The 263,157-nt window shown below is 39.9% G+C and overlaps 4 protein-coding genes, 1 long non-coding RNA gene and 1 pseudogene across 20 annotated transcripts; 3 read left to right on the plus strand and 3 right to left on the minus strand.

Moving 5' to 3' along the window:
• Positions 1–7,099: 7,099 nt before the first annotated feature.
• ACOT9 (acyl-CoA thioesterase 9) lies at positions 7,100–81,743 on the minus strand. 3 transcript variants are annotated; one of them, XM_010595742.3, is made up of 16 exons: positions 38,394–38,666; positions 32,965–33,062; positions 31,913–31,939; positions 31,223–31,268; positions 28,618–28,788; positions 28,346–28,383; positions 24,774–24,857; positions 24,283–24,386; positions 18,943–19,016; positions 11,958–12,025; positions 11,105–11,216; positions 10,865–10,955; positions 10,611–10,696; positions 10,076–10,163; positions 9,766–9,916; positions 7,100–9,312 (listed from the first exon to the last, which is right to left on the minus strand). In XM_010595742.3, the coding sequence occupies exons 1-16, from the start codon at positions 38,411–38,413 to the stop codon at positions 9,221–9,223; spliced, it is 1,350 nt and encodes a 449-aa protein (XP_010594044.2). In that variant the 5' UTR covers positions 38,414–38,666; the 3' UTR covers positions 7,100–9,220. The 3 variants fall into 3 exon arrangements, with proteins under 3 accessions (XP_010594044.2, XP_064134160.1, XP_064134161.1); XM_064278090.1 differs by lacking the exon at positions 31,913–31,939 and having other exon boundaries at positions 38,394–38,663; XM_064278091.1 differs by lacking the exon at positions 38,394–38,666 and adding an exon at positions 79,256–81,743 and having other exon boundaries at positions 31,223–33,062.
• On the plus strand, positions 51,826–56,783 carry LOC135228884 (uncharacterized). The gene is made up of 2 exons (XR_010319744.1): positions 51,826–52,107; positions 52,323–56,783. It is a non-coding gene; the product is annotated as an uncharacterized LOC135228884 (long non-coding RNA).
• A 186-nt stretch (positions 81,744–81,929) lies between the features above and the next one.
• SAT1 (spermidine/spermine N1-acetyltransferase 1) lies at positions 81,930–85,007 on the plus strand. 2 transcript variants are annotated; one of them, XM_003415949.4, is made up of 6 exons: positions 81,931–82,197; positions 82,428–82,479; positions 82,566–82,649; positions 84,135–84,236; positions 84,323–84,363; positions 84,497–85,007. In XM_003415949.4, the coding sequence occupies exons 1-6, from the start codon at positions 82,132–82,134 to the stop codon at positions 84,665–84,667; spliced, it is 516 nt and encodes a 171-aa protein (XP_003415997.1). In that variant the 5' UTR covers positions 81,931–82,131; the 3' UTR covers positions 84,668–85,007. The 2 variants fall into 2 exon arrangements, with proteins under 2 accessions (XP_064134166.1, XP_003415997.1); XM_064278096.1 differs by lacking the exon at positions 82,566–82,649 and having other exon boundaries at positions 81,930–82,197.
• A 10,473-nt stretch (positions 85,008–95,480) lies between these two features.
• On the minus strand, positions 95,481–180,985 carry APOO (apolipoprotein O). 13 transcript variants are annotated; one of them, XM_064278092.1, is made up of 11 exons: positions 174,198–175,671; positions 158,274–158,381; positions 157,103–157,222; positions 156,205–156,259; positions 149,882–149,977; positions 146,778–146,869; positions 139,605–139,682; positions 124,596–124,660; positions 119,961–121,472; positions 117,025–117,156; positions 95,481–96,602 (listed from the first exon to the last, which is right to left on the minus strand). In XM_064278092.1, the coding sequence occupies exons 1-8, from the start codon at positions 174,237–174,239 to the stop codon at positions 124,625–124,627; spliced, it is 627 nt and encodes a 208-aa protein (XP_064134162.1). In that variant the 5' UTR covers positions 174,240–175,671; the 3' UTR covers positions 95,481–96,602; positions 117,025–117,156; positions 119,961–121,472; positions 124,596–124,624. The 13 variants fall into 13 exon arrangements, with proteins under 13 accessions (XP_064134162.1, XP_064134164.1, XP_010594041.1 ...); XM_064278094.1 differs by lacking the exons at positions 95,481–96,602; positions 174,198–175,671 and adding exons at positions 175,758–175,937; positions 180,807–180,985 and having other exon boundaries at positions 102,809–117,156; XM_010595739.3 differs by lacking the exons at positions 95,481–96,602; positions 174,198–175,671 and adding an exon at positions 180,807–180,985 and having other exon boundaries at positions 102,809–117,156.
• A 226-nt stretch (positions 180,986–181,211) lies between these two features.
• Positions 181,212–213,178, plus strand: CXHXorf58 (chromosome X CXorf58 homolog). Its single transcript, XM_064278097.1, has 7 exons — positions 181,212–189,703; positions 190,835–190,934; positions 193,713–193,807; positions 194,218–194,329; positions 200,622–200,753; positions 209,991–210,220; positions 212,906–213,178. The coding sequence occupies exons 1-7, from the start codon at positions 183,816–183,818 to the stop codon at positions 213,123–213,125; spliced, it is 6,777 nt and encodes a 2,258-aa protein (XP_064134167.1). The 5' UTR covers positions 181,212–183,815; the 3' UTR covers positions 213,126–213,178.
• Positions 213,179–240,372: 27,194 nt separating this feature from the next.
• On the minus strand, positions 240,373–244,727 carry LOC111752222 (V-type proton ATPase 16 kDa proteolipid subunit c-like; annotated as a pseudogene).
• Between the last annotated feature and the right edge of the window lie 18,430 nt (positions 244,728–263,157).

A 263,157-nucleotide genomic window follows, 5' to 3' on the forward strand; every position in this document is an offset into this window, starting at 1 on the left:
TTGGGGGCTACTGTGAATGGTATTGATTTGGTTATTTCCTCTTCGATGTTCTTTTTGTTGATGTAGAGGAATCCAAGTGATTTTTGTATGTTTATCTTATAACCTGAGACTCTGCCAAACTCTTCTATTAGTTTCAGTAGTTTTCTGGAGGATTCCTTAGGGTTTTCTGTGTATAAGATCATGTCATCTGCAAATAGAGATAATTTTACTTCCTCCTTGCCAATCTGGATGCCCTTTATTTCTTTGTCTAGCCTAATTGCCCTGGCTAGGACTTCTAGCACGATGTTGAATAAGAGCGGTGATAAAGGGCATCCTTGTCTGGTTCCCGTTCTCAAGGGAAATGCTTTCAGGCTCTCTCCATTTAGAATGATGTTGGTTATTGGCTTTGCGTAGATGCCCTTTATTATGTTGAGGAATTTTCCTTCAATTCCTATTTTGGTGAGAGTTTTTATCATAAATGGGTGTTGGACTTTGTCAAATGCCTTTTCTGCATCAATTGATAAGATCATGTGGTTTTTGTCTTTTGTTTTATTTATGTGGTGGATTACCTTAATGGTTTTTCTGATATTAAGCCAGCCTTGCATACCTGGTATAAATCCCACTTGATCGTGGTGAATTATTTTTTTGATATGTTGTTGAATTCTATTGGCTAGAATTTTGTTGAGGATTTTTGCATCTATGTTCATGAGGGATATAGGTCTATAATTTTCTTTTTTTGTAATGTGTTTACCTGATTTTGGTATCAGGGAGATGGTGGCTTCATAGAATGAGTTGGGTAGTATTCCATCATTTTCTATGCTTTGAAATACCTTTAGTAGTAGTGGTGTTAACTCTTCTCTGAAAGTTTGGTAGAACTCTGCAGTGAAGCCGTCCGGGCCAGGGCTTTTTTTTGTTGGGAGTTTTTGGATTACCGTTTCAATCTCTTTTTTTGTTATGGGTCTATTTAGTTGTTCTACTTCTGATTGTGTTAGTTTAGGTAGGTAGTGTTTTTCCAAGAATTCATCCATTTCTTCTAGGTTTGCAAATTTGTTAGAGTACAGTTTTTTGTAATAATCTGATATGATTCTTTTAATTTCAGTTGGGTCTGTTGTGATGTGGCCCTTCTCGTTTCTTATTCGGGTTATTTGTTTCCTTTCCTGTATTTCTTTAGTCAGTCTAGCCAATGGTTTATCAATTTTGTTAATTTTTTCAAAGAACCAGCTTTTGGCTTTGTTAATTCTTTCAACTGTTTTTCTGTTCTCTAATTTTTTTTAATTCATTTAGTTCAGCTCTAATTTTTATTCTTTGTTTTCTTCTGGGGCCTGATGGATTCTTTTGTTGCTCACTTTCTATTTGTTCAAGTTGTAGGGACAGATCTCTGATTTTGGCTCTTTCTTCTTTTTGTATGTGTGCATTTATCGATATAAATTGGCCTCTGAGCACTGCTTCTGCTGTGTCCCAGAGGTTTTGATAGGAAGTATTTTCATTCTCATTGCATTCTATGAATTTCCTTATTCTCTCCTTGATGTCTTCTATAACCCAGTCTTTTTTCAGGAGGGTATTGTTCAGTTTCCAAGTATTTGATTTCTTTTCCCTAGTTTTTCTGTTATTGATTTCTAGTTTTATTGCCTTGTGGTCTGAGAAGATGCTTTGTAATATTTCGATGTTTTGGACTCTGCAAAGGTTTGTTTTATGACCTAATATGTGGTCTATTCTAGAGAATGTTCCATGTGCGCTAGAAAAAAAAGTATACTTTGCAGCAGTTGGGTGGAGAGTTCTGTATAAGTCAATGAGGTCAAGTTGGTTGATTGTTGTAATTAGGTCTTCCGTGTCTCTGCTGAGCTTCTTACTGGATGTCCTGTCCTTCTCCGAAAGTGGTGTGTTGAAGTCTCCTACTATAATTGTGGAGGTGTCCATCTCACTTTTCAGTTCTGTTAAAATTTGATTTATGTATCTTGCAGCCCTGTCATTGGGTGCATAAATATTTAATATGGTTATGTCTTCTTGATCAATTGTCCCTTTTATCATTATGTAGTGTCCTTCTTTATCCTTTGTGGTGGATTTAAGTCTAAAGTCTATTTTGTCAGAAATTAATATTGCTACTCCTCTTCTTTTTTGCTTGTTGTTTGCTTGATATATTTTTTTCCATCCTCTGAGTTTTAGTTTGTGTCTCTAAGTCTAAGGTGTGTCTCTTGTAGGCAGCATATAGACGGATCGTGTTTCTTTATCCAGTCCGAGACTCTCTGTCTCTTTATTGGTGCATTTAGTCCATTTACATTCAGCGTAATTATACATAAATGTTTAGTGTTGTCATTTTGATGCCTTTTTATGTGTGTTCTTGACAATTTCATTTTTCCACTTACTTTTTTGTGCTGAGACGTTTTTCTTAGTAAATTGTGAGATCCTCATTTTCGTAGTGTTTGACTTTATGTTTGTTGTTACGTTTTCTTGGCTTTTATCTTGAGTTATGGAGTTGTTATACCTCTTTGTGGTTACCTTAATATTTACTGCTATTTTTCTAAGTAAAAACCTAACTTGTAATGTTCTATATCGCCTTGTATCACTCTCCATATGGCAGTTCTATGCCACCTGTATTTAGTCCCTCTTTTTGATTATTGTGATCTTTTACATTTTGACTTCAGTGGTTCCCTGTTATGAGCATTTTTTTTTAATTAATCTTAATTTGTTTTTGTGATTTTCCTATTTGAGTTGATATCAGGATGTTCTGTTTTGTGACCTTGTGTTGTGCTGGTATCTGATATTATTGGTTTTCTGACCAAACAATATCCTTTAGTATTTCTTGTAGCTTTGGTTTGGTTTTTGCAAATTGTTTATCTGTAAATATCTTAATTTCTCCTTCATATTTCAGAGAGAGTTTTGCTGGATATATGATCCTTGGCTGGCAGTTTTTCTCCTTCAGTGCTCTGTATATGTCATCCCATTCCCTTCTTGCCTGCATGGTTTCTGCTGAGTAGTCTGAACTTATTCTTATTGATTCTCCCTTGAAGGTGACCTTTCTTTTCTCCCTGGCTGCTTTTAAAATTTTCTCTTTATCTTTGGTTTTGGCAAGTTTGATGATAATATGTCTTGGCGTTTTTCTTTTTGGATCAATCTTAAATGGGGTTCGATGAGCATCTTGGATAGATATCCTTTCGTCTTTCATGATGTCAGGGAAGTTTTCTGTCAGCAGATCTTCAACTATTCTGTGTTTTCTGTCCTCCCTCCCTGTTCTGGGACTCCAATCACACGCAAGTTATCCTTCTTGATAGAGTCCCACATGATTCTTAGGGTTTCTTCATTTTTTTTAATTCTTTTATCTGATTTTTTTTCAGCTACGTTGATGTTAATTCCCTGGTCCTCCAGATGTCCCAGTCTGCATTCTAATTGCTCGAGTCTGCTCCTCTGACTTCCTATTGCGTTGTCTAATTCTGTAATTTTATTGTTAATCTTTTGGATTTCTACATGGTGTCTCTCTATGGATTCTTCCAACTTATTAATTTTTCCACTATGTTCTTGAATAATCTTTTTGAGTTCTTCAACAGTTTTATCAGTGTGTTCCTTGGCTTTTTCTGCAGTTTGCCTTATTTCGTTTGTGATGTCTTGAAGCATTCTGTAAATTAGTTTTTTATATTCTGTATCTGATAATTTCAGGATTGTATCTTCATTTGGGAAAGATTTTGATTCTTTTGTTTGGGGCGTTGTAGAAGCTGTCATGGTCTGCTTCTTTGTGTGGTTTGATATGGACTGCTGTCTCCGAGCCATCACTGGGAAACTTGTTTTTCCAGAAATTCTGCTAAAAAAAAATGCAGTCAGATCCCTATCAGAACTGCCTTTGGATTATAACCGCCACCTTGCTCCCTGTAAGGATGAAAGTCTGAGATTTGGATCATATATGCTTGGCTGTAGCTGGTTCTGTGTTTTTAGTCCAATTAGGGATGGATTTTTGGTCCCTGGGTTTTTTGTGGTTCCTTCTCTCAGGCCGGAAGAGTGGGTTAGGAAAAGACCAAAAGAAAAAAAAGGGGGGGGGGAAGCAAAGCCGCGGCGGAGCCGGAGCTGTTCTCCCTCTGGCTTAGGAAATTCCAACGTTAATGAAGCCGACTGGGGAGGGTGGGGGAGGGATCAGAGAGATAGGACAGTAGCACCTCGGAATATAGCCAGAGTTACTTGTCTTGCTTGGAATGACTATTATATCTGAGATTCCCGAGGGGCGTGTCGCCTATGTGTGCTGGCTGTGTGGAGATTGCCCCCGGAGGTCTGGCCTGCTGAAGCCGCGGTCAGATCCTCCGCTGCCAGTCCAAATCCTAGCGTCAAGGTTCCCCTGCTGGGACGCTTTACTCCCGGCTCCAAAATCAGTCGCTGCCTCCCGGGGATTTCTCGTCCCGCCAGCCGCGTCACCGCGCTGCCCCTGTGGACCGGCTGGGCCCCCTCCCAGGGTTAGTTCAGGGGAGTAGGGCTGTGCCCCGTGCTTGCGCCGTGACAGCGCCCAAATACCCGGCGCCAGGGTTCCCCGGCTGGGACGTAGCACTCCTGGCTCCAAAACCAGTCACTGCCTCCCTGGGAGTTCTCCCAACAGCTGCATTGCCACGCCGCCCACGGGGACCGGCTGGGCCCCCTCCCGGGTTCAGTTCAGGGGGGTAGGGCTGCACCCCTTGTTTGCACCGTCACAAGATTTATGAGTTCAGCTCCCCTGGGCCCAGATGCCCGGCGCCAAGGTTACCTGACTGGGACGCTGGCTCCAGGCTCTGAAAACAGTCGCTGCTTCCCCGTGTTTGTTCGTTTTCCGTCTCTAAATCTGTGTTTGTTGTTCAGGGTTCGTAGATTGTTATGTATGTGATCGATTCACTTGTTTTTCCAAGTCTTTGTTGCAAGAGGGATCCAGGGTAGCGTCTACCTAGTCCGCCATCTTGGCCCCGCCTCTCTATTTTATGATTACATCTTGTAACTGATTTTTCACGTTTGTACCACATTTCACTAACGTACAAGTTGTCATGAGGTTCTATAACCAAATAAAGAATCCCTAATTACTCCCAAATGTTAAAGCATCAAGCATTATTGAATTTTAGCTTGACGTTCCTGTCCAGAAATAGAAATCAGTAACATAAACTTGTAGTGTGTCAAAATGGAGGCAAGTAGCTTATAAACTAACCTTTACCATCCTTCTGATGTAGTTCCTTTCACCTCCCTCATCTCATCTGTAAAGGTCATAATGCTGAAAGATTATTCAGAATTTATTGTGAAGTTAACACTGTAAAAAAAATATCGGCAGTGACAGCAAGCAATTATACTGCTGTTAAAAGCAAGACTGCCAATCCTTAAAAACTGGAAAGGTCAGTCAGATCTAAAATGTCATCCTAAATTGGGTTTTAAGAAGTATAATACTAATATTTGATTCTTCATAGCAAAAGAGGGCATGGCAACTTACTCCTTGGACAATATACTATTCTGTCTTTTCATGTGACAAAATAGAAAACAGCATGATCTCAGTTTTGTAAGTTACAAAAATTTAAAGTGTATTCAATTTTTTCTTAGGAGTTAAAAAAAAAGCGGTCCATGGTCAAATAGGTTTCACAAAAACTCATTAAACAGAGTTTGTTTGTTTTTTTAATGGTCCTACTTTTCAAAGAGTCTCTAGCAAGCTTATATGAGTTATAAAATGCCAAAGGGGGTTGTACCATGCAGTGTTCCCAAAGTTATTTGTCCTTAAAACTTTTATAAGAGTGTCTCACTAGTTGAGGGGCAGGAAGATGGTGCGGTTAGGACCTGGGAATCTGTCTGGCCAGCCCTCACCTAGTCCAACCACCCTGGCTGAGGCACCTTATGTTCCAGCCCCAGGTGAGCTGCCAACTGAGCTCTCAGCCAAACACAGCTGAGTGACCCCAGCCAACACCACATGGAGAAGAACTTCCCAGGAGAGCCTAGCCATCCCACAGAATCAAATGTCTTCAGAAACATAAAGGGTCAGCCTCTTCACAAACTCATCAAAAATAAAAATAAAAAGTTGAAATACCTGAGGAGGGGGGTTGGGGAAGAGCTTCGCTTCTTCAGGGATCAAACTCCTGGCTCTATTCAAAGAGGTGAGAGAAAGCAGATCATACCAGAGAGAACGCAGGTGCTAAAGGGAATGTGTAGACACAGAGTATTGGGGTTACCGCAAAAAAGAGGAGATCTACAGCATCACACGAGCACAACCAACACAGTGCAAAGCAGATTGGACTGAAGTGAACTCTTCTAAAGAAATCAGTGATAAAGACACCATCCTCAAAGACTGCACATTGAAGAAACCCCTAAGCAAAAGCTAAGAACTTAATACATGCCTGAAGTAAAACTGGGATAACTCAACATGGATTATTCAATAGAAAACAAGGGCCAATCCACATTAAGAGGATCCGTGCTAACTCAAAAGATTAGACAGGATCCTGAGGGGGCAGTGAGTATGTGTTAATGTAGAAGGAACAACTCAGGAGGATGAGAATGGTTGCGCAACTCAAAGGATATAACCAATGTCACTGAACTGTACGTGGAGAAATTGTTGAATTGGTCTGTGTTCTGCTGTGTTTATTCTCAACAACAACCAAAAATAAAATAAGTTCTCTTAAAGAAAAAAAAAAAGGATCCATGCTAGACTCTGACACCATTCTTCGCAGTTCTGGTACTGGATAAAAGTTCTCATCTGTTCCTTAAGAGCCTACTGTCAATCCTTCATTGTTTGCTATGTGTCATTTTCTAAAGTCCTGCATTAAAAATAAAAACCTCAGTGAGCTACTTGTATCAGGTGGACACTTGAGACTGTGTTGGCATCTCCTGTCTGGAGGGGAGATAGGAGGGTAGAGAGGGTTAGAAACTGGCAAAATCGTCACGAAAGGAAAGACTGGAAGGAGGGAGCGGGCTGACTCATTAGGGGGAGAGTAAGTGGGAGTATGGAGTAAGGTGTACATAAGCTTATATGTGACAGACTGACTTGATTTGTAAACTTTCACTTAAAGCACAATAAAAATTATTAAAAAAAAAATAAAAACCTCTAGTCATTATATACCAGTATTGGTAGTAATAACAGATTTGGGATTAACATTCTAATATCCAACATTATTTGAACAAGCAATTTAACTAAAAAGACAACGAACATTTTTTTAAAGTTTAATCTCAGTAGAATTCCAAGAAAGCAATTAACACACATGTCATTTTTTACCTACCAAAATGGCAAAGATGTTTAAGAAAGAAAAGGATAAAATTTGACAAAGTTCAGGGAAATTTCTGATGCATAAGTGAATGTGTACAACCCTTCTGGGGGGTTACTTGAAATAACATATGCACAGTATTTGACCTAGACACCACAGTTCCTAAGGAAATAATTTAGGGGTCTAAATGTTTTAGCTATTTAGGATATTTACTGCAGCATTATTAATAATAGCAAAAAAACAAAAAAAACCAAGAAAAAGCTTCAGTGTACAGCAATGAATGGTTAAACATATAACGTATAATCTATACACTAGGATGCAATAGAAGGTCTCTTAACTGAACTCCACTTAACACACACAAAAGTCCCCAGGGCCCATCCCTTCCTTTTAGCCACCTTGCTTTGCCAGCCCTCAGCAGGATGGTAGCACAGCACGGAGAGAAGCTTGATTCCATGAGTCGAATTGCAAGCCTCTGAGAGACAGTTGTGTTCTTAACAACAACAAAATAAATAAAATTTTGCTTAAAAAAAAAGATGACAGCCTAGGAAACCCTATGGGGCAGTTCTACTCTGTCATATGGGGTCGCTATGAGTCAGAATCCACTTGATGGCACATAACAGCAAAAAGAGATAGTTGTTTATTTCCAAGATTATGCCAGTTGTGCATAAACATTACATAAACTGAAATAAATTTTTAAAAAACAGTGCTCTAGCTAATTCTGGAAACCCTGGTGGTGTAGTGGTTAAGAGCTCGGCTGCTAACCAAAAGGTCAGCAGTTCAAATCCACCAGCTATTCCTTAGAAACCCTGCGAGGCAGTTCTACTCTGTCCTGTAGGGTCGCTATGAGTCGGAATCGACTTAACAGCAGTGGTCTAGCTAATTCTGATGCAGAGTCAAGTTTGTGGTTGCTGATCTAGAACCCAAAGTAAAGACTGCTCCTGGGAGCGCCTTTTCAGAGATTACTTTTTTCTTCTATGTAGCCTGTTTTCTGTCTCTTCTGAACTTGATCGACTTTTCCCGTCAAGGAAGAAACCCTATTTTAACTGCTGATCAATGGAAATACCTCCCTTTGTGTTCCTAGGTTACACTGTTATATTGGGTATGGTCTCCCTTGCTACAGTCCTTGAAAGCAGTACAGTGTACTGGTTAAGAGTACGCTGGACCCACATTGCCTGATTTCGAATCCCAGCACCACCAGTGTCTGTCTAGTTGTGGGACCTTGAGGCAGTTACTTAACTTCTCTGTGCTTCAGTTTCCTGAGTGACCTAACCCTATGAGGGAGTGACAGAACCTACCTCACAGCATTGTTGGAAGACATAAATGACCTAATCCATGGTAGATGCTTAGAACAGTACCTAGCACATGGTAAGTACTGTGTAAGTATAAGCAGCTATTTTTTTTCCTTTTTAGTTGGATATATTCTGCCCAACCCCTAGCAGAGGTGAATGAACGAAGAACAAATGGTCCTCCGTTTCCTCATCTAGATCATCTCTAAGCACTTCCTGGTGGTATGACTTCAGATCTAAAGTTTCCCATAAATCTTTACAAATGCAACATATCATTTGTTGAATCCCTTTACCCCAGTTTTTCATCTACCCTCTGCTAACAACAAAAGCTAAGAAATACAGAGGCAAAACACAAAAGAATCATGTAGAGTTGCTGGAATTTTAGATGACATAGGGGAATTGCAGCAAATATAAGGTTTAAAGAATGCCAAAGCCTTGGCAGTAAACCTCCTATATTGGTAGCTGCAATATATGTGTAAGAAAAGAATGTGCCCAATTGTGCAAAAAGGTATTGTGCCCTACCTTGTTTGGCAGACGGGAGCCAAGCTGATAGGTTCACAACTAAATTGTTTTGGAAGAATTTATTGTTTAATAACTCTTTTCTCTCCTCTGCCCCACCCAGCCACTCCCTCATTCTGCTTTTCTGGTCATTCTAACTGAGTACATTATTCTTCTCCCTCTACGCAGCAGGAGAATAACACTAAAGCCAAAACACTTCATCAGGCCTTCATTAAACACTTGTTACTGTGGGTTGCTGGTTTTCAGTGAGTGAGGTTTTTCCTAGGGTTCTACAAGGTAGTTCTTTGTCATCAAGTTCACCGGGGCGCCCATGGAGTTGAAATGTCGCTTCCCATCTAAATACAACATGGACTCTGAAACATAAAAAAGATAACCCTGGAGAAACTTGCAGCACCTTAGAAAATCAGCATGCAAACCCAGGACTACTTGGGAACACTGCGACAGCAATGAGAATACAAAACTAGAGAAAGGGATGCACTCTTGGGCCAGGAAGTGTGCAGGGTACCAAAAGGAGCAGGCCAAAATTCCCACCCCTTCCCCTTGGCTGGGCCAGTCTTTGACCACCAATGGCTGCTTGCAGCTGGCACCAGCCCTTCAGACAACAGCCAGTTGGGCAGAGCAGCAACAGCTGCCTGTCGGCCATGACGTATCTTTGGCCTTCAGGGCTGTGAAAACTCAAAAGCAAAATCTCCTAAAGATATGCTTTGTGCTGACATGCATCCATTTACTTTCTACAACAACTTAAAAAGAGAATAAAATTTTTAAGTTCTCCTCTTTGTTAGGGACAAGCAATAATTGCTGCTTACCTCCGTATGTCTTAGGGAAAACCAAAGGCACCTCTTTTTCCGACATGAAAGTGAAATGAAAGACATTGGTGGTCGTATGCTCTTTACTCTGAAGAGAGGCCACTTCACTGTGTACTCTGACTTGAATGTAATTGTCCTGAGTAAAGCAAACCTAAGAAATTATAGATACAATAGTCAGTCAATCACATTAGGAAGGGAAAAAAAGGCAATCATAAGAAACACAATGGCTTTAGGATATAGAAACTTCTTTTCCAGGCCCAAACGACAAAAAAAAAAAAAAATAGTATTCCATCTCTCATCATATACCTACCTGGGAAGAAAGAAACAGCAATGATCCAACTTCAACAGGTTTCTGAAACATGATATCATCCACTGCTACCACAAATGGTCGGGAACCACTATTGGGGAAAGGCAGAATTTGGGGTAAAGGACTAGTTGGTTGCCCACTGCAAAATTCAGATGGTCTCTATTTTTTCCCTAACAACTAGCTTATGAAAAATAAATATGAACGAAGAATAAACTTAGAGAAGAGTAAAATCATAACAGCATACCAATAGGAATGGTACCAGATGCCATTATGACCAGACTAGTGCCAAAATCACTGTATCTTTTCCCTTATGTGTAATATCGCCTTCTTTTCTCACTAGTCGTGAATGTACTAACTTACAAGGTCAGAGCAACAGCCCTCTAAAATGAAGATCAAACCCAGCTGGTGTCAGTATGGTATTTACTGTTTAAAAACACAATGTATTCTCAAACACATCCAAGCTGGTCCAAACTGTTTCATTTCAGTGAGTTGGTATAAATGATCTCCCAGAAGTTAGACTGCCTTAAATAGAACTCACCCAAAGCTACAAGCAGTAGCCCATGCAAGTTCATACGCCTTCCTCATAAGGAAACCACCAAAGATCCGATTGAAAATGTTCCGCTCCTGTATGACATAAAATAAATACTAATAAATACAAACGTGGGCACCTTCATGTGCAGAAAAGAATTAATGCCACAGAATGGCACTCAGTTTAAAATTGCATCAAATCTTAGATGGGTATCACAAATGCAAGCTATCCTACTCAGAAGATTTCTCGCTAAATTACAATACCTGAGGATGGCAAACTAGCAAGCTCTTCAGTTTTGAATCCTCCATCCACACTGCATTAGGTGGCAAAACTCGACTTCGAAAACTTATAGTCCTGTGCAAATGGAAATTTATTAAACCCTGTTAATGCCATGTTTTTGCTGCTGAAAAGTAAGACATTTGAAAACAACTCCCAAGCTTAGCTCTGGAGAAAGCCAATGTTTAAATGCTTTCTCAATCTGCAGTCTCACCATCCTAACTTACTTTGAATCCAGTGTGTTCAGAAACATCTCATGTATGGTGGTCCTCTCCTCAGCACTGGGAGCCACTTTCAGTAATGATGTGGAGCTGAAGGCAATCCTTCTCCCCTTGTTCACTGGAACATGGATGAATAAAAAGGAGCTGTGGTCAGGAGGGTCTCACTACAGTACTGCGGTCCTGACCTGGGGTCTCTTGGATCCTACAAAGGCAGTAGTATTTCAGGACTTCAAAAGGCCCACTGGAAACTGTACATATACCCAAGAGAAGGCTGAATGGACTACATAAAACTTGCAGTGATTCTTTGCTTTTAAATGGAAATTACACCAGCTTATTATGGACCTACTTGTTACCATTCTGATCTAGAGCCCTGACTGGCAGTTATTTCATTTTCCCATTTCATTACAAATGAGAAAACAAATTACTTCACTTAATAAATATTGTTTGATCAGCAAATTCTTTTCAAAATATGGACCCTGTATAGCAAAAAGGAGCCCTGGTGGCACAACGGTTAAGCGCTTGGCTGCTAACCGAAAGGTCGACAGTTCCAACCCACTAGCCGCTCTGTGGGAGGAAGATGTAGCAGTCTGCTTCTGTAAAGATTACAGCCTCGGAAACCCTATAGGGCAGCTCTACACTGTCCTATAGGGTTGCTATGAATCAGAATTGACTCGTCAGTAACAGGTCTAGTTTACAGAGCAAAAAGGGAAAAGGTATTTTATAATTTCAATAAATTCTTGGCATAAATAAGACCTTTGACTATATGTATAAAGAGTCCACATATAATCTTATATAATATTTTTTGCAGTATAGCTAATGTACTTTTTAAAGTTATCTTCTTGTAAACAAATTAACATACATTCTCCTTGTGCAAAGAGCTCTTCTTCCTCTGGGCTTTCAATGAGAAGTGGATTTACAAATGCTGGCCTAAAGAGAAACAAAGAAAATAATATAGTTTAGGTGTGGCTAATTGCCTCCACAAACAACTGTCTCCTTTGCTGTGAGACCAGGGGAAATGGATGGTGCTTGGCTACCACTACTGAACAGTTTGGTCAAGGGTTCTATAGAAGAATCCTGATCAAATGGGGGGAAACGCACAACAGAATTTCTGGAGCCACGGAGCCTGGATGAACCCCTGAAGTTATCTAAAAACCAAACAAGTTTAGCTTCACTAGCAAAAAAAAAAAAAGATCTGTCTTGAGCATTGTGCTCTTTTAAGAACTATCTATATGGGGTCAAACTGACAACAGCAACTCGAAACATAAGGTAGGAAACTTAGGCGGCAGTGAGTTTATGTTAATGGGGGAGGAACAACTCAGAAAAGGAGGGTGAGAATGGTAGCACAGCTCGAAGAATGTCACAGAATTGTGCATGTAGAAACTGTTGAACTGGTATATGTTACGCTGTGTATATTCTCAACAACAACAAAAATAAGATAAATTATTAAAAAAGAAAATAACCATTTAAAATATGCTATTATTTAATAAAAAGTGAAGATGAACAATTATCCACTACTTTTAATGTCTTCAGCTATTTGTTTTGGGTAATGCTTACTGACTGTTCCACACAAAACATACTGGAACAATTAGGGGATTCCCTTGGTTATGGTCTTATCTATACACTAAAAAGCTCACATTATAAAAAGGATACTGCCTCTTGTCAATGTTTAACATGAGTCTAATCATGAGGAAACAGTCAAATATAGATTGTGGAACATTCGACAAAACAAATGGCCTGAACTCTTCAAAAACGTCAGTATCTTACAGGGGAAGACAGCACAACGGGACCAAAGCAAAAGCAAAGCAGTTTCCTGGACACATCCAGACACTTTGAGGGGCAAAGTAGCTGGGCTGGGCCTGGGGACCATAGTTTCGGGGGACATCTAGGTCAATTGGCATAATATAGTTTATTAAGAAAACATTCTAGCATCCCACCTTGCAGAGAGGCATCTGGGGGTCTTAAACACTAGCAAGCGGCCATCTAAGATGCATCAATGGGTCTCAACCTACCTGGATCAAAGGAGAATGAAGAACACCAAGGACACAAGGTAATTACGAGCCCAAGAGACAGAAAAGGCCACATAAACCAGAGACTACATCAGCCTGAGACTGGAAAGGCTAGATGGTGCCTGGCTATAACCGATGACTGCCCTGACATGAAACACAACAAAGAACCCCTGAGGGAGCCGGAGAGCAGTAGGATGCAGACCACAAATTCTCATAAAAAGACCAAGCTTAATGGTCTGACTGAGGCTAGAAGGACCCCGGTGGTCATGGCCCCCAGATCTTCTGTTCGCCCAGGACAGGAAGCATTCCCAAAGCCAGAGCTCTTCAGACAGGGATTGGACTGGACAATGGGATGGAGAGGGATGCTGGCGAGGAGTGAGCTTCTTGGATCAGGTGGACACGTGAGACTATGTTGGCATCTCCTCCCTGGAAGGGAGATGAGAGGGTAGAGGGGGTTAGAAGCTGGTGAAATGGACACGAAAAGAGAGAATGGAGGGAGGAAGTGGGCTATCTCATTAGGGGGGAGAGCAATTGGGAGTATGTAGCAAGGTGTATATAAGTTTTTGTGTGAGAGACTGACTTGATTTGTAAACTTTCACTTAAAGCACAAGAAAAATTAAAAAGAAAATGTTCTACATCCCACTTTGGTGAGTGGCATCTGAGCTCTTAAAAGCTTGCAAGCGGCCATCTAAGATATAGCAATTGCTCCCATACCTCTCGGTGCAAAGGAGAATGAAGAAAACCAAAGACACAAGGAAAATACTAGCCCAAAGGACCAAATGAACCAGAGACTTCACCAGCCTGAGACCAGAACTAGATGGTGCCCAGCTACCAGCAATGACCACCCTGACAGGTGAGAGTCCCAGGCAGAGCAGGAGAAAAACGTAGAACAGAACTCAAATTCTCATAAAAAAGACCAGACTTAAAAGTCTGACAGAGACTGGAGGAACCCCAAAACAACGGCCCCTGGACGCACTGGTAACCCAGAACTGAAACCATTCCTGAACCCCTCTCTTCAAACAAAGATTAGACAGAACTATAAAACAAAAAATAATACATGTGAGGAATGTGCTTCTTAGTTCAATCAGATATACAAGACCAAATGGGCAGCTCCTGTCCAAAAGCAGGATGAGAAGGCAGGAAGGGACAGGAACTGGTCGAATGGACACAAAGGGAACCCAGGGTGGAAAGGGGGAGTGTGCTGTCACATTGTGGGGACTGTAACTAATAGTCACAAAACAATACGTGTATAAATTTTTGAATGAGAAATTGACTTGAACTGTAAACTTTCACCTAAAGCACAATAAAAAACAATAATAATAATGAAGTTAAGGGAACTTTTAAAAAAACACAAAAAACACATCGATCACAGAAAAAAAAGAAAACGTCAGTATCTTGAAAGACAAAAATAGTAGGGGGACTATTTTAGAGTCTAAGGAAACATAATAATCAAATGCAATACACAATCCTTACTGGATTCTGAATCAGGGGATAAAGCTATAAAAGATATTAAAGGGACAACTGGAAATATGTGAATATGAATTGAATGTTAGTTAACATTTATTTTACCATTGTTAAATTCCCTGGATATAATAAAGGCATTGAGGTTGTATAGGAGTGTTACCTTGTTCTTAGGAGATACATATGCTGAACTATTTACAGGTGAAGTATCTGAAACGTACTCTAAAATGAGTCAGGAAAAAATGTGTACATGTATACCTGCAAGTTAGAGTAAGCAAGTAGGCAAATGTGGTAAAATGTTAATTGGTAAATTAGGTGAAGGGTATATGAATATTCATCGCATTATTCTTTCTGCTGTTCTGCAGGGGTCAAATTTTTCAAAATAAAAAATTGGGCAAAAAGGCATAGTGCTCCATTGCAATGGATACAGAAAGACATTCTTAAATGTTAATAAGAACCCAAAGGTATTAAAGAGAAGTGGTTTCGAGGAGAGTGTCTACCATCATTAAAAGCAGTCTGATGGCACCTGGGGTCTTAAACACTAGCAAGCGGCCATCTAAGATGCATCAATGGGTCTCATCCCACCTGGAGCAAAGGAGAATCAAGAACACCAAAGACACAAGGTAATTATGAGCCCAAGAGACAGAAAGGGCCACATAAACCAGAGACTACATCATCCTGAGACCAGAAGGACTAGATGGTGCCCGGCTACAACCGATGACTTTCCTGACAGGGAACACAACAGAGAACCCCTGAGGGAACCCCAGGAGAGCAGTGGGATGCAGACCCCAAATTCTCATAAAAAGACCAGACTTAATGGTCTGACTGAGACTAGAAGGGCCCCGGAGGTCATGGTCCCCAGACCTTCTGTTAGCCCAAGACAGGAACCATTCCCAAAGCTAACTTTTCAGACAGGGATTGGACTGGACTATGGGATAGAAAATGATACTGGTGAAGAATGAGCTTCTTGGATCAAGTAGACACATGAGACTATGTTGGCATCTCCTGTCTGGAGGGGAGATGAGAGGGTAGAGGGGGTTAAAAGCTGGGTGAAATGAACACAAAAAGAGAGAGTGGACGGAAGGAGTGTGCTTGTCTCATTAGGGGGAGAGCAATTAGGAGTATATTGCAAGATGTTTATAAATTTTTGTATGAGAGTCCGACTCGATTTGTAAACTTTCACTTAAAGCACAATAAAAAATTTTTTAAAAATGCTTATGAGAAAAAGGAAAAAAAACTGATAGAAACAACAATGGATACAAAAGAATTGAAATGGCAGCTTGGAAAATTGAAATGCGTCAGCTGGGAGAGAAACATTAACCCATGCCCCCAGTGCTGGCAAAGGAGCCCCAGGCAGCCACTAGGAGCAGCACGTCAGTTGGGGCTAGTAAGGGGAGCAGGAGCGTATGGGTGTTTTTCCTTACTCAGACCACAGATTCACCACAGTATTTTTCAATCGTAACCTGATTTCCCAAGTCAGCTTTCCATGCAGCAGATAAGATTTCTCATTGCAGACTCCTAAAGCAAGTTGCTGGTACTAATTAGACTTATCACAGGCCTCTATTCTCTATCCTGTACAAACAGCAATCCTATAACACTCCCCCCACCTTACCCCCATCTGTTCCCCACAACTAGAGCATTGTTCTCAGTTTGAGTGCCTCAGGTGACTCTGAGAGTCTAAAGATCATAAACCTACTGGCAGAGGGGAGGAAAGGAGAGTGATAAGGGAGTTAATCAAATAAAGACCAACCAAAAAGGTTACAGCCCTTCTGACAGCATAATGTAAACCTAAGGGGAAAATGGAAAGCTTAAAAAAGAATTTGATATAGACAAATCTTTTTTAAAAAAACATTCCTATTAAAAAAGAACACTTTCAATGATTTATGGAAAATTTCTTAAGCCTGAGAGCCAGTCAACAAATGATATAAGATTACAAAAGGTGCGGAACAACGTGCAACCTCAACACTTGCCAAATCAGTGAAGGCAATCCCAATTCTAGAGCTCTGGCCCAAAAAGTCACTGGGGAAAATTTAATATGACCATATTATCCACTGTAGCATTACTTGGATTAGCAAATGAATGAAAATAATCCAAAGGTTCATCAATAGGAGACTGGTTAAATAAACTGTGGTATATCTCTACCATAGAGTAGTATACAGCTGTAAAAAAAAAAAAACGAAGATGATTTTTATGCACTGATATGGAGTAATCTCTGGGTATACGGACAAATTTGTTTTTAAAAAGCAGCAAAGTACAACATATATGTCATGCTATCTTTCATGTAAAATGGCAGGGGGTACAAATATGCACACATACAGAAATGCTAAAAGGATAAACCAAAAATAACAGTTATGTACAGGAGGATAAAGAAACTCTGGTGGCATAGGCGTAGGCTGCTAACCAAAAGGTCGGCAGTCGGAATCCACCAGGTGCTCCTTGGAAACCCTCTGGAGCAGCTCTGCTCCATCCTATAGGGTTGCGATGAGTCGGAATTGACTTGACGGCAACAGGTTTCATTTTTTTGGGTTTATACGTAGATAAAAAGAACGGGGTGCAAGAGAAAAGAATGGAAGCAAGGCTTCTCTAAATACACCCTGCTATATAGTTTTGACTTTTGAATTGTGTAAATATTTTAAACTTTCAAAAGATAAAATTAAATCAAAAAAGGAAAAAAGCATCCTCTAAAAACTGAAAACAGATGCAAATGACCTTAACTGTACACCAAGTTGGTAACACAGCCACACAGAGAAAAAATATTTCAAGTGTCTTTTGACTATATAACCTCAGTGGAATGTAGTCTAAGGACAAGAAGAACTGAATAGAAATCTTAAACTTTATTCAGTAGACTCATTAGTGGTAATACTGGCATTAGTATTGTGAAACCATTTTATGCATACCATAGGATAAAGCAAAAAGCAACTGTTATTGTTGTTAAACGTTAGGAACCAAGAATTCACTGTAAGAGAAAAAAGATAAAGTCAAATAAGTTAGTCTGTATGGTTAAATTTAACTTGAAAATAACAGTATAAACTCGTGAGTTTTTTTTTATCTGGTTGGCTTTTAACATACATCCTAGCTCTATCCAGTGAAAAGGCCTAGAAACGATGACAACCCAGTAACAATATACAGTCTAGTGTCCAGATTTTGGTCTCTAAATACCAGTTCCCACTAAAAGAAACTAGGAATGTTTGGAGAAATGGCTAATTCCAGGTCCAGAGTAGGAAATGTATAAGATAAGCCCAAAATATCTTGTGCCACAGAACAAGGAAGCCATCAAAGACTAAGGGAAATAGTCAAAAGGACATAGGAGCTGGCTTAAAGGAGCGCCCAATGGCCAAAAATGGTAATACTCTGAGCATCAAGAAGAACAATGACTGTAATTTATGAAATACACTGAATATATAAAAATCCATGAATTCATAATAATACTTTTTTTAGCAAGCTGGAAAAAGTGAAAAACCATGCCATCACTAGCTAGTAAACTAACTCCTTATCCTAAAAATGTGTAAATAAAGGACAGGAATGAAGCACTGATCCTGAGTTTCCTTTACAAACCAAATTGCCCTAGTTGATAAGGGAAAGCTCTTCTTTATAGCATTCCGGCTAATGGGTATAGAAGGAATGACAATGACGAAATCTGAAAATCCTTTTACGCTTTCTAATGAAAACAATTTTTTTTGGGGGGGGGGTTAATGAAAATGATTAAAGCAATGATCAGCAATGGATGTTAAAAGCATTTGAGATTTAAAAAAAAAGTCTCAGTAAACACAAAAGCAGTGGAGAGAGACTGATGGGGGGATCTAGCTATTCACAGGATGACAAAGTATCACCCTGTTGATGACTCCCAATGAAGAGATCAGGCTGCCACCATTTGAACCCACGGGTTAATCTTAGCATCACTGTAAATGGGACAACTTGTGCCTCCTGATGTGATGCAATAAGAGATACAATATGAGATATATAGCATCACCTATGAAGTACGCTTGCCAAATATGTTGAACCTGAGTCTAATCAAGGCTTTAGATCAAACTTCAGTTTACAGAAAACACTAGGGATAGAGAAACCAGTCAAAAACACCATGAGGAAGCAATGAGACAAATCCAGAAAGTGGGGCCTTGTATAGAACAACCGATCTAGCCTTTTGAGAAGTTAATAACATGAAATAATAAGTGGGCAGAGGGGACATACAACTGCTCTAGATTAAAACATACTTAAGAGGTTGTACAACTCTGTGAATATACTAAAAACCATTAAATTGTATACTTTAAATGGGTAAATTACAAGGGGTACATGGAAATTCATTATAGTCTTCTCTTCAGTTTTATGTATCTTTGAAATGTTTCAAAATAAAGAATTGAGGGAGGGGGAAGCAATTACCCTTTATTTTCAGAATCACGGGCCACCATTACAAATGTTGCACCCAAAACAGGAGTATATTCATCGCCATGTAACTAAAGAACAAAACAAAGAAAATGCAGATGTAAGAAATGCATTTACTGGGATAACCTACAATTCTAACAGGTATCTTGCATGCTTTCAATAAGTCTGAAATTAGAAAAAGGGAAATGCGTTTGTTTATTAACCACCACCTGCTGAGTTGCCTACCCTGAGCCAGGCACAGCACTAGACTCCACTAGACAAGGAGCCTGTGGTCTAGTGCAGGAGACAGATACCTAAAAACTCAAACAGAGAACTGTGTGGTTAGTGCTGGGACAGGAGCATGGACTATGGAGTTTGGGGCTATGCATGACTGTGACCCAAGGGAAAGGGTACCTTCTGCGTACTTGGCATTCAACTTCCCCATATTATGCAGAATTCTGGCTATCTTCAGGCATACTTGGCCTCCCAGTGGCACACATACCCAGGAGGACCTCCCACTGTTTTCATGGTGTTGTTGCTGTCGTGGGCCATCTAGTTGATTCCAACTCATAGCAATCCTATAGGAGAGAGCAGAACTGCCCCGTAGGGTGTGCTAGGCTATAATCTTTATGGGAGCAGATCACCAGAACTTTACTCCCATGGAGCAGCTGGTGGGTTTGAACCGCCCACCTTTCCGTTAGCAGCTGAGGGCTTAACCACTGTGCCACAAGGGCTTTCATAGACATTAGTGTTCCCAGGGAGCTTTAGGGTGCTGACTACCGGTACATGTTTATGTTTCCTTTGCTGAGCACAGGGGCTCCCAAGAAGGGGTAAGGTCTGTAATAATTCTGTAGATTAAGCTAAATATTGCCAATGCAGGGGCCTTCGAGGTTTTAAAGTGCTTATCCTTAGAAGTCTGTACTTCCATGAAAGTCATATCATAAAGTAATGATCCAAATCCACTGCTGTGCAGGCAATGCTAACTCACAGCGACCCCACAGGACAGAGTAGAACTGCCCTATAGGAAGTGGAAGCAGGTTGCCACATCTTCCTCCCAAAGTGGCTGGTGGGTTCAAACCATCGACCTTTCTGTTAGCAGCTGAATGCTTAACCACTGTTCCACCAACCTCCTTAAAGTAATGACAGAAGCTATTTTTAAACTAAGGATATATATTAGGCTCACTCATCAACAGACAATACAAGCCAGTCCTCACTGCTATTGCCTTCAACTGTGGATACAGTCTTACCCCTCCAATAATCTATCACAGCCTCACAAATCTTACTGTGCCTCTGCCCTGTTCAAAACCTTTCAGTGGCTTCTCCTTTCTTCTAGCATCTGGTCTGATCCCGTCGGCACTATATATAAAGCCCTCCACGAGAGAGACCAGGAGCCCTCTCCAGTTATTCACCAAACACTCCCCTCATACCTGTACCTTTTCCCCTACCCACAGCTAATGACTTAGAGGTCCTGGAATGTATCATGCTGTTGAACACCTCCCCTCTGTGGCTTTGCCTGTAGCTTCCTCACAGCCTCACTCTTCAAGACACTGCTTCCCTCCCCTGCCCCATCCCTATTCCCCAAGCAAAGTCAGTCTTGCCTTCCTTTGTTCTGCCAACTTAATGGAAAAAAAGTCCCCTTTGACAGTGGTTTCAATGTAAGGGAGGTAGATACCACCCCCTTAGGAGGCATTTGGAAATGTGTAGATGGTTTTGTTTATCACATGACTTGGAGGAGCACTATCAACAAAGGACTGACACAGTGCCTGCAATGACGGGCTCAAACACAGCAACAACTGTGAGGATGGTGCAGGACCGGGCAGTGTTTCGCTCTGTTGTACATAGGGTCGCTGTGAGTCAGCACTGACTCAACGGCACCTAACAACATTAACAAGGGAGTACCAGAGAGTTAAACACCTTTCAATGCAGGCACAGTCCTGCAGAACAAAGGATTTTCCCACACAAATGCCAACAGCATCCCTGTTGAGAAATACTACAGAATATATTTTAATTATCTATTTATATGGCTGTCTTCCTACTGCACCATGAGCTCCCTGATGGCAAAGACTGTTTGTATTCACATTTGTATCCCTAACACTTGGCACAAAGACTGACAGATAGCAGATACCCAAACAAACCAAAGTTTGCTAACTGATGAGTGAATGAGTGAGGTAGGTAATTATTAAGCACTACTAAAGGTAAGGAGCCCTGATGGCACAGTGGTTAAGAGCTGGGCTGCTAACCAAAAGGTCAGCAGTTCAAATCCACCAGCTGCTCTTTGGGAACACTATGGAGCCGTTCTACTCTGTCCTATAGGTCCGCTATGAGCTGGAACCGACTCAACAGCACCCGACATAGATGACAACTAAATGTAAACTCCAAGAGAAGAACTTTGTTTTGCTCACTGCTGTGTGCCTAGCACGGACTAGGCACTCAATAAATAAATATTTGCTAAACAAATGTTAAAAAACGGATGCCAGAAGCGGGCTAGGCGACTCAAACCCAGATCCTGTTATTGAGGAGCATATAGTCTAGTAGAAGAAAAAACAGATGTCCATACACAGCTGTGTTAGGCAGCGGGTACAGGTGCCAGGAGAAAGTGTCAGAAAAAGGGTACTACGGGAGTCCTATGAGCAGGGAGAAATCAAGGAAGGCTTTGAGCATGAAGTGACCCTGAAGCCCACGTGGAATGTGGATACCCAGAGTCAAAGTACAAGGAATGTCAGACAAAGGAAAAGGCATAAGCAATGATATTCATTCACTTTCTATTTAAATTATTGTTTATTATAATGAACACCTACTAGGTGCCAGGAATTAGGAACACAAAGATGAATAACTCCCAACTCTTAGGATGCTCAGTGTCCAGCAGTGAGCATTAAGAAAGTATGTAACGGTAAGAGGAAACCTAGTTGCAAAGGTAGGTTGGAGCTAGTTTATGGAGCACCTTGGATCCTAATCAATCAAAGGAGTTTAGACTTTAACCACAAATAACTGTCACTGGAGGTTTTTGAGATTTGTGATTCACGAACAGCTTTGGAAGACTTATCTGGTAAAACTGTAAAAATAACAGAAAGAAAGCAGACTAGAGAGAGGCAAACTAATTAAAAGACATTTAAGTCACCCACACAAGAGGCAGTGAGGGCTTGAATAAAACACAGGGACCAAGGAGGTGATAAAGAAAGGACTCTGGTGAGCTGCTGTGGTGATGAATTTGTAAGACTTGGCAAAAGGATGCATAGGAAAGGGACAAGGTAAAGCTCTCACAAAGGTTTGGAACTGGGGAAATAGGAGGATGGCAAAGGAGAAACTGGAGGAAGATCAGGACTGGGAAGGAAACTCACGCATTCAGTTTGGAATGCACTGAATTTGAGGTTTTTTTTTTTTTTTTTTTTTTTACAGCACATCTAGGTAGAGAAATACAAGAGGCACTCAAAAAAGGTGGTTCTGAAGGTCAAGCCTAGAACAGATTTGGGACCGTCTCAGTAAAAATGATAATAAATTAATGTTTACTTGATTAGTGGTAACTGCGTGTCAGGCTTTGTCCCAAGCACTTCATATGTTTTTTTCACTTCACCTTTACCATAACCACATGCTATGGTACTACTGTTTTACGCAAGTAACGCGCGCCTTCTGTGTTTGTCAACCACTCCCTCCACCGCAAGGTATTTTCGTAAGCATGCTATGCTAATTTTTTTACAGCAACATGTAAAAAAAATTCGCATAGCAGCACTTATGAAAATATCTCATGGCGGCAGGACACAGTTGGCAAGCAAACATCGAAGGCACGCATTATTTGCATAAAATATGGTATTATTATTCTCATGCTACACTTGAGAAAACATTGGCTCAGAGAAGGTAAGTAATTTAAATCTAGTTCGAATTCACCCAGTCATATGACTAAAAAGCAGCAGAGATGGGATTCAAATGTAGGTCTGCCCAACACCAGAGGCAAAGCACTTGTCTTCCAGCTACCTCTCTGGAATATAATAGGTCACTCAAGTCTTGAGCTATTAGTCAAAATGGTCAAAGAGAAATGTAAATTTAAAACAAGTTTTTACTTGTCTATCTGATATTGATTTTCATTGGCTCTCTCCTCCCAATAATTTCTGTATCTCTTTTCCAAGATTCAAATTGTCAAGATTCCCTAGAAAGTAGGTCTTATGCCAGGAATCCACTGTGCATGGCACTGAGCAGGCCATGAATCAACCACGAAGATTAAAAAAGAAGATGCACATATCACAGCAGCATCTCCAGCAACTTTATTATCACCTTAAAAACCTTGGACATGCTTGAAAGCAGCCATCCAAGGAACAACAATTGGTCCCTATTCATCTGGTGCAAGAGAGGAAGGAGGAGAGTCAGGAATAGGAGGAGGATATGGAATGTGTGGCTAATTGCCTCTGTGAACAACTGCCTCCTTTGCCATGAGGCCAGAAGAACTGGATGGTGCCCGGCTACCATTACTGAACATTTTCATCAAAGGTTATACAGGAGAATCCTGATCAAAAGGGGGAAAAATGTGGACATAATTTCAATTCTCATGGAATCCAGAACTTCTGGAGCCAGTGAGGCTGGATAAACCCCCAAGACTGAGGCCCTGAAATGATCTTTAACCCCGAAAACATGAACCAAAAAATATCCCCCTGAAGCTTTCTTTAAACCAAACAACAATCTAGCTTAATTAGTAAAGAATATCTGCCATGAGCTTTGTGCTCCTTTAAAATACTTACTATACAGGATCAAATTGTTAACATCAACTCAATAGGTTATACAAGAAGCTTAGAGGGAAATGAGTTTATGTATTAGGGGAGGCACAAATCAGAAAAGGAGGGTGAGAATGGCAGCACAATTTGGACTGTACTCAATGTCACTGTATTGTACACATAGAAATTGTTGGTGTATTTTGTTGTGTATATTTTCAACAACTATATATACATATATATATATATAAACCTCTTAAACATACTCTGAACTATGCAACTTCTGTGCTATTATCCTCTTTGGGGTACTTTTTCCTGTCAAATTTCTTCATTTCTTTATAATAATTTGAGTGTTGCTCATAACTGCTGTAGTCGTCTATGTGACATTTTCAGTCATGCCTAACATAACTCAGACTTTTGTGAAATTCTCCTAGGCAAAACCAGAAACAAGCACCTTAATATGGAGCTGTACGTGATTTGGAAAAAATAAACATCGACTATAAATGCCAAATAAAGTGCCAGTCTTTGCCCAGGAGAAGGATATTAATAGCCCACCATCTATATAACATGGATTTGCGATTGTTTTTCTAGAAGTGGTAAGCTTTATACCTATCTGTGGATAGATAGGTAAAGAAGCTTTTCCCTCAATGAACATACACACCTGGAGCATCTGCATCTTCACTTCCATGGATGTCTTTCCAACCCAGCTAACATGGCCACTGAACTTAATGTCCTGTTCTGGGCTTATGCTTTTCTTACACATATCTGCAAAACAGGAAATCAATATGTACCCAAATCATATTAGAAATTTTCTGTACTATACATGGACAGTTTCGCTTGAAATTCTGGCAAATTCCACTACATATCTTTCTTGTCTTCAAAACTAACTTTTTTGACACACAAAAGAAATAAATACTCTTTTATAAAAATATCCTTTATTTAAAAAATCTATTAAAAATAAAACTGGAATCACGTAAAACTCTTCTACCCAAAAATAATTTAAAAACTATTTTGGTATATAGCATTGTAGACATTTTCATACACATATACACCATAAAAATTTCCCACAAAAAGAGACTATTTCCCCTAATCTTAAGAATATCTTCTACTTACTCAGAATTCTAAGTACACATAGAAAATAATATTGCCTACCAATCTTGTCCACCAGGGCTGTAACTATGGATAAAGGAGATCTCTGAGCTGCTTGAATTTTGCTGTGCTTGTAGCAAATAAGAACTATAGAAAAACAGGAGAATATCAAAAAGAGGAAACACAAAATTATTTCTCAACATTTACAATTTACTCCCTGAAATCTATAAAAATTCTTGTCTTATTTTGAAGACCTAATTCCCCACACTCCACCAGTGATCTTACTCTATGATCAAAGACTTTTATAAACTGAAGAGATCTGAAGATCCTCTAATCCAACTGCTCCCTTAATTTTTGATGTGAGGAAACGAAACCCAAGCCCAAAGCCCAGGACCACCAACCAAGTGGCTTGTCACCTCTCCACAGAGACACGGTTCCTAAATCAGAGTAAGAATCCAGCACCTGAGTCTGACAGAATCAAACAAACATCTTCAGAAAAGAGAAACAAATCACTAGAATTCAGCTACCTATTTTCCTCCGGACTCTTTCCTAACCATGAAACAATTATCTTGCTCAGTTATCCCTTCTCCCCCATAACATTCTCAGCTCCTACACCACCCTGTGGTTATCTGTATACTTGTCCCAGCTTAACAAGCATCTGTATGTGCCAAGCATTGTTCTATACACCTTATAAATATCAACTCAGTCAAAACTGTATTATAAATATGTGTTTGTCCCCCTGCTTCTCCCATAATTCATTCAAACTTTTATCACCAACCCTCACCACAGGGTCTGTGTTCAATGTTTGTTTGTTGAGTGACAATAAATCCTTCCTTCCACGCATCTGCTAGACAGCATACTACAAGAATGGGAAGTTAAAGGCAAGAAACTCAGATTCGAAGCCTTTGTGGAAAGTATCTTTTAGATTGTGTGATAAGGGGTCAATCATGAGCTTGGCAAGAACAGATCCAGTAGCACATAGGGACTGAAGCCAGGGCACAATAGACTGAGAAGTAACAGGAGGTGTGGAAGTAGAGGCAATGAGAGCAAATAATTTTTTTTTCCAATTCTTTCCAGAAAGTTAGCCATAAAGTGAGCAAGACAGTTTGAGAGTGTTATAAGGGAAGGGAGTTTTATCTATCTTGCATTTAAAGATGGAAGAGCCTTGAATATGTTTATAAGGTGAAGGAAAAATGAAGTTGAGGACAGGCTTGAGATATGAGGGAGAATGCTAAGGGGTAAGTTCCTTGAAGAAACTGAAGGAATATGATTGAGTGAGCAGGTAATAGGGATTGGTCATCAAGACGAGGTACTGAGGAAAAAACGGGCAGTGGCAAGGGAGTTTGTGAATACAGGGACATCTAAGTAAACCAAAGTTAAATATACATATGTAAATCTAAAGGCCAGTAAGAAGTTTTAACTAGGTTTACTTAATCTAGGGAACACAGTAGATAGGGATAAGCCTAACAATGGACTTAGATCTTATTTTAAAAGTTATTATAGCCTTTTCTCAAACACTTTCCCAACATTTCAGGCCAAAAGTCATTCAATGGGAGCAAGTGAGGTAGCCTAGAGCAGGGGGTTAGAGCCCAGGGGAGGTGAAGAGGGTGTCTGCATGGGAGAACGACCTGACATGGGGTGTCAGAGCCCATGCAGGGTGAGGAGGATGTCCATGCAGAAGAGCAATGAGACTGATGACCAAGTATGTCACAGCCTGAGCACAATGAGGAGGGCCACCCTGCAGGGGGGACCTGGTGCAGGGTACAGAAGCCCAAGTGACGTGAAGAAGTGTCTGTGAGGGGCTGGAGGTGGCAGTGACAGAAAATTGGTTACCTACAGGGGAAGTGATCAAATAAGTAAATATATTAAGGATAATGAAGCCAGTTGGAGAAAGGAATTACAACTATGGAAGGGGAGGAGATGAAAACGAACCCTGCAGTGCTGCACTCGAATTGGTGATATCAGCGCGAACACATGGTTTTCGTATAAACAGATTAAGAAATAAAGACAGATGTGAACGCGTGTATATACATATATTCCCCAGCTCTGTCCATTAAAAAGAACCAGGGCCCCTTGGAGATTTGGCTGATTCTAACACTGGAGCAGGGAAAGGACACGATGAGTCTAGAACATCTTGTTGTGCCAGAAAGGGAAGAAGTACTTAAAGAACAGTGGGCCCACAAACTCCCACCAAAAAAAAAAAAAAAAAGTCAGCTTGAAGGGACTCGAACAGTCCTGGGACAATTTGAGCATCAAAATAGATAATAAAACTTAGGAGGCCGTCAGTTTTATCTTAATGGGGAGGGAATAATTCAGAAAAGGAGGATGAAAATGGGTGCACAACTTGAAGAATGTAATCAATGTTACTAAATTGTAATATGTTCTGCTGTGCATATTCTCAACAAGAACAAAAATAAAATAAATTTTTAAAAAAGATACATGATAGTGTGGGGGCTGGGGGAGGACAATACACTGCTTAGGAATACTGAGCTTCTGTCAAGGGTGATGAAAAAATTCAGGAACAGCTAATGGTGATGACTGAACCTGATGAGCCTATTTAATGTCACTGAACTGTACATGTAAAGACTGTTGAAATGGTAAATGTTCTATTACTTAAATATTTACCACAATAAAAATGTACTTAAAAAAAAAAGCTAACTGATAGTAGCAGATTATATCCTAGTCAATAAAATAGGAATCCCTGAGCCCAGACTGATTTACAAAAATTATAAATTGAAAGTTTGATGAGGAATGAGATATTTTCATGGTCTCAAAGTGCCCCCCCCAGCCACAAACTACTTATTAATTACATAGGAGAAAAAAGTAACTTTACAGTGAAGAAGCCTGGCAGACATCACCTTAATCAAGTAATCAAAGTTAACATCATCTGTAATAAGACAAAACCATGCACCATCTGATAGGATGAAATAAGAATGCAGCATCCCTCTGAGAGGTTTCTGGCAAAGATGCACAACCTGAATCTAATCATGAGGAGACATCGGACAAACCCAAATTGAGGGACATTCTACAAAAGAACTGGCGTGAAAGTCATGAAAGTCAAGGAAGGACTGAGGAACTGTTCCTGACATGACACTGCAACATATGATTCGGAACTGGGTCCTTCTGCTATAAAGGACATTATTGGGACGACTGGCAAAAGTTGAATGGGGTCTGATGATTAGACAGTGTAATGTATCGGTGTTAATTTCCTAATTGTTGCTATGTAGGAGAATATCCTTGTTTATAAGAAATAAACATTAAAATATTTGGGGGTGATATGGCAACGGCTCCTTTTTTTTTCTATGGCATAATGTCACCAACTTACTCTCATACGATTTAAGGGGGAAAAAAGGTTTTTTGTACTGTACTTACAATTTTTCTGTAAGTTTAAGATTGTTTTTAAAAAGTTATTAGAAAGAAGGGTTAATCAGATATATAACTCCATTAAACAGGAATCTATGTCTACAGAAAATAATTGTGCCAATTCAGAGGTAGTAGACACCCTTCTTTATCTGCTTTATCTGAAAGACAAAATACGACAGATCCTCATCTCTGCAGGTCAAAGAATGAAAAGGTCCTTTTCAACCACAGGATTCAATGTGTATCTATTAGAAATAGAGAAGTAATTCCAGTACCTCCTAAGCTGTCAAGATCCTCAAGAATCCTGCCAAATCTGTGAAATAAAGCAATCTGTTAATTAAATGAGAATCATAATTATCTCCTTTTAAAAACAAGTAACATACTTTGGGGTGATGAAAATTTTCTAAAATTTATTGTGATAGTTACACAACTCAGTGAATATATTTAAAGATACTGAATTGTACACTTTAAAGTGGTGAATTATACCTCAAAATTGTTATTTAAAAAGGAAATAAAAGAAAAACAAATTAAAATAGTGTTACATTACCTTACAGTGTTTTGAACAGTCAAATATTTCTCTCGTAATTCAGGCTGACCGCCCAAAGGCAAGAGAACTTCAGTATAACTGTCTTTCATTCTCCTAGGTGGCAGTCCTTCCTGTGACTTAGCCAAAAAACCATGAAGTAATTTTCTTTCCTCCACTGCTTTCACATGGTCTCTGAGAAAAAAGGATGCAAACTTCATAAAAATGTAGCATCAATGCTATCACACAATTCTAGTGACAATACAAGCCAGTCAATATCATCACAGGAGGAACGAGAAGGTCTAGACCTACTTCATCTCCTCTTCCATCCCTCCCTTCCCTCCTGCCACATGGTGAAATTGAAAATTTCTAGTAAAAGTTCTTAGGCTTGTAGATAAAAAATACATACTTAAAAGTAATGTAAAAAAACAAAACCCATTGCCACTGACTCGATTCCGACTCACAGCAACCCTACAGAACAGAGTAGACCTGCCCCACAGGGTTCCCAAGGAGTGGCTGGTGGATTTGAACTGCTGACCTTTTGGTTAGCAGTCAAGCTCTTAACCACTGTGCACCAGAGCTCCAAAAGTAATATAGATATATATACCCAAATGGACCATATATTCAGCCTCATCAAAAAGTTTACTTAAAGAATAGAATGTTATTGTTATACGCCATCAATAATGACTCATAGAGACTCTATAGGACAGAGCATAACTGCCCCATCAGGTTTTCAAAGCTGTAATCTTTACAGGAGCAGATCGCAGACACTTTTCTCCCACAGAGCAGCTGGCGGATTCAAATCGCTGACCTTTCGGTTAGCAGCCGAGCACTTAACCACTGTGCCACCAAGTCTCCTTTAAAGAATAGAATGTTGCTGATGCTGTTGTTAAGTGCCGTCGAGTCGGTTCCGACAGAATAGAACTGCCCCATATGGTTTCCAAGGAGCAGCTGGTAGATTTGAACTGCCGACCTTTTGGTTAACAGCCAAGCTTTTAACCACTACACCACCACGGCTTCAAAGAAGAGAATACTTGATATCAAATTAAAAATACCCAGAGCTGGATACAATGGTGCATATATATGGGCTAAAGAATGACATGGCCACTGAACTTCATATTCCCATATCTCACCTTGACTATTCTATTCTCATTTTCTCTCTGCTCCAGCTATGAGTCGGTATCGACTCGACGGCAGTGGGTTTGGTTTTTTTGGTTTGGTTCCAGTTCTCTTTTTCTCTCTGCTTTCAATTTCAGAAGAGAGAGACAGAGGAAGAAAAATAAGAGTATATCCGCAAGAAGTATGGAAGGCAGAGCAAAAGGTAAAGAGGTAGAGAACATAAAAAGTAGACAGAAATGGAAGAAAATGTTAGAGTGTAAGAGAAAAGACAGACAAGGGGATGAAGAACTAAAATGTTGACAATATTACTAAATGCCTTTCTAAGCTTCACTTATGAAGTATTGTCACCAGGAATGTTTAGTATGAATCCAATCAAGCCTTTAGATGTAATTTCCAGTCTTCAAAAAATAGAGGAATAAGTTAAATGGCACCAGATAAATCCAGAATGTAGAACATTCTGTAAGACAAATGGTTTGGCCTCTTTAAAGTCAAGCTCGTGGGGAAAAAGAAGGGGAGCAACTAGATTAGGGACCTAAAAAGTCATAAGCACCAAATTCACTATGTAATCCTTTATCGGATCTTGATGCTTTTTAAAAAAAGACATTTGGGAACAGCTGAGGAAATCTGAATATGGACTAGGTAGTATACTATTTTACTGTGTAAAATAATGTCTCGTTTGTTGGAGATCCATGACTGTTGATTTTGTTAAGCAGGAAAATATCTTTACTTACTGGAGACGCATGCTGAAATGTAATGGTGTCTATAATTTACTTAGAAACGGCTCAGCCAAAATAAATGGCAAAATGTTAAACATTACTGAATCCAGTTGGTGGGTACACAGGTGTTCATTCTTTCTACTTTTCATTATATTTGAAAAACTTCATAAAAGAGTTAAAAAGAAGTTATTAAACAATTTCCATACCAACAATAGATGTCTAGCAATCACTCATGTTCTTTCTTTTTATCTCATTTTAGCCTCAAAATTCTGTGCATGAAAAAATATATTTCCCTATTTTACAGCAGGAAAATACTAAGAGAAAGAGAAAGACTGACCAAGTCTTCCAGGTATGGAAGACCTGGTCAATTGTACACCAACAAGAAGCAATAAAGGAGTCAGGCTACATGACATAAGAGAAAAACTCTGATACTTAATCATTCAATTTCTCTGAGACTCAGTTTCATCATGCGTTAAAGAAAAAAAAAAGAATAGGCATATATGCCATAAGCATTTCACAAGTTTTGTTATGACAATCAGTGAGGTAATATACTTGAATGCACTATGAAAAACACAGAGTACACTGTAAATCACATTATTTTATGACAATGATACATCAACTGATGAAAAAAAAAAGAGTATGTTTAAATGTTGATCTCCCACAAGTAAAAAAATTCTCAACCCATCTTCAAGCATAGGGTCCACCATCCCTAGAAGAAGACCATCAACTAGTCTAAATCCAGCCTAGCACAACACTTCAAGAACGAAAGAATAAATGAACACAAGATTGCATACCTCCAGTTTGTGGACGCTCCTACTATCTCCCGCAACTTAACTCGAACTGAAACAAAAATAAAGAGGCCACTCCATAAGACAAAGAAATATGAGGAGGTGATTACGGCAATGAGCTGAAGAACTATAAAAGTGATTCATGCGCCCAAAAGCTTTAAAGTTCCATGGATTTCCATTTAATGCCACAACAAAGAGCTCAGGGAAGGAATCAGGCCTCTGATCCCTGAAAACCTGAAATTACTACTGACCTATTCCTCAGTGCAAAAAATAAAAGGCCTTGTGCCAATCACTGGGGTTTATATAAAATGAAATAGGGTAACTCCAATTACTCATCCAATGGGGCTGTACCAGTGTCACTAGATGTGTCCTCTTATGATGGAGATATTATGAACAGGATCCACACCTATCTTCTTACAGGACAGTGTTAGGTCAAATAACTTAGTTCAGGAACTAATACTTGGCCACCAAAATAATCAAATCTGTGCCTCATGAAAATGTATTTCCCCTCTATTTGTACTATCCTGATTGTTAGACTGTTAGAAAGTTTAAGCCAGAGAAATGAGCAAAGAAACGAATGTAAGGCAAAGTACGCAATTTAATTTTAGTTAATGCCCACAGCCCAAAAATGCAAGCATGAATTAATGCAAAAAAAAAGTAAGTGCTTTAAAAAAGATGATACTAATTACCACACACCATGATTCACATGTATAGGTGAACTTGCTATATGAAGGAAAAACAAATTAGGTAACCAGTATTAACACAAAACTAAAAAATAAATCTACAGTATTTCAAATGTGTTGAGTTCATCTGTTTTTTCCTAGCATTTCAAAATACATATTCCAGTTATAGCAATACATATATTGCTATTAACAATAGCAATCCTTGTTCATTCAATAACTTTTAACCGATCAAAGCCAAATATGGTTAGATTAACATGTAAAATTAGTTGATTTTTCCACCAAACAACTGTGTATATACCATACATTTGATGCAAGCTCCAACTACAATTAAATCATAAAAAAAAAAATCATAGAGAACTGCAAAAAATAACCATTAATAAATTAGTCTTAATTCTGATTTTTTCCTCATTTCCTTGAAAAATAGGATGCTCAGAAAGCACTACAAACAGTACAGGCTACTGATGCTCACTGACATAAAATGATTAGTACTAGTTCAGTCCGTGTAAGAAGAGAGGCAGATGCTGAGAGCCAAGAAGGCAAGTAAAATTTTAAATGAAATATATACATACATATTTACTTGGGCCCTTTAAAGAAGCCACAATTTTAACTATAATGAATATTCCTAAACTGATAAAGATAATCCATAGTTTGCAAATCAGATCAGTAACAGAAATCAGTTTCAATTAAGCATGGATTAACAACATCCCTCTAACAAAACTATGGACTAGAAGCATTTAGTTGGTACAACTGAAGGGCCCCTCTTACTTACATGTTAGGTCTCTTTCGTCCATGCCTCCCCTTTCAGTATCAACGCACAGGAAGTGGAGATCATTTAACTAAAAGAGTTCAGCCCCTAAGGCTTCCAGGAATAATAGCTGAAATTCTGAATGTGATTTCTACCCAAAGCTATTAGGCAGCTATCCTAGTCATTTATAAATGAGAAGCTGGTAAAAGCTCTACCTTTAATATGCCTTGTTTTCCCTAAACTGTTGTGCTAGAAGCCTCCCAGGGATTTTTGCCACATTTTTTTGTTTTTTTGCAGAAAAGGTAAACACCCTTCCTTGCCTTCATGAATATGGAGAGGTCCTTGTTCCTTGGGATCCTGGGATCCTTGAGTCAGTCCTCTGCCAGGGATAAGCAGTCCCTTGTTGAAGGTACAAAGCCTATAAAACAAGATAAAACACACTTAAGAGTAGGTTTCATGGGTTCTTCCCTGGCAACCCCAAAGACCTGTGCCTCTTCCCAGAGCACTTGGCTATATCACACCCTTAGTATATACTGTCATGGATTGAATTGTGTCCCCCCAAAATATCTGTCAACTTGGCAAGGTCATGATTCCCTTGTATGATTGTCTACCATTTTATCTTCTGATGTGACTTCCCTATGTGTTGTAAATCCTATCGCTATGATGTAATAAGATGGATTAATGGCAGTTATACTGATGAGGTCTAAAAGATTAGATAGCGTCTTAAGCCAATCTCTTTTGAGATATAAAAGAGAGAAGCGAGCAGAGAGACAGGGGGACCTCATACCACCAAGAAAGCAGCGCTGGGAGCAGAGCACATCCTTTGGACCTGAAGTTCCCGCTCTGAGATGCTCCCAGACCAAAGGAAGACTGATGACAAGGACCGTCCTCCAGAGCCAACAGAAAGAGAAAGCCATCCCTGGAGCCGGCACCCTGAATTCGGACTTCTAACCTACTGGACTATGAGAGAATAAATTTCTCTTTGTTAAAGTCATCCACTTGTGGTATTGCTGTTATAGCAGCACTAGATGACTAAAACACTATCTTTTAAGGGTCTGTAGTTGTTTCACACGTATATGTGTATTTCCATATGGGGCTACTCCATAAATCATCTCTTCAACTAGAGTAAACATTTCTTAAGAGCAAAGGTCAGTTAAGGTAATTATCTACAAAACAGATAAAAGGTGCAACCAGGTTTAATGGATTTATTATTGCTCTTTCTATTATTTCATTAGCTCTAGAAGCCCAGAATCAATTGGGTAAACAGCTGAGCAAATTGATTATGAACATTTATTTTGCTCTTTACTATCACACCATATTTCCTCAATAAATAAGTTAACTCCAATTATAAGTTAATCAATTTTGAAAATTGAATTAACCCTTTCCAGACTCAAAGGGAGTATTTAGTATTTACTGCACTTACACAGAAATTTCCTAAACCCTCAACAGAATAAAATAAAAGCTCTTTCCCCAAATTTGCCTATTCTCCCAAAATAAGTTGTTTAACTTGATTTTGGCTCACTATTATTTAAGAATTGGCTCCTAACCATGGAAACACAAAAATATTAAACTTTGCTTTATAAAATTCATATATAAAGATCCCATCTGTAAACAGCAATGGTAACTATTTGGCCTGTTAACAGTAGCTTATCCTAGTGATCAAAGGCTGTTATCTCGATGCTATTACAGGCTTGGACTAGAAATAAGAGAAGCAAACAGATTTGTGAGGGACAGAAACCAAGTACGTCACCTCATTAATATTACCATCAAACTACTGTCTAGATTGGCTACACAACACTACTATTGGACTTCAACGGGAGAAATATGTGGCAGTTTGCTTCCGTAAGGATTTACAGCTTTGGAAACCCTATGGGGTCACTATGAGTTGGAATCGACTTGAAGGCAGTAGGTTTGGTTTTGGTTTGGTTGTGAGCTCAGTTGAAGGCAAGGCACTGATGAGGTCAAGAATCCCAGATACTGTCATCTCATTCTATCTCAAGTTCCTAGCAAATTTTCACTACCCAATGTCAGGACAAGTAATGACTAACGAAAAAAAAACAAAGGTATGTTTTTAGAGCCCAAGTCACTACAGGTTACTCTTCTGGATGATGGCATTCAAGCATAGTCTCTGAGTAAAAATATTTTGTAAAGTCCACATGTAGTTTTAACACTTGTGCTGCTAGAACAAATCCTTTTTCTATCACCAAGCCAGCTAATCTAACTGCAAAGAATACATAAATATGAGCATGTCCTCACTGGCTAATTAAACTCCTTACCCATCCAGTCATCTCACTGGCTGCGATACAATCACTGCTGGTCCACTAAGACCAAAATGCTTGCTGAAGCGTTTTATGTTTTAGTTTTGTGTTTATTCTTCAATCACAAAGCTAACAAGCCTCTACCTCATGTATTTTGGCTTTTTTTCCCCACAATAAATTTTACATTTCTGTACTTTTGTATGTAGATTAATACTAAAAAAAAAAAATTTTTTTCTTTTTTTTTCTTCTTGTTGTTGACTTCCTAATTTGTATTTTCTCAGAACCTTATTTGAATCTTCTATTTTTCACTATTTCGTTTTATGTTATCTTCTGTAGGTTCAAACCCCTTACTGAAGGAAGCGGGGTATGTTATTCCTTCATTCTGCCATCTCAGAAGCTAGCATTCTGGAATTAAATATATCTGGTTTTAAAAAGCACGCTGAAAAAAGGCTAATTTTTTCCATCACTACCATTAGCTGAAAGGCCAAATAAATCATGCCCTCAATACGTTAATTAGCAATTAGAATAGATACATTAGATATATCCAATATAAGAAATGAGATCTGACTCTGAATGGCTGAATATTTTGGAGTACTCATCATAAACTAACAGGAGCTATATAACTAACCTCATATACTTGGGCAAATACATATATACAAAAGCATTTTTATTTTGTGATCCTAAGCAGCAGCATTTTCTGAGGAGTGATGAAAATCATCCCACCCTGCCTGTGGGAGAGGCCGTATAAAACAGAGATTAAGAGCCCAACCATGCTGTTTGTTAGCTAAGCAACTCAGGCAAGCTACTGAACTTGTCTGCGCCTCCGTTTCTTATTTGTTAAATGGAGATAATACTAGCACCTATCCCATAAGACTGTCATAAGAATAAAGAAGTTAACACGTTAAATTCTTAGGAGAGTTCCTAGTACACTGACAAGTCCTAAAAAATATTAGCTATTATTATTCCAAAAAGTGAAACTTCTCCCAAGTGTTCCCTAAAGGTCAAAAAGAACCAGAAATTCAGAGAAGGCAGACCAGGCACTATGATGGACCATCTCTGAATGTAAAACCAAATGGAGATATTGAAGAAAGGAGGTGATGAATATAGAGAAATACTTGGGCCAATTTATTTGGAAAACTGTGGTCCTACAGCCTTGTTCTCTGTATGCTGCCTTAAGAAATTTGGAAATATATCCCTGTAGCACAACAAAGGCATAATCTGAACACTTTTTTTTTTTAATTGTTGATTATACCCTTCATATACTGGTATAATAAGTCTCTATTATACTGTGAACATAGGATTCAACTAATGGTAACTTTTCACTACAATTTGGAATCCTACCTACTGATATAGTATGGTCGCTATGAGTCAGAATCAACTCAGTGGCAATGAGTTTGGTTTTATCTACTGATAATCTGTTGAAAACTGTGGACTCATGATACAAAGGGGAAAAACATTTTTACTGACACACAAATTAGTATATACTATTTCAGAAGGCTCATAGACCCCCTTTGATACCTCCATGGGTCCCTATATTTTAAAATTCTGATTCAAACCAACCTCCTGAAGAAACTGAAGCCCAGAGAAATTAGATAACTTTTCCCCAGTGCCAGTCAACCGGCACACTGGCATAGCCAGATAGAACCCAGTTCTTCTGGCACTCCCCCACTCCCCCGCCAACACACACACACAGGCAAGTGGCTCTTTTCACAATCCCTGGCTGCTTCCTTTCATATATGTAGCACTGAGATGGAGGAGGTGGGAGAATGATTTAAGCATTACCCTCCAACACCTTGGTACCTCGAGAGTCATAGCGAAACCTTTAGACCTTTAGAAGAAGCTGTCAAGAGGCCTGTGGGACACTCTGGCCCTAGGATACCCTGATTGAACTTTTCCAATCGAAGGAGACCAAGGAGCCCAATCTCTCCATAGCTTGCCTGGGAAGACACAGAAGTCACCCAGAGGTGTGAATAGAAGTGTCTGGGCTCTGTCCTGGGTCCCAAGCAAGGAAGAGTTTTCAGCTCAATAATAAGCAATGCCATTCATTAAGTCCTCCACTCTGAAATCCCTCAATTTAGAGGTTAAACAAAGTGACTCTTTTGTGAGTCTTTAAAAAAAAAAAAAAGCTATAAATGTTGCCCATCAGGCAAATAACTTAATCATCTCAGACATAAGTCTGTATTCATCGATGGATCCTTTCTCTCACTAGACACTGACAGAGTATACGCACTTAAGGTTCAATAAACCAAAAAACAAAACAAAACCCAGTGCCGTCAAGTCGATTCTGACTCATAGCGACCCTATAGGACAGAGTAGAACTGCCCCATAGTTTCCAAGGAGCAATAAGATTCATTAAAAAGGAGCCCAGGGTTGTGGGAGTTCAGTGCCAAGAAAGAGGACTTCCAAACTAGGGCAGAGGGGATCAAGAAAGGTTTCATAAGAGAAGACACACAGCAAAACTGTGGAACTTGTAGAAGTTCTTTCATATCACAGCCAATGCAAGCTAATGCCAATTGTGGCCCACCTTGTAATGACTTTCAACTTGTCTTCAAATAAAGTGTAACAAAGCTTTTATTTTTTTAAGTACTGTACACAAAAAAGAGAGCAAGAGACCTTTTTTTCAACTGGTAAGAGTGACAGCAGAGGCAGCAACAAGGTCGGCAGGGACAGTGAGAGAGGTCCAGCACCCTCAAGAGAATTCATGAGATCAGTGTCAATCACCACTGTGGGCCACACACTGATGACTTCAGAAGCCAGAGCAGGGGAGCCCCCTGGGGCCCAGCTACTTGGAAGGGCTGGAGGGTTGGGGTGAAGTGGGGTGGGGGAGAGCCAGACAGGTCCTGGAGTCTGAGGCCATTAGGCCTTAATTGTGCCATCTGAGGAGATTCCGTGTGGGGAAAGGCATCCTCCTAACCCAAGTGGCCCAACCAACCCCCGACCCCCAAACAGGGGCCTTGCTTCTTATTAAAGGTAAAGCTCAAATCAGCACACAGCTCTGAGATCCCTCCCTGAGAGCCCGAGAAGTCCCCTGCCCCCGTTACAACACACCTAAGTCAGAGTCAAGTGGGCCAGGCATTTAACCCTAAAAATATTCTCCAAAGAGGGCAAAAGGCTGGAGAGGTCTCTTGGAACTCCAGATACTAGCTTTGTGACCAGAGGCTACCCCAAAACGGTTTCCAACCACACCCCTGATGACCAACGAGAAAGGAATGTCAGTCAGCGAACACGCAACTTCCTCGCTTCAAAGTGCTGCTTCGCTTTTCACGTTAACTCCGTTCCAGAAGACACTAAAGTGGGGGGCGGAGTCCCCCACCAGAGGCCGGCGTGCCTACATCCGAGCGGGCGCCCTTCCCCGCCAGGCCCCCGTTTCTCCCCAAATGCCCACGGCGTTAGTCATAGCCCAGCGGCGGCCCGCTCCTTCCGCCCAGGCCCCTAGGAGCGCGGAGGGCCGGCGAGGGGCGCCCTCGCCCGCGCCGCGCCCCGATACCTACCGCAGCGCTGCCCGCCTCATCGTGCTGGGCCGCAGGGCACGCGTCCGGAGAAGCGAGGCCGGCGCGCGGGTCCGGAGAGAAGCGGAGGCTACACGCGAGCGCGAGCTCGAACCTGGCCCTCGCTCCCAGGACCACGCCCTCCAGCGAGGTCGCCTGGGGCGGTGCCTGGCAACCCTGCTCACTCCTTGGCGGGAAACTGAAGTCCTGCCACGGCGGCGCTTTCCACTCCCTGAGCAGCTCTGGGCGTGTTGCTGGCAGGAAGACCGATCTAGCTCTAGTTGCTAAGTAAGTGCACCACGCACCACGGCCACGGCGTGACGTAGACGCCAGGCGACCCGGTTCCGCCTTGCCTGAGGCCGCACAATGGCTCCCAGTCTGTCGCTCTTATCCTTGGCTGAACATTGCAAAAAAAAAAAAAAAATCTCATTACATCTTTACAAATGTCTGGGCCCGCTCCCCCTGAGATTCTGAGGCCTGGGGTGCGGCCAGGGCTTCCGGATATCCAAAGGGCGCCCCCAGGTGATGCTATCGTAAGCAAAGGTTGACACTGACTGACCTAACGAGAGAAAACTTGTCTTCTAATCTCAGCCTGCCCCTTGTGTTTGACAGTTTGTGCCGGCCCAGAGAGGTTCAAGCCCAAAGAGTCGAGATGATTTCACCCTCTGGCCTGATTCTCCATTCCCTTCTTCATTTCGTCCAACGAATTTTTATTGAGCTGCTTGCAGTGTACCAGATGCTATCTTACACGATGGGGATACAACAAAAATAGCCCAAAATCCCTACTCTCAGGGGGCTTACTATATAAGGAAAGAAAAATCAGCAAAAAAAGTTAGCAAATAATAATTCCGAACATGGTAAAGCGTCAAAAGAGGAAATAAAACAGGGTAATGGAATGGGGTCTTACAAGAATATAAACAAGTTTTGCTTTGCCCCAAAAGATGGTAAATTCCCAGGAGGCAGGGGCCACATCATATGCTAAATTTTCTGAATACCCCATGCTTAGTAAAAATATGTTTATTTGAATTAAGTTGGCTTTTTTGCTTTTTAAATCACTTATGAGTTACAAATGGAGCACGGTCTTTGACTTTCTCTTTCCTCTCCACCTAACCTTCCCTACTTTCATCAGTCCTATATCCAGAAGACACCTTTTGGCCTGCAGGGATCTCATCTTCACTTTTTTTTATATATAATTTTTATTGTGCTTTTAAGTCAAAGTTTACAAATCAAGTCAGTCTCTCACACAAAAACTTATATATACCTTGCTACATATTCCCAATTGCTCCCCTCCTCCACTCTTTTTTTTGTGTCCATTTCGCCAGCTTCTAAACCCCTCTACCCTCTCATCTCCCCTCCAAGCAGGAGATGCCAGCATAGTCTCAAGTGTCCACCTGATCCAAGAAGCTCACTCCTCAACCAGCATCCCTCTCCAACCCATTGTCCAGTCCAATCCATGTCTGAAGAGTTGGCTTCGGGAATGGTTCCTGTCCTGGGCCAACAGAAGGTCTGGGGGCCATGACCACTGGGGTCCTTCTAGTCTCAGTCAGACCATTAAGTCTGGTCTTTTTATGAGAATTTGGGGTCTGCATCCCACTGTTCTCCTGCTCCCTCAGGGGTTCTCTGTTGTGTTCCCTGTCAGGGCAGTCATTGGTTGTAGCCAGGCACCACCTAGTTCTTTTGGTCCCAGGATAATGTAGTCTCTGGTTTATGTGGCCCTTTCTGTCTCCTGGGCTCGTAATTACCTTGTGTCCTTGGTGTTCTTCATTCTCCTTTGATCCAGGTGGGTTGAGACTCATGGATACATCTTAGATGGCTGCTTGCTAGCGTTTAAGACCTCATCTTCACTTTTGTTCATATTGTCTGGACCTTTTCAGTGATAGTTTTGTTTTGCTTTCTATCAACTATATTTCTTTATACTCTATCACACCTAACACAGAGCAATAAACATTTGATTAAATTATACTATTTTTGTTCTTGTTTTTACTTGAACTTTTGGTCGAAGCAATGGAAGGTTCTGGGACAACAATTAACTTCAAGAGAATCTTTCAGGTTATGTATACGGTATAATAATGGATAAGGATTTTTTAAAACACCATTGCTGTTGAGTCCATTCCAACTCATGGCGACCCTATGTGTTACAGAGTAGAACTGCTCCATAGGGTTTTCTTGGCTGTAATCTTTATGGAAGCAGATCACCAGACCTTTATTCTGTGGTACTGCTAAAGGAGTTTGAACCGCCAACCTTTAGGTTTGTAGTCAAGCACAAACCATTTGCGCCACCCAGGGACCTATGGGTAAGGATAGGTTGTGATTTTTGTGCAATCAAGTCACCTTCCATCAACACATACAGCCAGGGAGTCAATACCACGATGATTCCTTCCTTCTACCCTCATCTTTGCTTTCCTTTGTACACTGGCTTCATTCTTCTTTCTCTCTGTACAGTGGCTTTCTCCACATGACAAAAGAAGCTCCTGGACTTTACATCTTACAACCACAGCCACACACATAGAGACTGACCCAAATTTTGTGTCCTCTGCATCCCAAGTCCAAAAAGTCCTGAGAAAGGATTCATTGGCCCAATTGGGGTCAGGTCCACATCCCTGCACTAGTCAACTGTGGCAACTGGGAAAAATCGTATGATTGGGCCAGCTGACTTACCAGGTACCCCCTTACCCAGGTCCTGCCTAGGTATTGGGGTCACTATCTACTAACTCAGCTACTTCCAAAAGTAACCACATGAATGGGGATATGGAGCACTTCTTAGAAAAGAAGTACCAAGCAACCAACCCCAGAGATGCCCACTAGAGATGCTAAAGAGAAAAAATAAACAACCTCATCACTTAGTCCACCTACGTTAGCTCTAACCTTGGGGAGGCCCTGCTAAACCCAGCTAGCCCAGCTTTCATCCCAGGTGTCTACAGTTATTTCAAATGGCAGCATACATGAAATTCTTAAAACAGTTTAGCAATCCTGATGTCTCTGTGTGTGGTGGTGGTGGTGTAAAGCATACATGCCATACCACATTTTGGATAGCAGGAATGCAAGACAAAGTGGTCACAAAAGCATACCAGGAACTATGCAACAATTGTATAGTGGTGAGAATTACTATCCTTAAAAAATAGATTTTCCACTCTACCTTTTTATTTGCTGTCATGTTCCATTTTTTTTTTAAAAAACTTTCTTTTTTTCTTTTCCATTAGTTCTATTGTAATATGGTCTCATGGGAAGAGATGATATCAAATGTATAATTAAAATAAAAGGCAATCATGCATTAACAGACACGTAATATCAATATCATTATTACAAGTAGAAAACTAAAATCAAGTAACAAAACCTAACTATCTGTCATCAATTCAATCCAGTATTATTGAGTGAAAAACATGGTACCTAGAAACCATCCTGCCTTGGCCTGGGGCTGCTGAACCATATATGCTTTTGGATATCTGAGTTACGAAGGAAGGGCTCTTGGAAAACTATGTCATCAACTTTCAAACAAACTGATTCATGTTATGATTTCATTGGGATAGAGAAATCACTTTTTAAAAATTAGTTTATTTCCTGGATTACAGAGATTATATACAAGAATCCAAAACAGACTTGGAGGGAGGGGAAGTAAACAACAGAAAGGTGATTTTTTTTCCCAATCCTTAAAGAAAAAACCAGAAAGACTAGTGACCTGTTACATGAAAATGCTCAGTATTAAACCCACTTGCTCCAACAGGAAACAAAACCCGGGCTAAGTGATTCAGAAACAGCAGTGATGTTAATCACCTTCCTTTCCTCAACTCCTTTTAGGTTTGCTCATCAAAGACAAGTGTTGAAAGATTCTTGTCTTTAGAAATACTTTTTTCCCCCCAACGATTTCCTCTTGCTTATACGTATGTAAATTACACACACACACATATATATAGTTGCGAGGTGCCATTGAGTCAGTTTGACTCACAACAACCCTATGTACAGCAGAATGAAACACTGCCAGATCCTGTGCCATCCTCACAAGCACTGCTATGTTTGAGCCCTTTGTCCTAGCCACTGTGTCAATCCATCTCAAAGAAGGACTTCCTTTTTTGCTGACCCTCTATTTTACTAAGCATGATGTCCTTTTCCAGGGACTAGTCCCCTCCTGATAACATGTCCACAGTATATGGGACAAAGTCTCGTCACCCCTGCTTTTAATGAGCATTCTGGCTGTACCTCTTCCAAGACAGTTGTTCATTCTTCTGGCAATCCATGCTATATTCAATATTCTTCACCAACACTGTAATTCAAAGGCATCAATTTTTCTTTGGTCTTCTTTATTCACTGTCCAGCTTTTATATGCATATGAGGCAATTAAAAACACCATGGCTTGGGTCAGGCGCACCTTAGTCCTTAAAGTAACATCTTTGCTTTTAAATACGTGAAAGAGGTCTTTTGCAGCAGATTTGCCCAATGCAATATACGTCTTCTTGAGTGCTGTTTCCATGGGTGTTGATTGTGGATTCAAGTACAATGAGATCCTTGACAACATCAATCTTTTCTCCATTTATCCTGATGTTGCTTCTTGCTCCGGTTGCAAGGATTTCTGTTTTCTTTATGATGAGGTATAATCCACACTGAAGGCCGTGCTCTTCGATCTTCATCAGTAAGTGCTTCAAGTCCTCTTCACTTTCAGCAAGCAAGGTGGTGTCATCTGCGTAATGCAGGTTGTTAAAGAGTCTTCCTCCAATCCTGATGCTGTGTTCTTCTTCATATAGTCCAGCCTCGGATTATTTGCTCAGCATACATACTGAAAAAGTATGGTGAAAGTATACAACCCTGATGCACACCTTTCCTGACTTTAAACCACACAGTATCCTCTTGTTCTGTTTGAATGACTGCCTCTTGATCTATGTACAGGTTCCTCATGAGCACAATGAAATGTTCTGGAATTCCCATTCTTCTCAATGTTAGCCATAATTTGTTATGATTCACTCAGTTGAATGCCTTTGCATAGTCAATAAAACACAGGTAAACATCTTTCTGGTATTCTCTGCTTTCAACCAGGATACATCTGACATCAGCAATGATGTCCCTGGTTCCACATCCTCTTCTAAACCTGACTTGAATTCCTGTTAGTTCCCTATCCATGTGCTGCTGCAACCCCTTTTGAATTATCTTCAGCAAAATTTTACTTGTGTGTGATATTAATGAAATTGTTTTATAATTTCTGCATTCTGTTGGATCTCCTTTCTTTGGAATGGGTACAAATATGGATCTCTTCCAGATGGTTGGCCAGGTAGCTGTCTTCCAAATTTCTTGGCATAGACAAGTGAGCGCCTCCAGCACTGTATCTGTTTGTTGAAACATCTCAGCTGGTATTTCATCAATTCCTGGAGCCTTGTTTTTTTGCCAATGCCTTCAATGCAGCTTGGATTTCTTCTTTCAGTGCCATCGGTTCTTGATCATATCCTACCTCCTGAAATGGCTGAACATCGATCCATTCTTTCTGATACAGTGACTCTGTGTATTCCTTCCATCTCCTTTTGGTGATTCCTGTGCTGTTTAATATTTTCTCCGTAGAATCCCTCAATACTGCAACTTAAGGCTTGAAATTTTTCTTCAGTTCTTTCAGCTTGAGAAACACCAAGTGTGTTCTTCCCTTTTGGTTTTCTATCTCCAGATCTTTGCACGTTTCATTATAATACTTTACTTTCAAGCCACCCTTTAAAATCTTCTGTTCAGCTCTTTTACTTCATAATTTCTTCCTTTCACTTTAGCTATTCTACATTAAAGAGTAACTGTACAGTCTCTTCTGACATCCGTTTTGGTCCACCCTATCTTTTGGTTCTATCCTGTATTTTTAATGACTCCTTGCTTTCTTCATGTATGATGTCCTTAATGTCATTCCACAACTCTTCTGATTTTCAGTCACTAGTGTTCAATGTGTCAAATCTATTCTTAAGATGGTCTCTGAATTCAGGTGGGACACACTCAAGGTCGTACTTTGGCTCTCATGGATTTGTTCTAATTTTCTTCAACTTGAAATTGCTTATGAGCAATTGATGGTTTGCTCCACAGTTGGCTCCTGCCCTTGTTCTGATTGATGATATTGAGCTTTTCCATAGATGTTTCTCTTTCCACAGATGTAGTCAATTTGATTCCTGTGTATTCCATCTGGTAAGGTCCACAAGTATAGTCGCCGTTTATGTTGTTGAAAAAAGATATTTGCAACGAAGAAGTCATTGGTCTTGCAAAATTCCATCATATGATCTCTGGCATTGTTTCTTTCATCAAGGCCATATTTTCCAACTACCAATCCTTGTTTCCAATTTTCAAATTACAATTGCCAGTAATTATCAATGCATCTTGATTGCATGTTTGATCAATTTCAGACTGCAGAAGTTGGTAAAAATCTTCAATTTCTTCATCTATGCTGTAGTGGTTGGTGTGTAAATTTGAGTAATAGTCATCATGGATTGAACCGTGTCCCCCCAAAATATCTGTCAACTTGGCTAGGTTATGATTCCCTTATGTGATTGTATAGGTGTCTACCATTTTATCTTCTAATGTGATTTCCCTGTGTTGTAAATCCTATCACTATGAAACTAATGAGATGGATTAGTGGCAGTTATACTGATGAGGTCTACAAGATCATATAGTGTTTTAAACCAATCTCTTTTGAGATATAAAAGAGAGAAGCAAGCAGAGAGATATGGGGACCTCATACCACCAAGAAAGCAGTGCCAGGAGCAGAACACATCCTTTGGATCTAAGTTTCCTGCACTGAGATGCTCCCAGAACAAGAGAAGACTGATGACAAGGGCCTTCCTCCAGAGCCGACAGAGGGACAGAGCCTTCCCCTGGAGCCGGCGCCCTGAATTTGGACTTGTAGCCTATTGGACTGTGAGAGAATGAACTTCTCTTTGCTAAAGCTATCCACTTGTGGTGTTTCTGTTATAGCAGTACTAGATGACTAAGACAGTTGTATTAACTGGTCTTCCTTGTAGGTGTATGGATATTATCCTATCACTGACTGTGTTGTACTTCAGGACAGATCCTAAAATGTTCTTTTTGACAATGAACACGATGCCATTCCTCTTCAATTTGTCATTCCCAGCATAGAAGACCATATGATTGTCTGATTAAAAACAGCCAATGCCAGTCCATTTCAGCTCACTGATGCTTAGGATATCGACCTTTATGTGTTCCATTTCATTTTTGACGACTTCCAATATTCCTAGATTCATAATTAGTACATTCCACATTCTGATTGTTAATGGATGTTTGCAGCTTTTTATTCTCATTTTGAATCGTGCCACATCAGCAAATTAAGGTCCCGAAAGCTTTAAAGTCTGTATAGATGCACAGAGACAGAGACAGAGGAAGAGAGAGCAATCAGCTTTAAAAAACAGACTTCAGTTAGAAACGAAGCAGCTTCAACCACTAAAGTATTCAGTTTGGACTTTCTGTGAGTGACACGTTTTCTCCAGTTTCCCAACACTAACTTTAATGTACTGGAATAAATATCTCAGGCCAAGTCTGTCAGAGGTTGTGTTTGTTATTAAAGGGCACGTTCAGGGCACTTCAAGATACTGACGTCTAGTGTTGGGAAACTGGAGAAAACGTGTCACTTACAGAGAGTCCAAACTGAATACTTTAGTGATTGAAGCTGCTTTGTTTCTAACTGAAGCGCGTGGGTTCCAGTCTGGGACTATAAGGGTTTAGAAATACTCTGGATGGCAGGTGAGGGAGTGGGGAGGGGGGAGAGGAGTTAGAGGATGGTTCACTGTCAATGGGGCATTTCTGGGAGGTTCATAATTCTCTTGAAACATTCCTGATCCAAGAGCCCCACACCGCGGACCAAGGTGCTTGTGGTGCTGCCTCTCCATACCCACAGCTACCTTGCAGATTCTCTGCATTCCAAACCCAGCTAACCCATACAGCCAGGAACTGACGTCAGCCAGAGTTCAGCCTACCTCAGTTCTTGGAGTTCCCCTCCCAAATGCTGGCACCGACACCATCACGTCTCTTCTCCACATGCCTCCCCACTTCTCCCTTCACATACGCACACACAGATTCAGTGACAATTGAGGAACTAAGACTAAAAGCAGTGGCGTTGTCAGCAGGGTGTGGGGGGTGCAGACTGCACCATGTGACACTGTTGGAGGGGGTGACACCAAAATGACTGTCTAAAATTTCTGTGCAGCATTTCAGTAGAAATTTTTTTTTATAAAAATATCCCTGTAGTTATAACAACAAAAATATTTCGTAACCCCAGCTTACATGTATCAATATACCTACAAGGCTAAACTCTGCTAATTTACTTTTTGAACCTTCTAATGCACTCCGGGCAGAGCTGTCATTATTACCCAATTACAATGACTCTTTGAATCACGTGGTTTCTTCTGTATGATCTACAAGCAAGCACTGCTGTTTTCGTCGCTGCCAGTGTTTTTATAGTCACTGATGCTATCAAATTTTCTTGTGTTTTAACAATATTGTGGTAATTAGCATGAAGGAGTGACACCAGTAGTGATGTCACTGACTACAGGGACAAATAAGGCACAGTCCTGGACCATGAAGAGCATATAGCCTAAGGGAGGGAGGGAGGAACACATACACAAATCAAAATAATTTAAGAACTTTAATTCTAATACAGGAATATGCAAAGTACTCCAAACAGAACAAGGGTAGACTGTCATTTGGACAGTTATTTTCTCACCCACTGCTATTAGTTTTCAATCACTGCTGTAACAAATCACCACAAATTTAGTGGCTTAAAACAACAAAAATTTATTATCTTACACTTCTGTAGGTCAGAAGTCTCACATGGTATCTTTGTTATCTAGTGCTGCCATAACAGAAATACCACAAATGGATGGCTTTAACACAGAGAAGTTAATTCTCTCACAGTTAAGTAGGCTAGAAGTCTGAATTCAGAGCACCAGCTCCAGGGGAAGGCTTTCTCTGCCAGCTCTGGAGGAAGGTCCTTGTCATCAATCTTCCCTTGGTCTAGGAGCTTCTCTGCACAGGAACCCCAGGTCCAAAGGACACGTTCTGCTCCCAGTGCTGCTTTCTTGGTGGTATGACGTCCCTCTGTCTCTCTGCTCATTTCTATTATATTTCAAAAGAGATTGGCTTAATCTGTAGATTAATCTTGTAGATTGAGTTTACATAACTGCCAATAATCCCATCTCATTAACATCAGAGAGAGGATTTACAACACATAGGAAAATCACATCAGATGACAAAATGGTGGACAATCACAATACCGGGAATCACGGACTAGCCAAGCTGACAAATATTTTTGCGGGGGGCGGGGGGGAGGACAAAATTCAATCCCAGACACACGGATTTTTATTGTTGTTCTTGTTAGGTGCCGTCAAGTCTGTTCTGACTCATAGCGACCCTATGCACAACAGAACGAAACACTGCCCGGTCCTGCGCCATCCTTACAATCGTCGTTATGCTTGAGCTCATTGTTGTAGCCACTGTGTCAATCCACCTCGTTGAGGGTCTTCCTCTTTTCCGCTGACCCTGTACTCTGCCAAGCATGATGTCCTTCTCCAGGGACTGATCCCTCCTGACAACGTCTGAAGTATGTAAGACTCAGTCTCGCCATCCTTGCCTCTAAGGAACATTCTGGCCACACTTCTTCCAAGACAGATTTGTTCGTTCTTTTGGCAGTCCATGGTATATTCAATATTCTTCGTCAGCACAAGTCAAAGGCGTCAACTCTTCTTTGGTCTTCCTTATTCACTGTCCAGCTTTCACATACATATGATGTGATTGAAAATACCATGGCTTGGATCAGGTGCACCTTAGTCTTCAGGGTGACATCTTTGCTCTTCAACACTTTAAAGAGGTCCTTTGCAGATTTGCCCAATGCAATGCATCTTTTGATTTCTTGACTGCTGCTTCCATGGCTGTTGATTGTGGATCCAAGTAAGATGAAATCCTTGACAACTTCAATCTTTTCTCCGTTTATCATGATGTTCCTCATTGGTCCAGTTGTAAGGATTTTTGTTTTCTTTTTTTTTTTCCATACTGAAGGCTGTGGTCTTTGGTCTTCATTAGTAAGTGCTTCAAGTCCTCTTCACTTTCAGCAAGCAAGGTGGTGTCATCTGCATAATGCAGGTTGTTAATGAGTCTTCCTCCAATCCTGATGCCCTGTTCTTCTTCATATAGTACAGCTTCTCGGATTATTTGTTCAGCATACAGATTAAATAGGTATGGTGAAAGCATACAACCCTGACGCATACCTTTCCTGACTTTAAAGCAATCAGTATCCCCCTGTTCTGTCTGAACAACTGCCTCTTGATCTATGTAAAGGTTCCTCATGAGTACAATGAACTGTTCTGGAATTCCCATTCTTCACAGTGTTATCCATAGTTTGTTATGATCCACACAGTCCAATGCCTTTGCATAGTCAATAAAACACAGGTAAACATCCAAATGGTATTCTCTGCTTTCAGCCAGGATCCATCTGACATCAGAAATGATATCCCTGGTTCCATGTCTTCTTCTGAAACTGGCCTAAATTTCTGGGAGTTCCCTGTCGATATACTGCTGCAGCCGTTTTTGAATGATCTTCAGCAAAATTTTCCTTGCATGTGATATTAATGATATTGTTCTATAATTTCCACAATTGGCTGGATTACCTTTCTTGGGAATAGGCATAAATATGGATCTCTTCCAGTCAGTTGGCCAGGAAGCTGTCTTCCATATTTCTTGGCATAGACGAGTGAGCACCTCCAGAGCCGCATCTGTTTGTTGAAACATCTCAATTGATATTCCATCAATTCCTGGAGCCTTGTTTTTCGCCAATGCCTTCAGAGCAGCTTGGACTTCTTCCTTCAGTACCATCAGTTCCTGATCATATACCACCTCTTGAAATGGTTGAATATTGACTAATTCTTCTTGGTATAACGACTCTGTGTATTCCTTCCATCTTCTTTTGATGCTTCCTGCATCGTTTAATATTTTCCCCATGGAATCCTTCACTATTGCAACTCGAGGCTTGAATTTTTTCTTCAGTACTTTCAGCTTGAGAAATGCCGAGCGTGTTCTTCCCTTTTGGTTTTCCATCTCCAGCTCTTTGCACATGTCATTATAATACTTTATTTTGTCTTCTTGAGATGCCCTTGAAATCTTCTGTTCAGTTCTTTTACTTCATCAATTCTTGCTTTAGCTGCTCGACGCTCAAGAGCAAGTTTCAGAGTCTCCTCTAATATCCATCTTGGTCTTTTCTTTCTTTCCTGTCTTTTCAGTGACTTCTTCCTTTCTTCATGGATGATGTCCTTGATGTCATTCCACAACTCGTCTGGTCTGCGGTCACTACTTTTCAATGTGTCAAATCTATTCTTGAGATGCTCTCTAAATTCAGGTGGGATATACTCAAGGTCATATTTTGGCTCTTGTGGACTTGCTCTGATTTTCTTCAGTTTCAGCTTGAACTTGCATATGAGCAATTGATGGTCTGTTTCACAGTCAGCCCCTGGCCTTGTTCTGACTGATGATATTGAGCTTTTCCATCATCTCTTTCCACAGATGCAGTCAATTTGATTTCTGTGTGTTCCATCTGGTGAGGTCCATGTGTATAGTCGCTGTTTATGTTGGTGAAAGAAGGTACTTGCAATGAAGAGTCGTTGGTCTTGCAAAATTATATCATTCGATCTCCGGCATTGTTTCTATCACCAAGGACATATTTTCCAACTGCCGATCCTTCTTCTCTGTTTCCAACTTTAACATTCCAATCGCCAGTAATTATCAATGCATCTTGATTGCATGTTTGATCAATTTCAGACTGCAACAGCTGATAAAAATCTTCTGTTTCTTCATCTTTGGCCCTAGTGGTTCGTGTGTAAATTTGAATAATAGTCGTATTAACTGGTCTTCCTTGTAGGCGTATGGATATTATCCTATCACTGACAGCGTTGTACTTCAGGATAGATCTTGAAATGTTCTTTTTGATGATGAATGCAACACCATTCCTCTTCAAATTGTCATTCCCGGCATAGTAAACTATATGATTCTCTGATTTAAATGGCCAATACCAGTCCATTTCAGCTCACTAATCCCTAGGATATCAATGTTTATGTGTTCCATTTCATTTTGGATGATTTCCAATTTTCCTAGATTCATACTTCGTACATTCCAGGTTCTGATTATTAATGGATGTTTGCAGCTGTTTCTTCTCATTTCGAATAGTGCCACATCAGCAAATGAAGGTCCAGAAAGCTTTACTCCATCCACGTCATTAAGGTCAACTCTACTTTGAGGAGGCAGCTCTTCCCCAGTCATCTTTTGAGTGTCTTCGAACCTGGGGGGCTCATCTTCCAGCACTATATCAGACAATGTTCCGCTGCTATTCATGAGGTTTTCACTGGCTAATGCTTTTCAGAAGTAGACTGCCGGGTCCTTCTTCCTAGTCTGTCTTAGTCTGGAAGCTCAGCTGAAACCTGTCCTCCATGGGTGACCCTGCTGGTATCTGAATACCGGTGGCATAGCTTCCAGCACCACAGCAACACACAAGCCCCCACAGTACGACAAACTGACAGACACGTGGGGGTTTTACTGGGTTAAAAACCAAGGCATCAGGAGGACTGCAATCTTTTCTAGAGGCTCTAGGGGAGAATCCATTTCCTTGTTCTTTCTAGCTTCTAGTGGCCACCCAGATCCCTTGGCTCATGGCCCCCTTACACCATCTTCAAAGCTGGCTAGGCTGCACCTCTCTGTGCCTTTCTTCTGCAGTCACATCTTTCTGTGACTCTCTGACTCTCCCACTTTTAAGGACCCTTGTGATTACATTGGCCTCACCCAAATAATCCACAATAATCTATTTCAAGGTCAGTTGATTAGCAACCTTAATTCCATCTTCAACCACTATTCTCCTTTGCCATGTAAACTAAGATATTCACAGGTTCTGGAAATTAGGATGGGGACATTTTTAAGAAACCACTTTTCATGGACGGAATTATGTCCCCCAAAAAGTGTGTATATCAATTTGGCTGGGCCAAGATTCCTGGTATTGTGTGATTTTCCTATATGTTGTAAATCCTGCCTCTATGATGTTACTGAGGGAGGATGGACAGCAGTTGTGTTAGTGAGGCAGGGCTCAATCTTCAAGATTGGATTGTGTCTTGAGGCAATCTCTTGAGATACAAAAAAAGAAGCGAGCGAAGAGACAGAGGGACCTCACACCACGAAGAAAGCAGTGCCGGGAGCAAAGCGCATCTTTTGAACCCAGGGTTCTGGCATGGAGAAGCTCCTAGTCCAGGGGAAGATTGATGACAAAGACCTTCCTCCAGAGCCAACAGAGAAAGCCTTCCCCTAGAGCTGATGCCCTGAATCTGGACTTCTAGTTACTAGACTGTGAGAAAATAAATTTCTCTTTGTTAAAGCCATACACTTGTAGTATTTCTGTTACAGCAGCACTAGATGACTAAGGCAATGTTATTCTGCTTACCACACCCACCAAAAAAATTCTATAAATATAAATATGCAAATACACACACACACACACCCCCCAACTGCCATTTCAAATATAAACCTAAAATAGTAGCTCCAGTCTTCCCAATCTAAGCTGCTGCCAATCCACCCCACCTCCATTATTCCAGCTCCTGCTGGCCTCTGGTAACATACAGTTTCTTCCTCTTGTCTCTTCACACTTACGGTTGGTAATGGCTTCCTGCTGTTGAAGTTTCTTTGTGCCTCATCATCACTTCTTTGTTCCCTCAGCCCTGACCACACCTCTGTAAGTAGTTCTATTTTTTTTGGTAATTTTTATTGTGCTTTCAGTGAAAGTTTACGAATCAAGTCAGTCTCTCACACAAAAACCCATATACACCTTGCTACACACTCCCAATTACTCTCCCTCTAATGAGACAGCCCGCTCTCTCCCTCTACTCTGCCTTTTCGTGTCCTTTTCGCCAGCTTCTAACCCCCTCTACCCTCTCATCTCCCCTCCAGGCAAGAGATGCCAACATAGTCTCAAGTGTCCACCTGATCCAAGAAGCTCACTCCTCACCAGCATCCCTCTCCAACCCATTGTCCAGTCCAGTCCATGTCTGAAGAGTTGGCTTTGGGAATGGTTCCTGACTGGGCCAACAAAAGGTCTGGGGGCCAGGACCACCGGGGTCCTTCCAGTCTCAGTCAGACCATTAAGTCTGGTCTTATGAGAATTTGGGGTCTGCATCGCACAGCTCTCCTGCTCCCTCAGGAGTTCTCTGTTGTGTTCCCTGTCAGGGCAGTCATCAGTTGTAGCCGGGCACCATCTAGTTCTTCTGGTCTTAGGATGATGTAGTCTCTGGTTCACGTGGCCCTTTCTGTCTCTTGGGCTCGTAATCACCTTGTGTCCTTGGTGTTCCTCATTCTCCTTTGATCCAGATGGGATGAGACCAATTGATGCATCTTAGACAGCTGCTTGCTAGCGTTTAAGACCCCAGACGCCACTCAAGACAAGAGATCACCATTCGGTAATCTCAAATTAGTCACCAGCCTGTTTCTTTCCAACTTGCTAAACTCTTTTTTTTTGGGGGGGGGGGTAATAAATAAGATTAAATCCCTTTAATCTACATGAAATGGCACAACATAGTTCTTAAAGACAATGCTCTACATCCTACTTTGGTGAATAGTGTCTAGGATCTTAAAAGCTTATGAGCGGCCATCTGAGATACAGCTATTGGTCTCTTCCAGTCTGGAGCAAAGCAGAGTGAGAAAAACCAAAGACTCAAGGGAGCAACGAGTTCAAAGGACTAATGGACCACATGAACCACAGCCTACACGACCCCAAGACCAGAAGAACTAGATGGTGCCTGGCTACTACTACCTACTGCTGTTACTGGGATTACAAGAGGGTCCCATACAGAGCAGGAGTAAAATGTAGAATAAAAGATGAAAGTCACAAACAAGACCAGACTTACTGGTGTGACAGAGAATGGAGGATCTCTGAGACCCTGTCCCTAAGATACCCTTCTGACCTGAACTAAAGCTGTTCCTGGAGACCACCTTCCAGCCAAACAGACGAGCCCATAAAATAAACAATAACACCTGAGATGAACGTGCTCCTTAAAACAATCAATTATGAGAGATCAAAAGGCAATATTTGCCCAAAAGCAAAAATGAGAAGGCAGGAAGGGGTAGAAAATCAAGATGAAAAGAAATGGGGAATCTAGGGTGGAAACTGGGAGAGTGCTGACACATTGTGGGGAATGACGCTAAGGCCATGAAATACTTTATGTACAATCGGATAGGAATCTAATCTGCTCTGAAAAGTTTCACCTGATGCACAAAAAAAAAAAAGCTTAAGTTCCTTTAATTGGATTCAGACTAAGGAAATCTACAAGCTGAGTTAAGAGAAACTACAAAGTCAGCTCACTAGGTCCAGAGTGGATATTCCTGGCCTTTGTGAATTCAAACTGGAACCCCATATACTCCTTCTAAACGACACCATTTATGCCACTAGTTAGACTTTCCGCATTCTTGAATGCAGTGGCCTTTACACAAGGCAGTGACAGTAGCATTAGTTGGTTTAATTGAATTACATACAGAATTACTTTATCAGTGTGAAACTGTAGTCTTTTCCACCAGAAAGGAACGGTCCAAAGAGGTACCCCACTGTCTTTTAAAACAATGCAGGGCACTGCAATGAAACCTGCAATGAACAGGACTCCAAGAGTCCCAAGCTTGGCCAGTGAACCAAGTCCACTGAGGACTATCAATGTAAATACATATAGTCATAAGAAGTAGGGGGACTCTATTTTAATTACCCAAGCATGGCCTACCACAAGTCTGATTTTTCCCAAATGGTTGCATTTTAATTACCCAAGCATGGCCTACCACAAGTCTGATTTTTCCCAAATGGTTGCATTTCCCAAATAGGTATTACCAAATGTGCAGTAAGTTGTATCCTTCGCCACCAGAGGGCGCAGTCTTCCACTCTAGGCTTGCCCAGAAAAACTGACGAAGGACATCTGGGGAAAGTCGGCTCACGATCCCAGTCATCTATAACAGCAATCGCTGCCAGAAGTAACTGAGTCAAGGGAACCAAAATGGGAAGTGAGAAACTATCTAGAAACCTAAATAATTATGGGACCTTAAATTTTAATCCTCAAGTTCCCCTCTCATGTACATATTCAGCATTTTCCAGGTCTTCAACAATTATTTCCCCCTTTTCGGTTTGTTTCCCCATATGGCCAAATGTATTTTATATTTATTTTTTCTCGGTTTTTGGGTTAGTAGATTATGAAATAATGATAAATGGCTCTAGCTTAATTGATGGGTTATCATCAAATGGCTCCCCAATACATCGTAAACAAAATATCTTGAAAACTGTCATTTCAGAACTCTATGTCTACATATTAATTTTCCTAACCTAGGATTCTTTTCTATCTCAATCCAATAAATAAGGTAATTCTATTTCTACTTCTTTCTCCCATGTTTTGGCAAAAATAGATTAAGAACTTCTCATTGCTGTTTCATTGGGTCCTTTCAAGTGGATCTGAATGTGTCCATTTTATTGGCCAGATCCTTACATATGTATCATCCTTACCCATCCCTTGGTCCTGTTCACCATGGAAACAATGCATGATGAGGGGACAGAAGCAAGGATGAAATTCAAAACCAGGGTAGTAAGCATGTGAGCTGATGCTAGGGCTAGAGGAGAAGGGAGATTCAGGGGGTTATCAGTCTCAAATAACCTAGAGCTATGCTAGCCAGTATGGTAGTCATTAGCCACATGTGGCTATTTAAATTTAAATTAATTAAAATAAAATTTAAAATTCAGTTCCTCGGTTGCATTAGCCACATTTTTTTTTAATTTTTACTGTGCTTTAAGTGAAAGTTTACAAATCAAGTCAGTCTCTCACACAAAAACTTACATACACCTTGCTACATACTCCCAATTGCTCTCCCCCTAGTGAGACAGCCTGCTCCCTCCCTCCATTCTCTCTTTTCGTGTCCATTTCACCAGCTTCTAACCCCCTCTACCATCTCATCTCCCCTCCAGGGAGGAAATGTCAACATAGTCTCAAGTTGCACTAGCCACATTTTAAGTGCACAGTAGCCGCATGTGACTAATTACCCACCGTATTGGGCAGTGCAGATAGATACAAACCTTTCCATCATCATAAAAAGCTCTATTGAACAGTGTTAATCTAGAGACTAGGGATTTAATTAATACCCATATGGGGCAAAAGATAAGGCCATGGACACCAAACACACACACACACACACACAGTGGCCACAGTGGAAAGATGAATTTCTTTTAATCTGCACCAACCTAAGGAAATTACAAGAACCTTGTTTGTCTTGGCCTGGGTTCTGGGTAGGAAATATAGTCTCCCTGGAGAATAAGGAAAAAAGTAAAAACACCATGAGGAAACAATCAAGCACATTCAGATGTAGAACGTTCTGTAAGGCAGCTGATCTGGACTTTCAAAAAAGTCAATGTCATGAAAAACAAAAAATGACTAGGTGGAGAGGACTGTTCTAGATTAAAAAAGACTAGAGAGACATAACCAAACATAATGCACAACTGTAATCAAATCCTGTATTTTAAAAAATGACCATAAAATGCATTTCAGAGAACAATAACCCAAAGGATATTTAAACACAGACTGCATATTGGATATTATGGAACTATTAATTTCTCAGTTGCTAGGATATTAGTATGGTTGGTAGGAGACTGTCATTCTTAGGCAATGTATGCTGAAATATTAAGAGAAGAAATATAATGATGTCTACAACTTATTTTCAAATGGGGATGAAAAGCATACAACCAAAAAAAAAAAACCAAACAAACAAAAATAAATACAGTCAATTCCAACTCATAGCGACCCTACACTACAGAGTAGAACTGCCCCGGGTTTCCAAGGCTGTAATCCTTACAGAACCAGACTTCCACATCTTTCTTCTACAGACCATCTGGTGGGTTTGAACCACCGACCTTTAGGTTAACAGCCAAGTGCTTAACCACTGTGCCCACAGGGGTTCCTTCTGAAAACTATATAAATATTATACATATATATGCATATGGAAAGAGAAAGAGTAGAAAGAAACTGGGAAAACATTAAACAATTTGTGAATCTAACCTTCAAACTTTTCTGTAAATTTGAGTTTTTTTTTTAACTAAAAAGCTAGGGGAAGAACTCCCCTGAGATATGTACTCATAAGCCTGTGCCTCGCACAAATTTTAGTCCTCTCTCTTCATGTGGTCCTTCTCTTCCCATGGTTTCTTATCTTCAAGGCAGCAGGGCCCCAAGAGAGCTAAAGCAGACACTGCAAGGCAGGACATCTAAAGGAGAAAAGATAACCTCTCAACCAACAAAAGAAGTCAGACAAAAGTAAAACTCAAAGTACTAAGAGGAAACAGCTATTAAACTAAATGCAATCATGCAAGAAAAAAAAAAAAAAGCAAGAGTAAGCATAAAATAGACATTTACAGAAAAACAGAAACTAAGAGTTTGCTACAACAAATCCTTTGCGAAAAACCTACTAAAGGATGCAATCCAGATGGAAGGAAAATGAACCAAAAAGAAAAGAATGATATACGAAAAGCAAGAGTAGAAAAAAATTTCATAAACAGGTGAGTAAATTTAAACGAGTGACGACTAAAAAAAAGGTACGTCATTTGGGGCATGTGAAAACAAAAATAACCAAAAACCAAACCCATTGCAATCAAGTCAATTCCAGCTCATAGCACCCCTATGACAAAGCAGAACTGCCCCATAGTATTTCCAAGGCTGTAAATCTTCATGGAAGCAGACTGCCACATTCTCCCTTGGAATAGCTGGAAGATTCAAACTGCTGACTTTTCAGTTAGTAGCCAAGCACATAACCACTGCACCACCAGGGCTTATATTTGAAAACAAAGGAGAACTAAATTACTGGAAAGCAATAAAAGAAAAGTGTGATTTTTTAAAGAGTGAGTATAGATACTTCTTGTATTTTTTAAAAATGAGTAGAGATGTCACTCGGTGCGCACATTAGATCGAAGAATATTTTATCACTAACATTGCTTGGAGCCCTGGAGGTGCAGTGGTTAAGAGTTATGGCTGCGAACCAAAAGGTCAGCTGTTTGAATTCACCAGTCACTCCTTGGAAACCCTATGGGGCAGTTTTAGTCTGTCCTATAGGGTCGCTGTGAGTCATAATCTACTCGACAGCAACGGATTTAACATTGCTTAGACTTGCCTGTGCACAGTAAAAATGAAAAACAGCTGTCAATGCACCGCCTTATTGCCTGCAACCAGGGCTGACCATTCCTACTGCCCTGCCCTGACATAAGGACAATGTAAGGTTGAAAATAAAGATTAGGAAAAAAGATGTATCAGATACTTATAAAAATATGGCTGTATTAGCTATATTCATTTCATTAAAAAGGACTTTAAAAAACCACTATAAGGATAAAGAGGTAGAAACATGATAAAATGTTAATAATGATAAAAGGAAAAATTCACCATAAAAATATAAAAATTCTGAACTTGTTTATACCTAATACATAGTTACAAACAGACTGATGAATTTGATTACTTTAAATTGGAAAACTTCTGCATGATCGAAGACACTGACGAAGAAAAAAATCTAAGCCACAGATTTAGCATATGTGTGCAAGGAAAATAATTTTAAAAAAGGAGGAGGGACCTAGCCAGAGCAATTAGGCTAGATAAAGAAATAAAGGGCATCCAGATTGGTAATGAAGAAGCCAAAGTACCTCTATTTGCAGACGACACGATCTTATATACAGAAAACCCTAAAGAATTCTCCAGAAAACTACTGAAACTAATAGAAGAGCTCAGCAGAGTATCAGGATACAAGATAAACATACAAAAATCAGTTGGATTCCTCTACACCAACAAAAAGAACATGAAGAGGAAATCACCAAATCAATGCCATTTACAGTAGCCCCCAAGAAGATAAAATACTTAGGAATAAATCTTACCAGAGACGTAAAAGACCTATATAAAGAAAACTGCAAGGCACTACCGCAAGAAACCAAAAGAGACCTACATAAGTGGAAAAACATACCTTGCTCATGGATAGGACGACTTAACATTGTAAAAATGTCTATTCTACCAAAAGCCATCTATAGATAAAATGCAATTCCAATCCAAATTCCAACGACATTTTTTAATGAGATGGAGAAACAAATCACCAACTTCATATGGAAGGGAAAGAGGCCCTGGATAAGTAAAGCATTACTGAAAAAGAAGAACAAAGTGGGAGGCCTTACTTTACCTGATTTTAGAACCTGTTATACCACCACAGTAGTCAAAACAGCCTGGTACTGGTACAACAACAGACACACAGACCAATGGACCAAAATTGAGAATCCAGACATAAATTCATCCACATATGAGCAGCTGATATTTGACAAAGGCCCAAAGTCAGTTAATTGTAAAGACAGTCTTTTTAACAAATGGTGCTGGTATAACTGGATAACCATCTGCAAAAAAATGAAACAAGACCCATACCTCACACCACGCACAAAAACGAGCTCAAAATGGATCAAAGCCCTAAATGTAAAGTCTAAAATGATAAAGATCACGGAAGAAAAAATAGGGACAACGTTAGAAGCCCTAATACCTGGCATAAACAGAATACAAAACATTACTAAAAATGCCGAAGAGAAACCAGGTAACTGGGAGCTCCTAAAAATAAAACACCTATGCTCATCCAAAGACTTCACCAAAAGAGTAAAATGACTACCTGTAGACTAGGAAAAACTTTTTAGCTATGACATTTCCAATCAGCACCTGATCTCTAAAATCTACATGATTCTGCTAAAACTCAACCACAAAAAGACAAATAACCCAATTAAAAAACAGGCAAAGGATATGAACAGGCATTTCACTAAAGAAGACATTTAGGCCGCTAACAGATACATGAGGAAATGCTCACGATCATTAGCCATTAGAGAAATGCAAATCAAAACTACCATGAGATTTCATCTCACTCCAACAAGGCTTGCATTAATCCAAAAAACACAAAATAATAAATGTTGGAGAGGCTGTGGAGAGACTGGAACACTTATACACTGCTGGTGGGAATGTAAAATGGTACAACCACTTTGGAAATCAATTTGGTGCTTCCTTAAAAAACTAGAAATAGAACTACCATACGATCCAGCAATCCCACTCCTTGGAATATATCCTAGAGAAGTAAGAGCCTTTACACAAACAGATATATGCCCACCCGTGCTTACTGCAGAACTATTTACAATAGCAAAAAGTTGGAAGCAACCAAGGTGCCCATCCAAAGATGAATGGATAAATAAACTATGGTACATTCACACAATGGAATACTACGCATCGATAAAGAACAATGTTGAATCCATGAAACATTTCATAACATGGGAGAAACCTGGAAGACATTATGCCAAGTGAAATTAGTCAATCACAAAATGCCAAATATTGTATAAGACCACTATTATAAGAACTGGAGAAACAGTTTAAACAGAGAAGAAAATATTCTCTGATGGTTACAAGAGGGGGGAGGGAGGGAGGGAGGGACAGGGGTATTCACTAATTAAATAGTAGATAAGTTTTATTTTAGGTAAAGGGAAAGACAATACACAATACAGGAGAGGTCAACACAAATGGACTAAACCAAAAGCAAAGATGTTTCCTGAATAAACTGAATGCTTCAAAGGCCAGCGTAGCAGGGAAGGGGTTTGAGGACCATGGTTTCAGGGGATATCTAAGTCAATTGGCATAATAAAATCTATTAAGAAAACATTCTGCCTCTCACTTTGGAGAGTGGAGTCTGGGGTCTTAAATGCTAGCAAGCAGCCATCTAAGATGCATCAACTGGTCTCAACCCACCTGGGGCAAGGAAGAATGAAGAACACCACAGACGAGATAATTATGAGCCTAAGAGACAGAAAAGACTACATGAACCAGAGACTACATCAGCCTGAGATCAGAAGAACTAGATGGTGCCCGGCCACAACCAATGACTGCCCTGAGAGGGAACTCAACAGAGAAACTCTGAGAGAGCAGGAGAGCAGTGGGATGCAGACCCCAAATTCTCATAAAAAGACCAGAGTTAATGGTCAGACTTGGACTGGAGGGACCCCGGAGGCCACAGTCCCCAGACCTTCTGTTAGCCCAGGACAGGAACCATTCCCAAAGCTAACTCTTCAGAAAGGGATTGGACTGGAATAGGTGATGGAAAATGATACTGGTGAAGAACAAGCTTCTGGGATCAAGTGGACACATAAGACTATGTTGGCACCTGTTGCCTTGAATTGGGGATGAAAGGGCAGAGGGGGCCAGGAGCTACCTGAATGGACACAAGGACAGAGAGTGGAGGGAAGAACTGTGCTGTCTCATTGGAAGGAGATCAATTAGGAGTATATGGCAAGGTGTATGTAAATTCTTCTATGAGAGGCTGACCTGATTTGTAAACTTCTACTTAAAGCACAATAAAAATTAATTTTAAAAAAAAGGAGAAGGGAGATCAGAATCATGAATTACATAAAAGGGCCACTGTAAATGAATAAGAAACAAACCAACAAAAACTGGGCAGAAGTCTAGAGCAAAGGAGAATGAAGAACACCAAAGACCCAAGGAAAATGTTAGCCAAGAGACAAAAGGGCCACATAAACCAGACTCCATCAGCCTGAGACCAGAACTAGATGGTACCCACCTACCACCAATGAGCACCCTGACAGGGAACAAAGCAGAGAGTCCCTGACGGAGCAGAGAAAAGTGGGATGCAGAACTCAAATTCATGTAAAAAGTCCAGACTTAATGGTCTGACTAAGACTAGAGGAAACCCCAAAGACATGGCCCTCGGACTCTGTTAACCCAGAACTAAAACCATTCCTGAAGCCAACTCTTCAGACAAAGATTAGACTAGACTATAAAACACAAAATAATACTCATGAAGAGTATGCTTCTTAGTTCAAATAGATAAAAAACAGGAGACTAAATGGACAGCTCCAGTCTGGAGGTGGGATGAGAAGGCAGAAAGTGATAGGAGCTGGTTGAATGGACACAGGAAACATGGGGTGGGAAGTGGGAATGTGCTGTCACATTATAGGGATCGCAACTAGGGTCACATAACAATATGTATATAAATTTTTGTATGAGAAATTAACTTGAGCTGTAAACTTACACCTTAAGCACAATTTATAAAAAAAAAATGGACAGAAGTCAGGGACTGGCAATTTACAGAAGAAAAATGAATGGTCAATAAACATATGAGGGTATCAACATCACATTAATGAAATTCAAATCACAGTAAGATACTATTCCATACCTATCAGATAAGCAAAAACCAAGTGTTGGTGAGGACACTGAGCACCAAGAATTCTTATTCATTACTAATAGAAATAGTAAGATGGTATAATCACTTTGGAGAGGGATTTGGCACTATCTCATAGTTGAACATGGCATACATCCCCTTCGAACCAGCATTCCAGTCCTAGGTAAATGCCCTATAAAACACACATACATATACAAGAATGTGCATAACAGCATTGTTTGAAATGGTAATTTAAAAAAGGAAACAATCCAAAAGTCCATCAAAAGAAAGTTTTTTTTTAACCTTGAATCCTTTGAGGAATCATTTTTAATCCAATTAGTTCATAATATACAAATCACAGTGTTTCAAGGTCCTTTCTCAGAAAGATTTCAAATGCTTAGAATTTAATATTTCCTTCTTATGTTCTGTGTGTGTATATGTATATACATGTTGTTGTTCTTATTAAGTGCCTCCAGTCAGTTCCAACTCATAGCAACCCTCTAGGACAGAAGAGAACTGCCCCACAGGGTTTCCAAGGAGCAGCTGGTGGATTTGAACTGCCAATCTTTTGGTTAGCAGCCAAGTTCCCAACCACTGTGCCACCAGGGCTCCGCACATATATACACATATATATAAAGGGTAAACATTGCAAATAGGGAAAAGGTTCAGATGTACTATGGGGTTATTAACTGAAGAAAGCTTCGTGACTCTGTTTCTCATGATGGTTCAGAGGGTTGAACTGCCCTGTTGAATTCACCACGGTTCAGATGCTGGCCCTCAGTTATGCAAGTCAGAAACTTGATTTGTCATTTCACTAAAGGTGGATCTATGTCTCTAGGGAGACTCACATGAACCAAGAGACTGATATATGAAATCAGGATATTAACTTAATTCATAATGAGAGGTGGGACTGCTTGGAGGCCATGAGAAACTCAATTATAATCAGAAGATTAATTGATGAACAAAGAATCAGTTGCATTTAGCTAAGACACATTCACTAGAATGTAAGTGCCATGAGGGAAAGATTTTTTGTCTGATTTTCCACTGATGTAATTTCAGAGATGATAACAGCACCTGATAAAAATTTTTTTAAACTGCTAAATGAATAGTAAAGAGACTGATGCACTCATCTCGACAAAATAGATAAACTCATCTGTCTTAGTCACCTAATATTCCTCTAACAGAAATACCGCAAGTGGATGGCTTCAACAAAGAGTAGTTTATTCTTTCACACTCTAGTAGGCTACAAGCCCAACTTCAGGGCATCAGATCCAGGGGAAGGCTTTCTCTCTGTTGGCTCTGGAGGTAAGTTCTTGTCGTCAATCTTCCCCTGGACTAGAAGCTTCTCTGCACAAGAACCCTGGATCCAAAGGACACACTCTGCTCCCAGCACTGCTTCCTTGGTGGTATGAGATCCCCACTCTCTGCTTGCTTTCCTTTCATCTCTTTTAAGACAAAAGGTGGCACAGGCCACACTCCAGGGAAACTCCCTTTACATTGGATCAGGGATGTGACCTTAGAAAGGGTGTTACAATCCCACCCTAATCCTCTTTAGCATAAAATTACAATCAGAAAATGGAGGACAACCACACAATACTAGGAATCATGGCCTAACCAAGTTGATAACACATTTTTGGGGGACACGATTCAATCCATGACATCATTTCAAGATTCAACTATTGAAGTTCTCACATCAGGTTATTCTTGCTCCAGTACAGTACTGGATTGGGCAGTGCCAATTTTGGCCTCTGATATTCTTCTTTTTCTATGCTTCCATGACTTGCCCTAGTAGGTATCTTTAGTTGACTACCCTATAACCATTCCCTTCTAATTTCTTGCTAATAGAACCCCAATTTTGTTTTGGGCAGCAATGTGCCCAACCTCAAACAAGGAATCGTAATTAGTCTTGGCCAAACATGGCATCTCTGTTCCCCTTTGCCGGATACTCATTTTCCCAGCCTCCTTGCAGCCATAGCCATATTATCCCATTCTGCCTGGTGAGACATAAAGAGAAGGCTTCTGGGATATTCTGAGAAAGATTCAGCTTCCCAGATAAAAAGACAGCCTCGTCAGGAGAAAGATTCTTGCTCCTGGCCTTTCCTCCCTGCTTGGGATGCCTGAGTGAGAACATGATGCTTGGGGCTGTAACAGTCCTCTTAAATTCATGAGATGAGTTGTATGTAGATGGCTGGCAGAGTGGAAGGGTTTAACAAGTCCAGGTCCTTGATAACATGATTAATTGCTGTAACTGGCTACCTCCCAGCTTCTTCTTGAGTTAAAAAAAAATTTTTTTTCATAGCTTTACCTAATGTAAGTAGGGTATTCTGTCAGTTGTAGTCAAAGGCAGTCCTAAGTGATAGATCAAGCTCCTTATGAGATATGCCTTCTTTCTTTAGGTATTCAGTCAGGTTACAGTCAAATAGTAACTGACCTAGGATACATTTTCAACATCTCTATTTGACACATTTAATATTGGTTTTAAAGTTTAACTTGCACCAAAAGCAAAAACCAAAACCCATCACAGTCAAGTTGATTCTGACTCACAACAACCCTATAGGATAGAGTTGAACTGCCCCATAGGGTTTGAACTGTCGACCTTTTGGTTAGCAGCCAAGTTCTTAACCACTGCACCACCAGGGCTCCTTAAGTTGCACAGGTCACCCTAATTTCACTCATTTCCAATTCCACTACCCAAATCATGCAAAGACTCCAACTGTGACAGCACCGAAGTCTCCTTTCCCAGCACTCCTCCTTTGCCTGATTTGTTATCTCTTTCAAATCTTTCCAAGTTGTGCCAGCTGGCAGGCACTTCTCAACCACCATTCCTAAAATCATCTCTTTTATCATGATAAACAGAACTGGTTTCAATGCAGTATGAATCACAATGTAACTGATATCCGTAACAAAAGCTACAGAATTCCATTTGTGGGAGTCCAGTTATCACATGTACTAATTCTTTATCTCATTCCAATTTTGAAAGGTAAGTACAAAATGTCTTACATTTTTCTCTTGGTGATTTCTTACCTGATAAGTACATCAGTCTTCCTTTTGCTTTAACCACTCGACGTTCACCAGCAAGTTTCAGAGTCTCCTCTGACATCCGTCTTGGTCTTTTCTTTCTTTCGTGTCTTTTCAATGACCTCCTGCTTTCTTCATGTATGATGTCGTTGAAGCTATTCCACAACTCGTCTGGTCTTTGGTCATTAGTGTTCAAGGCATCAAACCTATTCTTGAGATGGTCTCTAAATTCAGGTGGGATATATTCAAGGTCATATTTTGGCTCTCATGGACTTGCTCTGAGTTTCTTCAGTTTCAGCTTGAACTTGCATGTGAGCAATTGATGGTCTGTTCCACAGTCGACACCTGGCCTTGTTCTGACTGATGATATTGAGCTTTTCCATTGTCTCGTTCTACAGATGTAGTCAATTTGATTTCTATGTGTTCCATCTGTCAAGGTCCATGTGTAAGTCGCCGTTTATGTTGGTGAAAGAAGGTATTTGCAATGAAGAAGTTGTTGGTCTTGCAAAATACTATTGTTCAATGTCCGGCATTGTTTCTATCACCAAAGCCATATTTTCCAACTACCAATCCTTCTTCTTTGTTTCCAACTTTCACATTCCAATCGCCAGTAATTATCAATGGATCCTGATTGCAAGTTCAATCAATTTCAGACTGCAGCAGCTGATAAAAATCTTCTGTTTCTTCATCCTTGGCCTTAGTGATTGGTGCATAAATCTGAATAATAGATGTATTAACTGGTGACCGAAGACCAGAGGAGTTGGAGAATGACATTAAAGACATCATACATGAAGAAAGCAAGAGGTCATTGAAAAGATAAGAAAGAAAGAAAAGACCAAGATGGACGTCAGAGGAGACTCTGAAACTTGCTCACAAATGTTGAGCAGCTAAAGGAAAAGGAAGAAATAATGAAGTAAAACTACTCAAGATTTCAAAGGGCAGCTTGAGAAGACAAAGTAAAGTATTATAATGACATGTGCAAAGAGCTGGAGATGGAAAACCAAAAGGGAAGAACACGCTCGGTGTTTCTCAAGGTGAAAGAACTGAAGAAAAAATTCAAGCCTCGAGTTGCAATAGTGAAGGGTTCTATGGGGAAAACATTAAACGATGCAGGAAGCAACAAAAGAAGATGGAAGGAATACACAGGGTCATTATACAAAAAAAGAATTAGTTGATGTTCAACCATTTCAAGAGGTAGCATGTGATCAGGAACCGATGGTACTGAAGGAAGAAGTCCAAGCTGCTCTGAAGGCACTGACGAAAAACAAGGCTCCAGGAATTGATGGAATATCAACTGAGACGTTTCAACAACGGGATGCAGCACTGGAGGTGCTCACTTGTCTATGGCAAAAAATATGGAAGACAGCTTCCTGGCTAACTGACTGGAAGAGATCCATATTTATGCCTATTCCCAAGAAAGGTGATCCAACCAATTGTGGAAATTACAGAACAATATCATTAATATCACACGCAAGGAAAATTTTGCTGAAGATCATTCAAAAATGGCTACAGCAGTATATCCACAGGGAACTGTCAGAAATTCAGGCTGGTTTCAGAAGAGGACATGGAGCCGGGGATATCATTGCTGATGTCAGATGGATTCTGGCTGAAAGCAAAGCATACCAGTAAGATGTTTACCTGTGTTTTATTGACTATGCAAAGGCATTAGACTGCGTGGATCATAACAAATTGTGGATAACACTGCGAAGAACGGGAATTCCAGAACACTTAATTGTGCTCATGAGGAACCTTTACATAGATTAAGAAGCAGTTGTTCGAACAGAACAAGGGGATGCTGATCGGTTTAAAGTCAGGAAAGGTGTGCATCAGGATTGTATCCATTCACTATACCTATTCAATCTGTATGCTGAGCAAATAATCCGAGAAACTGGACTATATGAAGAAGAACGGGGCATCAGGATTGGAGGAAGACTCATTAACAACCTGCGTTATGCAGATGACACAACCTTGCTTGCTGAAAGTGAAGAGGACTTGAAGCACTTACTAATGAAGATCAAAGACCACAGCCTTCAGTATAGATTGCACCTCAACATAAAGAAAACAAAAATCTTCACAACTGAACCAATGAGCAACATCATGATAAACGGAGAAAAGATTGAAGTTGTCAAAGATTTCATTTTACTTGGATCCACAATCAACAGCCATGGAAGCAGCAGTCAAGAAATCAAACGACATATTGCATTGGGTAAATCTGCTGCAAAGGACCTCTTTAAAATGTTGAAGAGCAAAGATGTCACCTTGAAGACTAAGGTGCACCTGACCCAAGCCATGGTAGTTTCAATTGCATCATATGTATGTGAAAGCTGGACAATGAATAAGGAAAACCGAAGAAGAACTGATGCCTTTGAATTGTGGTGTTGGCAAAGAATATTGAACATACCATGGACTGCCAAAAGAACGAACAAATCTGTCTTAGAAGAAGTACAAACAGAATGCTCCTTAGAAGCAAGGATGGTGAGACTGTGTCTTACATACTTTGGACATGTTGTCAGGAGGGATCAGTCCCTGGAAAAGGACATCATGCTCGGGAAAGTACAGGGTCAGCAGAAAAGAGGAAGACCCTCAACGAGGTGGACTGACACAGTGGCTGCAACAATGAGCTCAAGCATAACAACGACTATAAGGATGGCTCAGGACCGTGTAGCATTTCGTTCTGTTGTTCATAGGGTGGCTATGAGTCAGAACCGACTCGACAGCACCTAACAACAACAAGTATATCAGTAACAACAGTAGTCCTACACTTCTGTTTGTCCTGTCTGTTCTTTGTTCCTTTTATCCTGTTTTTCTGGCTTCTCCTGGATTATTTTTTATGAATCGATTTAAACTCCTCTATTGGCCTATTATCTATACCTCTTTTTGTTTTGTTTAGTGGTTGCTCTAAACTTTACAACATGCATCCTCATCAGTCTACTTTTAAATGTTACACAGCTTCACATACAACGTGAGAACCTTCCAACAGTCTACTTCCATGCCATTCTTTCACTTTCTACACCCTGTCCTTTGTTCTGTTATGGTCATATATTTTACTTCTAAAATGTTACAAATTCCATAATACATTATTATTATTTTTACTTTAAACAGTCAATTATCTTTTAAAGACATTAAAAACAAGAACAGTATCTTTTATATGTACCCACATATTTACCAGTTCTGACACTCTTTATTCCTTTGTGTAGATTCAAGTTTTCATCTGATATTATTTTCCTCTAGGCTGAAGAACTTCCTTTAGCATTCCCTGTGGTACAGGCCTACTAGTGATGTATTCTTTGGCTTTCCTTTATCTGAACTGTCTTCATTTTTAATGGACATTTTCACTAGATATAAAATTCTAGGTTGACAATATTTTTTTTTCAGTGCTTTACATATGTCATTCCACTGTCTCCTGGCCGACATTGTTTCTGATGAGAAACCAGTGAAAAGTCTCATATTTAAGATTTTTCTCTTTATCATTGTTTTTCAAAAATTTGATTCTGCAGTACCTTGTGTGGTTTTCTTTGTGTTTATGCTGCTTGCAGTTCATTTGGATTCTTGGATATTGTCTAACTTTGGGTTCTCAAGAGAAACAGAACCAGTGAGATCTATGTATATTTACATAGATTTACTTCAAGGGATTGGCTCACGTGATTGGCTTGGGGGGGCTGGCACATCCAAAATTCATAAATCAGGAGGCAGACTGGAGACTTCTGCAGGCTTGTATCCCAAGATCCATAGATCTGGTGACAGAAGACTGCAGCAGAGCAGAGAGAGACAAAGAGTTCTGCCAAAATATCTATTTATAATCTGGAGGCAGACCATACCATAAGGAATACCTCTTTAAACGGATTGATTGATTACATTAATTAGATACGATATGGAAAGTGATTACATTGCATCAAATTACATTATAAAAGAGCAACTAGTCTAGTGTTTGGCTAAACCACTGGGAACCAAGTTGTTGTTGTTGTTAGGTGCCGTCAAGTTGGTTCTGACTCATAGCAACCCCATGTACAACAGAATGAAACACTGCCCAGTCCTGCACCATCCTCACAATCGTTATGCTTGAGCCCACTGTTGCAGCCCCTGTGTCAATCCATCTCCTTGAGGGTCTTCCTCTTTTTCACTGACCCTCTACTCTACGAAGCATGATGTCCTTCTCCAGGGACTGGTTGCTCCTGATAAGACGTCCAAAGTACATGAGACAAAGTCTTGTCATCCTTGCTTCTGAGGAGCATTCCGGCTGTACTTCTTCCAAGACAGATTTGTCTGTTCTTTTGGCAGTCCGTGGTATATTCAGTATTCTTTGCCAATACCATAATTCAAAGGCATCAATTCTTCTTCAGTCTTCTTTATTTACTGTCCAGGTTTCACATGCATATGAGGTGACTGAAAACACCATGGCTTGTGTCAGGCATACCTTAGTCCTTAAAGTGACATCTTTGCTTTTAAACACTTGAAAGAGGTCTTTTGCAGCAGATTTGCCATAGCCTAGCCAAGCTGACCCATAAAATTAACCAACACAGATATGTTGGTTTATAGTTTTCAACGAAATTTGGAACATTCTAAAAGCTGAACAAGAGAATTACAAAATTGTGAACTGTGTTTCATTCATATATATTGCTAAAGCCAAATGAAGGGTACTCAACCACTATTCACAGCTCTTTAATGACTTCAGTGACTAGATACCGAAAGAAACCTAGCTTGGGAAATTTTTCTGTCTGCTGTTCTGCCCAGATTCTAAGCACTATCACCACATAATTTTCCCCTATCTGGTATAGCTATAAAATATCTGTAGAAAGGAGAAAGAAAAAATTAATACATGAATTAATAAGTTCTGCATCATGGTCTTTTCAGCATTTTCTCCTACTTTCATCTTTTCCCCAGCTTGCTTCTTTAAAAAAATAAAACCTCCAAGTGTGGATTATAGTTACTAGTTAATCAGCTCATAGACCAGGTCCACTTCAAAAGTGAGACAGAGTTGTAAATAATTTATCTTAGGTGATGTATTCTGGATTGGACCTTGTTCATGTGATGTCTGGTCAGGCAGATAAAACACTCCAGGCAAAGTGCAACAGGGATTATGATACTGATTATCCAGCCTCTGGGATGACTCCTGATCCTGTGACCACTGGAGCGAGCCTCACTGGTTGGCAAATATTAGCAAGAATCACTGCACATTTATTATTCCTGAGGAAGATCAATGCTTCATGACAAAGGTCAACGAATAAGAGAATAAGCCATTTTTTTAGTATGGGCAGGACAAAACATGTTTAGGAACAATCCTTCTCTCTCCCCACTGAGCCATTCACTATTACTCTTCTTAATCCAAAAATAGTTGTAATCCTTGTATTACCAGGTAGATAGAAAGGAACAAACACTTAGAGGGTGCCTACTAAGCAGTAAACAGAAGGGCTTTACAGCATCATTTAATATTTGCCACAGTATGAGAAGAAAACTATTATTGTTAACTCCATTTTACAAAGGAACATACTGAGATTCAAGGACCTCATCCAAAATCATACAGCCGATAACTGGCAGCACTGGGATTTGCATCTTGGTCTGTCTGACCTCCAAAAGCCCAGCTTTTTCTGACATACCAGTGCACTCAGCTCTGCCTTCCAAAACATACTTACTGAGTCAACTACCCTTTGACCTCATGCCAACAGGTGGGCCTTCTGTTAGTCACTTGCTTGGATAGGAAAATGTGCTCTCCCTGCCAGATTACGAGTGTGTATTCTATCTACAAGGCGAAAACATAAACGAAAAGCTGTGGACCACTTTCAAAGCATTGGGACAGCTCTCAGTTCAGAAAGAATGATACTGTGATGCTCCAGATTCACTGGCTGGGTGTTCAGAGAGGAACCTCCCATGAGCAGAAAGTCCCATGGACTCTGGAATTCTTCTGTGAAGGAATCTGGATGGGAGAAGCTTCATGGAGCCTCGTAGGGTAGCAGGAATCTCCCTGCAAGCAGGCTATTTTTACTTTTTTTTTCTGGCTGTAGGTATTCCTGACCTATACTGCTAGTCCTGATTATCAGTCCCATTCTTGGGACGGGAGGGGAGGGGTTAAAAAAAAAAAAAAAACACCCCAGAGAAGGAAAGCATAGGAAGAAGCAGCTGGGAAGACGGGGACTCTCAAGAGCAAGCATGCCCTGTTGCAATCAAAACAAAGCATTTGCTCATTAAACTTATGAGAAGTGGACCAAATGTTTTGATTGCTTAGTTTTTTGCTTGAACTCCAGCTTTAAGACAGTACTTGAAACAATGTCTGTTGTTATTTCAGGTTCAGAATAACCATTTTTGCCAGAAGACGTATGAGGGCCACTATTGCAGAGTGATATAGTAAAAAGATCTCTTGACTGAAAGCCAAGAGACTTCAGTTGTATTTCTGACTCTGCCACTTTCTAGCTGTGTGACCTTGGCCAAGTACTTTACACTCTCTGGGCTTCAGTTTTCTTAGCTATTAGATGAGGAATTTGGACTAGAGAATCACTAACATTCTCTGCCTCCATGATGACAAAAATCTCAACAATAGAGGCTGGGGGGCTTTGAGGAAAACCCCTTGTTCTTCCAGATTATATTCATCCAAAAAAAAAAAATTCATCTAGGCCAGCTTTATTTAAATAGCTGCTTTCATTCCCAGTTTTCCCTGAAGCTCTGAAATGGAAATGTGAAAGTATATGGATGACCCTAACACACATTCTAATTCTCTTAATCCTAGGGTTCTGGGTCCCCAAACATACCTTTGGTCTTCTTTCACCTTCCTCCTACCTATATCACCCCCCGCAAAAAAGAATGACACATGCCCGTATACTTCACCCCCAGAATGAGTTCTTGGGTAATATGTGGTCTCTTTTTTTTTTAACAGACTAGGCCAAACATTCACTCAAACCAGAGCCAGAACACAGGTCTGTTCCTTGTTCCTCAGGCCAAACAGAGGCAGCTTGCATGGAGTTTAATCCCTGACATTTCCTTCTTTGAAGTATCCTCTGTTTTCCCAGATTCCTGTTAACATTTAATTGCCAGGTTATGAATGGTACAAAAGACTGGCAACCTGGGTTTGGAACTTTAAAATCCATTGCACATACCCAGGGGCCATAGGGAAAAGAGGGGGTGTCTTATACTCTGTGCACTAATAGGCAATTATTTTCTATGATGTTCTCACTGAGTAACCTCCATCCCCAGATTCAAAGAGTTGATACTTTAGGATGCCTAAGGATGGTTGACAGTACATTTGTTTGCCTATGTATTTTTGAGGAGTTAAAGCCTTGATCCCTGAACCTCCACAGTCTTCTATGGACATGGCTTCTGGAGGGGGAAATGGAGGGCTACCTAGGACAGAAGGTCACACTGAGTGGGTTACATACTGTGTATCTGCCCCTCAGTTCTGACTGTCCCTGTCCTTTCTCCAGGAGCCTGGATCCCTTCTGTCATGGATTGAATTGTGTCTCCCCAAAATATCTGCGAACTTGGCTGGGCCATGATTCTCAGAATTGTGTGATTGTCCACCATTTTATAGTATGAGGTTCCCCCCAAAAATGTGTCAACTTGGCTAGTCCATGATTCCCAGTGTTGTGTGACTGTCCACCATTTTGTCATCTGATGTGATTTTCCCATGTGTTGTAAATCCTACTTCCATGATGTTAATGAGGTAGGGTTAGCAGCAGTTATGTTAATGAGGCAGGACTCAATCTACAAGATTAGGTTGTATCTTACATCAATCTCTTTTGAGACATAAAAGAAAGCAGAGAGGTATGGGGACCTCATACCACCAAGAAAGTAGAGCCAGGAGCATGCCTCCTTTGGACGCAGGGTCCCTGCACAGAGAAGCTCCTTGACCAGGGGAAGACTGATGACCAGGACCTTCCTCCAGAGCCAACAGAGAGGGAAACCCTTCCCCTGGAGCTGGCACCCTGAATTTGGACTTCTTGCCTCCTAAACGGTGAGAAAATAAATTTCTGTTTGTTAAAGCCATCCACTTGTGGTACTTCTGTTACAGCAGCACTAGATAACTAAGACAGAATTTGGTACCAAGAGAGTGGGGTGCTGCTCTGACAGATACCTAAAACGTGGAAGTGGTTTTAAAACTGTGAATAGATAGAGGCTGGAAGAGCTTTAAAGTGCCTAATAGTAAAAGCTTAGATTATCTTGAAGAGACGATTGGTGGAACTATAGACATTGAAGACAATTCTGGTGAGGACTCAGGAAGAAATGAAGAGAGCTGTTACATTGGAGACAGCACAGATGGCAAGAAGAGCAGCAGAGAAACGGCAGCAGCAGAACAAGGAGACCAGCACAAGACAGTGCTGGAGCTGACCCACGGAACAAGAGAGCTGAGTGCCTTTTGGCAGAGCAGGGTGCCTACGGGCACCTATAGATGAAGCTAAAGAGCTTTGAACACTTGCTTCAGCAGGACAGACACGGGCAGAAGCTGAAGAGGCCAAGGAACCAAGAAGCAGAAGCTGAAGAGATAAGGAACACAAGCAGCAAAGCTGCCTCAGTCTCAAACAGTACGGCCACGACCTCTGGGGTCTCCAAGTTGCTATTCCAGTGGGCCTGGAAGGCAGAGCTGAAGCCCTGGGTTGAGGGGTCTCTACTCAGAATCCGGAGAGTGTGGCCAATACCTAGAGCCTGGAGGGCAAGGTCATTGTCTAAATGCTCTCAGGGAACAGAGGATTATTTTCAAGCCTTGAGGACTAACGTAATGTGTTCTGCCGACTTGCTGGGTGCCTGTTATCCCTTCTTTCCCTCCAATTTCTCCCATTTTCAATGCAAATGTCTACCTTGTACCTGTTCCACCATTGTATTTGGAAGCAGATAACTTATATTCTGGATTTCAAAAATGAAGAGGAATTTCTGCAATTTGGACTTGGGAGTTAATTTAAGATTTTTGCTATGATACGATAGAATGAATGTTTTTTACATGTGGCAAGGACATGAATTTTGGGGGGCCAAAGGGTAGAATGTTATGAATTGAATTGTATCCCCCCAAAAAATGTGTTTCAACTTGGCTAGTCCATGATTCCCAGTATTGTGTGATTGTCCACCATTTTTTCACCTGATGTGATTTTCCTATATGTTGTAAATCCTGCCTCTATAATGTCGATGAGATGAGATTAATGGCAGTTATGTTAATGAGGCAGGACACAATCTACAAGACTGGGTTGTATCTTAAGTCAATCTCTTTTGAGATATAAAAGAGAAAAGGAAGCAGAGAGACATGGAGACCTCATACTACCAAGAAAGTAGAGCCAGGAGCATGCATCCTTTGGACCCAGGGTCCCTGCACTAAGAAGCTCCTTGACCAGGGGAAGATTGAAGACAAGGACCTTCCTCCAGAGCCGGTAGAGAGGGAAAGCCTCCCTCTGGAGCTGGCACCCTGAATTTGGACGTCTAGCCTCCTAAAATGTGAGAGAATAAATTTCTGTTTGTTAAAGCCACCCACTTGTGGTATTTCTGTTACAACAGCACTAGCTAACTAAGACTCTGGTCTTCTTACAAAGAGTATAAGACAGGAAAAAAAAAAAAAGACATGCTCATATCTCTTAAACTTCAGTTTCCCCCAGTGAATGGTCTCTATGGTCCCTGTTGGCCCTAACTTTTTATGAGCCTGGATAAAAGTCCTGTGGAATGCAGCCTGGGATACATTTAGGCTAGGATGGCAAATAGGTTTCATCTCATAAATAGGTAAGGGCTGTCTGAGGTACCTCCTTATAAGTGGGGAATGTTTCTGCCTCTGCCTACCAGAACAGCTTTTCATTCTTTCACTTGTTATAGACATTTCTTGTAGTGAGGGTCAGAAATGAGCAAAGCTGGACATGTCCAAACAGAAAGGAATACAGCATAATCACCCCTATTTCTGAATGCTTCCAAACATCCATTTACTACCCCAACTTCCCTCTCTAGCCAAGGAGCTTCTTATCTCCACTTCTTTCCGTGGTGAGTGGTGAGACTTTGACCATCTAGCTCCCTTTTTCCTGATGAGTGTGTGGTGTGGTGATTGTTGGGGGACGGTGAGATGGTCAAAAGTAGGCAACAGTGGTGGCTGGAAAGATAAAAGCCATCACAACTGTGGCTATGCAGTGCCAGAAACTCAAATGTGGTCAGTCTTCTATGGCAGGTCATATTCATTCTCTCAGACCCTCTCATCTTCCAGCAGATTTGCCAGCAGGAAGGAAAGGACTTTCTTGGTGCCAGTGAGGACTCTGATTGGCCTGGCTTGGGTCACAATTTTGAGCAGAGGGTGGCATACTCCGATCGGCAATCCCAGCCACAGGAGAACCATACAGGTGGATGGAGGGAGAAAATACGGACTCAAACATACCAATGACCATGAAGATGGCACAGGACCAGGCAATGCTTCGTTCTGTTAGACATAATGTTGCCATGAGTCAGGGCTGACTAGATGGTAACATCAACAATAACAGGGGGAAAATAATTTTCCAAAAGCAGAAGATGCTATTCTAAAAAACAAACAGCTGTCCATTATAAGCCCTGACCTTTTCTCTTACTCAATAAAACTGTATCACAAGGCCCTAGTTCCTGTCATACCTGTGCTTCCTGCAGTGTGCGATGAATTCCCCTTTTGCCTAGCTAGTTTTAGTTGGGTAGGGTCACTTACAAATACAAGAGTCCTGACTAATACCCTATTTATTAGTGACCAACCTCTTTTAACTGCTGCCTAAAGTAATGTAATAAAGACAAATCTTACACTTTTGATGGTTCATCCCTAAAGGTGAATCTTGCTTCCATAGCCTAAAGTATAATTAAAAAAATAAATAAACAAAATCCTAACCCAAAACAAGGTGTGTTTTCTTGGAATTGTTTTTATTGATCATCCTCACAGGTTGTCACCTCACGTAGCAAGCAAACCACCCTCAGAGAAAGACATGACTAGTCCCTCCAAAGTATTACAACCTATGGAACACAGATGTTATCAAGGTAGATCAGAGCATAAAGAGGATGCCACTTGTTTCAAAAGTGGCATTAATCACTCATTAATAGTTGTAATGAGTAATTCAGAGTTTATAGCTCGAACCATTCAGAATAAAATATAGCAACGTTTACCTCTGGCAATTATCTCCAGTGCTTTGAAATGCAGAAAAGTGTGTTCAACTGCCAAAGGAAGTGGAAGTAGAAGAAACCACATGGATGATTCTACAAGGAAAAATTCAAGTTAGAGTGCGCATATCTGGAGAGCCGGCTCCAATCGCCTTGATGTAGTGAAGACTTGAGTTTAGGGTGTTTCTCTCACTTCCAAACAAGAATATTACCTCTGATCCAGTAATTTCACTTTTGGGAATCTCTCCTAAGGAAACAACCAGAAAGCTGGGCCAAAACTTGGATGAAAAGATGTTCACCAAAGCATTATTTATCACTGAAAGAAAAACTCCACCTTCAACAATAGAATGCTAAAATACACTGCACACAATGGAACTCTATGCAGTCATTAATATTTAAAAAATTCTAAATATATTTAATGACACAGGAAGATATATTATAATGTTCATAGTAATAATGCTAATAATTATGCCATGTGCTATGCTGAGCACTTTATATTATAACCTCATTTAATCCTCACAACAATTAACAGTATGAGGTTGGTATTATTATTACCTACTCCTTATTACATATGAAGAAATAGTGACTTAATAAGGTTAAATAACTTGACACAATCACACAGATTGGGAGTGTTTGATTCTAAACTTGTAGTGGCCAATAAACCACACTGTTCTTCAGGATACAAATTGTAGATATGATGTGATATCAATTTTCTATTATACACACACACACACAGATATTAAAAACAAGCACAGCAAAGCACAGACCAGTCAGAATGGACACTATGAACAAATGGAAGCCAGATGTAAATGACCAAAACGACCAGCCCTGTGTGCTTTAGTTAGTCTTTGCCATGCAACAAACCACCCAAAACTTAGTGGCTTAAAGCAACTGTTTTATTGGCTCATGATTCTGTGGGTTGATATGGGGGCTGGGATCAGCTGGGTGGTTCTTCTGCTCGTCTTGCCTAGGGTCATTCAGGTGGCGGCAATCACTTGACAGCTCACCTGGGATTGGATAGTCCCCTTATATGTCTGGTATTTCGTGCTGGCTTTTTTTTTTTTATCAGCTGGACCCCTCTCTCCACAGGGTCTTTCATCCTCAAAGAGGCTAATTCAAATTCCTTCATATGGCAGCAGCAGTGTTATAAGAGGATGTGAGCAGGAGTTGAACGATCTTTTGAGGGCTTGCTCAGAAATTGTATGACCCCACTTCTACTGCATTCTATTGGTCAAAGTGAGTCACAAAGCCAGTCCAGAGTAAAGGGTGGGGGGAACAGACTCCACCTCTTGATGGGAGGAGTGGCAATGAATTTTTGGCCATTTTTAATCCACCAGAAACCCTGGTGGTGTAGTGGTTAAATGCTCCAGCTGGTAACCCAAGGGTCGGCAGTTCGAATCTGCCAGGTGCTCCTTGGAAACTCTATGGGGCAGTTCTACTCTGTCCTATAGGGTCGCTATGAGTCGGAATCGACTTGACGGCACTGGGTTTGGTTTAATCCACCACACTATAAACCAACTGAGTATCAGTCCTGCATGTATATATGGATAGAAAAAAGACTAGAAGGAAATCAACCCGTTAACAAGAATTTTTTTAAATTTTATTGTAGTAAAAGATATATAACATTTGCCATTTTAACCATTTTTAAGCATACAATTCTATGACATTAATTACATTCACCATGTTGTGCAACCCTCACCACTATTTCCAAAACTCCACAGCAGCTGGTTTTTCTACTATATGGGGCTATTCCAAAATTACAACCAAGGGAGGTGATGGTGCGACTTTGCAGGCGGTGGGTGCTGGCTAATAGGGATTATTTGTATTGTCTTTTTGTATTTCTGCATTTCTCAATTTTTCTTAATAAGTATGTATTACTTTTATGAAGGAGCCCTGGTGGCACAGCAGTTAAATGCTCAGCTGCTAACTGAAGGGTTGGCAGTTTGAACCCACCCAGCGCTCCTCGGCTCCTCAGGAGAGAGACCTGGTGACCTGCTCCTGTAAAGATTAACCCTTTGCCTTCGAGTCGATTCTAACTCATAGCGACCCTATAGGACAGAACAGAACTGCCCCATAGGGTTTCCAAGGAGTGGCTGATGGATACAAACTGCCAACCTTTTGGTTAGCAGCCGAGCTTTTAACACTGGGCCACCAGGGCTCCCCCGTAAAGACTACAGCCTAGAAAACCCTATGGGGCAGTTCTACTCCGTCACGTGAGGTAGCTATGAGTTGGAATCGACTCAATAGTACTCAACAACAACAAGTACACTGCTTTTACAAGCAAGAAAAAAAAAAACACCTTTCATTAGAGTTTAACGGGGCAGATTGGACAGCTTCACTTTGGCACCAAAATCAACTTCTTTGCTAGTTCTACCACTTCTTAAAAAAAAACACTTAATCCCTCTGAGCTTCGGTTTTCTCGGCTGTAAAAATGGAGGTAATATTACCACTTCCCATGATAGTAACTGTGAGGATTAAATGAGACAATGAATGCAAAACACCTAGGTGTTTTCCCTTTCTCCCATTCTCCCCCTTCTCAGTCCTCCTCAGTTTCAGGAATTCTCTTTCTGACAAAGATTAAATTCTGTTGTAGTAAACTGCACACACATCTATAAAAGTAAACTGTATATGGTGAGGGCTGGTTTCAAAACTTAGTTATCCTCTATACTCCAAGTACCTCGCACAAGGCTGGATAAGTGCTTAATAAATACAGTAAAACCCTGTGAAAGGTGGAACCAGTGTAAGGCGGAAACCTGCCAGAAAAGGAAAATTTAAGTATTTTCCACTAACAGAGAGGGACAGAAAAGTGGTAAGACTGCACCCTGTCAAGGGCAGAAAATGTGCAAGACCAGAAAAACAAGGGGTTCTGGTTCTCACAGGTTTCATTGTATTTGTTGATTTGTTGACTCATTAACCAAATAAAACTTTTCCAAATGCTAGGTAGTTACTCCCCTTTTTATGCAGTAAACTAAAAAAAAAAAAAACCCCACTGCCGTTGAGTTGATTCCAACTCACAGCAACCCTACAGGATAGAGTAGAACTGCCCCATAGAGTTTCTAACGAGCGTCTGGTGGACTTGAACTGCCGACCTTTTGGTTAGCAGCTGTAGCACTTAACCACTACACCACCAGGGTTTCCTTTTATGCAGTATTCAATACAAACTCCAGTATCAGGAGGGAGTAATGGCTCACCCATAGCACCTATCTAAAATGGAATTAGTCTAAAATTTCAAAAGCATAACCCGATTCACTGCCATGAAGAAAACTCAAATTTCTTAGGGTTCTAAGCTTCTACACATACACAACCACAACAGGCTTTTTTTAGCCACCTATACCCTGGTGGCACAGTGGTTAAGTGCTCGGCTGCTAACTGAAAGGTTGGCAGTTCGAACCCACCAGCGGCTCTGTGGCAGAAAGATGTGGCAGTCTGCTTTTGTAAAGATTTAAGCCTTGGAAACCCTGTGAGGCAGTTCTAGCTTGTTCTGTAGGATTGCTATGAGCTGGAAGTCACTTGACAGCAGTGGAATCTTTCAGAATAGGTCCCTGGGTGGTACAAACAGTTTGCACTTGACGACTAACCTGAAGGCTGGCGGTTCGAACCCACACAGCAGCACTGTGGAAGACAGTTCTGGTGATCTCTTTCCATAAAGATTATAGCCAAGAAAACACAACGGAGTTCAGTTCTACTCTCTAACACATTGGGTCACCGCGAATTGGAATCGACTCGGCGGCCATCTCAGAACGCGCTCTTCTTGTCCACAAAGGCAAAGGGAAGCATGAGAGCATGAAACAAACTGGAAAAGCAGAGAAGAAAAATCATGATTTTTCATAACCAAAAAGTCATAATTCTAATAGAACACTATTCTAAAAAACTACGCAACCCAAATAGGAAATGGCCTTGTTCGTGCTCTAACTAGGCAGCTACCATTAGTTCTTAGTCATGAAGGACTAAATTATCAGTAAATCTGTAATGAAAAAAATCCGTTGCCATCGAGTCGATTCCAACTCACAGCAACCCTATAGGACAGAAATCCTCCACAGGGTTTCCAAGGAGCAGCTGGTGGATTCAAACTGTTGACCTTTTGATTAGCAGCCAAGCTCTAACCACTGCACCATCAGGGCTCCAAATCTGTAGCAAGCTTTCCTAAGTTCTCTCATTTTAGAAAGCAGAGGAAGGAAGGTCCTCTGAATGATCATTCAGGAGGTGTAGCTCATGCTGTTAGGAAAGATACTACCCATAGTAGATTAAGCAACCTGATTTTGACAGATTTTTTGAGAAAGACGTTTCTTAAATTTCCACAGTGACTCACTATGTGTGCAATCCTGGGTGGGTGGGAAGGAGAACCGAGAACCTACTTTTGATTTTTTTACATACAGTTTATTGCTAGCAAAGACAGAGAATTACGTGTTGAATGTTAAAACCAGTTGCCTCTGAGTGGATTCTGACTCATGATGACCTCATGTTGTGTCAGAGCAAAACTGTGCTCCATAAAGTTTTCAAAGGCTGTTTTTTTCAGAAGTAGATTGCCAGGCCTTTCTTCTTAGGCACCTCTGGATGGAGTGGAATCTCCAACTTTGGTTGTCAGTTGAGCTTGCTTACCATTTGTACCACCCAGGGACTCCTGTTGAATGTCATTTGGTGATAGCCCTGTGGTCATTTGGTCATAGTTCAACTCCTCATTCCACAGACTGCAGATGCTGCAAGCCCCTTTTCTTGCTTTCTCTCACTGTGAAAATCATCTTTTGACTTAACCCTGAGCCTAGGCAAGGCTGGAGGAGCAAGGTTTGTCTGGGAAGGTGGTTGTAAAAGAAAAACTCATTCTGCAGAAGCCTGAATACTTCTTCCAGTGGGTACAAACAGGAAGAAGTTATACAGTACTCTAATTCAGCTGTTCTCATTTTGGTCTCAGGACATTTAAAAAATTATTGAGAAACCTAAAGAGCTTATCTTAGAAAATTCTAGAAAACATAAGAAAACACAAGCACACATTTCTCTAGTCATCCAAACAATGATGTCATCACACATCCTGTGAATTTATTTCAAAATAAAGTTTAAAAAAAATAAAAATAGTACAGAGGATGGAGCAAGTAGGCATTACATGTGTTTAACTGCAGCTACAGAAGGACAGGAAAGACAAAATAGGGTGGAGATAAAATAGGAAGAATTACTGGCTAAGAGTTTTCCAAAACTGATTAAAGACATTAACCAGGAGATTCAAGAAATGTAATGAATCCAAAGAAGAATGAATATTTTTTAAAATCTATACCAAGACACATCAGAGAGAAACTGAAGAACACGAAACACTAATAAAAGATACAAAAATATTTGGAGGAAAAATTATGTATTAATTTTAAACAATTAACTTTCTAAACAATTAACTTTTCTACAGCACTGGAAGCCAAAAGATAGCCAAATAATACATCAATATGTAGAAGAGAAAATAATTTTCAACCTCAAATTTTATAAGCAATGAAAATAAATTCTTCAAGAAATTTAAGATGAAGTGAAGACATATTCAGCAAAACTGAGAAAGTTTGACAAAAGCAAACCTTCACTGAAGGAAATTATGAAGAATGTACCTCAGGCAGAAGAAAAGAGTTTCCACAAGTCAGAGATTTAAAAAGGAATAGTGGGGCGGGGGATACGTAACAAAGAAAAAACTTCACTAACTCTAAAAACAATTGCAAGAATAAGAAAAAGAAACTGAAGAACCTAAACAGCTTACCTTAGAAAGTTCTAGAAAACACAAGATACACGGACACAGTCCTTTAGTCATCAGAGCGATGACGTCATCACACAACGGGTCACCTTTGGAAAATTCCGAGATTTAAAAAGTCAAATGACGTTACTATTATTATGAAAATAGTTCTGCCTTAGACCTTCTCCGACCGTCCAATGCCAGGTCTCCAGAATTTGGTTCACCGACGGGCCAAGGAGAAGTCAGCAAGGTCACAGGTTGGGGGACACAGGGGAAATTCCATTATTTGCAAAAATTACTGGCGCGCGCGGTTTCCGGGAATGTTCCATGAGGCGCCGCAAGAGGGCGCCGCTAGAGAGCGCCGCTGCGCGAAGCCGCCGCGCCCCAGGCTACTCTCGGTCACCGCCCCCGCTCGCGCCTGCTCAGCTCACACGGGCTCGGAATTGAGAGCGAAGCCGGGGGAAAAGGGGTGGGGGCAGGGGGGAGGGCCGCGATCTCATTGGGCGAGATGCCTCCGCCTCACGGCCCGGGGCGGGGCTCCTTCGCACTGAAAAAGCGGCGCTGGCCGCAGCTTCTACGGGTAGCGTTAGTCTTCGCTCTGGTGAGGGTTTTTTGTCGCTTGCCGAAGTTCGCCGGGTCATGGTGCCAGCCTGACTGAGAAAAGGAAGCTCCCGGGAGACGAATGAGGAACCACCTCCTCCTGCTGTTCAAGTACAGGGGCTTGGTCCGCAAAGGGAAGAAAAGCAAAAGACGAAAATGGCTAAATTCGTGATCCGCCCAGCCACCGCCGCCGACTGCAGTGATATCCTGCGGCTGATCAAGGTAGCTGGCGGCTCGGGCGCCTCCTGGGCCGGGGTGGGGCGGCCTCTTTCCGGGGAGAGTGTGGGTCTCTGGGACTGGGTCGCTGCTGGAGAGCCGGGGCGGTTCCCCTGCCCCTGCCCCGCCCTCTCCTGCCGCCCTCCCCTCCCGAGCCTCATCCCCTTCCTCTGAGTTGTCGGTGGCCTCACTTTGTTTTCTGTTCTCTCTTTTTTCTTCTGCGTGCCTCGCCCCAGGAACTGGCTAAATATGAATACATGGAAGAGAAAGTAAGGTTAACTGAGAAAGGTAACGCAACAGTGGGGCAGGGGGGAGGGACAAGAGTCCGGTGCCTCTCACCCACCCCGAAGCCAACACTGTGTCCCTCCTTGCAGATCTGTTAGAAGATGGTTTCGGAGAGCACCCCTTTTACCACTGTCTGGTTGCAGAAGTGCCCAAGGAGCACTGGACTCCGGAAGGTAGCCACCCCTCCCCTTCCAGAAGCTGGTCAGAGAGACTGAGTGTTGTGTAAAACGTAGTGTCTGCTGTGTAGAACCACTAACTACCCAGGCCCAAGTTACTTAGTGAGAAGTTGGCCAGAAATAATAGCCAGCCAGTGTGGAAAACTACTGAGGAGGAAAAAACAAAAACAATACATGTGCCGCACTTAATGTTGTTGGGTGCCATCTAGTCGTTTCCGACTCGTGGAGACGTCATGTGACAGTAGAACTGCCCCTAGGGTTTTTTCGGCTGTAATCTTTACGGAAGCAGGAAAAGAACTGTTTAATTATCAGTGCTGTGAAGACCCAGAAAAGTTAGGTATAATGTCTTTTGTTGTAATTCAGTTTCATAAAATGGTTCTTGTTTGACCCTAACGTAACCTTTTTTGTAATTGTGTTAAATTGCATTTTTTTCTTTAATTTGTCCCAATCTTCAGGTTACAGTCTCTAGCTTCGCCATGTACATGGCCCTTCCGTGTACATGGATGGGCGGGGAGGTAACTAAAAGATCCTTTACACAATAAAGTAGATGATCATGATAAATGAGGTAAGGCCCTATTATCACACACTTAAAACACGGTAGATCAGAAACTTCATTATACTCGCTTCCTGTTTGTTTGCAAAGGAATATAAAATGGCTTGAAAGTTTAATTTAAAACCTTTGCCTCCCTTTGGAATTGTGGATACCTGTTAAGACAGAATCCGATGCTTGGTTTTTTTGTTTTAGTTTTCATATTTTTGCTGGTCCTTGTTGACTGGTCAGAAGATAAGAGCTAAAAGGGGAAGTTGTTTGGGTGGGAGATTTCTTAAGCTTTTTCTGAAGTTGGTTCCCCAAGCTAGAAGAAATGAGGTGCTTTTTAAGACTTATGGATGTTACATAATAGCTGTTGGTGGCTACTGCTGCTGCTTCTGGCTTTAAAACTGGGGAAAGCAAATTGGGATATGTGTGAATTGGAAGGCAAGTTCTGAAATTAAACGTTGCACCTTTAGCCTGATCTGACCTTAAGGAAGCAGAGTTTCCAGACAACACAATTAATATTCTGAACTGCCGTGTAAACCTGACTTATTCCCCAATCAGCATACCAGTATATCAGTAGGATGTGAATAATATGTGTGTTTACTTTAAAAACCATAGCAGTTTAGCTCTGGCAAGTAATTAAAGCATTCTTGCTTCCTGAGTGTGAGCTCCAGCAGATTGAAGAGAGGCCAGCCCACAGTTCTAGCCTGGCTTCAACTAGCTCTAATGTGTGCTTTTTGCAAATAAGTGTTCTGAAAACAGTGAGGTTGTCCAACAGTGGCCTGGGCTGCACTATCATAAAAGGAGACAGTCTTAATTTAGTGGCTACTTGTTTCTATAATATATGCATGTCTGTTTTTTTTAAAACCTGTGATAGGCTTCTGTTTTGCAGCTACAACTTTTGTGGATTTTTCTTCTCTAGAACTCATGTGATACTCTTATTACAGGACACAGCATTGTTGGTTTTGCCATGTACTATTTTACATATGACCCGTGGATTGGCAAGCTGTTGTATCTTGAGGACTTCTTTGTGATGAGCGATTATAGAGGTATGGCTGAGTACAGAGGAGTGGGTTTAAAGAGAAATATAGGGCGTTAAATCCTTAAAATGTTTTTAATTGTACTTCTCTTTTAGGCTTTGGCATAGGATCAGAAATTCTGAAGAATCTAAGCCAGGTATGTCTTAGTCTTTGGCTTCTTAATTTGTAAGGATTACTGGATTTATTTTAATGACTGAATCAAATTTAGGTCTGGGGAAAGCAGGTGAAATGTCACTGAGTTTTGTTTTCCTCCTCCCCCTTAACAATAGGTTGCTATGAAATGTCGCTGCAGCAGCATGCACTTCTTGGTGGCAGAATGGAACGAACCATCTATCAACTTCTACAAAAGAAGAGGTGCTTCTGATCTGTCCAGCGAAGAGGGATGGAGACTCTTCAAGATTGACAAGGAGTACTTGCTAAAAATGGCAGCAGAGGAGTGAGAAGCGCCAGTGCAGACAATGACAAGTTCCATTCTATTTAGGAAAAATTCTCAGCTTCTCTTGCTTTCTAACCTGTTTGTAGTGGAATAATAGAAAGAGCTCCCATTCCAAAGCTTTATTACCAGTGGCGTTGTTGCATGTTTGAAAGGCAGTCTACTTAAAATGGCAATTTTGTGTTCAGATTGGAGTCAGATTTTTCCTTGAATTTTTTTTTTTTTTTATAAACAAGGTGGTATGATCTTTATATGTGAAAAAAAAAACTTCATTCTTGTGAGTCATTGAAATGTGTACAATGTACACACTGGTACTTAGAGTTTCTGTTTTAATTCTTTTTTTTTTTTAATAAACTGCCCTTTGATTTAATTGTTCCGTGTAAGCCTTTTTCTTAATCCTTTATCTCATGCATTTTTCTTGCTGTTGAGTCCAAGGAAAAAAAGCCAACAAACCTAGCTCGGTAACTTTATAATCATTTAAAAGCTGTTTTTAACCTCATTCAAAGTTTTTTTACTCATTGGCTGTGCTGTGCTGGTACCATCAAGGTCTGGAAAGAATCCAGCTGAATTCCAAGGTTGTATGTGTAGCAGAGCAGCATGTAAAATAGGACTTTTACAGTGATGACACTGTACGCTTCATCTGACATCAATTTTTTTCCCTTACACGGGCTGAAAAATGACTTTAAGGGTTAGAAACTGAGGCCCACGATGAATAAGCCCATTGTTTTTACAAGTAAAAAGTGGTAGAGGTGGGATTATGAAACACTGAAAATCAGAAAAAAAAATCTTGACCACAAAAAACCTCATCCCACACAAATGCTATTTGAAGGAAGAGTGCATCGCTTCGCTAATTAGGCAAGAGCAAGCCCCCCCCCCCCGCCAGGCATTTCTACAGGAAATTTGGAAACAAAAGCAAAGGAATTGTTAGGCTTGATGGGGTGGACACAGGCACCAATCAAATAAATTAGCATCCTATTTGGAGAGTAAGTTTGCCACACTGAACACAATGGGCTTCTGTGTAGAGAAACGAAGCCTTCAAAACCACCCGGAGGAAAGAAGTAAAATACTTTCTCAAGAACTGAAAATGAAACTCAGAAGAAGCCTGTAGAAAAGACAGTATTTCTCTAACACAAGAGGATTCCTTTTCTTAACCGCTGATTATATTGACCTAAATATCTAAGCCCATTAATTCCCCAGTAATGAAAACAGTTCATAAGAACCACTGTACTGACTTCCAAGATTCATATTTCCATAAGAACTCAGATACCTGAAAAACTGGCTCTCTGTGTTCTCCAAGAAATACAGGGCTCCATATAAAAAAATGTGATCCTCTATTGTATTCAACACAGGAGAGCTTTGGGATTTTCTGGTGACCGAGAGAACGTGTCATGAAAACAGGCTTATAGTTGGTTCTCACCCAGGGACCTGCTAGAAAGGCAAGTAGCTATGTGAGAAACACTGGCAAAAATACAAGGGTAACTAAACACAAGGAGTCCCTGGGCAGTGCAAACAGTTAATGCACTTGGCTGTTAATGGAAAGGTTGGTGGTTCAAATCTACCCAGAGGCATCTTGGAAGAAAGGCCTGGTGATCTTCTGAAAATCAGCCATTGAAAACTCTATGGAGCACAGTTCTACTCTGACACACATGGGATCACCGTGAGTCTGAATGCACTTGATGGCAACTGGTTTTGTGTTTTTGTTTTTGTTTTTTTTTAATCACAAAGAGCCTTGTGGGGAAATAAGAAATTTTGAAAATTGGGTTTTGGAAAGTGGGCCTCCTAGAGGAAAACAACTACATGCTGAATGGTTAATTATATGAATAAGTTAACCAAGCAAGTTTGTTTTCTTCCCTTAAAGGCCCAGTATTGTCAAGACGAAAGCTTTTAGAAAGTTTTTGTATTCACTTTAGAGAAGTTCTTTAAATTTAAAATTTAGAAGGTGAAATCACTACAGCTGCAGTCCACTGAATGTTCCAGAACTCAATTACAAAGACACCTCTTTAAAGACTTAACTATAAAGCAATTCTGTAAAGCCTGAAATCCCAGGCATGTAAGAAAATGTGTTCCAGGGACATTATATGAAAGGAAATAACAATGATAAGCCTGGAAAAGAAAAAAGTCCAGGTAAGAAACATTGCATAAAAATAACTTTAAAATTAATGTTTTACTAAATAACACTCTCCCTTCTCAACCCTGGGTTCCCTATTACCAGCTTTCTTGTTTGTCCCCTCCTGCCTTCTAGTCCTTGTCCCTGGGCTGGTGTGCCCCTTTAGTCTTGTTTTGTTTTATTGGCTCCAGAAGTTTTAGATTCCATTAAGAATTTGTAATTCCCGCCCCCCCCTTTTGAAGAGGATTATTATACAGAATCTTAGATAAAAACATTCAGTAATGGTAGCTGGCACCATCCAATTCTTCTGGCCTTAAGGAATAGAAGACAGGTAGACCTAAATATTTTTAATTTCTCTTTCCTACCTTTGTAGGTCCCCACATGCACCCTCCTCTCTACTCACATGAGTCTATAAATATCATTTCTCTTACTTCAACTCCCTCCACCACCACCACTCACTCACATAGACACTCAACCCCACAGACTCATTTTTCCTCACCAAGGTTGGTCAAAGCTCGACTAGAAAGTAACTGATCAACTTTTCAAGATTCCACTAAATTAGATGTTCCTCCCCTCAGTTTAGCTCCTCACAGCTCCTATATCACAGTCTTTTTCATATAATGACACTATACAACTGTCTATTCACTTGCCTGTCTCCTCTGTTGTCTTCAAGAGTATCTAACTGCAGTTTTAATTTCTTTATTTCAGTGCCTTGTGTGGTGCTGTGCATGGACCTTGCATTTTGGTGTTCTTCAAGATTGTATTCTTAGATTTCCTCTCCCTGTTCTTCAAATTATCTTTCTTGAGATCTTATCCATCCCTCCAAACATCATGTATCTGCCATTGTTTCCAAAATCTTTATTTCTAGTCCCTAACTTTTCACCTAGGTTGTAATCCTTAGGGGAGCAGATGGTCAGGTCTTTTCTCCTGCAGAGCTACTGGTGGGTTCAAACTGCCAACCTTTCGGTTAGTAGCTGAGTGTTTAACCATTGCGCCACCAGGGGTCCTTTGCCAATTGTTACATAAGGTATTTTTTAGTTTTCTGTGTTTTTTTAAAATAAGGATATGTTATTTGCTATGTTTATTATGTCCCTAAAAGACTTTTATAAAATCAAAATTTTTATACTATTAAAACAGGAAGTAGCTGGAGATTGCCCATCCACAGGTATAAGACATCCTGCTACAGACCCAGTTACAGGGCTCATAGCAGAGTCATTGGTCTGTCTTTGTCCAAATCAAAGCCCAAGACCGTTGTTATGGATTGAATTGTGCCCCCCAAAAATATGTGTTGTAAATCCTAAACCCCTATACCTGTGGATGTAATCCCATTTGGGAATAGGACTTTATTATGTCAGTGGGCCATATCAGTATAGGTGTGTTTTACACCAATCGCCTTTGAGATATAAAACAAGCAGTTTATGGGCACACCAGCCCAGGGGCAAGGACAAGAAGGTGGGAGGGGACAGGAAAGCCGGACAAATGGAAATGGGAAACCCAAGGGCAAGAAGGGGAAAGTGTTGACATGTCACAGGGTTGGCAACCAATGTCACAAAACAATGTGTATTGTTTAATGAGAAACTAATTTGCTCCGTAAACTTTCACCTAAAGCACAATAAATAAATGAATAAAAAAAAACATTTCCTACTTAAACAAAAAAAGAGAGAGAAGGAAACCCAAAAATCAGAGAAGGAACTAGACTACAGAGCTAATTGTTCCCATGAACCACTGCCTCCTCCACCTTGAGACCAGAAGAACTAGATGGTGCCTGGCTACCACTACTAAACATTCTGATCAGGGACACAATAGATGAATCCTGATTTAAAAAAAGAAGAAAAATGTGGAATAGTACTCCAAATTCTTAAAGAATCCAGACTTACGGGACTTATTGAGGCTGGAAGAGTCCCCCAGACTATGGCCCTGAGTTGGTCTTCAAACCTTGAATCGAAACTACCCCCTGAAGTCACCTTTAAACTAAGTAACAGTTTAGCTCAAAAAGTAAAGACTGTCATTGTTGAATATTGCTTTTTTAAAAAAAAAAAATCTATATAAGACCAAAGGGTCAACAGCTATTTTAAAACATGGATGAGAAGACTGGGGGGGGGAGGGAGTTTAAATGGAAATGAAACAAGAACAGAAATAATGAGAATATTGACACAATGTGAAGAATATAAACACTGTCACTGACAATTATGTCTAGAAACTGGAACGGGGACAGGTTTTGCTGTGTATATTTTCACCAAAAATAAAACGAGCAATGACTCAATTCTGACTCATAATAACCCTAAAGGACAGAGTACAACTACCCCATAGGGTTTCCAAGGAGTGGCTGGTGGATTGGAACTGCTGACCTTTTGGTTAGCAGCTGAGCTCTTAACCACTGTCCAACCAGGGCTCCATTAATTCATTAAACAAAAAAAAAAGAAAAAAAAACATTGCCATCAAGTCAATTCCAACAGAGCAGAACTGCCCCACAGGGTTTCCAAGGAGCAATTGGTGGATTCAAACTGCCTACTTTTTGGTTAGCAGCTGAGCTCTTAAACACTGCACCACCAGGGCTCCATTAATTCATTATGAGTTGTGAAATGGTGGTACCCTGAGGTACAGTTCACCCAGAAAAGATAGGATAAATGCTTGCTTCTTCCCTTTCATTAACGAGTTTTCAAAATAATGAATTGAGTTCCCTAGCATCTTCCAGTTAGTTTTTTTTTTTTTCATTTTAAATGATCATTATTAACTTATGGACTTTGAACATTTCCTGTGTTTCAATCCATTGCAATTATTATTCTACTGAAGCTCAGGCTTCCCTTATTTATCCAACAAGAGCTTCTTAAAGCTGGCTCCAGAGTCCTTTGGACACAATCCCAGAAACCTTAGTTCCTTTGCTTTTAAGATGTCCCAGGGTCATCTTGTACATTTCCTACTCAAGATCTGACATCAATGGCTAGGCAAATCCGAGCTTCAGAGGGCCCCAGGGGGTACAACATTCATTGGGAGCAGGTGGTATTCACACACAACTCTCTGTTTTGATACCCACAGGGGCACAGCAGGGAGATCCTTTTATAAGGAGGCTGAAAATGGGGACATGCACCCAGGCATGGACTACCCAATAAGGTATGCACGGGCTTGTTCATCCTTACTTACTAATCTGTAGTGCACAATTTCACCTGTTTTTCACCACGTCAAAGCTGGTGAAAACCACTAAAAACCCACTGCCGTCGAGCTGGTGAAACCCATGTGAAATTGTGCTCTACAGATTAGTAAGTAAACACAATTAAGTCCGGGTGTAACTTGCTTACTGGATAATCTGCCCTTGCTCTTATCTCTGGCTTCAGGCCCATGATTCAGTTTAGGAATGGTGCCAAGCAGCTGCCTATTGGTTCTACTGGCCCTTGGGCACCAGCTGTGGGCATGGGCTGCCTTCTTCCACCTACATTGCAAAGGGAGCTAACCCGACTGCTTTCATCTAGTGAATCTTTTTTTTTTTAAGTGTTTTCAAAACAGCTAAATCCACAACAGTGTTCTTTGTTTACATAAAGATGGGGTAATGGTCCAGAGGCTGGTTGGGTCTGGTGAAAAAACACTTAATTTGGAGTCAAAAGAAACAGAATTAGATCTTGGCTCTTTTTCATTTATGGGGATAAAAATAAATTTCATTTATGGAATAAACAAACCACCCCAAAGAGCTGCTGTGAGGACTCAATGAGATTATGAATATGGACATGCATTAATATATTCTGTATGATATATTTATAGTAACCCTATGTTGAGCATCTACTAAGTGCCAGATGCTGTGCTTTTGTTTTTTCATTAATTGCCATAATAATACTGTAAGGTATTCCAGCAGTATGCTGGTAAACCAGCTTGGGGGTTAGGTGGGGGGCAGTCTTGGTTTGATAGCTTGCTGATTTCCATGGTGTAAATATTCCAACAGGGCCGATTTCAAGCTACCAAAGCTACCACTCCTTTAAAGGAGCCCTGGTGGAGCAGTGGCTAATAGTTTGGCTCCTAACCAAAAGGTCAGCAGTTCAAATCCACCAGCCACTCCTTGGAAACCCTACGAGGCAGTTCTACTCTATCCTAAAGGCAGTGGGTTTGGTGTGTTTTGGGTTTAGTGCTTTAAAGACTGGCTTGCAAAATTCTTGAATATTTAACAATAGGCTCTTCCCAAGCCAGTAGGAGCGGGCTTCAACACACTATTGTATCACGCCCATTTTAAATATGAAGAAGTTGAGGTTTAGAGAAGCTTATAGGGTCGCTATGAGTTGAAATCGACAGTGGGCTGGGTTTTAAGCAACTTGGATTCACTGCAGGGGTGCAGGTGTGCTCCTCTACAAATGTGTGCTTCCCTACCAGACTCCTGCCACTTCTGTAAGCAACTGATCTATATACTATTTGACCTCAAATGAATTTATTTATGCTTTGGTATAACACTATGAAAAAAAAAATGTTTACCTCCCTTGATTATAAGCATCTTGGGAGCAGGGGCCATGTCCCATAATCTTTGTATTTTCAGGGCCTCGTTCCATGCGTGGCACACAGTGGGCACTTAACAAGTATTTATTAAATGAATTGAATAAATCGGTCCCAGTTTTCAGGGGAAACTGAGATACAGAAATCAACTGTAATGTCATTCCCGACTTGTAACAAGCACTCATTTTGAGAGTCACAATTTAACCAAAAAAAAAAAAAAAAGAATGGTAATAATTATAGAGAACTTTTTACATCCCAGGTGCTTTACATGGATTATGTCATTCAATAGTTAGAACAAAGCCATCCTTTTGTGCATAAAGAAGGTAGGGTGTAGGGGGTGAGAGCCTATTGTTAAATATTCAAGAATTTGGCAAGCCAGTCTTTCAAGCGCTAAACCCAAAACACCAAACCCACTGGCTTTAGGATGTGTAGCAATTTATTTTGTGTTATACAACCAGAAGGCAATGGGGTTGAGATGTGAACTGGGCAGCTGGGCTCTAGATCCGCCTCAGGAACCACAGCTCATTATCTAGTTCAACCTTACATGGTGGCCTTTACCCATTACAAGTCGAGTGGATTCTGACTTATAGTGACCCTATAGGACAGAGTGGAACTGCCCCATAGGGTTTCCAAGGAGTGGCTGGTGATTCTGGTTAGCAGCCGAGCTCTTAGCCACTGGGCATCCAGGGCTCCACGGTGACCTTTAGTCAAGCAAAATGATGGTGCTTGGTGGCTAAGACTGTTTCTTCTTAACCTGGAAAAGGCCTTACCTGTGCTTAGATTAGGTGTTGAGAAGCCAGGGGGATTGTGGGCTTCCTATCAACCATTTCCTGCCTTAACACTTCTCAGCCAGTTCTGCAAGAAAATTTGACTTTTCTGCTCCGTTAAGGCAAGTGGTTCAGGAATCATCTTGATGCGTTTTCTCTTCATCGAATTATCTATGAGTTCTGTTACTAGAAACAAACAATTTGCTCTCCTAAACTTTCCACATGGGCCTCCAAGGAATTGAAAAACAAAAATCATTTTCCAGTTTCTCTGGCTTCAAGCCTGATTCCTGGACATGATCCAAGAGTAACTGCCATCCAAATGCCTGTCAGCAAGATGGTCATGATGTACTCTGGCATACAGTACTGAAGCAGTCTTGTGCAATATTGTTATAGCGTTATGTTGTAATTATACCCCGGCCTTGTTTCCTGCAAATCTCGCAGATGCTTATCCACCAACGGGCTGTTAGTTGACAATCACTCTAAGCAAGCCTGGACAAAAGAAGTAATAGCGGTAACCCTGAGGAACTTCTGAAAGAATATACAGCTAATGTTCCAGAACTTTCAACCAGTTCAATATTCTCTTACAGGCAAGTCGAATGTCAGAAAGCATTTCTATCTTTTCCTGTTATGTCTTTGACCTCTTTGTGTTCTTTTGTCTTACCCAAAATAATGTCACAGAACTGCTGATTCAGACTTAAAACATGGAACACTGGGGGAAATTCCTACAATCCCCTGGGGCTCCCCACCCCAATACCACCCCAGCTCCCAGAGGGGCTAAAATACTTAGGAGTCCACGTAGACATGCGATTTGTTAAAATTGCCAAGAAGAGGCTGCCTGATCACTGCCCTATTGCCCCTTTCATGGGGTGGAGGAAAAGGGTTGAACCAATGTCAAGGACACCAGGGTCTTGGCCAGACCAGACCGAACTCTGGGGAAAATGTTCCCACTAAAATCCAGGAAGGTGGTCAGGAGAAAGCCCCTGAGGAAAGACTCTAGGTGGTAGTGCTTGTGTGGTTTACATTCCAGTGCATGTTTTAAGAAGTTTCCCAGCAGGTTTTAATTAACCTCCAGCTGAAACCTGCTAAACAAGTTTTGCAACCCAGGTTATTGTGTTAGTATTTTTCCGGTACATTGTCCTAGGTTTGAATTTCGAGAAGTTTATTATTCTTTCTAACTGCAACTCAATGGGAAAAAGCAAAGTGTAGGTTTTATAACCTAGGTATTTCTTGGCAATGACTTGTAGCAAAGAGTATCTCCATAAGATCTGGACCACAGAAAGAAGTGAGAATTTAAAAGCTGACATTTGCAAGCGATAAAAGACAAAACCAAAAGTATTCTTTTGAAGAATATGTCTTTCTTCTGATGAAATAAACACAATCATTTTGGTTCAAAATTAAAAACAAACCCCTACCTTTCGTATACTCCCACACCTAGGGGACTAATTCACAGTAGTTTTTTTTTTTTTCTATTCTACTTCATCAAAGCCTACCATTTATAGGCTATTTTTAATAGCGCCAAATGAGCTTTCTCAAACGATAACCACTGAGCAATAATCACTGTCCTCAAAGGAGCCACTGAAAAGTGTAGGCTTTGGGGATGGTAAGATGTAGGATGCTGCCCCAGGGGTCTCCATCCAAAGCACTTAGAATGAATCACTGGACATTGTCACTGATAAATCACTCGAGGACACTGGGTTGGGTTTGGTTTTTGGCTGGCCTAAAGCATATAGGAGTCATCTAATTTAGGGCCTTCACACTGGGAAACACTTGCCACTTGAGGCACACAAGAACTTTCCAGGGGACTGAGTTTTAAGGGACTCAGTTTCCAAACCTCAACATCCGTATATACTTTCTGGAAATGACCTGCCTGAGAATGCTCCTCTTAACAAGAGGTCATACCCAGCTCCTTTTGTCCACAGCCTCTTTCATAATTGCCCTTCTCCCACTTGCTGAGACAAGTGTGTACCCTGAATCTTAGCAGAGTGCACTACCTCAAGATGTAAGAATCTCTGGGCACCAAACCAAAGAATAATTCAAGAATGCACAACTCCTGAGGGAAGAGTCCCCTAAGAGTTAAGCCAGCTTCTCAGACAGATGGCTGGGGAGCATGTGCCAAGGTTTTATTTTGAACTCCCAAAGAGAGAAGTTTCTGAGCAAACGGATTCAAAGATTTCTCTCTTGGTAGACATGTAAGTGGCACAAAAAAGGAACAATTGGTTAAAGGGTATCAGCGGTCAGTCAGCTGGGGAAAACCATAACTTGTCAGATGTCATGTTTATCTGAATTGAAAAATGTAGTCAGATTTTCCTTGAAGATCTCCATTCTCTTTCACCCAATTAACCCCTACTCTTCTTCAGGCCTCCCTGGCCACCCATCCACCTCCTCCTATTATACCTTCTACTAACACCACGTGCCTCCTTCATTGCCCTTTTCCCACTTGTGATGTCCTGTTTATTTGTGAAATTCTTTAAGATCGGTCTCCCCCATTAGACCACAAACTCCATGAGGGCAAGAATCTTGTCAGTTTTAGGTCCACCACTGTTTGCTAAGCAGGGAGGGGGCTAACATTCTGCGTAATTCATTAAAAGTTAGCTGGATTGTTTGCTGGTGAGGACTGGCTTTGCCACTAGGTTATAGGGCCAGCACTTTCCATTAACTGAATGAGCTAAATGAGCTGTGCCAAAATTTCGAAGCAACGAAAATACACTTAAAGCATATGCATAACGTACAGTACACCAGAAATTACATTCTAACTAGTTAACCTATGATTTTATAAAAATTAGACATCAACATGAAATATGTGAGGAAAAAGATAGAATATGTGAGGGGGTACACAGTTGTTCAAAATTATTTTAAGACACATGTGAGCAAAAACGTTTGAACAAAACTGAAATAGTACCATCACTGCACTAATGCAGGACTTCCATTTCTACTGTTCCTGGTTGGGGGTCGGTCAGCATCTCTTTGACTATATTCAGTGATGGGGAAATTACTTCCTACATGGTAACTCAAAACATTGTTGGAAAGCTCTATTTGTTAAAATTTCAGCTAACTTGGAGTTGAAAGCTATCACTCTGTTCTTTCCATTCACTCAATTGTGGCTTTAGTTCTGTCCACTGGAGCTAGATACCACCCCCCCTCCATCTACTGATCAGGCTTTCAATGATTCAAAGTTAAAAATGTCCAGATATCCAGTCCTTCAGTAATTCTTTATTAAATATAATCTCTTGGCACAGTACCATCCTTCTTTGAGCTCTGTTCTCTCACCTAATCAATCTCTACTCTTCCTCAACACTGCCTAAATGTTGCTTCCAGCACTTCCAAGCAATGTTTCCATTTTCTATGCAGAGGAACGAAAGAAGGTAGAGCGCAAAAACCACAGCTTTTTTTTTTTTTTTTTAAGTTCTGAAGAAAGCCATCTCCAAGCACTTCCATCTATATTATATTAGCCAGAATATCTCACATGGCAACACTTAGCTCCAAAGCAATCTGGGAATAATAGCATTTATGCTTTCTGGTTTCTACACTACAGCAAGTCATGGGTGTAAAGTGAGCAAGCAATAAAGCACATATTGCCAAGAAATACGTGCTATAATTTAAAAAGTAATTTGTAAGACTGCGAGGTAAACCAAATAATCAGCTAACAAAGTAGTTATTTACAAAAGCAAAACAAAAAAAAAATTGACACTGTGTAAAACTATGCATCTTTATAACTGGGTTAAATAAAAAAATAGTTCACAAAAAAATGAAGACTTTCAAAAAAGAAAAAGTACTATATATGGCCTGATGCTATTTTGTTCTTAAAATTTTCCAATGACTTCCCTTCCCACTTCCAACTCCAACTGCACTGTATCAAAATGTTAAATGACTGTGACTCACATGTTTTCTAATCAACATGTAAATAATTTTTAAGTAGATGTTTCATATATAATTTTATTTTATTGTTGTTAAGAATATACACAGCAAAACACCAATTCAAGTTTCTACATATACCATTTAGCGACACTGATTATATTCTTCCAGTTGTGCAACCATTCTTACCCTCCTTTTCTGAGTTGTTCCTCCCTCATTAACATAAATTCACTGCCCCCTAAGGTTCCTATCTAATCTTTCGAGTTCCTGTTGTCAATTTGAACCCATACAGACAGTTCTTAAAAGAGTATAATGCTCAAGGCAGACCTTTTAACTAGTTAAGCTAAACTATGGTTTTAAGAAGACTTCAGGGGATATTTTTGGTTTAAGGTTTGAAGACTATCTCAGGGCAATAGTTTCAAGGGGTCATCCAACCTTCATGGCTCCAGGAAGTCTGGATTCCACGAGAATTTGAAATTCTGTTCTGCATTTTCCCTTTTGATCAGATTCTTCTATGGAATCTTTGATCAAAATGTTCAGTAATGGCAGCCAGACACCATTCAGTTCTTCTGGTCTCAGGGCAAAGGAGGCAGTTGTTCATGGAGGCAATTAGCCACATATTTCCACATCCTCTCCCCATTCCTGACTCTCCTTCTTCCTCTGTTGTGTCAGGCGAATAGAGACCAACTGTTGTGCTTTGAATGGCTGCTTGCAAGCTTCTAAGACTCCAGGCACTATGCATCAAACTAGGAGGTAGAACACAAGTATTAAACATGTTATTAGGCCAATTAACTGGGATGTTCCATGAAACCACAACCCAAAAACCTCCAAACCAAGAAACCAAATCCCATGAGGTTTTTGGCTGTACATAAGCAGCCTCAGCAGCTACTTTTTTTTTTTTTTTGGTGATTGTTGTATCTATCATACAACTTTTGCCAATTCAATTTTTTACAGGCGTATGACTTATTGACAGCAATTACAATAATCGGCTTTGCAACCCTACCCTTAATCAACATAATATTCCTATCACTGTTACCCCCCCCTTCCCTTCCCTCCTGCCCCTGGTAACCAGTAATAAACTTTGTTGTCTATACATTTGCCTTTTCTTATCTTTTTATATAAGTGAGGTCATATAATATTTGTGCTTTTGTGACTGACTTATTTCATTCAGGATAATGTCTTCCAGCTCCAAATATATTACAGCATGTATCAAGACTTCATTTCTCCTACTGGCTTAGTGATATTCCATTGTATGCATGTACCACATTTTGTTTATCCATTCATCCGTTGATGGGCATTTAGGTTGTTTCCACCTTGTGGCTATTTTGAATGTGCTGCAATAAACACTGGTGTACAAGTAAGTCTCTGCTTTCAAGTCTTTTGGGTATGTACCTAGGAGTGGAATTTCTGGGTCATATGGTAGTTCTGGAGCCCTGGAATTTCATATGGTATTTCTATAGGGTTGTTATGAGTCGGAACCGACTTGACAGCACCTAACAACAACACGTGGTAGTCTTGGAGCCCTGGTGGCACAGTGGTTAAGAGCTATGGCTGCTAACTAAAAGCTTGGCAGTTTGAATCCATGAGCCGCTCCTTGAAAACCCTATGGGGCAGTTCTACTCTGTCCTATTGGGTCACTATGAGTGGAATCCACTCTAGGGCAACAGGTTTGGTTTTTGTTTTTATGGTAATTCTATTTTTCGTTTTTTCAAGAACCCCCCACGCTGTTTTCCACAAGGGCTGTACCGTTTTGCATTCCCACCAGCAATGGGTAAGGGTTCCAATTTCCCCACATCCTTGCCAACGTTTGTTGTTGTTGTTTTTATCTTAGCCATCTTAGTGAGAGTGAAATGGTATCTCATTGTAGTTTTGATCTGAATCTCCGATGGCTATGATGCTGAGCACCTTTTCATGTGTTTGGCGGTCATCTGAATGTCCTCTTTGGTGAAACGTCTATTTAAGTCCTTTGCTCATTTTATGATTTGGTTGTCTTTTTGTTGTTAAGTTGTCAAAGTTTTATATATATTTTGGTTATTAGGTTCTTGTTGGATATACGGTTTCTCAAGATATTCTCCTAGTCAGTAGCCCGTCTTTTCATTTTTTTTGTAAAGTCTTTTTAAAATAGATTTTAAACTGTGGAGCACACATTACATGACTTTGTCTATAAGGTGATTTGATTTTTTTAAGTCAATTTGATTTTTTCTTAATATACTGTTTGTTTTATTTTCTAATGTATTTTAAAAATTACCCTAATAGAATTAAATATTGCATGTGGAATGCGAACAATATATAAAGAAAGCCAAAGAAACTTCTGCATTCAGATAAAAAACAGAAAATATGTTATGATGAACTGTAAAATAAAATTTATTTCTGGAAAACATTACATCTCAATTTAAATATGACCTACAAATAAACTGTGGATTAAACTTTATATGATCTTTTTTTAAAACTTTCTTTTGTTGTTGTTGAAAGGCAATTTGATTTTAAAAACATACACAAATGTTCTGTTGATTACACGGAAGATGGTTGTCTTCTGGTGAATCAGCATGATTTCTTCATCAAATTAGGCACTTTGCTTTGTGGAACACTAGCAGTTTCATTTCCTGTTAAGGAAACAGTATGTTCAAAACGCAGATAAACCTTCCCTTTACTGTTTGAGTACTGAAAATAAACAAAAAAGAAGCTAGGACACATTTACGCATATTTTGGGAATAGTATTTTTTTTTTTATATGTTATGGATTGAATTGTGTTCCTCCAAAAATGTTTGTCAACTTGTCTAGGCCATGATTCCCAGTATCGTGTGATTGTCCACCATTTTGTGATCTGATAATCCTATGTGTTATAAATCTTAACATCAATGATATTAATGAGGCAGGATTAGAGGCAGTTATGTTAATGAGGCAGGACACAATCTACAGCATTAGGTTGTACCTTGAGTCAATCTCTTTTAAGATATAAAAGAGAAAACCGAGCATAGAGAAGAGGGACCACCTACCACCAAGAAAGAAGAGCTGGGAGTAGGTGTGTCCTTTGGACCCAGAGTCCCTGTGCTGAGAAACTCCTAAACTCAAGGGAAGACTGATGACAAGGACCTTCCCCCAGAGATGACAGAGAGAGAAAACCTTCCCCTGGAGCTAGCACCCTGAATTATTCAGACTTCTAGCCTCCTAAACTGTGAGAGAATAAACTTCTGTTTGATAAAGCCATTCACTTGTGGTATTTCTGTTATAGCAGCACTAGATAACTAAAACAGTATATCAAACATGTTTTCAGGATTATTTAAAAGTTTGTTTAAAAGCTTATTTAAAAGCCACCAGAGCTCCTATTTAAAAGTTTAGAAGAGGATTATTTGTCCTGGCTGAAAAAAAAAAAAACTTTTAATAAGAATACTTATATAGAAGACCTCATTCTGAAAATGTTCTAGCTGATGTTGTTGGATTCATGCCTAACTTCTTTCTTCCGTAACAGGATCATGTTATCATTACGGTTTACATGCTCCCATCTGTACTCTTCAAGTGAAGTCTGGGGTGGCTCCAGGGGTAACATTTTCCCAGTCTATGTGGCATACGACATCCCAACAACTTTTAGGAAAGTTTTTCATTGTGTTCTACTTTTTTAAAAAGTTCCAAACAATACACGGTGAAAAGTCTAAAGGATAAGGAAATGAGGAAATAGAGAAAGCATTTAAAAATATAATCACATGCCTTGCTGGCAGGGCAAGGAGAGTGAGCAGGAAAACAAGGAGCTGTGAGAAGTCAGAGGGAAAATGTGCCGAGAGGCAGGGAAGAGAGATAAGCAACACAGTGAACATTTTTGAAGGTGTTTGTATAGGTGATGAAATGACAACAACTGTAATGCGGAATCCTGTAAATACTGCAGGGGAACTACATACAAGGCTGTTTAGCTTCTGGTTTTGTATGAAACAGTCCAGATTTTTAGTTTTGTCTGGGAAGCAAATGAACATAATTCCAAATATTGTATCCTGTAGTGGCTATAGTCTCTGCTCGGCCTCCTCCCCCTCCCCATTTCCCTTTTTGGTTAATGTGCATAACTCCTCTACCACCTGCCTGGTCCTAGAGTCCTGGTATGATTATCAGTCATGATGCCCTGCCCCTCTCCCACTCCCCCACAATCTGGCTCAGGGCTGGGCACACTCGGCCACTCTGAGTCCTCCCCAGGATTTTATAGCTCCCACTATATTCTAGTTCACAAGCTGTGAAGCTGTGGCCTGGGGTTGTTGGCTGCCATCTTACTCGCCTTGACAGTGCACCTGCTGCAAAATGCAGCCAAGGCCTCCGGAAATCAGAGCCAAGCACTGGGATAACAGCACAGTGGTTTGTGGTATTTCTCCTTCCTGGAATTCCTACTCTGTTCCCTGTCCTTGAATTCCCAGCTCCAGCTCCACTCCAGCCCCCAGAGATTAGTCTCCACTTGGACCTGTAGCCCGTACTTACGTATCGCCTTATATTACTTAATATGTCACCAAGGGTACCTTTTTCCCACAAGTAGGTCCTAAATGGCTTGATAGCAGATCATGTTACGGTTTTGTGGGATTTTTTTTATGCCCCCCATAGAGTTGCTTAGAATCTGAATAGACTCAGCGGTAACGGGTTTGGTTTTTTGTTTGTTTGTTTTGGGTTATTGTGTATATGTAGTAGGGGTGCAGGTAAGGCTCGTTAAATTTAATTATTTTCTTATGGCAGAAATGATACTAAAACCAGAGTGTTTTCCTAGTAGATGATCACACCCTGTGGCTACTTAAGAAACTACATTTACTGTGCACAAAGTATGTTATCTCGATTAATCCACGCAACTTGTAAGGTGGATGATCAAATGTATAACCTTAGAACTCTGAACTGAATTATAAATTGAAATGAAAGCAACTACCTCTGACTCCAAATTCTGTGTAAGAAAAAAAATTGCCCATACCTCCTCCTCTTTGCCCCCTCTCACCAACCAACAAGCAAACCTGTACCATATTATTATTTACCCCTCTGGGTATCTCAGGGGTAAAGGACATTCAAGGACAAGGCCTGACATGTCAAGTAAACTGGGACAAATTCTCTACTTGAGTTTGGTCAAATACATTTCCCAAGCAGCAAAATATGTGATTCAGCATAGGAAAAACTAACCCTTCATCCAGACAACACATTTGCTGAGCGAGCCTAAGGCCAACCTTAATAACACTGCCTACGCAGGGGATGCCTTCATTTGGAGGAAAGAGCAGGAGGAGGAGGAGGTAAGACAAACCAGTGGTTGGACTGGGGCTTTCCAGAACCACAGCTGCGGCCATTAACAGGACAGTTGACCTGGGCCTTTATGAACCATAGCATTAACCAGTTAACACCAAAGGTGAAAGGAGACCAGGAGGCAGAATGTTAAAAAGAATTAAAAGGGTAAACATTACAGTGAGTCACAAGCATTTAATATTCACTAGAACCACTAGAAGCAAAATTGTGTGGGAACCTAACAGTGGATACCCAGAATGGGAGCGGACCTGGAGTTCTTTGAAAACTGTAGTTACAGACAAACGTGAGAAATAATATATAAGCCATACCCCTTGCCATAGGGTTGATTCTGACTCATAGCCACCCTATAGGACAGGGTGAAATTGCCCCCATAGGGTTTCCAAGGCTGAAATCTTTATTGAAGCAGACGGCCACATCTTTCTCCCCTGGACTGGGTAGTAGGCTCAAACCGATGACCTTTCAGGTAGCAGCTTAGTGCTTAACCACTGCACCGCCAGGGTAAAGGAAAAGGAAGGGAATTTCTTGAGGCAAGTGGGGTCACAGCCCTGGTTCTCTCCTCAGCTTAGCATCCACTACCCCAGGAGGTATTCTCAGAGACTTTCCACTCCATGAAATTTGGGCATCAAATAATACTGTTTAATCTTCCCATTCCTACACATGTTTAGGAGAAAAAGGCACAAAGAAAACTTCCATGGCTGACATTTTGCTCACCTCCACCCACCATTTAGACTAAGAGTTTGGACAGTGTTCAAAAGTAGACTGAGAGATACACCTATCTTTTTTTTTTCCTTTTGCCTTAAAAAAAACAGTCATAGTTGAACAGCACCATCCATCGACTAGATCTGACACAGAACACTTCAGCCAAGAACAACAGAATACATTCTTCTCAAAGAGACTGTTGAAAAGGTAGTGTCCCTCTTTTTTTGCCTTAAAAACAGAATTAATTTGGTGTAAAGGCATAGTACACACAGTACTGCTTGATGTCAAACTTTACGACAGCACTATCTGAATAAAAGCCCACGTAACTGTAGCCACAAAAATATTTATGTAACAGTGAGCGTGTGGAGATTCTGGCTTCAATCTAGTTTTATTTAACCTAGCCAACAACAATTAAGGAGCTCAGAGACAGAAAAAGTGGATCTTTAACTCCTTTATCTCCAGGAATTCAGTCTAGTAAAGGAACATGAGGTTTAATGAGCAGATGCCAAAAACAGCATAAAGAATTTAAAATTTTAGGTTGAAAATGAAGACAAAGTTTAAGAGTCTGATCTGAAAATGAAAGGTGTACAGCTGCAACTCTGCTATAACTTTACTGTGACCATTTCAATCGGATAATCAATTTTTCCCTAAGTGTCAGTCAAAAACATCAGTGTTTTCTTAATCTGTAAACAGATTAAAAAATGTACGTATCTCTGGGTTAAAACTGAAAGAGGAAGCTTGAGCTAAAGGAAGTCAAAGGGTTTACGCAGCAGGTGCACTCCATTCTAAATTAGGAAGGGAACAGTTATGAAACGCCAGATTTTGAAACAATACAGGGGAGTCCTAAAAGATATTCCATTATGATTTCAGGATTTTAATCTAAGTCTGAGTTTGTTCTCATTGTATTAAAACAAAACAAAAAACAGTCTCTCTTTGCTGAGAACTAAAAACAAAATCTGATTCATATCGATTTTCCCAAAAGTTACACAAAGGGAAGTAATAATGCCGACTGTGAGAACTGAAGTGAAAATCAGATCTCAGCCCAACCAGAACAACCAATGGGAACGACAGACGACAACTGTGACTCTAATGAAATTCATTTCTCAGCTGAAGGCACTGGGCAGATGTTTCTCTTGCAATAGAGTCTATTCTTAGCACTAAATCAAACTTTTTCCCTTTCAAGGAAACAGCTCCCTTCAGTATGAAACAATAGATATTCACACTATGGTCCACGTTTTCTGGATTCTCAGTGTTGCCTAAAACGCCATGACCTCCCTCTTCCCCTGTAAGATATGACCGAGATTTCCTCTTCTTCAGGCGTCACAGCTGGTTTAAGAACATGCGCATGTAGAATTGAGGAATGCGGCACAAGTCTTATATGCGGCAGAAGTGATACTGATAAAGTAAGAGAAGGGCCAAATTTAGGAAATGAAAAAAACTTTCAGTAAAAATAGTCTCATAACCCCCGGACTCTCTGTTAACCCAGAACTAAAACCATTCCCAAAGCCAACACTTCAGACAAAGATCAGACTGGACTGTAAGACAGAAAATGATACTCGTGAAGAGTGTGCTTCTTAGCTCAAGTAGACACACGAGACTAAATGAGCTGCTCCTGGCTGGAGGTGAGATGAGAAGGCAGAAAGGGACAGGAGCTGGCTGAATAGACGGGAGAAATCCAGGGTGGAAAGGAGGAGTGTGTTGTCACATTGCAGGGAGAGCAACTAGGGTCGCATAACAACGTGTATAAGTTTTTGTATGGGAAACTGACTTGAATTGTCAACTTTCACTTAAAGCACAATAAAAATAAATAAAATAGTCTGATAATATGGATAGCTGTCTCCTACTTGCGGGTGAAAATGGAAACTGATGACAATAAAAGGCAATGATAACAGCCTACGTTCCTTTTTAGTCTAATTGCTGTCTTGTAAAAAAACTTTGGAGAAATGTCTATTCAAGTCCTGTTATGGATTAAATTATGTCCCCTCAAAAAATATGTGTTGGAATCCTAATCCCCATACCTGGGGATGTAATCTAACATAATATAATCACTTTCCAAAATGTAATCTAATGTAATGTGCTCAATCAGTCACGGTTATGCCAGTGTGGATCCCAAACCTAATCACTTCTGAGTTACACAGAAAGCAATATAGACACAGAACCACGCACAAACAAGGGAAGACAGACACCACGTGAAGATCATCTACAAGCCAAGGAACCAAGGAACGCTCAAGGCTACCAACAAGGAAGAAGTCAACATGGCCAAGACTCTGATGTAGACTTTTAGCATCCAGACCTGAGAGAAAATAATTTCTCTTCTTTAAAGACATCCGCTTGTGGTGTTTCTGTTACAGCAGCATTGGGAAACTAAGAAGTAATCCTTTGCCTATTTTTTAACTGGGCTGTTAGTCTATTTTGTTGTTGAGTTATAGGAATTTGTAATAGACTCTGGATATTAAACTGTTATCAGATATATGGCTATGAACTCTTTTCTCCCATTCTGTAGAAATGTGAGATTTTTAAGATCAAAAAGTTTATGTTAAACTTATCTTTGCATCTCCAGTTGTGTGTCTGCCATTTACTGGGATTCAGTAAATGTCTGTTCAATGAACAGGACAAAATAATTTGGTACATGTCAAAATGAGTTAAAAATGTTTAAGTAAAAGCAGTTGCTGCATTATGACTGCTCAACAGATGCTAACAGAATGTGTGGTTGAATGAACTGCATTTCCTAGCGATGATGCCTGCCATTTGCTTTTAGGCTGTTATTTAGCTGCCTACCAAATATCTATTCTCCAATTCAATCTCAAATTAAAAGAATCCTAATTTTTAGCTTAGTATATTGCTTCCTGGAGCCCTGGTTGCACGGTGGTTAAGAGCTTGACTGCTAACCAAAAGGTCAGCAGTTCGAATCCACCAGGCACTCCTTGGAAACCCTACAAGGCAGTTCTACTCTGCCCTGTAGGGTCACTATGAGTCCGAATCAACTTGACAACAACATTTTTGGTTTTGGTTTTTATATTGCTTCCTAGCTAAAAAGACTACACTTGTCAGGCTCCAGTGCAGCTACGATGTTATAGCTAGTGAGTTAGCTGAAGAATTAGGTGGAACTCCTGGGAACTTTTAGAAAGAAGGTGGCATGTGTGCCTTCCTTTCTCCTTCCATTCTGCTACTTGGAACTAGGATGTGATGGCTGGAGCCTCAGTAGCCATTTTAGACCATAGGGATGAGGATCCTACCCTAGGGATGGCAGAGTAAAAAGCCAGAAGGAGCCTGGATGTCTTACGACTATGGAGCTGCCAGATCAACCCTGGACTGCTTACTTCTAAACTTATGCGAGGAATAAATGTCTTATTTAGCCACTATTTTTAGGGTTTCTATTACTCACAGCTCAACCCAATCCTATCTGATACAAAACTAGGTGAGAGGTCTCAGACCCTCCCACTAACCTCACCAAGACATCAAACTCAGTCTAGAAAGGGTACCTGTTCTCTACCTCACAAAAGCATCCCAGCTTAGGCTGTTGTCATGGTTATATTCTTATATAAAAGGTGGTTTAACTTGACTGGCAGTCTCCCAGTTCTTGACTTCTCTCCCCTGCTCCTAAAAGTCGATGCAGTGCCATAGTGCTTACCAAAGATTCCCCTTGCCCTATCTACCTCCTTCACTCCTGACCTCTTCTAAGCCTGCCTTCCTTCTCCATATAGCAACAATGTCTAACACCCCCTTGCAATCTGATTAAACTAATTCACAGGAAGAGACTGAATGACTACTGGTCTTAACCTGAGCAGAAGTATAGCAGTGCACACATTCTAGAAGCACAGAATTCAAAATGCATTTGTAACAGGTAGAATGCATGGGGATATTGTGGGGGTGAGTGACAGTGGAACATGAAATAAAATGACTTGCCAAGGCCACACAGCCAGTGAGGTGCAGACCTGGGACATGAACCCAGCCCTTCTAGCTCCTGGCTCAGCAGCCTTTCCTTCCAGCCTAGAAGTCAGGCATCTTTAGCACTCCACTTCATAATACGTGTTACCAAGTCCAGAGCTACCACAAAAAGTGTGTGGAGGGTGAGACTCAAGCCTTCTGAATTCTGTTGGCAGAGATAAAGCAGCAGGAAGCCACAGGGGGAGGGGAGGGGCATGTGGGGAGGATCATGGGCTAAACTTTCAACTGGAAGGCTCTGAGCAGCACATGATGGGAAAGGGAAGTGGTTCACATTCTGTGCATGTGATTTCTCTCCTTTGGCTCTTTCAGTGAAGTCTTCCGAGGAGAAACGAAACTGTCTACAAGGTATCTCTAAAGCTGTTTCCAGGGCTCAATTTCTGGTAGGGTCCTATATTTTCTTGGTGATATTCATAAGTAACAGATTATATAGTAAAAGTTTTTAAAGAAAAAATATATACACACCCTTGTACATATACAGATAAACAAAACTACTGAAAATATACTGTACAAGGTGTTTGGATTTCAACTCTATGGTTCACTCAGTGAGTACATAAGGAGTTGTGTTAGCCTTGCTACTTATCAGGCTAAGCTTACCTGTAAACAGAGAAAATACTATAAGCTTGGTCCTCTGAGATTGCTCACAGTCTACCCGGGAAGCAGACACAAGTAGCTTTAATATGAGCAACACTGTCAGAACAGAGAAGCAGCAGATGAATTCTCCCTAGGAGCCATCAGAATGTATTCATAAAAGTTGGCCTTTGACTAAACCTTTACAATGAAGAAGGGGCATCTGGACTGGTGATCTCAATGGCACAACTGAAACTCTCACAGTGGAGGTTAGGTGTTCAAGTTACATGGCTACAAAACAAATTACCCCAAAACTTAAAGGCAGAAAAACCACCATTTATTACGCTCATCGATTCTGTGAGTTCTCCATTCCATTGTGGCACAGCAGGGACAGGCTGTCACTGCTCCACAAGCGTCAGCTAGAACACACGAAGGCTGGGGCTGTCAGCCAGAACATCTACACTTGGCCTCTCCATGTGACTTAGACCTCCTCACAGCATAGTGGCAAGGTTCCAGGGGTAAACGTAGGAAGAGAGACAACCAGGTGGAAGCTGCATTGACTTTTATGACCTAAACTCAGAATTCACACAGCATCACTTCTGCGCCATTCCCATTCATTAAAAGGAAGTTACTAAGGTTGGGCCATATTCAATGGGGCAGGGAATTAGACTCTACTTTTTGGTGGGAGGGATAGCAAGGTTCTAAAAGAACATGTGGACCCAGAAACACTGCCATAGCCACTTTCAGAAAATCCAATCTTTACAGCAGGTTTGGTAGTATGTGCCTGAGGCTGGAACCACCTTGGCATGGAACTCCCTTTGGACAATGGCTGAGTCTGTGAGTATAAATGAGCTATTTAAGTATAAAGAGTAGCAACCTTGGGACATCACTCCAGCACTTGCAATGGCTAATTTTTAGTACCAAACAGGTAGTAATGATAACTATCTTTCATTTAGGATGATCTATTCAGACTTAGTGAACTCCTGGGGTTCTTGAATACAATTTGGTAGGGGGCTTCAAAAGACAGAGCAATACCGGACTCCCTGCTAATTTGGGAATGTGGGTATTTGAGCAATTAATTTGATTATAAGTAAGTGACCTCACTTGTACCTCCAAACTGGTAAAAAAGTCATACCAGTTACAATTTTAACCTGTTAATGTGTGTGCCTGTCTATCCCCCACACGGGATTAGAAGTTCTTTTGAGGGCAGAACCCATTTTAGCTTGCCTCCCACAAAGTATTTAACAACATGGTGAAAAACGAGCAGATTGATGGTTCCTTGCAAGAAGCTTGGGCTTTGGAATCAGACAATCCTTGATTTAAATCTCATTCTCTGCCACTTCCTAGTTGGGTGGCCTTGGATACATTACTTTATTGCACTGGACTTTAGTGTCCCCACCCCAGAATTATGACAAGGATTAAATGAGATTCTTTTGCCCTTCACCTAGTTGGTGCTCAATAAATATTAGTTCCTTTCTTTCCCAGTCAAAATTATTGAATGGCCAGCCACACACTCTCCCTACCCACCGCACTCTTCCCCATTAAACTTTATTTCTTCCCATGAGTCCTTCCTCTCCTCCACTTCTCCAGTTGGATTTTGAATGCAGACTTGGTATTAGAACAACTCCAAAGACCTCTCCTGGCCCCTGCAGATTGGCTTCCCCCAGGGGGCCCCAGTTGAGTTTCACTCCTACCACCTTCCCCACCTTCAACTGCAGGAAGGAGAAAGAGCTGGAGGAGGCAGCAACGGCCAGAAGCCTCAGGACTAAGAGAGTAAAGAGGAGCTGGCAAGCCCTGGGGAGCAGGGAGGAGGTCCAGTTGTTAAGGCAATTTAAATCCTTTTCATTCATTAATGGAACAAATAGTCATTGCATCTCACTATGTCCCAAGCTCTATGTTGAGGGCCTGGGGATAGAGCAGAGAGGAGGAACAGGGTCTCCAATCTTGCAGACTTTTGAGATTTATATTAGTCATCAGTGTATTGTGTATGCAGGAGGGGTGTAGATAAAAGATGGACAACTAAACATAATATAGTGATAGTACTATAAGAAAAACCAAAGTACCTTATACTGGTCAGAACTCATCTAGCCAATGGTCTATTTAGGTCAAGACCTGGATGACAAGGAGCCAGCCTCGCACTATTGACATTCTGGGTCAAATAATTCTTTGTTGTGTGTGTGTTGGGGGTCCCGTGTATTGAAGGATGCTTAGCAGCATCTCTGGCTTCTATCCACAAGATGCCATCAGCACTGCGCTCCTAAGTTGTGACAACCAAGCATGTTTCCAGACATTGCCAAATGTCCAGGGGACGTGGGCGGAATTGCCTGGTTGAGAACCACTGAGGTAAGGCAAGAGTATTCTCATCGGAAGAACAGCAAATGCCAAGGAAAGTGTCTCAGGCGGGGCAGGTCCTCAGCTTACCCGGCCTCACCAGTTTCAGTTGCTCCTCCCTCTGTGTGAATTTATCAACTGTGACAAACCGGCACCTGATGCTCTGAGAAGAAAGGAGTAAAACAGGAAGTGGGAATGGAACACTTCAACTTGTGGGCTGTTCTTTCCCACTCACAGTCTAAAATTGGGATCAGAGAGTCCCAGAATACACAGTCAGGCAGGTACCAGGGTTCTGGGCTCTGTGTTGCCTCCCTGAAGAGGACTTCCTGCTGCCAGCTGAACTTGGAGGAGGGTCAGGCAATCACTTCTCTATCACCTCCATCAAGACCAAATTTTTAGCTGCTTTCAGCAGCTCTCTTAGTTGATTGGAGAAAATAAATCCAAACAACTCTGCCTCAAATTTTGATCACCTCTAAATATCTAAATATCTTTGGCTTCCTAGAAATAATGAAACTATTTAGCCATAAAGAGATAAACAATTGAGCCAATACCGCTTGAACTCCCTAAATATATTTTGATTATACCTCAGAAAGTCCCTTGTTCTCACTTTAGAGGCTATAGACAATACTGTATGGTACAGAGCTAGGTGTCAGTACAGAGCTCAGATTACAGGGGTGCTGCTCAGGCAATGCAGGACACAGTCATTTTTTAAAAACATCTTTATTGAGATTTAATTCACATACTATACAATTCACTGTTTTCAAGTGCATGATGCAACGGCTTTTGTATGTTGACAGAGTTGTGTAACCATCATCATAATCTAAGTTTACATCATTTTTGTCCCTCCTCCCTAAAAAAACTCCATTAGCAGCTACTCCCCATTGCCCCCCTGTGATGGTGGCTAGTTTTGTGAGCCAAGTTGATTAGGCTACAGTTCCCAGTTATTCAATCAAACACTAATCTAGGTGCTGTTGTGAAGGTATTTTGTAGATGTGATTAAAATTCATAATCAGTTGATTTTAATCTGAGTGGGCCTGATTCAAACAGTTGAAACACCTTATGAGCAGAACTGAGGCTCTGCAGAAAAAATTCCACCAGTGGACTGCAGCTTCAGCTTGTGCCAGACAATTCTGGCCTGACCTTCCTGATGGATTTCAGACTTGCCTAGCCAGCCTCCACAATTGCCTAAGACAATTCCTTGCAATAAATGTCTTAATACATATCTCCTAGTGATACTGTTTCTCTAGCTGAACCCTGACTGATACACTTCCTTCTCCCCAGATTCCTAACCACCCACTGATCTACTTTCTGTCTCTACGGATTTGGGACATTTTATATAAATATAAATGGAATCGGACAACATGTGGCCTTTTGTGTCTGGCTTCTTTCACTCAGCATGTTTTCAAGGGTCCCAATGATGTGGTAGCATGTATCAGTACTTCTTTTTATTGCCAAATAATATTTCATTGTATGGATATACCATATTTGGTTTGTCCATTTATCAGTTGATAGCTATTTGGTTGTTTCTATTACTTGGCTATGATGAATAATGCGGCTATGAATATTTGTGTACAGGTTTTTGTGTGGACGAATGTTTTCAGTTCTCTTGGATATATGCCTATGAGTGGAATTGCTGGCTCATATGCTTACCATTTTGCTTAACTCATGCTGAACATTTTGAGGAACTTCCTGACTGCTTTCTTCATATCCTGGTCAACACTTGTTACTATGTTTTTTATTTTAACCATCCTAGTGGCTGTAAAGTGACATCTCATTGTGGCTTACATTTGCATTCACGGCAACTAACAACAGTGACTAATGATGTTAAACATTTTTCCTTGTGATTATTGGCCATTTGTACATCTTCTTTGGAAAAATGTCTGTTCAAATCCTTTGCCCATTTTTTAATTGAGTTATCTCTCTTTTTATTGTTCAGTTGTAAAAGTTCTTAACACATATATTTTGGATACAAACCTCTTATCAGATATATGACTAGCAAATATTTTCTCCCATTCTGTGAGTTGTCTTTTTACTTTTTGTTGTTGTTGAGAATATACATAGTAGAACATAGACCGAAGAGGACTCCCTGCTGCCTCCTGAACTCGGAGCAGGACCAGGTAACCACTTCTCTATCATCTCCATCAAGACCAGATTTTTAGTTGCTTTCAGCAGCTCTCTTAGCCACTTGGAGAAAATAAATTCAAACAAATTTACCTCAAATTTCTATCATCTCTAAATACCTAAATTCCTACATGTATATCTTTTTACTTTCTTGATACTACCGTTTACAGCACAAAAGTTTTAAATTTTTATATAGTCCAACTTACATATTTTTCTTTTGTCACTTGTGTTTTTGACTGCCTAACCCAAGGTCACGAAGATTTACTCCTATGCTTTCTTCTGTAGTTTTAGCCCTTATACTTAGGTCTATGATCCCACACAGTCTTCTAAGAGTCTTACTATTTGATAGTGCTTTCCCAGGGAAATATTTATGGCACCATCAAAAAAACAGCAAACTATTGTCTTTAATACAAAATATGCAATGTGCACTATTTAGCATTCTGATCTAGGCTGAGAAAAATATCTGAAATGAGCCAGTGCTCTCTTTGTGGACAAATAAATGCTTTCATAAGGACGTTACTTTTGAATGGAGTGTAGTTTACGGCCTATTTACTTATGAACCAACTCAAACAACTTGCCTCTATAGCGCGAGGGAAGGAAGGAAGACTGTATTGTGAAAATCAGAAAAAAAATCCAACCACTACTTTGGTCTAAACAAGGGAGCTTAGTGTTTTCTGTGGCTTTCAAAAACTACTTTCTCTTTGCTTGAGGAAGATGACTAAAAACTGTTTTTTAATGTCTGTAACCCAGAAATACTTAACGTAAATATAATAGTCCTTTTATTTATATTTTTCCTCTAAAGCTCAGGAGAAGATGGCATAGCATAAATAAAACAAGTATCAAGACCACCCACAAGTTCAGTGATTCACTAAAAGCACTCATGAGACTCAGCATACAGCTGGACTCACGGCTTAGATTTCTTACAGTGAAAGAATATACAACAGGACCAGCAAAGGAAAAAGACACAGGCAGAGTGTAGAGAAATCCATGCACATGCTTCCTATGTTTTCTCCCACCCATTCCAGGAGGCGACTTATTGAACGTTTTCCTTTCTAAAGCAGAAAAATGCAGTCACACAAATGCAATGCTTCCACCCAGGAAAGCCTGTTAGAGATCTAGCACCAAGGTTTTTATTGGGGGCTGGTCACCATAGGCATCCTCTCCCTAGCAACTACCAAAATTCTAGATGCCCAGAAGGAAAGGTTTTCCCCATAAGTCACATTGTTTGTATGATCTATGCGATCTGATACAATGGGGTTTGGTGCTCCAGCCTTATTGGTGTGTTGTTGTTAGGTGCCTTCCAGTCAGTTCCGACTCATAGCAACCCTATGCACAACAAAACAAAACACTGCCCAGTCTTGCGCCATCCTCACAATCCTTGTTATGCTTGAGCCCATTGTTGTAGTCACTGTGTCAATCCATCTTGGTGAAGGCCTTCCCCTTTTTCACTGACCCTCTACTTTAACAAGCATCATGTTCTTCTCCACAGACTGGTAGCTCCTGATAACATATCCAAAGTATGTGAGACAAAGTCTCGCCATCCTTGCTTCTAAGGAGCATTCTGGCTCTACTTCTTCTAAGACAGATTTGTTCGTTCTTCCTGCAGTCCATGGTATATTCAATATTTTTCGTCAACACCACAATTCAAAGGTGCCAATTTGTCTTTGGTCTTCTTATTAACTGTCCAGCTTTCGCATGCATATGAAGTGACTGAAAATACCACGGCTTGGGTCAGACACACCTTAGTCTTCAGGGTGACATCTTTGCTTTTTAACACTTTAAAGAGGTCTTTTGCAGCAGATTTGCCCAATGCAATGTGTCTTTTGACTTCCTGTCTGCTGCTTCCATGGACATTGATTGTGGATCCAAGTAAAATGAAATCTTTTGACAACTTCAACCTTTTCTCCGTTCATCAAGATGTTGCTTATTGGTCCAGTTGTGAGGATTTTTGTTTTCTTTAAGTTGAGGTGTAATCCATAATGAAGGCTGTGGTCTTTGTTCTTCATCAGTAAGTGCTTCAAGTCCTCTTCAATTTCAGCAAGCAAGGTTGTCATCAACATAATACAGGTTGTTAATGAGTCTTCCTCCAATACTGATGCCCCGTTCTTCTTCATATAGTCCAGCTTCTCAGATTATTTGCTCAGCATACAGCTTGAATAAGTATCGCGAAAGGATACAACCGTGACGCACACTTTTCGTGACTTTAAACCACATAGTAGCCCCTTGTTCTGTTCGAAATGCCTCTAGATCTATATACAGATTCCTCATGAGTACAATTAAGTGTTCTGGAATTCCCATTCTCCACAATGTTATCCATAATTTGTTATGATCTACACAGTCAAATGCTTTTGCATAGTCAATAAAACACAGATAAACATCCTTCTGATATTCTCTGCTTTCAGCCAGGATCCACCTGACATCAGCAATGATATCCTTCGTTCCACATTCCCTTCTGAATCCAGCTTGGATTTCTGGCAGTTCTCTGTCAATGTACTGCTGCAGCTGCTTTTGAATGATCTTCAGCAAAATTTTACTTGGGTGTGATATTAATGATATTGTTTGATAATTTCTGCATTCGGTTGGATCACTTTTCTTGGGAATAGGCATAAACATGGATCTCTTCCCGCCGGTTGCCCTGGTTGCTATGTTCCAAATTTCTTGGCATAGATGAGTGAGCACTTCCAGAGCTGTATCTGTTTGTTGAAACATCTCAACTGGTATTCCATCAATTCCTGAAGCCTTGTTTTTCCCCAAAGCCTTCAGTGCAGCTTGGACCTCTTCCTTCAGTACCATTGGTTCCTGACCATTTGCTACCTCCTGAAATGGCTGAATGTCAACCAATTCTTTTTGGTACAGTGACTCTGTGTATTCCTTCCATCTTCTTTTGATGCTTCCTGCGTCTTTTAACATTTTCCCTGTAGGATCCTTCAATACTGCAACTCGAGGCTTGAATTTTTCCTACAGTTCTTTCAGGTTGAGAAATGCCGAGCCTCTTCTTCCCTTTTGGTTTTCTAATTCCAGGTCTTTGCACATGTCACTATAATACTTTGTTTTCTCGATCCTCCCTTTGAAATCTTCTGAAGGCAGCTGTCTCAGGCCTGCTGTGTCAAGTACTTTGTGTACACAGAGGCCATGTCACTCACTTAAGTTCTAATTTTAAGTTTACTTAAGTAAACACTCAAATTTGGTAAAATATTAATATTCTGAATTCATAATTTCAGTGAATTGAAGTTTATCTTACCTATGAATAAAAATTTTCATGTTTTCTATAGCAAATATTGTATGGTAGCATGCATAAGCTACTTAAGAGATATTTAAAGGACAGTGGCATACCATATTCTGCAAACTGGTATTAATTGTAAATCAAACATATATGCTAATTACAGCAAACCCTGGTGGCATGGTGGCTAAGTGCTACAGCTGCTAACCAAAAGGTTGGCAGTTTGAATCCACCAGGTGCTCCTTGGAAACTCTATGGGGCAGTTCTACTCTGTCCTATAGGGTCGCTATGAGTTGGAATCGACTCAATTGCACTGGGTTTGGTTTTTTTGTTTGTTTGTTTATTAATTACAGCAGAGCCTGCAGGATCTAAACAAACACTATTCTTAGCCAGGCGTTTAATTCCAATCCATACTTGAAAGAAATAAGACATTAAATGTTTTCTATATACGATAACATTAATAAGCTAGAGAAATACATCAAGGGTGCCCCAAAAGCCCAAGCCTGGGCTAGTCCCACAGGACTTGCTGGGGACAGAGGTGTTGCAAGGAAAAACCAGTGATTACACAAGGAAAGCACAAGTTAGGTCCTAACTCAGTAAAATCATCCATCCAAAGGCAATGTCCCTTGTTTGACCAGGCTTGTTTTCTTTGACGACTCTCCTTACCTAAAAAAGTCAGTGTACACAAAAAATTCCCATGGAAGCAGCTCTCAAGAAATCAAGCGATGTATTGCATTGGGCAAATCTGCTGCAAAAAACCTCTTTAAAATGTTAAAAAGCAGAGATGTCACTTTGAGGACTAAGGTGCACCTGACCCAGGCCATGGTGTTTTCAATAGCCTCATATGCATGTGAAAGCTGGACAATAAATAAGGAAGACCAAAGAATTGATGCCTTTGAATTATAGTGCTGGCAAAGAATATTGAATGTACTGCCAGAAGAAGGAGCTGATTTGTCTTAGAAGAAGTACAGCCAGAATGCTCCTTAGAAGCAAGGATGGCGAGACTTTGTCTCACATACTTTGGACATGTTATCAGGAAGGACCAGTCCCTGGAGAAGGACATCATGCTTGGTAAAGTAGAGGGTCTGTGGAAAAGAGGAAGACCGAGAACATCATGCTTGGCAAAGTGGAGGGTCAGCGAAAAAGAGGAAGACCATCCACAAGATTGATTGACACAGTGGCCGCAAAAATGGGCTCGAACATAGCAATGACTGTGAGGATGGTGCAGGACTGGGCAGTGTTTTGTTCTGTCGTACGTGAGATCGCTATGAGTTGGAACCGACTCCACACCACACAACAACACCACACAAAAAATGTAAAACCATTGTTTATGTACACTAAGTTCGTGTTTTAAACAAATGTTCTTGGCTGCTTCTTTACACGAGACCTATATACAAAGCCAGTATCTATCAGAGATATTTAATTTGTACATTATGACGACGCTGCCCTGTAATTATTTTGATTGTTTCATGTACTTGTTTTGTCTTTGAATCTGAACTGTAAGCTGTATTTCTCCTCCCTGCCCACCATAACAGATTAGCTAGCTTAACAAATCTAAGGGGGAAGAGTCAGAGATTCAAGGCTGTTAGGGAGCACCTACCCCAAGCTCCACAGTTTTCAGACTTGAAAATCATGAACGCACTCTGAAGTCAGTGGCAATCAAACAAATCAAACACCCATAGGTATCCTCCAAGGGCTCTGACTGAAATAGAAACTTAATGCAATTTTGAAATGTAAAGACTTCACTCAGCACACATTTTGCAATGTATGAGGCAGCACATTAAGTTGGCACTGTGGGAACACTAAGGAGAAAAATGACACTTGCCATGGCCTCAGGGAGATTATAGTCTACTAGAGGAGACCAGGTGTCAACTAACAAGGATAGAACACACACAAAGCCCTAAAAAATCTAGAAAATAATCTAGGCATTCAGAGAGAAAAGGTTTTCATGTCTGAAAATTTAGGTCCTCAGAAAGGTAAGGGCAATGGTGAGCTCATTAGGAGCATAAATAAGTTTAAAAGGTTTTGAAAGTATATAAGCTTTTCCTAAATCTCATATCCTGTCTAGAAATGAGTAAGAACAGAAGGTGCCCACGGAGAAAACAGCAATCACACAAAGAATCTATTAGTAATAACTTAAGCATCTTTAAGCCAGCAGGACCACAAAGAGCCAGTAACACAAAGTGAGGAGTAGAAAACGAAGGCACGTTTGCTTGATGAGATAGGCAGGAAGTGCAGAAAGGAGACGTTTTCTCCTCCCCACCCTCTCAAACAGGAGGCAAGTGTGTGGAATGAATATGAAGCAAGAAAGGTCTGGAAGCCTCACTGCCCCTTCAAGGCTCCCAGCATCAGCGAAGTTACCAATACGATATACAAAGCGGTCTTTGCCTTTCTTCACAAAAGACGTCAACCCCCAGAAACATGGTCTGAAACAGATCACAGCCTCCCTCTTAAGTAATATTATAACTGGAGGTTGCATTCCTGACAAAGGGTTCAGAAAACCAATCAGCGATATGACTAACAAAATGCCATAGACACAAAGACACACTATAAAACTTGCACAAACGCATTCTATGCATTAATTACAGGAAGGGCCCCAGTGGACACATGGAGCCAAAGCTCACAAGGTAAATATGAGCGTTTTAATATTAACTTCCTTGCTTTTCTTACAATTTGTGCTTTATTTGTACCTGTTTCAATGTTATAAAGGAACAGGGTTTAAGGAGCCAAACAGTTCTGCCAAGTCTATTACAAAAAAACAAGAGTCCCATTGTCTTAAAAATCCCTTCCTCTTGTCCTCCTGGGCTTTCGGGAGAAAGTAATGTCTGTACTCAGACACAATCTTTACCTGGAGGCCATTTCCTCACAATTTAGAAGGGATATGGAAGACAAACTAGATGTCTAATAGTTAAAAGCTGCCATTTTCCCTGCAGCGAAGCATTTAAAAATCATCCCTTTGACCACACTCAATTTGGGGGTCACTCCTAATAAAAATTCCAGTATTGCATCATCTAAGCATTCGAAGGACTCACCATGACTTCACTTTGGAGTGTGGGGAGCAGTCTTTGCATCTTGTATTTTCCTCCATCTTTGCCTTTTTTCTTCCACCTGTTCTCTACACTCTCATCAAGGCAGCACGGAAGCAGGAATCTTACACGGAGTACCTGAGAGAAGATTTACAGACTGAATACATGCACACTGAGGCTTATGACTATTTAACAGTTGGGGGGATGCAGGGAGAAGAATCACTTCCTTTGTTATTCTTTTGCCTTCCAGTGTCACAGCTAAAGACGAGCAACTAAATTCTCCAGTTAAGATAATGGCCCCTAAATGTGAAATACAGGTGACAATTTATTCAGTACTGCTAAATGAACAAAATGTGAAGGAGTGAAATTCCAGCTTATGAAAACAACCTTTTTCTCCACCCAGAAATTTCCTTGGCTATCACTTCATAAACATAAATATGCCTGAACTTTGGTCAGGTCAAGAGTTTGACCTAATTGTACCTTTAGTGCTATGTGCTGACTAATTATTGGCTTGAAACTTGAACATATCAAAAGGGAAACAAAACATCAGAGTTACAGAGTAAAAACCAGAAACTCAATCTTTAAGTTTCTTTCAAGCCATGGTGAACTAAATTATTATTTCAAATGTTTACTTTTGAATTAAAATTGAGCCTTGAATGAGTGTTTAGCCTCACAAATACATTGCTGGTCCTCCAGTCAGTGGTTTTTGAAATCGACTGGGTACACTGAATTAAAAAGTGAAAACATTTACACTCGTGGTAAATCACTCAGGTCATAAAATAAGCATGAATACTGCTGGAAAAGTGTTCTTTAAATACTAGACCTTTCCCTAAGGTTGAGTACAAAGCGCATCCATTCAGACAGGGCAATAAGGAGAACATAATCTCTGCCTTTTTTGGCTAAATTCAAGGAGTCTGAATTATATCTTAAATAAAAATCAGTAATACTCACTTAACAAAAAAACATTGCCACTGAGTCGATTCCAACTGATACCAACCCTATAGGACAGAGTAGAACTGCCCCATACAGTCTCCAACACTGTAATCTTTATGGAAGCAGACTGCTACATCTTTCTCCCGTGGAGTAGCTGGTGGTATCGAACCACTGACCTTTCAGTTAGCAGCCCAGTGCTTAACCAGTGTACCACCAGTACTCTTCAATACTCACTACATGGCCTCATTTTAACTGTCATTGATTTGCTATTTAACTTTGAACATTTTTCTACCTGTATATGCGAACAAAGGCATTTTGCCCACATTTTGAGTTTTCTTTAGGACATCTGGATATAATGTGATTGATCTATGAGGGAAAGTTCTTTGCATTATACGGGCCACTAATGGCCCAGGATCCAGCATGTCATTTACAACAAAAACTGCTGACCCAGTGGTCTGGGTACATGTTACTCCACTGCCTGGGTGGGTGGTCCCTCAGCTGGCTGAGGTTCTTCTATGTACTACTAGGAGTTATCAGCTGTGCCACAATTTGGTTTGATTTTGTCCCAAGCAGTGAAAAGGTGATATTATTGATGAAGACATTCTTCAGTGTTCCTAGTCTTTTTTTTTTTATTGAAGCAATTACTTTTAAATCTTGATTTTTGACAAAGCAATCTGTCTCAGGAATCCAACTATTACATTATAGCAGAATGAACCACACCGCATTTATCTCTTCAGAGGAGTTTAAATCGCTTTGAATGGTGGATAACGATCTCTCCAAAGCCCTTTAAGTTTTTTAAAGTAGGGTTATGTTGATTAAGTTGCAGATAACAAAGTGGCTTGAAATTTATACTTCTATTATAAGGAGAAAAGGTCAAAGAAATGGAGTAAAAAGTACAAAAGCAAGTAGAGACTACTACCCTGGGCAGAGAAAAACAGAATACAGATCTACTAAGATCAGGAATAAGCTAAGGAAGGAAAGATATAAAATAGTATTTTGAAAAGAATAAAAAGCTAGAGAAGGGCAAGATTCTATAATATGCACGTTTTATATTTTCCCTATAGTTCAGGGCACGTGGAAGGTATGCAGAAAGTGTTAAATATTTTTAAAAAGGGCAACATTGGAGACCAAAAGGCACAAAAGGGAAAGATCTTTGGGCCACCACCTATAAATCAAAAATAGTTTAAAGGGCACTGAGTTATCCTGGTTGGGAGGTGATTCCCCTGCTGTACTAAATACAAGTCACACTCTACCAGGATAGAAAGTATTGAAGTTATCAAGGATTTCGTTTTACTTGGATCCACAATCAACACCCACGGAAACGACAGTCAAGAAATTAAACGACATTGCATTGGGCAAATCTGCTGCAAATGACCTCTTTCATGTGTTAAAAAGCAAAGATGTCGCTCTGAGGACTGAGGTGCACCTGACCCAAGCTGTGGTGTTTTTAATCCCCTCATATGCATGGGAAAGCTGGACAGTGAATAAGACTAAAGAATTGACACCTTTGAATTGTGATGTTGGTAAAGAATACTGAATATACCATGGACTGCCAGAAGAAGGAACAAATCTGTCTTGAAGAAGTACAGCCAGAATACCCTTTATAAGCGAGGATGGTGAGACTCATTCTCATGTACTTTGGACGTGCTGTCAGGAGGGATCAGTCCCTGGGGAAGGACATGATGCTTGGTAAAGTAGAGGGTAAGCAACAAAGAGGAAGACCCCCAATGAGATGGACTGACACAGTGGCTGCAACAGTGGGCTCAAGCTTAACAACAATTGTGAGGATGGTGTAGGACCAGGCACTGTTTCGTTCTGTTGTACATAGGGTCGCTATGAGTCAGAACTGACTTGAAGGCACCTAACAACAACAACTCTACGAGGAGAGGGCTCTGTGATGCCTACCTCCACTGAGGAGTTAAAATGCTTTAAGGCAACATTTCAATATTGATTAAAAGGTTAAAAATGGAAAGTGATGCCTTACAGTTAGGAGGTACTCAAATACCTACTGAATGATGATGTCCAGAGCACATGGAGGTGTAGGCTATTTCTTCTTAATCTTTTCTAAGATCAAGTAATCTCAAGACCAAGTAAACTCATGGAATCTCTACTTTCTGGAGGTAATGTTGGAAGCCAAGCCAAATGGAAAAAACCTAAAATAATAATAGAATATTGACAATGAAATGTTGTAATTTAGGCACAGCTTTAAAATATTTTTTTTTTTTAATATTAGAATGGTACAAAAACACAAAAGTATTTCAGCATGAAAGGAAATAAAACACTCTTGGGTGTGACTGGAAGGATTGTTCTAGGGACAAATTTGCTTCAACTTATTACTTCAATAACAATGCCGGCACTGTTTCTACCATTTTGATTATGTCGAATGTATTAACATTAATGTGTCCATGTTCTATTTGTGTACTGCTCTCTTAGAGACTGCTATCAATTCTATAAGGTCAATAATTAGGAATTAAATTGAAGACACAAGAACACAAAGATTTACAATTTCCAAATATGCTTAGAATTTGGAAATTCTGAACCGTCTCTCGCATACTGTTCCCCTGCCATCCTTCCTGGCTGGTTGACAAGTTAAAGGCTCCTGCTGTTTCCACCAGCACTGGGAATGCAGAGCTCAATGAGCTGTACATTCAGGGGCCAAAAAGGAGGAGAATACAAGGTGTACATACAGAGAACAAACATACACAACCATATACCTATTTTTCCACTGGCAGAGGACATATACTACTTCATTATGAATCTTCCACTGGCATTCAAGTACCAGAAGATAAGTACAAACTAGATGGGGAGGGCACACAACAAGGGATCACGATCACTGTCACTGTTTTCTTTTATGTCTTCTAATCAGAGTCAGGTAAACTATATTACTTACACGTTTTGTTCCTTGTGCTGGTTATGGAAGCATTGTCTCTCAGCTCCAGGGCCACTCTTCTCTACTCTGTTGTGGGGCCTGGACTCTACAGACAACCTTGCTCCTACAGACCACCCGCTGATATAAACCTAAGAAGAGTTATAGCTGGGTTTTTTTACACATATGCACCCACAGAGACAGCACACAGATGAACCCCACATACACCCACACATACCACACACACAAATCCCACATATACACACACACACCACACACATATGCATACGCAGATACTCACACCATGAACACAAACCATGCGTTCATACGCACCCCACACAGGGACACAAGATATGCTTAAAACATTACTCAATAATATCAGAAAAGAAAGCAGGACGAGTTTTCTTTTAACTTGGAATTTTAATTATATACATAAATAGCAACATGAGAACAAGGAGTTCTAAGGCTTGTACATTATCTCTAGGTGAAAAGGTTCCAGGTTAGTCCACTTATAATATGGCATCACCCAAGATAAAGAAAGGCGTAGCTTTTCCTGAAGAACAAAGCCAATTTACTACATTCGACGCTGACTTCTCTGCCATTTTTCTGGAGAAATACTGATTTACTGTATGGAGTTTCCAATGTTTACCTATAGCTAAAGGAAAGAAAAGAAAAACTTAATTAAACTGTGCCAGAAAAAAAATCTCTTTTGCATTTTGAAAATTCTTTACATTTAAATAGAGAAACCATGTAAAACATTTACATTAGCATAAGGATCATAATGAGCCAGAGAAAGCTATGATTATCTCCATTTTACAGATGGGTAAACTAAAAATCGGAATGGTTTTTTACATTCAGATTCTCAACTAGCTGTGTATTTGAGAATAATTAAATACAGATGAATGAATAAATGAAAAACAGATGTCTAAACGGCATTAACATACGCCACTCCTTCACCCTCCAAAGACCAAGCAACTACATGTCCATCCATCTGCTGGAAGAGAGAACGATTATATCACTGTCAGCCTGATGTACACCTTTCCTCACATCACCCCCATTATTCTTTTCTGGAATGAAACACACATAAATCCAAAGACACACCAAAGACAAACCAAATCTTCTCCAGATCACTTTTTTCCTAATATGTAATAAATATACTTAGCAATTAGAGGTTTATACATTTTTTAGCGGCCAGTGACTACTCGCTTGACCTTTGAATATGAAACAAAAAATTCTTAAACATGTGAACTGCAAGCTTATTACCTTTTCTATCTCAGTTTCTTAATCTGTTCTGGACTTCTCTAAGCATCCAATAGATTTAACTGCATTGTTAAGAATTAGAAACTAGAAACAAGCTATATTAGTAAGGATTAACCAGATCGTGGTAGTCCATACTAGGAAAATTATTAAGCAGCTACAAGAAGGAATGAAGGAGATCTATAAGTACTGGCAAGGAAAGATGGACATGATATAATATGGAAAAAAAAGTTCACTCATTCATCCCACATACATTAACTAAACAAAGCACTGTCTGTGAAATATTCTTGACAAACTGAACCTAAAGCTGATTAAGCCTTCAGATCCAACTATCACTTTATGGGAAATGGACAGAAGAGAGGAACCAAGAGAGAAACAGAATGACGCTAAATTGATGCACACGGCTACATGCAGAACAGGGGAAATTCTAAAGGACAAACAAGGCTGGTTTTTCAACAAATAAATGGAAAGGAAAAAAGAGGGAGAGGGAACTATTACAATTTAAAAGAGACATAAGAGACCTATTAGCCAAATGCAATGGGCAGATCTTATCTGAATCCTGATTCAAACAAATCAACTGTAAAAAGTTATTAATGAAAACAATCAAGGAAATCTGAACACTGACTGGATACTAGACGACATGAAGGAATGAATGTTAATTTCTTTAGGTGTGATAATAAAATTGTGATTATGTACCCTCATAGAGTTTTCAGTGTACAGTACTTGCAGAACAAATTATAAGGTATACGACCCCATTTGTCCTAAACCCAAAAACATGTATGAATGCATAACAACAACAACAACAAAAAAAAACAAACTCGTTGCCACTGAGTCGATTCCAACTCATAGCAACCCTATAGGACAGAGTAGAACTGCCCCATACAGTTTCCCTAGGAATGGCTGGTGGATTCAAGCTGCTGACCTTTTGGTTAGCAGCTGTAGCTCTTAACCACTATGCCTCCAGGGTTTCTGTATGAATACAGAGAGGGAAAGAAAAAGGGAGAGCAAGGGAAGGGGGTGAAGGGAGGGAAGAGGGGAAAGACAGGGCAGGGAGGGGGGGACCAACTGACAGACCAACTGACAGACCAAACTTTTAACACAATTACCTATGGGAAAGCAGTAGTGGGTAACACAAATTAAAAATTTTTTATAACAAACATGCATCACTTTTATAATTAAAGAAAAGTTTTAAAAAATAATGAAATCTTTTCTGTATGTATGGCAAGCTGAGCACTGGTCCAGAATACTTTTGTGAAAAATAAGATGGATATTTACATAGTTTCACTTTATTCTCATTGTTCAATGTAGAGAAATATAATTATTCAGTGTAAAGTCTCCAGAGGACACGTGTGGCCTTCTGCTCCTCACCCTACAGTCTCCTTTCTCTGGCCCTACTCTCTAGAGACGTTGATTCTGAGCTGAGGCCTAGGCCTCTGGATTTTAACAAGACCCCTGGATGATTCATTTGTATAATAAAATCTGAGGACTACTGACTTTGGGTTACAATATGAAAGGCTGTAATGTGAAAGATAAATTGGATTTGTCTTCCCTGACTCCTAAAGCTGGATCAGGACCACTGCACAGGAGTCACATGGAGGCATGGCTTTGCTTGGTATAAAAAACAAAAACAAAAAACCCACTGCCAAGGTGTGAGGCGAAAGTAACACTAGCTGTGATGGTTAAGGTTATGCGTCAACTTGACTGGGCTATGATCCTCAGTGGTTTGACCGTTATGTAATGATGTAATTTGGCAGTTATACAATGATGTAATTTTTAAATTGTGGCAGTTATGTAATGATGCAGTCATCCTCCATTTTCACATAACGACCTGGTCTTTGGAACCTAAATGTGTCGATGAGTGAGGAGTGGGCGTATAATTTTCTAATTACCAGGAAATCACAGTGCTATTATACAGTTTTTAATATATATGGGTACTCAGTAAGTAAATACAGAACAAATGAAAATAAATGGTAAGTTGAGTATAAGACCAGAAGAAATCTCATCGATTTTCTGTCTTCATTTGATATCATCCTAAATTTCCCTAGCCTCAGGTTATTCAATCTTTAAAGAAGGAATAATTATACCTATGGATTCCCTATGTCATTTAAGAGAATGTCTCTATATAACCTTGATCTCCTCTATAATAGTCATGCATTCAACAAATGTTTATTGAAAGACTATTTGATGAACAGAAGTATGCTTACTAAATGAAGTGCTGTTTAGTAAAAAAAATAAACCTAAGAAACAATGGCACTTTTCAACCGTTTGAAAAAGACTAGATAAATCCCAACTGTCCAGTTCTAGCTTGTCTAAAAAAACCCAGGTAATTTTCTGGAACAAACACAGTTAAGTAATTCATGGCACTGAAACCCAGAAATTAAAGATGAAATAAAATATTATTCCAATCTTTGTGTTTCTACAGCAACTTGAAACTGCCATAATTAAGTTACAGTAAAGACAAGTCATTTCAAGCTGGCACTAACAATGCTGAGAATAACCATAGAGTTTTCTTGTTTTTTACCTGATTAAACGGTCAGAGCAAGTCATATTCTACTTATTTCCGGGTGGATTCTTCACATTTCCTGGCTTGTAAAACAAAAGTTAGAGTATTAACCCAGTTTGAAAAGAAATAGTGAAACTTCTTCAAGTGCCCATCCTCAGTATTTAAATGGAAACATTAAATATTATTATACAAATTTGTTGTTGAAGGAATAATGCAAAGTGATCCATTTCTCAATGAACAGAATTACTACAATGACAAGAAATGAGAAAGAAGTAAAGCTCCATTAATCCTCACTACACAGATTCAGTTAATAAGTTGATTCTATAAAAAATAAAATCAAAAGTGAAAATATATCCATGAAAGATTTAATACTTCATGCCGCTGTCACTGTTGGAGGAGTCCAGCTTTAGACTGAAGTTGTGTACGAGGTTTCACAACTATGAGAATGCTTCCTGTAAGTACTCCGCTCCATGTATCACCCACATTAGAGGCTAATTCACAAAACATGTTTACTCTGAAAGGGGTTATAATCAGACCGCACCCATTCTGCCTGGCTGTCATCAGGAACATATAATTAGGTCATGTCATCCATGAGAAGTGATGTGGGAAACTTTCTACTGGGAAAAGTTCATGTGCTAAACGTTTAAAGCCTAACTTTCTTTCCTGTGTGCTTTTAAGACTTTAATTCTGAAAACACATTAGTAAGACCTGATTTACGTCAAAGATCTGAGCTTTCCAGAGATGGCAATCTGAAACACATCAGGCTGCAGCTCAGCAGGCAGTGAGGCTGTGAGGCTGTGAGTCTGTGGTCTAGACTTAGCGCAGGTTTTCCTGGTTGCCTTCTCTCAGAGTTACCCATGTGCAGAGGGGGAGGGGAGTGAGAAAACAGGAACATGTGACTAATCCTGTAATTTCACAGCATGGTTTCTAGGCAATTTTGGGGCTTACTGGAGTGACTGAGAAATGGTCTATTAGCACCGTAATCCTACTTCCTGGTTTGCCCAGGCTATACTGAGCCACTGTCCCAGCATAATTAATAGTGCTCCTTTCAAGAGTGTCCTGGTTTAGAGGAAAATTATACGATCACTTATTTTTCAACCACATCCATTTGATGATGGAGTTCTGGGGAACGTGGCCAAATGTTTTCCTTGGTGGGTCATGATCAACACCCAGTCATAGTTGTCACTCTGAACGAAGCTCTACAGGACTCTGCCTGTGCAACTTGCCTCCTTCTCCAGAGCCACTTTCCTGCTCGCATACCACACCACAGGCCCCAGAGGTTTTCTTGCTGTTGCTTGAACTTGCCAAGCTCCTTCCTGGGACAAGATCTTCACTTTTTTTGTTGTTGTTGTTTGTTTTTGCTGTGTATATTCTCAACAACAACAACAACAAATTATTTTTTTAAAAAAATGTACTCCTTGACCTAGATCGGAGCCCTGGGTGGCACAGTGATTAAGAGCTGGGCTGCTAACCAAAAAGGTCGGTAGTTCGAATCCACCGGCTGCTCCTCAGAAACCCTATAGGGCAGTTCTACTCTGTCCTATAGGGTCGCTATGAGTTGGAGTCGACTCGATGGCAACAGGTTTTGTTTTACCTAGATTGATAAATCCCAATTCTTTACCTGGTTAAATGCTATTCATCCTTTAGATCAAGGCTTTCACCTGTACCCTGCCCTTCAATTTAGGTGAGAACCTTTTATTCACTTTCCTAGCACCCAGGCACTTCCTTATTTGTGTAATTATCTCTTAAATGCTCAAATACTCCAGGAATCTGTAAGCTTCAGGACAGCACAATATCCGTAGGGATTCCTAGCACACAGTATTCATAGGTTTATTGAATAAACAAAGGGAATGGAGTAGAAATTAGAGGTCTGATGAGTGTAATAATAAAAAAAAAGTTTGGAGGTGTGATAAATGAAAAGCAAGAAGAGATAACAAGAGGCTTATAAGGGTAAGTCAAGAAGCCCTGGTGGTGCAGTGGTTAAGTGCTTGGCTGGTAAACGAAAGGTTGGTGGTTCAAACCCACCAGCTGCTTCCTGAAAGATGTGGCAGTCTGCATCCATAAAGACTGCAGCCTTAGAAACCTTATGGGGCAGTTCTACTCTGTTCCACAGGGTCACTGTGAGTCAGAATCAACTTGACAGCAACGAGTTTGGTTTAACGGTAAGTCTGATAATCACATCCAAAAATTGGGTCCGGCATAAAAACAATGTTGTTTCTACCTAAGTATATTTCAGGTCAGAATGCCCCTAACGTAATGTTTGCAAAGCACTTTGAATGATATTCTTATATATTCTACTCTCTATACTCACCAGCATCTCAACCTCCAAAATATAAAACGTTAAATTCGAAAGCTTTTTACCATGATTAAAAAAAAAAAGTTCATAAGCCTTTGCATCTTACAGCCACTAAGAAAATGAGCACATAAAAAACATTCTTTTTATGAATAGAAACTTCACTAAAGAAGACATTCAGGTAGCTAACAGATATATGAGCAAATGCTCACAATCATTAGCCATTAGAGAAATGCAGATCAAAACTACAATGAGATCTCATCTCACCCCAACAAGGCTGGCATTAATCCAAAAAACACAAAAGAATAAATGTTGGAGAGGCTGTGGAGAGACTGGAACACTTATACACTGCTGGTGGGAATGTCAAACGGTACAACCACTTTGGAAATCGATTTGGCGCTTCCTTAAATAGAACTACCATATGACCCAGCAATCCCACTCCTCGGAATATATCCTACAGAAATAAGAGCCTTTACACGGACAGATATATGCACACCCATGTTTATTGCAGTACTGTTTACAATACCAAAAACATGGAAGCAACCAAGGTGCCCATCGACGGATGAATGGATAAATAAATTACGGTATATTCACACAATGGAATGCTACGCATCAGTAAAGAACAGTGACGAATCTGTGAGACATTTCATAACACAGAGGAACCTGGAAGGCATTATGCTGAGTGAAATTAGTCAGTTGCAAAAGGGCAAATATTGTATAAGACCACTATTATAAGAACTTGAGAAACAGTTTAAACTGAGAAGAAAACATTCTTTCGTGGTTACGAGAGCGGGGAGGGAGGGAGGGTGGGACAGGGGCATTCACTAATTAGTAGATAAGAACTGCTTTAGGTGAAGGGAAAGACAGCACACAATACAGGGGAGGTCAGCACAATTGGACTAAACCAAAAGCAAAGAAGTTTCCTGAATAAACTGAATGCTTCGAAGACCAGCGTAGCAGGGCCAGGGGTCTGGGGACCATGGTTTCAGGAGACATCTAAGTCAATGGGCATAATAAAATCTATTAAGAAAACATTCTGCATCCCACTTTGAAGAGTGGCGTCTGGGGTCTTAAACACTAGCAAGCAGCCATCTAAGATGCATCAATTGGTCTCAACCCACCTGGATCAAAGGAGAATGAAGAACACCAAGGACACAAGGTAATTACAAGCCCAAGAGACAGAAAGGGCCACATGAACCAGAGACTACATCATCCTGAGACCAGAAGAACTAGATGGTGTCTGGCTACAACCGATGACTGCCCTGACAGGGAACACAGCAGAGAACCCCTGAGGGAGCAGGAGAGCAGTGGGATGTAGACCCCAAATCCCCGTAAGACCAGACTTAATGGTCTGACTGAGACTAGAAGGACCCTGGTGGTCATGGCCCCCAGAACTTCTGTTGGCCCAGGACAGGAACCATTCCCGAAGCCAACTCTTCAGACATGGATTAGACTGGACAATGGGTTGGAGAGGGATGCTGGTGAGGAGTGAGCTTCTTGGATCAGGCGGACACTTGAGACTATGTTGGCATCTCCTGCCTGGAGTGGAGATGAGAGGGTGGAGGGGGTTAGAAGTTGGCAAAATGGACACGAAAAGAGAGAGTGGAGGGAGAGGGCAGGCTCTCTCATTAGGTGGAGAGTAATTGGGAGTGTGTAGCAAGGTGTATATGGGTTTTTGTGTGACAGACTGACTTGATTTGTAAACTTTCACTTAAAGCACAATAAAAATTATATTAAAAAACATTCTTTTGATTGAAAGAAACAACTCTGTTGCTAGGAAAATTTTCTTGTTTGGTTATATATCACTTATACTATAACATGACAAGTCAAATATGTCACTAAAGAAATATTGAATCCATCCACCCCAATAACAAATCAGACCTCTCTGGCAGAGACCGCCATGATCTCAGAAAAAACATTTGACTTCAAAAGGCAGTTCCTGGTTTAGCACAAGCCAGAAATTAATTTTTTTTTCATTTTCAGAGAAACAGTTTTATTAAAACATTTTATAACTCATTCATTTTCTTTATAATCCAAATTTAAAGCATAGTTGGCTTTGGTTTTTTTTTTTTTTTTTAAATAATTTTTATTGTGCTTTAAGTGAAAGTTTACAAATCAAGTCAGTCTCTCACATAAAAACTTACATACTCCTTGCTACATACTCCCATTTACTCCCCCCCCCCATGAGACAGCCCGCTACCTCCTTCCACTCTCTCTTTGTGTGTCCATTTTGCCAACTTCTAACCCCCTCCACCCTCTCATGTACCCTCCAGGCAGGAGATGCCAACATAGTCTCAAGTGTCCGCCTGATCCAAGAAGCTCACTCCTCACCAGCATCCCTCTCCATCTCATTGTCCAGTCCAATCCATGTCTGAAGAGTTGGCTTCGGGAATGGTTCCTGTCCTGGGCCAACAGAAGGTCTGGGGGCCATGACCACCGGGGACCTTGTAGTCTCAGTCAGACCATTAAGTCTGGTCTTTTATGAGAATTTGGGGTCTGCATCCCACTGTTCTCCTCCTGTTCCCTCAGGGGTTCTCTGTTGTGTTCCCTGTCAGGGCAGTCACCGGTTGTGGCTGGGCACCATCTAGTTCTTCTGGTCTCAAGATGATGTAGTGGCTTTGGTTTTTAAAAAAATTCTTTTCTTACTGTGTTCACAAGCATTAATTACAATTTCTGCTAGCAAAACTGAAACATATTTTAAAAATAAAATGCTGATTTCTAATAGTTACGCACTGCCACGTGAAGGAGGATTTCCTGCTAAACCTCTGAGGTATAGTAAATCAAACCAAACCCGTTGCCTTCCAGTCGATTCCAACTGCTGACCTTTTGGTTAGCAGCTGTAGCACTTAACCATTATGCCACCAGAGGTATAGTAGCCCACTGAGATGTCTGAGCACCTCACCAGTTGAATTATTTTGATCAATTACATGACTTCTCTAAAGTGCAAGTTCTTCATTTATAAAACTGGTTAATAATAAACCCTGCCTCACAGATTTTTCATGAGAGTTAAATGAAATGATAGCCTAAAGAGCTTAGCACACAGGGTGAAGCTCATAGCAAGGGCTCAATAAACGCTAGTTATCGTATACAGAGGAGCCCTGGTGGCACAGTGGCTAAGCGCTCATCTGCTAACCGAAAGATCAGCAGTTCGAACCCACCAGCCACTCCCCAGGAGAAAGATGTGGCAGTCTCCTCCCATAAAGATAACAGCCTTGGGAACCCTATGGGGCAGTTCTACTCTGTCCTGTTGAAATTGACTTGACAGGAACAGGTTTATCATATACAGCAGGTCTCTCAACTTTTTTGATGAGGAAATAAAAGGTAAGAACGATCTACTAAAAGAACCCAGTGAAATTCCAGTTCGATGTATGTGATTGGCAGAATAATGGCCCCTCCAAGATGTCTGCATTCTAGTCCTGGGACTGTGACTATGTTACCTTACATGGCAAAGGGGAATTAAGGTTGCTAATCAGTTGACCTTAAAACAGGCAGATTACTCTGGATTATCTGGGTGAGCCCATTGTAATCACGTGAGTCTCTAAAGACTAAGAGGGAAACAGAATAGGTCAAGAGATGGGATTTGAGAAGGACTCTACCCATTGTTGATGGCTTTGAAGATGGAGGAACAGGGCCATAAGCCAAAGAATGCTGTAGCCTCTAGAAGCTGAGAATGGCCCTCAGCAAGAAAAGGGGCCTTGGTCCCACAATAGCAAGGAACCTGCTATTAACCACCAGCATGAGCAGGAAACTGGAGCCTCCAGAAAGGAATGCAGCCCTGCCCACGCCCTGATTTAGTACTTGACTTCTGACCTACAGAGCACTAAGACAGCAGTAAATTTGTGTTGTTTTAAGCCATTAAGTTTGTGATAATCTGTTACAGGAGCAATAGGAAACGAAAACACTCTTGACTAAGAGGTGTATGCCCTATGACTCCATATTCCATCAGCAGACATTATCAGGCAGAAAGCGAAAATGGGCAGTGTCACATGAGCAGTGGTTGGCGGCTATCATGTGCTACAGTCTGTTCATTTTCTGTGTTCCTCACATGGATAAAACTCATTTAATCATCAAAACAGCCCTATGAGGCCAAGCCCCATTTCCCCGAGCCCTGAGTAATTTCCCAAGGTTTCAAGGCTAGTTAAGAGGCAGAGGGGGAGCAGGACCTTGGTACCCCAGGTCCAGAGTCCACTCTCTTAACCATCATGCCACACTGAATCCCATCAGCCAATCTTTTCTGATACCAAGCAGGTATGACTTTCTAAAAAGAAGGCGATTGTTTTAAAGTTACATAACTTACTTTCAGCCAAAATCGCGTGCTTTTAGAGAGCTCAGGAATTCTGAATACAGGAAGAGAAAGCAGGACATGTTTACTCAGGGTGGTGGCTGCTACTTCCCTTTTGTTTTCCTGCTGAGCCAGCATGAACGTGGATTATGAAAAGCTCAGCTTCTCAAGTTCTGGTCAGTTTTCATGTTGGTAACAGGTTTATGTTTTATACACTATATATACAGGAGATTTTTTGGTTCATTTTCTATTGTTTTATATACATATATATACACACACATAACAAAACAGTTGCCAATTCAACATTTTTTACGTGTACAATTCAGTGACCCTGATTACACTCATTGCGCTGTGCAACCATCACCTCTACCCCTTTCCAAATTATTCCAGCACCAGGTCTGTTTCTTTACGTATTCTCCTGCCCTTTAAAGAATTACTCTAACTTTTCTTTTTAGTTATTGCTGATCTTTAACAGGCATTCTACAGTTCTGTGATAGTAACTTGTTACATTTTTTTAAAAACCTAGTGAAAAACTAAAATATGACATTTACTGAAACACACTGCTGTGTATAGCTGATCATAAGACAACTCTCGAAGAGTCAGCTGAGACCCTGAGGGCTGACACCCATTTCTGGCCTCTAACTGGGATAGTCAGACCTTGGGATGAGACTATCCTGAGAGGGTTTCAGATCAGCAATGAACAATCAATAAATATTTTCATGGTTTTAGTAAGCTCCTTGAGTCAAAGAGTGAGAATCATAATGGGAAAGATCAACAAATTCAACTACATTAAAGACTTCTGATCATCAAAGGACACCAAAACTGAAAAGAAAAACCCCAAACCAGGAGAACACATCTGCAAACACACAACCAAAAACACTGTTAGATGCCATTGTTTTCAATCGCCTCATATGCATGCAAAAGCTGGACGATAAATAAGGAAGACCAAAGGAGAATTGACACCTTTGAATTGTGGTGTTAGAGAACAATATTGTTTATTCCATGGACTGCCAAAAGAACAAACAAATCTGTCTTGGAAAAAGTACAACCAGAAAGCTACTCAGAAGCAAGGATGGCAAGACTAACTACGTCACACATACTTTGGACACATTATCAGGAGGAATCAGTCCCTGGAGAAGGACATCATGCTTGATAAAGTAGGGGGTCAACGAAAAAGAGGAAGACCCTCAACGAGATGGACTAACACAGTGGCTGCAAAAATGGGCTCAAGCATAATGATTGTAAGGATGGTGGGGGACCAGGCAGTGTTTCATTCTGTTGTACACAGGGTCATTATGAGTTGGAACCAACTTGACAGCACCTAACAACAACAACAAGGTGCCATCAAGTCAGTTCTGACTCATAACCACCCTATGAACAAGAGAATGAAACACTGCCCAGTCCTGGGCCATGCTCACAATCGTTGCTATGTTTGAGCCCACTGTTGCAGCCACTGTGACAATATTAGCCACTGTGTCAAATATTTGTATCTAGAAAAAAGATAAAGAATCTTTATAAATTAATAAGAAAGAGACAAATGACCCATACCAAAAATGGCCAAAATGGATGAACAGGCATTTGCATTTCGAGAAACCAATATACACACGCGAGGATGGTCAACCTCATTTGTAATCAGAGAAACATAATTTAAACCACAATGAGAAATTCTGGGAACATCTTGAAATGCCAGATACTGAGAAAACTATCACAGACTACTTGGATCATGTCGAAAGAACTCAGAGCCAACTTTACTAGCCAAAGATGAGAAAATTTGAACTTTAATAAGGATAAGAATTATAATGGATTGAAACCAATCCAGTATGTTTAAATCTATGAATTCATAATAATAAATTTTAAAAAACTAATTGGTAACCCTCTGAGGATGAGAAGTAACCAATTCATTATTTTGAAAACTGGATAAATAAGCAGAAAAAAAAATCAAGTATTTATCCTGTCTTCCCTTAATCGGATAATTAATAAATGAGGGGAAGTGGTTCCTTTTTAAATCATTCCAGCTATACAGGAAAATAAAATGACAGAAGTAGAATGTAATTTTTTGCAATCCCAATGAATTAATGGGTGTCGGAATCGACTTGATGGCACTGGGTTGGGTAGGCATTGAGCATTAAGAGATGCTAACACTAAAAAGAAAAGTGAAAACCACACTTACGTGCCTTCTAATAAAAGGAAACACTACCATCTATAGTTTTGCCAAAAGGATCAAACAGGAGCCTATTTAAGCAACCTCTGGACCCAGCTGCCAATTTGGAGGGAATACTGAGGACGGAGGAACACGTTAAACTGCACCATAAGTATACAATCAGCAAAACCCAAACTGTTGAAAACTCTATAGGCCAAAGTGCCAGGCTCCTTAAATTGTAAGGAAATAAAAGGATGGAAGGGGAACCTGAAGATTTGTGGGGTAAAGATTTACTCTACCTCAAGTCCTTTGGCCTTTGTCCTTGGTTCCTGAGAGAGAACTCTAAACCCTTGGAATTTCCTGAGTATTTAAACTGCCTTTGTTATCTAGACCTCTAGATCACACCTGGGGGTTTGTGCTAATGGGCAGGGGCTGGTCTGACCTCAGACTACATAAGGAAGCCAATAAAAGCTCTTGACATGGAAGTTTCATGGACTTCCTGGTTGGTGAAAGACACTGATGCACAAAGGAGAGTGATGCATCCCTTGGGACATGGAAGCTCCATGCGGGGGGAACCCTCCCAGACCTCCTCCTATGAGTCTCTTCATTTGTATCTTTTTTTTTCTACAATAAAACTGTAATAGTAACAATAGCACCTTCCATGAGTTCTGTGAATTGTTCCAGCAAGTTATCGAACCCAAAGGAGTAGTAGAAGCCAGCAGATCAGGAATGAGGGAGCCAAGAGAGGAATTCCTGAGCTTGCGGCTGGCATCCTGAAGGGTTGGAGGGAAACCCCAAATTTATAGACAGCAGGTCAGAAGTGAGGGTGTTGTGTGGACCCACTTGCAGCTGGTGTCTGCCTATTTGGCAGTCTGAAGGACAGTGTTCTTTTAACTCTGGGTGGCTAGAGTCAGAGAAGTGCTGCATGGGCAGCTGGTATCAGAACTGGACAGAGAAGTAGAAAAGTGGAGATCTGTTATATCCTCATAGTTGAGGCAAGAAAAGTATGAATTTTGATTTATTTGACTTGAGATTATCACATGACTCAAGATTGTTGTTGTCAAGTGCTGATGAGTTGATTCTGACTTATAGTGATCCCACGTGACAGAGTAGAACTACCCCATAGGGTTTTCTAGGCTGTAATCTTTACGGGAGCAGACCACCAGGTCTTTCTCCCATGGAGCCACTGGGTGAGTTTGAACAGCCAACCTTTCAGTTAGCAGCCAAGCACTTAACCATTGTGCCACCAGGGCTCCAACTCAGGATTAAAAGAGATTTAAAGGGCATATGAAGTTAAAAAAAAAAATGATGAGCAAGACTAAAGTGATAGGGATAAACACTGGGATGATAAAGCCATAAAGAAAGACAAGGAAATGATTACTATGAAATTCAGGATAGTAATTATTTTTGAAGAAAAAGAGAAGACTATGATAGGGATGGTCTAGAAGGCGGAGCGTCTAGGTGGCTGGCAAAGTTCAACTCTTTGTCCTGGACGATGATTACAAGGATGTTTGCCTTATATTAATTCACTTAGCTATAAAAAAATTTAAAAATTAAGGAAAGTACATTATTGGAGCAATTTGGAAAAATGTTTTTTGGTGTCTATCCAAGTACAGCTTTATTTCAGGGCTCAACTACTTAATACCATACTCATTTAAGAGTATATGATTAATACAATTGAAACATTCCGATCACATGGACTTTCCTGGGCACATAGACTGAAGCCCACACTCTCGCCACACTAGCTTGGGGTCACTGCTGTGGCTGGCCTTCCCTTGGGGATATGCAGGGGAAAGCTGCTGGAGAGTTCCACAGGAGGAGTCAGCTTTTCAGTGTCTGAAGACTAGCTTAAAAAGCTTAGCTGGGCAAAAGTCACTGACAGTCTGTTTGATGAGGTTCCATTAATTTGGAGCAGCGTAGCCCGTTGAGACTGGGTACTCACTGCAGAGATAAGAGTGGCTGGGGCTTCCTGTTTAATGGGAAATAGGGGTCACTTTAAGTTCTCTGTCAGAGGAATAAAATGATGAAAGATAGGATGCCAGCAAGAAACCTTGAGCTGCACATTCGTTGCCCTGGCTTCATGAGTATGGAAATCAGGCATTTATTTGCAAACATGAGCCCTGAGGGAAACAGCAAAAAACGCGACCTGGATTTTTTCCATTTTTTTAGAAAAGAGGGGATGCATATTTAAATAGTGAAATATCATTTGGGTAATACACATCTTCATTCCCATTGTTCTCCTTAGGCATTCCATGAGAGAAATGGATGTTTCCCCATTTTTAGAGGCCCAGTATCCAAGCTGTCTTCCTATGAAGTTTCTGAATCCCCTCAGTTGAGGCTTGGTAGGATGCCAGCCTAGCCCTCACCACAGAAGCCAAAAAGGCCAGACTTATTTCCCAGCCTCCCTTGCAGCTAGGCCAGGAACCCATGACCTAAGCTTGGTTAACTGAATGCCCCCCAGATACAGACTCTGAGAAACATGGCCAGGAAGAAGTCATCCTAGGGGCAGCCCCAGCACTGACTATCCACGGTAGAGGGTAGTAATTAGTATTCATGGTGGCTGTGTCCACATTTTCATGGGGCTGTTAGAGTGATGTATTCTTGGCTCTCATTCTTTTTTCTTTTCTTGTACTTTAGGTGAAAGTTTACAGAGCAAACTAGTTTCTCATTAAACAATTAGTACACATATTGTTTTGACATTGGTTGCCAACCCCATGACATGTCAACACTCTTCCCATCTTGACCTTGGGTTCCCCATTACCAGCTTTCCTGTCACAACTGGGAAAATTTGAATATGCAACATATATTAAGTAATATTTATATAAAAAATGAAATGTTAACTTTCCTGAGTATGATAATGGTATTGTGATTACATAAGAGAATGGCTTTGTTCTTAGGAAATACAAACTGAGTTAGATATGGGTGGAAAGTGCAATGATATTTACAACTAGTTCTCAGATGGTTCAGAAAAAAAATATGTGCATGAGCACACATGAGTAAAGAGAGAAATGTAGCAAATGTAGCAAAATGTTAGTGAATCCAGTGAAGGGTATATTCATCGTTTTACTCCTGCAAGTTTGAAAGTTTTTTGAAATAAAAATTGGGAGGAAAATCATCTTCCCATACACATACCCCCCAATACTGAAAAACTATTTTAAAGCCACCAGTCTGGCAAAAATTGAAAAGTCTAATAATACCAAGTTTTTGCCCTGAGAGAATAAATTGGAACAACCACTTTGGAAAACTATTTGGCTTCATCTAATAAAACTAACGACATACAGACCGTATGAACCAGGAATCCCAGCCTTGAGAAACTCCTCACAAACCATGACGCATGTACAAAAATGTTCACAGCTGTGTCTTCACAGCAACATACTGAAAACCACCCAACTATCCGTCAACATGGGTATTTTCCCACGAAGAAGTATTCTATACCAATGCAAATGAACAAACTACAGCCATACGTAGCCCATAAACATAATGCTAAGGAAAAAAAAAAGAGTTACAAAATAATATACATAATATAGTAAAACTCCACTTATGTAAACTTTGTATATTTATTTAAATTATAAAGGCAAAAAAACAGGCAAGTTCAATTAGAGTGTTTTAAAATACACACATACATTGTTAAAACTAACCAGAAAAGTTTAAAGAAATGCAAGGAAATGAAAAACACAAAATTCCAGAGAGTAGTTCCCTCTGAGCATATGGAGAACTTTGAAGGCATTGGTAATTTCCTGTTTTTAAAGCTGGATGGTTGATAAATGTATGGTCATTATAGTGCTGGATTTTAAACTGCATACACGTATGTTCTTTTTTCTAAAAAATCAAACCTTAGAACACACTCCGATGACAACATTTCCAGGCACACCTATCTTCTCTTCACTATTCTAGCAGAGATCATTTTGGCTAAAGCAGATAAATTGCCCTTAAGTGACCAATGATGATGACAGAACTGAATGAACACCTTAGCCAAATATTACTGATAGAAGACTCAGTGCAAATATTTAGAATTAATTCATAAAAGGGAGAAAGGAGGTGGCAGAGCAGCAAAATGCCAGAGGTTTGTTCAGAGCCCCCGGGAAAGAATATAATTGAGAACTGAGCCATTATTCATACCATTTAAATTTCTAGGCCTTACTGTAAACACAACTTCCATAAATGTCTTTATTTACAACTAAAGGCATGTCTATTCGTGTTACATCATTACAGTACAAACAATTCTGAATTAGACTGTACCTAACTGAGACTGGTAACTAAAGCTTGACTTGAAAATCAATTTCTAAACGAGCTAACAAACAAACAAAAAAATCTTGGTGAAGTACTTTGCCAATTCCTTTCAAAGAGACGGACTCTCTTCTTTATCCAAAAATCTTAATTTTTCTGTGTGTTTCTGATGGCACTTACCATGTTCTCTTTAGTATTTTGGTTGTGCACTTTCCTCATCTCCCTTACTAGATTATGAATTACTTGACATACCATAAATAAAATATACTCAGCTCCAGGGCCCCGCCAGATTACTGTTACAGGGTAGCTTAAATCTTTGCTCTCATTAAAAAACAAACAAAAAAAAAAAAACCTGAAGCCCAGAAAATCCAACAAGGGGGGAAGAAAAACTGGGACCTCACTATCAAACGATTTCTGAAATCTAAATCTATCTAATCTTGAATTAATAAGGCCTTCTGCTATTTTGTATTTAAAACTGAAGCTCAAAGTTTAAATAGTCAACATCTATTACTTTCTACCGCGAACAGAAAGCTGTCAGGGAAACTATGTTCTGAGAGCAAACAAACAGAACACTTCAAATTCTCAATACCTCTTAAGAGGTCAAGGGCCTAGAAGACTAGACAAAGAAATGCTGACCAACTACGAGCTAATTAGAAATCTTTACCACCCTACTTGCAGAAGACTCATATACTATTTGAGTAGTTTTAATATCTAATGTTTTCAAATTACCGCAAAACATTGGCCTGTTTCATTTGCATTCCTCCCACAGGCCAGTTGCTTCTGCACTGGGTTGAGTTCTCAGAGCAGTTAGAAAGCTGTTTTCAAGCAAGAGGTTCCCTTGGCACCCCTCTTTGGCTTTGGTGTGCATCTGTCACACCACACTGGGCACTCAGAGTGGAGGCTGATCTAGTCTCACTTTCCACACTTCTTTCTAGGGCAGCGTACATTTTTCCTGACATTTATTTCCTTCCCCACATAGAATTCAGTGTGGACTTGTTAAGGAATTTTTTAAACAGGAAAGAAAGCTTCCAAAGAAAATGTCAGAGAAATAAAAAAAAAAATCTATTGAGTGTTTATTCTATAAAAGGGATTGCCAAAGGACACTTGATATTGATACAGAACTTCCTACTCAAGAGCCAGTTTAAACAGGCTCAACAGACTAATTCCTTTAGAAGCCACTCATATAAAAATTAGTCTTAAGATCTTCATGGAAGATTACTTACGTAAACACTGAGGAGGGCCTATAATTTATTCTATAATGGTACTTCCAAATTCCATTTCAAAATTTTGGATTTTAATTTTGAGACAGTTATATATTTTTTAAAAGAGTATCTTCATCTGAAATAATTTAAAGTCAAAATGAACTTCCTTTAATCTATAATGTAAAAGGTATCTGTTAATATAAACCTAATTCTTCCTTAGCTGGTTGTATACCCTCTCAGTCCTTAGAGAAGACATGACACCTTATTCTATACTCATGCTTCCTTATTAAAGAAGGGGAGAATGTTCCAGCAAACTTTATGTGGCTGCTAGAAGAGATGAAAGATGACACTCCCTTAAAATTACACAACCTCCTCTCTGCGGCTCATCCACCAGACAGCACAAGAAGGTGCCTGTGGCTGGTGGCTGGCCCCCAACACACCAAGATGCATGCCCATAACTGGGCTGAGAAGGCTAAGGGATGCACAGTTACAGCACTGCTAATGAAAAGAACTGAGCTTATGACAAATGGAAGGGGTCTCAATTATTTATCTTTTACTTGGAAGCATACTATTTTCCCTTTGAATCCCGTTTTTATAAAACTATGCTTTGAACAGATTATAAATACAATAGAGAGGAAATTATGGTCTAAGGCTGTGGCGCAATGTATTCTGTGATCACTAATTTAATCCTGCTGATAATAATCAAATGCTCAGAAGTTCTACCACGTGTCCAATAAAGGTCACCAGAAAATGTGAACGGAAGGCATAATTAAAAACAAACAAAAAGCAAGAAAAACCAATAGAGTTGGCAAGTATTTTACAAAACCCTAGAGAAACCACACATTTAAATCAAAAGGAAGATAATAAAAAAGATGCTTCTCACCTTTTGAAAGTTTTTCCACAGATCTTCTATGACTATGTAGCCTCGCAAACCCCAGTCATATAGTAGTTCCCCGCTGACCTTGAAACACAATATAAAAGATCAACTGCTATTCCATATATGAGGGTAAGGAAAACAATTTTTCTTTTTCCTGTTTCTAAAAATTCTGTATTTAACTATATCATGCAGTAAGTCTTGGGACATACGTATTAAAACTGTGCAACATAAGCAAACAAAAAGATAAGAATGATACAGTAAGAAAAATAGTCTGGTTTACAGTTACATTTTAAAATACTTTGCTATAACTTTCAAAATTTCAGTCAAAAAAATGTAGATCATTGCTGATGGAAGAAAATCAGACACAGAAGACTTCTACCTGTCGCATCTAGTATCCAGTCTTGCACATAACAGTCAATTCACATTTGCTAAGGTGAAAATCAACCATCCATTTTAAGGGTTTAAATAAAAAATAGGTGAGCCCAATGAATATGTTCCCTATTTTCCCAGGCCCCCCCAAAACAGAAAGTTTTTGAGTTCCTATATGGATTTGGGAAGTAACTTAATTCAGAATTCTTTCTATAACATCCTAAGAGGTAGGACCCATGGTCAGGGAATATTTCCAGGTCATGAAGCTCACTACCTTAAAATGCGCTAGCCTGCCTTTGGCTAGCTGGCTTTAAATGTTTGAAAATTTAAGAAACACTTTCAAGTACTGAACTTTAAAAAAAAAAATGCCTCCTGGTAATCTGCATTTCTTGGTTGAACTTATGACAAAGAATGATGACTACGCTTTCACATAACTGCTCTTGTTAGCTGCTGTCAAGGTGGCCACCAACCCATGGTGACACCATGCACAACAGAACAAAATGCTGCCCAGTCCTGCCCCATCCCCATGACTGGTTGCAGATTGGGCCACTGTGATCCACAGGGTTTTCACTGGTTGATTTTTGGAAGTAGATCTCCAGGTCTTTCTTCTAGTCTCTCTTAGTCTCGAAGCTCCGCTGAAACCTGTTCCGCATCGTAACAACATGCAAGCCTCCAGTGACAGATGGGTGGTGGCTGCGCATGAGGTGCTGTGGCTGGCAATTGAATGTGTGACTCCCTCATGAAAGGTGAGAATGTCATCACTGAACCACAATTGCCCTCCTTCCAAGTTAACAGTACTTCAAATTTCTGAAAGCAGTTATTACTCTCTTCCTAATTTTTATAATTTATCTTTGCATAGCATTTTACTTTGTACTTGTACAATAGGTACACAGACCAATAAAATAGAATTGAGAATCCAGACATAAATCCATCCACATATGGCCAACTGATATTTGACAAAGGCCCAAAGTCTGTTAAATGGGGAAAAGACAGTCTGCTTAACAAATGGTGCTGGCATAACTGGATATCCATCTGCAAAAAAATGAAACAAGACCCACACCTCACACCACGCACAAAAACTAACTCAAAATGGATCAAAGACCTAAATATAAAATCTAAAATGATAAAGATCATGGGACAAAAAATAGGGATAATGCTAAGAGCCCTAATAGATGGCATAAACAGAATTCAAAACATTACTAACAATGCACAAACATCCAAAGAGAAACCAGATAACTAGGAGCTCCTAAAAATCCAACATTTATGCTCATCAAAAGACTTCGTCAAAAGAGTAAAAAGGCAGCCTATAGGCTGGGAAAAAATTTTTGGCTACGACAAAGCCGATCAGCATCTAATCTTTAAAATCTACAAGATACTGCAAAACATGAACAAAAAGACAAATAACCCAATTAAAAAATGGGCAAAGGATATGAACAGACACTTCACCAAAGAAGACAATCCGATATCTGAGGAAATGCTCACAATCATTAGCCATGAGAGAAATGGAAACCAAAACTACAATGAGATTCCATCTCATTCCAACAAGGCTGGCATTAATCCAAAAAGCACAAAATAATAAATGCTGGAGAGGCTCTAGAGGGACTAGAACACTTAAACACTGCTGGTGGGAATGTAAAATGGTACAACCACTTTGGAAATCAATTTGGTGCTTCCTTAAAAATCAAGAAATAGAACTACCATACGATCCAGCAATCTCATTCCTTGGAATATATCCTAGAGAAATAAGAGCCCTCATACGAACAGATATACGCACACCCATGTACATTGCAGCACCGTTCACAATAGCAAAAAGATGGAAACAACCTAGATGCCCATCAACAGACAAATGGATAAGCAAATTATGGTATATTCACACTTCACGTAATGGAATACTATGCAACGATGAAGAACGGTGATCAATCTGTGAAACATCTCATAACGTGGATGAACGTGGAAGGCATTATGCTGAGTGAGATTAGTGAGTCACAAAGGACAAATTTTACGAGCCCACTATTATAAGAACTCAAGAAAAGGTTTAAACAGAGAAGAAAACATTCTTTGATGGTTATGCTTGTGGGGAGGAAGGGAGAGGGGTATTCACCAACTAGATAGTAGACAAGAATTATCTTAGGTTTCGCTTCGTCAGCCATGACCGAACGGGTTCGAAGCCCTGAAATAAAGCCAATTGTTTTGTTCTGACTCATCCTGGGTACAAAAAAAAAGACAAAACTTCCCACTGACTTTAAAAATAAACAAGAACGCAACTCAGATTCACATCCTACTATCTCGGTTGTGAATACAAAAGATCCTTTGTAACATATACTGTAGCATCAAAGGTAAAAAAACAACCCCCACACTGGGGACAGCCACATGTATTTGTAAACCAGCAGCCAAGCCCACCAGTTACTGTTGAAACCATAACAGAATGACATGATGTTTAACTAGTTATTTTATCCAGGGCATGCAAATGCATTATTCACTGTTTCTGAGCTGGGGCTGGAGCAGGAATAGAACATTAAGTATCTGCCTCCAGGACTGTTATAAACAATGTCAAGCCCATGCTGGTAAGGTCTTACTGGCATTAGACACCAAAGCCATCAACTCCCAATGGCTGGGGCCACTGGACTCTCACCTACAATCGCAGCCTGATCCAGGGATAAGGACTCAATCCTGTCACGAGGAACTCAGTGAAATCAGTATCAGGTCAGTCCTGGCTCAAAGCCTTCAGAGCCTAATTCTGGTGACTGTACTGTTGCCGCCTCCTGGGACTGAGTCTCCAGGTGATATGCCAGTTCTGGCTACTGGGTCACTGTTTCCATAAACTGCCCAGGACCTCAAAACCTAGACCCACCTTGCGTTTGGCAGTGTTCTAAGGGACTCTCTGAGTCTCACTAACTGCCAGACACGACCTCTTCAGGCTACCTACTGGCCTACATCAGTAGTTCTCAAATGTCGTGAGCATTACAATCATCTGGAGGGCTTTCTAAAACACAGATTACCTGCCTTTACCGTTCAGTAGGTCTAGGTTGTGGCCAGAGAATTTGCATTTCTAACAAGTTCCCAGGTGATGTTGATACTGCTAGCCCAGGACCACACTTTGAGAACCTCTGGTCTAGCTTTACAGTGTTCTACCTACCTGCCAAAATACTACTAGTAACCTCCTGTGGAACCCTCTCTCACTGTGGTGGCTAAGAATCAGCCAAAAAAAATGAAACCCAGGCGAAAAGCAGTACTGAGACCACCAAGGGAGGAGACAATCAACTGTGCCAAGGGCTGCAGACAAAATGAAGCCTATGAGGATAAATGGCTGTCACCTGGAATCAGCCAAAGTGGCCATAGCAACAATACTTTCAGTAGAGTAGTGGGCATTATAGACTGTATCTAGCTGGTGGGAATGGGAGATGAGAAAGTAAAGATGCTGAATAGAAGTATGCCCCCAAAAGGAAGGTAAAAGAGAGAACCAAAAGCTTAAAGGGAGCCAGGATCAAGAGAAGGACTTTCTGGAATACGGAGGCTTGAGTATGTTTGTTGGTTAAGAGGGAAGAGATGAGGCAAGGAAAGAGACTGAAGATGCAAAAGAGAGATGGTACTTGATGAAGCAAAACTCTGATAGGTAGAAGGAACAAGGAACAGAATGGTCATCATGAATGGAAAGGATGACCTTAGAAAAGCTACTCCACAGAGACAGAGGGAAAGGAGGACAGTACATTACAGAAACAACTTCAACGATAAAATGATTTTTCTTTCAAGTAAACAAGAGTTTAGAATCCTAGAACATCCTCCAAAAACCCCCTGCTGTTAAGTCAATTCCGACTCATAGCAATCCTATAGGATAGAGTAGAACTGTTCCATAGGGTGTCCATGGAGCAGCTGGTGGATTCAAACTGCTGAACTTTTGGTTAGCAACCATAACTCTTAACCAGTGTGCCACCAGGGCTCCCAGAACATCCTAGAGGATAGTAATATCATTTTCCTTTGGTATTATCTGTAACAATTTGCCAAATGTTAACAGCCCCTCTATAGTTAGAATATAATCTCAATGGATTACTTGCTGCAAATTAACAAACTCCACCTAAGTCATTACCTTTATTACATTTAGTTTTCTCTAGTAACTTTTTAAAGAACTTAACACTTTATATTGAGAACTTAGATTGAAGTCCAATCTGCTTTTTTTCAATACAGAAAAAAAAATCTGAGTCTCATTCACCCATTATAACTGAACATGTCCTCAGTGAAATTAATTAACATATATTGTTAAACCCAAGTCATTTAAGTGTCTTCTTGAATGGGGAGATTACATTGTTTCAAAGCAGAATATACCAGGGCAAAGATGATGGTAGATGTTGAGACAGAAATACCAGGAAAGTATGAAAACATTTCTAAAAAAAATTTATTTCCATTTTCTGTGCCCAAGAATGCTTAGTGTTAATTTCCAAAACTGGCAAAGCTCAGTTTAAAAAGAAGAGTTATATAGAAAAATACTATATTTTTCTACTGTTATTCTTTGAATTCAACTTTATTGAAAAAAAATCACATGCTTAAAAAGACTGAGGAAAAGCTTTCTGCCATAAGAATCAGTAAGTTATACAAAATAAATGTAAATAACCAAGTTTTTAAGAGGCAGTAAATCACCTCAAAGTTTTTATTTTGTTCCTTAAAAGAAATAAAGTACTCTCCTCAGAGAGACTAAAAATATTTCAGGAAACCTGTGCAATTTCAATTTATGACATGACTACAGCCAGCAGACCTACCAACCTTGTAACATCCTCTAGACCAGAGATGAATATAAACACAACTCCGCCTTTTGGAATGAAAAATCAGAGAAACAAAAGAATTACATGTCAAAAATTATTCCGAAAGAAGATTAAAAAGTCAAATGGAGAAAACAAAAAAGAAACTGTGAAAATTAAACTAAAAACTTTCATGAGAGTCAAGCTAGGAAAAATATCCATACGGTTAGCACGAGGGGACACTCATTCATTTAAACCATTTTTATTGCACGTTGGTTGTGGGCCTGCCGTGGTGCTTGGTATTGGGCAAATACCCATAAGCAAAGGACAAGAGTCTTTGGCCTCATGGAGGTCACACACTAGTGGAGGAGGCTGCTAGTGATCAAGTAACAAGTGTATAACTGCAACCTGGTAATGGGATGACCAGATGGAAAATAACAGGGTGTTTGAAAAGCCCTCTCAGGAGAGGTGCCACTGAAGCTGAGGCCTGAGGTTAAAAAAGAGCAGCCATGTATAGAGACCAAAGTTCATTAGTTTATTAGTGGTTACCAGGAGTAGGAGGGAGGCGGCGGTGGGGGGGGGGGGTTGTTACTGCTTATGAAGCCCTGAGTTTTGGTTTATGGTGATGGAAAAACTGCATTAAGGGTAGGGTTGCACAGCCAATTAATGTAATTGCTGTCAATAAGTTGTATTCCTGTAAAAAGGCTGAACTGGCAAAAGTTGTACAATATACTTACAACAACAACAAAAAGTTTTTGCTGCTGAGGCTGCTTATGTACAACCAAACACCTCATGGGATTTGGATCCTTGATTTGGATGTTTAGGGTCATGGTTTCATGGGACATCCCAGAAATTGGTCTAATAATGTGTCTAGTGCTTCAGTTCTACCTTCTAGTTCGTTGTGTAGTGCCTGGGGTCTTAAAAGCTTGCAAGCGACCATCCAAGGTACAACAACTGGTCTCTAGTCACCTAGAGGAAGAAGGAAAGTCAGGAATAGGAGAATGTGGAATGTGTAGCTAATTGCCTACATGAACAACTGCCTCCTCTGCCATGAGACCAGAAGAACTGGATGGTGCCTGGCTACCATTACTGAGTATTTTAATCAAAGATTCTATAGAAGAATCCTGATCAAAAGGGGGATAATACAGAAAAGAATTTCAAATTCTCATGGACTCTAGACTTTCTGGAGCCATGGGGGGTGGATAAACCCCTGAAACTATTGCCCAGAGATAATCTTTAAGTCTTAAACCAAAAATATCCCTTGAAGCCTTCTTAAAACCAAACAACAGTTTAGCTTAACTAGTAAAGAATATCTGCCTTGACCGTTACGTGCTTTTAAGATCTATCTCTAAGGGATCTAACTGACAACCACTACTCCGAAGATTAGATAGAAAGCTTAGGGGCACTGAGTTCATGTTAATGGGGGAGGAACATCTCAGAAAGCGAGGGTAAGCATGGTTGCACAACTCAAATGTAATCAATGTCACTGAAGTGTACGTGTAGAAACTGTTGAATTGGTAGTATGTTCTGCTGTGTATATTCTTAACAACAATAAAAATAAATTATTAAAAAAGAAAGAAAGGAGCAGCCAACTGAAGCCCTAAGAAGGGTGTTCCCAGCAGAGAGGGCTGCATGCCTCAAAGTCCCTGGCAGGGAAAACCAAGCTGGTGCCAGGACCAGAGAGAGAGAAGGCTTGGAAGGCCAGAGCACAGTCTGTGCATGCAATTCCAGGAAGAGAAGGTTGTGACCAGATATGCCCAAACTAAGAATGACCAAAAATTAGCAGCTCTGAAATTTGAGTCTCTGTATTTCCATATGAATACGCAAACTAATTTTAATTTTCCTTCGTTAGTATTCAAATTAGCATATATTCTCTGAACAATGACATTACTGGAAGGAGGGTAGGAACTAAGGTACACAGCAGAGAAAAACAGATTTAATTGCTGCAGTCCACCTATATGTGCAAATTAATTTTAGTCTGGTGTCATAAAAACTGCAAAATAAAATGAAAATTAAGCAGTAAATCCATATATACACAAATAAGAATGAGGGTCATCCTAGCTTACTGGGTCCAACTTACCTGGGCAAAGCTGATGGCTTGCTGTGGATAATAGACAGAGGCAGCAAATCCCATGAAACCAGGTGGATATATCAACTTCTTTATTTTTGAACCTATTCGATAAAAGGGCATAGATACCATCAGATGATTCATTAGCCTTACCATCACAATTCATCCTGTACATTTAATACTGAGTAAGACTTCTTTGGTCCTAATTCACAGAGAATGTGACTAACAATATTACACTTAACAAAAATAAGCACCATCCTTTAACAGCTTTATTGAAGATGTAATTCACACACCACAAAATTCATCCGTTTAAAATGTATTCATAGAGCTTATGCGACAATTACCATAAGCAATTTTAGAATATTATATCATCCCCAAAAGAAACCCCCTACACCTTAGCTGTCACCCTTTAATCCCCCACCCGACCCCAGCCCTAGCAACCATTAATCTACTCTGTCTCTATAGACCTGCCTATTCTGTACATTTCATATAAATGGAATCATACTATATGTGGTCCTTTGTGACTGGCTTCATTCACTCAGTACAATGTTTTCAAGAGACCCACCATTTCTAAGAGAGCAGAAAACACATTGTTTTGAAAAAGAAACATTTTATTTTGGTTTCTAAGGTTTACGCTCTTTTAGGGCAAAGTGGCTTCCTATTTAAATACTAAATGCAAGCATTTCTCTTCTCTCCCTTCCTGAGACCCCATTAAAATTACAGTAAGAGAACAAAATAAGATAATAAATCCACAGGGAGGAGAAAACATGTGGAGAGGCCACTGGCAGGTAAAAAGTGTCAATCAATTTTCAGAAAACAGAAAGTATATGGCAACGAGAGGACATGCAGCCCTGAAGTCTTGAGGAGGGAGCAGATCTGCCTCAGGCAGCTTCAGGGAGGCTCCAGAAAAGATGACAAATGCAAGTTTTGTATCTGAACCAGCTCGCCCACCCCATTCCAGTGCAAAACTGCCCGTGGTCAGGCAGCCACTCTCAAGCCAAAAAGGGGGGAGTGGGGAGGAGAGGTATCTCTAAAGAAATGCCATGGATTTTCTACTAGGAACCAATACAGGTGTGTGTGTGTGTGTGTGCGTTAGTGCCCTCTTCACATAGCATATAAGGTCAGCTCCCATCCAGCTCACCATGAGACAGAGCCTGCTTGTCAGCAAGTCCCACTATGCTCAGGGAGCTCTTACTCAACTGCCTCATTCTTAACCATTACTGGACAACCAAGGATCACCAGACATTTGAGGAAAGCCTGAAACATAAAAGAGAGCAAGACAAACAAGCAGAAAAAAATGACCCTATAGGAAATAGAACTTAAAAACAAAACTAAACTTGTTAAGTATCGCCAAATAAATTCAAGGAGCTACTATATTAAACGAACATTCAGAGAACAAAGACTTCTTAGAAAAGTAAAAAAACCCAAAAGGAATATAATAAAATAATCAAGAAAACACAAGAGACACAGAGGGTCAATTTAGACAGCCCAATCACTAATTAATATGAGTTCAGAAAAGAAAAAGTATGGGAGTGAATTTTCAAAGAAATCCAAGATACCTTCCTAGAGCTAAAGGCTGCAAAACCACTACAATGCTGAGTCAATGAATGAAAAGATGTGTCTAGTCACTGCACCATGGAAATTCAGAACACTAAAAATTCAGAGAAGATCCGTGAAGTTTCCAAGAAGAAAACAAAATGGATCACTTAAAAAGGAACAAGCATCAGACTGTCTACCAACTCTCACATCTGTAACACCAGATGCCAGAAGACATGGCCTTTGAAGTTCTGATGGAAAACAAATTCTATGCCCAACCAAATAAATTATCACTTAGTAGAGGGTAGAAAGTAATTTTCAGACATGCAAGGACTTAGAAAGTTTACCTCTAACATATCCTTTTTTGAAAGTTACTTAAACCTGTACTGCAACAACATAGCAATGTAAACCAAGGAGAAGACACGGAACCCAGTGAAGGGGTTCATACCCAAGACAGCATGAAGACAAGACCTGAGACAACAGCTGTTGTCCCATAGGGGACCATTTACCTGGGGGAACCTGCAAACCACTCAGGCCACCTATAAATATACCTACCATTCCACTAATCTTGCTTAATGAACTCTTAGGATTCTGTTCATCTCAGGCCCTTTTATACTCAGCACCCATGGGATAAGCCCAGTTGTTGTGTGTGCGCACGCGTGTGTGTGGTTTATGTTTCTGAAAAAGAATTAAGGTTTCAATTTTAATATTACCATGACCTCTCCAAGAAAAGGAAAAAAAGGAGCTTTCCCTGGGCCTGCAAGACACCCCCACACGCTCTAACTGTGGAGAGGGGAGGAGGAAGTTCATTTCTATTCATTCTATGCCACATTCCTGTCTTCCTAATAGCCAAAATTCCAACGCCCTGACCTTGGGATCTTTGGAAATTCCAAACACTATCTAAATAAGCCAGGAATGCTTTTCTGAACAGCTCTGCAGAAAAGAGGGGGAAAAAAGTTCAACTATTTTGTAAGATGATTACTAAAAAGGAACTCTAAATTTTTACATATTCTGCACAAGATAGGAAGAGGGCGCAGAAACCATTACATGAGCTCATTCCACAGATTCGGAGAGTGGCACCAGTGTTGTACTTTTCCAGATTCTAAAATTATAGTTAACGCATGTATAGAAAAGATTTTTAAGATGGGAAGAATGGCTACCGAACTACTCTCTATGATTATCTTTTATGGGGGTGTTGATTACAGGGTTCATAAACTTTCTATATTAGGAATTTTTGTAATGTCTGAATGAAATATTGATACATGCTACAACATGGATGAACTACAAAAACCATTACACTGAAAGAGGCCAGACATAAAACACTACATACTTTATGATTCTATTTATACAACAGTCTAGAAAAGGCAAACCTATAGGGAAAGAAAACAAATCAATGGTTAGCAGGAGCTGGGGGCGGGACAAGGGGACTAACCAAAAAAGGCACAAAGGAACTTTCTGGGGTGATGGAATAGTTCTGTATCTTGAGTACTGTGATGGTTACATGACTATATGTCATGTAATGTAAATTATACCTCAATAAACTTGACTACTAAAAAACAAAAATGCAAAATTGCACCTACCTCTAGCGAAAAGGAGTCCAACAAGGCCAGCAAAACCAATAACACCAAGTCTTGGGAAAAATCCAGGAGGTGCATTTTGGAGATATTCATAGTTGTCTATGATAGAATTAGACCAGGAAACAGTTCTATGAATTGTTGATTAATAAAAAAAAAAAAAGAAACAGGGTACAACCATTTTGGAAAACAATATGGTGCTTCCTCAAAAAGCTAGAAATAGAAATACCATACTATCCAGTGATCCCACTCCTAGGAATATATCCTAGAGAAATAAGAGCTGTCATATGAATAGATATATGCTCGTCCAGGTTCACTGCGCATTATTCACAATAGCAGAAAGAGAGAAACAACCTAAGTGCCCAGCAATAGATGAGTGGGTAAACAAACTAAGGTGCATATACACGATGGAATGCTATGTAACGATAAAGAACAAATGATGACTCTGCAAAATATCTCACAACATGAATGAATCTGGAGGGCATTATGCTGAGTGAAATAAGTCAATCACAAAAGGACAAAAATTCTATGAGACCACTATCATGAAAAGGTTTACACACAGAAAGAAACAATCTTTGACAGTTACAAGAGAGGGGCGAGGCAGGGAAGAAAAACATTAATTAGACAATAGATCAGTGATAACATTGGTGAAGGGTAAGACAGTATATAATACTGGGGAAGTCAGCAGAACTTGACCAAGGCAAAGTCACAGAAGCTTCACAGACACATCCATATTCCCTGAGGGACCAAATTACTAGGCTGGGGGCTGGGACCATGGTCTTGGGGGGGTATCTAGCTCAACTGGCATAACAGAGTTTACAAAGAATATGTTCTACAGTCTACTTTGGTGAGTACCATCTGGGATCTTAAAAGCTTGTGAGTGGCCATCTAAGATACTCCACTGGTCCCACCCCATCTGGAGCTTGGGAGCATGAAGAAAACCAAAGACACAAGGAAAAGGTTAGTTCAAAGGACTAATGAACCACAACTACCAGAGTCTACACCAGAATGAGTCCAGCCCAAGTAGATGGTGCTTGGCTACCACCGCCAACTGCTTTGACAGGGATCACAATAGAGGGTCCAGGAAAAAGCTTGAGAAAAACGTAGAACAAAATTCAAACTCAGAAAAAACAGACCATATTTACTGGTCTGACAGACTGGAGAAACACTAAGAGTACGGCCTCTGGACACCCTTTTAACTCAGTACTGAAGTCAACCCTGTGGTTCACCCTTCAGCCAAAGATTAGACACGCCTATAAAAACAACAGTAACACACACAGTTCAACAATGTATAGGAGACTAAATGGGAACAAAACCCTGGGGGCAAGGACGAGAAGGCAGGAGGGGACAGGAAAGCTGGACGAATGGAAATGGGAAAACCCATGGTCAAGAAGGGGAGAGTGTTGACATGTCACGGGGTTGGCAAACAATGTCACAAAACAATACTTGTATGTGTATGCTTTAAAGAGAAACTCATTTGCTCTGTAAACCTTCATCTAAAGCACAAAAAAAAACCCACAATTTATTAAAAAAAGCCTTACAAATAACGTACATACAGTACCAAATGCTCCTCGAACCATGTATTTTTTTGTTTTCTGCTAACACACTTTTCAACACATTCTTTTTATATGATATATAAACACGATTTAGTATTCACATAGCAAGTGTCCAATTTTCAAACACTTGTGGTCTGACAACCTACTGACAATAAATTAATGTTAGATTACCTTCATATTCCCGAAGGCAACAGATCTGAATTAATTATTCATACAGGGAGAAATACAAATACAGGGATGACTCATTATCCAAAGAGAGAAACAGAATAGATTTGGATAAATCTTTGGATAGATCTGTCCTATCTGAAGCTTTGCTGCTTGCTCTCTAATAAACTCAGGAACAAAATACATTAGATTCAGAAGAATAAGTATCCTTTGCTATCTGAGCTCACCATTCAAACTCAAGAGCAGAATAAATTTGGATAATGAAGGAAAGTTACAGTACAAGTACATGGGGGAAACAGTCACTTTGATAGTGATAGCGATAAAGTAAGTAAAAATAAACGCAACACATGAGCCTACTCGCCATATCTGAATGTTGCCTTATGACTTTATTCACATGATGCCTCTGCTCCTCTCCTCTCCACTGAGCCAATCCCACCAAATAAGAGCCAGCTTACACCCATCTCCTTAAGGCAGTCTTTCCTAAACTCATCAACTCAGACCTGTCTTCTTCCTCTAAAGCCCCATCATATCTATTCTCTGTGCCATCAATGTTGGAATCGACTCGACGACACTGGGCTGGGTTTCTGGGTGCCATCATTTGGTACCTAATCCTATGGCATCTTGTTTCCTAATTATTCAGGTGTGTATCTTATGTTTCCCCAAGAATGTAAGCTCCTTGGTGGTGGACCGTTAAGACTTCTATATTATCTTCCCTCAGTGGTCTAATAGTGTATATTCATTCAACAAATGTTTTTTAAGAACACTGTGCTAGAAGCTGAAGAATACTGAATGAATTAACAAATGAATTTCAGCTAGGTCATGACTCAGAAGGCCTTCATGTCTCTCTCAACCTCATCTTCAGCACTCCCTATCTGCTTATGGTTCCTTGCGCATGTAACACTGAGTTGCACCCAGGGACAAATTAAGGCATGTGAAGGCCCTAAACACTGATAATCTGTACTGCCACCTCCTCTGTTTACTCGCCCATTCAAAGAGGATATGTGAGTTATATATACACATGTATGTGCGTATGTGTGTGTATCTTAGCTATCCATGATGTAACTTCTTTTTAAACGCGACTATAATATTAGTGATTGAATACAAAAGTGGCGTATGCCATTTTAGTGGAATGAGATGAACTGGATTATAAAATTTTTAGTGGATGTGGCATACTAAGATTTTTACTATATACCACGTTTTCTACAAAAAGAATATTTCACATATTCTACAACAAAGAAAATGAGTCAGTGAACTTAGTTGTTTCAACAATCAATGTAAAATTCTGTTGATCCCTCACAACAAAAAACTGGCTTTCACCAATTTTGCTTTAAATGGTTCATACTTCGATTCTGATGCATTTTGTAATAAACGCTGTAATTATAAAGGAACAAATAAAAAGATTTCATAAAGGAAAATTTAATGACCAGAAAACAAATATTCTAATTACTATATTTTTAGACAGATCTTTCAACTCTGAGATGTTATAATTAAAAACACTTCTTTCTATTCTTTGCTCTTACAACTTCTTCAACGATTTTGTCACAATTAAGCTGCTAAACAATATCTATTTCCATACATAATAAGGATAATGAATGGAATCCATGGGTCTTTGCTTTGGACAGCTGGTAGCCCTATTTTGTTGATGCCCTAAACATGTGCTTACCTGGCTTATTGGGTAATCCGCCCCTGGCTGCACTTTTACACCTTGATCATGCTACACTTTCTGTCTGAAATGCCATCACAGCCCCAACCCTGCATTTTAGTGGGGCCAACAACTGCTCCTTCAAGACTCATCCAGAAATCCTTCCCTGACTGTTCCCATCTCCCCAGTCTCAGTTAAATTGAGTCCCTTTCCTCTGTACCTTCAAGAGCAGTCAGTGATTGTCTCCATATTGGCACTAACTATTTCTATAGTACTGAATCATTTATAATACGCATCTCAGTAGTTGTGACCACTATTTTAATCAACCTCGATCTTCAATGCCTGCCATGAGGCGTATGCTGAATTGAACTAATAAACTGGAATACTCAGTAATTCTCTCCCCTAGATAACACCAGATACATGCCAGTTTTCCTTTTCCTAGGTTCTCTGGGGCATATGTTCATTTTCAATACTACTATAGGGCTTGCGTTATATTTGCACTATTTCCAGTCTGACCTTTCAACTTTCATCCCCTTGTCTATCTCAGTTTAAGCAATTTTCTACTTTATTTTTGCCTAACAGTGTTGCTCAATTCTATATGTGCACACAGAGCAGTTGACAGAAGGGCATTCAGATGGCTTTGGTGAGCTGAGCTTAAGTGGGTAAAACACAAAGAAGTGGGAAGGTAGAAAGAAGATATGTTTTAAGACTCAACTGAAGCTGAAGCACAGCTTCTGGTAACGTGTTTTGGCTGTGACTGCTAGGAAATGGACTGATTGCCTTCACAGGAACAACAAAACCAATAACGGTACGTTTCTTCTTCAGAGCCTTTGCAGGTAACTACCCAAACCAAACCAAACCCACTGCCAGCGAGTCAATTCTGACTCATATTGACCCTTTAGGACAAAGCAGAACTGACCCATAGAGTTTCCAAGGAGTGCCTGGTGGATTCAAACTGCCAGCCTCTTGGTTAGCAGCCGTAGCACTTAACCATTATGCCACCAGGGTTTCCAGGAAAAGAAAAAAGGACTAATGTTGCAAATAATGTCTACTGCTATGAATCAATAGGAAATGACAACTGACAATGAAGACACCACTTCGGGCACACATGTAAAAATCAAAGATTACATCAGGAGTTCCTTAGTTTCCTCAGGTGAAAAATAGAGAAAACAATGGTACCTAACTATCAGGATTATTATGAGGATGTCAGGTGGTTATGAGAATTAAATAAATTAATATTTTTAATGTACTTAGCTTAGAGGACTTTAAAGCAAAGAGAACTTGAAGCACTTACTGAGGGAGATCAAAGACTACAGCCTTCAGTATGGATTACGCCTCAACATTAAGAAAACAAAAATCCTCACAACTGGACCAACAAGCAGTACCATGATAAATAGAGAGAAGACTGAAGTTGTCAAGGATTTCACTTTACCTGGATGCATAATTGACACCCATGGAAGCAGCAGTCAAGAAATTAAATGATACATTGCATTGGGCAAATCTGCTGCAAAGACTTCTTTAAAGTGCTGAAAAGCAAACATGTTACTTTGAAGGACTAAGGTGTGCCTGACCCAAGCCATAGTACTCTCAATCACTTCATATGCATGCGAAAAGTGAACAATGAATAAGGAAGACTGAAGAAGAACTGATGTCTTTCAATTATGGTGTTGGGAAGAATACTGAATATACCATGGACTGCCAGAAGAATGAATAAATCTGTCTTGGAAGAAGGACAGCCAGAATGCTCCTTAGAAGCAAGGACAGCAAGACTTCATCTCACATACTTTGGACATGTTATCAGGAGGGACCAGCCCCTGGAGAAGGACATCATGACTGATAAAGTAGAGGGTCAGCGAAAAAGAGGAAGACTCTCAACAAGATGGATTGACACAGTGGCTGCAACAATGGGCTCAAACATAGCAACGAGTGTGAGGATGGCACAGGACCAGGCAGTGTTTCGTCCTGTTGTGCACAGGGTTGCTATGAGTCGGAATCGACTCAATGTCACCTAACAACAAAAACAACAAAGCACTTAGAATAGTATCTGGAATATAATAAACACTAAGTGAGTATTTATTAAATTAATAAAGTTAAGACATTACTTATTAACTTGCATTAATAATTTAAAGAACTGGTAGGCTGTTAGGCTGTTAATATGTCTGTCCTTGAACAAAAAATTTCTTGATTTGATAGTCTCAGGGGTATAAGCACATCAAACCACTATGATGATTTTAGCAAGAAAATAAATCATACTCATGTTTATTTTATTCCATCACAGAAATAAACCCGTGTAAAAACTAGATTTTGATTTGCCGAGATGCTCAATACAGGCAATTAAGTATTTATCAGTATCATTAATTTACCAGTCCCTGACCAATATCAGTCAGAACAGATTGTGAACTCAGTTTATGAGTATTTGTGATAAGTGGCCCACGTGTGGAAAAACAATACAGGTCAATAATAATCAAATGACAAAAATCTAAACAACATTAATAATTATGCAATCAGGACTTTCCTAGACACACCAGGCCAGCTCCTTCCTGCCTCTAAACTTCTACATAAAAAAAAAAAAACTTCTATAGCAAGTATTAATAGCAGTGTAATAACTAACAAACACATAAAGAAAAATCAGTTACTGAGCTATTTTGATTTTGAAAACCCATTAATAAGTTAGCGCTTGGAAATAAGGTTTAAAAAAAATCTGTGTACTCGTTAGCTCAGAAATTCTAATGATCTTGAATCAGTTTACCTGTTGCAGCGGTGGTTCCCGAATGTTTGGGGACATTAGTCTTCTGAAATCTGATGAAAGTAACAGATCCTCTCTCAAGGAAACTCCATGTAGCTCTAAAATTCTGTATACAGTTTTAAGGAATTCACAGATCTCCTGGAGCCTTTCCAGGGAACCAGGTTAAAGAGTACTAGATTAACAAATACACTGATTATGCCTAAATGAAAAATTAACTTACCTATACCCCACTGAACAATACTTTGCACCTTGGGCTTAGTGTAGAAGTACTTTTCCTAAAAAGGTGAAAAGAGAATAAATCAGTAGGAACTGATTGGTAAAGTGACAGAAAATTGGATTTGAAAATTGAGTTACTAAAAAAATTGAATTATCAAGTAAATATAGACCATGGTTCACATAGTTACATACTATTTTTTACTAATTTTTCATCAATTTTTGAAATCAAAGATAAAATACAGAAAACATATGTATCAAGGCCCATTAAAGCATCTTATAGAGAGATTGTAAACATCAGTTTCAGATGTTAAAAATCACAGAAATACCCTTATTAACAAATAATAAATGCTTGATCTAAAACATGACCAGTGACAGAAGCCAATCTCTAGATGTAGTTCCTTGGCCATTAGGGGCAAATAGTTCAGTCCTCAAGCATGTAATTCCACCCTCTTTTAGTATTTACCTTCCTACTATTGCATTCAAAATGATACTGATGGTAGAATCTCTGCGGGAAGAAAAACTTCCTGATTCTCATATACACGTTTGTATTGTATCCTTTTCCTTTGACTAGGGTTCCAGCCCCATAGTCTCTCCTGGTAGACAATAACCTTTTCATAGCTGCAACCAACAAGAGAGTTACCACCCCTCCTCTCTCTAATCAAGGTGCTGCCCCATGAGAGGAAAATTCTCCCTGTAGCTATGGCAACAGCTGCCACCAGGAAGCAAGGGCATCTCTGTTTTCCCCCATTCCCAGAGATGACACTGATTAACATTTCTAAGTTGGGTACTCTTAAGTTGGACCCCTTTATCGCGCCTTTTTCTGAAAACATGCAGCCAATAGAGACTTCTCACTATTGATGCTAAACAGAAATGTGCTGAGTCCATTTTCAGAAGAGCCGTACCTGACACCAACTTGTATATGGCTCACAATAGTGTCGGAGCTGTGAAATGTTTTCTTCAAGTTGGGTCCTTGGCTCCTCCACATATTTAGATTGACCTTCTGGAACTGAGTAGAGTGAAAGCTGCATACATCACACAAAAAAAATGTATACAGTTGTAAAAGAATAAATCATCTATCAATTTTGTAGGCATAGGCTTTTTAATAATTCATGGATTCCTTAGGGTTACATGCACCCTAAACCTTACTTCAAATAATCTTTGCACCTTACTTATTTCCTGACTGCAGACCAACAAAATCAGTAAGGGTAAGGCCCCACAGGTATCAAACAAAGCAGCTCTCCTTTATCTGTTTTATACTGGTATTTGGTATTCCATCTTAGATTTAATTCAAAAACAGGAATTTATTACCCTAAAGAGTAGGGAGGAAGGGAGTAAAAAAAAAAAGCTTGAAAGTAACTGAACAGTATGTTAGATTAAATGATTGGTCTGGTGCCAATCAAAGCAGGATAAGTTTGTTCCCCACCCAAAGAAGAAACTTTTCACAGCCACTATTGACCGCCTTCTTTACCCTCCAAAATGCCACTATCCCAAGGCCCAAGAAGAAGAGTAAAGGCCAAAAGATAAGCTACTTAGCTTTACATAAACATAATTCAAGTAACTTTGCCCACATACGACAGTAGATCTTTCTATCACTTTCTTCAAAGTCAACAGAAACTCAGTATCCAAAATAATTAGGGGAGGGCACAGAAGAAAAAAAGAATGCAAACAATGGAGAGAAGATTTCTTTAATATTTAAGGAAATATTTTTTAAGGAGCTAAGTCTGTAATCCAACCAAGAAGATGGTTTCTTGGCTTGATAAGCAGTCTAGAATCAGGCAGACTGCTGGGAAGAGGTCATTGTGCTTATAATTGACTGGGACATAACAGATTTCCCACTAAAAATCTACATAATATGCCTTAATTATGTCCTTAGCTAAGTACCATTAAAGTTGATTTGTTGAAAGAGTCATGGTTTAATAGGTTCCCACAAAGAAAAACAAACTAACAGGAAATACATTTCCTCTTTTTCAGTATCTTCTAAGCTGTCCTATCTTCCTGATACATGATTTGTAAAAACCCCTAGAGTAACTGAATCAGACTTGAAAATATATCACGACATGAATAGCATGTTACCTCATCAACCTTGACGGAATTTTTGTTGGGTGAGTCCTTCTTTGGTGACGCATAGACTTTAAAGGTGAGCAAACTCAGGCTGGCCAGTCCCATGGATCTCTGCATTACCTGAAACACAGAAGCCATCAGTAAGCCTTCATGCGATGCTACAAACTCAATGTGCATAACGTGAGCATATTAATGTAGCTTTAGCCACTCCTGCCCTGAAAGGCTTATTACACTTTATGAGAAATCAATGTATTCCTCAAGTTTTGAGGAAGTCAGGACCTAAAAAACATGTTCTCATGGACTTAAAAATTTCAGGTCACCTTTATCTTAATTTCCAACAGACAGCAGGTCCTAAGTTTTTCTATTGAGCAGTTCAAGTAAAATTAAAATAAAAAATATATATACAAACTTTCAGAAATGAGAGAAAATTCCATGGAATGATGTTAAAATTATAAAATAGTCTCCATCTCTCTCTCACACACACACACCACCACTACCACCAGCAGCAACAGGGAAGAACTTTTTTATAGATTTCATCTAGTGATTCATTCTACAGAGTGAAGATTATTCCTATAATTCTAATAATTAAACGTGCAGAAGCTTTCCCTTTCTTCTTCCATCTAGAGCTGGTTTCTCCCAATCTCAATTCCTTGGTCTCTTTCTGTGTCTTGCTCTTCCTGACTGAGTAACTCACACCCACGGCTTCAACGTGAAGCCAGTGACTCCCAGATACGCAGCTCCGGCCCAGCTCCTGACTCACTTATCCTATTACTTCTGGATATTTTAACTTGGACAGGGCTCAAGTTCCACAGATTGAACATGTCCAAAATCAACGCATCATCTTTCCCCCAGACCTGCCCCTCTTTCTCTACTTCCTCTCTCAGGAATGGTGCCACCACCCAACTAAACAGCCAACTCAGAAACTGAGGTCATCTTCACCCCTCCCCATTCTATTGGTCACTACCAAATAAACCAAACCCACTGCTGTCCAGTCAATTCCGACTCATAGCGACCCTAATACGACAGAGTAGAACTGCTCCAGGGGGTTTCCAAGGCTGTAATCTTTATGGAAGATTTTAATCTTGAAGTAGATTGCCACATCTTTCTCCCAGGGAAGGGCTGGTAGCTTCAAACCACCGACCTTTCAGTTAGCAGCCAAGTGCTTAATCACCGTGCCACCATTGCTCCTTTTATTGGTCACCAAGCCTCATTAGGAAACCCTGGTGGCGTAGTGGTTAAGTGCTACAGCTGCTGACCAAAAGGCCGGCAGTTCGAATCCACCAGGCGCTCCTTGGAAACTCTACGGGGCAGCTCTACCCTGTGCTATAGGGACGCTATGAGTCGAAATTGACTTGATGGCAATGGGTTTTTAAGCCTCATTAATTCTACTTATTAAATTATTTTAATTCTTCTCTCTCCTCTTTATCCCCTCCTATACAATCTTTACTTAGGCCCTCATTTCTTCCCTGGATTGTTTTAGCAGCATCCTAACTGGTCCTCTGATGGCTCCAACCACCACATTGCTAAAGAATGGTATTTCTAAACTGCAAACTTGATTATGTTCTACCCTTATTTGAGATCCTTCAGTATTTATTACTTAGGACTTTTAATGTGAGTCAAACAAAGCCTGTTATTATCTGGACCCAACCACTTACTCTCATCTCATCTCTCTGCTACTCTGCCTTCTCCCACAAAACTTAAACACCTGTATTTCCCCCATGCTGTTTCCCAGCTTCACGGGTTTACACATGCTGATTCCTTGGCTAGAATGTCCTATACTTGCTTTATCTTTCTGTAGAACTGCCTCACATTGGGGAAAATTCATTGCTTTTATTTGTCCATTTATTTACATCTATCAAGTTCTCCCTATTAGACTGGAAGCCCTTTGAGGATACGGTCATGTCTCACTCTGTATTCCTATAGCCTATGGCTGTGCCTAATGCATAAGAAATGCTCAATAACTGTTAATTGGCTGGATGGAGCGAAGAGAGGTGAAAAATAAATGAGTGGTTATTAGTTTAATGGCCCCTGGGTGACCCAAATAGTTTGCACTTGACTACTCACCAAAAGGTTGGCCATTCAAATCCACCTGCTGGCACCGCGAAAGAAACGCCTGGCGATCTGCTTTCATAAAGACTACGACCAAGAAAATCTTATGGAGCAGTTCTACTCTGTAACACTTGGAGTCTGCATGAGTTGGAATCAACTTGACAGCAATGGTTTTTTTCCCCCCTTTCTTAGGGGGGAGTTATTAGTTTAAGTGGATATAAAAATAATTAATAAAATAATTAAAATAAAAGTTAATTAAGTATTCAGTGTTCATCTAGAAAGGTCTTAATTTCAAGGCAACATTACTACAAATTTCTTTTTGCTTCTAAGGTAAAGGTTAGCCAGCTACTGCTGACAGCAGCCAATGTAGTTTGTGCCCATCACAGTTATTAGGCTGCAGCAGCCTGACACAATCTAAAGAGGTAAACATCTAGAAAACTGCTAGGACCTACATTGGAGAGTTCTCATTTTTTAAATTCACCCTTGAAAAAATTAATAGCTATTTTAAATAGGCCAGGCTGCCTGAGGTTTCTGTCACCCAGGAGTTCTCAGCAGTCTCCGTGAACTGAGAAGATTTATTATTTTCTAAGGAGCCCCGCCACACCCCAGTTGAGGACACATAAAGCAGCTGGTATTTGGAGCTGTGGACCCATTGCTCTCTGCCCTCTGGATCTGCCCAAGACTGACAACATTGCTTTAACTGCGGACTTTATACTGAGGCAAGCAGGCCTTCCCCGGACGCTGTTTCAGACTCCCCTTCCTTATCTGCTTTAGCTGGTTCCCTATCCCTGTCCCACATTCCCATCTACAACTCTAACCTCAAACATTTTGGTATCATATTTCCCCCTCTTCATCCTTGCCTCATATATCATCCCGTGTTGACTTTTTAACTTCTTGATTTCTGTTTTCCACTCTTCATCCTATCTACTTTTCATGTATTTCATTTTTTAGCTCATGGCCTTTTTTTTTTTTTTTTTTTTTGCTAGTAAACGTGGCCATAAAATATTCACTAAAATTAAAAGATCAGGTAAATAATGCAGGCAGCAAAGATGACTCACAAATGGCTGAAGCCTGCATAGGTAAAACAACATGTCGAGAACTGAATTATGGGGTAGCTCACTTTGGAATGCTAGAATATGAATGCAAGTTTAGACAAAATTCACGCACATTCTGTAGCATAACACAACATAACCTGCAAAAAAATTTTTATATCTTTACTTCATAGAATTGTAACATGTCACTGGGACCTCTTATCTGTATGAGTGGGTTCCAAAGCGAATGTGCCACATTTTTTGCCCTATTTAATTAAGCACTTCCCGGTTAAGAGAAGGCAGTAACATTACACTCAGATGCTTAGGTGGTGAATTCTAAGGTAGTACCCATATCTTCATTATTCCCCTGAGCCTGAGAAGGCACCTGAAATTTCAACTGGAGACATCCTGGCTTAAAAAAGGTTCAGAATTAACCTAGGTATCAATCCCAAACAAGGACTCCATCCATCCAAGGTTTAGACTGAACTGATCTCATGGCTTTTTCTCTTTTTATTCATATATTTCCCTTTTATGCTCTTGATGATGATTTTCACTGTCATTTTTTATTTTAAATCTCAACTTGTTTACTTTAAAAAATTTTTTACTGGATTCTTGATTAATTTTCTCTTACCTTACTCCTGTTTTTCTTGTTTTAATATCATCCTAAACTTGTCCCCTTTATTGCCTAAGTTGTTTTCTTCTTCTTTTCCTGTTTTCTTCCCCAAACCCACCCCCATCCACAACCCCATCCCACAGCAAGAACTGTGGCTAAAAGGTAGCAGCCCAGAAGAAAGCCAGTTCCTGTAGCTGCCTTTTCAGCTTCCTAAAAGCTCTCAAAGAAAAAAACAAGCCTTGCCCCAGGAGACTTGGGAGAGCAATAGATGAACACTTCCTAGGGCCACAATGCTCTCTCTGCAGAGAGCACACAATTTACCTCAGGGTTTCTCAACCTCAGCCCTACTGACCTTTTGAGTGAGATAATTCTTTGTTGTGGGGTATTTAGCAGCTCTACCCATAAGATGCCAGTAGCACTCCCCCACCCCACCCCACCTCCTGTTGTGACAGTAAAAAATGTCTTCAGACATTGCCAAATGCCTGGGGGGGGGGGGTGACAACAACATCACCCCCTGCTTGAGAACCACTGATTTACCTGCATAAATATTTCCTGACATCTCTCAACATCCAGATGGCAAGAAAATTTGCACGTTTTAAAATCCATGGCCTCAAATCTAATATATAGTGATAGAAACGGGAACAGTAGTTGAGTGGTTGCCTGGTGGTGGAGTAGGGGGTGTGGACTTACTGAGAAGAGGCACAGGGGAACTTTCTGGGGTAACAGAAATGATCCATATCTTGATTGGGGTATGGGTTACACAGGGTATACACAGTTGTCAAAACTCAAATTGTACACCTAAGATCTGTACAATTTATAATCTGTGATCTCACTGTATGTAAATTATACCAAAAAAACATGGCCTCCAGCACCTCTAAACTATGTCAAGTTCATTTACAAGGCAAGGTCATAAAAGTTCCACAGGCACATCCCCAAACTGCCTGAGGGACCAAATTGCTCGGCTGAGAGTTGTGGGAACCATGGTCTCGGGAAACATCTAGCTCAACTGGCATAACATAGTTTATAAAGAAAATGTTCTACATTCTACTTTGGTGAGTAGCGTCTGGGGTCTTAAAAGCCTGTGAGCGGCCACCTAAAATACTTTACCGGTCTCGCCCCTTCGGGAGCAAAGGGAGCAATGAAGAAAACTAAAGGTACAAGGGAAAGATTAGCCCAAAGGACTAATGGACGACAACTACCACAGCCTCCACCAGACTGAGTCCAGCACAACTAGATGGTTCCCAACTACCAGCACCGACTGCTCTGACAGGGATCACAATAAAGGGTCCCGGACAGAGCTAGAGAAAAATGTAGAACAAAATTCTCACTCACAAAAAGAGGCCAGACTTATTGGTCTGAAAGAGACTGGAGAAACCGTAAGAGTTTGGCCCCCGGTGACCCTTTTAGCTCAGTAATGAAGTCACTCCCAAGGTTCACCCTTCAGCCAAAGATTAGACAGGCCCATAAAACAAATTTAGACTAAAAGGGCACACCAGCCCAGGGGCAAGGACTAGAAAGCAGGAGGGGACAGGAAAGCTGGTAACAGGGAACCCAAGGTGGAGAAGTGAGAGTGTTGCCATGTTGTGGAGTTGTTAACCAATGTGATAAAACAGTATGTGTACTAATTGTTTAATGAGAAACTAGTTTGTTTTGTAAACCTTTATCTAATGTATAATAAAAATATATATATAGATAGATAAACTATGTTAAGTGCATGCCAAAACACAGTTGGAACTACAGGCAAAGGGTCATTACCAAGAAGGGGACAGCCATACCAGGACTCACCTGACCTTGGTAAGGAATTAGGTAGTACTGAACAGTGTGATGGAAACTCATGGGAGGAGCCTCAGTAAAACATTCACAGGCAGACAAACCTAACCCTGATGTACTGAACTCCTTGGTCGGTTAACCTTTTTTGGCTGCAAAGGAGGCTCCTCTTGGTGTGAGACTACCCCACCCCACTTCCACATGCTCACTGCCTTCCCTCCTTCCCTCCTAACACTAGAGAAGCAGCTGGCCAGATCAGACACATTATCACAAATGGGAGCTCTGGACACTGTGTCCATGCCAGGTGGCTAGCATAATTTGTTAGAGCTTATATTGAATATACAGGCCAATTCAGTGAATATCAGAATTTAAGAATGGGAAAGTCTGTTATCATGGGCATAGATTACCCCAGGAAAGTGTGAAGGCACAAAGAAGTGGCCAAGAAACTAAATGTTTTCCTTTCCCCAAGAAGAAAAAGAACACAATTCTGGAGGTTAGATGCCTTGAAGAAAGATTTAACCAAATTTCAGGACTGGGCCATAACCACAAATGTTCTGGCTTTATAAACTTTTTTCTTCCATCGGCTCCTGTTGGGTTTCCTTGTGACAAAGGTAACACAAAGGTGTTGTTTCTCCATGATGGGATCTGATCCATTATGGTACAACCAGGCTGAATATACCTTCTGGGAAGTGAGACCTCCTCTGAATCTTTTCTGATGAGGGACTGGAACCACTAGATTGTGTATACCCAGGGCCTGAGCACTGTCCCAAGTGACAGTCCTTAAGAATCCTTGTTTGCTCACTCCACATCCAAGGCAAACCAAAAATCAAACCAAACCCACTACCTTTGGGTCGATTCTGACTCATTGCAACCATATAGGAGAGACTAGAACTGCCCCATAGGGCTTCCAAAGAGCAACTGGTGGATTCAAACTGCTGACCTTTTGGTTAGCAGCTGTAGCTCTTAACCACTGAGCCACTAGGGCTTCACCCAAGGCAAATGACTCAGAAAGTTGGTAAAATGAAACCTTCAAAAACTGATCATACATGTTCTACATTGGATTCGATGAGTTTGGCTTACTTGATCACAGTCAAACCCACTCTGTTAAGAGCTGCATCTTCAAGGAGTGTGTTAAGCTACAGCCTAGATCCAAGGCTGCATTTCTTTAGATCCAGCCTATCCTTTGAGGTGTACCCTTCAGTTACTAGATTCCTCTCCTGAAATTGAGCTAATTTGGGGGTCTCAAAGTAAAAGCCCCAATGTGTTGACTTCTCTGAAGGTTTTCAATATGGTTATAAGAGAGCCACAACCCGTTGCCATCAAGTTGATTCCGACTCATAGAGACTCTATAAGGACAGTGTAGAATTGTCCCATAGGGTTTCCAAGGAGCGGCTGGTAGATTCGAACTGCTGACCTTTACGTTGTCAGCCAAGCTCTTAACCTTAAAAAAAAAATAGGAAAATCTAAAATTTGACTCAAAGGTGGGTTGGTCACCCTTAGCTTTGCAAACCTCCGGGGGACTGTCTTTGAGTTCCCTGGCTCATGTAGCTAAACCTTTCCTTCTGGCCTGATACTATTCTCCAGCAAGGTATTTTATACTTTCCCTGTCAAGGTACATGCTTTATCTTAGATCTTCAGTGTCTCTCTTTCAACTTTTATTTGTTTTACACAGTTCACAGGGCGCTTAATCATCAATAGAAACTGAGCACCAGGATTGGTGTTTGGTTTAGTTGGAGCCCTACCAAAAAGAGTTGTAAAGAGGTAGACTGACATTGTCTTAAAGGCATTCATTCTCTTCTTACTCTGTCTCTACTGAAACTTGCCAAGGACTGATGATGGCAAAACAAATCTGGCCAGGTAAGCAGAGTCATACATGATATAAATATTAGAAGAGGTCTCCTAGAATTTTATTTCAACAACAAATATATGTTGTACACCTACTCTATGTCAGGCACTGTACTAAACAGGACACAACACTTAAAGCAGGCAGAGCTTCCATGAAGCTTATGAGTTTATCCAAAAAGACTCAAGCATAAGAGTAAGTTTATCGTTCAGCTCCAGCAGCAAGGGCAGATTCTTGGACACAGTTAACCAAGATATGAATCTGGTGAGGTCATAAACATTCAGCAGATTACAGTGGATACCCAGAAGGCTAAACTGTCTGTGTCTTGCAAATTAAAGTGCACTACCCGGAATCCTGGAGATCCAGAACTACTTCTTATGGTATTCCAGTAAAATTACTTTAAAAACAAATAAAAACCTCAAGCTAAATAAGACACCCTCAGAACTAATGAATGGTAGGGCTCAAATCCCTGACAACGTACTTTCTTTTTCAACTCTATGGAGAATCCAGTGTATAGTAGCTCCGATTAACAACGGGTAGCAATGACCCTTTATTCTCCCACAATTCCAAATATATCATTTTATTAGAGCTTCTATTTAAAATATGCACCAGTTTCCTTTTTGATAAAATACAACCCTCACTTTATAGGCCTGTGTACACAAGAGGCTTTTCAAAATAACCTCGTGAGATTTTTAAAAGCACAGGCTCTAATGCCTACCTTCAGGGTGTTTGATAAAATAAATCTGAGAGGCCCAAAAATCTATTCCCACAATCAGTCACGTTTAGAAAACCAGTATTCCACAAGCAAGGCAGGCAGATGCTTGGGGGGCAGTTATTCAGCTTAAGTTTGTATAAATACTCCAGTTTACTTACTTTTAAAAACACCTGAAAGAATGAAATGAAATAGTCCTAAAAGTAAAAAGAGAAACAGTGACAGGCTACTCACTAGAGAAGTTATGGGATTTACTTACATTCAAGAAAATCTCACCCATCTTAAAACAAAACCAATGCCTTCCACCCCTATTTCCTCACTACAGCCTTGTGCTTTTACTTCCCTTCACAACAAATTTAAAATGACTATGGTTAGAAGAATACTGAATACCCTTAGCAGGATGGATAGTGACTAGAAGGGGCATGAAGAGGGCTTCTACTATATTCGATATGTGAAAATTCACTTACGATTTGTGCATTTTTCTGTATGTATATTTCACTTCAAAGTTTAAAAGACAGACTCTATTTGCTTTCTCTACTTTATTCCCTCCTCTTCACGCCCAATGTGCCTGAAACTGTTCTTCCCAAGATAACCAGTACCCCCCCTCCACAGTTGCTAAACTCCAATGGATATCTGGCATTTTTGTAGCATTCTGAAAATGGCGACCTATCCATCACCCTTAAAGTCTCTTCCTTTGGCTTCCAAGATTCTACTCTATTCTATAAGCTCTCTAGGACTCTCTTACTCTCCTTTTGGGTCTTCTCTATCTCTGCCTGTCTTTTCCAGTGCTTCGAACCAGTTCGTTCCAGTTTGGCCCTCTGCTGAGAATTTCCCTTTCACCCCAAGTATACTGAGTCAGAATCCACAGTTTAACAAGATCCCCAGGTGATTCTTAAGTATAACAAATTTTGAGAACCACTGCTCTACTAGCGGTTCTCAGAATTGGTCCCTAACCAGCAGCATTAACACAGCCTGGCCCGGGAACTTGTTAGAAATGCAAATTATCAGCAGGGGTTCGACCCCAGTCTTTTCAAAGTTGGTTGATTCTAGGGTAATCCTTAACCTTTACTCTTCTTGCTCCAGGGCAATTTCATTTAAAGCCAAGTCTTTAACTCCCATGTGTATGCTAGTGATGCCCAAAGCAGTATCTCCAGCCCTGGCCTCTCTCTAAGCCTCAGGTTTGTATACTTAATTCCTTGATGAAAATCTCCACCTGGCTGTTCAATTGCTATGCTAAACATATCCAAACCCGAATTTATTATCTTCTTCAAAAACCTGTCTCTCTGAAACTTCCTATCTCATTTAATGGTCCTACAAGGCACAGAGTCACCCAAACTGAAATCTGAAATCATCAAGCTCTTCCTTCTCCCTTGTTCATTACATCCAATTGTTGCATGCCATCAAGTGGATTCCAACTCATAGGGATCCTATAGGACAGAGCAGAACTGCCCCAGAAGGTTTCCTAAGCTGTAATCTTTATGGGAGCCAATCACCACGCCTTTTCTGGTGGGCTCAAACTAGGAATCTTTCAGTTAGCAGCCGAGTGTTTAACCGTGCGCCCGCAGGGCTCATTCACATTCCACTGTTGTTGTCGGGTGCCACAGAACTGACTCGATGTCAGTTCCATGACTTGGGTCAGGCACACCTTAGTCCTCAAGTTGACATCTTTGCTTTTTAACACTTGAATGAAGTCTTTTACAGCAGGTGTGCCCAATGCAATCCATCACATTCAATTATTGTTGTTAGGCACCATCGAATGGGTTTTGACTCATAGCGACCCTATGCACAGCAGAACAAAACACTGCCCAGTCCTGCACCATCCTCACAATCCTTGTTATGCTTGAACCCACTGTTGTAGCCACTGTCAATCCACCTCGTTGACAGTCTTCCTCTTTTTCACTGACCCTCTACCTTACCAAGTATGGTGTCCTTCTCCAGGGACTGATCCCTCCTGATAACATGTTCAATGTATGTGAGATGTAGTCCCGCCATCCTTGCTTCTAAGGAGCATTCTGGCTGTACTTCTTCCAAGACAGATTTGTTCATTCTTTTGGCAGTCCATGGTATTCTTCTCCAACACCACAATTCAAAGGTGTCAATTCTTCAGTCTCCCTTACTCATTGTCCAACTTTCACATGCTTATGAGGCAAGTGAAAATACCATGGCGTGGGTCAGATGCATTTTAGTCTTCAAGGTGACATCTTTGCTTTTTAACACTTTAAAGAGGTCCTTTGCAACAGATTTGCTCGATGCAAAGCGTCTTTTGATTTCCTGACTCCTGTATCCATGGGTGTTGATGGTGGATCCAAGTAAAATGAAATCCTTGACAACTTCAATCTTTTCTCCATTTATCATGATGCTGCTTATTGGTCCAGTTGTGAGGATTTTTGTTTTCTTTATATTGAGGTGTAATCCGTACTGAAGGCTGAATTAGTCCAGCGTATTTCTTTCCTCTGGTTTCTCAAATCTCTTGTCATGGATTGAATTATGCCCCCTCCCAAAATGTGTCTATCAATTTGGCTAGGCCATGATTCCCAATATTGTGTGGGTGTCCTCCATTTTGTGAAAGTAATTTTATGTTAAAGAGAGTCAGGGTGGGATTGTAACACCCTTACTAAGGTCACATCCCTGACTGAATGTAAAGGGAGTTTCCCTGGGATGTGGCCTGTACCACCTTTTATCTTAATGAGAGATAAAAGGAAAGGGAAGCAAGCAGAGAGTGGGGACCTCATACCACCAAGAAACCCGTGCCAGGAGCAGAGCAAGTCCTTTGGACCCAGGGTCCCTGCGCAGAGAAGCTCCTAGTCTGGGGGAAGACTGATGAAAAGGCTGACAGAGAGAGAAAGCCTTCCCCTGGAGCCGACGCCCTGAATTGGGACTTTTAGCCTACTTTAGTGTGAGGAAATAAATTTCTCTTTGTTAAAGCCATCCACTTGTGGTATTTCTGTTACAGCAGCACCAGGTAACCAGGACACCTTTCGTTTCTCAAGGGCTTCTCTTCTTGTCCATTTCCACTATATTTATTACTTCTGACCTTATTCAGGGCAAACAATAACAAGGCAGCCCTTTAATGAAATAATGAAGATAAACTCTGAAGACAGTTGAGATGTGGTTCCAGCTCCCAATCTAATAAGGTAGGTAAACAAATAATTGCCAACAACTTTGATAAGTGCACTAACAGACAAAGGGCAGGAAAAACGTATTACAGATGGGAAGTTCTGGGAAACTGCAGAGAGAGGGCAGAATCTACAATTAGAAAGGTTATGTATTTACTTTAGCAAAGTCACCAAACAGGCTGAGGGAAGAACCAGTGTTACTAACAGCAGCCTCTATAAGGAGTAGTAACAAAAGAAACCAAAGGTTTGCCCATGAGGAGGATTTCTGACATGCCACAATGTTTTCAGCTACACTCACGAGCAGATGCAGTCTCTGAAAGGACCAAATACTGGCAACCTTGCTACTATAATAATATTAATCAACAACGTCCTCAATCAAGAAGTTCCTGCGTAATATCAATGCCAGACAGGGTTTTGATGATAATCTACTAAAAATAATTTGGTATCAAAAAATTATATAAGCAAAGCTCATGCTTTAATCACTACATTTTAGATATTATATAACTTGGCTGTCATATAACCTCTACATCAAAATGTGCAACTGTTTCTAAAGCTGTTGCATAAGATCTTTTTTCCTGTAATTGTGGAAAATAAACATGTTGGAGGACATTTTAAAAGTAAATGCCATTTAAAATTAGATATTCCCATATTTATAGGAAATGAGGCAGAATCATATTTTTTTTCCCCAAATGTGACACTGGTTCCTTGATCTTTAATCAATCTTCTCTGCAATACTTTCCATTCTGATAGCATTTTGCATTCAAAAACAAAATGCTTTTATCTACTGATTCTTTTTCAGTTGTATAAGAGGTAAAAATCCTGAAAAGGGTTTAAAAAAAAAAAAGGCCTATGAAAACTGACAACACTTTTGAGGTTATTCTCGTTCTAAATAACTAAAACACAAACTATGTGACAGAATTTAGGGTAAAATAAAACGACGAAAACAACTGGCAATTTTGCCCAAATTAAGCTACATTTTTGTCCTTAGTAATGTGTCATAAATTAAATTAAAAATAGAAACTACAACAAATAATGAAAGAAATTACAAAATAAAGATAAAGAGAAACTAAATGAGTCCATATTCTTGAAGTATCAAAAGAACTCCCTGCACTCCAATAATCAGCATTCAGTACGTTGCCTTCTACGGAGCACCGACATTTTATACAGAATGCTTTCTATTCTGAAGGGCCACACACCAAACTGGTAAAGAGGCTTTCTCTGGGAAGGGAGTTAGGGGAAGGCAGACAATGGGAGCCTTTATCTCAACTATACTGATTGGACTTTTTATAAGGAAAAGGTATTTCAGTATTATAAAGTTTTTTTTTAAATAAATATTTTCTCTTCAAAGTACTAACTTTGATAAATCATATACTCAGTCACTATCGACTGCAACCATTTATGTAACGAATTGTAAATGAAATTTACTTTTAATATGTGTGGTCATCCGGCTTCCATGTTTAAATGTTCAGATCAAATTTTAAGTCTCTAAGAAAATCAGTCTCGATATATTTGAAATAAAAGTGGAAAAAGATTAGAAAAATGACGTTTAAAAACAGGAGGAGAATATACAGTAGATATGATTCTTTTTTTTTTTTAAGTGTCATATCCAGCGTGCACATTAATATGCTCAGAAACGAGTCTGGAAAGATGTTAACAGTGGTTGTCTATAGGCAGTAGGATTAAGGGAGATTCTTTCGTATTGTCATATTTCCTGAAGTTTTCACACTGAATATTGATTTGGTATGTAATACACAAAAAACAAAAATGGCTGGCTCCTGAGACTATTCTAAAGAATTTGCCACAAAGTTAAGAAGATAATTTCAAACGAAGTGAGGCCAAAAAGTTCTGACTGATTATGGTATTTTTGGAATAAATCAGTTACATTAATCAGTTATGGTGTGCTTGCAATATATTGAGAGGATAATTAAATCTATTCTCTCAAGGTGACTGTTTTGACAGCACTCATTTGGACCTATAAAGGACTCGTACTTTAACAACAGAAACCACAGTCGTTTCGATCTGTTTCATAGTAAAGAGGATTATGAAGCCAATATTTTAAGAGTTCAGACTTTAAACAAGTAAAAAACTCTTTCAACCATGACAAACAAATTTTATTAGAAACTTTCAATTCTGTAATTCTGTACTAGACTTGTCGACATTTCCTAGTTCTTCCTTATCCAGTATAAACAGACTAAAGACATAAATACAGAAGAAAAGGAGGCCCTTTTCAGATTAACATTATCTTTTTCCTCAAAGAAATCCAAGTTCTATTTTATCTTTGGAGAGCAGAAGTCAGCAGAAAATTAGGTCAGCAAAACAAAGCAAGTATGTCTCATCTGCAATTGTTTTACCTCCTAGTTATCAGATTTTGTTAAAACCCTACAGATAAAAAAAAAAAACTTAGCTGATAAACAGGAAGGAAACCTCAGAGACAAACAGTGAGATATTTGTTCACTTAAGCAGGTTTTGAGTCACCCAGTTCTGCTGTATGTACTGGTTTCACAATCTTGGAACATAAGATAATGTGTAACTTACCATGCTCTTTTTTATTTTCAACTTCCTCATTCAGACAAAATCCACCACTTCTTCCTGAAAACTCCGAAGTATGTACACATGCGTGTGCTTGTATATGTATGTATGTATAAAACCCACCAAAAAAAACCATGTATAGATACGTAGATATTTTTCTTTCTCTTGGAATGGCATCCTAAAGTCCATTCCATTTTTTTCTGAGTTAAGGAATATAGGTTGGAAAAAATCATATGGGAACATTTACTTTGAATCTTGCTTTTCAAATGCTTCTTGTACATTTTCAAGCAACTAAAAATCTACATCCTCTGGTAGGAAGAGTTTTGTCAACATCAAATCTATTCTTCTAACCCATGTTTCATGTCCTAATGGACAGGTGCACACAGAACCCTAAGCTCACTGATGGCAATGGCCTTCAACCTCGTATCAGTAATTTACATGCTTTTTCCTTCTTTAAAGACAACTGCAAATTTATTTTTTTAAAAAAAAAACTCTGTACAAGGCTCAATTCAGATGATGATAATCTGGATTTGTAATGAAAATCTCTGCAAAAATAAGGAACCAAAGCAAGAAAAATAAATACTTGGACTATGCACAGCAACGTTAACAGTACTCCCAAACCGGGTGACTCCAAAAACAGCCTCAAAGTCAATATTTGCCAAGTGAGGTAATCCATAAACAGATGGCTTAAGAAACTTGTTGGAGACCTCGTATCACTTTTTGCTTACTTACTCACTGGCCAGCCTAATCCATGTCATAATACAACAACACATGAATCAGCACCTCTAATAGGAAGGGAGAGGCATTGCAGCAAGCACAAAGGAAAACAGGCAATTTCACAAGCACTGAAGTTTGTGGGATAGGGAAGAAGGAAAAAAGAACCTTTTTTTTAATATATATCCTACTTGAAAAGACTTTTCAAAGGAATGCACAGACGTATCTGCTGGGGGCGGGGGAGGGGGAAGAACTACTGGGTATCCCTCCCAAACTAAGGCAATGAACGGGCACTTGTGTGAGTCCATCTCTGGCTCCCACAGAGGGCTCCTCATCCTCACCAAACAAAGAAGTCCTTAAGTTGGAGCCAGTGCGGGCTTTGGATAAAACACAAACACACTGCACTGCTTCAAAGAGTCAGAAAGAAATAGGAAGACAAAGGGTGATTGTACTTAAAGTGCCTCTAAAACAATATTCATTCAAAATATAACTACTCTGCCCATAATGCTCAAAAGTATATTGTGAAAATATAGCTTAATAGTCAAAGTTATAGGCTTTAAGCATATTGGAAACTCTATGACTCCTGCTTTAAATTCTTGCTTCTCCAAGTTTTATGTACAATGAACACAGGTTAAAAGCCCCAGCGCATTAAGAAATTGGCACTGTTAAAAGTCTTCTAATAAAACCGGCATGAGGCCATGCTACAATTAGGAAAAACTCAACAAGAGAAAAAAACAACTTCCAAATTCTAAAATATATCTTCAGACCAAGGGTTCCCCCCGCCCCCAAAATCTAAAGTTTCCTGCTGTATGAACTAACTGCAAAACTACACTTAAGCATTATTGGGGAAAAACAACTGATACAAACTCTTTCAATTCCTTTATTTTAAAAATATTTTGGCACTTCCTGTCACATTTTAAATAAGTCAACACTAGTCTTTTTGAAACAGGCATCTTTGCTATAAAGATTTATTATGCATCTAATTACTTATAAAGAACAAAAACCAAACCTGTTGCCATCGAGGCGATTCCGACTCACACCAACCCTATTACTTATAGTAGTAATTATAAATAATTGTAGTAATGTTAAACGTACCACGAAAATATCAAAGTTCATTTCCCAGCCTCTAAAAAGTTCCAGTCTAGCCTAGAAAGGACACGAGTGTGAACAACACGTATACAGGTTATAAATTAAGCTTTATATCATGAAAGTCTACAAGCATGAAGAGGCCTCATGGGGTAATAAACTCATTTCCCATAAATGTCTAGTGCACTATCTGCTTATCCCCTCCATTTCTGTCTCTGATCTCTCCATTCTGTTAAGGTATAATTCACCCATTTCTTTCTTAATCACTGCTTTTCCTTTTAGTTGCAATTGAGGGGTTATTTGCATTTTACAAGTAGATGGAAGAAAGTTAGCATCCAGGGCAGACTTTACTCCCAAATGAGAAGTGAATTTATGAAGTTTGGTCCACTTTTTACAGTTCTAAGTCCACAGCATTAACCTGCAACCATAAATCACTTCACAGTCTGATGGATGTGAATCAGAGGGATTAAAAATACCTTCCATTCATGCAGTGTTTTGTAATGTACCGTTGTTTCCATGTGTTACCTCAGTTGAGCCTCCCTACAACCTTGGGCAATGAGGAGGAGCTGTTACTGTTCCCACAGCACTGCAACGATAAGGGAAGTAGAGGTTAAGAAACCTCACGGTCGCTTGGCCTAAAACCAGAAACACAACTAGAATCTGTGCTTATGCTTTCAGACGGTTTCCAGAGCTGCAGGACAGTTTTTTCTTCTTTACATCTACCTGCCAACTTTGAAGGGTAGAAAAGGAAAACAAACCCAATTAATTCTGTACATCAATATGTATTTATGTGACTAAAAATGTATTCACTCTAATTCCAAGAATTCCCTCAGAGATGCAAAATCTTTATTATCTTTCAAAATACGTAACATTTAAAATATTCAATATAAATTTATAGTACTTCTTTTCCAGTTGAGAGATTATTTTCTTTTTCTATTTAGCACTGTAATTCCCTCAGTTTGTACTATTAACATACTATTCATGGTAAGAAAACTAATTTCAGAAAATGCAGGAGGATTAAACAGCCACAAATAATGTGAGGTAACAATGCCCTATAGCCAAGGAGACAGTCACCTCAGCTCCCTCTGACTAGTCACATCTCTGCCCTTCAGGAAGGAACTGACTCACCAGCTTTCGCTAGGCCACCCTCTCACCCTCAAGGCTTCAGTTAGCGTAAACCATCTGATTCCCACCATCTGATTCCCCAATCTCCAGTCCACATCTCTCTCACTCTCACGAGAACTCCATATCCTTGGCTTCCATGTCAACTGATTACCACCTCTTAATGTCCACAGGTGCTTCAATGAGCCCAGCCTATTCAGAATGAAACTATCACCTCCCCCCAAACCAAACTCATCCTTTTCCCGATGCCCCATCTCAATGAATCGTTCTAAAAGCCATACAATTTTCCAAGCGAAAACGCTGGGCAGCATCCTTACATTCTCCTTCTCCCTCTTCTGATGTGTAGCCTCCAATGTGTGGCCAAATTTGGGAACTCTCTCCTAGAGGAGGACTGGATCTTCTCATTTGTACCCACCAGCATCAAGCACAGTGCCCAGCCCAAAGGTGGACCTTGACAAACATTTGTGTAAGGAATGAGATCTAGTAATACGAATCTGGGGACTTGGTATTAAATATCCAAGCAAGTTTCCAGCAGCAGCACCACTGAAAAGCCACTTCCTACAATAGAACCCAGCCAATCGACTACCAAATTTTAAAATAAAAAATAATTATGCAGAACTCCAAGACTACCATACTACCTCAGCAGTCTCCTATAAAACGCCAACTAAAATCTAAAAAGAAAAAAGCACTTACTTTGTTCTAAGCTTTGACTATTAGTTAATTTAATCCACCCAATTTGAGGGTGATGTTAGTCTTATTCACAGAGGAAACAGCCACAGAGCACTTTAGTATCTCTCCCAAAGTCACACAGTGAAGCCCAAGGTCTTAACACCGTGTTGAATTTTCTCACCTCTGTGTCCTTGTATGGGCTTTTCTTCCCTGCTGGGAACGCCCTTTTGACACAGTCGGCCTACCTTCTAAGGTCAGTGCAAGTATTTTCTTCTCTGTAGTTTTCTGATGCCCCCTGCTGGTGCTCCTTCCTCTAAGTCAGTGGTTCTCAAGGTTAGGTGCATGTTCTAAGTATCGGGCGCTCTCAACACTCGAGGCCTAGATCCACCCGTAGAGATTCCGATGTAATTCATCTGGGGTGCAGCCTGGGTGTAGAGACGTTTAAAAGTTCCTAAGTGAATTTAACGTGCAGTTGAGGTTGTGATCCACTGCTCTAGATTTCCCCAGCACCTTTTACTGAACTTCAGAGCACTTATCCCACCGTACAGTAATCGACTGTTTATGTCTGTGCCGCTAACCACTGTGAGCTCCCGAAACAAAGGTTTCACCATCACCTGGGGAGCTTTTTCAAAACTAGAGGTTCCTGGACCCCACCTAAACCCTAAATCAGATACATGGGCAGGGCCCTGGAAACCACTTAACTTCTCAAAAAATTCTGATGTGTAGTCAAATTAAGGAACTCTTCCCTAGATAAGGGCTGGGTCTTTGCATTTAAACACCCCAGTGTCTAGCGCAGGGCGCAACCCACAGCTGGACCATGATAAACATCTGTGTAACGAACAAAATCTAGCGGTGTGAATCTGCGGACTCGGTGTATGTACTCAATATTCAAGCTTCCTGCAACAGCACACTGAAAATATGCTTCCTAAGATAGAAAACAAATACTGGGCAGATTTTCAAACGTGTTTTGTTATCCACTGGTGCCCCCTACTGACCTGAAGATGAATAGTTAAAACAACGGTTACAGTTAGTCACACATGCTATACTTTTTCAAACAAAATCTGTATACCCTTAAGTCTTTTGCCCTCCAATCCTAGTTGACCCAAGCTGTTAACTCTCAAACCAGATCATCCTACTATTTGCTCCATCCCCACTTGCAGGCTACAATCATTCAGGATCAGCACAGGCCTGCCGTGGCAACTCTCAGCAGAGTCCTCAAAGCCTCTTGCCTATCTTTTTGTTCCTTGGTCAGCTGCCTCTTCCAAACCCCACCTCATTCATAAAACTACCACGTTGAAAATAACTAGAAACCATCTATCTACCAATTTACCTAAATGCTTGCTATTAAAAGTGTGATCCAGGACCAGCAGCACCTACATCACCTTGGAGCTTGTTACAAAAGGGAGAATCTGATGCCTCAACCCATACCTACTGAATCAGAATTTGCATCTTAACAAGAGTCGTGTGCACACTGAAGTTTGAGAAGCACCAGTGCTCAGCCATACTAGACCTAACACCTTCATTTTATGACAAATATTATGTAACACTCTTTTGCCATCCTGAAACAAAATTCACAGATAACATCACCCACCTACACACGTAAGTAAAAAAAAAAATCAGTATGATTTGACAGTAACATAAAAGAGAGCCAAAAGAAAAGATTTTTAATAAGAAATATATTTCAGTATACAAATGCTCAGCACATGCTTAAGAACGACCCCACAGGTTTCCAAAACGTACCTAAGTGGGTGGTACCACTTCAGTTGAGAACCACTAGTCTAAAATCCCACCCTTCCTCTTGCCTGCCATCTCCCAGGAGGAAATCTCTCTCCTCCCTTTAAAGCTAAGGGATTCACACTCCTCCCTAGACAATAAACACTGCCAAATCTTGAATATCTTGTTACTGTTGTTAGGTGCCATTGAGTCAGTCCCGACTCATAGTGACCGTATGTACAACAGAACGAAACACTGCCCAGTCCTGGGCCATCTTCACAATCCTTGCTGTGTTTGACCCCACTGTTGCAGCTACTGCGTCAATCCATCTCATTGAGGGTCTTCCTTTTTTTCACTGACCCTCTACTTTACCAAGCATGATGTCCTCCAAGGCCTGGTCCCTCCTAATAACATGTTCAAAGTATGTGAGACGAAGTTTGGCCATCTTTGCTTCTGAGGAGCATTCTGGCTGTACTTCGTCCAAGACAGATTTGTTCGTTCTTTTGACAGTCCACTGTATAGTCAATATTCTTTGACAATGCCATAATTCAAAGGCATCGATTCTTCTGTCTTCTGAAGAATATCTTAACCACAAAAAAACAACTCTAGAACCCTGATGCAACATCTCCCTCTAGTTACCTATTCTCTTTCTCTTGATAGTCGAGCTTATCAACCATCATTGTGTCCATTTACTCTTTTCTCAGCCACCAACCTGTTAATCTAGCCTTCAACTCCATCAGTATAAAGACCACAACCCCTTTCCCCTTTGCCTTCGAGTCAATTCTGACTCACAGTGTCCCTACAGGACACAGTAGAACTATCCTATGGGGTTTCCAAGGAGTGGCTAGTGGATTTGAACTGCTTATCTTTTGGTTAGCAGCCAAGCTCTTAACCACTCCATTTTGTTCATGATTAAGGTAAAGTGACTCCATCCCAAGGAATTGAGCCTGATTAAGCCAATCAAAGCACTACATTCTACTACTGGTTCCGGAACAGACACCTGACCTAAATTGGTCCAATCAGACTGAACAGTTACCAGTTGCCATGGGGTTGATTCCCTCTGACCCACGGAGACTCCATGTGTAAGGACGGGCATAATCCAAGCTTAGGGAAGTTTTCTTTTTCTAATGAATAAGAAAGCATGTATGCTATGGTCGGTCATTCTGCCACCGTGAGGGGAACCAATTTTACTGTGGAAAGCCAAGAAAAGAGACTGAGTCCTTGATGACACTGTTGACCCATTATAATGAACCTGGAGTCAACCTTTCCTCTGGACTTTGTGAGATCATTTTATTATTTTAAGCGGTCAGATTTTCCATTATTAGCAGCTCCCTCCCTTGATTTTCTAAACATCGCTTTCTTCTGCTCCTACTTCTACTTCTCAAAAGTTGCCACTCCATTTCTGGTCTCCCCTCTTCCTCTGCCTACTCCTTGCATTTTGGTGTTCAAGGTTTGTTGTGATCTTTTCTACTCACACTATATGTTCACTTGGAACAATTACAGTTCACTGCATGTCTCCCTTGACAAAGCAGAACTGAGCCACTCGCACCTCCCCCGATGGAGTACCACTGTTGATGATGTTCTCCAGCTCATCTACCTGAAGAACTCCTACTTGTCTTTCGAAACTAAATTTAAATGTCTCCTCTGTGACACTCTCCCTGAAGACTCCAAGGGTTCCTTGCTTTTTTTGTGCCATGAACATCTCTGGCAGTCTGTTGGGCCCTATAGACCCCTTCTAATGCTTCTAATTGCATAAAATACCGATTATATTGAAATACTTATAAAAATACTCTTAAAATCTAAATGTCTGATATAGTGTATGTGCTTCTTTATTAGCTCTTTAAATACACAGATCTAGCAGTGGGTCTTGCAACTACTGTAATTTTGAAGTAGTGATGAGAATAAATGATATGTTGAGACCTGCAACAACTGTAATGGGCATTGGTACTGTGACTTCTACTGGTGATAGGTACTGCTAGAACTACTGTGGTTTGCTGCTGTAGTAGCTTATAGATTAATGGTCCCCAATGAATCACATCTCCTGGTAACCATGCCCTTTTGTACTCTCCCCACACTGACTCTTAGCTTGGCCATGTGACTTGCTGTGACACCAGCAAATGTGATGCAAGCAAAAGCTTTTTAAGTGTTTGCACACTGGGACTTGTCCTTTTGGAGCCCAGCAACCATGCGAGGAAGCCCAAGCTAGACATATGGACGGGCGCCAAGTATCCAGACATGTGTGAGGCCGCCTTTCAGTCCAGTCACCACTAAATTCAGCCATTGGGGGACACTAGCAGAACTGTCCAACCAACCCACAGCCAGTGCTTCCAGCAAGTTCTGCCTGGTTCAGTCATGGCCAACTAAGCAAAACCTGAATGAACCCCAAGTTTTAAAATGTAGGTGAAACGGAACGATAAGCAGAATGGGAAAAATTACTGGTCATAGCCCTGCTAGAAACTTAATCCCCCTCTTAGAAAACAAGGGCAGCAAGCACATTGCATAACCACCAAATCTCTTGACCACATAATTTGGAAACAGCTATGTGGCTCAAACACGGAGGCCAACTGCACCACTTTGAATGTGTGTGGCTCTCCATAGTCCTGGCAATAATCCAATCTCCTGCATCAGGCTCCTGTAAGGGCTCACTATGTCTATTTCAAGTCTCCCATTCCAGGGCTTCGACCCGTAATTTCTCTCATTCTGCCTCACCCAAGTTTGACTGCACCAGTTCAAAGCCCTACCCACAGCTCATGCAAAATAAGATAACGCTGATAATAAATTAGTACAATTTTTAGGTTTCATTGGTACTTTCTTATGAGTACTACTCGATGGCTCAATTTTGTAGGTTTTTGGTAGCCTTTGATTTGTTTTCCATGACAAAAAAAAAATCACCTACTTTTTTTTAACGTAGCTTTGTTAAAATGCAGGTTTTCGCAACAAAGTTTTCACTGTAAAAGTCAGTTTTTTGCAAACGACACCAGTCCATAAAATGTAAAGGGAATCGACTTGTCTATATTAAGTTCATTGGGGAGCAGAGCAAAACTCCAGCTTTCCTCCTTACACAGCTACTCCCACTTCAGCCTCCCCCACACCCTGTAGCACCTTCTCGGAAGGTGACCCTCCCAACCCCACACACACCTGGTTCTGAAACCGGACCCAGCCTGGCAACCAAAACCAACCTCTGCAGTGCGCGGTGCTGGCCTCGACCTAGCCACGCTTCTAAGCGGGCACCAGCCAGAGGAAGGGGTTGGATACTTTAACTTTTCAAAAATGTTTTATTCACCACAGCACAACCCAAATGGCCGCCCCCACCCAACCCAGGATTTCGCCAGCCTCGGTCCCAGCGCAGGACGCCCCACGCGCGCCACAGATGCGGCGGCACGCTCGAGCTTCCGCCGGCAATCGCTTGCCCCACGCGGACCGGTGAATGAACCGCGGGCCAGGACACAACCAGCCCGGAGGCGGGAAAAGCCTCTGGGCGAGCAGAGTCTGGTCCCGAAGAGGCCCACAAGAGCGCCGGGGAGAGTTCCGTGCGACCGGGAGGGGGCGGTGACAGCTTTGCCCGGGCTCCGTGCTCTCACCTTGAACATGTCGCTGGCAGCCGCGGCTCCGGCGGGGTCACCCCGGCCTCGGCCCCGCCCACTGCAGAGAGGAGGCTACGGCGGCCCGGTAGGGCCCGGCTTCCGCCGACCGCGAATGGACTGCGGTGCAGGCGACGGCTGTGCCGCTGACTCGATCCGATCCAGCGAAGGCTTAGCTAACCACTCGGGGCTGGAAGCAACGTAGCTGAGCTGCAGCTAGTCACGGCCCACCTGCTAGCGCACACAAGCCCCGCCCCCTCGAGGCTCCGCCCCTGCGCCTGCTGTTGCTAGGCAACGAGAAAGCGCGGCTTTGTGTGGCAGGAACGCGGGGGCGCGCGGAGGGAGGTGCCGGGCGTCGGCCTGCTCGGCCGCAGCGGTTGGGAACCGCGAGGTGTGGACCGGGCAGCCTGTGCTCGGAGGCCGCCGGGCGGGGGCGCTCGGCGGGTCTCTGGAAGCTTCGAAAGCTTCACAGCCGGAAGCCGCCATCCTCAGAAAACTGGATTTACCTCACAAAGGTTTTCAGGTTTTTACAGTGGGGTTCACATTTCTAAGGTTTTAAGTTTAAACGAATTTGCCACTCCCTTTAGTCGTGAAAGGCATTTTTTTTTTCTTTTTAAGATGCTTAAGTGTAAGCTCCTCACTAGGAATCATGTGTATCCCTTACTACTAGTAGAGATAAAGGTCATAATTATCTTATTAACAAGAATAGCAAACATAGTGTGCCCAGCTCTGAGCTATAAGCCTTTGACATATGCTTATTTAATCTTTCCAACAACCCAAGTAGGTGGGCACGATTATTATTCCCAATTTATAGCTGAGGAAACAGGCATAGAGAAGAAACTTGCGTAAGGCCACAGGGATGAAAAGTAGGAAGCCAAGATCCAAACAACCCAGTGAGTCTGGCTTTAAAGCTTGTGCTCTAGCTTTTGGGCTAGCCTAAAGAATTGTTATACTGTTTCATAATTGGGGTGTAGTTCACATTTCACTCTGTAGTTCACATTCTAATCCTGTAAAAACTGAGCCCCATCTAGGCGGGCATTCGTTAGATTTGGGCGGTGTGCAGTGACATGTAACTGCCCTGCAGCCAAAGACCACTAGGAATATACCTGTGGTTGAACAAGTTGGGTTTATTTTCTCATAACTGTGACGGAGGACACACACCTTGGGGAACAGTGGAACATCCCAGTAAGAGGGCGTTAGATTTGTTATAGGATTTGGGCTTTGGTTGGGTGATTTGGGGGTGAGTTTAAAGAAGCAGACTTTGCTCTGGATTGGATGCTATCAGGATGTGGGGGTAACACTGAGGCCCAGCCAGGACAGCTTTCAGATGTTAAGGGCTGCTTTTTTCTTTCTCAGGAGAATTGTATATTCCAGGCCATCCTCATCCCTAAGGAGAAATACTGAACAGATGAAGGCTCTGCACTGGTAATGTAATCTTACACAAATATAAGAGTGTAAGGCATAACAATAACTTAGTGCAACAGTTCTTAATTCAGGGGTTCTGTGACTTTGGATGGAGAAAAAATTACAACTTTACCCTCACTAACCTCTAACTGAACTTTAGCGTTTCTTTCAGTTATTGTGTAGATGAAAAGGCACAGTAATATTAGCAGTACCTATCACTTTTGTCATCAATAGAAAACAGATATTTTCATATCACATTACACTCATGGCAGATATCTTGAGATGCCATTTATGCTCATTACTGCTTTGAAAGTACAGTAGTTATTAGATATCCCATTTTATTTAATGCATATGCAGAAGGCACATTAATGTATCATAATTTTGTTTTTCAAAATATTTCAACAATGATTTCAGTATAACTGAAGTCCTTTGTAATCCTATGTATTTTATTTATGCATCAAAAAACAATTCTTAGAGGGTGTCTATCCATAGAGATTCATGGCACCAAATAAAAAGATAAAAAGCCCCTGGTTTAACAGAACAGATTAAGCAGTTACTAAGAATTTGGGACCTGCATCCAAATTGGATTAACGCTTCAAAGGCTGGAAGGTTGGATGTGGAATCAGATAATTTAGTACACACATCAATTTACCAAGGAGAGAACTGAGCCACTGAGAAGTTAAATAACTTGCTCCAAGTCTCACAGCTATTTGGTGATAAAACATTTTCAGACAAGCATGTAAAAATCTACTCTGCTAAAAAAAAAATTTTTTTAGGCACTGCATATTTCATAGTAAGATGCCTCCTACCCTCAATGAGCTTGTTGGAGTGACAGCCAAGAAAACAAATTTCAATGCAATATGAGAAGTACTATAAAAGAAGTATGTACAGAATATAATGGGACCTTGGAGAAAGGAGTAAGTAGTTCCGTAAAAAAAAGAGAAAGGGGAAATTTCAGGGAAGAGGCATCAATTAGCTGGGGTCTTAAAGGATGAATTAGTATTTGCTGGTGGTAGGAAGGTCATTGTCAGTAGAGGAAATGGCATGGTCAGAGGTACAGAGATGTAAAACATTGACCGATTTTGGCAAGAAGTTCTTGGTTCTTTCAGAGTGTAGAAAGGAGGGCTGGTGAAAGGTGTTTTAAAATTGAGAGAATGGAGCAAAACTGTGAAAAGACTTGAACCCCATTCCAAGGAGTTTGGGCTTCAGCTTGGAGGAAATGAGGTGTCACTGAAACATTTCAAGTTGGGAAGTGATAAGGTTGAATTACTGCTCTAAAAAATTAATTGCAGCTGCAGTGTTGAGGATGACTAGGAGGAGGAAGAGACTGGAGACAGGGAGACCAGTTGCAAAGCTACTGATAAATCCACTTGTCTTTTCCATATAACCAAAAAAAAAAAACCAAACCCACATACTATTTTAGTACACAAAGAATGTGAACTATAAGCAATATTAAGAGATCCATGATTTGTTCCTTTTTAAAGGGTTCTGGAATTAGGACAACAATAATATGGCACTTGAGTCTAGTTCAGACAATGTAATAATATAGATTATGACCTTAAAGGATTAATTTATGTACTTTCAGGTTACTTCATTGTAAGGGAAATGGATTCTTCCTCAGATCCACCAGGTACTAGTGTTCCAAAATCAGATAACCAATGCTCAGAAAAGGGCCAGAAAACAACCGTGGAAATTCTAAGGAAAATGAGTTCTTCTTCAGATCCACCAGGTACTAGTGTTCCAAAATCGGATAACCAAGAGTCAGAAAACGACCAGAAAACTGTGGAAATTCTAAGGAAAATGAGTTGTTCTTCGCATCCACCAGGTACTAGTGTTCCAAAATCAGATAACCAAGAGTCAGAAAACAACCAGAAAACTGTGGAAATTCTAAGGAAAATGAGTTCTTCTTCAGATCCACCAGGTACTAGTGTTCTAAAATCAGAAAACCAACATTCAGAAAGAGGCCAGAAAAAAACTGTGAAACATCTAAGGAAAATGAGTTCTTTCTCAGGTCCACCAGGTGCTAGTGTTCCAAAATCAGATAACCAACACTCAGAAAGAGGCCAGAAAACAACTGTGAAACATCTAAGGAAAATTAGTTCTTCCTCAGGTCCACCAGGTACTAGTGTTCCAAAATCAGATAACCAACACTCGGAAGAAGGACAGAAAAAAACTGTGGAAATGCTAAGGAAAATGAGTTCTTCCTCAGATTCACCAGGTACTGATGTTCCAAAATCAGATAACCGACACTCAGAAAAAGATCAGGAAACAGCTGTGGAAATAGTAAGGAAAATGAGTTCTTCCTCAGATCAGCAAGGTACCAGTGTTCCAAAGTCAGATAACCAACACTCAGAAAAAGAGCAGAAAACAACTGTGGAAATTCTAAGGAAAATGAGTTCTTCTTCAGATCAACCGGGTACTAGTGTTACAAAATCAGATAAGCAATACTCAGAGAGAAGCCAGAAAACAACTGTGAAACATCTAAGGAAAATGAGTTCTTCCTCAGGTCCACCAGGTACTAGTGTTCCAAAATCAGAAAACCAACACTCAGAAAAAGACCAGGAAACAACTGTGAAAAATCTAAGGGAAATGAGTTCTTCAGACCCACCAGGTACTGATGTTCCAAAATCAGATAACCAATACTCAGAAAGAGGCCAGAAAACAACTGTGAAACATCTAAGGAAAATGAGTTCTTCCTCAGGTCCACCAGGTACTAGTGTTCCAAAATCAGATAACCAATACTCAGAAAGAGGCCAGAAAACAACTGTGAAATATCTAAGGAAAATGAGTTCTTCCTCAGGTCCACCAGGTACTAGTGTTCCAAAATCAGAAAACCAACACTCAGAAAAAGACCAGGAAACAACTGTGAAAAATCTAAGGAAAATGAGTTCTTCAGACCCACCAGGTACTGATGTTCCAAAATCAGATAACCAACACTCAGAAAAAGACCAGGAAACAACTGTGGAAATTCTAAGGAAAATAAGTTCCTCAGATTCACCAGGAACTAGTGTTTCAAAATTAGATAACCAACACTCAGGAAAAGACCAGGAAACAACTGTGGAAATTATAAGGAAAATGAGTTCTTCCTCAGATCCACCAGGTACCAGTGTTCCAAAGTCAGATAACCAACACTCAGAAAAAGAGCAGAAAACAACTGCAGAAATTCTAAGGAAAATGAGTTCTTCCTCAGATCAACCAGGTACTAGTGTTCCAAAATCAGATAAGCAACACTCAGAGAGAAGCCAGAAAACAACTGTGAAACATCTAAGGAAAATGAGTTCTTCCTCAGGTCCACCAGGTACTAGTGTTCCAAAATCAGATAACCAACACTCAGGAAAAGACCAGGAAACAACTGTGGAAATTCTAAGGAAAATGAGTTCTTCCTCAGATCAACCAGGTACTAGTGTTCCAAAATCAGATAAGCAACACTCAGAAAGAGGCCAGAAAACGACTGTGAAACATCTAAGGAAAATGAGTTCTTCTTCAGATTCACCAAGTGCCCATGTTCCAAAATCAGATAACCAACGTTCGGAAAAAGACCAGGAAACAACTGTGGAAATTCTAAGGAAAATAAGTTCTTCTTCGGACCCACCAGGTATTAGTGTTCTAAAATCAGATAAGCAACACTCAGAAAGAAGCCAGAAAATGACTGTGAAACATCTAAGGAAAATGAGTTCTTCCTCAGGTCCACCAGGTACTAGTGTTCCAAAATCAGATAACCAACACTCAGAAAGAGGCCAGAAAACAACTGTGAAGCATCTAAGGAAAATGAGTTCTTCCTCAGGTCCACCAGGTACTAGTGTTCCAAAATCAGATAACCAACACCCAGAAAAAGACCGGAAAAGAACTGTGAAAAATCTAAGGAAAATGAGTTCTTCAGATACACCAGGTACTAGTGTCCTAAAATCAGATAACCAACACTCAGAAAAAGACCAGGAAACAACTGTGGAAATTCTAAGAAAAATGAGTTCCTCAGATTCACCAGGTAGTAGTGTTTCAAAATTTGATGACCAAAACTCAGAAAAAGATGAGGAAACAACTGTGGAAATTCTAAGGAAAATGAGTTCTTCTTCAGGTCCACCAGGTACCAGTGTTCCAAAATCAGATAACGAATACTCAGAAAAAGACCAGGACACAACTGTGGAAATTCTAAGGAAAATGAGTTCTTCAGATTCACCAGGAATTAGTGTTTCAAAATCAGATAACCAAAACTCAGAAAAAGACCAGGAATCAACTGTGGAAATTCTAAGGAAAATAAGTTCTTCTTCAGACCCACCAGGTATTAGTGTTCCAAAATCAGATAAGCAACACTCAGAAAGAGGCCAGAAAACGACTGTGAAACATCTAAGGAAAATGAGTTCTTCTTCAGATTCACCAAGTACTAGTCTTCCAAAATCAGATAACCAAGACTCAGAAAGAGGCCAGAAAACAACTGTGAAGCATCTAAGGAAAATGAGTTCTTCCTCAGGTTCACCAGGTACTAGTATTCCAAAATCAGATAACCAACACTCAGAAACATACCAGAAAAGGACTGTGAAAAATCTAAGGAAAATGAGTTCTTCTTCAGATATACCAGGTACTAGTGTTCCAAAATCAGATAACCAATACTCAGAAAAAGACCAGGAAACAACTGTGGAAATTCTAAGGAAAATGAGTTCCTCAGATTCACCAGGTGTTAGTCTTTCAAACGTAGATGTCCAACACTCAGAAGAAGACCAGGAAACAACTATGGAAATTTTAAGGAAAGTAAGTTCTTCTTCAGATCCACCAGGTACTAGTGTTCCAAAGTCAGATAAGCAACACTCAGAAAGAAGCCAGAAAACAGCTATGAAACATCTAAGGAAAATGAGTTCTTCCTCAGGTCCACTAGGTACTAGTGTTCCAAAATCAGATAACGAACACTCAGAAAGAGGCCAGAAAAAAACTGTGAAATATCTACGGAAAATGAGTTCTTCTTCAGGTCCACCAGGTACTAGTGTTCCAAAATCAGATTACCAACACTCAGAAAAAGACCAGAAAAGAACTGTGAAAAATCTGAGGAAGATGAGTTCTTCAGACCCACCAGATACTGATGTTCGAAAATCAGATAACCAACACTCAGAAAGAGACCAGGAAACAACTGTGGAAATTCTAAGGAAAATGAGTTCCTCAGATTCACCAGGTACTACTGTTTCAAAATTCGATGACCAACACTCAGAAAAAGACCAGGAAACAACTGTGAAAATTCTAAGGAAAATGAGTTCCTCAGATTTACCAGGTAGTAGTGTTTCAAAATTCGATGACCAACACTCAGAAAAAGACCAGGAAACAACTGCAGAAATTCTAAGGAAAATGAGTTCTCCCTCAGGTCCACCAGGTACCAGTGTTCCAAAATCAGATAACCAATACTCAGAAAAAGACCAGGAAACAACTGTGGAAATTCTAAGGAAAATAAGTTCCTCAGATTCACCAGATACTAGCGTTTCAAAAATAGATAACCAACACTCAGAAAAAGACCAGGAAACGACTGTGGAAATTCTAAGGAAAATGAGTTCTTCCTCCAGTCTACCAGGTACCTGTGTTCCAAAATCAGATAACCAATGCTCAGAAAAAGACCAGATAACAACTGTGGAAATTCTGAGGAAAATGAGTTCCTCAGATTCGCCAGGTACTAGTGTTCCAAAATCAGATCACCAACACTCAGAAAGAGGCCAGAAAACAACTGTGAAACATCTAAGGAAAATGAGTTCTTCCTCAGGTCCACCAGGTACTAGTGTTCCAAAATCAGATAACCAACACTCAGAAAGAGGCCAGAAAACAACTGTGAAACATCTAAGGAAAATGAGTTCTTCCTCAGGTCCACCAGGTACTAGTGTTCCAAAATCAGGTCACCAACACTCAGAAAGAGGCCAGAAAACAACTGTGAAATATCTAAGGAAAATGAGTTCTTCTTCAGGTCTACCAGGTACTAGTGTTGCAAAATCAGATAACCAACACTCAGAAAAAGACCAGAAAAGAACTGTGAAAAATCTCAGGAAAATGAGTTCTTCAGACCCATCAGGTACTGATGTTCCGAAATCAGATAACCAACACTCAGAAAAAGACCAGGAAACAACTGTGAAAATTCTAAGGAAAATGAGTTCTTCCTCAGGTCCACCAGGTACCAGTGTTCCAAAATCAGATAACCAATACTCAGAAAAAGACCAGGACACAACTGTGGAAATTCTAAGGAAAATGAGTTCTTCTTCAGATCAACCAGGAACTAGTGTTTCAAAATCAGATAACCAACACTCAGAAAAAGACCAGGAAACAACTGTGGAAATTCTAAGGAGAATGAGTTCCTCAGATTCACCAGGCACTAGTATTTCAAAATCCGATGACCAACACTCAGACCAGGAAACAACTGTGGAAATTCTAAGGAAAATGAGTTCTTCCTCAGATCGATCAGGTACCATTGTTCCAAAATCAGATAACCAACACTCAGAAGAAGACCAGGAAACAACTGTGGAAATTCTAAGGAAAATGAGTTCTTCTTCAGATCAACCAGGTACCAGTGTTCCAATATCAGATATCCAACACTTGGAAAAAGACCAGGAAACAACTGTGGAAGTTCTAAGGAAAATGAGTTCTTCCTCAGATCAGCCAGGTACTAGTATTCCAAAATCAGATAACCAATACTCAGAAAAAGACCAAGAAACACCTGAGGAAATTCTAAGGAAAATGAGTTCTTCCTCAGATCAGCCAGGTACCGGTGTTCCAAAATTAGATAACGAACAGTCAGAAAAAGACCAGAAAACAACTGTGGAAATTCTGAGGAAAATGAGTTCCTCAGATTCGCCAGGTACTAGTGTTCCAAAATCAGATCACCAACACTCAGAAAGAGGCCAGGAAACAACTATGAAACATCTAAGGAAAATGAGTTCTTCCTCAGGTCCACCAGGTACTAGGGTTCCAAAATCAGATAACCAACACTCAGAAAGAGGCCAGAAAACAACTGTGAAATATCTAAGGAAAATGAGTTCTTCCTCAGGTCCACCAGGTACTAGTGTTCCAAAATCAGAGCACCAACACTCAGAAAGAGGCCGGAAAACAACTGTAGAAATGCTAAGAAAAATGAGTTCTACATCAGGTCCTCCAGGTACTCGTGTTCCAAAATCAGACAACCAACAGTCAGTAATAGACCAGAAAACAACTGTGAAATACCTAAGGAAAATGAGCTCTTCCTCAATTCCACCAGGTACGGGTGTTCCAAAATCAGATCACCAACACTCATTAAAGGGCCAGCAAACAACTGTGAAAAATCTAAGGAAAATGAGTTCTTCCTCAGATCTACCAGGTACTGGTGTTCCAAGATCAGATCACCAACGCTTAAGAAAAGGCAAGGAAACAAATGTGAAAAATTTAAAGAAAATGAGTTCTTCCTCAGTTCCACCAGTTACTGATGTTCCAAAATCAGATAACCAAGTTTTAGAAAAAGGCCAGAAAACAAATGCGCAAGATGTGAAGAAGACAAAGTGAGTACCCATCTTTTGCCTTGTGTCATTTTCTACCACTTGACAGTTTCCATGTGTTATGTACCCAACTAACTTCACACACTTCTTGTTTTGTAAAGTTTTTTTGTGTTTTTAAATTACCTTTTTATATTGAATAATTACTATAATTATAGTAGTTCATAATTTCCAAAGCATGTTAGTACACATCACTTTTGATCCTGATACAACCTTGTAAAGCAATCTTACTGTTAAATTTTATGTGAGAAAGCACCAACTGGGAGAAGTGACTTGCAGGAGGTTATACAGCTAATAAATGACATCAGCTGGGATACAAAGCTTTGTTTCCATACTAAAGGCCTTCTGTACTCTGCATCTTGTACTCTGCTTTTTGCCAGAAAATGGTGACATATGCAGGAGTACCTCTCTTTGCGTGTAGCCTCGTGAGGGGTAATGACAATCTGTCAGTGCTGGGACATGATCAAAAGTAGAATAAATTCTCTGACCTGATCACCGAAAGACTCGTTCAAACAAAGATTCAGAGAGGGAGTTTTTTTTTTTTCTAGGGCACGATCATCTGCTCCAGAAAGAGAATTGGGCCTAATATAACTTAGATTATTCCACATTTCAGAGCACTTGAACTAGTTGGACAGTGTTATTAACATCTAACTAGGAATTGAATCATTTTAGGTCATGGAGGTTTTTAGAAGTCAAATTTGTCTCACACTTCTTGTTTATACTATGCCTTTCAATGATAAGGAAGCCCTGGTGGTGTAGAGGTTAAGTGCTTTGGCTGCTAACCAAAAGGTGGGCAGTTTGAATCCACCAGCCCCTTCTTGGAAACCCTATGGGGCAGTTCTGCTCTGTCCTATAGGGTCACTATGAGTTGGAATCGACTCAGTGGCAGTGGGTTTCAATGGTCAGGGCGTTGTTGTTGTTTTAAATCTCAAGAGAACTATTCTCTAGTATTGCATATCTTCATTCTGACTAGACTCTGCGAATGACCAGTTCCAATTAGCACATCCAAATATTTCTCATTAGGTTGGTCTTGGAGTCAGGGGTGGGGAGGTGTAGGAGGAGGAAGCATAAATCTCTAAGATTTTAGGAAAATGAGAATTACTTTATAAATCTTAACCTCTTTTTTTTCTCTCTCAGAGTAAATAAAGATATTGCAGCTCAAATAATACAGTATGCATGGTTTTCTTACGTGCGAAGAACAGTGTTTCAGCTCCTAAAACACACAATTTGTGCAGCGGTATGTATTCTGCTTTTTGTTTTCTCTGACAGATTTAACTAATTATGAAGCTTAAAAATCTGTTAACTAAAAGGAGACTACATCACCTTTATTTCTTCTCTTTGGATCTAATAATGTAACATAAGGTTCTGGGATTGTTTCTTTTGTTGTAAATGAATATTTCTGGATTTATTTTTAATATGGATGACTATTTCATTTTTGAAAATAATATACTAGGTTGTTCTTTTTAAACAATTCGATTATTTGAAGATGTGAGACAGTGATCTTACAACAGTAAAAGTCTCTGAATTAAAAGTACCCTTATTTTGGCAGTGTCACAAAACAATATGTGTTGTTTAATGAGAAACTAATTTGCTCTGTAAACCTTCATCTAAAGCACAATTAAATAAAATACAGGATCTAAAAAATAAAAGTACCCTTACCTTCCACCCAGCAATTTCACTTCTAGGAATCCATTCTGCAATATATATACAATTTCATTGTAGCATGTTTGTAAATGCAAAAGAATTAACCCGTATAAAGTCCACCAATAAGAGGCTGGTTAAATAAATGTTGGTACTTTCGTAGTGTTAAACATGGCAGCCATTTAGGTGATGCTGTAATAGAAAGACATCCAGGATACTTCATTACTGAAAAAGACAAGTGTAGAACAGTGTGAATAATATGATCCTATTTGAGTGAAAACAATTTTCCCATGCTCCCTCCTCCCTCTCCAGAGAAACAATCTGGTAACCCCAGCCGAGCATTAAGCCTTTCTTGATATAATACTGAATATACTCCTAATAAAGCAACCCACAATTCTAGTAGTTTATCATTAGTGACAGTCATATTAAGGGAATTTTAGCAACTATGAAGAATCATGATGTCTGAGTAATGGGTACACTTCTTCACCATCTGACCCACAGACCTATTTCTGATATTACTAAACACGGAATGCCTCAGAGAAAACCCAGCCAAGTAAAATATTGACATTTCAGGTCCAATGTCCATTGTCCTCCCATCTGGGACTTATATTTAAATATCATAATACTGGTTGAGTTGTAAATGTTAGACTCTTTTAGTAACAAAGAAATTAATACTTTTTCTTCATCTGTTATACTAATGCTTCATGTTACTACCTTACATTAATAATGCCTTGTCATTTTAAAAGCTTTTTAGTGTGTATTTTTATGTGATTGTATAAGCATAAAGGTCAGATGGGGTCATGTGGGGGATTTTGAGTCAAACAATTCTAAGTTTGAATCGTCACTCCCCCACTCACTACCTGTGTGCCTCTTGGATAAGTTACTAAAACTTCCTGAGCCTCAGCATTCTCATTTGTAAAACGGAAATGATAATATTCTAATATTGCTGAGTTGTAAGATTAAATGAGGTTGTATTAATAAGGCACCTAACATAGGATCTAAGGAGCCCTGGTGACGCAGTGGTTAAAGCGCTGGATTGCTAATCGAAAGGTCGGTGGTTCGAAACCACCAACAGCTCTGCGGGAGGATGCGGCAGTCTGCTTATGTAGAGATTTATAGCCTTGGAAACCCTGTGAGATCACTATAAGTCAGAATCGACTCAACGGCAGTGACTCAGTGGGTAACATAGGATCTGGCACATAAAAGGTACTTTAAAGCTAGTAACTTATTACTTTTTTTTAATTTTTATTGTGCTTTAAGTGAAAGTTTACAAATCAAGTCAGTCTCTCACACAAAAACTTAAGTTCACCATGCTACATACTCCCAGTTGCTCTCCCCCTAATGAGACAGCCCGCTCCCTCCCTCCACTCTCTCTTTTCATGTCCATTCCACCAGCTTCTAACCCCCTCTACCCTCTCAACTGCTCTCCAGGCAGGAGATGCCAACATAGTCTCAAGTGCCCACCTGATCCAAGAAGCTCACTCCTCACCAGCATCCCTCTCCAACCCATTGTCCAGTCCAATCCCTGTCTGAAGAGTTGGCTTCGGGAATGGTTCCTGTCCTGGGCCAACAGAAGGTCTGGGGGCCATGACCACCGGGGTCCTTCTAGTCTCAGTCAGACCATTAAGTCTGGTCTTTTTATGAGAATTTGGGGTCTGCATCCCACTGCTCTCCTGCTCCCTCAGGGATCTTCAGTTCCCTGTCAGGGCAGTCATCGGTTGTAGCCGGGCACCATCTAGTTCTTCTGGTTTCAGGCTGATGTAGTCTCTGGTTTATGTGGCCCTTTCTGTCTCGGGCTCATAATTACCTTGTGTCCTTGGTGTTCTTCATTCTCCTTTGCTCCAGGCAGGTTGAGACCAAGTGATGCATCTTAGATGGCCGCTTGGTAGCGTTTAAGACCCCAGATGCCACTCTCCAAGTAACTTATTACTTTTATCATCCTCATTTTATAGTGATTCATTTGATGTCATATACATGTTAAGCACCTGCTGTGTCCCAGGTACTGTACTAGATTCTAGGAATACATGGTAAACAAGAAAGCACTGTCCCTACATTCGTGAAGGTTGCCATCTAGTAGGAGATACAGACATGTTTACAGGTAATTACAATACATTGTGAAGACTGTTGTCATAGGGAAAGAGCAGTGCTTGGGATCTCAAGGAGGGACACATACCCAAACTTAGGGGACCAAAAAGATCAAGTAAATGACTCAAGGCTACATGGATAATCAGTGGTAGAGCCAAGACTCGAACCCAGCTCTTCAGGATTCTAAGTGTAGTGTACTGTTCTCTTTACCAGGCTGCCTTTTTATAATCAGTAAATTGTATCTGGGCAGGGTACCCCTTTCTGTTAACTACACCGTCATCTATTTCAGGAACATCATGTGACGTATGACATACTAAAGAAAGTGAACCCCTTAGAGGCTCAGCTGATTAAAGATCCTTGCATGAAGTGTAAGGTCAGATTCAGGTATGTCGATTTATTTCAAGAAATACTAATATGAAGAAATTTTAAAGAAATTTATTTAATCCTCATAATTTCTCAGGGTATAATTACAAAGTAAATGTTCTGTTATTTGCCTTTGTTATGTGAGTAAACTGAGGTATGACTTTTGCCAAAAGCTGCCTTGGGAGGGAGTAGCTCATTATGTGTCAGACTGGACACATGTATTAAAATGGTTGTGAGCACACAAAAGTGTGGGCCCTTCATCTTTGGTAATTCATTTCACTACCAGTTCTTTATATGCTTTGGCATAGATCTGAAAATATAGTCTTGCTTTTACCCTGTATTCCATAAACTGTACAAGTTCTTAAATACAAGGAGAAGTAATTGAACCTAAAATCTGATACCAAATGACTAATTTTTGGTCTTTATTTCAGATTTAGTGGTGAGAATTTTCCACCTTTCATCGTGTTTAAAATTTTTCTCCATACCGAAGGTCATGGTTACAAGTATATTAACGGAAAAACCATAATGAAGCCATCAAGTGAGGTGACGTCTTATGATATACATTTTATGTTAATTTAGCTCCTTAACATCTATGTAGCATCTAAATTGCGTCCAAAGTATACAGACTACGTTATTTCACCATTAAACAGCCAGCCAGCCAGGTGGTATGTTTAAACAAACGCTGTGTTTCAAAGTGTCTCCATTTAATAGCTAAAAAATATTTAGAATTACTTACATAAGATCCTAGAAAATATCCATCAGTTTTCTTTGTATTAAAATTTTGGTTTGTTAGTAATGTACTAAAGTGGCCTATGGGCCAGGGTTTTGTTTTGTTTTGGTGGGGGTGGGGGAGACAGGGTTTTTAAGTTAGGTGGAACATTTGATGCTATTTTATTTGTTTGAATGGAATTTTGTCATTATTTCTTTGATTCTGGTAGCATATTTAGAAAAATGCTGGACTATGCTACTGAAAATTAACGTTTAAAATATTTATCTTAAACTTATAAATAGGTGTATATTCTTTTTTCCATGAGTTCGCATCATACTTTTAAGTTTCATAATTCACCAGAATTGTGTCTATAGCATAGGAATCACATGGGATCTTGTTAACATGCAGTTTCTGATTTGGTAGGTCAGCGATGGGGCCTGAGATTCTGCATTTCTAATAAGCTTCTGGGTGCTGCCGATGCTGCTGGTCCATGGACCACACTTTTAACAGCAAGGTTCCTTTTCTTAATAGCAAATACCAGTCTGGCCGTTTCTGATCAGATTCAGCATGTGTAGCATTGACTCTGAAGAATATTAGAAAAGGAAAAGGGACTGCATTTCTCTGTGTTCATAGGCAAGATCAGAGAAATTTTAACTCATTTTCAGAAATGTATCAGATCGGCTATCGGTTTTCATTATGGAATGTGGTATTTCGGAAACTTTAATATTTGTTAACTTATGCAAACCGAAAACCAAATGTGTTGCCATTGAGTCGATTCCGAATCATAGCAACCCTATAGGACAGAATAGAACTACCACATAGGGTTTCCAAGGAGCAGCTGATAGATTCAAACTGCCAACCTTTTGGTTAGCAGCCAAAACGTTTAACCACTGTGCCACCAAGGGCCCCTTAATTTATATATTTAAAAAAAAAATCCACTGCTGTCAAGTCAATTCCGACTCATAGTGACCCTATAGGACAGAGTAGAACTGCGCCATAGAGTTTCCGAGGAGTGCGTGGTGAATTCGAACTGCCGACCTTTTGGTTAGCCATACCACTTAACCACTATGCCACCAGAGTTTCCATAATTTACATAATGGGTGATGTCAAATGTGAAAGTATATGTTTACCCTACATTTGAGGGATAAATTTATGCCACATTTATCTATAGAATAAACGTATAGTTGTCCCATAAAATGTCATCAATTATTTCTTTTTTGAGGTTATATAATAGGGCTTTTCCAAGAACAGAAACTCTCCTGGGTCTGCTCCTGCCAGCGCATGCTGTTCCCGGGCTTGAACAAATGAAGGACCTTAGAGGCAGTGACTGAAATCACTGTGTGTATATTAAAACACATTAAAATTCTGTTTAAAAAAAAAAACCTTAAACTTTTGTTTAGGTTACAAAGTAACTGTTGGAAAAAAAAAATGGGAATAGCCCAGAGATCTAAAAAGAAAGTAGGCTCTTCTTCTGTGCTGCAACTTTGACTTTCTTGGGGTAATCACTGTTAATTCTACTATGTAACCTTAATTTTTCCCAGGAAAATATACACACAAATAGATTTTTTTTCTTATGATAAAAATGGGATCAAACTATTCAGCTTGAGTTTTTCACTAAACATTATTAATGGTTTTCAAATGATCAGAACATATCCCACTTGAAGAGAACTGTTCAGAGTTCCTTTTTCCCTTTAGCTCATTATCTTTATTGTGGTGATTGTTTCATGAGTGTATTGTTTCATGAGTGTATACTTATGTCAAAATCCAGTAAATTGTGCACTTTAAATATGTACAATTTATTGTATGTCAGTTATACCTCAATAAAGTCTTTTTAAAAACCTGAAAGATGAAGTCAAGATTTCAGCAGCAGTTTTTTTAGGCCCCTAGTCAGTGAAATCAACCTGGGAAAAGAGAGCATTTCGTGTACCGTGAAGTTTGAGTGGGTTACTATGGTTCTCCTGCTGCTAAGAATTAATTCTAATGGAGCCCAGCCCAAACCTAACCACAAATAGACCAAACGTACAAATAATAAAAGCGATTTTAACAATAATCCATATGACAAGATGCTCAAGTTCTCTTTGGAATAAGGCAGGCTTTAAATTAATATATACCATCTTTCCTTGATCCTAAAATGTATTTTCTTCACATTTTTAGAATAGTTTTATTGAGATATAATTCATATACCATAAACAACAGCCTTTTAAAGTATGCAATTCAATGTTTTTTGGTACATTCACAAAGTTATACATCAGTCACCAGTGTCTCATTCCACAACATTTTCATCAGCCCCAAAGAAGCTCCATATCTGTTGGTGGTAGGAACTGACAGAACACCGAATGAGACGTTTCAGCAAACGGGTGCAGTGCTGGAAGTGCTCCCTCGTCTATGCCAAGAAATTTGGAAGACGGCTACCTGCTCAACCAACTGCTAGAGATCCATATTTGTGCCTGTTTCCAAGAAAGGTGATCCACCCGAATGTGGAAATTATTGAACAATATCAGTATTACACGCATGTGAAGTTTTGCTGAAGATCATTCAAAAATGGCTGCAGCAGTATATCGACAGGGAACTGGCATAAATTCAGGCTAGACTCAGAAGAGGATGTGGAACCAGGGATATCATTGCTGATGTCAGATGAGTCCTGGCTGAAAGCAGAGAATACCAGAAAGATGTTTACCTGTGTTTTACTGACTATGCAAAGGCATTCGACTGTGCAGATCATAACAAATTATGGATAACATTGCAAAGAATGGGAATTCCAGAATACTTAACGGTGCTCATGAGGAACCTGTATATAGAGTAACAAGCAGTTGTTCATACAGAACAGGGGGATACTGCATAGCTTAAAGTCAGGAAAGGTGTGCATCAGGGTTGTATCCTTTCACCATATCTATTCAATCTGTATGCTGAGCAGATAATCCGAGGATCTGGACTATATGAAGAAGAACATGTCATCAGGATTGGAGGAAGACTCATTAACCATCTGTGTTATGCAGATGACACAACCTTGCTTGCTGAAAGTGAAGAGGACTTGAAGCACTTACTAATGAAGATCAAAGACCACAGCCTTCAGTATGGATTGCACCTCAACATAAAGAAAACAGAAACCCTCACAGCTGGACCGATGAGCAACATGATGATAAACGGAGAAAAGATTGAAGTTGTCAAGGATTTCATTTTACTTGGATCCACAATCAACAGCCATGGAAGCAGCAATCAAGAAATCAAAAGACACATTGCATTGGGTAAATCTGCTGCAAAGGACCTCTTCAAAGTGTTGAAGAGCAAAGATGTCACCCTGAAGACTAAGGTGCACCTGACCCAAGCCATGGTATTTTCAATCGCATCATATGCAGGTGAAAGCTGGACAATGAATAAGGAAGACTGAAGAAGAGTTGACGGCTTTGAATTATGGTGTTGGCGAAGAATATTGAATATACCATGGGCTGCCAAAAGAGCAAACAAATCTGTCTTGGAAGAAGTACGGCCAGAATCCTCCTTAGAAGTGAGGATGGTGAGACTTTGTCTCACGTACTTTGGACATGCTATCAGGAGGGACCAGGCCCTGAAGAAGGACATCATGCTTGGCAAAGTAGAGGGCTGACAAAAAAGAGGAAGACCTTCAATGAGATGGATTGACACAGTGGCTGCAACAATGGCCTCAAGCATAACAATGATTGTGAGATGGCGCAGGACTGGGCAGTGTATCGTTCTGTTGTACATACGGTCACTATGAGTCGGAACTGACTCAACAGCACCTAACGACAACAACGGTATATATATGTACGTACACATACACATATACACATAGAGTCACATCTTACCCGCGAGGAAGCTGGAACTTGGAGAGGCTTGTCAGCGCATAACAGACTTGAACACTCATTTGTGTTTCCACTGTGTGCACATTCAGAGGTTTGAAACAACACCAGCAGTTACGGTGTTTTATTCTACGCCTGTATATAATGGAACTGTTCCAAGCCCAGAAACAGTTCCATTACTGGGATACCAGTTATTACTACCTTCATAAAGTGAGAATTTCCAGCAGGGAAAGGAAAAGTGCTTCAAGATATTAGAATAACTTTTCAAGCCCAAGTGTGGATCTAGGCCAGCAAATAGCATAGGGCTATGAGTACTTCCGGGCCATAGTGATTCTGGGTTTCAGGGGAGGAGTCAGATTTAGAGATGCCCCTTCTTGACCCTTTGAGTCCCTCACTAAGAACAGAACCTGCCTCTTGGCTACTACTCTGACTGGCTGGTATCCTAGAATCCTTGCCTAGTGTTTGCCCTTCCCTTTCTCCTAGGGCTGGGCTCTTCGTTCTCATCCCTTCCTATCTATTGAGAAGGACTTTCCTGAATCTGGCTATACACGGCTGATGTCTTAGAAAGGAGATACGTACATCTTGGCCATTGGAGGGCAAGCTTTTTCAAACCCCTCTCACAATGGGCAGAGAGATTGCCCTATTCTGTTAGGCATGGTTTTTTTTGGATGAGGGGCTGGGATGGGTTAAACACAGCTGAGCCGTACAGCTGAAGCATTTTGCAAACAAGGCAGTGGTGCTGAGAACGATTATGGGTGGCGGCTGAGTGGAGTAGAATAGGGAGAAACTGATAATAAATACCTTTTCTAAGTAATATGAGCTAAAGTAAAATACAGTTATACCTAAAGAAATTTCCAAAGCAGGAATTACATAGTTTTCATACCTGTTCAGTGTACAATTATTTTTTACCTTTGGTGTCACTGTGGGGGTAGTTAATTAGAACCCACAGGAAATCAATTGCAAGAAAGCATAATGGAGATACATACCATATTGCCTTTTCTTTAGATGCATGATGTATAAAGAAACTAATGAAACAGAAAGCAAAAATTAATCTGCCTAAGGAAGGCCCCATGCCACATTTTTAGTAAGCTGTTTCTGTCCTTTCAGTTTAGTGTATTAGAAATAAAACTACAGCCATTTGAATATTTTCTTTTTCAGTTTCCATATGTGTCTGTGATCTCCTAAGCGTTGAAATTAAAAAAAAAAAAAAAAAAAAAAAACCTCAAAAGGAATATTCTGGATAACGGAAGTGACAATTGGAATAGAAAATACATTAAGGCATACCATTGTATTGTGTGTTCAGAACAGAGATTCTGAGTTCCAGTCCTGTCTCAAGCACTTTTCTGTGGCCTTATGTCCACATTATAACACAGAGTTCCCATAATTTCATAAATATCACAGTGTGAGCTATGGAGGAAAAAGAAACATCTAGAATCAAAAAGATACTTGAATTTTCATCTTTGCCAGGCTCCCTCCACATAAGCCAAAAGCACAGATACATAATCTAAATATGTGTTAGAAGAGTCAACACATACTTACAGGGGCTGGGAAAGAGGGTGGGGAGTAAAGTCTCTACTCACAGTCTGTGTATAGCTTTTAGCACAGGATTGGCATCTGTGGAAGGGTGTGGTGCAAATAGAGAGCCAGACGGGAGTTAAGCCTTCATATTTTCTGTGATTCTTCTATCTCTGCCCTATCAGGTGCTTTCCTTGAGCACAAAATGTTGACATTTGGCAGAAGAAGGAAAAAAAAAACTCTGCTTGATACTCTTTGGCTACCGGGAATGAAGTCTGAGGGAGAGGGAGGCCTAAGCAATCTGAAACCTACTGGAGACTTCACATCTGTTTTCACTTGGGGGCAATGTATTAACTAACACAAAAAACAGTCCCAGTAACACCTTTCCTTGCAGTTCCCAGGGCAACCCATTTAATCACCAGATAAGTTTTCTCTGCATTGACGACACAAATGACGTTATAGGCTTGTCTTATTTATTAAAGGAAAAGAATGTTTTTTGACGGGGGGGAAAAACTCAGATTTTATTTTTAAAACTGTGGTTTCCTAAGGATTGTAGACTCGTCTATTTGTCTGCAGCATTTTTAAACCATGTAGATATAGCTATAGAAAAGAATTTTAAGTGGTTTAAAAATCTCCATAAAATCTTCTCTTTGTAATATTATTCAATAGCAAGCTGCTAGAAAAAAAGGAACAATATTTGATGTACTTGTCAGAAAAATCATGTAAAGTGTGTGCTGATAATTATTGCTATTATACTACTATTTCTAAAGTCTGTTTTCTATTTTCTTTATAGGCAGTGGTTGATGCTTGCAAAATAATGGGGAAAAAGAAATTTATTGGCCAAGTTTTGGAAGATGAATATCTTTTCCAGAAGTTCAGAGTAGCTGATGTAATAGACGTTGTCACAATGAGAGATTACGTGCAAGTAAGGAATTTAGATGTTGAAAACGAACAAACAAACAAAAAGCCTTCCTGACTATCCTCCAAGAACAAAGAATCATTTTTTTTTATTGTGGTAAAATACAACGTAAAATGTACCATTTTAATCATTTTAAAGTGTACAATTCACTTTAAGTACATTCACAGTATTGTGCACCCATCACCACCATCTAGTTCCAGAACCTTTTCATCACCCCAAAAGGAAACCTTGTACACATTAAGCAGCCATATTCCCCATTCTCCCCTCACCCCAGCCCTGTCAACCACTAATCTACTTTCTGTTTCTGTGGATTTGCCTATTCTGGGTATTTCATCTAAATGGAATCATACAGTATGTAGACTTTTTGTGTCTGGCTTTTTTCGCTTAGCAAAATGTTTTCAAGGTTCATCCATGTTGTAGCATGTGTTAGTACTTCATTTCTTTTTATCGCTGAATAATATACCACCTTTTCTTTATCCATTCATCCACTGATGGACATCTGTTGACGTGGTATATTGGTTTGTTTCCACTTTTTGGCTATTGTGAATAGTGCTGCTATGAACATTCATGTACAAGTTTTTGTTTAAGCAACTGTTTTTAGTTGTTTTGAGTATGTGCCTAGAAGCGAAGCTGCTGGATCACATGGTAACTCTATGTTTTAACATTTTGAAGAACTGCCAAATGGTTTTCCACAGTGACTGTACCATTTTACATTCCTACCCATAATGTATGAAGATTCCGGTATCTCCACATCCTCACCAATACTTGTGATTGCCTGTCTTTACCCATTTTTTAATTGGGTTGTTTGTCTTTTTTGAGTCGTCAAAAGAGTTCTTTAAAGAGCCCTGGTGGTGCAGTGGTTAAAGCACTCGACTGCTAACCAAAAGTTCAGCAGTTTGAAACCACCAGCAGCTCTGCGGAAGAAAGATGTGGCAGTCTGCTTCCATAGAGATTCACAGCCTTGGAAATCCTGTGGGGTTGGCTATGAGTCAGAATCTACTCGATGGCAGAGGATTTTTTTTAAGAGTTCTTCATATGTTCCGGATACTAGACCTTTATGAGATATATGATTTGCAAATACTTCTCCTCATTCTATGGCTGTCTTTTCACTTTCTTGATAGTATCCTTTGATACACAAAAATATTTAATTTTTATCAAGTCCAATTTATCAATTTTTTCTTGTGTTGCTTGTGCTTTAGGTGCCATATCTAAGAAACCATTGCCAAATCCAAGGCAATGAAGATTTATTCCTGTTTTCTTCTGAGAGTTTTATAGTTTTGGCTCTTAGATTTTAGGTCTTTGATCCATTTTGAGTTAAATTTTGTATATGGTGTGAGATAAGGATCCAACTTCATTCTTTTGCACATGGACATCCAGTTGTCCCAGCACCATTTGTTGAAGAAACTATCCTTTCCCCATTGAATGGTCTGGGCACTCTTGTCTAAAATCAATTGCACATAAATGTATGGGTTTATTTCTGGATTCTTGATTTTATTCCATAAATGTATATGTCTATTCGTGTGCCAGTACCACACTGTTTTGATTACTGTAGCTTTGTAATAAGTTTTGAAATCAGGAAGTATGAGCCCTACAACTTTGTTCTCCTTTTTGAAGATTGTTTTGGCTATTTGGAGTTCTTTGCATTTCCGTATGAATTTTAGGATCTGCTTTTCCATTTCTTCAAAAAAGGCTGTTGGGATTCTGATGGTTATTACATTGAATCTGTAGATGAGTTTGTAGACTACTGTTATCTTAACAATGTTAATTCTTTCAATTTGTGATAATGGGATATCTTTCCATATAATTTCTTTCAGCAGGGTTTTGTAGCTTTCAGTGTACAAGTCTTGCACTTCCTTGGTTAAATTTTTTTCTTAAGTATTTTATTCTTTTTGATGCTATAATAAATGAAATTGTTTTCTTAATTTTATTTTCAGATTATTCATTGCTAGTTTATAAAAATATAGTTGATTTTTGTGTTTTGATCTTGTGTCCTGTAATTTTGTTGAATTTATTAGCCCTGGTGGGGTTTCTTATTTTGTTTTGTTTTTTGGTGGATTCTTTGGAATTTTGTATAGATAGGATCATGTCATCTGTGAACAGAGATAATTTTACTTCTTCCTTTCCAATTTGGGTGCCTTTTATTTCTTTTTCTTACCAAATTGCTCTGGCTAGGACTTCAGTACAGTGTTGAATAGCAATAGTGCAAGCAGGCATTCTTGTCTTGTTTGTGATTTTAGGGGGAAAACTTTAAGTCTTTCACTATTGACTATAATCTTAGCTGTGGGTTTTTCATAAATGCCATTTATCATGTTGAGGAAATTATTTTCTCTTCCTACTTTATTGAGTGTTTTTATGATGGAAAGCTGTTGGCTTTTGTCAAATACTTTTTTCTGTATCAATTGAGATGATCATGTGGTTTTCTTTTTCCCTTCATTCTATTAATGTAGTGTATTCCATTGATTGGTTTTCATATATTGAACCACCCTTGCATTCCTGGGATAAATCCCACTTGGTCATGGTGTATAATCTTTTAATCTTATAATGCTGCTCGATGATGCAGTTTTTGGAATAAGTCACAGTGCTTTTATGTAACATGAGAAGACTTTAAGGAAATGTTATACTTGACCCAAAATAGGTATGACAAAAGATGAAAATGAGAGTTTAGGCAAAGTGATACTATTCATGAGGTTGACAGGTTTAGCACTGGATCTAAAATACAGTATAAGAAGTTGTTCACAGGTGCTGGTGTCTTAGTTAGGAACGTGTTCATCTGCAAGACAAAATTCAACTAATAAACAGGCTTACACAGTAAGATTTATTTTGTCTCACTCATGAAGAAGTCTAGAAGTAGGCAGTTGGGGCTGGTACAGCGATTCAGCAATGTCATTAGGGATGCAGGACTCTGTCCATCTGACCATTTGGCCCTCCAAAGTGGGTAGCTTTCACTCTGGTACATGTCCCTTATATTCATGTTCCAGGCAAGAAGACCAAAAAGTTTTGCCTACTTCTTTAGGGAGGAGTACCCTCCCTGTGAACTTCCATTTACATCTCATTGGCCAGAACTGTATCAAGTGTCCACCCCTAGCTGCAAAGGAGGCTGAATAAGCAAATATTTTGTTGGGCACTGCTACCCTAAATGGAAACCCTGGTGGTGTAGTGGTTAAGAGCTACATCTGCTAACCAAAAGGTCACCAGTTCGAATCCACCAGGTACTCCTTGGAAGCTTTATGGCGCAATTCTACTCTATCCTATAGGGCCACTATGAGTCAAAATCGACTCGACGGCAGTGGGTTTGGTTCGGCTACCCTAAATAAATCAATATTCTGTCAAGAAGGGGAATGTCAGATAAGCAACTAGCAGTGTCTCCACAGCTGATAACATTAGGCCATAAGTGAATTCCAGGAACTGAGCAAAGCTGTAGCAAAAGACTTGAAATAAAATTGAGGTCAGGACTGAGAATCAAGGGGAACAGTTAGATATTGGGAAATGTTACACAGGTTTAGTTTCATGATGACTAAGTTAATTCTGCTCCAAAGCATTTTTTCTTACCTACTGTATCATACCCGCTGCCATCAAGTTGATTCTGACTCATAGCGACCCTATAAGACAGAGTAGAACTGCCCCAAAGGGTTTCCAAGGAGCACCTGGTGGATTTGAACTGCCAATCTTTTGGTTAACAGCCGTAGCACTTAACCACTACGCCACCTGTTAACTTCTTATACTGTATCTTGGATCCAGTTCTAAACCTGTCAGCCTCATAAATGGTATCACTTTGCCTAAACTCTCATTTTCATCTTTTGTCATACCTATTTTGGGTCAAGGATAACATTTCCTTAAAGTTTTCTCATGTTAATAAAAGCACCATGACTTATTCTAAAAAATGTACCACTCAGCAGCATTATAGGACATTTTTATTGGCCCACACACATACAGCAACTTTTGCCAAGCCATATTTTCAAGGTTCTCTTTAGTTCTGATGGAAATATAGAACTTCTTTTATTATTTTTAAAAATTTCATGAAACTTACTGAAGGAATACTTTTCTTGAGTGCTTTTAATTTACTGTATAACACTATTCTACTTCTGTAGTACTTAACTACATACAAAGTACTTTCACACTTACCTATTACATTTAATCCTCACAAGAACCGTAGGAGACAAGTTTTATTATTCCCAGTGCATATATGAGAAAACTGAAGTCACAGAGATGAAATGACTTGCCCAAGTTCATAGTAGGTATCTGAATTGGGATTGACATACCTAGATCTTCAGATTGTATTTTCAGTGTTTCTGCTACTACTTGGTGTAAATTCTAAATAAAGGAAATGGGGACATCTACGTGCTATATTTATTCTTCAATTATTAAAGATCCTATTTAGAAAATATCATATCCTTTATATAAAACTAGTAGCTGCTCCTGTCTGGAGAGGAGATGAGAGGGCAGAGGGGGTCAGAAGCTGGCCAAATGGACATGAAAATAGAGAGTGGAGGGAAGGAGTGTGCTGTCTCATTAGAGGGAGAGCAACTAGAGTATAGAAAAAAAAAATATAGCAAGGTGTATATAAATTTTTGTATGAGAGACTGATTTGATTTGTAAACTTAAAGCACAATAAAAATTTTTTTAAATTACTGGTAGTTGCTTCAAATCCCTTGTGGAATAAGGCAAATTTAAATAAATGTGGTATATTATTTTTACACATTTAGTCACTAAGCAAATTTTTATTATTTACTTTGTCAGGGATATTTTGGTAGACACTGGAAGTACAATGGGGAAAGAAATTAGATGATTTCTGCTGTCATGGAGATTAGAGTCTATTTTAAGAGACAAGTGTCATGCAAATTAATATAAAAATCAGAAATGCAATGAATACATGGTTCTGATGAATGGATAAACAAAATGCAGTATATCCATACAATGGAGTATTATTTGCCCATAAAAAAAAGTGCAGTACTGAAAGTACTGCGGCATGGATGAACCTTGAAAATATTTTGTTAAGTGAAAGAAACTAGACAAAAAAGGATACATATTGTATGATTCCAGTTATATGAAAAGTCCAGAATAAGCACATTCATCATCCCTAGAGATAGAAAGTAGATTAGCGGTTACCATGGGCTAGGGGAAAGTAGATAGTGGGGTGTAACTACTAACAGGTACAAGGGTTTTTTTGGGGATGATTGAAATATTCTGAAATTAGATAGTGGTAATGGTTGCACAATATTGATGAATATACTAAAAAACTACGGAATTGTACACATTAAAATGGTTAAAATGGTTACTTTATGTTATGTGAATTTTATCTCAATTTTAAAAATAAGTACATTGTACTAAGAGAGTTTACAACAGGAATTCGACCTAGTAAGGGAGGAAGGATTATATTATCATTTGGATGCTTTCCACTGCAAGGAACAGAATATTCCCAGCTACAAGAGGCTTAAACAATATAGAACATCTATTGTTTTGTGTAAGAAGTCCCCAGATACGTGGTTCCTTGGGCTAGCTAATTTAGCAGCTCAGGGACATGAGGGTTCTGGGCAGCTTCTCTATAGTTCTCTTGTCTTCAATAAGATGAATGTCACATTCTTATACAACAACATTCAAAGGCAGGAAGAAGGGAACTCCTTGAATTTCTCTCTCTTTATCTCAAGAAAGAAAATCTTTCCCAGAAGCCCCCAACATACTTTCCGTTGGCTAGGACTGGATCACATGCTCCCCGTAAACCAATCACTGAGAAAGAGAAATGGGATCATTTCCCAAAATTGGCTTAGAACAGTCATGGTTCATGTGCTGATACCCTCCTTCCCTGAATATACCTGGGGAAAAAAAATCAACGTTCTGTAAGCAAGGGAGAAGTAGGGAATGGCTGTTGGGCAGGCAATTAACAATGTGTGTCACAGCCTCCCTGAAGCAGTGCTGACTGAGCTGAGGTCTGGGGGTGAACAGGCAAAGGCTCTGTGGCAGGAAGAGATGCCAGGGCCTGCAAGCAGGCCTCTGGGGCTGGAGAAGAGAGAGCACAGAGGAATGTGGTATGCAGTCAGGTCAGAGGGGTGATAAGAGATCCATCATGCCTTTTGACCACAGTAAAGTGTTTATTTTTTCTCTATTCTGTGTGCAATAAGAAGCCAGTGCAGTGTTTCAAGAAATGAGGTGATCTAATCTAATGAATGAAAAGATCCCTCTGGCTGCAGTGTAGCAATGAATTAGAGAGCAACAAGAGCCCTCTACTAGCTTGGAGGCTTATGAAGTATTCTAGGAGAATGGTGGTAGCTGGGTCTAGAGCTGTGAGGCTGGAAGACGCAAGAGATAGAGAATAAAAGCAGTGGGCCTTGGTGACAGACTAGGAGGTAAGTTAAAGGAAAGTGTCCAGCATGGCTTCTAGGTTTCTGGCTTGCATAACTGGATGGATAGCAGTGCCGAATCAGGGAACTTAAACTTTATGCCTGAATAATAATGATAGCAAACGAGTATGTAACATTAACTCCTTTTTCTCACAGTAACCCGAAGAGGTATGGAATATTATTACCCGTACTTTACAAGTTATAAAGAAACAAGGGATCACAAAATCCTAGCTCATAATGATAATATATGGCCATAACTATTCACTCAGTTGCTTCAGCGTGAAACATGAAATTAATGCAGTGCCTTAAAGATTCCCAGTTGTGTTTTCTTTCTTTTAGAATCTTAAAAAAAAAAAAAAAAAGATTTATTTTTATTTTTTTTAACCTAAAAGAAGGGAATTCCCTATGGGAGTAGGAAATTGACCCAGGAAATAAGTAAGACTTGGATGCCAACTATCTTTTCTGAGGGCGTGGGTCAGATACTTGCAGACTGTGAAAAGGTCAAGGATCGGTGTCATAGAGAGCATTCCCAGATAGACATATTGGAAGAGAGAGATGATAGCTGACATTTATTGAACCCTTATATGGATAAGACACTGTTTTTAGCTCTTCATATGCATATTATCTTCTTTAATCTTCAAGTCTGTAGGTCATATGACCCTTTTTACAGATGAGAAAAGTGAGGCTTAACAAGGTTTAAAAATAGTTGCCAAAGGTCAACAGCTAATAAGTGGCAGAGCAGATCACTGACGTTTCTGAGATGGGTACCCATTTTGCTACTCCACTCTCAGGAAATAAAATACATAGGTAGTCCTCACTTCGTATGGTAGTGCAGGACCATAAAAATGACCATGCAAGCTGAAACTGTGCAAAGCCACCCTAATAATCAATGGGAAAAATGCGATTGTTCCGTGACCTTTAAAAAGTTTTGTCAGAACATTAAAAACTCTCTTACTCTCTGTTACAAATGAGTAGGAAAATGAAAAAAAAAAGTAAAACTTATATTTAGTACACTGCTATTTAAAACATTAGAAACATTGAGAATTAAACTGTTTTCTTTTTTAAAAACTTACCAACTTTGAATACACTAAAAATCACTGAAATGTACACTTTAAATGGGTGAAATATAGGTTTGTAAATCTCAATAAAGCTGTAAAAACACAACTAATCAAAAGTAGTTTTGCGTTTTACCACAATAAAAAATTTAAGCTAGAAAAAAAAATGAGAGGGAAAAACATTATTGAACAGCACTTGCCTTCTTCTTGTCATATAACTTAAAATACAAAGCAGTGATCTTTTCTATGCCTTGATGAATTGTCATACTCCTTTCTAAGTTTGGATCAGCTTCCACCATTTTATCCTTTGCACTTTAGATGTTGTAAAATATCTCTGAGTTCCTTTAATGTGAAATTTTTTGCTGGTATTGCTACCTCTGGGACAGCCTCAGCCTTTTCATCACAGCCACTTTCCTCATTTATGTTGATATATTCATCTTCACCAAGTTTCTCTGTGTAGTCTTTTAAATGATGGCAGTGTCAACATTTCCACGGTCACCTGTTTCTTCTAGAATTCCATTTATGTTCAATTTGAATTTCACCTCAGCATTATTACCACTTTTCATTTCTTTGCCAGCCGGCTCTCTCTTTTGATTATCCATTTTTGTAAAATGTCATGAGGGTTTAACCCTGGGAAACGAGGAGGCAACACAACTACGCACTTTGCTGTCTCTGTATGAGCTGAATAACAGATGCTCAGTGACCATTCACTGGGAGACTATGAAAGAAGTGACATGATTTGTCACTAATCATGATGTGCATCTGCTATTTACATAGTGATCTGTGGACTGAAGAGCTAGCAGCAAAGTTTGTACTTTATGCACTTACTCACAGTTAATATACCATGATAACTGAAATTTGAACCATGCTGTTGGAGCACCAGTATTACTTGGCTGTTGTTATAGTGTGCCATCGTGTTGATTCTGAGTCATAACGACACTATAGGACAGAGTAGAACTGCCCCACAGGGCTTCCTAGGCTGTCATCTTTATAGGAGCATATCGCCAGGTCTTTTCTCCCATGGAGCTGCTGGGTGGGTTCAAACTGCTGACCTTTCCATTAAGCCGAGTACTTAACTGTTGCACCACCAGGGCTCCTTCCATGATTTGAGTAAATGGTGGTATTTGAAATTGGTGCCTGCCGAAATGGTGCAAAGCAAGGACTGCCTGTATGTGTGTGCGTTCATGTGTGGTATACCCTAAATGCCTAGTTGTTATTTCATTTCCTAGCATTGTAGCTCCTCCTGCCCTATTCCAGTCTCTTACATGAACATTTATAATGTTGAATTGATCGTATAGGTTTGTATTTTTTTATTCATAATTTAATGCCATTTTAAATTGAGAAAAAGTGGGATTTCTCCGAATATTCCAAATGAAAGTAGTGAAATTCGCCACTTAGCACCAGGGATGAACTCATTATTTCAAAAAATATTTCTGCAAATTTCCTGTCAACCCAAGCATGTCATGGACAAACACTACCAGGTATGCTGAACACTTAACTTTAATCATTAATTTTCAGGCTCATACTGAGTTTAATTTATCTCACTTATATTAGCCGTAAAAAGATGTTTATGCATTAAATAAATAGTGGGTGAGTGTGGTATTATGTGGTATTATGATACTGTATGATATTCAAAGCAGAAAGAAGGGGAGAATACAACATACACAGATAACTAACACATTGAATAAGTCAGTAATAAGAGTCATAGAAGAGAGATAACCGAGAAAGTTCAGACATAGGATCAAGGAATGCTTTTTGGATTAAGTAACACTTGAGTGAAACCTTGGGAGACGTGTCTAAAAACATTTTCGAATACCCACAGCCAATCATTCTTGATTGTTTTTTCCATACAGTATACCAGTCTAATGGATGAGATTCCTGCATGTTTTGGTGGCAGAAGTAACCATTGGAGAAGATTAAACCTCGAAAACTTGCCCAGGGCAATGATGATATATGATATAGTTGATTATGCACAGTCTGGAATAATCTCAAGCCGTCTACAGAAAGAAATGAAATATCTATCACAGAGACCAAAAACAGAAGAGATGCGTGAGCACCAGCTACGGATTATTTCTGAAGTTAGGTAAAAGTGATCCTACATCAAGGTTGCAGTACTAGGGACATTCCTGAAAATGTTCACATTCTGCCAAATAGCTCACTAAAGATAATAAGGCATATGGAAAAAATGGGGTTGAGGCAGACTGCTCAAAACTTATGCAGCTTTGTAGAGCACTAACAAAAAGAACAATTGGTACCTGGGGAGATAACTTGGACCACCAGACAGGCAGCTTTAGTATGGCTGGCAGCTGCAAATATAAAAAATATGCAACAATAGAGTGAAAATGCTGGCAACTCTTTAATTAGAGCTGGTGGTGGGCATCGAGACAATGCAGATGGCAGTGAAGCCCTGGGCCAGTGTGGTTGCCTTGTAAGCGGACACGAGAGGCAGTATAATGTAGAATCAAGAACCAACCAAGGCAGGGGATGGGGAGTTGTGCCTCTCTGGGGAGAGAGCTCTGGGTTCAGGTGCCAGTTTTTATCTTCGTAAACGCAGCCAAAAGGGCTCTTGTTGCCAATGCAGCATGGAGCTGAGGGCTTTTTCCTTTTCTGCGGAAGGTTCTAATTCTACTCTTGCTATTCTGGCTCCCCTTGCCAGGATAAATTGCATATGAATTATACTGACGTTATTCCCTTCTTTACCAGTGACATGCCAGCTAATTCACGTTATAGAAATGTACACTGTAGCAAAACAGACTGTATTATGATCCAAAACAACATGGACAGAGGATGACTCCTCCAATTCTTTTCTTTTTTTTTTTTTTCATTACCAAGTCTCACCTAACCCATCTGATTTTCAAATTAAAGCTTTCTTTCTTACGGAAAAGAGGTAATAAGACTAAAGAAGATCTGTTGGTAGTCTATTTTCACACACTCATACTTGAAATGAAAAATACTCCTTTAGTCCATGAAGAGGACATGGATGACCCACTGTTAGGCAAAAACCACGCTGCTTTTTTTTTTTTCCAAGAGCAGAGATGAGTGATGCTGACCCAGTAACATAATTTAGCTCATTTATTTTATGATCAAGGCTATACATTTGCCAGACAGATGGCCTGGTTTAGGGTACGGTCTGTCATCATGAAATAGATTTTCTCTAACTCATCCATATAAGAACTGAATATATAACTTGACCCTATTACCACCAAGGTCAAATAAGTGATGTAATTTTCTCTGCCAGCATCTATAACCCCAGGCTCACCACTGTTTGAATTCATGCTACTGATTATTCAAGAATGAGTCACTTAAGAGCCAAATGAGTAGCCAGATTTTAAATCAATTGAAGAGGAAAAAGTACTTTCATAAAGGCTTCTTTGAGTGCAGTCTTGGTTTGGGATCTCCTTGAAGCAAACCCTGAGAAAAGGATTTGAGTGTTTATTTGGGAGGTGATCCCAGGAAATACTGATGGGGAGAGGGTAGGCGTGGAGAAATGAAACAGAGAAGGGAAGGCAGTCAAAACAGGGTGTGTTATCAAGCAAGTTACCACTGTGAGTAACTGGAGCTTAATCCCTCCAAGGAATGCCAGCATGTGTAGAACATGCAACTCAGAGTTACCCGTAGGGGGCAAGGGAGTTGGGGTGTTTATACACCAACAGCCAGCAGTCATTGGTTAAGGGTTACTTCAGAAGGAAGACAGGCATTCTCTGGCACTTTTGGCCTTCCCTGCACATGGGCTTTTGTTTTCAAGGAATGCTCTCAGGCTGAGTGATGTGGATGCTGGCAATTGGAAGTTGGGCGTATGTGCATTGCACCGGTAAGGCCAAGGGATGTGGGCATGGTACCAACTGTGTTTGCTCCCAACACCGATTAAAAAAACAGCTTGTTTTTTCAGCCAATGTGAAATTTAAATACTTTTTTATGTTAGCATGTAGTGTAAAAAAAAAAAAAAGATTCAAATGGCTACTACACAATATTTTCCAGGAAAGCTGATTTAAAAGTGATATCCGGTTTTATAATTTTCATCACCGTCATTGTTGTCAACACCATCATCTCTACACCTTCATAAGTGGCAAATAAAGAATTATGCTAAGTAGCTCAAGCATAAATGATAACTTTTGCCTAAAAGTTTAAGTGCATTGTTCCACGTACTGAGGTATTTTAGTCATCTAGCGTTGCTGTAACAGAAATATCACAAGTGGATGGCCTTAACAAAGAGAAATTAATTTTCTCACAGTCTAGTAGGCTAGAAGTCCAAATTGAGGGTGTCAGCTCCAGGGGAAGGCTTTCTCTGTTGGCTCTGAAGGAAGGTCCTTGTCATCAATCTTCCCTTGGTCGAGGAGCTTCTCAGGCGCAGGGACCCCGCATCCAAAGGATGTGCTTTGCTCCTGGTGCTTTTTTCTTGGTGCTATGAGGTCCCCCTGTCTCTCTGCTCATTTCTCTCTTTTATATCTCAAAAGAGATTGGCTTAAGACCCTGTCTGATCTTGTAGATCTCATCAATATAACTGCTGCTAATCTATGTTATTACATCATAGTGATAGGATTTACAACACATAGGGAAATCACATCAGATGATAAAATGGTAGACAGTCATACAAAACTGGGAATCATGACCTAATCAAGTTGACAGATACTTGGGGGGCCACAATTCAATCTATGACATGAGGTCTATTACATATTTGCTAGAGAATGCTTTAATAAAATATGGAACTTGCCTTACATTGAAATTTTACTTTTTGTGATTTTTTTTCTGCTTGTAATACATTTTTTAGGCCCCCTTCACCCAAGCCTTTGTATCGGCCCTGTAAAAAACAAAGTCAAGTGAAACATCTGGGTCGTCGATCCAAACAAGCTAGAATTAAAGTTGAAAAAATGAGAAAAGCTTATAAGATGGATAAAGAAAAAAATGATTCTCCGGTGACCGTAAGTTTAACTTGTATTGAATTTTTTGTCTTAGAAAATATTCAAACTGCCTGTAAGTACAATTGCTGAGCAATCCTGCTTCCATAGGTAAATTTTCCTAATCAAGTTTAAGGATGAACCGCCTTTGGTATACATATACCTTGGATAGTATAAAGCTACTTTTATCTTGGTAACACATTTTTAAAATGGCTGAACAGTATTTTAGAATGCTTAAACAATATTAGCTATTCTGATAAATACCAGCTATTTTAGCTCCACAGCAGCATGATTTAGCAGAAAAAAAATTTGAAGATTAAAAAAAATTGTCTATGTTGACACTGTTAATTCAGCACGTCTCCAGTTGGGCTTTGCTCAAAAATGGAAGTAATTTCTATCTAAATTTTTTAAACGCTATACTGTGTAAAGTCTGCCTCGGTATATTTCTACAGTTGTAGAAATATTTACAATGACATGTATTCACGTAATGCTTTGTTATTTTAAAAAATCTGCTATACTTTTTTTTTGGATGAGGCTAAGTATGAACAAACATAAGAATACAAAGTAGTAATAACCAAATATGAAACACTTTTCTCTTTTGTTTTTAATTCTGCCTAGGAACCGAAAACGGACACACCACATACAAAGAAACAGGAGATCATCGTCTCCACACCATCTTTCGACATCGTAAGAGTTCAAGAATCCACGTCAGATGAAGAATGGGAAAAAGGAGAAAAGGAATTATTTGCCTGGTCTGAAGACTTGTGTCTTGCTAATTTCCCACTACCCTAAATAATTGACGGAATAACAAAGTTATTTAACAGTCTACTTGTCTGTCTACAAATGTCCAGGAAATCAAATATAAACACGCTCTCATAACCAAATGTGTGACAGTTTTTTAAGACCTTTTCATATTACCATAGTTGCACGTATCTTACTGACAGAATTTTGATCTGAGTAAATTATTTCAATTAGATGCCCTCGAACTAGCAGTGTACAATTTTGCTTAAGAAAAGATGAATAAATCAGTCCCTGGAACTTTTATTAAATTTTTATTTTCTTTCATTTAAAATATCTGAACAAGCCATGCTCAGCATAAATATTAGAATTCACAGAATAAAAGGCTGCTTTTCAGTCAGCCTCCAGTGTCTGTTTTTTAGTTGCATGTTGTTTTTACAGAACAGCTTGTGAGTGACCTTTTCTGAATTATAATAAAAATAATAATGAATTTGTTGCTATGGTGGGAATGACATAGCATACCTAATCGTTATCGAATATTGTAAGCACCTAGGGCAGAATGTTGCATCTGCTTTAATGTTGTACTTTGAATATTTTTCAAGTGGAAAGGCTGTTTTGAATAATAGTTATGAATTTCATTTTGAATAGATAAATTCTCATTCCTGATATACCACGAAGTATTGATTTTTTTGTGTGTGTGATCCAGGCTATTGAACCATATCAAACCTTACCAGAGGCTGTGATAATTAAACCAAATGTAGTTATTTATTGAACTTAAAAATACAATTTTGCTTAACATTTAAAATGTGTGGCTTGATTGCAGTTTAACTCAGGCAAAGAAGCCTCTAAAAAAAATCTCATCCACTGCTAAAATATTCTCCTAAATGATAAAGAATATTGGAGTAAATGCATTTGATTCCTGCTAGACTGTATTTAACATAAATGTGCACTCTTTAATATTAATATGTCCTCATTTGATATCCAAAAAGAATAGATAATCCCATCATTTTCACAGCTTGTACTAAACACTAGTTGAATATGAAAACATGTACTTTTCTTCATGAGTTACACATATTCATTTATTAAATTGGGACGCAGTCCCTCATCCAATCAAATGCATATCAAATTCAGTCCACCCTGAGTACGTGTAGTAACAAAGCAAAATAACATTTCAGGTAGCAGGATTGAGGAAAAGAACAAAGAAAGGACAGATTCTTTACCTTTAAGGGCACCCACTTTCCATATTTCATTGGTTATAATTCATTGTAAGACCTACTTATAAGGGAGACTAGGAAATGTACTCTTATTTTAGGTGGTTTTGTACCAAATTAAAATTTTATTATTATAAAAGAAAGGGAGAGTGGGTATTAAAGCACGACTAGCATCTGCTGCCACACAGAGATCATGTCTTCTTCTGGTTCTTTTAGCTCAGATTAAACAATGTAACCACATCACAGAAAATCCTTTAAAAAGTAGAATTACACATAATCCCATTGTAATGTAACAACCCTTTTTTATTTGCTTTTACCTTTCCAATCTGTCTGAATGCACATGTATTTTTCACATAGTTGTAATCATAGGTCTAAAATTTCTCTTAATATGTCTTAAACATAGTCCATTTAAAAATAATATTTTGTGCACAACTTGAAAAATGTGATCAGTGTCACTGAATTACACACTTAGGAACTGCTGAATTGGGTATACATTTTGCCATGTATATTCTCTCTTGTTTTTAATTCTGCCAAAGAGAAATTCAGTAACCCATTAAGCATTAACTCCCTTTTTTCCCCTCCTTGCAGCCACTGGTAACCACTAATATAGTTTTGTCTGTCTCTATTTGCCTATTCTAGATTTTTTATATATGTGGGATAATACAATATTTGTCTTTTTGTCTCCAACATTTCACTGAACATGTTTTTTAAAGTTCATCCGTGGCATACCATGTATTAGAACTTCATTTCATTTTATGGCTGGATAATATTCCATGGTTTTTTTTATGTACATACCACATTTTGTTTATGTTGATGGACATTCGGGTTGTTCCTACCTTTCAGCTCATTGTAGATAATGTTGCGATGAGTGTTGGTGTACAAGTGACTATTTGAGTGCCTGCCTTGAAGTCTTGGGTATATACCTAGGAGTGGAATTGCTAGGTCATAGGATAATTTTATGTTTAACTTTTTGAGGAACAAAGATAATTATTTTTAATGGCTACATGATAGCCCATTGGTTTGATGAGGCACAATTTATTTGATCATGCCTATATTAGTGGATATTTGTGTTTCTCATTTTTTCACCATTGTTAGGTAATTAGAACCAGAGTGAACATCTTTGTACATGGTCTTCTTTCTTTTGATTATCTTTGTTATTTATTTTTAACTTAAATTGCACTCTAATCAGAGAACATGCTCTGTATGATACTGATCCTGTGACATTTGTTGAGACTTGCTTTATAGCCAAGTACATGGTCAGTTTTCATAAATATTTGTTTCATGCTTGAGAAAAATGTACGTGCTCTATAGCTGATTACAAGCTTCTATATATGTCCTTTTGATCAAGCTTGTTAATTGTATTGTTTATGTTTTCTATGTGCTAATAATTTTGGGGTGGTTTTTCTTATTAGTGAGAAAGGTGTATGTTTCTTCTAATTCCGTCAATATTTGCTGTATGTTATTTGAAGATATTATTAAGTATATATATAATTTCAGAATTAATGTATCTTCCAGATGAATTAAATGTGTTATCTTTATGTAGTTACTATCTTTATTCCTAATAATGCATTTTGTCTTAAAGACTGTTGTTTCCAATATGAACATAGCTACTTTAGATTTCTTCTAATTAGTATTTGCCTGACATTCCTTTTTCCATTTTTATTTTCAACCTTTTCATGTGTCATAGACTGGCTAGATGCTCACTAGTTCCAATTCCTCTTCCTGGAAACACAGGACTACGTTTCCCAGCTTTTCTTACAGTTATGTTGGTTGGGCCCACATGAACTGAGTTCTGGCTGGAGAAATATGAACAGAAGTGATGTATGTCACTTCTAGGCTTGGGCCCCAAACTGTCATGCATGGCCTTCTGTGCTTTCTCTCTCCCCTGTCCACACGGCTTAAGCCAAGGAACTCTGAGATGGTGGAACCAGGATAGAAGCATCCCAGATTCCTATGTCACTGATTGGAGAAAAGACAGCCAGGGCAGCAGCTGGACCTGATGGACCTATAATGTAAGCAAGAAATAAATTTTATTGTATTAAGTCACAGAGATCTCGGGGGTTGTTTGTTATAACACTAATACTAATTATTCTGCTATACCATCCTTTGTATTTTAGGTTTTCTCTAGGATATAGCAAATATCTGAATTCGTTTTGTTTTAATCCAGTCTGAGGGTATCTTTCTTTTAACTGGTAAGTTTAATCCATTTGCATTTTATTGTAATTTTAATTAATTATTTATATACTTGGAATTATTTTGTGCTACTTGTCCTGATTTTTCTGGTTTTCCCCCTTTCCTGTTTTTTCCAGACTGCTCCATTGATTCCACTTTTTGTCCTCCATTGTTCTGGAATTTATACAGTCTTTTTCTCTTCTTAGTGCTTACTCTTAAATTTGTAACACATACACTTGAGGTCCCTGTGTGGCACAAGCAGTTTATGTTGGACTAATAACCTAAAGGGTGGCAGTTTGAACCCACCTAGCAGTGCCACAGAAGGAAAGCCTGGCAATCCGCTTCCATAAAAATTACAGCTAAGAAGACCCTATAGTGCAGTTCTACCCTGTAATATATATGGTCGCCATGAGTCAGAATCGACTTGGTGGTAGTGGGTTTGGTTTTGGGGTACTTAAAGTCTGACGTTAATCAGTAGCTCCACTCTCTTTGCAAACTATCCAATGGTCTTAGAATGTCAATCACCATGCTTTTATTTTACAAGTTATTGTTGTCCAATATTTTAGCACTATTTTTTTTATTGTTTTATGAATCTCACATTTTCCTTCTGGGAACATTTCTTTTTATCCTGAGCTCTTAAAAGCTCCTTTAATTAGAGCCTGTTGGTTGGTTTTCTGAAAATGTCCTCATTTTACCCTTACTCTTAAATATATGCTTTAGTTAAATATCAAATTCTAGATTGAAAATTGTTTTTCTCAGCAGTCTGAAGTTATTTTTCCACTGTCTTCTGGCTGCTGCTGTCAGTCTAGTTATTTCTTTAAGATGATCCCTCTGACAGCTTCTAAAATTTTCTTTGTCTTTTGTGCTCTTAAATTTTACTGGAGAATATTGACTCTCACATTCTCTCTTCTCTATCTCCATTTCTTTTTTGTTGTTGTTTAAAAGGTACACAGCAGAACATACACCAATTCAATTTTTACATGTACAATTCAGTGACATTGATTACATTCTTCAACTTGTGCAACCATTCTTACCCTTCTTTTCCAATTTGTTCCTCCATTTGTTTTCTGAGAGTCCCATCTTTGTGCAGAGGTCTCAGTTCCAATGCATTGTCGTCACTGAGCCCAAGGTCTTGTCTCTCAAGCACAAGGCAATTAAAACCCAAGATTTCAGGTTGCTGGTATTGACAGATGTGCTTAGGGCATCAGTCACTTACCATTGTTTGCTCTCTATTTTCCACTCATGAGGATTTTCTTTCTTACAAGCTCTACTATGTCTTTTAAAAGATGGGGTTTTTTTTTTTTTTGTATTTTGTCTAGAATTTCTATGGTTTTTATAGTGGGAAGGTTTTTCAGAATATTTAGCCTACCATTTTCTCATAAGTGAAAGTCCCATTGTCACTTCATTCTGTTGAATTATATCCTTAGGACAAAATCCTGAGAGTGTACACCTGTAAAAAGTTGAGTTGGCAAAAGTTGTGTTATAGATATATTTACAGCAACAACAACAAAAAAAAGAGTAGATACTGAGGCTGCTTATGTACAACCAAAAGCTTTATAGGATTTGGTTTCTTGGCTTAGAGGTTTAGGGTCGTGGCTTCATGGGACATCCTACTTCATTGGCCTAATAACATGGTTACTGCTTCTGTTCGTTGTGTAGTGCCTGGGGTCTTAAAAGCTTGCAAGCTGCCATCCAAGGCACAACAATTGGTCTCTAGTAACCTGAAGCAACAGAGGAAGGAGGAGAGTAGGGATAGGAGGATACAGAATGTGTGGCTAATTGCCTCCATAAACAACTGCTTCCTTTGCCACAAGACCGACCAGAAGAACTGAATGGTGCCCAGCTACCATTGCTGAACATTTTGATCAAAGATTCCATAGAAGAATCCTGATCAAAAGGGGGAAATGCAGAACAGAATTTCAAATTCGCATGGACTCTAGACTTTCTGGAGCCATGGAGGCTGAATGAACCCCTGAAACTGTTACTCTGAGATAATCTTTAAATCTTAAACCAAAAATATCCCCTCAAATCATCTTAAAACTGAACAATAGTGTAGCTTAACTAGTAGAAAATGTCTGCCTTGAGCATTATGCTTTTTTAAGAACTATCTTTATGGGGTCAAAGTGACAACAGCAACTTGAAAGATTATGTGGGAACCTTAGGGGGCAGTGAGTTTATGTTAATGAGGGAGGAACAACTCAGAAAAGGAGGGTGAGAATGGTTGCACAACTTAAATAATGTAATCAACGTCCCTAAATTGTACATGTAGAAACCGTTGAACTGTATATGTTTTGCTGTATATATTCTCAACAACAGCAAAATAAATAAAATTTAGAAGAAGAAAAAAATATTGAGAGTGGTACTACTTACTACATCAAAGACTTTGAACATTTTTATAGATTTTCATATGCATTGTCATATTGCTTTCCAGCCATTCATTCTTTGGAGTGGCAAGTATTATTTTGATGTTTATCTACTTCGTCGAGGCAGAGTGATAATAATAGAGTATGGGCTTTGGATCAGCCAAATCTGGATCTCTTTCCCTCTCTCCAGTATCACATACATAGAGATTAGATAAACTCTTTCCTTTCCAAGTTTTGTTGTTGTTTGAAATGGGAAAGAGAAGAGAAGGAACCATTTGAGAGAGAGAGAGAGAATGAAGATACATGTAGGAGAACTTCTGGCTAAAAGTGGTAGCTTACATCTATCTTACTCTGTGCTCCCTCCTTCAGACTTCACTAATACAACAGTAAAGAGATGATTATTTAAAATCATAAACCTTCAATGATAGAGAGGTCAGAGAAAATGGCAACAAATTTTTGTCAGCTGGAAAACTTGTGAATGAGTGATAGTTGATTTAGCGCATCTGACTTCCTAAACTGGCCTTGAGGAGAACTAACAAGCAAACCAGTGTATACCGTAAGACCCCCAGAACTCAGGAATTGACAGCAGCAGGCTGCTTTTAGAAGTGAGGGGTGAAGGTGAAGGAATTGGTTGAAAATCTGTTTAAATAGCAATTAGAACACCAAATCCTTTCCCCACCCTGCAGTCAGGCAACTGCCCCTCCTTCACTTGGGCGCAAGACTGGAGATTTTTTTCTCTGGAGAGGATAAAACAAACGTTCGCTCAACTGGAAGACGTAGAGTGGTTAGGCATGTAGCTGCTAACCAAAATGTTGGCAGTTTGAATCCATGAGCCGCTCCTTGGAAACCCTCTGAGGCACTTCTGTTCTGCCCTATAGGGTCACTACGAGTGGGAAGCGACTCGAAGGAAACAAAATTTTTTTTTTAAGGGCTAGGGTACTGTACTGAAAACAGGGAATTGCTGAATATTAGACCCCTGCCTTTTTTTCCCTACCAGGCACTCAGAATGCTGGCATCTAGGGTTGAACCCTACAGGAAATTTATTTTTTTTTCTCTGGTAGATTTGACCAGCAAGGAAAAAAGACTTCAAAATAGTGATGTGGGGATCAGAGCCTTCCTGCTAACAGCCCAGCCAGACAGGGAAGCTTGTAGTCAGCTGCTGTTGTGTGCGGTTGAGTCGATTCCGACTCATAGTGACCCTGTGGGTAGAACTGCCCCATAGGGTTTCGTAGGCTGTAATCTTTATGGGACCAGATCACCAGGTCTTTTCTCCCGCAGATCTGCTGATGGTTTGAACTGTTGGCCTTTCGGTTAGCAGCCAAACACTTAACTACTTTGCCACCAGGGCTCCTTTGTAGTCAGCTAGCCCCACAGAGCTTCCAGTCTGAGTTTTAGTGCCCCACTCAAATAAGGGCAGGCAAACAAGCATCACCAAACATCTGAGGAAAGCTTCTAGCATGAAAGGCAAAGGCACAAGCAAGCAGGAAAAAAAAAACTTGAAGGAAATAGACTGAAAGAGAAACCTTAAAACTATCATTCATAAGAGATAAGAAAAGATATTGTATTCATGAAATAAGATATTGTGTTTGCATTCGTATTGATGCATGTACAATGTGGATGAACCTTGAAAACATTAATGCTAAGTGAAAAAAGCCAGACACTAAAGGCCACATATTGTATGATTCTATTAATATGAAGTGTCCAGAATAGGGAAATCCATAGCAACAGAATGCATATTGATGGTTGCTAGGGGCTGGGAGGAGAGGAGAATAGGGACTGACTGCTTCATAGGCACAGGGTTTTCTGTTGGGGCGATAAAAATGTTTTAGAACTAGATGGCGGTGGTGGTTGCACAACATTTTGAATGTACTAAATGCCACTTTAAAATGGTTAATCTTATATGAATTCCATCTACAAAAAAAAACCTCAATACAAAGATTTGAATTTAACGTTAAGGAATTCTCCCAGTAGTAAAGCAAAAACCAGTGTCACTGTGATACTTTAGAATACTGGGGACAAAGAAAAGGTCCTATAAGTTTGCTGAGAAGAGACACTGAGTTTACATAAAGGTTCGAGATCAGAATGGCTCCTAACTTCTCAGCTGTAGCACTGAAAGCTAGAAGACAAGAATAATTTCCTACTTGGAATTCTAAAACCACCATGCTATCAGTTGAGAGTGAGGGTTATTGAATAAAGACATTTTCAGGCATCTAAGATTACAGAAATTTTACGCCCCATATGCCTTTCTCAAGAAACTCTGGAGGATATTGCTTCACTAAAACAAGAATATAAACACAGAAGATGAACATGGCAGCCAAGAAACAGGGATCCAACACAGGAGAGGTGGAGGGGATCCCTAAAATTGTGGGGAAGGTAAATCCCAAAGTAGCAACCATGGAGCAGACCTGGAGAAACAGATCCAGATTGGAGCAGGTCACATGGCTCCACAAGAGACTTTTTAAGAAGGTGAAATAGTAAACCTAATGCGTTTGAATATGGGAGGAGATTTGCCTGAGAGAGAGTCTGAGGATACATACTTAGAAAACCAAACAAATGGGGGGGGGGAGGGCAATTATTAACTTAAGGAAAAAACAAAATGTTGTAAAGGAAAGGAAGAATAATCATAGAATATTTAAGTGAATTACATATTTGAGCAGTGAATAACATTTACATTTACTGATCTAACCAGAATTAGAATATAACCATACGGGAATCATGGAGGGATGGGAAATGTGTATGTGTGTAGTTGTGAGGAAAGGTAGCAAATGAAGGAGAGTTTTTCCTTATCTCCCGTTATGAAAAGTCAGTAGATAATATCCAAAACTGAAAAATCAAGAAGCATGTAATTTAGAGTTATGGAGTTAAATGCCAAAAGAATCCATTAAAAGGATGGAAGTGGTTGCTTCTGATGATCAGAAAATTGGAAAAAGAGGGCTTTTATACCAACCATTGTAGAGCCATTTGATTTTTAAAATTGTACAAGTACACTTTTGATTTTAAAAACAAAATTTTTAAAACAAAATACAAGAAATCAGGAATTATCGGGATGCAGATGAGGGTGTGCTGGAGGCAGCTCATACTTAGCTGTTAAATTTTCAGGAATTTCATGAGCTGGTTGTTAAGCATACCCATTATTAAAAATTAAATCGTATAAACTTCCAACTAAGCATATTTAAAACAAAGGTAATTACACAAAACTCATCACATCCTAAATATTTTGCATTTTACTATTATCTACGCTCTTGAATCGACTCGATGGCAGTGGGTTTTTGGTTTTTTTATGCTCTTGAAGTTATTTACATCTATCGTATCTGTAGAGCGGAAATGCTATAATATATAATGGTGTGCTACCGGGCATCTCTTCCCAACTCCGCGTTCAGTAATGTCATGTTGGTAACTTGAAATCAGCCATGCGGGAATGTTTATACTACGGAAATTGGTAAACACTACATATCAGGGCCTTTTTATTTTTTCCCAGAGGACTGGTTACTAAACATTTACTGGCACAGCACTGGATGCAGAGTCATTGGTCCCCTATAAGAAGAGATACGCCTTTCACTTTCATTAGAAAGAAAAGGAGAGAGTAGTAGTGGATTCTAATAAATTAGCCAGTGAGAAGAGGGTATAGGGAGAAAGGATGAAGTACAAGGTGTTACTGCCTGATGCCTCTATTTTTGCTATAAAGTCTCAGTTTGCTCAACTGTGAATGGGGGGAAATGACTATCTCCTGGGGTTATTGGAAAGACTAAATGAAATACATAAACTATCTGGCGTTTGAGTGTTCAGTAAATGTTAGTTTCCTTCTATGCTCTCTTCTTCGTTAGCTATCAATAACCAATGACACAGGGCCACAGCCATTGTAGTCTATGGGAATGGTGCGCCCTGGAGATGTGCAGAGAACAACCCATGTGGCAGCCCTGCAGTGGCACGTCGACTAGAGGAGTCATTTGGGATGATGATGTCGAGAGCTGTTACTAGGAGTCCTGGCCGAAATTGGAAGCAGGTAAAATGTGTCTCCCCCGCTCCCTATAAACTCTCTTTTCCTTCCCCCTGTCACAGCCTCCCCCAACCCCCAAGGCAGTCAGGCCTGGGTTTGAAAATGCATTCCACCACTTATTACATATGCTAGACAACTTACTTAATCTCTTTGGGCTTTGGCATTCTCTGTCAAATGGAAATATACTAGGGCATTCTTTAGAAGGTTGTGAGAATTGAATGAGATAATGTACATAAAACACATTATAGTGCTTGACACTCTAATGAATGGTACAATTTCAAGTGACGTTCCATCATATGTGACTCCTAAGGCTCTATCTCCCATGATATCTCAACTTCACTACTGAGGAAAAGCAGGCTAGCTCAGTGGCTGGAACAAGAATTCAATTAAGGTTAGTTATTACTAGTACTATTACTGGGAGTGCACTGATTGGATTTAATAAAAACAGTAAAACAAAAAAAAAACCCTTTGCTGTCAATTCTTACTCATAGTAATGCTATAGGACAGGATAGAATTGCCCCCATAGGGTTTCCAAGGCTGTAAATCTTCACAGAACCAGGCGGCCACATCTTTCTCCCTAGGAGAACCACCGACCTTTCAGTTAGCAGCCAGGAGCTTTAACCACTGTGCCACCAGGGCTCCATAATAAATACAATAAAAACCAAACCAAACCTGTTGCTGTCGAGTTGATTCCAACTCCATAGCGACCCTATAGGACAAAGTAGAACTGCCCCATAGGGTTTCCAAGGAGTGCCTGGTGGATTCGTACTGCTCACCTTTTGGTTAGCAGCCGTAGCTCTTAACCACTATGCCACCAGGGTTTGCAATAAATAAATACAATGTAGCACACATAAAATACAATAAAACCATTCTTTCACACTTTCTGAAGAAATATTGTAAATGAGTAACTAGAAGATGAATATTTTAAATTACCTAGTAAGTATATTGGAAACCCCGATGGCGTGGTGGTTAAGTGCTACGGCTGCTAACCAAAGGGTCGGCAGTTCCAGTCTGCCAGATGCTTCTAGGAAACTCTATGGGGCAGTTCTACTCTGTCCTATAGGGTCGCTATGACTATGAGTCGCAATCAACTCAACGGCAATGGGTTTGGTTTTGGGCTTGGGGTAGGAAGTATATGTATTTCCTGTTTATTTTGAAACTTTTTACTGTTAAGTTGTTGTTGTTAGGTGCTGTCACGTTGGTTCCAACTCACAGCGATCCTATAGGACAGAGTAGAACTGCCCCATAGAGATTCCAAGGAGTGGCTGGTGAATTCGCACTGCTGACTTTTTGGTTAGCAGCTGAGCTCTTAACCACTACACTACACCCCCAGGGCTCCTATTGTTCCACATAACACATCGATAGAAAATCATGTAAAACAAACATACAGCTTAATGAGTTATCGCAAGGCAAGACACCTGTATAGCTATCATCCACGTCAGAAGAAAGAACAATGAACAGTAGAAGCCCTCCACTTGTTTCCCATCCCCTAAGAGTAACCAGAAGCCCTGGTGGTGCAGTGGTTAAGAACTCAGCTGCTAACCAAAAGATCAGCAGTTTGTATCCACCAGCTGCTCCTTGGAAACCCCATGGGGCAGTTCTTCTCTGTCCTGTAGAGTTACTGTGAGTGGGAATTAACTTGACGGTAACGGGTTTGTTTTTTTTTTTTTTTTTGGTTTAAGAGTGACCAAAGGAGCCCTCGTGGCGCAGTGTTATTAAGTGCTCAGCTGCTAACCAAAAGTTCAATGGTTTAAACCCACCAGTGGCTCCGTGGTAAAAAAGATCTGGTGATCTACTTCTCTATGAAAAATTACAGCCTAGGAAACCCTATGGGGCAGTTCTACTCTGTCCTGTAGGGTGGCTATGAATCAGAATCAACTCAATGGCAATGAGTTTGGGGTTTTTGTTTTTTTAATTGTGCATTAGATGAAAGTTTACAGAGCAAATTAGTTTCCTATTCGATAGTTTGTACATGAAGTGTTCCATGACATTGGTTGCATTCCCCACAATGTGTCAGCACTCCCATCATTTCAGCCCTAGGTTCCCTGTTTCCTTTTGTCCTGAATTGTTACCCCTTCTGGCCTTCTCATCTTTGCTTTTGGGCAAATCCTGTCCTTTTGATCTCGTATAATTGATTGTTCTAAGGAATATTTGGAATGGTGTCTATTTTTGGCTGAAAGGTCATCTCCAGGAAAGGCTTCAGTTCCAGATCAGAAGGGTGTCTGTCTTAGGGCCATAGTCTCAAGGGTTCCTCCAGTCTCTGTCAGACCAGTAAGTCTGATCTTTTTTTGACAGTTTGATTTTTTGTTCTACGTTTTTCTCCTGCTCTTTCCAGGACCTTCTGTTGTGATTCCAGTAAGAGCAGTAGGTACTGGTTGTTGTTAGGTGCCACTGAGTCTGTTCCGACTCACAGTGACCCTATGTACAACAGAACAAAACACTGCCCGAGCCTGTGCTGTCCTCACAATTCATCGCCTTATTTGAGCCCATTATTGGCAGCCACTGTGTCAGTTCATCTCTTTGACAGTCTTCCTCTTTTTAGCTGACCCTCTACCAAACATGATGTCCTTCTCCAGGAACTGGTCCCGCCTGATAACATGTCTAAAGTATGCCAGACAAAGTCTCGCCATCCTTGCTGTACTTCTTCCAAGACAGATTTGTTGTTCTTCTGGAGTTCATAGTATATTCAATATTCTTTGCCAGCACCATGATTCAAATGCATCAATTCTTCTTTGGTCTTCTTTATTCATTGTCCAGCTTTCACATGCATATGAGGCTATTGAAACCACCATGGCTTGGATGAGGTGCACCTTAGTCCTAAAAGTGACATCTGTGCTTTTTAACAGTTTTTAATCTTTTGGAGTAGATTTGCCCAATGCAATACATTGTTTGATTTCTTAACTGCTGCTTCCATGGGCGTTGATTGTGGATCCAAGTAAAATGAAATCCTTGACAGCTTCAATCTTTTCTCCATTTATCATGATGCTGCTTATTGGTCCACTTGTGAGGATTTTTGTTTTCTTTATGTTGAGGTGGAATCCATACTGATCTTCATCAGTAAATGCTTCAGGTTGTCTTCACTTTCAGCAAGCAAGGTTGTGTAATCTGCATATCGCAGGTTGTTAATGAGTCTTCCTCAAATCCTGATGTTGGAATCGAATCCTGTGAGTTGGAATCAACTTGATGGCAACAAGTTTGTTTTTTGATTTTTTATCTACCTATGTATCCATTCGTAAATTATTGTTAATACTACTGTTGCACGATTGTATATGTTATAGTAATGACCTATTGCCGTTGAGTCGATTCTGACTCATAGGAACCTTATAAGACAGAGTAGAACTGCCCCATAGGGTTTCCAAGGAGCGGCTGATAGATCCAAACTGCCGATCTTTTGGTTAACAGCCGAACACTTAACTATTGCACCATTAGGGTTCCAGTAATTACCCTGTTGTTGTTGTTGTTAGGTGCTGTTGAGTCGGTTCCGACTCACAGTGACCCTGTGCACAACAGAAAGAGACTCTGCCACGTCCTGAGCCATCCTTACAATCGTTGTTATGCTTGAGCTCATTGTTGCAGCCACTGTGTCAATCCACCTCGTTGAGGGTCTTCCTCCTTACCACTGACCCTGTACTCTGCCAAGCATGATGTCCTTCTCTAGGGACTGATCCCTCCTGACAACATGTCCAAAGTATGTAAGACACAGTCTTACCATCCTTGCTTCTAAGGAGAATTCTGGTTGTACTTCTTCCAAGACACACTTGTTCGTTCTTTTGGCAGTCCATGGTATATTCAATATTCTTCGCCAACACCACAATTCAAAGGCGTCAATTCTTCTTCAGTCTTCCTTATTCATTGTCCAGCTTTCACATGCATATGATGTGATTGAAAATACGATGGCTTGGGTCAGGTGCACCTTAGTCATCAAGGTGACATCTTTGCTCTTCAACACTTTAAAGAGGTCCTTTGCAGCGGATTTACCCAATGCAATGCGTCTTTTGATTTCTTGACTGCTACTTCCATGGCTGTTGATTGTGGATCCAAGTTCAATGAAATCCTTGACAACTTCAGTCTTTTCTCCGTTTATCATGATGTTGCTCATTGGTCCAGTTGTGAGGATTTGTGTTTTCTTTATGTTGAGGTGCAATCCATACTGAAGGCTATGGTCTTTTATCTTCATTAGTAAGTGCTTCAAGTCCTCTTCACTTTCAGCAAGCAAGGTTGTATCATCTGCATAACGCAGGTTGTTAATGAGTCTTCTTCCAATCCTGATGCCCGTTCCTCTTCATATAGTCCAGCTCCTCGTATTATTTGCTCAGCATACAGATTGAATAGGTATGGTGAAAGAATACAACCCTGACGCATACCTTTCCTGACTTTAAGCCAATCAGTATCCTCTTGTTCTGCCTGAACAACTGCCTCTTGATCTATGTAAAGGTTCCTCATGAGCACAGTTAAGTGTTCTGGAATTCCCATTCTTTGCAATGTTGTCCATAATTTGTTATGATCCACACGGTTGAATGCCTTTGCGTAGTCAATAAAACACAGGTAAACATCCAAATGGTATTCTCTGCTTTCAGCCAGGATCCATCTGACATCAGCAATGATATCCCTGGTTCCATGTCCTCTTCTGAAACCGGCCTGAATTTCTGGCAGTTCCCTGTCGATACACTGCTGCAGCCGTTTTTGAATGATCTTCAGCAAAATTTTGCTTGTGTGTGATATTAATGATATTATGCTATAATTTCCACATTCGGTTGGATCACCTTTCTTGGGAATAGGCATAAGTATGGATCTCTTCCAGTCAGTTGGCCAGGAAGCTGTCTTCCACATTTCTTGGCTTAGACAAGTGAGCTCTTCCAGTGCTGCATCTGTTTGTTGAAACATCTCAATTGATATTCCATCAGTTTCTGGAGCCTTGTTTTTCACCAATGCCTTCAGAGCAGCTTGGACTTCTTCCTTCAGTACCATCAATTCCTGATCATATGCCACCTCTTGAAATGGTTGAACATGGACCTTCTTTTTGGTATAATGACTCTGTGTATTCCTTCCATCTTCTTTTGATGCTTCCTGCGTCTTTTAATATTTTCGCCGTAGAATCCTTCACTGTTGAAACTCGAGGCTTGAATTTTTTCTTCAGTTCTTTCAGCTTGAGAAATGCCAAGCATGTTCTTCCCTTTTGGTTTTCCATCTCCAGCTCTTTGCACATGTCATTATAATACTTTACTTCGTCTTCTCGAGCCGCCCTTTGAAATCTTCTGTTCAGTTCTTTTACTTCATCAATTCTTCCTTTTGCTTTAGCTGCTCGATGTTCAAGATCAAGTTTCAGAGCCTCCTCTAACATCCATCTTGATCTTTTCTTTCTTTCCTGTCTTTTCAGTGACGTCTTGCTTTCTTCATGGATCGTGTCCTTGATGTCATTCCACAGCTCGTCTGGTCTTCGGTCAGTAGTGTTCAATGCATCAAAACTGTTCTTGAGATGGTCTCTAAATTCAGGTGGGATATATTCAAGGTCATATTTTGGCTCTCGTGGCCTTGCTCTGATTTTCTTCAGTTTCAGTTTTAACTTGCATATGAGCAATTGATGGTCTGTCCCACAGTCGGCCCCTGGCCTTGTCCTGACTGATGATATTGAGCTTTTCCATCATCTGTTTCCACAGATGTAGTCAATTTAATTTCTGTGTGTTTCATCTGGTGAGGTCCATGTGTATATTCGCCGTTTATGTTGGTGAAAGAAGGTATTTGGAATGGAGAAGTCATTGCTCTTGCAAAATTCTATCATTCGATCTCCGGCATTGTTTCCATCACCAAAGCCGTATTTTCCAGCTACCGATTCTTCTTCTTTGTTTCCAACTTCTGCATTCCAATCACCAGTAATTATCAATGCATCTTGATTGCATGTTCGATCAATTTCAGACTGCAGCAGCTGGTAAAAACCTTTTATTTCTTCATCTTGGACCTAGTGGTTGGTGTGTAAATTTTAATAATAGTTGTATTACCTGGTAACTGGTCTTCCTTGTAGGCGTATGGATATTATCCTATCACTGACAGCATTGTACTTCAGCATAGATCTTGAAATGTTCTTTTTGACGATGAATGCAACACCATTCCTCTTCAAGTTGTCATTCCCAGCATAGTAGACTATATGATTGTCCGATTCAGAATGGCCAACCCCAGTCCACTTCAGCTTACTAATGCCTAGGATATTGATGTTTATGTGTTCCATTTCATTTTTGACGATTTCCAGTTTTCCTGGATTCATCGTTTGTACTTTCCAGGTTCCGATTATTAATGGATGTTTGCAGCTGTTTCTTCTCATTTTGAGTTGTGCCACATCAGCAAATGAAGGTCCAGAAAGCTTTACTCCATCCACGTCATTAAGGTCTTTTTTTTTTCTACTTTGAGGAGGCAGCTCTTCCCCAGTCATCTTTTGAGTGCCTTCCAACCTGGGGGGCTCATCTTCCAGCACTATATCAGACAATGTTCCACTGCTATTCGTAAGGTTTTCACTGGCTAATGCTTTTCAGAAGTAGACTGCCAGGTCCTTCTTCCTAGTCTGCCTTAGTCTGGAAGCTCAGCTGAAACCTGTCCTCCATGGGTGACCCTGCTGGTATCTGAATACCGGTGGCATAGCTTCCAGCACCACAGCAACACACAAGCCCCCACAGTACGACAAACTGACAGATACATGGGAGAGTAATTACCATAGTTGCCCTTTATTGTTGTGTCCCCCTCAGTGTCTTCCTTTGCCTTGGACACGTTGTGCTGACTTCCCCCATATTGTGTATTGCCTTTCCCTGGCTAGATAGAAGACGATATTAATATGTGTCTTCTATCTAGTAATTTTCCCTTCCTCTTCCTCCCATCCCTGGTAACCTTCAAAAAAAGTTTTTTTTCTGTGTGTAAACGTATTTTTTTTTAATAATAGTGATCTCATACAATATCCTTTTGTGATTGACTTATTTCACTCAGCATAATGTCCTGCAAATTCATCCATGTTGTGAGATGTTTCACAGGTTGGTCATTATGGGTTTGTTTTTTTAAAGAGTAACCATACTTTTATGGTAATCGCTTGATTACTTTGTTTCATCACCTATGTGAATGCTGTAGTTTAATTATGCCTGTTATTTTTATATGTCTTACCTCTTTTTAATCTGTAGGTTTCCCCTTCCACCTGTTTTTCCCTCATTTCAGTTCCTTGACAAACTATCATTCATCCTGTAGCATTTCCCATGATCTGGATTTTGCTGATTGAATTCCCGTTTAACATGTTTCTCTGTCCTCTGTATATTTCCTGTAAATTGGTTGTTGGATCTAGAGATCCATCTTTTATTATAAACAACAATGACAACAACAAAAATACCTCAACGAATATATGTTGAGCACCTATTACATGCCTAGATAGGATACTATAAAAATATGAAGTAATTTTTAAGGATTTTCATCATTTCAGGCAGCTGATGGGATCTTTTCAAGGGACAAATTATTAGAGTTCACTCTACCTTAGTTGGGTCGACAACTCAGAAGGAACTTCCAAAGGTGTTAGGCCTTATGTGTGAAATATATACTAACTGACAAAGAGACTTCTGATAATGGCATAAATGAAGAGATTATTAACTGTAAAACCACTTGTATAAAAGCCTCTGTCTGCTTTTCAAGGCTGACTTTAACAATGGTAAATTTACCAAGCACCACTGAAATGATTGCAAATTTCATAGTAACAGCTTGCTGAACTCAGCAAAAAAGGATTTTTAAAGGAAGAAAAAAATTCATTACGTATTTCTCAATAATCATGGTTCTTTAAGTGAAAAGGGGGACAGAATCAAGAGTCTATAACTTGGTGCTCTATATAACTTTTTCCTATGATAAAACAATAATAGGGTCTCCCTAATTAATGTTTAATTAATGCTAATTATTTATAGAATAATATTGACAATGTGAAGAAATTGTTGATTTGCTTAAATCAAACATCAAGTCTTCCTCTTCATGAATGATACTTGGCTAAATTATTTATTAAAAAATAAAATAAAAAGCAGTTGCCATGGAGTTGATTTCGATGGAGACAGCATGTGTTTCAGAGCAGAACTGTATGTAGGGTTTTCAAGGCTGTAACCTTTCAGAAGTAGATTGTGAGGCCTTTCTTGCAAGGTGCCTCTGCATGGATTCTAACCACCAACCTTTTGGCTAGTAGCTGAGCGCTTAACCTTTTGTGCCACCCAGAGGCTGTAAATAATTTTAAGTTTGATTTAATTTAAAATTGTTGTATGGCTTATTTTCATAATGCACAGGTGAGCATATATACCGTGTTTATAAAATTAATGACGTTTTAACAGCATGAGAACTTACATCGCCTCCACTATTAAATCTTTGCTTAGAAGTGAGGTGAGATGCTCAGATTTGTGAACCAAGAAGATGTGAAAGAATGTTGTCCAAAAACTGAAACTTTTCAGCCCTAGTCTATAAATTTATAGTATTATAGTTGACTATGACTCATAGAAATGACATTAAAATTTAAAATATTCATATGTGCCATTTTTTAAAGTTCTCCAAGAGTAAGTAATCTCCTTCTGTATTTTTGGAAAAGTGAATATTCATTTCTCCCTGGTAATATTAAATTATGAGAATCTTTGGCATTAAAATTAACTTGTCAAATTTAATTCTTTTAAAAAATTATCCAATATTTTCAGAGATATGAGAAACTTATAAAAATATCAAGATATAGTGGTTATGGACCACAGTAAAAAATGAATACCAAAAATTATACCATTCTGTATAGAATGTTAAGAAGGAATCAAACACAACCTTAGCGTATTCTGGATCAATAATTATTACAGATTTCTATAAATAAAAAGCCTCCAGTGTTAAAAAGATGTTGGATCAGCATTCCCGGAAATCTGTGACTAATGCCATTATACTGTCTGTCCCAGGGAGTTTTATTATGACATCATCTCTTGAGAAACTTTAAATATTAATCTGTAGGTTATTCTCGGCATGCAATCCATTACTTTTTTCTTATTCAGAGTACTTTTTCATTTAGCACAAATAAGTTAATGTAATTCTTTTAACATGCTAAAGTAAATAGGAACAGATGATAAATATTCAGGTTTGCATTAATTTTAAGTGGATAAAAATGCTCTATGCAAAGACTATGCATTGCCAGTCTCTTTTTGCCTTCATGGATTATTTCTGAAGGCACAGCATCAAAGGAATATTATTTTCAACAAAAATTTCACAGTGTCATTTCCAGGAATATTTTTCTATACCTTCAGTAATTTTGAAATAAATCATGATATTTGTATGTCCCTTCTAAAGCATACGAATCTTTCTCTGGAAGGTAATTTTTCTCACTGTGTCTCCAAAATGTAATTTCCACATCCAGCTGTGGCAGGTGCTGTAGGTGTCCCACCCATATCCCCCTGTCTTTACCACTCAGTGCCAGTCTGACTTCCAACTTACCAGCCCCTGAACTTCTGTTCTACTTCCTAGTTTATTGCGTAGTGCCTGGAATCTTAAAAGCTTGCAATGGGCCAGCCAAGGCGCAACAATTGGTCTCTATTCACCTGGAGAAACAGAGGAAGAAGGAGAGTCAGGAATAGAAGGAAGATTTGGAATGTGTGGCTAATTGCCTCCATGAACAACTGCTTCCTTTGCCATAAGACCAGGAGAACTGTATGGTACCCAGCTACCGTTACTGAACATTTTGATCAAAGATTCTTTAGAAAAACCCTGAACAAAAGGGGGAAAATGCAGAACAGAATTTCAAATTATCATGGACTCTAGACTTTCTGAAGTCATGGAGGCTGGGTGAATCCCTGATGCTATTGCCCTGAGATAATCTGTAAAGCTTAAACCAAAAATATCCATTGAAGTCATCTTTAAACTGAACAATAATTTAGCTTAACTAGTAGAAAAGGTTTTCCTTGAGTACTATGCTCTTTTAAGAACTATCCATATGAGATAAATTGACAACAGCAACTCCAAAGATTAGATAGGAACCTTAGGGGGCAGTGAGTTTTTTTTAATAAGGGAGGAACAACTCAGAAAATGAGGGTAAGAATGATCGCGTAACCCGAAGGTTGCAGTCAGTGTCCCTAAATTGTACATGTAGAAATTGTTGAATTGCTGTATATTTTATGGTGTATATTCTCAACAACAACAAAATTAGAAAAAAATGTTTTTTCCACAGCTTTTTTTTCTTGCAGGAATTTTCTTGGTATAGCTTATTGGCACAATTATAAACTTTGCTTGTCATTTATGTGTGTTTTTTATAAACAGCCTATAAACGAAAAAAACCAAACCCATTGCTGCGAAGTCGATTTCGACTCATAAAGACCCTATAGGACAGAGTTGAACTGCCCCATAGAGTTGCCAAGGAGCGCCTGGTGGATTCGAACTGCCGACCTTTTGGTTAGCAGCTGTAGCTCTTAACCACTATGCCACCAGGGTTTCCAAACAGCCTGTAGGCGTATAGGTGTATATTATTTTCCCAACCTGAGAGTCTTAAGTCTTCTAAAAGAAGAAATTTAATCCATTTATGATTATTCTGACAACTTATTTTTGGTCTTTCTTATACTACCTTATTTTATGTTACTGCTTTTTATGTTATTGGTGTTTCACTTCTTTTTTCCTTTTGCTAGGATAATCCACTTTTCTTCGATTTCCATTTTTCTTCTAGTGATTTGTAAGGTTTGTATATTATTTTTCTCCTACTACTTTTCATCCTAAATTTTTAATTTCTAATTTTAACTTCCTTATTTGAAACTATGTATTATTTAATTGTGAGAAGTAAATTTTATGTCCACCCCCCCTTGCTCATCAAGATATTTACCACACTTTAATTTCCCCCTCTTACCCTGTTCTTGTTAGGTGCCATCCAGTCGGTTGTGACTTATAGCACCCTATGTACAACAGAACAGTCTGCACCATCCTTGCAATTGTTGCTGTGTTTGAGTCCTTCATTGCAGCTACTGTGTCAGTCCATCTCGTTGAGGGTCTTCCTCTTTTTCTCTGACTGTCTACTTTACCAGGGACGATGTTCTTCTCCAGGGCTTGGTCCCTCCTGATAATACGTTCAGAGTATGTGAGACAAAGTCTCATCATACTTGCATCTAAGGAGCATTCTGGCTGTACTTCTTCCAAGACAGATTTGTTCTGGCAAGTTCATGGTACATTCAATATTCTTCGCCAACACCACAATTCAAAGGCATCAGTTCTTCTTCAGTCTTCCTTATTCATTCTCCAGCTCTTGCATGCGTATGATGGGATTGAAAATACCATGGCTTGGATCAGGCGCACCTTAGTCTTCAAGGTGACATCTTCGCTTTTCAACACTTTAGAAAGGTCCTTTGCAGCAGATTTGCCCAGTGTAACGCGTCGTTTGATTTCTTGACTGCTGCTTCCACGATACTGAGTTTGGATCCAAGTAAAATGAGGATTTTTGTTTTATGTTGAGGTGTAATCCGTACTGAAGGCTGTAGTCTTTGATCTTCATCAGTAAGTGCTTCAAGTCCTCTTCACTTTCAGCAAGCAAGGCTGTGTTATCTGCATAACACAGGTTGTTATGGAGTCTTCCTGCAATCCTGATGCCCCGTTCTTCTTCATACAGTCTAGCTTCTCAGATTATTTGCTCAGTATACAGATTGAACAGGTATGGTGAATTGGAGAAAGTTGACAACCCTGATGCACACCTTTCCTGACTTTAAACCACTGTCCGAACAACTGCTTCTTGATCCATGTTCCGGTTCCTCATGAGTACAATTAAATGTTCTGGAATTCCCATTCTTCGCAATGTTACCCGTAATTTGTTATGATCCACACAGCCAAATGCCTTTGCATAGTCAATAAAATACAGGTAAACATCCTTCTGATATTCTCTGCTCTCAGCCAGGATCCATCTGACATCAGGAATGATATCCCTGGTTCCACGTCCTCTTCTGAAACCGGCCTGAATTTCTGGCAGTTCCCTGTCGATATACTGCTGCAGCCGTTTTTGAATGATCTTCAGCAAAATTTTGCTTGCACGTGATATTAATGATATTGTTTGATAATTTCCACGTTTAGTTGGATCACCTTTCTTGGGAATAGGGATAAATATGTATCTCTTCCAGCCAGTTGGCCAGGTAGTTTTGTCTTCCAAATTTCTTGGCATAGACAAGTGAGCACTTCCAGTGCTGCATCCGTTTGTTGAAACATCTCAATTGATACTCCGTCAATTCCTAGAGCCTTGTTTTTTGCCAATGCCTTCAGAGCAGCTTGGACTTCTTCCTTCAGTACCATCGGTTCCTGATCATATGCTACCTCTTGAAATGGTTGAACATGGACCTTCTTTTTGGTATAATGACTCTGTGTACTCCTTCCATCTTCTTTTGCTGCTTCCTGCGTCATTTAATATTTTCCCCGTAGAATCCTTCACTATTGCAACTCAAGGCTTGAATTTTTTCTTCAGTTCTTTCAGCTTGAGAAATGTTGAGAGTGTTCTTTCCTTTTGGTTTTCTATCTCCATTGGGCCCCAAGCCTTGTTCTGGCTGATGATATTGAGCTTATCCATGGTCTCTTTAACAGATACAGCCAGTTTGATTCCTGTGTATTCTCTCTGGTGAGGTCCACGTATACAGTCGCCATTTATGTTCTTGAAAAAAGATATTTTCAATGAGTAAGTCATTGGTCTTGCAAAATTGTGGCATGTGATCTCTCCCTTTACATGCATATATATATATATATATATGTCATGTTTTGATTAACTAATCTGAGTTTTAATTTTTGTATCTCACCTCTTTTTCCAGAATTGCTTTTTGTCACCACTGTATTATGAAAAAGTATGCATATTTAACTATTGCTTTTATTGGATTCATTTATTACCAATATCTCTCCTATCTTGAGCTTGCCTCATTCTGATTAATTTTTCATATGGCATTATTGCTTCCAGTTATCTTTTTAGAAAGCGGCATAAGTTCTTAAGTGTCTGAAAATGTTTGCCTTTGTGCAGTGAAGAATAGCTTAAACAAGGGTTGAATGTAGAGCCTCATTTCTTTTTTGACAGAACTCCATGTTTTCTATCATTTGGTTCCAGACTTGAAGTTCCATGCTAAGAAATTAATATTTAATAGTATTTTGGTCAGATTAAAATGAGAGATCGACAACGATAATGAACAAAGCGGTATGATAGAGAATTTTTTTTAATTAAGCTTTATGTTTTCTTTTCTTTCATTGATTCCCTTTCTGACTTTACTAAAACTCTCTACATTTTACCCAATGTTGAAATGTATTGATTAAAGACGTTTAATTCTGCAAGTAAAAAGATGAATAATAATTTTCAAAGAGGAGGAAAATAATTTAGCGCTTTAATCCCTGTTTTTCTGCTTCTGATAACTAATAAATGGTGGATATGTAGTCAAGCATGACTATGGTTATAATCTTCACTTAGAAAATTGCGCCTGGGAAAAATATTCTCAATACATGATGAAAAAAATTAACTGTTTCATTAAGGTGTAATCCATATACAGTAAATTGCACATGTTGAAAGAGGACAATTTGATAAGCTTTGACATGTCTACACACCCATGAAAGCGTTACCACAATCAAGATATGTTTCCTCGTGCCACTTCAGTCTCTCCCTTCTGCTCCTCTCTGTCCCTATCTCCAAACAACCACTCATCCGCTTTCTGTCGGTGCAGTTTGCGTTTCCTAGAGTTTTATATACATGGAGTAAAAAAGCACATACTCTTTTTTCGTGGGCCTTTTTCACTCAACATAATTATTTTGAGATTTGTCCATGTTGTTGCATGTATCAGTAGTTCTTTTTTTTTATTTCTGCATAGTATTCCATTGTTTGGATACTCCACAGTTTGTCCATTCACCTGCTGATAGACATTTAGGATGTTTCCAGTTTTTGGCTATTACAAATAAAGCTACTTTAAACTTTTATGTACAAGTTTTTGTGTGGACATAGGCTTTTAGCTTTCTTGATACACTCAGTCTTTTTAATTTTATTTAGTCAGATAGTGTGAAGTAGTCTCATTGTGGTTTTAATTTGCAATTCCTTAATGACTAATGATGTTGAGCATCTTTTCATGTGCATATTTGCCATTCATATATATTCCTTTGTGAAGTGTCTGGTTAGATCTTTTGTTCATATTTTTATTGAGTTATCTGTTTTCTTATTGTTGAGTTTTGAGAGTTCTTACATATTCCGAATACAAGCCCTTTATCAGATCTATTCTTTGCAAAGATTTTCTCCTAGTCTGCAGCTTATCTTTTTATTCTCTCCACCCTGTCTTTTGAATAGCATGTCTTTCTTTCTCCATTGCATTGCCTTTGCACCTTTGTCAAAAATAATTTGACCATGTATGTGTGGATTTATTTCAGAACTCTCTATTCTGATCCATTGATCTATTTGTCAACTCCTACCCCCCCCCCAAAAAAAAAACCCTGCTAGGATTTTGACTGTGATTGCATTGAAAATATAGATCAGTGTGGGGAGAATTGCTTTCTTAACATTAGGTCTTCCAACCCATGAACAAGGTATATCTCTCCATTTATTTAGGTCTTCTTTAATTTCTCTCACCCATGTCGTGTATTTTGTAGTTTTCAGTGTACAAGTCTTTCACATCTTTTGGCAGACTTATTCCTAAGTATTTCATATTTTTTGCCGCTCTTGTAAATACAGTTTTTTATTTGATTTCCAATTGTGTGTTTTTTTTATTGTAAATACAGTTTATTTGATTTCCAATTGTGTGTTGCTATTATGTAGACATAACATTGACCTTTGTGTATTGTATATCCTACAGCCTTATTAAACTCACTTATTAGTTCTTTTTTTTTTTATTAGTTCTAGTAGCTTTTTGTGAATTAAATCAGGTTTTCTGTATAGATTATCATGTTGTCTGTGAATAAAGACCATTCTACATCCTCTTTTCCAATCTGGATGCTCTAAAAAAACAAACACAAACAGCTTTATTGAGATATGATTCACATAGCATACAGTTCACCCATTTAAAGTATACAATTGATGGCTTTTAGTATGTTTACAGAGTTGTGACAACCATCACTGCAATCAGTTTTGAAACATTTTATGCCTCAGAAAGAAGCCCTGTACCTATTAGCAGTCACTCTCCATTCCCCTCTCCTCGAGCCCTAGGCAACCACTAATCTACTTTCTGTTTCTATAGATTTGCCTTTTCTGAATGTTTCATGAGGAGTCCTGGTGGTGCAGTGGTTAAAGTGCTCGGCTGCTAACCAAAAGGTTGGCATTTCAACCCCACCAGCTGCTCTGTGAGAGAAAGATGTGGCAGTCTGCTTCCATAAAGATTACAGCCTTGAAAACCCTATGGGGCTGTTCTACTCTGTCCTATAGGGCCGCTGTGAATTGGAATTGATTCAGTGGCAGTGATTTGGACATTTCATAGAGTCATACAGTATGTGGTCTTTTGTGACTGGTTTCTTTCACTTAGCATAATGTTTTTAAGGTTCATCCATGTTGTAGCATGTATCAGTACTTCATTTTTTTATGGCCAAGTAATATGCTGTTGTATGAATATACCACATTTTGTTTATCCATTTGTCAGCTGATGAACATTTGGGTTGTTTCCACCTTTTGGCTATTATAAATAATGTTGTTGTAAACATTTGTGTACATATGTTTGTGTGGACATATGTTTTCATTCCTCTTCAGTACACACCTAGGAGTGGAATTGCTCAGTCATATGGTAACTCTATGTTTATTGTTTGAGAAACTGCCAGACTGTTGTCCAAAGCGGCTGTACCATTCTGCTTTCCCACAAGCAGTATATGAGGGTTCCAATATCTCCTCATTTTTGCCAAGACCTGCTATCTGACTTTTTGATCCTAGCCATTCTAGTGGGTGTAAAGTGATATCTCTTGCTTTTGATTTGCATTTCCCTAATAACTAACGAACCCTGGTGGTATAGTGGTTAAGCCCTTGGCTGCTAATTGAAAGGTCAGCAGTTCGAACTCATGAGCTGCTCCAGCGGAGAAAGATGTGGCATTCTGCTTCTGTAAAGATACACAGCCTTGAAAACCAGTGGGGCATTTCTACTTTGTTCTGTAGGGTCGCTATGAGTCAGAATTGACTCGACAGCAAAGGGTTAATAACTAATGGTGCTGAGCGTCTTTTGTGTGCTTATTAACCATTTGTATATCTTCTTTGGAGAAAGTTGCTCAGATCCTTTGCCTATTTTTTAATTGGTTATTTGTCTTTTTATTATTGAGTTGTAAGAGTTTATTATATATTCAAGATACAAGTCCCTTATCGGGTATATGACTTGCAACTACTTTCTCCCATTATGTGAGTGGTGTTTTCATTTTCTTTCTTCTTTATTTTATTTCAGTCACATCTGAGAACTTTACTGGACACAAGTGGCACAGGGCCTGTAGGCCCAGCACACTGACCTCCCTGGACGACCCAAGCAGAAGAAAGTGTTACATCCCCAGAAGTGTCAGTGTACAGGAAGCCCACAACTCAACACGCTACCTAAGATTACTGTTGAGTGGGAGATGAGGGCTGCTTCACAGAGATATGAACAGGTCAAATCTTCTATAAATAAGCATTCAGTGAAGAGAAAAATGACAAGCCTAAATTCATCCTTATACACAGAGTACTTTAGGGGCAGCTGGGGCCTGCTCCTCACTGGTAAGGGGCCTGGATGGGAGAGGAGTGGGCCCAGATGTCCACTGCAGGGGGTGGATATGGGCAACACACAATGGGCACTAAAACACTGTGCATTTACAAGACCAACTACTGAAGGGTCAGCAGCCCTGTGCATGTGTTTCAGGCCATTCATTCTGGAATGAGGAGGAGGCTAGTGTTTACATCCTATTCTGTGGTTGCTGGGTGCGGAGAGGGGCTACTTTGTGGGGAGGATGAGGGCAATGATGAGACCGTAGAGGCTGAGCATCTTGGCGAAGATGAAGATCAGGATCATGCCCCATGCCCACAAATAGTTGAGGATGCTGGGCAGTGCTCCTACACTGGCATCTCCCATAATGCCAGTGGCAAAGCTGGCTTCCAGCCCATGCTCAACTGAAGGAAACTGTTGTAGAGGGTCATGTTGTCATTCAGGGAGTTGGCGATGAGGAGGGCCACCACCAGGCCATAGATGGCAATGATGCCAGCCATGACCACTGGGACGATGGACTTCATGATCTGCTCTGGCTGCATGGCCGACATGCATAAGCAGCACCCAGGGCGTTGAAGACCATGGTGGCTAAGGTGCCCATGACAGTGAAAAGGGAGGTGTACTCCGGCCTTCATGGTCTAGGACATGTCTGCAGGTAGGGGACAAGCTCATCGGGCCGAGGTGGGGTGAGCAGGCGTGAAGGCGATGGGACCAGCGGCAGCGAAGGCCATCTTTTCATTTTCTTGATGGTATCCTTTGAAGCACTTTTTTTTTTTAAGTTTTGATGAAGTCCAATTTATCTGTATTTTTCTTTGGTTAATTGCACATTTGGTGTCATTTCTAGAAAGGTTTTGCCAACCCCAAGGTCATGAAGGTTTACTTCTTTTTTTTTTTTTTTCTGGACACAATTTTAGCTTTTATGTTTATGATCCATTTTAGTTAATTTTTGTGTATGATGTGAGGAAGGGACCCAACTGCATTCTTTTGTGTGTGAATATCCAGTTGTTCCAGCACTATTTGTTGAAAGGGCTGTTTTTCCGCACTGAATGATCTTGGCATCCTCGTTGAAAATAATTGTCCATCAGTGTAAGGGTTTATTTCTAGATTCTCAGTTCTGTTCCACTGATTTATATGTCTATCTGTATGTCATTACCACACTGTCTGGATTACTGTAGGTAACTTTGTAGTAAGCTTTGAAATTGGGAAGTGTGAGTCCTCCAACTTTGTTCTTTATCATGATCGTTTTGGCTATTCTGGATCTCTCTTAATTCCATATGAAGTAAGGGCCATCTTGTCCATTTCTATAAAAATTTCTACAGGTATTTTGATAGGAAATACATTGAATCTATAGATCAGTTTGAATAGTATTGCCAATATTAACTCTCTACACTTATTTTTTTTTTTACACTTATTTAGGTCTTTATTTTCTTTCAACAATGTTTGTAGCTTTCAGAGTACATGTTTTGAACTTCTTTTGTCAAATTTATTCTTAAGTATTTCCTTCTTGTTGATGCTATTGTAAACAGAATTGTTTTCTTAATTTGGTTCATGGCTAGTGTTTATAGAAATACAATTAATATTTGTTTATTAATCTTGTATCCTGCAATCTTGCTGAACTTGTTAATTAGTTCTAATAGTATTTTAGTGGAGTCCTTAGGATTTTCTATATACAAGATCATGTCATATGCAAATATAGTTTTACTTCTGTCTTTCCAATTTGGATGCCTGTTATTTATTTATTTATTTATTTTTGCCTTATTCCTCTGGATAGAACCTCTAGTACAGGGTTGAGTAAAAGAGGTAAGAGTAGGCATCCTTGTCTTGTTCCTGATTTTAGAGGGAAAGCATTCAATCTTTTCCTGTTAAGTGTGATATTAGCTATAGGTCTTGTTTTCATAGATGCCCTTTATCAAGTTAAGGAATTTCCCTTCTGTTCCTAGTTTATTGAGACTTTATATCAGGATTGATGTTGGATTCTGTCATATGCTTTTTCTGCCTTATTGAAATGATCATATAGTTTTTACTTTTTAGTTTGTTAACAGAGGGAATTACATTGATTTCTGAATGTTAAAGTAGCTACATTCCTGAGATAAACATCCCTTGCCGTGATATATTTATTATCCTTTTACTATATTGTTGGACTTCATTTGCTAAAATTTTGTTTAGAATTTCTTCATCTGTGTTCATGAGGGTTATTGGTATATAATTTTCCTTTCTTGTAGTGTCTTTTTCTGGTTTTAATATCAGGAGAAGAATATGTATCCTGTTATTGTTGGGTGGTATGTTCTATAAACATCAATCAGGTCAAGTTGGTTGGTAGTGTTGTTAAAGTTTACTATATCCTTGATGATTTTCTGCCTACTTGTACCAGTTATTGAGAAAGAGGTATTAAAATCTCTGACTATAATTGTAGATTTTTCTGTTTATCTTTTCAGTTTGTTTTTGCTTCATGTATTTTCACGTTTGTTATTAAATGTATAAACATTTAGTATTACATTCTCTTGATTAATTGACTTTATTATTATGCGATTACTTTCTATTAAGATGCTATATTATGAAGTATATAAGAATTTAAATCACTAAATATTCATGGTTATGTAATATGAAATGACCCTATTTATCTAATATGACTTTTTCCCTTAAAGTCCGTTTTTTCTAATGACAGCAAAGCTACACCAGCATTCTTTGAGTAAGTATATCTTTTTTTTATTTTATTTTAACTTTCTGTGTACTTATGGAGCCCTGGTGGCACAGTAGTTAAGAGCTCGGCTGCTTGAATCCACCAGCTGCTCCTTGGAACCCTATGGAGCTGTTCTACTCTGTCCTATAGGGTCACTATGAGTCGGAATCAACTCGATGGCAACCGGTTTGGTTTATTTGATTTTTGGTACTTATATTTTAGGTGTGTCTCTTGAAAACAGACTAAACCTGAACTGTTTACTCAGTCTGACAGTGTTTGCCTTCTATCTGGACAGTTTAGGCCATTTATATCAATTATGATTATGAATATGTTTGGATTAATTTCTATCATCTTACCACCTCCACAGTCAAGATATAGAACGGTTCTGTCACACACAAAAAATCCTCTGTGCCCCTTTGTAGTCAGCCTTTACCCCCTACCCCTGGCAACCACTGATGTTCCAGGGACTAGGGCGTGAGCATATTTGGGGGACCATCATTCAGCCTACCACACAACTGTATGTTTAACTTTATAAGAAACTGCCAGACTGTTTTCCAAAGTAGCTGTAACATTTTGCATTCCCACCAGCAATGTTTAAGAGCTCTAGTTGCCCCACATCCTTCCTTTGACTTGATATTATCTGTCTTTTTAATCTTGGCTGTTCTACAGAGGGTAGAGTAGGAGCTCATGGTTTTAATTTGCATTCCCCTAATGGTGTCAAGCATCTGTTCATATGCTTATTTGTCATCCATGTATCTTCTTTGGTGAAGTGTCTGTTCAAATATATTGCCCATTTTTTAAAGCATTTTATTGTTGTTTGGGTGAAAGTTTACAGAGCAAATTAGTTTCCTATTCAACAATTTATACACAGTTTGTTTTGTGACATTGGCTGCAAACCCCTGAATGTATCACCACTCTCCTCTCTTCCTCCGTGGGTTCCCCACATCCATTTGCCTAGCTTTCCTGCCCCTACAGTCCTTCTGAACTTTGTTTTTGGGTAAATACTGCCCTTTAGGTCTCATATAGTTGATTGTTCTGAGGTGTACATTCCTCATGGGTGTTATTGTTCACTTTATAGGCCTGTATATAGCTTGGCTAAAAGGTGATTTCCGTAAGTGGGTTCATTTCCAGATTTGAAGGAATCTAAGGGCCATAAGGGCCATAGTCTTGGGGGTCCAGCCTGTCTCTATCAGACCAATAAGTCTGGTCTTTTTTATGAATTTGAATTTTTTTCTGCATTTTTCTTCCACTCTGTTGGAACCTTCTACTGTGATCCCAATCAGAGTGGTCAGTAGTGATAGCCAGGCATCATCTAGTTCTTCTGGTCTCAGACTAGTGGAGGCTGTGGTTCATATGATCCCTTAGTCCTTTGGACTAATTGTTTCCTTGATACTGTGATTTTCTTTACTCTTCTTTGCTCTGGATGAGAAGAGACCAATAAATTGTATCTCAGATGACCACTCACAGCTTTGAAGATCCCAGTTGCTACTCATCAGAATAGGATGTCCAATACTGTCTTTGTGGACTATGTTATGCCAGTTGACCTGGATATCCCCCAAGACTATGGACCTAAGCCCTCAAGCTCAGTGACTCAGTCCCTCAAGGTTTTTTGTTACGGCTAAGAAGTTTTTATAACTGTGCCCCCTGTGTACTCTAATATATACATGGATATATTTGCAACACATACAAATACAAATGTAGAAATAGCCTCTGCCAAACGTATATATGCTCATGGGTGTACTCCCGTGTGCCATCTCACACCTGTTCAGCTTACATGTCTGTGTATCCACTCATAATTTATTGTTTGTTATTACTGTTATTGCAGAACTGTGATGTAACAGTATTTACTGTCATTTCCTTTTACTCTTGCATACCTCTCATTGTCTTCCTTTGCCTTGGTCATGTTGTGCTGACTTCCCCCGTATTGTTTATTGTCTTTCCCTTCAGCCAAGTTAGTATGTGTCTACTGTCTAGTTAGTGATTTTCCCTCCCTCTCCTTCCCATCCCTGATAACCATCAAAGAATGTTTCTTCCTGTGTGTAAACCTTTTCTTGACTTTTTATAGTAGTGATCTCATACAATATTTGTCTTTTTGTGATTGACTCATTTCACTCACCGTAATGTTCTCCAGGTTCATCCACGTTGTGAGATATTTCGCAGATTCATCATTATTCTTTAACGTTGCGTAGTATTCCATTGTGTGTATGCACCATAGTTTTAAGACTATCTTTTTTTAAATAGTCTGCATCTTTGTCAAAAATTAATTGATTATATCTGTGTGGCTCTATTTCTGGACTCTGTTCTATTTCATGGTTCTTTGGGTCTATCTTTGTGACAATACAACACTGTCTAGACTACTCTAGCTTTATATTCATTCTTGAAGTCAGGTGCTGTGACTCTCCAACTTTGTTCCTCCTTTTCGGAATTGTTCTGACTATTCTGGTTCCTTTGCTTTTCCATATAAATTTTGAAATCTGCTCGATGATATCCAAAAATCTCAAGAGATTTTGGGTGGGATTGCATTGAAGCTATTGATCAATTTGGGGAGAATCGACATTATATTATCTATTGATGTGTAACAAATTAACCCAAAACTTTGCAGCTATGACAGGAAAGTGTATTTTTCCAAAGAAGATTTTTGTTTTCTTCTGGTAGTTTTCTGTGGGTACTACCAAGAGCTACTTTGAACTCTGTTTTTTTGTATGGGATTTGTTTTAGGTTACAGAGATGCAGGTTTAGATTTGGCCCAAACCCATGTGAGAGTTTGTTTGTGCTTGGCTGTTCTCAGGGAGTTTACTTCCGCCACCTCCATCTGCAGGGTGTGCTTTTTCCAGTTGAACTTTTTGGGATGTTGACCTTTGGCTCTCCTGCCTTTATGTAAGGGTCTGTGATTTGACCTTTCACACTGGTTGGGCTCTAAGCTTTGTCTCCTGCCCCTCACAGGAATGGTTCATTAAAACCTGGATCTAGGCCATTGAGAATCAGCAGATACCTTCATAATAAGTATGGTCTCTAGCTTTTGTGGATTCATACTTTCCTATCATTTCTTCCCTGACAGGAATTCCTTTACTATCCCACCACTACCTGTCTTAGTCGCCTAGTGCTGCTATAACAGCAGTACCACAAATGGATGGCTTTAACAAAGAGAAATTTATTTTCTCACAGTCTAGGAGTCTAGAAGTCCAAATTCAGGGTGCCAGCCCCAGGGGAAGGCTTTCTTTCTCTGTAGGCTCTGGGGGAAGGTCCTTGTCATCAATCTTCCTCTGGTTGAGGAGCTTCTCAGCACAGGGATCCCGGGTCCAAAGGATGTGCTATGCTTCTGGTGCTTCTTTCTTGGTGGTATGAGGTCCCTCATGTCTCTTTGCTCACTTCTCTCCTTTATATCTCAAAAGAGATTGATTTAAGACACAGCCTAATCTTGTAGATTGAGTCCTGCCTCATTAACATAACTGCTGCTAATCCCACCTCAATAACATCATAGGGATAAGATTTATAACACATAGGAAAATCACATCAGATGACAAAATGGTGGACAGCCACACAATACTGAGAATCATGGCCTAGCCAAGTTGACACACATTTTTGGGGGACAGAGTTCAATCCATGACACTACCCTATGTATTAAAAATATCTCACGTATTTTGGGCATTTAATGTGTTCCGAACTAGAAGGAGTTTTTCTGAACATCTAATCCAGCATATTGTTGAAGACATAAGTCTTGCTGTGAGAATCTTAGTGTATTCCTTTGCAGAAATTTTTTTCTATGCAGATATATAATCTGTATGAGAAGAAAACACCATGCATACTGTTTTATAACTTGTGGTTTTGACATTTAGCAATATATTGTGAACATCTTTCCATATGAATGAATTTTCACTAGTGTTGTGGGTCAGGTTCTCCAGGAAACGGACTGTGAGACAAAGATTTGTGTGAGGGAAATTTATTAGGGAGTGCTCTTGGGAGCAACACCTATGTGGGGAGAGAATGAAATAGGATTAGGCAGAAAGGAAAGTTAGGCAATGGTGCAGTAGGAACAAGGGCTCTAGTTCAGGAGCTGGGAGGCCCCTGCAGTATTGTCAATTCAGGACAACTTTTTCCAGGGTTAGAGAAAGAAGACTGGGCCTTTATACTCTTGTGTTGTTTCACGTGGGCTGCGCCTGGGAAGAGCGTGTGACATTGGGCAGGTCAGCTGACTTTAACTGAGTGTGATTCCCAGAGACAGCTGACAGATGGAGGTTGTCAGCTGGTAGTACTCCAGTAGCTGGGAATCCTGAAGGAGGATCTGGGCAGCGCATCACAGAATCTACCACAGTTAGGGACACTTTTGGCTTCCAGTAACAGAAAACCCAACTGACCCTTGCTAAACGAATAGAAGTTAATTTTTCTCACTTAACAGAAGGGCTGCAGTAGTTGATTGCTGGCATCAACAGCATCTACCCCTTGTATCGAGAAAGCAAAAAAACTTTCTCAGAAACCCCCAGTAGACTTCCCCTTACATCTCATTGGCCAGAGCTGGATCACATGGTCACCTCTGGCTGCAAGGGAAGCCAGGAGAGTGGGAACAGGATTGTCATGTTTGTGTACCTGGAGCAGTGAACGTTGCTTCTTTGAACAATATCTGGGGAAGAGATATTAGACATTCAACTAAAAGGATCTGCCACAAAATTATTTTGAATAATCACATATGAATGTAACTGAAACAGTCCCCATATTACTGGACATTTTGGTTTTACCAACGTTTTGCTATTACCTACTGTGCTGCAATAAACATCCTTGTCTGCCCATATCCTCAATTATTTCCTCAGGATGAAATGGCAAGTATGTAATCCTTTTTAAGGATTTTGATACGGATTACTGAAATGTACCTGAGAAAAGTTTTACACATATATGTTTCCAGGGACAGTGAATTAAGAAGGCTATGTCCCCTACTTCCTTACTGACACTGAATGTTAAGATTCTTACCGATTTTCATCAGACTTATTATATTCTTTAAAAAAAAAAAAGTACTTGTTTTAATTTGCATTTTTTTATTAGTTTTTTTGGTCATTTTTTTTCATTTTTGTATGGTGGTCCAAAAATGGGGTTTGTATGATTTCAGGTTTTTGGAAATTACTGAGACATACTTAGTGTTTCGCTATTGTGTTGTGAGGGTTAATCACAGCTGGCCTGAAATTAGCAGGAGTTGTTTGGATAAAATGCCCATGACTCCTGGTCAAAGCATAAAGCATATTGATTAATAGTGTCTCTGTGTAACCGTGAGTCCAAAGAGTTTCAGGGCAGTTTGACCCAGCTTGTCAGCATTGTTTATTGATAACAATGAAATTGAAGAGTTGCCCCTGGTCTCACTGTGACTCCACCCCGACCAGGGCTCTCTGGTTATGTAGCAGGGGTAAACTTAGGTGACGAGTAAAGTATAAACAACCTCAGACAAGATTTCAGTCTTCCTGGTTCCAAAGTGTTCTGTGCACACATCAGTGGTTCCCAATCCAGAGGACAGCTGATCTAGCCCTTACAAAGAGACGACAATAGGAGCCTGCGCCTGGCCACTCCAGACCCCTTGCTGTGAGTCATATGCCGTGATGTATATCCTCACTTTCATGTTTTTGCTATATTGTGTCCGTTTCCTGTAATAAACTGTAGATTTGTAAGCTTTATCATTTGGGGTCCTGTGAGTTTTATTCAGCAATCACAACCCTGTTTAAGTGCCACCATTAATGCAGCTATATATTCAATTTTTGTAAATGAAAAAGGTATGTTGTCTGGTATGTGTAGTTCTTTCCAGGAACCTATTAAATAAGATTCATTTATCATGTTATTAAGTGGTTCATTATTCTTCATAGTTTGGATTTATAAATTTCAATGACATTTTATTCAGTTTTTGGTTTTTCTTTTCTTTCAACTTCTATTAACGTAAGTATTTTGATCTTTGAATTTCCTTCATTTGTGTCTGTTTTGTATACTTTTTCCATTCTCTTACATTGATCTTTTTTGCCATTGTGTGACTCTTTTAATAACATAAAACTGATTTTTTTAATTCAATCTTGGAATTCTATTTTTAAATATGGGACTAGACTCCATTTACATTGATCATTATAATTAACACATTTATTATGTTATCTTTTCCTATGCTATTTTTTCTTCTAAATTTTATTTTGTTTTTGTTTTTTCTTCTAAATTTTATTAATTTTGTTGTTGAGAATATACACAGCAAAACATACACCAATTCAACAGTTTCTACATGTCCAATTTAGTGACATTGATTACATTCTTCGAGTTGTACAACCATTCTCACCTATGTTATTTTTAATGCTTCTTTGCTGTTTACTTTGTTTTATTATTTTTTTTCTCTTATGAATATTTGCTTTACCTTCTTCGTTGCTTTCGTAGGCGTTATGGATTGAATTGTGCCCCCCAAAAATGTGTTGTAAATCCTAACCTCTGTGTCTGTAGTTATAATCCCATTTGGGAACAAGTTGTCTTCATTATGTTAGTGAGACGGGATTAGTGTAGGGTGTGTCTTGAGTCAGTCTCTTCTGAGATATAAAAGAGATTAAACAAGCATCTGAGAAGCAGAGGTGGGGGAAGATAGGTGCCAAGCCACATGAAGTTCACCTAGGAGCAGAAGTTCAAAAGAGACAAGGACCTTCCTCCAGAGCCGACAGAGAGGAAGGCTTTCTCTAGAGCTAGCACCCTGAATTCCAACCTCTAGCCTCCTAATTTAATGATGCAGGAAGCATGAAAAGAAGATGGATGGAATACACGGAGTCACTGTATCAAAAAGAATTGGTTGACATTCAGCCATTTCAGGAGGTGTAGCTAGCATATGATCAGGAACCAATGGTATTGAAGGAAGAAATTCAAGCTGCACTGAAGGCACTGACAAAAAACAAGGCTCCTGGAGTTGACAGAATACCAATTGAGACGTTTCAACAAAGGTTTGCAACGCTGGAAGTGCTTACTTGTCTATGCCAAGAAATTTGGAAGATAGCTACCTGGCCAACCAGCTGGAAGAGATGCATATTCATGCCCATTCCAAGGAAAGGTGATCTAACAGAATGCAGAAATTATCAATCAGTATCATAAGTATCACATGCAAGTAAAAGTGTGCTGAAGATAATTCAATAATGGTTGCAGCAATACATCAACAGGGAACAACTGCTAGAAACTCAAGCCAGATTCAGAAGACAGCAGATGCTGATGTCAGATGGATCTTGGCTGAAAGCAGAGAATACCAGAAAGGTATTTACCCATGTTTTGTTAATTATGCAAAGGCATTCGACCGTGTGGATCATAACAAATTATGGATAACATTGCAAAGAATGGAAATTCCAGAACACTTAATTGTGCTCATGCTGAACCTGTGCACAGATCAAGAGGCAGTCATTCTAACAGAACAAGGGGATACTGCATGGTTTAAAGTCAGGAAGGGTGTGTGTCAGGTTTATATCCTTTCACCATAGTTATTCAGTCTGTATGCTGAGCAAGTAATCCGAGAAGCTGGACTAAATGAAGAAGAATGGCGCATCGGGATTGGAGGACTTATTAACAAGCCGCGATATGCAGATGACACAGCCTTGCTTGCTTTAAGTGTAGAGGACTTGAAGCACTTACTGGTGAAAACCAAAGACCACAGCCTTCAGTATGGACTACACCTCAATGTAAAGAAAACAAAAATCCTCACAACTGAACCAATAAGCAACATCAAGATAAATGGAGAAAAGATTGAAGTTGTTAAGAATTTCATTTTATTTGGATCCACAATCAGTGCCCACGGAAGCACAGTCAAGAAATCAAAAGACACATTACATTGGGCAAATCTGCTGCCAGAGACCTCTTTCAAGTGTTAAAAGAAGTCACTTGAGGACTAAAGTGCACCTGACCCAAACCATGGTATTTTCAGTTACCTTATATGCAGGGCGATAGCTGGACAATGAATAAGAAAGACTGAAGAAGAATTGGTGCATTTGAATTATGGTATTGGAGAAAAATATTGAATATACCTCAGACTGCCAGGAGAACAAACAATTCTGTCTTGGAAGAAGTGCAGCCAGAGTGCTCCTTAGAAACGAGGATGGCAAGACTTCTCGCGTACTTTGGATGTGTTATTAGGAGGAACCAGTCCCTGGAAAAGGACAACATTTTGGTAAAGTAGAGGGTCAGCGAAAAAGAGGAAGACCCTCAACAAGATGGATTGACACAGTGGCTAAAACTGTGGGCTCAAACATAGCAATGATTGTGAGGATGATGCAGGACCGGGCAGCGTTTCATTCTGTTGTACGTAGGGTCGCTATGAGTGGGAACCAACTCGATAGCACCTAACAACAACAGCCTCCTAAAGTGTGAGAAAATTAAGTTTTGTTTGTTAAAGCCACCCACTGGTGGTAACTCTGATATAGCTTTACTAGATAACTAAGACGGTAGGTATATATACTCTTTTTAGTACTAGTAAGTGTAATGTTTAAGCATTCTGTGGAGGGACACACACAAGGTGTTTTCATAGCAAGAAAACTACCAAAGATACTAGGTCAGGGCAAAACAACTCAGAGCCAATTGAAAGAAGTTCTCTCTAGCCACAGTTGGTATAATATGAGCACCAGTATAGATAACTGCAGTGGATTGAACCGCAGCAAGTAAGTTTGAATCTGTGAGTTCATTACCCAAAAAAAAAGGAAAAGCTTAATGTTTACCTTAAAAAAGGAAAACCTCATTGTTTTTCTTTGGAAGATTCAGTGGCACCATCTCTATTTGAAAAACTGCTAAATAAAGTATTCAGGCTGAACAATATTAATAAGAAACAGCATTCTGTGGCCTAAATATTTCTTAAATTGTCAGAATTTTAAAAGTGAAATGGTAATCTTTTAGTTCTCCTGATTCAGCCAAAGGAGCCCTAGTGGTACAGTGGTTAAGTGCTCACTACTAGCTTAGAGATCAACACTTCGAACACACCAGCCTCTCCACTCCATGGGAGAAAGATGTGGCAGTCTGCTTCCGTAAAGATTTACAGCCTTGGAAACTATGGGGCAGCTCTGCTCTGTCCTATAGGGTCGCTGTGAGTTGGATTTTGACTCGACAGCAATGGGCTTGGTTTTTTTTTTTTTATTATTAACTTTTATTAAGCTTCAAGTGAACGTTTACAAATCCAATCAGTCTGTCACATATAAGTTTACATACATCTTACTCCGTACTCCCACCTGCTCTTCCCCTATTGAGTCAGCCCTTTCAGTCTCTCCTTTCGTGACAATTTTGCCAGCTTCCCTCTCTCTCTATCCTCCCATCCCCCCTCCAGACAAGAGCTGCCAACACACTCTCAAGTGTCCATCTGATATAATTAGCTCACTCTTCATCAGCATCTCTCTCCCACCCACTGACCAGACCCTTTCATGTCTGATGAGTTGTCTTCGGGGATGGTTCCTGTCCTGGGCCGACAGAAGGTCTGGGGAGCATGGCCGCCGGGATTCCTCTAGTCTCAGTCAGACCATTAAGTCTGGTCTTTTTATGAGAATTTGGGGTCTGCGTCCCACTGATCTCCTGTTCCCTCAGGAGTTCTCTGTTGTGCTCCCTGTCAGGGCAGTCATCGATTGTGGCCGGGCACCAACTAGTTCTTCTGGTCTCAGGATGATGTAGGTCTCTGGTTCATGTGGCCCTTTCTGTCTCTTGGGCTCCTAGTTATCGTGTGACCTTGGTGTTCTTCATTTTCCTTTGCTCCAGGTGGGTTGAGACCAATTGATGCATCTTAAATGGCCACTTGTTAGCCTTTAAGACCCCAGACGCCACATTTCAAAGTGGGATGCAGAATGTTTTCATAATAGAATTATTTTGCCAATTGACTTAGAAGTCCCCTCTAACCATGTTCCCCAGACCCCCGATGGCCTTGGTTTTTATGGGATTCAGCGGAGTTGAGCTCACTCTTACTTTCCTCCCACTTTTCTTTGTTAATAAAGTCTTAGGTTTAGATACAGATTAACCATTTAGACTTTAAAAAATTGACTTTGGAGTTTTTCACACAGGATTTTCCCATTTCGGAGCTTTCCTTTAAATCTCTTGTTGTTGTGGCATGTATTTTTACTAATTTTTCCCCCCAAAAATGGCATTGCTGATATATTTTTTAACCCTTGCAGTATAGAAAAGTGGTTCATAGCATGGGCTCAGAATATCAGACTGGTTAGATAAGTTACCTAACCTCCCAGGGCTTCAGGTTTCTCATCTGTCCAATGAGGGTAACAGTTCCTATCTTATTGGGTTGTTTGAGGAGTAAAAGACTCAATATATACAAAGCACTTAAAACACTGCTTAACACTGTGTATGTTTAATATTCATAGCTATTATTGTGAATTGGCCAGTGAAAACCTTATGAATAGCACTGGAACAAAGTGTTAAAAAGCAAAAATATCACTTTGAGAACTAAGGTGCACCTGACCCAAGCCATAGTATTATCAGTTGCCTCATATGTGTGCAAAAGCTGGACAATGATTAAGGAAGACCGAAGAATAACGCCTTTGAATTACGATGTTGGGGAAGAATATTGAATATACCACAGACTGCCAGAAGATAAAACAAATCTGTCTTCGAAGAAGTACAGCCAGAATGCTCCTTAGAAGCAAGGATGGAGACGCTTTGTCTCATGTATTTTGCACGTGTTATCAAGAGGGACCAGTCCCTGGAGAAGGACATCATGCTTGGTAAAGTAGAGGGTCAGCAAAAGAGAGGGAGATCCTCAATGAGATGGGGTTGATACACTGGCTGCAACGATGGGCTCAAGCATAGCAACGATTGTGACGATGGCTCAGGACCAGGCAGTGTTTCATTCTGTTGTACATAGGGTCACAATGAGTGGGAACTCACTCAACAGCACCTAACATCAGCAATTATTGTGAAAGATAGTGTGGCAGAGTGTGTGGATCTTCAGCATAATCTTTTTCTCCAAAAAGTCTAGCTGTGGCTCCGTTTTCTTCTGAAAGCTAACGTTGCAGAGAAGTGTGAAACCAAACTGACTTTGTTTCCTTATAGCATAGGGGTTAAGAGCTCTGCAGTTAGACTGCTTTGGTTTGAGTCCTAGCCCTTCACTTGCTAGACCTGTCACCTTGGGCAGGTTACTTGACCTCGCTAATCCTTAGTGTCATCATCTGTAAATGTGGGGCAGTTAATAGAACCTCCTGCTGAAAGCAGAATTGAGGCTCTTTCTTGCTTGCTTCTGGGGGTTGCTGAGCTGAGCTGAGCTGAGCTGGGCTGATGTGAGCCCAGAGGTGCCTGTGCCACGTTTGGAGGAAGCCTGTCTGCAGTAGGAGAGACTCAGGCTTCCACACAGAACGACACAGAGCTGAGGCAGCTGGAGAGCAGAATAATTTGAGTTCCTGAATGCAGTCATCTTGAAGGCCAGCACCACCACTTTACTGGAATGTTGTGAGGTTTAAATGAGAGAATTCATGTAAAGCAGCAAGTAGGGTGCCAAACCTTGTGTTTGGCACCCTACTAAATGATGATTTGTTTTCTCCTGTCTCCATGATTGCAGGATTTTTTTTTCTTGTAGTTAAAAATTGTTGCCAAGTGCATCTATGTTAGTTAATTTTCCCCGAAATGTGCTAAGCTCTTTTAGTCTGCAAATATAGATCGTTCCTAAGCTTAGGAAGGGGAGAAAGATGTGGCAATCAGCTTCCATAAAGATTTACAATTACAGCCTTGGAAACTCTAATGAGCAGTTCTACTTTGTCCCATAGGGTCGCTATTCGTCGGAATTGACTCAGTGGCAGTGGTTTATAAGGTTAGGAAAATCTTTTTCTATAATCTTTCTTTTTTCTCTCTCTCTCTTTTATTTTATTCTCAGCTAGGAGCACCAAATATCTGTATGTAGGCGCTTTATTCTCTGTTCTCTGTATCTGTCATTTTAATGTCTCTTCCACCTCTGGATGTTGGATTCCTCAGAGCTTGGACTTGGGCGATGGTATTACTCATAATAGCTGTTGACTCCTTGCTCTTCCCTCAACCCTCATGGTCATATAAGGCATCCGGGAGGAATCTAAGCCTCTGGCTGCCACAAGCCCAGATCCTTTAGATGGGTCACCTGAGGGAATGACTTTCTGCCATTCCCAGTCCCAGGGGTCTTTCTGGTAGCAGTGCTGGCAGTACATGCAATACATGACTTCTCATGACCCCAGCTTCACACAAAGGCGACAGCTCTGCAGGCTCCCAGAAACCCTGCTGCTCAGACCAGCAGGATTGACATCACCTCAGAGCTTGTTGGAGATGCAGAATCTGGGGCCCCATCCTGGACTGGCTGACTCACAGTGAGCATTTTCACAACATCCCTGAGGGATTTGTGTGCACATTAAAGTTTGAAAAGCTCTGTTCTGGAACACAGGCTCAGTTTAACTCATAGTCATAATCCAGTTTTTTCTACTCATGAAGTCATCCTTTATAGCAAAAGCCTTCCCAAACTCCTCACCAGACTTTCTTCTAAATTTGAACCAGGTCATTTTATGCACTGACTCTTACTACTTCATTTTCATGCAGTGTTTTACCCTCAATATAACGTCGTTATCATAAAGTGGAGGCTCCATTGCCAGGGCACTAAAAGTCTTGTATGTACGATTCAGACTTTATTGAAACCTTAAGTCTACTCGGTCAGGCTCCTGCTGTGTCCTTGGCTGGCCTCCCCTTTGAGAGAATTACAAAACTTTCCACAGTTCTGCCAGCTGCTTCTTCCTGTTTTGTTCATCTCTCCATAAGAATTCACTGATTTGAATACTTTCTCCTGAGTTTAGAAACTTAACTCATTTTGTTTCTACTCACTAACCCTCATGTATTTTCTTTTTCCAATATTGGGTCAGTATTGTCCACTCGACAATAACAAAATATTAATGGTTAACATAAGTTCTGCATGCCATTGACATGATTAATCTCATTTTATCCTCACCATAACTCCATGAGGTAAATTCTGATATTCCCAATTTGCAGATTAGAAAACTCCCAACCGATTGCCATCGAGTTGATTCTGACTCATAGTGACACTGTAGGACAGTAGAACTGCCCCATAGGGTTTCCAAGGCCATAAATCTTTACGGAAGCAGACTGCCACATCTTTCTCCCTCAGAGCAGCTGGTGGGTTCGAACCACTGAACCTTCAGTTAGCAGCTGAGCACTTAAACACTGTGCTACCAGGGTTCCTCCTTTGGAAACTGAGGCTGAACTTATCTGTGGGAGTTGGGATCTTTCTCTTTAGGAGACTTAACCATTCCTAGGGCAAACTACTATTAATACTATGATGGGTACATAGAGATTCATTATATTATTGTGTACTTTGGTGTATGTTTAAATATCTCCGTAAGAAAAAATACATTAAAACCAAACTAAGTAAAGTGCTGCCTGTAATAGTGGCTGACAGTCTAATATATTTCTCCAGTTCTGATCTCTCTTCTGAACTTCATCCGGATTTATATATCCAGCCACTTTTTTTTTTTTAAACCTCTTCACTCTTGAACATCTCGTAAGCATCTGAAATCTAATGTGCCTAACACACTCCGGCTATCCCCCTCATCTGCTTTTCTCTCCATCTTTCCCACCTTAATTAATGGTACCATCATATATTCTGTGCTCATGTTGGAAATTCAGGAGTTGTTTTGGGCTCTCACCTCTCCAGCACCTCCTATACCCAATCCCTCACCATGCTCTGCCATTCTTAACCTCCAGGACATATCCTAAGTCCATTCACCTCTCCCTGCATTGTCAGCCACCACTGTTGTTCAAGTCGTCACTGCCCTCCACACTGCTATGGCCCCCTCGGTGCGTGTCCCAGTTCCATCCACCCCTAGTCCCCTTCAGGGACCAGGTGAACTTTTTTTTTCTTTTAATATTTTATTGTGTTTTAGGTGAAAGTTTACATAGCAAACTAGGTTCCCATTTAACTTTAACAACTTTTCCACAAGTTGTTTCATGACATTGGTTACATTTTTCACATAGGTCAACATTCTCATTATTTCCATTGTTTTTGTTCTGTTTCCATTAATCTAGCTTCCCTGCCCCTCCTTAGCTTCTCATCTTTGTTTTAGGGTAAATGTTGACCGTTTGGTCTCATATGGTTGATTAATTTAAGGGAGCACAGTACTCACAGGTGATATTGTTTATTTTATAAGCCAATCTATTATTTTGATGAAAGGCAACCTCTGGGAGTGGCTTCAGTTCCAAGTGCAAAGGGTATCTTAGAGCAGTAGTCTCGGGAGTCTCTCTAGTCTCTATCAGTCCAGTAAGTCTGGCCTATTTTAGGAATTTGAGTTTTGTTCTACATTTTCTTCCATTCTAACCATGACCTTGTATCATGTCCCTGGTGAGAATGGTCACTAGTGGTAGCCAGGCACCATCTAGTTGTTCTGGTCCCAGGCTAGATGAGGCTGTGGTTCTTGAGGGCCATTAGTCCTGTGGACTAATTGCTTCTTTGAGTCTTTGGTTTCCTTCACTCTTCTTTGCTCCCAATGGGGAGAGACCCATAGTTGTATCTTAAGTGGCCGCTCACAAGCTTTTAAGACCTCAGATGCTACTCACCAATCTAGGATGTAGAATATTATCTTTATGAACTATGTTATGCCAGTTGACCTAGATGTTCCCTGAGACTATAGTCCTGAGCCTTCAAACCTAATTAGTCCCACGAGATGATTATGTCTAGGATGTTTCCTTAACTGTGCTCCCTATCATATACATAATAGATTATATATATGAATACATATGCAGCACACATAACCATGTATATACATATGCCTGCAGGTACCACCTGTACATGCATACTCCTATTCTTACATGTGCCTTCCTGTACCTGTGTATGTATACAAGTCTACCTATATAATCACACATATTTTTTTTCACTGACCCCCTGCCTTAACCAAACTTGATGTCCTTCTCCAGAGACTGGTTCTTCCTAATAATATGTCCAAAGTACATGAAGACAGAGTCTTGCCATCCTCTCTTCTAAGGAGCATTCTGGCTGTACTTCTTCAAAGACAGATTTGTTCATTCCTCAGGCAGTCCATGGTATATTCAGTATCCTTTACTAACACCATAATTCAAATGCATCAATTCTTTGGTCTTCCTTATTCATTGTCCAGTTATTGCATGCATATGAGGCAATTGAAAACACAATGGCTTGGGTCAGGCGGACCTTAGTCCTCAAAGTGACATCTTTGCTTTTTAATAATTTAAAGAGGTCTTTTGCAGATTTTCCCAATGCGATTATCATTTGATTTTTTGTGTGCTGCTTCCATAGGCATTGATGGTGGATTCAAGTGAAATGAAATCCTTGATAACCAGTCTTTTCTCCGTTTATCATGATGTTGCTTATTGGTCCAGTTGTGAGGATTTTTGTTTTCTTTGTGTTGAGGTGTAATCCATACTGAAGGCTGTGGTCTTTGATCTTTATCAGTAAATGCTTTAAGTCCCCTTCACTTTCAGCAAGCAAGGTTGTGTCATCTGCATATTGCAGGTTGTTAAGGGCAATTTTCTGAAGAGGCCAAATAGTTTGACTTTTTCTTCTGGATCAGGAAGCAAATTTCTGAAATATTTTCTTTCTTTGAGTCTTCCAACTATTTTTTATCCCATAGTATTTGTTTGTAGACCCCATGTTTTCATTTTCTCTTTATTTGTATATAAATAAGGGAAGATCCTTCCAGATTCAGTGTGTGTCAACAGACAAAGTGTCTCGGTTGCCTTTAGTCCCAACTTTTACCCATTTGGGTAAATATGCAGCTGGAAAGTGGACAAATTGATGAGCACAGTTTCCAGTTCACATTTCAGTGTCTAATAGGCTTTTCCTTATTGTACCTCTCATACTGTAGTGGCGGCGTTCCTTCTCTCGTCATTTCGTTTTCTGGTATTGGAAACCAATGGCAACACGTGAAACAGTTCTTCCTATCTCCATGTCCACCTACAATTAGTGAGTAATGGAGAGGATACGCTTTATACTACAACCAGCCTGCCCTCTTTACTGCTTACCCAGTTGATTACTGGGATTGTTCTGTCTCAATGTAAAAACACAGTGGACAGATGGGGCCAGGCAGGCACGGAGGGTGGTGGGGGTGGTCAGCAAAATTCAGGAAAAAAGCTGCCTGCCCCACAGTATAGCTCCTTGGAATCCAAACAGAAGAATGCCTAGTCCTCCGGCTAGCAAAGGCCCCAATCTGAGTCAAGACACAGATGGTGGAGCAGGAACAATGTACCTTTAAAAAAAATCTTCAGTTCCTCTCTTTCATGAAGGGAAGCCCAAGTATTCCATAAGCTGAAGTATGGGTATGTTTTTTCTATCCAACTCCATTTATCTTAAGATTATTTTCAAGGCTGCTCACAATCTTATATTGTCAATCATTACTGTAACAGGTTTTTTTCCCCCTATAAAGTCGTGTGGGGTATTTTATTGAAAAGTTGGAAGGCATTTCACTGGGGGCTGGAAGATAGAATTTTTCTCCTATCCTCTTTTAACAAAGAAATCTGCAGATCCACAGAACATTCATGAATATGATTTTTTGCTTGACATCTGCTCCCATAGTTCTGTCAGGGAGGAATTCATCATTCCCAAAACATTCCATATGTGTTTCCACTCTGCATTTACCCATGCAATTTCCCCTGGCACAAATCATCTTCATTTTTTGCCTCTAGCAACTCAAGAACAGCATGTTTCGACCTTTTCTTATTCTGAGCCTCAGGAAACTGTGACTCCATGTTTGTGAGTACAAACATTTTAATCAGAATTGTATCAACACTGATGAAATTTTATGGAGAGTGTATTTTCCTGAGCAAACTCAATTTCTCAATATCAATTTTCTGTGTAATGCAGGTAAAATGTTTCTAGTATTTTTCATTTCTTTTATTTTTCTGAAATTTTTTTCATCTGGAAAATTCTTATCCATATAAATGTCACCATGAAGATATGATTAAAAATTTGTCCATATGAAAATGTTTTATTTTTACTTCTTACAAGTGAATTTATTTTTATGGCAATTGCTTCTACCAGGTCAATTTCCCTTGGTGCCAATTTTGCAGACCTGAATTTTGGCTAGAAGATGTGATTCTTCTGATAGTTTTTAGGCAGTAACAAATGTTGTGGACTGTAGTGGTGCCCTGCCTGTATCCCCTTGGCCCTTACCATTCAGTATGTGAGGATCGTGGTTGGCGTACAAGTGCAAACACCTGCAACTCTCCACCCAAAGGCCTTGCCTTACCTGGGCACCCGAGAGCCAGAAGTGCTGGGGAGTTAATGTCCCTGGGAATACTCTTAAGCTAGTGCCAGATGGGATATGGAGGCCAAAAACCCCAGCTTCCTCATCCCTCTGGTGGGATGCCTCTGAGACGTGTTCTATACCGTCTTTCTGAGATCCTCAGAGTGATTGAACTCACTTTCTCCAGTGGAAACTTGCTTGACAATGCACCCTTTATTGGCTTCATTTCCTTCCTGTCTTACATCTCCTCTTCCTACTGATGCTTCCAGGAATGACCTCTCAAATAACTTATTTGTACTCTAATTCTTGTCTCAGGGTCTGCTTCCAGAGAAGCCCAAACTAAGACTTCAATGTAATTGTATAAAGTCTTTGACAGTGTCACTTTTCTTGTTGATTATTTTTACCAAGTCTAAATTTCTCCATGGTCAGTTTGTTTTTTTAATTTTTAGAGTTAAAAAAAAAATTTTTAATGAGTTAAAATGGCTCTTCAACCTTTTCTTTCACTCGTAGCAAATTTTACTATGCATTGTGTTGTGTTATTTCTGTCAGTACTAGTCATTATAAATTGAACAGAAGACTGATAGACTGTTTAATGGAAGGGTAAAGGCATGGGATCTGGGTGCATGCCTGGGTCAGAACCTCCTGATTCATGTGACCTCCCTGTGCTTTTACATATCCTCTCTTGAAAGCTCTTTTCCATATTCTTCACCTAGAAAAATCCTATTTAATGTCCATGACCAAGTAGAAAAGTCAGCTCCATGAAACTTCCTGATTCTAATCAATAGTAACTATAACTTTCTGAAGTCCCACCCAGTGCCACAGTACCCTGCTTTTCCTGTTAACACCTTTTCTTGCCTTGATTTTTAGTTGCTTATGTTTCCTTATTAGATTGAGAGCAGAGTGGATCTTACTAATTTTTTTCACCCCCACCTAACTTCACTCCCACTAGCACCCACAGAGCAGGTATTCAATGCAAGTTTGAATATATGTTCCCATTACAGAAAATGAAACCTTACAAGCTTCTTATACCCCAGATCTAAGTAAAATGCTGTTTGTTAACATTTGACTGTATTTTCTTTTGAATCTGTAATGTATACATGCCTTATTATCTTTACCAGCTTCCCCTAGCTCTCGAATATACTTGATTCCTAATCATTTTGTTCAGTCAGTAAAATTCCTATCCCTTTTGCTTTCTCTAAATTCTATTTTAGTTGCTTTCCATATTTAATGAAATTTGTGATTTTTAAAAATCGCTCCAATAAAGACACCTAGTCATCATTTGGAAACTCTAGCAGCATAGTGGTTAAGTGCTACGGCTGCTAACCAAAAGGTCGGCAGTTCAAATCCGCCAGGCGCTCCTTGTAAACTCTATGGGGCAGTTCTCCTCTGTCCTATAGGGTCGCTATGAGTCAGAATCAATTCAATGGCAACGGGTTTTTTTTTTGGTTTGGTCATCGTTTATAATAGTATGCAAGTGTGACAGAGGATAGGTTGATGAAGAACCTTAAAACCCATCAACACCAAAGTACCGTTAAAAATGCATCAATGACAGAAACAGGAATTCACGAACATATATGGCAAATCGAGCCCTGGTGGCACAGTGGTTAAGAGCTTGATTGCTAACCAAAAGGTCGGCAGTTAGAATCCACTGGCCTTTTCTTGGAAACCCTGTGGAGCAGTCCTTCTCTGTCCTCTAGGGTAGCTATGAGTCAGAATTGACTTGATGGCAATGGTTTATATGGCAAATAGACTTGTGAAAAAAATCACTCAACACTCACTGTAATAAAAAAAAATAGAAATTAAAATAAAATACCATTTTTACCTATTAGGTTGCTAATGATTTCTTTTATAACACCCAGTGCTGGTGGGGGTGTGGAGCTAAACCCATATTCACTACTGATGGTATAATATACAGCTTTCCTGGAGCTTAATCTTTGTCAGTGTAAAAATGATGTGGCGGAGGCATCTGACCTCCTCTAACTCCATGAGGGGAAAGGAGAATCAAGATCAACAGCCCTAGGCTGATTCCTGTGAGGCAGAGGTCAGACATGCCTTCACCCTCCAACCTTTTTACCAATTTTGACACCAACCGTCCCTCCCATGGCACTCTCTGCTTCTCTGCTGAGTTCAATAATTCATTCCAGTGGCCACACAGAACTCACAGACAATACTCATGATTATGGGGTTTATTAGGGAAGTAACAGGTTACAGTTCAGGTTCAGGAACGTTCAGGATACAGTTCTTTGAACAGGACAGCTGCTCAGCCATGCCTGCAGGCATGCCTCTCTCTGGCCCCTTGGCCTTGGTCCTGCTCAGGCAAGTGTTACAAAGCTCTTTTAGCTCTGCCGACAAGTGCCCCAAGGCACCCCACTCTGCTAGTAAGCCTCGGCCCGAAAGCGCTCAGCTCTAGCTCTGTGGGTTGGCAAACCTAGCTCAACCAAGAGCCCAGAGGCACCTTACTCTGCCAGCAAGCCTCCTGCCCAGAGGCACTCAGCTTTGTCACCTCCTGTCGGTCTCCTGCCTCTCTGCTGCCTCTGCCACTGCTTCTCACCGTCTTTGGTATTATCACTCTCTCTCGGTCTCCTGGTTCCAGGAGCTTCTCAGCACAGGGATCCTCAGTCCAAAGGACACACTCCACTCCTGGCTCTTCTTTCTTGGTAGTGGTGAGATCCTCCCTCTGTTCTGGAATTGGTTCTCTTTTAAAACTAATGGGATGGCAAAACTGACCAATCCCCTCATTTAGGGTTCCATACACCTTATTTGCATGGTCCCACCCCCACAAGGGCACCATGCACCTTATTTACGTCAAGCTGTCCAATTCCCTTGGTGGGCCACAAGCACCTCATTTGCATAGCTCCACTCAGTCATTTGGTGGGAGTTACAAAACCAAGGCCATATAAAAGCAATCCATTGCACCACAGTCAGGGACTTTAAATAGTTCACTTTTTTTTAATCTCATTTCATTTTTAGAAAACTACATTAAGGAAATAATCAGAAGTGTTTTTTATATACATATATACTTTATATATATATATATATATATAAAAGAGCTTTAAAAATGTAGTATATCTCACAGTAGGGGCATGGTATAGCCACATTATGAAACACACTAAGCAATCACTAAAATTTTATTTTCAAAGA

Source organism: Loxodonta africana, chromosome X, assembly GCF_030014295.1.
Source record: "Loxodonta africana isolate mLoxAfr1 chromosome X, mLoxAfr1.hap2, whole genome shotgun sequence".
Lineage (NCBI taxonomy): Eukaryota > Metazoa > Chordata > Mammalia > Proboscidea > Elephantidae > Loxodonta > Loxodonta africana.

Coding starts and splice junctions, on each gene's coding strand:
- CXHXorf58 (XM_064278097.1), top strand. CDS start 183,816: ATGGATTCTTCCTCAGATCCACCAGGTACTAGTGTTCCAAAATCAGAT. Junction 190,935..193,712: donor AACACACAATTTGTGCAGCG/GTATGTATTCTG, acceptor CATCTATTTCAG/GAACATCATGTGACGTATGA. Junction 194,330..200,621: donor TAATGAAGCCATCAAGTGAG/GTGACGTCTTAT, acceptor TTTTCTTTATAG/GCAGTGGTTGATGCTTGCAA.
- APOO (XM_064278092.1), bottom strand. CDS start 174,239: ATGGAAACAACGGTACATTACAAAACACTGCATGAATGGAAG. Junction 158,382..174,197: donor AAACACTGCATGAATGGAAG/GTATTTTTAATC, acceptor TCTGTGTTTCAG/GTAATGCAGAGATCCATGGG. Junction 156,260..157,102: donor CATATACAAGTTGGTGTCAG/GTACGGCTCTTC, acceptor TCACCTTTTTAG/GAAAAGTACTTCTACACTAA.
- SAT1 (XM_003415949.4), top strand. CDS start 82,132: ATGGCTAAATTCGTGATCCGCCCAGCCACCGCCGCCGACTGCAGTGAT. Junction 82,650..84,134: donor GGAGCACTGGACTCCGGAAG/GTAGCCACCCCT, acceptor CTCTTATTACAG/GACACAGCATTGTTGGTTTT. Junction 84,364..84,496: donor TTCTGAAGAATCTAAGCCAG/GTATGTCTTAGT, acceptor CCTTAACAATAG/GTTGCTATGAAATGTCGCTG.
- ACOT9 (XM_010595742.3), bottom strand. CDS start 38,413: ATGAGGCGGGCAGCGCTGCG. Junction 33,063..38,393: donor ATGAGGCGGGCAGCGCTGCG/GTAGGTATCGGG, acceptor CTTGTTTTATAG/GCTTTGTACCTTCAACAAGG. Junction 10,164..10,610: donor GCTACTGCTTGTAGCTTTGG/GTGAGTTCTATT, acceptor TTTCCCCAATAG/TGGTTCCCGACCATTTGTGG.